Consider the following 288358-nt stretch of genomic DNA (forward strand, 5'->3'; position numbering starts at 1 on the left):
ATAATTTCCAAACTATTTATTAATTTCTAGCAATTCTCAGCCAACCAACAAGTAATTGTTTTACTTTATATCAGTAATTAAAGTCCTTTTTTTTTTTAAGCTTTGAGTGAAGAGAAAGACAGTAATACAGTAATAAAGACAGTCTGTTCTATCACATGGGGTTGGGTGTATTAAAACAAAAACAGACATAAAAATCACCCCCTTAATCCAACATTACTCAAACACTCTTGCCATTTCTGTTTTATTGTTTATATCTTAACAGCCTTTTTGTATGGATGCATATACTATTTTTTTTCAAATTGAGATCATAACCATATGCTTTCTGGCCACAGAATTTTGTCAATTTTTATATCATACTTTGTATTCAATGTCAAACCAGGGGCACCTGGGTGGCTAAGTCAGTTAAGCACCTGCCTTTGGCTCAGGTCATTATCCCATGGTCCTGGGATCGAGCCCTGCATCCAGCTCCCTGCCCAGCAGGGAGTCTGCTTCTCCTTCTGCCCCTGCCCCCCAACTCATGCTCTCTCTATATAAATCAAATAAATAAATAATATCTTTTTTAAAATGTCAGACCATCCTAGAGGGAGATTTTCTTGAACAGTTTAAGAGACTTTCTACCTCTATGCACCTATTATGTGTCAGACACTATGCAAAGTAACTTACGTACTCTGCCTCTGTTTCAACACCGTGAGGATAAACTATGGTGTGGCAGTGACCTTGTGTAAAACTGGGCCTCCTCACACTGTAGTCTCAGCATAAAGTCATCTTCAATAAAATAATGGTCTGGGAGAAAAAAACTTACTGAAATAAATGACTATATCTACTTTTATCTATAAAAATAAGATCATAGTGACTTTAGTTCTGGGACCTGCTTTTCTCACTTGAAATATTATAAACACCTTCCCACATCAGTAAATACGGAGGAGCAGCAGTGTCTTTTTTCATAGCTGCATAGTATTCCATGAAGATACCCCCATTTAATATCAAATTTCATGATTGCTGAACATTTGGGTTGTTTTCAGTTGTCCACTATTGTGAACAAAACTATAATGAATGTCATTATACATGTACACTTGTCCAGCTTTTCCTTAGAATGTATTCCTGGAAGTAGAATTTCAGGGTCAAGGTCTATGAACATTTTTAAGACTTTTTTTTTTTAAAGATTTTATTTATCTACTTGACAGAGACACAGCGAGAGAGGGAACAGAAGCAGGGGGAGTGGGAGAGGGAGAAGCAGGCCTCCCACAGAGCAGGGAGCCCGATGCGGGGCTCAATCCCAGGACCCTGGGATCATGACCTGAGCCGAAGGCAGATGCTTAATGACTGAGCCACCCAGGCGCCCCCATTTTTAAGATTTTTTATTCATCCTGTCCACATGTCTCAAAAAAGACTGGACAAATTTGTACTCCCACCAGCAGCATTGGAAGACCTGTCCCCCTGTGCTCTGTGCAATTATTATTACTTTAAATCTCACATCATCAGGGACACCTGGGTGGCTCAGTCAGTTAAGCGTCTGCCTTTGGCTCAGGCCATGATCCTGGGGTCCTGGGATCAAGTCCCGCATTGGGCTCCTTGCTCAGCAGGGAGCCTGCTTCTCCCTCTGCCTGCTATTCCTTCTGCTCGTGCTCTCTCCCTCTCTGACACACAAATAAATATATAATCTTTTTTTTCTTAAATCTCATGTCATTTGTTCTTGCTCCCTGTCCAAGCAGGGAAGTGGTCCAGGAGCCATTCCGAATCACAGAGCCTCACAAACCACCTCTGCACTGGCTCGGGAGAAACACGGTTGGTTGCTCACAAAGACCTACATGCTATGTCTTCATAACACCAAAATGTTTAAAACCATTCCCTAGCACACCCATCCCCTCCCCGACCCCAGTCCCCTTCTTTCCAGCCAGGAACTCTGTGTCCCTGAAAGGGGGCTTGGCTCACTGCTGCCAGATGCCTGCCTCATGTGCTGGCAGAATAGGTACCTATCCTTGGGCTTTCCCTTTAGCTCTTGACAAAATATCTCCCCCACCAGCATTGCAGGGCCTAAAGCTTCTTCCATTATGGCATCACTCAGCAGTTAACTATGCAGTCACAGTTTGGTCTGTGAGACATGATCTAATAAGTTTTTCAGAGTCTCTCCCGTCTCCTTTCCAATGCTCCACCCTCACCCACTGCCACGTCACCTGATGCCTTTGGCCACCCAAGGTCCCCATCCTTAGCCCCATTCCTCCTCTCTGAGAGAGCTACCTTGAATAATTTTTTAGCACATGTGAGAAGCATCCTCCTACAAACAAACCAAAAAGCCTTTTTAGAGGAGATATTTCAACAAGTCTCTGAGTAAAGAGAGGGAGGCAAATTCATGGGAGAGAAAGAATGACTTGAGAGAAGGCTTGGTGTTGGAGACACAACAGAGGGTCAACTGAAGTTGCTCCCTCCCAGAAGGGAGCCACAAAGCAGAGCTGGTGCTCAATCCATGTTTGTTGTTTCTCCAAAGAATGGATAATTCCCACAGGCACCCTGCATTATTTTCCTTTATTCTCTGTATCCATTTCCTCTCTCCCCCTAAAAAGTATCAAGTCTCAGACATCTCTCTATTCCCTCAAAAGAGGAGAGGAAGAGTTGCAAGAAGCCCCCAGCATTGCTCCCCACTTCCCAGACAGGTCATGGAAGATGAAAACCAGGCCTGGCTGCCCTTAGCAGAAACCCCCCTTCCCCATAAACCAGAATAGAGCTCATTTTAATAATAGCTAATATCTATTGAATCCTTACAATGTGACAGGCCTTTTGTTAAGCACGTTACACACATTATATCACTTAAATGATATATTTATTTTTACTTAACTAACGAGAAAGTGAGACGCATAGAGTTTAAGTGAAGAGCTGCTAAGTGGGAGAAGCCAGGCTCAGAATCCAGCTTTCTCTAATTTCCGGAGCCCAACATATACTTAAGTATCATATTCTAGGGCACCTGGGAGGCTCAGTTGTTAGGCATCTGCCTTCGGCCGGGGTCATGATCCCAGGGTCCTAGGATCGAGCCCCGCATCAGGCTCCCTGCTTCTCCCTCTCCCTCTCCCACGCCCCCTGCTTGTGTTCCCCTCTCGCTATCTCTCTCTCTGTCAAATAAATAAAATCTTTAAAAAAGAAAAGTATCATATTCTATTGTCTCCACACAGTACGTGATCTGTAAGGGTAAGACAAAGATAGGAAAAAGAGAGGGAAAGAGGGAGGAAGGAAGAAAACTTTACATCACTGTAATGCAGGGGAAATAGTGTCCTTTACCATAAGTAGAAGGTAACGTTAAAATAAACACAATTAAAATGTTGGTCCACATGTCACCTAAAGTCATTGGTTCTACTTTTGAGAAACAATGGAATATTTTATCTCTTTCTAGCACACAATTCTACAGTTTACAAGGGTTAAACAGGCTATTTTCTAAAGGAAAACTAGGTTCCGTGGGCCTTGGGCATGTGGGTAATAAAATCCTAAAAGCAGAGGCTGGGTTTCATTTAACTCTCTCTTCTCCATAAACATTTAATACAGTGTCTGGCCCAGGGTGGATTTGTGAAAGATGAATTATGAATCCCCTTCCCCTTTCTGGGTCTTAGTGTCCCCATCAAGCAAAGAGGGCTGGACTAGCTGATCCTTAAGGTACTTGTCACTCTGCAAGGCATTGGTCCATTGGATTTCGGTGGTTGCTTTCTTACTGGTTGTCTGACTTTCTGCTCCATCACCCCTGTGGTAAGCAGAACTCTAAAGATAACTAAGATTTCCATCCCCTGGTTATTCAAATACCGGCCCAGGTACTGCTGTGAAGGGCTTTTGCAGACGTAATTAAAGACCAAATCAGTTGACCTTAAGATGCGTAGATAATCTTGTAGGCTTAACCCAATAAGGTGAGCCTTTTGAAAGCAATGAGTTTTCTCCCACTGGTAGCAGAACAAGAAGTTAGAGAGATTCCAAGTGTGAGGGGAAGTCAGCCTAGAGGAGGTTCTCTGCTGCTGAGATGGAGGGGGCCACATGGAAGGACCTATGAGTGATACCCATTCCCATCCCAGCCAGGGAGAAAAAGGGGACCTTGGTCCTACAGCTCCCAGAACCTGAAATAGCCGACAACCTGAATGAGCTTGGAAGTAGATTCTTCCCCAGAACCTCCAATAAGATCTCAACCTGGCTAATATCTTGATTTTGACCTTGTGAGATCCTGAGCAGAGAGCCCAGCCAAGCCACCTGGCCTTTATTTTTTTGAGATTTTATTTATTTATTTATTTGAGAGAGAGAGAGAGAGCGTGCACAAGCAGGGGGAGCAGCAGAGGGAGAGGGAGAAGCAGGCCCGCTGAGTGGGGAGCCCGATGCAGGGCTCAATCCCAGGACCCTGAGATCATGACCTGAGCCCAGGAGAGATGCTTAACCGACTGAGCCACCCAGATGCCCCAAGCCACCTGGACTCAATGACCTCTGGAACTGTGAGATAATAAATGGGTATTGTTTTAAGCTGCTAAAATTGTGGTAATTTTTTATGCAGCAACAGAAAATGCAATTCCCCATCTTATTCCTACCAACCCATGCTGTTGTTATTATTTTGGGGAAAGAAATCAATTTGGGGAATTTTGAGCTAAGTCTTCTTTCTGTCAATTTCATGTGAGTCTAACAAGCAAATATTAAGTACTGAATTCCTGCTGTGTCCCCAGGTCCTCTATTGGAAGCCAGTAATATAATTTTGAGGTAAAATTGTGTGGAATACACAGGTGAGCAGGAGTGTGACAGATCGCAGAACAATGTGCACTGGAGATGTTGAGTAGGCTTCATGGAATAATTGAAACATGAATACTGGGTAGTTTTAAAATTGGCAGAGAAGGGATAGGGGTTGAGAAATTCTGGGTAAAGGGCAAAGCACAAGCAAAGGAGTGGAGTGGTAAGAATGAGCAGGATGTCAATCTATGTTGGTTCCTGAGGGCAGGGCAGGTTTCTTCAAGCCCTGTCACTGGAAATTAGCTATTGTGCTGAGGTAGCAGTTAACAAGGCCAGGTAAACAAATAGTGTGTTTCTAGGCAGGAGTGGAGGCTGGCTTAGTGTTGGAAAAAGAAAGGTGAAAGGAAGGTCCAGGAAGGAGAAGTAGAAAGGACCAAAAAAAAAAAAAAAAGAGCAAAACTTGCCATGAAACAGATCCAAGTTATGGTAAAGGGATAAAGGCCAAGAGGGAGGACACAAGGACAAAAGCACAGGCTTGGGTCTCCACCTCCACTACCTCGAAAGGGAGGGGGAGGAGATAAACCATCAGCCCTTGAGCCCCGTGCCTTGTATAGGAGATGACGCAGGCTTCGCAGGCGGAAGCCCGGACAGTGAGTAGATGGGCTTGCTACCGGGGATTGCTCACACTGGGAAGCAGGGAAAGGGTCACTAGAAAGATAGGTTGGGGCCAGACTCTAAGGGACCTCGAAAGCTAGGAAGTAAAACAGAGGTTTTCAATCTTGACTGAACATTAGAATAACCTGGGGCTCTTTTAAAAATACTGATTGATATCCATACCCCTGGTTCAACTCGGGGCTTAAGAGTTTAAAAAGTATCACACAGGTTATTCTAATATTCCACCAAGGCTGAGAACTGCAGATCTAGAGTTTGGACTCTACCTGCTAGTCAGTGCAGCCTGGGAAGGATGTGTGAGTGACTTAATACCATGGAAAACAATACTAAAGGGAAAGAAGACCAAGTGAAAATAATAATAGTAAATAACAATACAGCAGTTTTTGGATTCCAGACACTTTTCTTTTTTTTTTAATTTTTTTTTTATTGTTATGTTAATCCCCATACATTACATCATTAGTTTTAGATATAGTGTTCCATGATTCATTGTTTGTGCATAACACCCAGTGCTCCATGCAGAACGTGCCCTCCTCAATACCCATCACCAGGCTAACCCATCCTCCCAACCCCCTCCCCTCTAGAACCCCCAGTTTGTTTTTCAGAGTCCATCATCTCTCATGGTTCTTCTCCCCCTCCGATTTCCCCCCTTCATTCTTCCCCTCCTGCTACATTCTTCTTCTTTTTTTCTTTCTTAACATATATTGCATTATTTGTTTCAGAGGTACAGATCTGAGATTCAACAGTCCTGCACAATTCACAGCGCTTACCAGAACACATACCCTCCCCAGTGTCCATCACCCAGTCACCCCATCCCTCCCACCCCACCCCCCACTCCAGCAACCCTCAGTTTGTTTCCTGAGATTAAGAATTCCTCATATCAGTGAGGTCATATGATACATGTCTTTCTCTGTTTGACTTATTTCGCTCAGCATAATACCCTCCAGTTCCATCCACGTCGTTGCAAATGGCAAGATCTTATTCCTTTTGATGGCTGCATAATATTCCATTGCATATATATACCACATCTTCTTTATCCATTCATCTGTTGATGGACATCTTGGCTCTTTCCACAGTTTGGCTATTGTGGACATTGCTGCTATAAACATCGGGGTGCACGTAGCCTTTCGGGTCCCTACTTTTGTATCTTTGGGGTAAATACCCAGTAGTGCAATTGCTGGATCATATGGTAGCTCTATTTTCAACTTTTTGAGGAACCTCCATACTGTTTTCCAGAGTGGCTGCACCAGCTTGCATTCCCACCAACAGTGTAGGAGGGTTCCCCTTTCTCCGCATCCCCGCCAACATCTGTCATTTCCTGACTTGTTAATTTTAGCCATTCTGACTGGTGTGAGGTGGTATCTCATTGAGGTTTTGATTTGGATTTCCCTGATGCCGAGCGATATTGAACACTTTTTCATGTGTCTGTTGGCCATTTGGATGTCTTCTTTGGAGAAATGTCTGTTCATGTCTTCTGCCCATTTCTTGATTGGATTCTTTGTTCTTTTGGTGTTGAGTTTGATGAGTTCTTTATAGATTTTGGATACTAGCCCTTTATCTGATATGTCATTTGCAAATATCTTCTCCCATTCTGTCAGTTGTCTTTTGGTTTTGTTGACTGTTTCCTTTGCTTTGCAAAAGCTTTTTATCTTGATGAAGTCCCAATAGTTCATTTTTGCCCTTGCTTCCCTTGCCTTTGGCGATGTTTCTAGGAAGAAGTTGCTGCGGCTGAGGTCGAAGAGGTTGCTGCCTGTGTTCTCCTTTAGGATTTTGATGGACTCCTGTCTCACATTGAGGTCTTTCAACCATTTGGAGTCTATTTTTGTGTGTGGTGTAAGGAAATGGTCCAGTTTCATTCTTCTGCATGTGGCTGTCCAATTTTCCCAACACCATTTGTTGAAGAGACTGTCTTTTTTCCATTGGACATTCTTTCCTGCTTTGTCGAAGATTAGTTGACCATAGAGTTGAGGGTCCATTTCTGGGCTCTCTATTCTGTTCCATTGATCTATGTGTCTGTTTTTGTGCCAGTACCATACTGTCTTGATGATGACAGCTTTGTAGTAGAGCTGGAAGTCCGGAATTGTGATGCCGCCGGCTTTGCTTTTCTTTTTCAACATTCCTCTGGCTATGCGGGGTCTTTTCTGGTTCCATACAAATTTTAGGATTATTTGTTCCATTTCTTTGAAGAAAGTGGATGGTATTTTGATGGGGATTGCATTGAATGTGTAGATTGCTCTAGGTAGGATTGACATCTTCACAATATTTGTTCTTCCAATCCATGAGCATGGAACGTTTTTCCATTTCTTTGTGTCTTCCTCAATTTCTTTCATGAGTATTTTATAGTTTTCTGAGTACAGATCCTTTGCCTCTTTGGTTAGATTTATTCCTAGGTATCTTATGGTTTTGGGTGCAATTGTAAATGGGATCGACTCCTTAATTTCTCTTTCTTCTGACTTGTTGTTGGTGTATAGGAATGCCACTGACTTCTGTGCATTGATTTTATATCCTGCCACTTGACTGAATTCCTGTATGAGTTCTAGCAATTTTGGGGTGGAGTCTTTGGGATTTTCCACATAAAGTATCATATCATCTGCAAAGAGTGAGAGTTTGACTTCTTCTTTGCCAATTTGGATGCCTTTGATTTCTTTTTGTTGTCTGATTGCTGTGGCTAGGACTTCCAATACTATGTTGAATAGCAGTGGTGATAGTGGACATCCCTGCCGCGTTCCTGACCTTAGGGGGAAAGCTCTCAGTTTTTCCCCATTGAGAATGATATTCGCTGTAGGTTTTTCATAGATGGCTTTTATGATATTGAGGTATGTACCCTCTATCCCTATACTCTGAAGAGTTTTGATCAAGAAAGGATGCTGTACTTTGTCAAATGCTTTTTCTGCATCTATTGAGAGGATCATGTGATTCTTGTTTTTTCTTTTGTTAATGTATTGTATCACGTTGATTGATTTGCGGATGTTGAACCAACCTTGCAGCCCAGGGATAAATCCCACTTGGTCGTGGTGAATAATCCTTTTAATGTACTGTTGGATCCTATTGGCTAGTATTTTGGTGAGAATTTTTGCATCCATGTTCATCAGGGATATTGGTCTGTAATTCTCCTTTTTGATGGGGTCTTTGTCTGGTTTTGGGATCAAGGTAATGCTGGCCTCATAAAATGAGTTTGGAAGTTTTCCTTCCATTTCTATTTTTTGGAACAGTTTCAGAAGGATAGGTATTAATTCTTCTTGAAATGTTTGGTAGAATTCCCCTGGGAAGCCATCTGGCCCTGGGCTTTTGTGTTTTGGGAGATTTTTGATGACTGCTTCTATTTCCTTAGTGGTTATAGGTCTGTTCAGGTGTTCTATTTCTTTCTGGTTCAGTTTTGGTAGTTGATACATCTCTAGGAATGCATCCATTACTTCCAGGTTATCTAATTTGCTGGCATAGAGTTGCTCATAATATGTTCTTATAATTGTTTGTATTTCTTTGGTGTTGGTTGTGATTTCTCCTCTTTCATTCATGATTTTGTTGATTTGGGTCATTTCTCTTTTCTTTTTGATAAGTCTGGCCAGGGGCTTATCAATCTTGTTAATTCTTTCAAAGAACCAGCTCCTAGTTTCGTTGATCTGTTCTACTGTTCTTTTGGTTTCTATTTCATTGATTTCTGCTCTGATCTTTATTATTTCTCTTCTCCTGTTGGGTTTAGGCTTTATTTGCTGTTCTTTCTCCAGCTCCTTTAGGTGTAGGGTTAGGTTGTGTACTTGAGACCTTTCTTGTTTCTTGAGAAAGGCTTGTATTGCTATATACTTTCCTCTTAGGACTGCCTTTGCTGTATCCCAAAGATTTTGAATAGTTGTGTTTTCATTTTCATTGGTTTCCATGAATTTTTTTAATTCTTCTTTAATTTCCTGGTTGACCCATTCATTCTTCAGTAGGATGCTCTTTAGCCTCCATGTATTTGAGTTCTTTCCGACTTTCCTCTTGTGATTGAGTTCTAGTTTCAAAGCATTGTGGTCTGAAAATAGGCAGGGAATGATCCCAATCTTCTGGTACCGGTTGAGACCTGATTTATGACCTAGGATGTGATCTATTCTGGAGAATGTTCCATGGGCACTAGAGAAGAATGTGTATTCCCTTGCTTTGGGATGGAATGTTCTGAATATGTCTGTGAAGTCCATTTGGTCCAGTGTGTCATTTAAAGTCTTTATTTCCTTGTTGATCTTTTGCTTAGACGATCTATCCATTTCAGTGAGGGGGGTGTTAAAGTCCCCCACTATTATTGTATTGTTGTCGATGTGTTTCTTTGCTTTTGTTATTAATTGCCTTATATAATTGGCTGCTCCCATGTTAGGGGCATAGATATTTACAATTGTTAGATCTTCTTGTTGGATAGACCCTTTAAGTATGATATAGTGTCCTTCCTCATCTCTTATTACAGTCTTTGGTTTAAAATCTAATTTGTCTGATATAAGGATTGCCACCCCAGCTTTCTTTTGGTGTCCATTAGCATGGTAAATGGTTTTCCACCCCCTCACTTTCAATCTGGGGGTGTCTTTGGGTCTAAAATGAGTCTCTTGCAGACAGCATATCGATGGGTCTTGTTTTTTAATCCAATCTGATAGCCTGTGTCTTTTGATTGGGGCATTTAGCCCATTTACATTCAGGGTAACTATTGAAAGATAGGAATTCAGTGCCATTGTATTGCCTGTAAAGTGACTGTTACTGTATATTGTTTGTGTTCCTTTCTGGTCTATGTTGCTTTTAGGCTCTCTCTTTGCTTAGAGGACCCCTTTCAATATTTGTTGTAGGGCTGGTTTCGTGTTTGCAAATTCCTTTAGTTTTTGTTTGTCCTGGAAGCTTTTTATCTCTCCTTCAATTTTCAATGACAGCCTAGCTGGATATAGTATTCTTGGCTGCATATTTTTCTCATTTAGTGCTCTGAATATGTCCTGCCAGTCCTTTCTGGCCTGCCAGGTCTCTGTGGATAAGTCTGTTGCCAATCTAATGTTTCTACCATTGTAGGTTACATATCTCTTCTCCCGAGCTGCTTTCAGGATTTTCTCTTTGTCTCTGAGACTCGTAAGTTTTACTATTAGATGTCGGGGTGTTGACCTATTTTTATTGATTTTGAGAGGGGTTCTCTGTGCTTCCTGGATTTTGATGCCTGTTTCCTTCCCCAAATTAGGGAAGTTCTCTGCTATAATTTGCTCCATTATACCTTCTGCCCCTCTCTCTCTTTCTTCTTCTTCTGGGATCCCAATTATTCTAATGTTGTTTCATCTTATGGTATCGTTTATCTCTCGAATTCTGCCCTCGTGATCCAGTAGTTGTTTATCTCTCTTTTTCTCAGCTTCTTTATTTTCCATCATTTGGTCTTCTATCTCACTGATTCTTTCTTCTGCCTCATTTATCCTAGCAGTTAGCGCCCCCATATTTGATTGCACCTCATTGATAGCCTTTTTGATTTCTACTTGGTTCGATTTTAGTTCTTTTACTTCTCCAGAAAGGGTTTCTCTAATAACTTCCATGTTTTTTTCAAGCCCAGCTAGTATCTTTAAAGTGATGATTCTGAACTCTAGATCTGACATCGTACTAATGTCCGTATTGAGTAGGTCCCTGGCAGTCGGTACTACCTCTTGTTCTTTTTGTTGAGGTGATTTTTTCCGTCTTGTCATTTTGTGCAGAGGAGAATAGATTAATGAGAGAACAAAATGCTAGCAGGGTAACAACGTCCCCAGAAAATATACTCTAAACAAATCAGAAAAGACCTGAAGCAGTGGGAAAAGAAAGGGAAAGAGAGAAAAAAGAAAAGGAAAGAAAAAAAGAAAAAAGAAAAAGATAAAGATAAAAACAAACAAAAGCAGAACAAAACAAAACAAAACAAAAACAGAATGTGATCAAATATGATCAGGCTGGTTTATAGATCAGTGCCACACACTAGATTTTGGGTGTATTTTGGTCTGTTAAAAGAAAGTCCCTCCCAAAATTTTAAAGAAAGAAAAACTTGTATATGTACAAAAATAAGGGTTGATATGATGAAGGGATGGAATATGACTGTAAAGATGGAAATTATAAAAAATTTTTTTAAAAAAGGATTTGATAAGTTGTTTGAAAAAAGAAAGAAGAGGATTAAAAAAAAAAAAGAAAGAAAAAAGGGAGAGAATGTGATCAGGCAGGGGAGTAGAAAAAAACCATACACTAGAGATTTAGAGTATATTTTGATCTGTTAGAAGAAACTATCTCAAGATTTTAAGGAGAGAACAACTTATATATATATGCCAAAAATACGGGTAACTACTATGAAGGGATAGAATATGACTTTAAAAATGAAAAATAAAAATGTTTTTTTTTTAAAAAAGGGATTGATAAGATGTTGGTTGAAAAAGGGAAAAAGAAAAATTCAAAAAAAAAGAAAAAAGGAAAAAAGAAAAAAAGACAGTTAAAAAAAATAATTAACTTTGAAAGACTAAAGAATCATGGTAAAAAAGCCATGAATTCTATGTGCAGTGTTCCCCTAGCGCTGGAGTTCTGCCGTTCTCATTGATCGGCAAACTTGGTCTTGGCTGGCTGTTCTTGCTGATCTTCTGGGGGAGGGGCCTGTTGCCGTGGTTCCCAAATGTCTTTGCCGGAGGCAAAATTGCCCCGCCCTTGCTGGTCCGGGCTAAGTAATCTGCTCGGGTTTGCTCTCCGGAGCTTTTGTTCCCTGCAAGCTCTCCGTACAGCTTTGGAGGCGGAGAGTGAAAATGGCGGCCTCCCAGTCTCCGCCCCGGAGGAGCCGAGAACTCGGGGTCCCGCTCCTCAGCGAGCCCCCAGAGAAAAGCCGTCAGTCACTCCCGTCTCCCCGGTCTCCGGCCGCACTCCGCGCTCACCCGGCCTGTGACCGCGCCTTTCTATCTGGCGCCCGACCCCGGGTGGAGTCTCCAAACCCAGCAGATCCCCGCGGTGCGCTCCCGCACCTCTCCTCCCGGGGGAAGAAGGTGAGTCTCCCCGGATCTGCCGCTTGTTGGGTCCCTGCTGGAGGAGCAGTGGCCCGACTGTGCCGCGGATCACGGTTTATAGCAACCCCGAGCTGAGAGCCCGCGCCTGGGCTCCGTCTCTGCAGCCGGCTTCCCTGCTCCGATACCTGGGAGCTCTGCCGCACTCAGGCACCCCCGGTCTTTCTGTGACCCCGAGGGTCCTGAGACCACACTGTCCCGCGAGGGTTCCACCCCCCACTTCGCCACCAGAGTGACGTCCCTCAGCGGAGCAGACTTCTAAAAGTTCCGATTTTGTGCTCCGTGGCTCTATCACTTGCCAGAAGCGGCCGACGGAGGCCCCTCCCCCGCCGTCTCTCCTCCCGAATATCGCCTCGGATTCACTTCTCCGCACGTCCTACCTTCCAAAAAGTGGTCGCTTTTCTGTTCAGAGAGTTGTTGCTCTTCTTTTCTTTGAACTCCTGTTGAGTTTGTAGGTGTTCAGAATGGTTTGATCCCTATCCAGCTGAATTCCTGAGAGGAGACGAAATCCAGGTCTCCTACTCCTCCGCCATCTTCCCAGACACTTTTCTAAGATATATATTATATTGTATTTTTTTAAAGTATATTATATGTACTTGTTAATCATCACAATACCCCTATAAGGTAGCTACTGTTATTGTCACTATCTTTAGAGATTAAAAAAAGTGAGGTTTGGGGCATCTGGGTGGCTCAGTCGGTTAAGTGTTGGACTCTTGGTTTCGGCTCAGGAAATGATCTCAGGGTTATGGGAATGAGCCCCATATCGGGCTTCACGCTGAGCGTGGAGCCTGCTTAAGATTCTCTCCCTTTCCCTCTACCCCTCCCCACCCTGCTCGTGCTCTCTTTCTTAAAAAAAAAAAAAAGGAAAAGGAAAAGGAAGGCTCAAAAAAGTTAATACTTGTTCATAATCACAGGGCTCATAAATGATGGAGTTAAGATTTGAATAATACAGGTTTGGCTCCAAGGTCCATGCTCTCCATTTTGCTTCGGATATGGTGCATTAGCTTGTATCTGACCACCCTCTTTGCCAAAAACAACTAGGAAAGCAAGTTTTAACACAAAGAAAAGTTACCAGGACAATGAAGACTTGAGAGGCCAAGAATATCAAGACAAAAAAAGTACATTCATGTGAACCTGATAGCTGCCTACACTTTTCTTTTGCAGGCATTTGTAGTCAGTAAGCAAACATCTGAGGAACCCAGAAGCTGAGTAGATATTCAGGAATCTCCTGGGACTGAGGAGCTTTTTATAAAAAAAAGAACTCTGGGCTGTCGTAAGTCCAGGAACCTTAGCAAACCCCCAGCTTTCAGTCAGGACGCCTGGCAAGTTATAGCCTAAAAGTAAGGACTAACCTTACTTCTAGGATATGTAAATAGAACCATCACAAAAGCTGAAATCCAGATTCAAACCAGCTCAATCATCTAAGATCAGATTAAGATGATCTGACCCTGACCTAAGGTAAAAGGAAACCTTCTCGGGGCGCCTGGGTGGCTCAGTTGGTTAGGCGACTGCCTTCGGCTCAGGTCATGATCCCAGGGTCCTGGGATCGAGTCCCACATCGGGCTCCCAGCTCAGCAGGGAGTCTGCTTCTCCCTCTGACCCTCCTCCCTCTCATGCTCTCTGTCTCTCATTGTCTCTCTCGCAAATAAATAAAATCTTAAAAAAAAAAAAAAAGGAAACCTTCTCTGGAGGAAGATAACATTCAAGCGCAAACTCCCACTGTAATTTTTTATCCACAGTGTTAAATCATTCAATCAAAAGTTACCGGACTCACCAGGAGACAAACCCAAGTGAACAAAAACCAGCAAAAGAGCAAATAATAAAAAAGATTTACAGGTGATTCGTATGGGAATTATCAGATACAATTTTAAGATAACTGTCATCAATACATTTAAGAAAGTAAATGACAAGAATTTCAGTGGAAAACTGGAATCTATCCAAAAAATAAAGTAGAAAAAAAAATCAAGTAAAAATTTTATTTTTTTTTAAGATTTTATTTATTCATTTGACAGAGAGAGACACAGTGAGAGAGGGAACACAAGCAGGGGGAGAGAGAGAGGAAGAAGCAGGCTTCCCGCTGAGCAGGGAGCCCGAGGCAGGGCTCGATCCCAGGACCCCGGGATCATGACCTGAGCCAAAGGCAGACGCTTAACCGACTGAGCCACTCAGGCGCCCCCAAGTAGAAATTTTAAAACTGAAAAATATAATAAATGAAATTAAGAACTGGATAGATGAGTTTAATAACAAAACAGACACAGCTGAAAAGAGGACTAGAACCTCTCTACTGATAGATCAAAAGTAGAAAACATACAGACTGGAGCAAAGGGAGAAAAAAATGGACAATACAGAAAGGAAGTTAAAGATATGGAACATAAATAAGCATAATATATGTGTAACTAGGGAGGAGGGAGAAGAGAGAAAATAAACAAAAGCAGTATTTGAAGAGATTATTGACTAAATTTTTTTTAAACGTTGGTTTATTTATTTATTTGGGGGGTGCAGAGAGAGAGGGAGAAAGAATTCCAAGCAGACTGCCCAATGAGCACAAAGCCCAATGTGGGGCTCAATCTCACGACCCTGAAATCACGACCTGAGCTGAAACCAAGAGTCCAGTGCTTAAGTGACTGCATCACCTGGCACCCCTTGATTAACTTTTTTTTTTTTTAATTAAAAACACCACGCCATGCATTCAAGAAATGCTAAGAAGCCCAGGCAGAATAAATACAAAGAAAACCACATCCACACCTTTGGCACGTCAGAATAAAACTGCTGAAAGACAAAGGCAAAGCAAAACCTTAAAAAAACAGAGGGGAAAAAAGAAATGTTACCCTCAAAGTAGTAACAATGACAATTACTGAGTTCTCTCTAGACACAATGGGGGCTAGAACAACGAAGGATATCATTCAAGTCCTAAAAGAAAATAACTGCCAACTTACAATGAGATATCTTGCAAAAATACTTTTTTTCAAAATAAATGGAAATAGACATTTTCAGAAAGAAAAATTAAAATAATCAACAGACCCACATAAAAAAAAAAAAAGACCTAAAGAAAGTCCCACCTGCAGAAGGAAGGTGATCTCAGATGAAATCAAAGATATTCAGGAAGGAATGAAGAGAAATAGGAAGAGTCAAAATGTGTGTAAAACTAAAATGAATATATTATCTGGAAAGAGAAAATTCCAAAGAATCTACCAAAAAACCCTCCTAGAACTAATAAGTGAGCTTAAAAAGGTCATAGAATAAAAGGTCAATAAACAAAATTTATTGTATTTTTGAGTACCAATGAATGATGAATCCAAAATTTTAAAAGCAAAATCATTTACAATAGCATCCCCAAAAATGAAAGACTTAGTTATAAATGTAACAAATATGTGCATGATCTGCATGTTGAAAACTACAAAATACTGATGAAAGAAATCAAAGGCCTAAATAAATGGAGAGTTAATCCATGCTTATGGATTGGAAAAATTGATAAAATGCAATTCTACCCCTCACTCCAAATGATCTATACATTCAATGCAATCCCAATCAAAATGTCAGTATACTTAAAAATAAAATCACTACCAGGACACCTGAGTGGCTCAGTCAGTTAAGCGTCTGCCTTCAGCTCAGGTCATGATCCCAGGTTCCTGGGATGGAGTCCCACATGGGGCTCCTCGCTCATCAGGGAGCCTGCTTCTCCCTCTGCCTGCCACTCCCCCTGATTGTGCTCTCTCTCTCTGACAAATAAACAAATTCTTTAAAAAAAATAAAATAAAAAATCATGACAGACTGATTCTAAAATGTATGTGAGAAAGGCAAAGGATCTAGAATAACCAAAACAATTTTGAAAAGGAAGAAAATGTTGGAGGACGTGAACTACCTAACTTCAAGACTTACTATGGTAATCAAGACAATGTGGCATTAGCAAAAAGACACAGAAATAAATGGAACAAAACAGAATCTAAAAGTAAATTCAACAGATTTTTGACAAAGGTCAAAGACAATTCAATGGAGAAAGGATAGTTATTTCAATAAATGGTGCTGGATTAATTAGATGTCCATATGCAAACAACAACAACAAACAAAACAAAACAAAACAAAAAAACTAACCCTCGACCCTTGCCTCCCACCTTATATAAAAATTTAACTCAACGACTCCTAGGTATATACCCAAGATAACCAAAAGTGTATGTTCACACTTGTACATGAATGTTCATAGTAGCATTACTCATAGTAGCCAAGAAATGAAAAGAACCCCAAATGTCCACAGAATGATGAATGGATAAATAAAATGCATATATCCATACAATAAAACATTATTCAACCATAAGAAGGAATAAAGTACTGATACCTGCTACAAAATGGATGAACCTTGAAAACATTATACTAAGTCAAAGAATCTATAAAGACAAAAAGTAGGTTAGTAGTTGCCTAGGGCTGGAGGAGGGGCAAGGGGCAATGACTGCTAATGGACTCCAGGGCTTCCTCTTCAGATGATGAAATACTCTGGAATTAGATAGTGGAATTAGATAGTGGAGATGGTTGCATAACCTTGTGAATATTCTAAAAACTAATTGTACACTTTCAAAAAAGTAAATTTCATGGTATGTGAATTATATCTCAATAAAACAAAATGTTTTTCAAAATTAACTCAAAATGGACCTAAACCTAAATGTAGAATGTGAAACTACCAAACTTCAGTAGAAATACAAAAGACAATCTGCATGACTCTAGATTAGGCAAAGAGATTCTAGATACTAAAAGCACAATCCACAAAAGCATGATCCACGAAGAAAATAATGTTAATTTGAACTTTATTAAAATTAAAAACTCTTGCTTTGCAAAAGACATTGTTAAGAAAATTCAAAAGTGAACCATGGACTGGAAAAAAAAGTTGCAAATCATATTTCTAACAAAGACTTATATACAGATTATATACATAACTCTTAAAACTCAACAATAAAAAAACAAGCAATCCAATTTCTAAAGTGCCAAAAGTTCTGAACACATACTTCACCAAAGAAGATATCTGGGTAGCTAATAAGCACATGAACAGATACTCAGCATAATTAGTCAGTAGGGACAAGCAAATTAAAACCACCATGAGATACTACCATACCTATTAGAAAGGCTAAAATTTAAAAGACTGCCGGGGGGGGGGGCGGAGCAAGATGGCGGAGGAGTAGGAGACCTGGATTTCGTCTCCTCTCAGGAATTCAGCTGGATAGGGATCAAACCATTCTGAACACCTACAAACTCAACAGGAGATCGAAGAAAAGAATAGCAACAACTCTCTGAACAGAAAAGTGACCACTTTCTGGAAGGTAGGACGTGCGGAGAAGTGAATCCGAGGCGTTATTCGGAAGGATAGACGGCGGGGGAGGGGCCTCCGTCGGCCGCTTCTGGCAAGTGATAGAGCAGCAGAGCACAAAATCGGAACTTTTAGAAGTCTGCTCTGCCGAGGGACGTCACTCTGGTGGCGAAGTGGGGGGTGGAACCCTCGCGGGACAGTGTGGTCTCAGGACCCTCGGGGTCACAGAAAGACCGGGGGTGCCTGAGTGCGGCAGAGCTCCCAGGTATCGGAGCAGGGAAGCCGGCTGCAGAGACGGAGCCCAGGCGCGGGCTCTCAGCTCGGGGTTGCTATAAACCATGATCCGCGGCACAGTCGGGCCACTGCTCCTCCAGCAGGGACCCAACAAGCGGCAGATCCGGGGAGACTCACCTTCTTCCCCCGGGAGGAGAGGTGCGGGAGCGCACCGCGGGGATCTGCTGGGTTTGGAGACTCCACCCGGGGTCGGGTGCCAGATAGAAAGGCGCGGTCACAGGCCGGGTGAGCGCGGAGTGTGGCCGGAGACCGGGGAGACGGGAGTGACTGACTGCTTTTCTCTGGGGGCTCGCTGAGGAGCGGGACCCCGAGTTCTCGGCTCCTCCGGGGCGGAGACTGGGAGGCCACCATTTTCACTCTCCGCCTCCAAAGCTGTACGGAAAGCTTGCAGGGAACAAAAGCTCCGGAGAGCAAACCCGAGCAGATTACTTAGCCCGGACCGGCAAGGGCGGGGCAATTTTGCAAAGACATTTGGGAACCACGGCAACAGGCCCCTCCCCCAGAAGATCAGCGAGAACAGCCAGCCAAGACCAAGTTTACCGATCAATGAGAACGGCAGAACTCCAGCGCTAGGGGAATACTGCACATAGAATTCATGGCTTTTTTACCATGATTCTTTAGTCTTTCAAAGTTAATTATTATTTTTTTTTTAACTTTTTTTCTTTTTTCCTTTTTTCTTTTTTTTTGAATTTTTCTTTTTCCCTTTTTCAACCAACATCTTATCAATCCCTTTTTTAAAAAAAAAAACATTTTTATTTTTCATTTTTAAAGTCATATTCTATCCCTTCATAGTAGTTACCCATATTTTTGGCATATATATATATAAGTTGTTCTCTCTTTAAAATCTTGAGATAGTTTCTTCTAACAGATCAAAATATAATCTAAATCTCTAGTGTATGGTTTTTTTCTACTCCCCTGCCTGATCACATTCTCTCCCTTTTTTCTTTTTTTTTTTTTTTTAATCCTCTTCTTTCTTTTTTCAAACAACTTATCAAATCCTTTTTTAAAAAAATTTTTTATAATTTCCATCTTTACAGTCATATTCCATCCCTTCATCATATCAACCCTTATTTTTGTACATATACAAGTTTTTCTTTCTTTAAAATTTTGGGAGGGACTTTCTTTTAACAGACCAAAATACACCCAAAATCTAGTGTGTGGCACTGATCTATAAACCAGCCTGATCATATTTGATCACATTCTGTTTTTGTTTTGTTTTGTTTTGTTCTGCTTTTGTTTGTTTTTATCTTTATCTTTTTCTTTTTTCTTTTTTTCTTTCCTTTTCTTTTTTCTCTCTTTCCCTTTCTTTTCCCACTGCTTCAGGTCTTTTCTGATTTGTTTAGAGTATATTTTCTGGGGACGTTGTTACCCTGCTAGCATTTTGTTCTCTCATTAATCTATTCTCCTCTGCACAAAATGACAAGACGGAAAAAATCACCTCAACAAAAAGAACAAGAGGTAGTACCGACTGCCAGGGACCTACTCAATACGGACATTAGTACGATGTCAGATCTAGAGTTCAGAATCATCACTTTAAAGATACTAGCTGGGCTTGAAAAAAACATGGAAGTTATTAGAGAAACCCTTTCTGGAGAAGTAAAAGAACTAAAATCGAACCAAGTAGAAATCAAAAAGGCTATCAATGAGGTGCAATCAAATATGGGGGCGCTAACTGCTAGGATAAATGAGGCAGAAGAAAGAATCAGTGAGATAGAAGACCAAATGATGGAAAATAAAGAAGCTGAGAAAAAGAGAGATAAACAACTACTGGATCACGAGGGCAGAATTCGAGAGATAAACGATACCATAAGATGAAACAACATTAGAATAATTGGGATCCCAGAAGAAGAAGAAAGAGAGAGAGGGGCAGAAGGTATAATGGAGCAAATTATAGCAGAGAACTTCCCTAATTTGGGGAAGGAAACAGGCATCAAAATCCAGGAAGCACAGAGAACCCCTCTCAAAATCAATAAAAATAGGTCAACACCCCGACATCTAATAGTAAAACTTACGAGTCTCAGAGACAAAGAGAAAATCCTGAAAGCAGCTCGGGAGAAGAGATATGTAACCTACAATGGTAGAAACATTAGATTGGCAACAGACTTATCCACAGAGACCTGGCAGGCCAGAAAGGACTGGCAGGACATATTCAGAGCACTAAATGAGAAAAATATGCAGCCAAGAATACTATATCCAGCTAGGCTGTCATTGAAAATTGAAGGAGAGATAAAAAGCTTCCAGGACAAACAAAAACTAAAGGAATTTGCAAACACGAAACCAGCCCTACAACAAATATTGAAAGGGGTCCTCTAAGCAAAGAGAGAGCCTAAAAGCAACATAGACCAGAAAGGAACACAAACAATATACAGTAACAGTCACTTTACAGGCAATACAATGGCACTGAATTCCTATCTTTCAATAGTTACCCTGAATGTAAATGGGCTAAATGCCCCAATCAAAAGACACAGGCTATCAGATTGGATTAAAAAACAAGACCCATCGATATGCTGTCTGCAAGAGACTCATTTTAGACCCAAAGACACCCCCAGATTGAAAGTGAGGGGGTGGAAAACCATTTACCATGCTAATGGACACCAAAAGAAAGCTGGGGTGGCAATCCTTATATCAGACAAATTAGATTTTAAACCAAAGACTGTAATAAGAGATGAGGAAGGACACTATATCATACTTAAAGGGTCTATCCAACAAGAAGATCTAACAATTGTAAATATCTATGCCCCTAACATGGGAGCAGCCAATTATATAAGGCAATTAATAACAAAAGCAAAGAAACACATCGACAACAATACAATAATAGTGGGGGACTTTAACACCCCCCTCACTGAAATGGATAGATCGTCTAAGCAAAAGATCAACAAGGAAATAAAGACTTTAAATGACACACTGGACCAAATGGACTTCACAGACATATTCAGAACATTCCATCCCAAAGCAAGGGAATACACATTCTTCTCTAGTGCCCATGGAACATTCTCCAGAATAGATCACATCCTAGGTCATAAATCAGGTCTCAACCGGTACCAGAAGATTGGGATCATTCCCTGCCTATTTTCAGACCACAATGCTTTGAAACTAGAACTCAATCACAAGAGGAAAGTCGGAAAGAACTCAAATACATGGAGGCTAAAGAGCATCCTACTGAAGAATGAATGGGTCAACCAGGAAATTAAAGAAGAATTAAAAAAATTCATGGAAACCAATGAAAATGAAAACACAACTATTCAAAATCTTTGGGATACAGCAAAGGCAGTCCTAAGAGGAAAGTATATAGCAATACAAGCCTTTCTCAAGAAACAAGAAAGGTCTCAAGTACACAACCTAACCCTACACCTAAAGGAGCTGGAGAAAGAACAGCAAATAAAGCCTAAACCCAACAGGAGAAGAGAAATAATAAAGATCAGAGCAGAAATCAATGAAATAGAAACCAAAAGAACAGTAGAACAGATCAACGAAACTAGGAGCTGGTTCTTTGAAAGAATTAACAAGATTGATAAGCCCCTGGCCAGACTTATCAAAAAGAAAAGAGAAATGACCCAAATCAACAAAATCATGAATGAAAGAGGAGAAATCACAACCAACACCAAAGAAATACAAACAATTATAAGAACATATTATGAGCAACTCTATGCCAGCAAATTAGATAACCTGGAAGTAATGGATGCATTCCTAGAGATGTATCAACTACCAAAACTGAACCAGAAAGAAATAGAACACCTGAACAGACCTATAACCACTAAGGAAATAGAAGCAGTCATCAAAAATCTCCCAAAACACAAAAGCCCAGGGCCAGATGGCTTCCCAGGGGAATTCTACCAAACATTTCAAGAAGAATTAATACCTATCCTTCTGAAACTGTTCCAAAAAATAGAAATGGAAGGAAAACTTCCAAACTCATTTTATGAGGCCAGCATTACCTTGATCCCAAAACCAGACAAAGACCCCATCAAAAAGGAGAATTACAGACCAATATCCCTGATGAACATGGATGCAAAAATTCTCACCAAAATACTAGCCAATAGGATCCAACAGTACATTAAAAGGATTATTCACCACGACCAAGTGGGATTTATCCCTGGGCTGCAAGGTTGGTTCAACATCCGCAAATCAATCAACGTGATACAATACATTAACAAAAGAAAGAACAAGAATCATATGATCCTCTCAATAGATGCAGAAAAAGCATTTGACAAAGTACAGCATCCTTTCTTGATCAAAACTCTTCAGAGTATAGGGATAGAGGGTACATACCTCAATATCATAAAAGCCATCTATGAAAAACCTACAGCGAATATCATTCTCAATGGGGAAAAACTGAGAGCTTTCCCCCTAAGGTCAGGAACGCGGCAGGGATGTCCACTATCACCACTGCTATTCAACATAGTATTGGAAGTCCTAGCCACAGCAATCAGACAACAAAAAGAAATCAAAGGCATCCAAATCGGCAAAGAAGAAGTCAAACTCTCACTCTTTGCAGATGATATGATACTTTATGTGGAAAATCCCAAAGACTCCACCCCAAAATTGCTAGAACTCATACAGGAATTCAGTCAAGTGGCAGGATATAAAATCAATGCACAGAAGTCAGTGGCATTCCTATACACCAACAACAAGTCAGAAGAAAGAGAAATTAAGGAGTCGATCCCATTTACAATTGCACCCAAAACCATAAGATACCTAGGAATAAATCTAACCAAAGAGGCAAAGGATCTGTACTCAGAAAACTATAAAATACTCATGAAAGAAATTGAGGAAGACACAAAGAAATGGAAAAACGTTCCATGCTCATGGATTGGAAGAACAAATATTGTGAAGATGTCAATCCTACCTAGAGCAATCTACACATTCAATGCAATCCCCATCAAAATACCATCCACTTTCTTCAAAGAAATGGAACAAATAATCCTAAAATTTGTATGGAACCAGAAAAGACCCCGCATAGCCAGAGGAATGTTGAAAAAGAAAAGCAAAGCCGGCGGCATCACAATTCCGGACTTCCAGCTCTACTACAAAGCTGTCATCATCAAGACAGTATGGTACTGGCACAAAAACAGACACATAGATCAATGGAACAGAATAGAGAGCCCAGAAATGGACCCTCAACTCTATGGTCAACTAATCTTCGACAAAGCAGGAAAGAATGTCCAATGGAAAAAAGACAGTCTCTTCAACAAATGGTGTTGGGAAAATTGGACAGCCACATGCAGAAGAATGAAACTGGACCATTTCCTTACACCACACACAAAAATAGACTCCAAATGGTTGAAAGACCTCAATGTGAGACAGGAGTCCATCAAAATCCTAAAGGAGAACACAGGCAGCAACCTCTTCGACCTCAGCCGCAGCAACTTCTTCCTAGAAACATCGCCAAAGGCAAGGGAAGCAAGGGCAAAAATGAACTATTGGGACTTCATCAAGATAAAAAGCTTTTGCAAAGCAAAGGAAACAGTCAACAAAACCAAAAGACAACTGACAGAATGGGAGAAGATATTTGCAAATGACATATCAGATAAAGGGCTAGTATCCAAAATCTATAAAGAACTCATCAAACTCAACACCAAAAGAACAAAGAATCCAATCAAGAAATGGGCAGAAGACATGAACAGACATTTTTCCAAAGAAGACATCCAAATGGCCAACAGACACATGAAAAAGTGTTCAATATCGCTCGGCATCAGGGAAATCCAAATCAAAACCTCAATGAGATACCACCTCACACCAGTCAGAATGGCTAAAATTAACAAGTCAGGAAATGACAGATGTTGGCGAGGATGCGGAGAAAGGGTAACCCTCCTACACTGTTGGTGGGAATGCAAGCTGGTGCAGCCACTCTGGAAAACAGTATGGAGGTTCCTCAAAAAGTTGAAAATAGAGCTACCATATGATCCAGCAATTGCACTACTGGGTATTTACCCCAAAGATACAAAAGTAGGGACCCGAAAGGCTACGTGCACCCCGATGTTTATAGCAGCAATGTCCACAATAGCCAAACTGTGGAAAGAGCCAAGATGTCCATCAACAGATGAATGGATAAAGAAGATGTGGTATATATATGCAATGGAATATTATGCAGCCATCAAAAGGAATAAGATCTTGCCATTTGCAATGACGTGGATGGAACTGGAGGGTATTATGCTGAGCGAAATAAGTCAAACAGAGAAAGACATGTATCATATGACCTCACTGATATGAGGAATTCTTAATCTCAGGAAACAAACTGAGGGTTGCTGGAGTGGGGGGTGGGGTGGGAGGGATGGGGTGACTGGGTGATGGACACTGGGGAGGGTATGTGTTCTGGTAAGCGCTGTGAATTGTGCAAGACTGTTGAATCTCAGATCTGTACCTCTGAAACAAATAATGCAATATATGTTAAGAAAGAAAAAAAGAAGAAGAAGAATGTAGCAGGAGGGGAAGAATGAAGGGGGGGAAATCGGAGGGGGAGAAGAACCATGAGAGACAATGGACTCTGAAAAACAAACCGAGGGTTCTAGAGGGGAGGGGGTTGGGAGGATGGGTTAGCCTGGTGATGGGTATTGAGGAGGGCACGTTCTGCATGGAGCACTGGGTGTTATGCACAAACAATGAATCATGGAACACTATATCTAAAACTAATGATGTAATGTATGGGGATTAACATAACAATAAAAAAAATTAAAAAAAAAAATAGTTGGGAAAACTTCAGTACCAATTTAAGCAAATTTTGAAGAATTTTTAATATTTGGTGCATAAAAGTGGAAAAAAATCAGGTAATATTTTTAATCAAGGTGAATCTACAGGAAAATTGGGTTAGTTTGATAATTTTGGTTTTAATATTGTTTTATATCTTTCCCATCTATTTTATCATAACATAAAATATAATATTACCAAAATATTCTAGCTGATACAAGATTAAGGTTCCCATTAAAATCCAAATTAATTTGTACTTCTGGAAAGTGTAGCCACTTTTTTTTTCAATGTCAATCATATTATCTTTCTGTGCATAAAATATTTCAAATTATATGTAAAAATCAAATGTTAAAATAATTTGAATTGTAGTAACTGATATTGTTTGATTTGTTCCTGTGAACTGTGTAGAATTGTCACAGGTAATAAGATAGTGACTCAGGGGGATATTTACAGAAGACATTGAGTACATTTATGTCTGTTTATAAAGGTGAAATCCATGGAAATTTGTCTTAAAATATAAATATCTTGTTATGCCAGAAAGGGAAAGAAGCTAACAAAAGACATATATGAGAGTGTAAAATAAGTATAAAAATACAAAAGGAAATGAGTTTGGGTTTATGCTACTTGCAACTAATATATTTGGAAGGAGCAGTGAAATGTGTGAAAATTTTTACAAATTTGCTCAGTGTCAGTGAGCATAACTATAAAATGAGAAAAAGGCTTGTAAAAACTTGCTTGCAAATTATTGCACCGATGGCATAAAAAAAAAAAGAAACTAAATTTGAGACTTCTTTTCTGTTAAATGGCGATTTGATCTTTGAGTATATTAATATGCATTCTGCTCTGAACAGGAAATATAAATGTTATTCTCCAAAAAAATAAAAAAAAATAAAAAAAAAATAAAAGACTGCCAATACCAAGTGCTGATGAGGATGTGAAGTAATTGGAAGCTTCAAGTATTGCTGGTAGAGACACAAAATAGTAGTCATTTTGGAAAACAATTTGGCAGTTTCTGAAACAATTAAACATATACATACCCTATGGCCCAGCAATCCTAATCCTATGTATTTATCCAAAAGAAATGAAATGTTATACTTTTAACTTGTTCTGAGATTTTTCTTTTTAATCATGAATAGGTATTGAATTTTGTCAAAGTTTTTGTTGTGTCAGTTGATATGATCATGTGGGGGTTTTTTTGTTTGTTTAGTCTGTTAATATGGTAGATTACATTGATAAATTTTTGAATATTGAATCAGCTTTGCATCCCTGTAATTAACCCAACTTAGTTTTGGTATATAATTCTTTTAATATATTGCAGGATTCTGTATGCTAATTTTTTCAAGGATGTTTTAAAATCTATATATTTGAGGGATATTGATCTTTTTTTGTATGGACTCAGTTGAATTTGAGTGACAGGGTAATATTAGCTTCATGAACTGAATTGGGAAGTGTGCCCTTCTCATCTATTTTCTAGAAATAATTATATAAAATTAATGTTAATTCTTCCTTAAATATTTTGTAGAAGTCTCCACTAAAACCATCTGGGCCTGGAGATTTCTTTTTTGAGAGTTTTTAAATTACAAATTCAATATCCTTAATAGTTAAAGGACTATTTAAAATATGTTTCATATTGAGTAAATTGTGGTAATTGATGTTGTAATTGGTGTTGGTCTATTTCATGTAAGTTATTCCTGCTTACTCTTGATTATATTTACATAATACATCATTTTCCAGCCTATTATTTTCAATCTGGCTATATCATTACATTTAAATGGACTTGTGTGTGTGTGTGTGTGTGTGTGTGTGTGTGTGTAGGCAGCATATACTTGGGTAATGTTTTTTAATCCATGCTGCCAATCTCTGTCTTTTGATTATTGTATTTAGATAGTTTATATTTAATGTAATTATTGATCTGCTAGGGTTTAAGTCTACCATTTTATTTTTTGTTTTCTGTTTTTTTCATCCTGTTTTTCATTTCTCTTTTCTCTCTTATACCTTCCTGTGGATTACTTAACTTTTTAAAAATCCATTTTGATTTACCTATAGTGTTTTTCAGTGTATCTCTTTGCAGAGCTTTTTTTGTGGTTGCTGTAGGTATTGCATTATATATACATAACTTGTCACAATCTGTCATTTTACCAGTTCAAGTGAAGAATAGAGATTTTATCTCCCTTTATGTTCCTTTTTTCTCTCCCACTTATAATTGTTTTAAATATTTCCCCTATATTCATTTAGAACCCTTAAGATAGTATTAAATATTGCTTGAATCATTAACCATTATTTTAGAAAAATTAAGATGAGAAAGCCTATTATATTTACCCATATTTTTCCTTACTGTGCTATTTCTTCCTGCTGTTTTAAAGTTCCTCATTTTATTATTTCCTTTCTGTTTAGAGAATTTCCTTTTGTCATTCTTTTAGGATAGTTCTGCTGGTGACAAATTCTCATACTTTTCCTTCATTAGAGAATGTCTTCATTTTTTCTTCATTTCTGAAGGATATTTTTGCTAGCTATAGGACTCTGAATTAACAGCACTTGAAAATATTGTGCCACTTTCTTCTGGCCTTTATATTTTCTGATGAGAAATATACCATAATTCAAATTGTTTTTCCCTCCAGGTAAGGTGTCATTTTTATCTGCCTGCTTTCAAGAACTTTCTTTACCTTTAGTTTTCAGTAGTTGAATTATGATGCATCTTAGTATAGATATCTCTGAGTTTATCCTATTTGGGAATCATCCAGCTTCTTGAATTATAGGTTTATGTTTTTTGACAAATTTGGAAAGGTTTCCACCATTGCTTCTTCTCGTACTTTTTCAGTGTCCCAATGATGGGACACTGATGTACCAAATGTTAGATCTTTTGCTGTAGTCCTACATATCTGAAGATATCTAAAGCTCTCTGTCTCTCCTCCAACCCCCCCTCTCTTTCAGATTGGATAGTTTCCATAGTTTTGGCTTCTGGTTCATTGATTCTTTGCTCTGTCTTCCATTCCACTGTTGATCCTACTCCCTGAGCTTTTTGTTTTGATTATGGTATTCTTTAGTTCTGGTATTTCCATTTGGCTCTTCTTTATATCTCCTATTTCTTTGTTAAGACTTTCTATTCTTTTGTTTGTTTCAAATATGTTTGTAATAGTCTGTTGAAGCATTTTTATCATGAGTACTTTAAAATTTGTCAGATAATTTTAGCATCTCTGCCTCTTCTATACTGTGAGCACAGTGCGAATTTCAGCAGAATTCTTCACATATGGAAATTCCTTCTGAATATTTGTAATTTTTTCTTCCAATTTTTTGCTGTCATATGCACACTCAATTCAACACAATTTTTTGCTACTTGTTTTTATTGAGTCTTTCTAAAACATTCAATTTAGTTAATATAGAAAAACAAATTCATTTCTTCTTATAGTCAGATTTTATGAGTTTATGTTATATTTATTTTTTTTAAAGATTTTATTTATTTATTTGACAGAGAGATACATAGCGAAAGAGGGAACACAAGCAGGGGGAGTGGGAGAGGGAAAAGTAGGCTTCTCACTGAGCAGGAAGCCCGATGTGGGGCTCAAACCCAGGACCCTGGGATTATGACCTGAGCTGAAGGCAGATGCTTAACGACTGAGCCACCTAGGTGCCCCAAGTTTATGTTATATTTAAATCAAGAGGTAATGAAAATTACAAGTAAAGCTGACATAAACAGGCTTAGGAACATACACAACTGATTTGCAATAAGCAGACAAGATAATTGGTGTTGGAGAGTAGCATACCAGTTACAAGTATTTATTGTACTGAGAGCACCAGTTCATATGTTTTACAGAGAAAATAAATATTTTTAAATGGAGGCCAATTAGCAGAGCTTCTATATATTTGAAGATCATGATAATTTTCACTAATAATCAAATTTACTAATGGGAGTCTATATTAATAGCAGACAAAATAGACTTTAAGACAAGAAATATTAAGGGGCTCCTGGGTGGCTCAGTCGTTAAGCGTCTGCCTTCGGCTCTGGTCATGATCTCAGGATCCTGGGACTGAGCCCCTCATCGGGCTCCCTGCTTGGTGCGTGGCCTGCTTCTCCCTCTCCCTCTCCCACTCCCCCTGCTTGTGTTCCCTCTCTCACTGTGTCTCTCTCTGTCAAATAAGTAAATAAAATCTTTTTTTAAAAAACCAAGAAATATTATTGGAGATAAAGAGGGAAACTTTTATAATAAGGGATCATTATATATCAGGAATATATTAATATATCAGGAAGTAACAATTATAAATGTGTATGCACTTAACAAGAGAGCCTCAAAATACATAAAGCAAAAACTGATGGAATTGAAAGGAGAAATAGACAATCCAACAATAATAATTGGAGATTTCAACATCCCACTCTCAATCATTGATCAATCAGTTAGAAAGTCAGAAAAACAGATAAGTTATCAATAACATTATCAACCAACTTGACTTAACTGACATGTATACAATACTCTACCCAAAGACTACAGAATAAACATTCTTTTCAAGAACACATAGAACATTCTCCAGGATAAATCATATGCTGGAGCACGAAACAGGTCTGTAAAACTTTAAAAAGATTGAAATCATACAAAGTATGTTCCCCGACAACAACAAAACTAAATTAGAGATCCATAAGAAAGAAATAGGAAAAATGCCAAAAATTTGTAAATTAAATAACATTCTTAGAACATAAATCAATGAAATAGAACGTAGAGAAAATCAATAGAACCACATTTAGTTATTTGAAAAAGTCAATTAAATTGGAAAATTCTTAGCCAGACTATCTAGAAAGTGAGAGAGAAAATACAAATTACCAAAATCAAGAATAAAGAAGATATATCATTACTGACACTACAAAAATTAAGAGGATTATAAGATAATACATGAACAACTTTATGCCATTAAATTAGACAACTAAGATTAAGTGGGAAAATTCCTAGAAGTACACAAATTACCAAAATTGACTCAAAAAGAATTGAAAATCTGAATAAACTTATCATGAAAAATGAAACTGAATGAGTAATTAGACATCTTCCCACAAAGAAAAGACTAAGCCCAGATGGATTTACTGGTGAATCAAATATTAAATATTTAAAGAAGAAATAATACCAATCCTTCACAAACTCAAGAAAATAGTTGAAGGAGGGAATACTTGCAAATCATTCTATGATGCTAGATTTAGCCAGAAATCAAAGCCAAACAAAGATGTCACAAAAAAAGAAAACCAACATGCCTCATGAAAATAGATGCAAAAATCCTTAACAAAATATTAGCAAACCAAATTCAGCAACATATAAAAAGGATTACAGACTGTGACTAAGTATGTTTATCCCAAGAATGTAAGGTTGGTTTATTATTTGAAGATAAATTAATACAGTTTACCATTAAAAGAATAAAGGACAAAACTCACATGATAATTTCAAACAGAAATAAACAAACAATAACAACTAGAGATTTTAATACCTCACTCAGTAGTTGCAGGGAAAGCTTTTGACACATCCAAGTGCTAATTCATGATTTTAAAAACTTATGCTGGGACAGACTGGATATCCATATGAAAACAAAAATGAACTTAGACTCTTAACTCATACCATATACAAAAAGTAACTTCAAATGGATCACAGTCAAAAAGTTAAACATAGAGTTAGCATATGACCTAGCAATCCTATTTACTCCTAGATATAAATCCAAGAGAATTAAAAACATAGGGCGCCTGGGTGGCTCAGTCATTAAGCGTCTGCCTTCGGCTCAGGTCATGATCCCAGGGTTCTGGGATCGAGCCCCGCATAGGTCTCCCTGCTCAGCAGGAAGCCTGCTTCTCCCTCTCCCACTCCCCCTGCTTGTGTTCCCTCTCTTGCTGTGTCTCTCTCTGTCAAATAAATAAAATCTTTAAAAAAAAAAAAAAAAAAAAAAGAATTAAAAACATATGTGCACACAAAAATTTGTACACAAATGTTCACAGCAGCATTATTCATAATTGCCAAAAAGTGGAAACAACTCAAATCTCCATCAACGAGGAATGGATAAACAAAATGTTATAAATCCATATGGTAATATAGGAATATTATTTGGCCATAAAAAAGAAATGAGGTTCTCACACATGCTACAATATGCATTAATCTTGAAAACACTATGCTGAGTGAAACAAGCCAGACACAAGAGGCCTCATATTGTATGATTCCATTTGTATGGAATGTTTAGCATAGGCAAATCCATAGAGAGAGAAAGCAGATTCATGATTGCCAGGGACTGGGGGAGGGAGGAATGGGCAGCAACTGCTTATGGGTGGGGAGTTTCTTTTTTGGGTGACGAAATTTTCTGGAATTAGATAGTGGTGACATTTATACAACTTTGTAATATATTAAAACCACTGAATTTTACCTTTTTAAAGGATGGAATTTATAGCATGTGAATTATATCTCAAAAAAGTTGTGTTTTTTTTTTTTTTCAAATAGATCACAGATCTAGATGTAAAAGCTATTTACCTAGGGCTGGGACTGGAACTTAGTATTGACTGAAAATGGGCCCAAGAGGATCTGGGGGGATGCTGGAAGTGTTCTAAAACTGGATTACAGTCATGATTGCACAACTCTTTAAGTTTACTAAAAATCATTGCATTGTTCACTTACAATGGGTGATTTTTTATTAAAATATCATTGATATACAATGTTATATTAGTTTCAGGTGTACAGCATATTGATTTGACAATGCTATACATTACTCAGTACTCACCATAGTAAGTGTAATCACCATCCATCACCATACAATGTTATTATAATATTACTGATTATATTCCCTATGCTGTACTATTCTCTCCATGACTTATTTTATAACTAGAAGTTTGTACCTCTTAATCCCCTTCACCTATCCCCCCCACCCCCTCCCCTTTGGCAACCACTAGTTTGTTCTCTGTATTTATGAATCTGTTTGTCTGTTTGTTTTGTCTTTTTGATTCCACATATAAGTGAAATCATATGGTATTTGTCTTTCTCAGTCTGCTTTATTCATTTCACTTAGCATAATACCCTCTAGGTCCATCCATGTTGTAGCAAATGGCAAGATTTCATTCTTTTTTATGGCTGAGTAATATTCTATACAGTGGGTGATTTTGTGGAATGTAAATTTTACCTCAATAAAGCTGTTCAGAAAAACAAACCCACTGAAAACAGAAATCAAAATGTCATAGTACATAATGGAGGGAAGTTGGGGTGGGAATTTAACTTAAAAATGAAACAAAGAAGGATGACAAGAGGGGGCACTGGAGTGTTGAATATTCTGTTTCTTGATCTCATTGTGAGTTATAGTTTGTGAAAATTCTTTGAGCTATGTTCTTATATGCAGTTTTCTGCAGATATATTATACCACAATTAAAAGTTTAAAAAATGGCATTAGGGCCTGGGAGGGGCCATGAATGACCCAATTATGAGTTACAGAAGCTGAGAGGTTGTTCAGAAGTCATCCAGTTGTTCTTGGGTCCCCATGTGATTTTTGCCCCTTTATTGCCACTATTTTATAATAACCTGCACTATTAGAGCTGGCCTAAATGAATTTCTGTTTCTTACTGTGAAGAAGCTTCACTAACAGACCCACACAGATAGTACCAAAATGGCACCTCCAAGAGGGCTATGAATTTTGTACCTGGCTGAATCCCTAGTGCCTGGAACAACACCTGGCAATATAGTAGGTTCTCAATGTGTACCACTTGAATGCGTGAACAAATGGATGAATAGAGTAATAGTTGTAAAGGAAAGGAAGTCTAGAAGGACAGATTATCAAACACATACATTTTTAAGGCAACCCAGCCCATATTTCCACCGGGATGTGGACAAAAATTGATGGGAGCCCAGAGTATGAAATAATGCCCTGAGGAATGTGAGGAAAGTGGGGCAGAGGAGGACACATGGGAGCTGGGTCTTGAAGGATGAGTAGGAGTTTGCCAGAGAAAGAATGGAAGGGAGTGGGACAGACAAACACAGACAAAAGTACATTGTTGTGAAAGAGCCTAGAATTCTTCAGAACCCCGAGAAGACTCATGTGGCAGAACTGCAGGGTTCATAGTGAAGGACAAGTGAGAGATGAGGCCAGAGAGGTAAGCTGGGAATAGCTGGAAAAGGGTCATCTATTCACAGCCAAGTCATTTGAACCGACTCCTGCAGGAATCACAGCCAAGAAAGAATTTTAAACAGGGGTAAAATTCGCTTTTTAGGGAGTTCATTTTGGCTGGAGGAAGAAGAGTTTGAATTCATGGGCTATCTGCTCTGTTGGTATTTACACCTCCTTGTCTTGATCTCTTTCTCTTTCTCTGCATTCTTCTCTTCCTTTCTCTCTCTCTCTCTCTCTGCCTTCCTCCCTCCCTCCCTCTCTCTCTCTCATGTTGTCTTGTATAGGGCTCTCCTATGTATTTCTTTCCATTTTTTTTCTCAAGACACTACCCTTTGGCGGCGCCTGGGTGGCTCAGTTAGTTAAGCAGCTGCCTTCAGCTCAGGTCATGATCCCAGTGTCCTGGGATCGAGCCCTGCATTGGGCTCCTTGCTCAGAGGGGAACCTGCTTCTCCCTCTTCCCCTGCCTGCCACTCTACCTGCTTGTGCTCTCTCTCTCTCTCTCTCTGTCAAATAAATAAATAAAATCTTAAAAAAAAAAAAAAAAAAGACACTACCCTTTGAAGATATCCTTCAACCGCCTCCATCTTATCTGCCCAAACAGCTTTCAGATTCCATCTCCAGGACTCATTTTCTCCAGGACACTAGTCCCAGCCAGGCTTGGGTCCTTCACAAACAACTAGCTCAGGATTTCCTCTTGAACAACAAGCTCTTTGGGGCCTCACCAGTGCACAGACAAGATATGTGGAAGAAGGAGCCCAGAGAAAGTGAGCCACCAGGTCCAGAGGCCTGCATGGAACCAGTGAACTGGGAAGAGCACACTCTCAAGCATCCTGATACTGCTCACAACACAGATGGTGCCAACAGCTCTGACGCCATCGCCCTTCCCGCCTCCTCCAGGAGAGCCTCATGCCTGGGGGCTCATACCTCCGGCCTTGTGCTCGGCGTTTCTGGGCTTGCGCCCACCCTCCGCAGGCAAACGACCACCGGGTCAGTAGGGCCCCTCCTCCAAGCCGAGCGTGGGACTCCTCTCCAGGACAGTTCTCTCCCCTGGGACAAGAGGGTCAAGCTGCTCTTCTAGACAGGACCTCAGAGATGTGCAGCAAGGGCCCTGGCCCAATTTATCACCACGGGGCTATAATTAGGTTTGTTAACATACAGTCCAGTGTAGTCTTGTTGACTAGGAACTTAATCACGTTGCTATTGAGTTCCTGTACACATTGCTTGGGGTGACTGTTTTACTTGTAGAGTTATAGCCAAGCCCAACGGGAGGAAATTAGCTTTGGACACAAGTTTGGAGGGGGGTTCTTTTTCCTCATGACTTTGTCTCCCTCCCACCCTTCCATGTGAAAATATTTAGCAAACAGTGACAATGATGAAAAACAGTAGGAAACAAAATGTTCTACATTAGTATAAAACATGAAAAATGCAGCAAGGACCCTTAGCGGTACAACATGTGTTATGCTGGCTGGCAGTCCATTAGCTCTGATAGACATTTCACTTACCTAAGTCAAATATAACAGTCTAGTATTCATTAATATAAGAAGGGGCTGTGGAATCAGAGCTACCATCTGGCTGGGCCGACAGAATAATCTACAACTCATGATTAGGTCTAAGGAGTGGGGTTTCACTTTAATCTTTCTCATTGCTCGAAATTTCCATCTGCGCAGTTCGGCACATCATTTTTCTTCAAGACAAATGTGCTGTTTTTCATGTTCCAAAATTAGATCAGAAGAAAACGATTAATCATGTCACGGCCTGGGAAAGGAAACAAAGCTCCGATATTCTGCTGCTCTCCTCCCCCCCCCACCCCCCCAACCCCCACCCCCAACCCCGGCCCGGCCCGCCCCTCCCCTCCCCGGGCCGGGCCGGTTGCAAGTTTCGCTTTTTTCCCCAACCTCTGGGTTTTCAGCACAACTTTCAGAGACGCCACCGCCGGCCGAGAGGAGGAGGGTGGGATAGGAGGGCGAGGGCGCCGGCTGGGCCTAAGGGGAAAGCCTCGGGGGGGGGGGGAACCCGGCCCCCTCGCGCGCCCCCCGGCCCCCCGCGGGTCACCCCCGGCCGGGCCGCACCTTCTGCTTCCCCCGCCCCCGAGACACGCCCCCCCCCCCCCCCCGAGTCCGGGCACTGGGCGCTGCCGCTCGCCCAGAGTGACAAAAGGGCTGCAAGCCTCCCTCCCGCGCGTCCCCCTCCCGCGGCCGCCAGCGTCCTGTCTGTCAGCCGGCTCGCAAGTCATAACAAATCCCTGGCGCAGAGCTGAAGCTGAGCATTTGCCGGAGCGTCATGGGGATGATGAATGACCCGCAGGCCTTTGAAGTGCTCTGCCAGTTCAGCTGGGTCCGCGGTGCTGACAGAGAAATATACACAACAGCGTAACCAATAATGAGAACATTAAACATTCCTGCGCCGTGACAGGCTGACAGAAAAACCCAGGCTCCCATCAATCACGGCGCAGATAGAACCCTGACAACTGGCCCCTCACTGATACCCGCGGTCACCTTGCCCTCTCCCCTCGCGCGCTCTCGCCGGGCTCCCTCCTCGGCCTCCCTCCGCTTTTCCTCTTTCTTTCCCTCCCGACTCCCCGCACCCCTCCTCTCCGCTTCTCCCGGCTCCTCTCCCCTCCCTCTCGCGCTCTCCCTTCCCCACCTCCTCTGCCTCCTCCTCGCCGCCCCCTGCTCTCGAAGACTGCCTTCGGAGGAGCCTCGTGGAGGTCAAAGTGAGGTTTGGGCCACTTCCATTTTGTTAGGCCGCCCTTGCTGAAACAATGAAGAAGTGTGAAGTCTTTAAGTTCACGGTTAACATTCTGTCGCTCTTAACCAGAGGCAAAAGAATAATACAGTCACTGTAGGTAAAACCTCATTTGGAAATATTATTACAAGTCTAAAGCGAGACCAAATGAATCCCTTCTCCCTCCTCTGCAGGGGAAGGGTCTCTCTGGGAGTCTTCCTGCCTGACTTTGGCAGGGGACCCTTCTCTTCCCAGCCAGCCATGGCCTCTTTCTTCTCAACTGGATTTATCTGACGCGATCTGGTTTCTGATCTGCCGGAAAGGGGAAAACAGCAGAGAAACACAAAGATGTCTTCCTTTTCCTCCAACAGGAAATGGAATCTGCCCAGATAAAGCCTATTGGAGGGACTTTGGCCCAGTTCCCCTAGGAGCCGCTGGTGACCTCTTAGCTACTTTCTGGATCCCACAGGGCTGCCAAGAGAACTTGGTTTTGGCCACACTTTCCTGGGCTGAGCCTCTACTCCCACCTTGTGAAAGTGAGGCATTTCCCCATGGTCTCCCCAACCCCCAGATTATCCCTGCCAGGCCCACACCCTACTAGCCAGCAAGGGCTCATGGAAAGAGCCCTGGACCAGGGGCAGTGAGAAGCCAGGGTTCTAGTCCCACCAGGAGAACTTGAGCAAGGCCAGATTGCCCTGGACCTCTCTTTCTTCATCCACAGCAAGGGAGTAGAAGCCCCCACCTCAGAGCTCTTTACCTTCACCAGATGCAAACAGTATTTTCCTCCTTTTATTCTTGGACCTTCCTTCCTGCCTGCCTTGGCTTTTGGGGAGAGACATTCCTTGACTTTCCAAAAAGTCATGAAAAACTCCCTGTAACCTCCATACACATGTGCAGAGATGGGGAGTGGAAGAGGGGGAGAGTCACTTCCTGGGCATCCTGGGACAAGGGTGTTATAAGGAGTTTGTCAGGAACCTGGTGGAGGAGATAGAGAGGCACGTAGAAGCCTCCTTTGTAGAGCCTGTGCCGTGAGGAAAAGCTCAATCGTGACACTTCAGATGCATTTGAGTATTGGTTTAGGTGAGCCAGCTCAGGTGTGAGGAGAACATCTACTCCATGCTCTAGAGTATCTTATCCTTTGCTTTCGGCCCACCTGGCAAGGCCAGCTCTGTTCTCACCACCTCTAGGACAAGTTTGTTCTGCTTGTCCTGGCCCACAATGACCTTGCCCTTCTCCAAGGGCCTATGACCCTTGGCCCAAATGAGCATCTTGCCTGGCTGGCTATACTTGAAGCTACTGGAGGGCAGGGAGGGTGCCATGCTCTGCCCCTCCCTGGGTTACCTGAGACTAGCACAGCATCTTGTTCTAAAATGCCTTCCCCACCCACAGCCCCCTTCTCTAAGGAACTGCTCCTACCAGGCCTGCTCAAGGGGAAGACCTCAGAGGCCATGTTCATACTGCAAGTTCACCACAGCAGAATGGTCCAGTAGTGAACATCTATCCCTGTAACCAACCAGATTCTCTCTTCCTTGAAAATTCGAACTCAGCCACAGGTGGTGTTAGGCACCTAAAAGTCACTAATGTTTGAGGTTGAGGCAGCCATTTTGAGCCATGGTAGATGCTGAGGAGAAAGGAAAAAAAAAAAAAAAAAGCTGATCTTCAAAGGAAAACAGGAGAATGAGGAAGTGGGCAAAAAGAAGCAGATAACGAAATACCAGACAGAAGACAGCCAGGCTTCAATTCCTGACTTGCTCATTCCTGTCCTCTCAGGGCTTGTTATACTGCTTCCTGCCCTAGGATGCCTGTGAGGTAGTGGGCCACTAGAGAAGATATATGACCCAGACCTGGCCAATCCTTCTATCATTTCTTTCTGCGTGCAAAGATTGGCCCAGGAGAGGCATGTGACCTATGTCAGGGCAATCAGAGTCCTTCCCTGGGATTCTATATACTGATTCCGAAAGAGAGATAGTGTCCGTTCCTTTTAGACTGAGAATCATAAGGCTAGAACCCCAAAGTTCTTAGTGCCTTGGCTACTGCTACCTGAAAAATCAACTTACGGTAGAAGCGAATGATGCCAACCAGAGCAGTGGAGTCCCCTGATGACAAGTCTGATGACTTCTTCAGGTCCCTGGATCCAGTCAAGCCTGAACCCCACTCGACCCTTGGCCTTCACAGCAGGTGAGCCAATACATTCCCTTTCTTACTGAAACTAGTTTTAGTTTTGTTCCCGGAGAGTCCTCATACTGGTGTTCAGGGGACATGTCAATTTAGGAGGATTCACCTAAAATCAATACAGACTTCTATTCTTTTTTTACATATATGTACATGACTAAGAATCTGCTGAGGCCCATACGAAGGAGGGCTGCAGTGAGCCTTTTCTGATCCTCTCCTCCTCTACAGTCTTCCCCGTGACCTCATCCTTCATGCCAGGGAGTAAGTCTGTTCCCAGGCCAGGCCCAAGTGACGTACTTCTCAGCCTGTCAGGAAGTACTTCCTGGTACTTCCCTATCCCTGTGGTTTGTCCCCCCCAACCCCAAGCAAGAAGGGGACAGGCACGGTGAGTGGTAAGTGGTGGTCCTCCCAGCCTCTCAATCAACCTGTTTGGCTGGAAGGAAGGAAGCCAGAACTCAGGCTGACCCGTGGTCCACCTGAGACATGTCGCAGGTCTCACTCTTCAGACCCCCGTTGAGCTCAAAAGTCCTGTGGGGCCAAACATGGACCCCTGGATATCCATCCTCATTCTAATCCTGGTCTGATGAGAAGACTCCTGGATGAAAGGTGGCATGGGAGAGATCAGGGGCAGCAGCAGTTGAAGTGAAAAATGACTGGAGGTGTTCAGCTGACTGTAAGCTTAAGGTAAGCCAATCTTGTGTGATGTGGCTACTTAAAAAAAAAAAAAGAGCCAGGAAAAACTGTAACATAAAAAAAGGTGATGAGCAGTCAGGAAACCTGGTCATTGAGGAAAAGGGGAAAGATCTCAAGATGGAAAAGTGACGACTCCATCAACAGTGAGTGGGTTGGCACGCGCTTGTTCTCCAGGAAAGGGCTGTGAAGGGCACAGGCCAGACGCAAAGTTAGCACTCAAGAGTGTTAGTTTCCTTCTTTCTTGTCCAGTCCTCATTCACCAGGGGCATAACCAGAGCTGATGAGCGGACCTTACAGGGATGCAACTTTTATCACAATCTAAGAACTTTCTGACAATTCTAACTGTGAAGCAACCGGAATGGGCCCCTTTGTAAGGTAATGATCTCCACATCATTACAGGTATTCAAGAAGAGACTAGATCATGAGTTCCATAGGATGCCATAGAAAGAATCCCTAAATTGAGTATATGTTGGGCTTTTAGGGCCCTTTTTCAATTCAGTGACTTTTGTAGCCTCAGTTGTTCCCTCTGTGAAGTGGGTATGAGGCTCTGTTTGCCACACTCCCTCTGCCCACTTCTTGCCCTACCTGCCCAGTCCTGGCAGGGAGCCCTGGCCCAGCCTCGACTGGAGCCACCCAACTAGAACCTTGGCCAGATTTCTGCAATAAGCACTTCCAGGTCATTAAATAAATAAATAAATAAATAAATAAAGATAAAAGATTGTCCACATGATTGTGGCTCTCCTGAGACAAATCCTTGATGGGACAGCAGCGTCTGTGTCTGAACCTAGTGCCCCCCTACAACTTGGCTGAGCTTGTTGTTGCTAGTGCTGGAACGTGGGGGCAGAGCACCGTCACCCGCAGTGGACCCTCTCATCTTCCTAAATTTATGGGTGCGGCAGTTGGATTTTCCAAAGGTGTGGCTGGTCGTACTTTCAGTAACAGCCTCAACAACATTTCCTATCCCATAAACTCTTCTTACAGTATCACCTTGCCTCTCCCCATGAAGAAGAAGCTAACTCCGTTCCCATTCAATCTGTGCTGGCTTGTGACTGCTTCCCTGAATAGAATGTGGCAGAAGTGAGGCTGCATGACTTCTACGGCTAGACTAGAAAAGGCCACACAGCTTCTCTTGGCTCTCTGAGGATGCTTGTCCTGGAATCCAGCCGCCATGCTGTGAGGAAGCCCAAAAGTAGCCCCTTCAGAGAGTTCCTATGGAGAGGCTTGTGGAGGTTTCTGACCCACAGCCAAGCCACCTTCCAGCTCACAGCAAGCCTCAACCACCAAACATATGAATGAAGACTTTTCCAGATGATTCCCCCAGCCTTTGAGTCAACCCAGCTGAGGTCCCCAGAGACAAATGATTCTCACTATGCCTTCTCCAAATTCCTGGCCCCCAGAATCCGTGACACAATAAAATGGGTTTGGAGTGGTTTGTTATGTAGCGACTGTACCCACACAGTAGGGGAAGATGGCCAGGGGGCTCTCAGAGGCCTGTGGGTATGGGACCCACTGGTGACTCAGTTATTACCCTTACCCCCTTCCCCCAAATTGTCCCTCTCTCCAGCCAGGTTTTATCCCAATTCAAAACCTAGGCCTTGCCCCTAACATAAACAGTCCTTGTTTCCACCCATCCTGGCCTCAGAAATCCACTCAGGCCTACCGCGTAGCAAGAAGTATTAAGAGTATAGGAGTTGTGCCCACCCCACAAGGCCCTCTACCCATGCCCTCTTTCCTTAGCCCTGGGACAGCAAAGTTTAGGGGAAAGTGTTTTCTGTTCTTTGACTCCCATTTAGACCTCCACCCATGAATTCAAAATTTGAGTGAATTCCCCTCTTTATCCTGACCCCAATTCCCTCTGGGCAAGCATTCTGTATCATCCCGGGTCTCGAATCACTCCTGTATCCTGGGCTGTCCCAAGGCCCACCTGCCAGGGTTTATGCAGCAGGCCGGGGCTCTGCAGGCCAAGGGGGTCCTGGTGGTAGCCTGTCTGAGTGTCCGTGATGTCTGTGACCGGTGAGGTGGGGAGAGCCCACAACTCGGAAAGCAAAGTTCGGCTCCCGACCCCACTGGAGCATTTGGGAAGGAGACAGATTTGTTAACAGACGATTCACTGGTGTCACTCCTTGGGAATTAACAATTCAAAAGGTTCTTCATGGTGATGGAGGATGGTGTGGTAAAGGCCCTAAACGTGGAGCCCAAGGGCACAGGCCTCTCTTGCAGCCCAACTCCCAGCATCAGCCTGCAGCTCCAAGGCCCCAGGCCCAGACACACTCCCTCTGCCCACTTCTTGCCCTACCTGCCCAGTCCTGGCAGGGAGCCCTGGCCCAGCCTCAACTGGAGCCACCCAACTAGAACCTTGGCCAGATTTCTGCAATAAGCACTTCCAGGTCATTAAATAAATAAATAAATAAATAAAGATAAAAGATTGTCCACATGATTGTGGCTCTCCTGAGACAAATCCTTGATGGGGCAGCAGCGTCTGTGTCTGAACCTAGTGCCCCCCTACAACTTGGCTGAGCTTGTTGTTGCTAGTGCTGGAACGTGGGGGCAGAGCACCGTCACCCGCAGTGGAGTCATGCCTCCTGGCTCAGCAGAGCGTCTGCCTTCTTCTGCACAACACTTCATCTGACCATGCACACGAGCGGGCGGGTGGCCCATGCCTGAGCCATCCTAGAACCCCATCTGGTCAGCACAGTGATGCAGCCAGAGTTGAGCACATGTCCCAAGCTTGGACGATCCAGTCCTTCCCGGGGTTTTTTCACTAGGCCAGGGATAGACATCTTTGGTCCTCTATGGGCATTGATGTGAGGCCACAGCTTTGGCAGCCACGACCCTGCTGTGAGGAGAAGCTGGGAGAGAGGAGGACCGCACCAGACAGCAGCAGAACCTAGGGAGGGAGCCTTGCATCCTGACCTCGTTGGGGGTCCTGGTTCCACTCCTCACTGCACTGCTCAAGCCTTCGTGTGTTCAACCTACCCTCAAGAAGCCTTAAGTCAAAGGTTCAGAGGGTATTACAAGGCCAGACCATAGTGGGGGTGGGGGGTTGGGACGGCAGGTAACAGGGATGGGAGGCCAAGAAAGTAAAGAGAAACAGATCCAGGACAGGGAGGAGTGAAAGGTGAATTGCAAGGTGTGCTGGAGATGGAGGGTCAGGAGAGAGGATGAGGGGGGTGGGGCATGCATCCAAGATGGTAGATCCAGCTGTCCCCCAGGATCAGGGGACAGGGACTACTGAAACATGGAAAAAGAGAACACCTTGTGCCCGTGTTCAGACACCGTGGGGGAGTCACCCGGAGCATGCAGAGAGGTATGATGGTAGAGAACCAGCGTCTCCCAGAGCCAAGGCCAGGGCACACACGGAAGCCACCCCACGGATGCTCACCCCCAGATGTACAAAGAGAGGACCAGCCCCCCCTCCTGCAAGGACCAGAAGCGACCACGCAGAAGGGCATTCTGAACCACGTGGGCAGAGGGCACACTGGCTCAGGGTGAGTGGACTGGGGAATCCCACAGCCTGTTTGGCATCCTTCCAGCTGGCCTGCCTGCAGGGTCCAGGGTCGTGCTCCTGCGGCCAGAGCCTCCACCCCTGGAAACAAGAGACTCCCGGATCACACCTTCCTCCCAGCAGCAGGAGCTTAAGGAACACAAAAGGTTTGCATACCTGCTGGGGGGCTGGGAGGCTCCAGCAGGGGGAGGCAGGTGAGAGCAGCCCCTCTTTCTCAGCCCTGGCCACCTGTACAGAGGCCCTGGCAGCTGGGGGGTGGGTGTGGGGCACCTTCCCCTCACCACCCCCCACCCCAGGAAAAGAAACAATGTGGGGAAGAAACACAGCAACACTTAGGAGGTACTGGGCACTTCCTCTGTGCCAAGTTAGTACCCCATGTTCGGTGTGCTTTATCTCATTCGATCCTCACAGCACCCTATTGACCTTATACACACGATTGATTATGCTTGTCCCCAGCAGAGAAAATGGAAACGCAGAGAAGCTAAACAACCTGCCTAAGGTCACAGAGGTGGGAAGAGGTGGCTTTCTACCCTAGTGTGTCTGACTCCAAAAATGGTGAAGAATGAAAGAGAAAGCAGAAGGAATGCCCTCCACGCCTAAGCGGCTCATACAGCAGCATGTGCTTTGCACATACACCCACAGCCCTAGCCCTACTCTGCACATGAATGGGGGAGCCACCTTATATTTGTGAGCAAAAACTGAAATGCAGTTAAGCTTCATTTTGTGGCTCCAGGCTCTTTATGGAAATAGTTTTATACCTAATCCTGTGGCTATGGTGGCACCTAAAAGATCACCTGAAGCAAATGAGGACAAATTGCTCAAGTCAGGATCCCTTACTGGCAAAGCCAGGTCTAGAACTCAGATCTCTAGACTCCCTCTCCAGTGCTCTCTGCACTTCCCTCTGATGGACAGAAATTCCATGAACTCCAGTATAATGTTTTCCCTTTCCCCTTGGGTCCTTCCCAGTGATGTGCTGGTGAAAGTTTAATAACCAGCTCTTCAGGAAACCAACCAAGAAACCAACAAAAAACCTAACTTTTGTCATTTTCCATAGTGTAAACACTATGCATTTGTCATTTTCCATAGTGTAAACACTCCTACCCTGGTCAATTCCAAGCTGCTAACATGATGTCCCTGAATGGAGTTGGGGAGGACTCCAGCACACTATTGTTCCCCCCACAGACAAGGGAAGATTCCAGAGGAGCTGGTACTAAGTGCAAGAACTTGCGAGTCAACTAATAGTCCTTCTCCAATTTATCAGTGAGTCTACCACTCACAGAGGCTCCGAGTGGGAGGATTGCCGACAGCAGAAGAAAATCTGTCAATGATGGCTCTTGATGCCAAAAGAGACCAGTATCTACCAATGTCATTAACTAGAAATTTCAATGGTTGAGAATGAATTAAGGAAAATTAATGTTGTGGTTTAGAGAATGGACTCTGGAGCCAGATGGTATTGGGTCCAATCCTAACTAGCTATGTGACCTTGGACATGTAACTTAACCTACCTGTAGAGTGGGGATGGCACCAGGCCCACGGGGTTATGAGGACTCAAATGAGAAATGTGACCCCAAAGCTCTCAGCGCAGCGCCTGGCACATAATAAACACTCAATAAGTATTGGTTGCATGTTGAGTATGGCATCTAACAGTACTTAGTTATATTTCTTTAGCTCTTGCTCTAATCGCATCCTCTGTTTAAAAATCAGTAATCCTGGCTAATATTTATGCCTAGTTTTTCTAAAAAGTCATTATATATTTTAAGTCCGTTTACATGGAAATAAGAGCCTACCTTCTCCTTAGTTAACCACACCCATGGAAATCTGCTGGTATAAATTATAATCCAGATAGTACATCTGCTTGCTGGCAGGACAACCAAATAAAGGCAAAGGGCTCAGACGAAAACCTTTCCAGCATTAGCCTCACACACTCCATGGCTTGACATGACAGAGTTGATCCTAGCCCTGAGTCCTGACTCAGGACCATCTCCATCCACCGAGCAGGCCCAAGAAGGACAGAGGAATGCTCTAGAACCTGAGGCTGGAGGGGGGCGCTGGGGGGATTCTGTCTTGTTGCCACCCTGCTCTCTTTCTGTGCTCTCCTCCCCAGTGCCCCTCAGTCCCCTTCCCTGCCCTCCAGACCAGAACCCAGCCCATCCCTCCCATCCCTCCGCGGGCCTCTCCTCACCACTCTGCTCTCCCAGACTGGTTTGTTAGGGCATGAGAAACGGCTCCGTGGAATAAAGATATTTCCCCTCTGATGAGCACATTTGCAGAAGGTATGTCAGAGATCCTGGGGCTGCGGTTGGGCGGTCTCTCAAGAAAGTTGTTTTTCCCCCCATCTTCCCCCACCCTTCTTTCCCCTCTCCCTCCAGTGCCCCTGCCCCACTTTGCTTACTTATTGGAAGAGTAATAAATATTGGGCCGACAGGCCCTTCTCACAGTTACAAAGCCTACCTGTAAGCGAGCTCAATAATTAGCAGTCTTGAAGATGATATATGACTTTCATTACCCTTTGGGACTGGAGACTAAATGAGGACAGAGCTAATTGCCGTGCAAAGCAGTTTGGCATGAATGAGAAAAATGCAGGCCCTGTCTCCTGCCAAAAAAAAAGGGCCCTATTGCCGCTCTGATCTCAAGGCTGGTTTCTGCCGCAGGAGTTCACTCGGTGTCCATAAATCATGGGCTGCTTACAGCTGGGGCTGCCCTGAGTCGTCAGCGGGCTGTGCGCTGAGTGACAGATCCCAGCCGACTGCATTAGAGCTTCAGCTCGCTCCTTTCTCCTCCTCCTCGTCCTCTTCCTCCTCCTTTCGGCACTGACCAGAAAATTAAACCCAGACTCCTCAGAGAGGGGAGGCCGCGTGGGGGTGGCAGCTGTTGACTTGGGTTGGATTCTGGATGCCCGTGCCCAGCTGCTCACGCCCTGCACACGGCCTCCCCCTCCTCAAGACATGCCCGGGGCCCAGAGGCCAGGGGAGGAGGGCTCCTTCCATCCTGAGGAGGAGGCAGGCCCCTCCTGGAATGCTCCAGACTGAGCTTTTGTCCTTGGTTTGTCATGGAGACAAATGTGGCCTCTCTTCTAGCCACATGGCTCCCTCTTCCCCCACCACCCTCTCAGGAAATGTTTCCCTTCCCTTAAAGGGGAAGGACTGACACCAGCCACATGTGTCTGCAGCTGACAGATGTGCACAAGCCACGGAGGGCGGAGCTCGCTGTGACGGACTGGCCGCCACAGGGGGGACACCTCCTAGGAACATTTTCATCTCTGCCCCTCAGCCCTACCCCTTGGCCTCTCCTCAAGGAGCCCTGCTTCCGAGGGTCCAGGGTGGGAAATGCCCTGACCACGCCAAGCACCATCCCTGTCCCCTCCCACTCCCTCTCTTCAGGGTTGGGAGGGGGGTTCCCTCCCCTGTGGGCAGACACCAATTTCACACTCAGAGCTGAGCTTCCTGGCTTTTCTAAGGGCAGTCATATAATTAATTCTTAGTGTGGCCAAATTATATTTGACACTTAATTTAAAGCTCAAGGTTCCATAATGCAAAATCCTCTCCTGGTAATAAGGGTGACATGCACAATGAGTGCGTGTGTGACTTGACAGCCAGGGTTGGAGTGGTGGTTCCGTAATTCCCAAAGAGGAAAGGGGGCTGACTTTTATTGAACAGCTACTTTACATCCAGGCATTTCCTGGATGTCTCGCTTTCTTTCTCATTATTCCATTTATTTTCTCCCTTCCTTCCCAATAACCCTGTGAGGCAGAGTGCTAGTTACTGCCTCCCTTGTGCGGATGAGGAGACCAAGGCCCAGCGAGGTTAATTCACCCAAGGTCAGCCTGTTAGGGAAGAAGCCAAGCTGGTGTTCATGATCTTAGGAGCCTCCTACTTCTCTGGGTCATTCAATTCCTCCTTTAAGGATGGGGGCAGGGGTGGGGCGCCTGGGTGGCCCAGTCGTTAAGCATCTGCCTTCGGCTCAGGTCATGATCCCAGGGTCCTGGGATCGAGCCCCACATCGGGCTCCCTGCTCGGCGGGAAGCCTGCTTCTCCCTCTCCCACTCCCCCTGCTTGTGTTCCCTCTCTTGCTATATCTCTCTCTGTCAAATAAATACATAAAATCTTTAAAAAAAAAAAGAATGGGGGCAGCGGTTCCCCAAACTGGAAGCCCCAGCTGCTTTACGAGGGTGAGAGTGGGGGCCACACTTGGGCTGCAGATTGCAGAATGCCTGGCTATGGCAGCTTAAACAAGCAGAGTTTATTTGTCTCACATAAGAAGAAGGCCAGAGGCAGGTCATCCAGGACTGGTGCAGCCAACAATGACTTCAAGAACCCAAACTCTGTCTTTCCACGCCATCATCCTTGCAAGCTAGCTTCTTGCATTCTGGTGACCAAGCTGCTGGTGAACTACCAAGCCTCATGTCTCAGTCTAGGGACGGAAAAGGGGTGAAAGGAATTCTCCAGCCAAGCCTTTGTCTTTCTTTTTGGGAAAAGGAGCCTTCCGCAGAAGACTTCCCTTTGCATCTCATTTACTAGAACTGGATCCCATAACCCCCATCTTCCCCTCATCTAGACCAGTCATAAGCCAGGGGAATGAGTTGCCATAGTTCATTTAAACCAATCATGATTCATCTCCTGGGGGTGGGGGGAGGCCTCAAGGTCCCAGCTTCCCAAAGATCTAGACTCTCCAGTTGCTAGTGGCAAAAATCACACTGTTAACAGGGAAGGAGAGGGGATGGCTGTTGGGTATGCAATAGACAGTGTGTGCCACACCTGGTCCTTACCCTTGGCCACCTCTTGTTCTCAAAGAAGAGACCCGGGGCCCAGCTGGAGGAAGACTGATTTGCTGGATATGTGCACAGACAGCTTTGGGGGAGTTTTGGAAATTTGGTTCCCTCTGAAGCTACCATATTCTCTAGGTTTTGTCCACCCTGAGCTCCCTGGTAGTAGGAGTTTGTGTTCTGTCCTTTGAACCTGGGTCTGTGGATCTACATGTGTGCATGGGGAGGGGTGACAGCATGACCGCTGTCCTATGTGTGAGCCCCAGAGCCAACTGTGGACTCTGCTTAGGGCAGACAATGTAATGAGTGAGTGGAGTGAGGGGTAACTCCCACAAGAAGGTAAAGATCAGCCTGCTGGAGACCTTGTCATCTTACTGAGGAATTTCACACACTGGCTTTGTAAAATCAATGACAGTCCAGTTGATTTAGGCTGTTATTAAGAGGGCTGTTCTCTTCCCACCTCCACCTGCAGCTGGGGTAGGACTGAGCATTCCCTCCCCACTGAGTCTACAGCACCCAGGGGAAAGTTCTTATCACTGTCTCCAACTGGGGGCAGATTCACTTGTTGGGAGAGGTATCTGTCCCAAAGCGAGGTGGAGGTGGGTGGCACACTCAAACAGGGCCATTGGGCTGGGGGGTTATGGGTGCTACACAGCAATGGTAACCAGCTCACTGCCCAACCTGCAGGACTCCACGGGCCTTTTCTGGGCTCCTGCCTGCCTTTCTCACTCCCAGACTTTGGATATGGCCCACAACTTTCCCAAGAGGCTCCTCCAAGCAGATAGGAAGGATAGCAGGAGGTTTCTGAGTGCTATGGCCCCATTTCAGGCTCCAGGTGCAAACCAGTCATATCTCTCTTTCCTCAAGATCCCAATGGCTTCCTATATCCTTGAGAATGAAACTCAGACTCTTTACCTTGACCTACAAGTAGGGTGACCTGTTATCCCAACATTATTATTAGTAGCACCCCTTTCAGTCTCAAATGTGTACTAGTCTAGATGATAAATTATGTGGCCACCTTATCAAGCAGTAGGCTCTGCATGTTCCCAGCCCTGCCTCTGTCCCCAGGCTCCTCTTCTCTGTTCGCTCCAGCTTGCACACCTCACTCTAGCCAGGAAGAGCCATTCTTTTTTTTTTTTTTAAAGTAGGCTCCACAACCAGCAAGGAGCCAGGCATGGAGCCCAACTTTGGCTTGAACTCACAACCCTGAGATCTGAGCTGAGATCAAAAGTTGGACGCTTAACCAACTGAGCCAACCAGGCACCCCAGGCAGAGCCATTCTTTGAATGGACCTAGCACTTGCCTGCCTCAGGACCCTGGTGCCCACATTACCCCTCCTGGAACACACCTAGTTCTACTCAGCTCTCCGGTCTCATTTCAATGTTCCTTTTTCAGAGAGGTCTTCCTTTAGCCCCTATGAACCTTAGTTCTATTATACCAATGATGTTATTTTCCTTTATTGCCAGAATCATCAATTTGATGACATGTTTATTCGTTTAATACCTGTTTCCCTCACTGGATTATAAGCAGTCACCCCTGTATCTCCAAAATCTAGCAGAGGCTACTGCCCCATAACTGTTTTATGAATGAATGAATGAATGAATGAATACATAAATACATGAATACATGATGTTTCTCCCAAATGCATACACCCACTCCCAAGATAAAGAAGTCACTACAGTCACTTGCAAGGAGATGTGATTCTAGCACAATTTGAGCTTCCCAACAACATAACACATCACTCTGAGCAGCCCATCACAGTAGGATGTCAAACAAAGGCTGTTATGGAATGACAGACACTGTACTATAAGGCCTTCCCTGCACCTGGTTCTCATCTTACTCCAGGAGGGACATCAGCCAATCTGCCTCCGAATCCACATCACCATATACAATGTCATAGTGAACGTATGCATGTCCCCTTATGGACCTGTGAGAACATTTCCCTGGAATCTAGATTTCCCAGGTAGCTGAATCAGTAGATCATCAGAGATATACATACTTAATATACTTAATTGGATTTAAGCCCCCTGACTTTTTTGGTCTGTGTAAGTTCTAGAATTCTTGGGCTGATTATCCATCTTGACAAGTGGGGCCTTGAACCAAATTTAATTTGATAAAAAAGATACACCATTCTTCTCTTCCAAGTATGATGGAAAATTTGCTACCTGTTCTGGATACAGCTTCCTGTGCTATTGTCCAGCCTTGGAAAAAAGGCATCAGAATGAGCTGGATGCTAGGGAGGTGGCCTGGGCAACATGAACCCTTGTCCAGCCCCTGGAATAGGTGGGGAGCAAGAGAAGAAAAAGAGAAAGCTCTGCTAAAGGCTGGCTCTCCTGGAAGTATGATGGCATTTGTTCTCCTGGAAACCCATGGAAAAATCCATTGTACAGAACACAAGGTGTGTTGCTCTGAGACCTGGACTGGGCTGATAGCAACAACCAGAGCCCTCCTATGCCCAGAGAGACCAGCATGCAAGCTAGGAACCAGAGAAGGGTTAGCCTGGGGGCCTGTGGGAAGGGAAAGGAGAGGGAGGGCCCTCCGATCAGCCCCAGTAGACTCAAAGCAGAAAAGCCATTCTGCTCCCACCCCGTCTTCCCAATTAGAACTACATAAGGCAAATGCCTGCTTGGCTCATCTGCAGCCTTTCCACAGGCCAGCCCAGGCCTGATGAACTCTGGCATGGGACATCCAGAAATTTGGCAGGATGACTGTATGAACAGCCTGGAATTTTACCTGGACAGACAGAAGGAAGAACCCTGTCCCGGGCGCGGGGGGGGCAGCCACAGACAGCTTCCCAAACTCTGGTAGAATGCATTCAGGCTTGCAGACAGACATACAGACAGATGTGCAATCAGGGATGACAGATATACAGCTGTGGGTGCAGAGATGCACATCCTGTCATATAAACTCACTCTTCTTCCAGCCAACCCCATAACCCACCTCAGTATCCTCCAGAACCGCTAGCCTCCCAGTTTAATGGCACTATTTTGAAAGCAAAAGAGCACTGAGCACTTTGCACTTCCAGCCAAGATGGAGTAACAGGAACTGGATTTATTCTCCCACCTGAAACAATTAAAACATAGTACAAAATATATGAGACAATTTTTGAGACACTGAAAATGAAGCAACAAAGATGGGAAATCAACAAGGTGAGCCATACACTTTTCCCAACTTACTGCTTTGAGAGTTTCCAGGATGCAGCAAAGGCAGGAAGAATTTCCAGGCAGAGCTTAGTTAAGGAGACAGAGCTAAGATGACCTCTGAGGAAACCAAGGTATCTAGCATTTGCGGGATAGATTCCTGGAGAGAAGAGAGCTGCACAGACAGACAACCTCAGAGATGTGCAGTTCTCCCTTAAATACTCAGCAAAGTACTGGCCAGTGCATGGTGTATGAGGATGCTCCCTCTGAACTATCAGAGAAGATTAGAGGGCCAAGAATATTTCCTGTTTCCACCAGCCAAACTGGAAACCTGCATTTTTCACTGAGCATTGAGTAGAGTGCTTAGAAGGGTCTTGCAAAATTAGCCCTAGACAAACACTACTCTGGTTCCACTAACAAATTTTAAAGGCAAGGCCCAAAAGGATCAAACTGTTTCAAGGAACTTAATGGCATACAGAACAAAGCTCAAAAAGATTTATACAAACACAAAGTACTCAACAAAGTAAAATTCAAAATGTCTGGCATTCATCAAAAATTACCACCTATGTAAAGAAGAAAATGCAACTCATAAAGAGGAGAAAAATCAATCAATAAAAACCCAGAACTGACACAGACATTAGAATCAGTGGACAAGAACATTAATACAGTTATTGTATCTGTATCCATATTTCCAGAAGCTGGAGGAGAGAGCAAACATGTTAAGTAGAGAAATGGAAGACACAAAAAAGACCCATATCAACTTATAGAAAATAAAATTGACCACATCATCAGCAAACTGTAGAACTCAAGCAGCCTCATAAATAAGTATATAATTATACAATATTATGTAGTATATATTAGATATAATATAAACACACACACACACAACGTGAATCCCCAAAGGAAAAGAGAGAGAAAGAAGAAATAGTGGCCACTATTTTTCAGCAAACTACTACTAAAGCTTACACAAGAAGAAATAGATATCCTGAACATTCCTGCATCTCTTATAGAAATCAAATTTATAGGGGCGCCTGTGTGGCTCAGTCGTTGAGCATCTGCCTTCGGCTCAGGTCATGGTCCCGGGGTCCTGGGATCGAGCCCCGCGTTGGTCTCCCTGCTCAGCAGGGGGCCTGCTTCTCCCTCTCCCTCTCCCACCCCCCCGTTTGTGTTCCCTCTCTCACTGTGTCTCTCTCTGTCAAAAAAATGAATAAAATCTTAAAAAAAAAAAAAGAAATCAAATTTATAGTCATAAACCTTCCCAGTCTCAGATGACTTTACTGGCAAATTCTATCAAACATTTAAGTTAGAAATAACATCAATTCTACACACTCTTCCAGAAAGTTGAAGAGAATAGAATACTCCTGAACTCATTCTATGAGGCTCACGTTACTTTACCAATCTAGACAAAGACACTACTAAAAAAGAAAACTGTTGACCAATATCCCTTGATATAAAAATGCTTAACAAAATTTTAGCAAACTGAATCCAATAATATATAAAAAGAGTAATACATTATGACCAGGTAGGGTTTATCCCAGGGATGCAAGATTGATTTAACATTCAAAAATCAATTAATATGATACATCATATTAATAGAATAAAGGTGATAAAAGAAAACAGTTGATTATCTCAATTGATATAGAAAAAGAACTTGACAAAATCCAGCACCCATCCATGATGAAAATTCTCAGAAACTAGAAATAGAAAGAAATATCCTTGACCTGATAAAGGGCACTACAGGAAGTTCACAGCTAGCATCACACTTAATGATGAGAGACCTAATGCTTTTCCCTTAAGATCAGGAACAAGATAGTAATGTCACTCTTGTTACTCCTGGTCAACATTGTACTAGAGGTTCTAGACAATCCAATAAGGCAAGAAAAGATTTTTTTTTTTAAGAGAGAGACAGTATGCGTGTGGGGGGATGGGGCAGAGGGAGAGAGAGAATCTTTTTTTTTCTTTTTTTTAAAGATTTTATTTATTTATTTGACAGAGAGAGGGAACACAAGCAGGGGGGAGTGGGAGAGGGAGAAGCAGGCTTCCCGCGGAGCAGGGAGCCCAATGCAGGGCTCGATCCCAGGACCCTGGGACCATGACCTGAGCCAAAGGCAGACGCTTAACGGCTGAGCCACCCAGATGCCCCGGGAGAGAGAGTATCTTAAGCAGGCTCTACGCCCAGCATGGAGCCTGATGTGGGGCTCCATCTCAAGATCCTGACCGAGATCATGACCTGAGCTGAAATCAAGAGTCGGATGCTTTAACCTACTGAGCCATCCAGGTGCCCCAAGGCAAGAAAAGATTTTTAAGAGGGCATCCAGAATGGAAAAGAAGAAACAAATTGTCTTTATTTGCATATGAAATGATTATCTATGTAGAAAATCCATAGGTATCTACAAAAACCTACTAAAACTGAGTTTAGCAAGATTGCAGGATACAAGATCCATGTCTAAAAATCAATTGTGTTTCTATATCTAGCAATGAACAACTGGAAATTTAAACAGAAACTCAAACTCCATTGTAGTAGAAATTAGAATGACTATCATCAATCAAAAAGATAAGAGATAACAAGTGTTGGCAAAAATGTCGAGAAAAGGGAACCCTTATGCACTGTTGGTAAGAATGTAATTTGGTGCAGCCACTATAGAAAACAGAATGGAAGATCCTCAAAACATTACAAAATAGAACTACCATATGATCCAGCAATATCCAGTATATGCTTACTTCTGGGTATATAACCAAAGGAAATGAAAACAGGAGAACAAAGAGATACCTATACTCCCATGTTCATTGTAGCATTATTCACAATAGCCAAGATACAGAAACAACCTAAGTGTCCATCAATTGATGAATCTCTCAGCCAAGAGAAAGGAGATCCTGCCATTTGCAACAACATGGATGGAATTTTTTTTTTTTTTAAAGATTTTATTTATTTGCGAGAGAGAGAATGAGAGACAGAGAGCATGAGAGGGAGGAGGGTCAGAGGGAGAAGCAGACTCCCTGCTGAGCAGGGAGCCCGATGTGGGACTCGATCCCGGGACTCCAGGATCATGACCTGAGCCGAAGGCAGTCGCTTAACCAACTGAGCCACCCAGGCGCCCCAACATGGATGGAATTTGAAGGCATTATGCTAAGTGAAATAAACCAGGCAGAAAAAAAAAAAAATAATGCATGGTATCACTTACATATGGAATCTAAAAAACGGTCAAACTCATAGAAACAGTGGAAAATTAGCTGTCAGAGACAGGGGTTGGGAATACAGGAAGAGGTTGGTAAAAGGGTACAACATTCAGCTATAACATGAATAAGGTCTGAGGATCTAATGTAAAACATGGTGACTATGGTTGATAACACTGTATTGCATAATTGAAATTTGCTAAGAGCATAGAGATTAAATATTCTCACCCCCCCCAAAAAAAGATAAATGCATGAAGTGATGGATGTCAATTAACTAGATGGTGGGGGGAGGGGACTCCTTTCACAAGGTATATGTGTATCAAATTGCTGTATGTCCACTTTAAATACCTTACAATTTGGGGGCGCCTGGGTGGTGCAGTCAGTTAAAGCTTCCGACTCTTGGTTTCGGCTCAGGTCATGATCTCGGGGTCATGGGATTGAGCCCAGCATCGGCTCAGCATGGAGTCTGCTTGTCCCTCTCCCTCTGCTCTGCCCCCCGCTCACACTGTCTCTCTCACACGCACTCTCTCTCTAAAATAAATAAATAAAATCTTTAAAAAAATAAATATCTTACAATTTTGTCAAATATACCTCAATAAAGCTTTAAATGTTTTTAAAAATCATATAATACCATCAAATATATGAACTATTTAGGGATAAATCTGACAAAAGATGTGTTAAGACTTACATACTGAAAACTACAAACCATTACTGAGAAAGTAAAGAAGACCTAAATAAATGGAGAAATATACCAGGTTCATAGGTCAAGAGATGGTCAGACAGTGACTTGTCCCCCAGATTCATGGACAGCATCCAAGGAATCCTAATCAAAATCCTAGCAGACTTTTGGCAGAACCTGACAAATTCTAAACTGATTCTAAAATTCATATGGAAATACAAAAAACTTACAATATCCGAATGACTTTGAAAAGCAACAAAGGTGGGAGTCTAGCACTACTTGATATCAGGACCTGTTGGAAAGCTGCAGTTAGCAAGATAGTGTGGAACTGGCATCAAGAGAGATCAATGGAACAGAAAGAGACCCACACATATGTGGACAATAAATTTTCAACAAAGATGCAAAGTCAATTCAGTGAAGAAAGGCTAGTCTTTTCAACAAATGGTGCTGAAACAATTGGACATGTATATGTTTAAAAAAATGCAGTTCAAGCTCTACCTCATGCCATATGCAAAACATTAGATCAAAATGGATCATAGACTTACCACGTAAAACCTAAAACTGGAAATTTCTAGAAATCTTTGTACCTTGAGTTAAGCAAAAATTTCTTAGATATGACATCAAAAGCAGGATACATAAAGGAGAAAAATGATGAATTGGACTTGATCAAAATTAAAGTTTTCTACTCTTCAAAAAGCACCGTTCAGAGAATGAAAAGACAAGTCATACATTTGAAGGAATATGGGCAAATCACACATCTGAGAGAGGACTTGTATCTCGAAAACATGAAGAACTCTCAAAATTCAAAAATAAGAAAACAAACAACTCAATATAAAAATATGCAACACAATATTTGAACAGACACTTTCCCAAGAAGATATACATATGGCAAATACCAGTCAATAGGGAAATGCAAATGAAAGCCACATTAGAATACCACTGCACACCTATTAGAATACATAGTTGAAATCTAAAAACTGACCATACCAAGTGTTGGTAAGGATGTGGAAGAACTGGAACATTCATACACCGTGGCTAGGAATGTAACATGGTTCGATCACTTTGGAAAACAGTTTGACAGTCTCTCCAGGAAGTTAAATATATACCTAGCATATGATCCAGCTTGTTCCCAGATACGTGCCCAGAAGAAAGGAGAGCATAGATCCACATGAAGACCTGTAGACAAATGTTTTAGCAGTTTTATTTGTAATAGCCCAAAACTGGAAACAACCCAAATATCCATCCACCGATGAATGGGCAAACAAGTGCTCTATTAAAAGAACAAAGTGCTAAGGAGCTACTTGCACACCATACCCACAGCAGCCAAAAGATGGAAGCAATCCAAATGTCCACGGACGGAAGAATGGATAAACAAAATGGGCTCTCTACATGCAATGGAATAGTAGTCAGCCTTTAAAAGAAAGGAAATTCTTAAAACCTTTAAAAAAAAAAAAAAGGCTGGCACTTAACGGACTGAGCCACCCAGATGCCCCCCGGGGCGCCTGGGTGGCTCAGTCATTAAGCATCTGCCTTCGGCTCAGGTCATGATCCCAGGGTCCTGGGATCGAGCCCCACCTCGGGCTCCCTGCTCCGCGGGAGGCCTGCTTCTCCCTCCCCCACCCCCCCTGCTGTGTTCCCTCTCTCGCTGTGTCTCTCTCTGTCAAATAAATAAATAAAACCTTTAAAATAAATAAATAAATAAATAAATAAATAAATAAAAGAAACGAAATTCTGACATTTGCTACAACATGGATGAACCCCGAGGACACTATGCTCAGTGACATAAACCAGACATAAAAAGACAAATACCGTCCAGTTCCTCTTATTATGACATATCTAAAGTTGTCAAATTCATAGAGACAGACAGTAGAAGGGTGGCGGTCAGGGAGTGGGGGAGGGGAGAATAAGGAGTTATTGTTTAATAGGCACAAAGTTTTAGTTTGGCAAGATGAAAAGAGTTCTGTGGATGGATGGTGGAAACAGCTGCACCATGAAGTGAGTGTACTTAACACCACTCTTAGAACTTAGAAATGGTTAAGATGGTAGGGGGACGCCTGGATGGCTCAGTCAGTTAAGCGTCTGCCTTCGGCTCAGGTCATGATCCCCGGGTCCTGGGATCGAGTCCCACATCAGGCTCCCTGCTCGGCGGGGAGTCTGCCTCTGCCTCTCCCCCTGCTCATGCCCTCTCTCTCTCTCTCTCTCAAATAAACAAATAAAATCTTTTTAAAAAATGGTTAAGGTGGTCAATTTTATGTTATGTGTATTTTATTACAATTAAAAAATTTTAAACTTCTTTGTTTTTAGTGCCACAGAAAGAGATTCCTTGCAAGTCTCCTAGACAGCTTCCTGGAGGAGGTGTCATTTGAGTGAGATCCAAGGAGAATAGAATTTACCCGGAGAACAGGACTTGGGCATCCCAGGCAGGGGACAGCTTGAGCAAAGGCAGGGAGTCCGGGACTGGCTGTAGGACGTGGGGTCAGAGAGCCGGCAGGCAGCGGGGCATCTGGGGCTGGCGGCGGGGGCAGGGGGTTGCAGAATGAGGCTGAAAAGTAGACTGGACCCACGCCACAAGGGCCTCTCGGCCTCTGTTAGAGAAGAGACATTTGTAAACATCAGCCCTGAGGGAGCCAGACCCACAGCGCCATGGCTCCATCAAGACAGCCATTCGGGAAGGGAAAGACTTGGGATCGGCTCTGGACAGTCGTGGAAAAATAAACATGTCCCTGGACATTCAGGAAACGCTCGGCAAGGCTGTGTCCAGGCGGGGCTGTTTGCTTATTTGTGACTTTCCTGCTTTCCATCACCCTGTCAGCAGCCACCCTGCCCCTATCCTGACCCTGACACCTGGCCCAGCCTGGCCTCAGTCATTGGCTTCAGAAGATAGCGGGTCCCTGGGAGGAGAAGGCAGGCGGGAGGGGCAGCACACATAGGGTGGGCGGGTGAGTGTGTGTGTCAGAGTGCATTTGCACACTAGCAGGTCAGCAGCATCGTGATTGGCAGATGTGTGTGTGGGTGTGTTTGCACACATGTGCACGAGTGGGTCTGGGTCACACCAGACAGTGTAGTGGGGGCCAGGGTGAGGCAGTGTGGACTCTAGCCCCAGACGGACTGGGTCCAAATCCAAACTCAGGCAAGTTACTTAGCCCCTCTGTGCCTCAGTTTTTATGTCTGTTAAATGGGAAAAATAAGATCACCAATCTCACAGGGTTGTGGAAAGGACTGACACGAATTCATGAATAAAATGCACTAGATGAAATGGTGCTGGTACATAGTAAGTGCCTAATAAGTGCTAGCTAGCAGTTTTTATTCCTAAGTGTACCCATGTGCGTGTGTGTGCACACAAGTGTGTGTCTGCATGGGTTCTGAGTGTGGAAATGTGAGCAGCCTTGTAGTGAATGAGCACGAATGCTCTCAAGGGCTCGTGTGCCAGGATTTGGGGAAGAACAGCCATCACGAGCCAAGTGCCAACCCCCAGGGTGCTTTCCCAGCCTGACACCCAGACCTTAAGAGCCGGAGGCCCAGCCTCCCTGTGGAGGCAAGTGAGGCCTTTGGGCAGCTTCCTTCTCCACAGCGCTGGGCCCTGGGGAGCAGGCCCTACACAAGGCTGGCTTCTTCCTGCCTTGGGCTATTCAAGCCTCCTGTTGTCTTTCCATTTCCTCAGGCTGGAGGATCATGCGTACTTTCTTCTATCAAAGGTCACTGACCCCAAAAAGAAATCAAGCGAGGGTCATATACAAAAATCAACTTAATCTGGGAACTGTTTTTCCTTGAAAAATAACAAAGGAACTCAACTCCTCTGCTTTTTAAATCAAGAACAGCAAGTGGTGCCAATTCTAAAAAAAAAAAAAAAAGTCTTCAATTTCATATTATGTGAAATTGCTTTACAAAGGATAAAGCACTTTACAGATGTGAGGAAGTCTTCTCTTTGAGAGTCACAGCACACCCCACTAGGGCGGGGGAGGATCTGGGAATGGGGGAAAAGAAAGACCAAAAAGAAACCTGTGGTTTGGAGTTGAGCAGTTCATCCAGGATGCGAACCTCAGGTCCAGCTTCTGGGTTCACACAGGCTATAACCACCGCCCTCTGGTCTTGAACTGCCCTCTCAAACCTTCAGAGGTTAAATTCCAGCTAGAAATAGGGGGTTTTGGAATCAGCCTGGCCTGGATTCAAGTTCCACTCTGCCGTCACCAGCAGGGCCGCTTTGTTCAACTCTGCGTCCCTGGAATTGTGTCCTCTCAGTTGTGTCCCTGAGCACTCATTGCTGGGGACACATGATGAGTAAGACATGGGATCAGTATTGCAGTGAGAATTTTGAGTTTTATGTCGGCTTTGGAGGCCTCAAAGCCTGATTCTGTGCCTTCCTCACCTCCTGACTCCAAGCAACAGTCTAGAGCCACCCAGCTTCCTTGTCTCTAATTGTCCCCCAGTATCTATTATTCCTCTTCTCCCTTTCAGTGGCAGCAACCACTTAATGTCCCCTGAACACATGGCTCTCCAACTAAAGACTTCATTTCCCAGACTCCCTTGCAGCTGGGCGTGGCCCTCTAAGTTCCCACCAATGGGATGTGAGAAGAAGTGATGTGTGTCCTGAGAAGGAAGCAGCTTGCCTTCCCATTCCTCCTCCCCTTCCTGAACTCTACCAGGACGGCTGGCGGAGTTCCTTTCAGCCAGGAGGTAAGGACAATAGTCTAGAGATACGGTGTTCAGTAATGGAGCCATTAGCCACATGTGTCTATTTAAATTAATTAAAATTAAATAAAATTTAAACACGCTCTAGCTACCTTTCAAGTGCTCAACGGACACATGTGGCCAGTGGCTACTGTGCTTGCACACACACTAAGAAGACTTTCATCATCACCGAAAGTTCTACTGGACAGCACTGTCCTGGAGGATGTGGAGCAACAAGACAGAAGGAACCTGGGTCCATGGACAACTTTGAGGAGCAGAGTCACCCTACAAACTCCCCTTCCCCGACTGCCCATCACTTTATGTTTTTACAAGAGAGAAATAAACCCGTCTTTATCTTTTTGTCAATGCAGTCAAACCAATATCCTAATAAATACTTTTAAAAAACCATTGAGGGGTACCTGGGTGGCTCAGTTGGTTAAGCATCCAACTCTTGATTTTGGCTCAGGTCATGATCTCAGGGTCACAGGATCGAGCCCTGAGTTGCGCTCCACATTCAGTGGGAGTCTCCTTGAGATTCTCTCTTTCCCTCTCCCCCTGCTTGTGCACTCTCTCTCTCTTAAATAAATAAATAAATCGTTTTTTAAAAAAACCATTTAAGTTACCAGAGACAGTTTCTATTGCTTGCAACTAATAATGTTGACTGTTAAAAAAACAAGTAAAACAAGAAAGGAGAAAGGGGGGTTGCTGATGTGGTCTGGGGGATCAGGGAAGGCTTTCTTGGGAAAATGCTGTTTATGCCAAGACCATTGCCACCTCCTCCATCCACAGCAATGAAACTGGGTTTAGCTCTTTGGGTCATACAGTGCCCAGGCCAAAGTGGGCACACAATGTGAGAGAGGATGACCCTCCCCATGGATGGACCTAGATTTATTCACCCACAGAAAATGGCAGATCCCAGTTCTGAGGCAGAAAATGTGTAAGATGAGCCATGTTACACCAGTTAGCAAGGACTCTCCAAACACCGCAAGGGTAGTGCCAAAAGGACTCAGGAGCCAACTGAAGTGTTCCTATCGGACAAAGATGGGACAAGTTGGGCACCAATAATAAAACTAACTGCAATGGATTTGAAATGCATCAATATGTTTAAATCTATACATTCATAATGACACTAAAAGCAAACAAGCCCAGGAAGATGATAGGAAACTAACTTGTTCTTTTGAAGACTAGTAAATAAAAGGACAAATCCAGCCTTATTCTGCCTTTCCTATATCAATTGTACTCAGTAACCAAATGGTAGACAAAGAGAAGTTTCTCTTTGCTCGCAAATGAAGAAGAAACGATAGTTTTTGCAGCCCCTTATGAATTTATGGACATAGGTATTGAATATCAGTGGTCCTTAATATCACACACACACCCAAAAAAGACACCCAGACATTATGTGTCTCCTGAAGGAAGAATACACCACAGAGTAGCCTTGCCAAAAAAAGAAAAAAAAAAACTAAAACAAAACAAAAAACCCTAAATCATATCAAACCTGTAGATCCAGCTTCCAATTTATAGGAAATTCAGAGTCCAGAGGAGGTTTGCTAAACATACATTTCGAAAATGCAGGCTATGAGAAACTCTTCTGAACAACATTCTAGTTTCTTCAACAAATCAACTTCAGGAAAAAAAAAATAGAGGAGGCACTTGTGGATTGAAAAAGACTTAGAGATATATCATCAACTGATCACAACGTGCAGACCCTATTTAGATCCTGACTCTGACAAACTAAAATTTTTTTAAAGTATGACATTAATGAGACATTTGGAAATTTGGATAACGCCCAGATATTTGATGATCTTAAGGAATTACTATTCTTCTAGGTGTAATAATGGTATTATCAGATGAAATGATGTGATGTGTGGGATTTCCTTCAATATAATCTGGAAAGGACAGAAGTATATGGGGATGTGGATGAAATTAAATGGTCATGCATTGATAATTGTTGAAGTTGGGTGATGGGTACACAGGGGTTCATTACACTCTTCTCTTTCTGCTTTGATATGAAATTTTCTGTTTGACATCTTCTTAAAGACCCCTTTGGCATCTTTATCTGTTTGAAATTTTCTAAAAATATATATATTCTTCAATAATTCACCACACACAAAATCCCAAGGCGCAAACTAAGATGACTGGACCAAGGCAGAATTTGGTTTCTGCTGCCTTCCCCACCCCACCAAGAGCCACCTCCCTCTCTACCAGCCAGCCCACTAGGTCCCAAGCCTGTCCCATGGTGATTTTAGACCTCAATAACCTTCCCTGCCACTGGGTCTTTTTGTTGTTGTTTTAGTAACTGCCTTATTGAAATAAAGTTCACACATCATACAATTCACCCATTTAAAAGGTGCAGTTCAGTGGTTTTTGGTATAGTCACAGAAATGTGCAACCATCACCACAGTCAATTTCCAAACATTGCCACTGGGTCTTTATCATATACACATTCCAAAAGTTCTTCATACCTTCAGATCTCACACAGAAAGAGTTGGAGTCTTGGTCCTTTCTCTTCCAGGAGGCTTCTGCATTTATGCCCATTTTCCCGCAGTGATACAAGTCCCATGTATCCTTTATGTTACACACACACACACACGCACGCACGCACGCACGCGCACGCACACACACACACACACACACACACAGTGCCGCCTCACTGGCCACCCGACCACAGAATGACGGTCTTCCAAGCCCAGTCTCAGGATGAGCAGAGGCCAGGAGGCATGAAGCTGTGAGCACAAGGGATCCACAGGAACTGTTAGGTCGTTGAGAGGTGAAAGAAGCAGGAGACGGAGAAATCCTGGCAGGGCAGAGGAGACTAGAGCGCCCCTAGCCAGTAGGGGTGGCAGGTGCCCCTGCCCACAGGGAGGGGGCTGCTCCCTTCTGCCCTCCTCGCAGGCAGGGAAGCCCTGTGCCCTCACCACCCCTTTCCTGTGCTCCCCCCCAACTCCCGAGGCCTGTAAATCACGCAGGCTGCTAAGCCTGGGCAGTCACACCTTTCAAAGCTGTGGTTTCCTTTATTTGAGGACAAGAGACGTCTCCACTGTGGGCAGGCCGGCCAGGAGCCCTTTCTCCTTCCCGTCCTTCCTTCCCAAGGAATCAATCTTCTTAAACTTTATCCTCCCAGAGACCATCTGGATGAAAACCATTCAGGAAATTCGGCTGGGTACTAAGCCTAGAGCTCTCATCCATCTTGCCCTGTCAGAGCCCAGCTTTCTGGCCTCAAAGAATCTTTACAGCTGGGGCCACCATCGGCCTCCTGCACTCAGGGAGCCTCACCTTCCAGACAACACAGAACTGCAAACTGCCTTGCAGGCTTCTCCAGCCCTTGCCCTACTGCTAGACCCTTGGTCCCACTCTGCTATGTCACCTAGTTATAATACTGAGAAGTAGTGTGGTAGAGTGGGAAGAATTCACATAGACCCGGGGCTGGAAACTTTCTCTGCTGTGTGACCTTGGCCAAGTGACCTGACTTCTCCCAGCCTCAGTGTCCTCACCAGTAATGGTAAAGATCAAATCAGATAATGTACTTTAAAATTATTCTCCGCCTCATTTATTCTGCGCGAGCCTGCTTGCTATTCCTTGAATTTGCCAACCATCCCCCTACCTCAGGGCCTTTGTACTTGCTGTTCCTTATACTTGAAAGCTCTTTTTCCGGATAGCCCTATGCATAGCCACTGCCTGTAGGTCTCAGCCCAAAATGTTACCTTGCCAGAGAGGCCTTTCTTGAGCAGACCATCTAAAATAAACACTACTCCCACCCCACCACCTCCACCCCTCCCTATCCTTTACCCTGCTTTAATTTTCTTCAAAGCCCTTACTACTACCTAAGGCATTAGAGAGTGATGTGTTTACTGACTGACTGCCTATCCTCCTCACTAGAATGTTAGGTTCAGTGAAGACAAAGACCATGTATGTTTTATTCCCTGCTGTAGCCCCAGTGCTGGGACAGGCACACAGAAAGCACTCAACAAATACTTAACCAACGGAAGAGTAAATGGTGGATTGCATGAACACATTGCACAGTAGGGCGACCATCACAGGGGCTCAGTAAATAGGAGTTATTATTGTTATTACTTCGGAGGTGCTGAGAGTGGCCCACAGGGGGCTGGATTTTTCAGAATGGGTGGGGCCAAAGAGAAGAACTCAGGAAACTCCCTGGCCTGAGGCAGACCTCGAGCTCCACCCACAGCAAGCCCTTTCCCCAGTGTCCTCTTGGAGCTTGGTCCGGGGTAGAGAGGGGAATGGAATGTCCTGAGGCTGGACACCTCCCACCCACACCTGGTGGGTACCCAGCTAGCCCCAGCAATGGGGTTAATATGAGGCTTGTCCCCATAGGAAACCCAAGCAATCAGAAGGGATTGGTCACCAGGACTGAGTTTGTGATTGACCCCCAGGCCAGGTAGGGAATTAGGCCAGGTCAGAGGAAGCAGAGAACAAAGTCATGAATCACCCAGAAATGTACCTCCAGAAATCTGGGGCTTCCCACTTCAGAAGAGGCTGAGCCCCAGAGTTATAGAGGAAAGAGCAAATCTGTGCAGAAAGCCCAGTTCCATCACTTTAACTATGTGACCTCAGGTAAATCACTTAACCTCTCTGAGCCTCAGCTTCCCCATCTGTCAGGTAGAACTAATAATATCCATCTCAAGATGCTGACCAGATGATTATTAAGAAAAATATTAGCTAACATTTACTTTGCTATGTGCCTGTGACGTTACATTATCTCCTTTGATTCTTAAAACATCCCTAATGTTAGACATTTCTATTCCTACTTTACCAAGGAAGAAACTGAGGTTCAGAGAGGGTAGTGACCAGCCCAAAACCACACAGCCAGAAAGAATCAGGGCAAAACTGGACCTGAGTCTGCTGGTTGTAAAGCCCTGCATTAACGCCACCACCTACAGCACGCACTTACGCACCTGGCCAGGCACAGAGTCCCAGTCAAGGTGAATTTTCTTCTTCCCTGAGCTTCAGGTCTAAGGGCAGATGAGCCCCGCTACAGGGGCTGAAGGGACAGAGAGCCAGCTGGTCCTTACCCGGCCGGTTTGAGGCTGCAGCCCCAGCCCCCACCACACCCCCAGCCAAGCACTAGCAGTCTGGGTTGGCTTCAAGCTTCCAGCAGGTTGCAAGAAGCTCCTTCCCCAACACCTCCTCCCCAGCAGGGATCAGGCTGGGCTCACCCCCACAGAGGAAGTTCAGCTAGGTCAGGCCTGCTCCTTTCCCACAGCCCTGGAGTGACCCTCCATAGCTTTTCCACTCACCTCTGGGCTGAGACTCTCCCAAGGTCCCCCGCCCAGGGCCTGCGGGGTTATGCTGCCATTGGTCTTGCGCCTTCTATAGGGGACAGCCTAATTCATGCATGACCCACACCAATAAATCAGGGAGGGATAAGGGGGTGGGGACATTCATAAATCCATATCAAACAGTCCCCAAATTATGACAGATGACACGGCAGTCATAAAATTGCACAAGCAAAACTCACCAAGTCATTAATTTCATGGCCGTAGAAAATAAACAGACACATTTTTTCGCGGCCCTAATAAATTTTTAAAAACTCAAAGAATGGTCCATCTGCTTCGAATAATTTTTAATTTCCTATTCTGTCTCATTCCCATTAGCTATTCCACTGAGATATTTGCTAAATTCTTTCATTTACCTCCTCCCATCTGTATTCAATTACCCTATTCCCAAATAGAGTGAGTTTTTGTTTCTCCTAAGCGCGGGACAAAATACCCCCGCCCGTACCTTAAAGCAAATGTTATGTGTGTTTTATTATCTGTTAGAGCGTATGAGTCATTCTAACTCGATTGCCTGTGTGGAAAGGTTTGGAGAGCAATCTGATTTTGATGTTTTTTGGCTTGGGTGGAAAACACCTGCCCGATTCTCAAAGCTAATCTATTAACGTGGTAAATGCTGTAGCAGATGTTCCTGAGTGAGCGAGGGGCCGCGCTAGGCTGTGACCAGGCCCGGAGTGTCAGGCACACAGTGGAAATGCTCGGAGATCAGAGGCCAGAAACGTCACTGGGTGCCCGAACTGTCACAAAGTCACATTTTCTGGCTGTCCCCAGGCTCTGGCTGTCCGGAGACTCCTCACTGCCTCCCTGCACTCTCAGCAGCCACTCAAGATAGGACATTTCAAGGTCACCTGGTCCACTCCACCGGCCCTCCTGTTTTTTACATAAGGGACACCGAGGCCCAGAGAAGTAGTGTGCCTTTCCCCAAACCACACAGCATCCTGAAAAAGGACAACATCCTTTTAGGCTGACCCAAATGTTCAGGATACCCTGCAAGTGAGCGGAGACTCATTTTGTGGAGCTGAGATATGGACAGGAAGGGGATTCCATGAGCAAACCTTTCCCCCCAATGCCTTGCTACCTGGGAAACCAAGATCACTGAGGGTCTTTTCAGTCTAAAACTTTTCCATTCCGGGTGCCTGGGTGGCTCAGTCGGTTGAGCATCTGCCTTCAGCTTGGGTCATGATCTCAGGGTCCTGGGATCAAGTCCCTCACTGGGCTCCCTGCTGGGTGGGGAGCCTGCTTCTCCCTCTCCCTCTGCTGCTCCCCCTGCTTCTGCTCTCTTGCTCTCTCTCTGTCAAATAAATGGATAAAATCTTTTAGAAAAAATAAAAAATAGAAAAATAAAACTTTTCTATTCCATTTTTCCTCATCCTGCAGGAGTTGGGCCAGGCCTGCAGGAAGCAGGGTGAGGGGCCAAAGCCTTGCTCCAGGATGGTTTGTTTCAGCACTATGTACACACTGGGAACTGCAGAGCCCAGGGACATGGACTTCCAGGCCAAGCTGCAGATCTGGAGAGGAATCAGGGTCTCCAAAGACGCACATTGTAGGATCTATGTAGCTGCACTGGGTGGTGCCCACATCCCCTCAGCCCTCATTAAATCCACGCATTGGGGCATCTGGTTGGCTCAGGAGGTTAAGCGTCTGCCTTCGGCTCAAGTCATGATCCCAGGGTCCTAGGATGGAGCCCATGTCAGGCTCTCTGCTCAGCAGGGAGCCTGCTTCTCCCTCTCCCTCTCCTCCCCACTTGTGCTCATTGTCGCTATCTCTGTCTCTCTCTTTCAAATAAATAAATAAAACCTTTTTTAAAAAAAATCCATGCATGCTAGTGACTTCTTACTATGGGCACCTGCAACACTGCCTGAGAGCTTTCTCTGGCCTGGGATCATGCTTAGTAGACCCTCAGGACAGGCCAGAGGTGCCAGGGACTTGATGCCCCCAAGGGCAACCCCAAAACAATGATGAATGAGAGTTGGTGTGCAAATATCCCAGCTCTCTCCCCTCTTAGTTGGGACAATTCTGAGACATGTTCTATACCTGCAGTTCTCAACCAGGTATGCTCTTGCCCCCAGGGGACATTGGCAATGTCTGGAGATATCTTGGTGGAATGGTTGCTACCTGCATCTAGTTGGTAGAGGCCAGGAGGCCACTAAACATCCTACAATGCACAGGACACCCCCCCCCAACCAATAATTATCCAGCCCAAAGTATCAGTAGTGTGGACATTGAGAAACCCTATTCTATATCCTCTCCCAGAGGTTCCCAATGGGATTGAGCCTCAGATGCCCACATCAATAACCTGCTCACTTAGGCACACTCTCCTGACTTCTTTCTCTTCCCTGGCCCACTTCCCCACTCTCCTTTCAGCACTTCCTAGGACCACCTCTCACATAACTACTTTTACTCAAATCCTCATCTCAAGGTGTGTTTCTTGGGGACCCAACCTAAGATCGTCCATTACTATGGTCATAGTAACAACCTTGGAAGGTTCTCAAAGACTTGGGCTCCTATTTCAGCCATCTATACTCTTACCATACATATTCAGTCCCAGTGACACCCACACTGATGTGGCCACGTATGGACACACATAGGGGGCACACCAGACCAGACTGGCCAGGAGACCTTTCGGTCCTATTTTGGTGGACCAACTGATTGGAGCTGTGTTTACCCGGAAAAGTGACATAAGACTTGAGTACCAATTCAATATAATCCCTATCAGAATCTCAGCTGACTTCTTTATAGAAATGGATGAGGGACACCTAGGTGGCCTAGTCGGTTAAACATCGGACTCCTGATTTCAGCTCAGGTCATGATCTCAGGGTCGTGAGATCAAGCCCCCCATCAGACTCTGCACTCAGTGGGGAGTCTGCTTGAGATTCTCTCTCTCCCTCTGCAACCCCTCTTTAAAATAAATAAATAAATATTTTTAAAGAAAATGGATGAACTGATTCTAAAATTCATATGGAATTCCAAGTGACCAGGAATTAGCCAAAACAATATTGAAAAAGAACAGAGTAGGAAGACTCATACTTCCTGATTTCAAAACTTGCCACAAAGCAACAGTAATCAAGATAGTATGGTACTGACACAAAGATCTATAGATCAATAAACCAGAATTGAGAGTACGTAAATACCCATATATCTGTGGTCGACTTTTTTTTTTTTTTTTAATGTAGGCTCCACACCCAGCATGGAGACCTATGCAGGGCTTGAACTCACAACCCTGAGATCAAGACCTGAGCTGAGATCAAGAGTTGGACCCTTAACTGACTGAGCCACCCAAGTGCCCTTTAACTTTCAACAAGGGTGTCAAGACCATTCAATGGATAGTCTTTTCAACAAATGATACCAAGACAACTGGATATCCACATGCAAAAGAACAGAGTTGAATCCTTACCTCACACCATGTACAAAAATTAACTCAAGATGGATCAAAGACTTAAATGTAAGAGCTAAAACTATAAAACTCTTAGAAGAAAACAGGAGTAAACCTTCATGATCTTGCATTTGGGAAAGTATTTTTAGATATGACCCCAAAAGTATGAATAATAAAAGAAAAAATAGTTAAACAGGACTTCATCAAAATTGAAGTATTTGTGCTTCTAAGGACACCATCAATAAAGTGAAAAGACAACCCAGAGCGTAGGAGAAAATATTTGCAAACCATGTATCTGACAAAGGACTTGTATTATCAGATATCTATGAATTTAGAACTACTATTTTCTCCTGGTGAACTTAAATCTTCCATATTGACCTTTTTTTTTTTTTTGAAACATTTTATTTAGAGAGAGAGAAAGAGAGAGTGCAGGGGGAAGGAGCAGAGGGAGGGTGAGAGAGAAATCCAAGCAGATGCTAGACTGAGCCCAGAGCCCGACATGGGGCTCAAACTCATGACCCGAGATCACTACGTGAGCTGAAACCAAGAGTCTGACACCCAACCGACTGTGCCACCCAGGCGCCCCCATATTGACTTTTTATATCACTGTACCTTCTATAGCCTTTTTGCCTTAAATGTGTTTTGTCTGATAGTAATATAACTATGCCAATTTTCTTTCAGTTGCCTATTTTTCTGATGTCCTTTCACTGTTTAACTTACAATTTTTTAAATATCTGTCCTCATGTTTTAGATGTATCTCATGTAAGCAGCATTTGACTATTCTTTTTAAAATCCAATCTGATAGTCTATGCATAGTAACCAAAGAGTTCAGTTTATTTATATTTATAAAGATTACAAATATATTTGGCTTTATTTCTATGATCTTATTTTGTGTGTGTGGTTGTGGTTTTTTTGTTTGTTTGGTTTTTGGTTTGTTTATTTGTTTGTTTTTGTCCTGCTTCCTAAGGATTTTTTTTTCATCTTCTTTGTTGGATTGTTTTGAATTGATTGAGGTTTTTTTACTCCATTTTTTCCCCATCTACTAATGTGGAAGATAGGCATTCTACTTCTTTTTTTTTTTTTTTTTAAGGTTGAATTTTTAAGTAAACTCTCCACCCAGTGTGGGACTTGAACTTACAACCCCAAGATCAAGAGTCACATTCTCCACCAACTGAGCCAGCCAGCTACCCCACTACTTCTTATTTTTTTACTGGTGACTTAGTATTTCGAAATGATTACCTAACTTAACATAGTCTAAAATGAATTGATATCTTACCCTTCTCCTGAACAATGCAAAGTACTTTAAAAGCTTTAATTCCAGTTACTTAAGGCCCAGACTTTTAGCTCTGTCTCTTGTTTAGCTCTACAGAATAGACATTGTTTTGGACAGTAGGTGTGTTTGTTTAGATTTACCCACATTTTTTTTTTCCTCAATTCACCATTTCCTTGTATCTCTTCCTGAGATTCTTCCTGAGATCATTTTTCTTCTCAAGTTCTCCTTCAGAAATTCCTTTGATGGAGGGGAGGGAGTCTTTTGTTTATAAATTCTCTCAATTTTATAGATGAAAATGTCTTTATTTCTGCCCTTATTCCTATTTTTTGCATTTTTAGTGAGACAATTCATATACCATAAAATTTGCCTTTTGGAAGTGTATGATTCAGTGGTTTTAGTATACTTAGACAGTTATACTAACCTCCCACAATCTAACTCCAGAACATTTCATCACCCAAAACAGAAACCCCATCCCCATTAGCTGTCACTCCACATTCCCCTCCTTGACCCCAACCTCTGGCAGCCACAAATCTACCTTCTTGCTCTATGGATTTGCCTATTCTGGATGTTTCATGTCAATGAAATCATAGAATTTGTGGTCTTTTGTGTCTGGCTTCTTTTGCTAAGTCCAATGACTCCGAGGTTTATCCTGATTGTCACATGCATCAGAACTTTATTCCTTTTTATGTAGAGTCACACTCTTACTATATACCATATTTGCTTATCCATTCATAAGCTGTTAGACAATGGGGTTGTTTCCACTTTTCCACTATTATGAATAATGTTGCTATGAACATTCATGTACAAGCTTTTGTGTGAACATATATTTTCAATTCTCTTGAGTATATACCTAGGATCTACACTTATTCTTTTGTTGTTGTTGTTGTTGTTCTTTTTTTTTTTGAGAGAGAGAGTATGCAAGCAGGGGGGGGGGGCAGAGGGAGAGAAAGGAGAGAAAGAATCTTAAGCAGGCTTCACACCCACTGTGGAGCCCAATGCGGGGCTCAATCTCATGACTCTGAGATCATAACCTGAGCCAAAATCAAGAGTCAGATGCTTAACCGACTGAGCCACCCAGGCGCCCCAACACTTATTCTTAAAAGATAAATTATTATTTAAGAAATTATTTCGGTCTTATTGAGAATTGAAGTATACAGTTTTTGGTTGGTATGACTTTTTTAAATCCCTTTAAATCTACTCCTCTTCTATCTTTCATTGTTACTTTTAATACTATTGTAACTAATCAGATATTAGCCTAATTTCTTCTAATTATAGAAGTTGTGAACAAAAATTTTTCTTTCTAGTACTTTAAAGATCTTCTCCTTGTCCTTGGCATTCCACAATTTGACTATAATGTATCTACATTTATTTATCCTGTTTGGGATTCATTGGAATTCTTGAATTTGAGGATTCATAGAGGTTTTTTTATTTATTTTTTACAAATATTTTGATTATTTTAATGAAGCTGGTACAATGTCCATTTAAAACCCATATCCTAGGCCAAAAAGTACAAATAAAATAAAAAAGAGCAGTGTTCTGTTGAATACACTTCTGCATGAATAAATTTATTAACTGCTAAAGAAAATTAGAACTTCCCAGGATCTACTGACAAGACTTTTCTTTAATCTTAAAATGCTTTTTCTCTTCAGTGAAGCCATCTTTGGAATGAGTCATTACTCTCACCATCTCTGTCATCTCAACTCCAGCCTGATATTTCTCGTATTTTGGTCCAGATCCTCAAATTTTAAAAGTAGCTCCAAGTTAAGGAAAGGTCATTTTTCCACAGTTCAGTTCTCTGAAAAACTTCCATCTCCCACTGAAAGTCCTAGTCCAGGAGTGAAGCAATCATGCACCAGAACTTCAGGGCCAATGGGAAAGTCATGATGGACACTCATGTAGGTCAATCTTATTTATCACAAGCCTGAAAATGCAATCCTGGAAAAGGTGGCCTCTCTGTGCACACATGTAATGTTTTAAAAAGGAGAAGGAAATATGAAGGGGGTTAAGGTTTGACCACCAAAAATCAGCACAATGAAAACAAGTGATAATAAATAATGGGCACGAGAATTCAAATTACCAGATGTTTTAAGGAGATGGGGTTCCAGTTTTCAATTCCGTATTGAATACCACCTTACAAAATAACTATTTTTAAAAATAAAAAAGGATTGAGGGTAAAGAAAAAAAATAAAAAGAATATCTAAATCGTTGCATGACCCCCTTTCTATTCCTGATAAACTTCAATCACATCTTCTTCCTCCATTCCCAGTTCTTTTGCAGTGTGATTATCAGCAATTCTCTGACCTTCAAAGAGAAACCTGAGTGAATTCATTGGAACTCCCTGTCTTTGATGGTACAATTCTTTTTTTTTTTTTCTTTAAGATTTCATTTATTTCTTTGTCAGAGAGAGAGAGAAAGAGAGAGCACAAGCAGGGGGAGCAGCAGGCTCCCTGCTGAGCAAGGAGCCCTATGCGGGACTCAGTCCCAGGACACTGGGATCATGTCCTGAGCCGAAGGCAGACACTTAACCGACTGAGCCACCCAGGTGCCACGACAGTAGGATTCTTTGAGTTTCTTGAGATGTGTTGTCATTTTCACTTGGAAGTGAATCTCACTGCTATCCTGCCCAATGACTTTGAGTTTAATGTATTCTCCTTCCTTCTTATCCCCCAGGTCCTCAGTGGAAGGTTTTGCCTCCTGTTGACGGGGGCTTCACCCAGGGTCTCCACATGGCAACAGGCTTGGGTAGGTAGAACCTCAATCCAGGGTTTACAAATCCACCTCTTTTCTGCATTGTACAACACCATGGCTGGAGGGACTTCCGGGCCGCCTCACTTCCTAAGGATTCATGTGTTGTTTTTTTTTAAACAATCATGGAAAATTCTCAGCTACTATCTCTTTGAACATGGCCTCTCTCTTCTTATCCCTATAATTGCTTTCCAAAAAGCTGACTAGACATATTTCAGAGCTTTTCATTCCATCTTCCATGTCTCTTACCTCTCTTTCATTTCTGTTTTTCTTTCTGTGCTGACTGACGTGTGGTATTTTCAGATCTGTCTTCCAGTGTACTAATTCCCTCTCCAGCTGTGTCTATTTAACTGATCCACTGAGTTTCTCGTTTCAAATGTGATACACTTAAATTTCTAGAACCTGTTTTTTCAAACCTGCCTGGTCAGTTTTTTGAATCCCTTGCTTCTTTCTTGTGCCACAGAAGCTCAGGGTGTGGAAGCTACCAGCTGCCCCAGAAACCACTTTCTTCCTTGGGCTGGCATTTCCAATTTGTTCCTGGCCTCTCAAAACTCCCTTATTTTCTTAAAGGCTCTTTTGTTAACTGAAGGGAATTTCAAAAACATATTTCCCAGCGTCATTAGATGTTTTGTAGCTGACATATTTGTAAGCCTTTAGTCCTCATATAGATTTTAAATCCCTTTGTTCCTTTTCCAACACCCATGTTTTCAGGAAATAACTATTAAGCACCTACTGTGTGCCAAGAACTGTGCTGGGGATTCAGGGGAGAACAAGGCAGAGACTGTCTCTGCTCTCAGGTTGCTTATGGTCTATGGAGAAGCCAAACACTTAACCAGACATCTGCACCCCATCATTAATCAGCATGCTCTGATAGAAGAGGCGTTAGTAAAGAAGACCATGCTGAGATACACAGAGGCCAGAAATACCCTAATAATCAAGTTGATTCTCTTTAAGTAAATATTCAACACTTACTTAAGGGACTAGAAATACCTTATAAAGCAAAACTCAAGCTTTTTCCCTGCATTAGAAGGCATTGGGGAAGCTGTCTACTATTATCAAAGCACATGTTGTTACCGGAACATACATCTCTCAGGGAGAGGATCTAGCCCCACCCCAACCCCAACCTACTTAGAAAATCAATTACTCCAACCACATACCGCTTGGAGGGATAGTCTTGTAAATTCTTCCATCTCCTTACATGTCTCCTGGTGTTTCTGTTGCTTTCCTAGCCATCCCTTAATTCTGGTGTTCTGTAACTACTGCTGTAGAACATATCACTCCAAAACAGTGGCTTCAAATAACCAAATGGTATGGGTTGAATTATGTCCCCAACCAAGATATGTTAAAGTCCTAACCTTCAGAATGTGATCTTAGTTGAGAAATAGTCATTGCACATGTAATTAATTAAGACGAGAGCGTACTGAGGTAAGGTGGGCCCCTAATCAAATACGACCGGTGTCCTTATAGAAAGAGAGAAATTTGGACCAGAGATGCAGGGAGAACCCAATGCAAAGATGGAGGCAGAGATTGGAGTGATGTATCTACAAGCCAAGGAATGCCAAGCATTGCCTACAATCACCAGAGCTAGAAGAAAGGCATGGAACAAATTCTTCCTCAGAGCCCTGGGAAGGAACCAACCCTACCAACACCTTGATTTTGGGCTCTAGCCTCCAGAACCGTGAGAGAATAAATTTCTGGTTTTTTACCTAGTCTGTGGTCATTTGTTACCTAGGCAGCCCTAGGAAACTCATACATGATCATTTATTCTGCTCATGAATCAGGAGGTTGCCTGGACTCCAGGCAGTTCCCACTCTGGGTCTGTCATGTGTTGGTGGCTGGGGTTGTGGTCATCTCAAGGCTCCTTACCCACATGTCTGGCATCTGGGCTGAGAAGACTCAAACAGCTGGGGCTGGATGCCTTGGGGCCCCTCGGACATTTGTCTCACCTGGCAGCCTCAGGGGAGATGGACACAGGCTCAAACACACTCCCTTTTCTCCACCAGGCCTCTGATCTCCAGTGGAGGCTGACCAAAGCTTTGTCCAAGGTCATGTCACCCTCCTCTCCAATCCTGCCTCCACCCTCAGAGCAGCAACCAAGACCATCAGACCAGTGTGTGTAGGGCAGGAGTGCCCATTTGCTGAGCATCTGCTACAGGTCAGTACTGCACCCTCTGTCCTTGCCAACCTCCTTACAAGGGAGGTGTTCTAGTCTACTCGATCACAGGATGAAGAAGCTGAAGCTGGAGGAGAAGGGAACATTCTAATCTTGCCTGAGCTGAGATTCATCATCATGTTTGTCTGAACATTTATCTCCTCTTCTCCCTTCCTCCTACCTCCCTCCTACTCTCCCTCTCTCACCCTCTTCTTCCCCATCTCTATTTTTGTGTCTCTAGTCTCCTTCTCTCTCTCTTTTGCTGTAACCCCCCACGAGGGCCTAGGACTGTTTAGAAGCTAGAATTATCTCCAAAATGAGTTCAACCTTCTCTTCAGTCTTTGGTACCAGAATTTGGCCACACTTGTTAGGGAAACTCCAGGAAGGAATGAACGGTGGCTTCCTGCCTCCTCCTTCTCCACACCCCCGCACAAGGGACCTTTCCCAGGTCTCTAAGCTGAGACCCAGGGTGGGATGGATGGGGGAGGGAATGACCAAAGACCAGAATGGCAAGGGAGGGGGATTATTCCCAGGGGTCAGACTATAATAGGACACATACAGCAGAGGAGACAGGAATTTAACTCTTATGAATAATCAAAATTCCTCCAAACTTGAAAGCTCCAGCCCAAAAGAATGCTGCCACTTGCCCGCTATGTGACCATCGTTATATCACTTAACCTCTCTGAGCTAAAAGTAATCCCTAATTTAGGGGACTGTTATTATGATTTAGTGTCGATTTGTTTGGAATGCTTTGGGCAGCAAATAACAGAAAAGTCAACCAAGACTTCCTTGAGCAATAAAGGTACTTAATTCTTTCACACACTGAGATTCTAGAGGTAGGTGTTTTCAGGTTTTATGCAATAATTGAGAAGGCCATTGAAAACCAGTTTCTTTCTATATTTCTGTTCACCATCCTTATTACCCTGCTGTTTACATTTCATGCTGTTTCCTCATGGTTCAAAGATAGCTGCTGCAGCTCCAGACATCATGTACCACATTTAAAAAGCAGGGTGGGGGGAGGGGGGACTATTAATAATTAACACCCCTTCAGGCACTGGACTCTATTGCAGATGATCTAAGGATCCCACCTTGAGAAATTCTGACCTGCAGCATGATCTCCTAATGTGAACCTCATCCTCACCTCAAGATGCTTTTGCATCTTAAAAGTTCTGAGAAAAGGTGATGCCCCAGTGGTAGGGTTCCATGTACATGTGGGGATAGGTACAGGCAGGAGGAGGCTTCTTGGCATCTTGGGTTATATCACAGACCTTCAGAGCTGGAAGGGACCAGAGAGAGCCTCCTCCAACCCCAAACATACAAATGGGGAAACCGAGGCCCAGGGCACAGAAGTGATTTCCTCATAGTCACACAGCAGAGCCAGGCTCAGGGCCACGGATTCCTGGCTCTGAACCCCTCTTAGCACTCTGGGGGGAGTCCTCAGAAGGGAGGGCTTGGACCAGGAAATGCAGGGTATCTTAGGTGGGTTCCCCAGAAGCAGAGCCTGAATCGGGGATCCCTATTCAGGTGGCTTACTGGGAGAGGTTCTGAGAAAGGGAGTGAGGGCAAGCCACCATAGGGAAAGGGTAAAGGCTAAGTCAGAAGGTGGTCTCAGCTGGGGTCTAGCCGCAGCCTGGTCCCCCTGAGGGTTCCAGAGCAGGAACCACATCACAGAGTTAGTCCTACCTGGAGGCATGGGGGGGCCTGTTGTACCGCATCAGCCAGCCGTTGGCCGCAGTCCGCCCGGCCTGTGTGGGCTGGTGTGTGCCCTTCTGGGTAGGGCAGCCCTTGTCTGCTGGGGAGTCACCTCCGGGGAAGGGGCAGCTGAGAGCCATTAGCAGCAAAGCTCCAGCAGCTGGGGGAAGCAGCCACCAGCAGGCTAGAAGGAAAGCAAGCAGGTCTCCTCCCCAGAGCCCTAAGTCATCCCCGGCATTCCCAGCCACAGGGCACAGTGGGCGAGAGAACGGGCCCACCCCCTCTGCTGCCTCAGTTTCCCTGTTCATAAGAGGGCGTGTGGGACCGAGGGACTGCCGGACTCCTTGCCAGCTCTTCTGTCCCAGCTCCTTGGATTCCACTTCCGGCCCACCCCAAAGTTCCAAGCAGGCGGCCCTGGCCCCCAGACTGGCCACTCGCCCAGGCAGTGGAAGGACCGGTGAGACCAAAGGAGGGTCTCCACTGAATCAGGCTTGAACCCCACGAGGCGGGCAGAGGCAACAGTTTCTTGGCATCTGTACGCCTCCAGCCTGCTGAGCGGGCATGGGGAGTCCGTATTTCTTGAAATGTAAGTACCGAGACCACATTGGGCTGTCAGTAAATTCATTATCCCATTACGCAGGCCTGAATTATTCAGCGCTCTTGAGGCCGCCTTAGGAACGTGCCCGAGCACAGTCGATGTCGGCATTAGTGGGATGGATGGAGTCAGGCCCGAGGCATGGTTGGTGCCAGGATGACGGATCTGGGCCCAGAGAGGGTGCCCGTGCTTGAAGGCACAAGGGAGCGTCTGGCAAGCAGGACCTGGGCCCTGGGTGCTTCTGGGGCCTGGGAAGGGGATAATGCACATATCCACGGTCCTCCTCCCCTCCCCTCCCACCCCCTGCCCCAGGAAATTGGCAGAGTTTGGAGCCCCATCTGCTCCACAGGGCCCAGGGACAGAGGGTCCAAGCTTCACCTTTCTCCTGGCTGTGTGACCTGGTTGTTCGCCTCTCTGAGCCTCAGTTTCTTTATCTGTAAAATGCAGCTAAATGTTCCTAGTATCCATTCTCCCTTTTAAGTTTAATGATAGAACTGATTTTTTTCTGAGAATATAATGCTCTAGAATAAAGACTATTTCTAAACTGAAGTGTGGCCAATGACTAAGTGCTGATCAAATAATACAAGTAGGAGTATCCTGTGAAACCTTCAGGAGGTATCCTTAAAGGAAGGGGGTGAGTCCTGTTTTGTCCCTTTCTTTCTCCTGAAAATTAGGGTGAAGATGTGATGGCTGGAGCTCAAGCAGCCATATTGCTTAATGAGGAGAAGCCACATGATGAGGATGGCAGCACAACAGAGTAGAAGCCTGAGTCCCTGTTGGCCCTGGAGCCTCCTTACTACCTCCACATTGCACCTCTATAAAATAGAAATCAAATTCTCTCTTGGTTAAGTTGCTATTCTTTTGGATTTTTCTGTCACTCACAGCCAAACCCAACCCTACCTCGTTGGGCAAGTCTCAGGGTGCAGTAAGACATTACAGGAAAAGCAGCCACTTCAATAGGAATTTCCTCTAGGACACATCAGTGATTAAGAACTGTAAGCCCTAAAAAAAAAAAAAGAAAAAAGAACTGTAAGCCCTGAAACCTTAAGATCAAAGATGAAGTCCCAACTCTACCACTTATAAGCTGTGCAACTTTGGGCAAGTTGCTTAACCTCTCTGTGCTTCAGCTTTCTCATCCCTAAGATGGGGATAAAAATTATACCTTGCCCCTCACAGGATTAGTGTGCAGACTATGAGTTAATACGAAGTTACAAGAGGTGGCTGACACACAGTAAGTGCTATGTCAGTAGCAGCAGTCAGTATCCCGTCTTTACACATTAGGGGGATCCCCTGTGCAGCTCGGGGACCTGGGTTCCCATAGCATCTCCCAAAGCTTCGTCTCAGCTTAGCTTTACCCCTGAAGGTGACTGAGCTCTCAGGGCGGGGATGCCAGCGATGTTTTGAGCTTCAGCCATGACGGGAACAGCTTTGCCCTAAAGGAGAGGACCAAATCTGAGCCCAGAGAAGCGGGTGGCAGAGACTGGGCTGCTGGTGTGGCCCCTAGAAGAGGGACTGCTCTCCAGGATGCGGATGAAGTTCTTACTCAGGAAGAGAGAGAAAAAAGGCTCCCTTCCTGGCTACGTGCCGTGCACGGATGTCCCTCCTGTCTGGACCTGCAGGGAATGCATTAAATCGGAGGTCACAGTCCATGTGCCAGCAGGACGGAGAGCGGTATGAAACACGGGTGGGATGTGTTGGGTCTGAGGCAGCAGGGAGCGGTGGAGACCAGGGCAAGGGCACCAACACGTGGGGGGCAGGCGTGGCCCAGTACCAGCTAACCTGCCAGGCCGCACAACGGGCCTCCTGGTGTCACACCTTCCGCCTTTTCTAAAGAAATGGAAATCAAATCTGAATTCTTTGTGAAGTTTTCTGATTGTTTAGTGCTGGCTCCATTCAAACAAACAAAACACTGATACACGCAAACGGTGTCCCCGGGCCAGCGTCAGGCCACCAGATGTCAACAAGCGCCAAGCGGTGCCCTGTGAATCCTCGGGCCCCAGGCTGCCCTTGCTGGAGTCTGTGGAGGACGATGGGCGGCCGCTGAGCACGGGGCAGCTTGGAGGAGAGGCAGCTGCGGGACTTCGTCCTTCCCAGGGAGGCAGGCACCGCGGGCTGTCTGGGTTCAGAGGGGCAGGCGGTCCCCTACTCCCTCAAGAAACACTCTGGCCCCCAGAGCCCCCTGTTCTTCCTCTAAGCAGCGGACTGGGGAACCCGGCTTCGGCATGAGGCAGCAGCCTGCCCACCCACCCTGCTGAGGCCCTACCCGATGCACAGCCTCGGCACCCACGGCTTTGGGGACACCTCAGGGCCACTTGGGACCTGTGCATAGACCGGACTGCTGAGCCTGACTCTTCGGTCTGCCGCCCATAACAGGGTCCCACCCGCACACCCTTTGCCACGGGACCCCACAGAGCCGCTCCACAGAGAGGGTAGACTGCACGCCCTCGCCCCGGCCTCGGGCCAGGCCGAGTGGCTTGCTGTGGACCCTGGAACATCAGCAGACCTGACTGAGGCAGAGGCTTTAAAGCCACTCGTGTGGTGGGCCTGCTGCACCTGCGCTGTCCGCTGGGCACGAGCCTCCGCCGGGCAGCCGCTGGCCTCAGAAGGCTCTGAACCCGCAACCCGAAGCAGAAGCATCGCAGCTGAGCTGCTGACCCAGGAGAGAAAAGCAAGTGGTTATTCTGGAAGCCACTGACACTTGGGACTGCTACACAGCACTTTTGCAGCAGAAACCTATTACGCCGGGAAGACATGGGTTTCCCCGACCCCAACCCCAGCTCGCTGCACAAAATCTCCCACTCTGTCTGGTCATCATCCACTGTCCCAGAAGCCGCTGTGCCCCTGCCCCTGAGGCAAATATAGAGACTCCCCCTGGAGTGGGGAGTCCCCCAGGTTGTGGGCTGGGAGACCTTGGATGCGTCACTTCCTCTGAGAGTCACCTACAGGGCATGGGTGATCATGCCTACTTCACCAGGGATTGGGAGGTCTCGGTGAGATGTCACAGATCTGCAGGGGGCTGAGGGGAGGTTGGAGAAGGAGGGTGGCCAGTGCTGGTACTTGTACTCATCAGGAGGGGGAGGGACTGGGCCTGCCACATGGGGGATGGGGCATCCCCTATGAGAAAGCTCACCCCCGTGGAAAATGAGGCCTCACTTTTGGAGGGCATGATTTCCAGTACAGTGGGGAATCTGACAGTCTAGACTGAAGAAAAAGCAAACAGGGTTATCTCAGTACCAACTCTAAACCACTCCTGTGGGTACAGGCCACACTGTTTGGAGGTCTTTATCAGGAATGCTTTTGAGCTTTAAGTAAAAGAATATACAGCTAATCATGGCTTAAATACAAAGGGTTCTATTTTCTCTTGTAACAAGGAGTCTGGAGGGAAACGGTGGTGTTGGTTCAGTGGCTAGATAATGTCTTCAAGGCACAACATCCCATCTTTTCCTCTTGCCATCTTTACTGTTTGTCTGGGTTTTTTAATCCTTAACGTTATTGCCTCACAATCACAAGAGGGCTGCTATGGTTCCAAGCATTTCATCTTTTTTTTTTAAGATTTTTTATGTTTTTTTATTAGAGAGAGAGTAGAAGCAGGGGGAGCGGCAGGGAGAGGGAGAGGGAGAAGCAGGCTCCCCGCTCAGCAGGGAGCCCGACGTGGGACTCTATCCCAGGACCCCAGAATCACGACCTGGCCCGAAGGCAGCTGCTTAACCGACTGAGCCACCCAGGCGCCCCTCCAAGCATTTCATCTTTACACAACCTCATTCGAGGTAAGAAGCAGCTAAACAAGAAAAGGGAGAAAAAAGTCCTGAGAAGCACCCCTTTCTCCCTGGCCAGCAATTCACTGCAGGTGAGGGTGAGTAAGCAGGTATCTTCAAAAAAGGACTGTGTTGGTCATGACAGTCTGAGACTAATCACAGTTCATGCCCCAAAGTTGGGCACATTGCCGAACAACATCAGGCTCCTGTTGGCAAGGCAGAAGGAAGCAGAATAGCTCCAAGGGAGACCAGGTAGCCCGTTAACAGGGTCCGCTGGAGGTGGGAGAATCAGTCCCACAGAAGAGTGGCTACCAGGCAGGACTCTTAACTGTGAACCTTATAAGCTGCTCTGTGACAAACAGCAGATTTCACTTTGTTGCAAAGAACAGAATCCACGTTGTTGCCAACAGCGCACTCCATTCCGTTGCCCACCGCAGACTGGCGGGCATGGCCAGCACCAGCTCCGTAGCTTCTCAGCACAAAGCAGGCAGGAGCAGGCCGTGGCTCTTGGTCCTCTCCAGCCCATCTGAGGAGCCCCAGAAGCCCCTAACTCATGGTCTGTCTCAGCCACCCGCTCGGCCTGAAACACCCCCCAGAGCCCTTGGAGTCAGGGCACTGCCCCTCACCCCGAAGGCTTAGCCTAACAGGTCCCATCCTCTCTGGGGAGCTTGGCAAACCTCCCCCGGGTGTGGTCAGACTTCGGGCTGCAAGTTTCTGTGTGGAGAGGCCTACGGAAGGCAAGACCTGGAGAGGGTCAAAGGTGCCTCCGGAGAGCCCACTGAGGGTGGGAAGGGGATGGAGGGCCCAAAGGTGGGAAGAGGATTCCTGAGGTGGGGGCAGGGCAGAAGCGTCGGCCCCAACAGACTCCACTTCTATGTCTTAACTTCTCCGATCCATGCCCCAATCGGAGGAAACAGTGGTCCCTTGGGCCAGATCAGACACTGAGATCAAAGAGCTATTCAGTTTGGCTGACGCAGTGCTAAAAAAAAGAAAAAAGAAAAAAGAAAGAAAAAAAAAAGGCTAATCCGAATGTTTAAAATTGTGAGGTTTCACATTACCGGCCAGATTTCAACCTTTCTTGAAAAATCGGAAACTCTGGCCACACCGCACCATCTTCCCATCTGGCGGCCCAGGCTACAGCCAAGTGGCTGCCATGCGTTCGGATGAGGCGTGAGCTTTGGAGCACCACAGGCCCCACTACCCCCTACTGCCTCCCCTCACCGACCTGGGCAGCCCGTGAACACCTCCCGGTTCTAATCCCTTAGGCCTGATTGACTCCATGACCGTGCTCTTCTGCCCCTGCCCTGCATGGTTCTGGGGGCCTCTGGGGGAGAAGACCTGGACTGCGCAGTGTTAGCAGGGAGGAGAAGCAGAAGTTAGGGGTACCGGGATAGAAATTCAGGGGCCTCTTTCGGCCCGTTTTTGTGGCCAGCGGGTTCCAGTGGCCTAGTTTGGCTAAAAATTTGTCAGGGGTCGCAGCCCTCCCTTCCTGGCGTGGACCTAAAGGCATGAAGGGGCTCCCATTGTCTCTGCCCTCCTGAGCCTGAGGGTTCCTTGGTGCCTCGTGGGGCATTTGACCTACGTTTGACCAAAAAGGCAACTGAGAGAGGTAGACACGGTCTCCCCGTCCCCAGCCCTTCCTGCCCCTGGGGGCACCTGCCCACATCCACAGAGCCCCCCCTCCCCCAACCACAGGGGCACTTCTGAGGAAAAGAAGCGGGACCGACTGTATTTTCAGCCCCCTGGAAAAGGCGCTGTAGGATCTTGGGGCGACACTTGGCTCCGTTCCTTGTGAGCCGAGACACTGGTGCGACAGCACAAGAGACAAGAAATGAGTAGCAAACGGGGGAGGGAGGTGGAAAAATTAAATTTTGCGTGATCAGCAAGGTTTCAAACAATCGCTCGCCAACTGAAGTGGGTGCCACGTCTATAAGTCATTCTGTTTTATAGACCATTAGGATCTCCAGAGAGAACCTGCATGGAGACCACTGCTTTTTGTTGAAATTAAAATGTCAGAGAAAAAGAAATAGAACAAAACAGGGAATCTGCAATTAATTACCAGGCCATAAAAATTCAATAATCAGGAGGCAGAGCGGCCGCGGGCCCAGAGGTATCAGAGCCGGCGTAACAAGAATGGAATACATTAATCTTTTCAAATTAGTTTTTTAATCTGACGGGGATATACGGCGACATGCCTCCCCTCCCTGCCCGCTCCGCCCCCCACCCCCTCTCCAGGCCTCTCGCCTGAAGCCGGTTCGGGAGGGAGGTTCGGGTGTGAGCTGGGGGCTTGCCCCAATCCGGACCCCCAGACAGGGGAGAAAGTGCTGGTCTGCGGCCCAGGCTGAGCCCAGGCCTGGTGGAGGGAGCCCAGCAGAGCTGCCAGGAAAGCGCTTCCGCGGAGAGGGGGCCTCCGTGGGCTCGGGGTTCCTCCTCTGGAAAATGGGAATCCTCTCCCAGCCTCACAGGCAGGCCGGATGTGGAATGCCGGGTGCTCGGTAGGTGGGCCCTAGGGTTACTGTGCTGACCGGACCGGCAGCTCAGGCAGCTAGGAGCCCACGAAGCTCCAACGTACTATTCCGAGAGCAATTATTTAGCATTTGCTGTGTGCTCAGCGCTGGCAGAGACCAGCAGCCTCAGCCCTTACTCTGGGGAATGAGACTCCTAGGTCAGAGAAACAGGTACTGGGCCACCCGGTAAGGGGGAAGGCGCTTCCCCTCGAAGCAGGGCGCCGGCCGGGCCGCGGGGAAGCGGGAGGAACTGGGACGGCGGCCGAGGGCCCACCCGGCAGCACCCCCAGCCCGGCCCCCGCGCAGCAGGCTCCACCCCGCGCCCCGGGTCAGTCCCGCCCCCGTGTCTCACTCGAGGTCCCGTCGTCGGCTCCCGGACCCTCCACCGGAACTGGGCCTCCTCCTGCGCGGCCTCCCAGCGCTGTGCTCCGAGTTTGTGTCCAGCTCGCTCGGGTCCTCAGCCTCAGCCACGCCGCGGCCGCACGCACCACCCCAAACCTCGACAAACCTGCCTCCGGGCCTCCGAGTCTGAGCCTCCCCTGGGCAGCCCCCGGTGCAGCTCTGGTCTGGACACTCAGTGGGCTGTGGGAGCAGCCACGCCCGGGGAGGTGACCTTGAGACGCAGTCGGATGACCGTCTGCCCTTTGGACTTTGACTCCTTTTAAATGTAACAGGTAGGGCCCACTCAGGGCCGGCCCTGTGTTAAGTCCTTCACCGGGATTTTCTCATTTCATCCCCTGCGAGGGGGGGGGACTCTTGATAACCCCATTTTGCAGAAGAGGAAATGGTGAAAGTGGAGTTGCCCCTCATTTTTGTGTGTGCTGTGCTCCCCGAATGTAGCTTCCCTAAGAGTACGCGCCAGCGCAGCTTCTTTCCCCTTCCCCACTTTGAGTCACAGAAGGCGCTCCATCAGTGCTCACTGGATCGTGTCCCTGCAGAACAGCCCTGCGAGCCGACCTCAGCTGCCCTTCCATCACTTTCCTCCCCAAAATATCTCCACTCCAACAGCTGCCATTTACTGAGCACCTACTGTGCCAAGTTGTGTGATCTGGTGCCATTTGCGGTAAGACTGTGGTTCCTGTTTTCTACAAAGGAAACTGAGGTTGAGAATGATGGCCCCAAGAGCTCACACCCATGTCTGGCGCCCAAGGGGAGGATTCTAAGAATCTTGTCTCAGAGCCCCATCAACGAGACCTGTCTCAGGACTCCCAAGCCCCACTTCTGGTTTTGTCCCCAAACCAGGTCCTTCACTCCTTCAACCGGATACCCTTACTCACCTCCCCCAAGAAGCCTCCCCTAATTCTCTCAGTCCCTCTCAGAGCTCCTGTCATTTCTATCACGTTGTACTCATTACTACCCTGTTACACCGAGGGCCCACCCACCCACATATGCCCCAGGGTCCCAGCAAAAACAGGAGCAATAAGAAGCATACACCCAGGAGGGGCATCACATTCTTCCTCCCTGACCCAGGACGGTAGACCTCAGGGGCGGGTAAGAAAAACCCAGACACCGCATGCTGGGCTTGCGCCCCTCTCTGGGCGCAGTTCCCAGTGAAGCCACCAGATGGCGCCCGGCTCGCTCTAGCGGGACTTGCAGTAAAGCTGTGCGGTCGCCAGATGGCGTTCGAGACCGCAGCTCGGCGGGCAGTGCCGGGACAGGGCGGAGCCTGGAGGGCAGGCGGGTCCCAGTGCGGGCCCAGGAGCCCCAGCCAAGTGGCCCGTACGTGGCTGCCTCCAGGTCGCACCATGATCCAGCCCGCACCCCGGCTCTCTGTGCCCGCCGCGCTGGCCCTGGGCTCGGCCGCGCTGGGCGCCGCCTTCGCCACCGGCCTCTTCCTGGGTGAGTAGGGCGGGGCCCGCGGAACCCTCCCCCCCCGCAGAGCCCCCGCAGGCGGGGCAGGTGCGGGAGCCGAGCCCGTGACTCTTCGAGGCTGGCTGCGGCTGAAGCTCAGCCCTGGCGCCCCGGAGCCCCAGGCCCTGACCCAGGACCCCTCCCTGGCAGGGAGCCGGGGCCATCCCTGGAGATCCCGGCGAGAGAAGCGCCTGCTGCCCCCTGAAGACAGCCCCCTGTGGCAGTATCTGCTGAGCCGCTCCATGCGGGAGCACCCGGCGCTGCGGAGCCTGCGGCTGGTCAGCAGGGCCAGGGGCGGGAACAGGCGCCCACCTCGGACCCAGCGGGTCCCACGTGGTTGTGTGACCTTGGGCTGGGCCTTGGCGCTCTCGGGCCTTCCGGGACACCGCCGGCTGGGCGCGGTGGGCGTTCCCTGAGGGCCCGTCCCGGGACCACGCCCCACGACCGCGCACCTGGAGGGGGTTGTGGACCCGGGGAGGAGCTGGGTGCCTGGCCGTGCTGGCGCGACCCTCTCCCCTCCACCACCGCGACACAGCTGACCCTGGAGCAGCCGCAGGGAGATTCCATGATGACCTGTGAGCAGGCCCAGCTTCTGGCCAACCTGGCGCGGCTCATCAAGGCCAAGAAGGCTCTGGACCTGGGTAGGGCGCACGGCCGGGATCACTGGGGGCCGAAGTCACCGGGATGTCCCCCTACTCTGGCCTGAGCCTGTCCGTATCCCTTGCCCCCAGGTACTTTCACAGGCTACTCAGCCCTAGCGTTGGCCTTGGCGCTGCCCCCGGCCGGGCGCGTGGTGACCTGTGAGGTGAACCCGGGGCCCCCGGAGCTGGGGCGGCCCCTGTGGAGGCAGGTGAGTGTCCCACACATTTGAGGCCCTCATCAGGCCCTTGGAGCCTGGCCACTCCCAGCTCCAGGAGAAGGGACTTGCTGGCTCTGACCCCACTCCTTCCGCAGGCTGAGGAGGAGCACAAGATCGACCTTCGGTTGAAGCCCGCCCTGGAGACCCTGGGTGAGCAACGGAGTGGAAGGGGCCCTGGCACCGTTTTCCAAGTGGGGCCACTGGGCGTGAGCTAGTGACCACGTCCGCTGGGCGGGCTTGGGGCAGTGACAGCCCCCTGCCTCCTGGCCTCGCCGCTGCCATGCGGCCACATGCTGGGCGGCAGGGCGCCCCTCCAGGCCAAAGTCCTTGAATAGTCACAGCGCCTGGGCAGGCCTGCGCAGGGGCTTCCGACCGCTGGGGCTGCGGACTCAGCCGCATCTGCCCCCCCCCCCCCCCCCGTTAAGATGAGCTCCTGGCCGCGGGCGAGGCCGGCACCTTCGACATGGCCGTGGTGGACGCGGACAAGGAGAACTGCACCGCCTACTATGAGCGGTGCCTGCAGCTGCTGCGCCCCGGAGGCATCCTGGCGGTCCTCAGTGTAAGGGAAGAACGAACCCTCCCGGGGCTGGGTTTCCTGTCTTTTCACTTGGCTCCTCCCCGTGCCCCGCCCCCATGCCACAAAGTCCCGCCCAGTGCACGCATGTAAGCCGCTCCCTCGCCCCGCCTCTCCCTTAGGCACCTCCCCCCTCGGCCCTGACCCCCTCCCCCCGTGATGCCCCGCCCCCCCCGCAGGTCCTGTGGCGCGGAGAGGTGTTACAGTCTCAACCAGGGAACACGGAGGCCCAGTGCGTGCGAAACCTGAACGAGCGCATCCTGCGGGACGCCAGGGTCCACATCAGCCTCCTGCCTCTGGGCGACGGCCTCACCTTAGCCTTCAAGATCTAGGGCCGGCCCCCAGCGGGTGGCCTCAAGGGAGGGGACCTGGGAACCCCAGACATCAACCCTGAGTTTTAAATTCGACAATAAAGTGGGGCCTGGGACACAATCTTTTGAGCCTCCGTATGTGGCGCAAAAGTGGGGTAGGGAGGGAAGGCCCAGCACTGGCAGGTCCTAAAGCAAATGGGGGCCTTGAGGTCATAGACCTCATCCCCTCCCTGGCACAGTCCTGAGGGCCACCTGGCACAGGTCCATAGCCTGAATAGGAGCTTCCAGCTGACTGGCAGCAGGAAATAAAGTTTTGATTGACCTGGCCACATACAGGACCCCAGCTCCTCAGTTTGCCCACACTCCACAGGATCTGAGCTGGGTAGAACCCCAACCCCTAGGTCTCCCTCCCACTTCACTTCCTAGGAGGGGCAAGTGAATGAAGGTCTTGTTTGGTGCAGCTGGGACTGGCTGGGAAACCGTATCTGGGGTCTGACAACAGGAAACCACCTTAGAGCAGACCAGGTTTGCCACTGGGCGCTTTCATAGGTTATGTTTTCACAGAACTGTCAGGTCGACCTCACCTCTGCTCAGTGGACATCACCTCTGAGAACCAGGCCACTTAAACCTGAGGACCTCAAGGTTGGAGTATATATCCTGTCCTCCCCCTGAAGTCCTGGAGGAAGGTGAGGGACTGGGTGGGATCACTGGCCAGAAAGGTGTGAAGTAGGCCTAGAGGTAGGAGACTATCAGTATGGCAGTTTTTAAAAAAAGTTCCCCACAGGAAGATGAATATAGTTAGGCCTTCCCACACCAACATCTATGAGAGGAGGTGGACAGGGAGCCAGGTGCTTCACTTCTCTCCATTTAGACAGCCCTAATCCCAATCCCACAGGAAGATCCTATCTCCACATCAACACAGATGAGTATAAGGTGCAAATATGAAGTGTTCTTCGACAAACTGCATCAGCCTAGAATACAATTAGGTTTTGCCACCCCTGGGTTAGGCCTGGGTGCTATAAAGCTGGAGACTATTAGAAATAAGGCCACAGGGGCCCACAGCTGGCAAATTCCATAATCCTACACCTCCTGGGACATACCTGGCATTTTATGCAACCCACAGGGCCCCAGGAACCTTCTCTCTCCCCCATGCTAAAAACGTTACAGGATGCACCTGGGTAAATACGTCCACTTTACTCTTAAACATATCTGACCAACTGCTAACTCATTTGTGCCACACCCCAATCCTGAGTACTGGACCAGGTAAAATCCAGCCACAGCTGAGGGAAGGCCACCTGTTAGCTCTGGGGCAGTGGGTCATCCAAGGGGCTTCAGAAGTCACAGGCCTATGACCAGTTCCTCCCCACCAGGTGGACTTTCAGAGATGTCTGCTGATCTACTTCACACCTCTCTTGAGAATCCCAAAAGCAGATGTGCTTTCACACCTAACTTGCAGACATCTTTTCCTGTTTGTTTGACCTAGCAAAAGATCCTGACTCAAGCAGATTGGCTCAAATTCCAACTGTCTGCCATTAAATCACATGTGTCTTATTCACACAGGCCATTCTTGCCAGTCCCTTAGCAGAAACATTTATCGCCCAGAGTGGAAAGCTTGCTTGAGCTCCTAATCTCTCATCAGATTCTTTCTGACCTGGAAATTTTCAGCATGTATCACTTTTTTGGGTAGAGTCTCAGAGTACATTTTCTTACCTGTTCCCTCTTAGGCTTCAAATGGTACCTCAGGTCTAACAGTATAAATGTGTTGAACAAAGCTCTCCCTTCTCTAACCTCTGATCACACCCTTCAAACTATCTTCTCCCATCAGAAACACTTGCTGTTTCCTACTTTTCCAACCAGAATCATCTATTACTTTCTGTCATTCAGCCCCAGTGCAGATGAAGGCCAGTGGCCACAAAGCCTGAAGGCACTGCTTCTGGGCTCACACTTAGGCCCAACCGTTTCAGTGTCTGCCTAGAAAGAAACACTTCATGACCTCTCACAGAGGCCCATATACTCCCTTCTCAAGTCCCTCTGGTTACTGACCCCTCATTCCATTTGCCTACACCTCGCCCCGCCCCACCCAGGGCCTAGTTCACTTCCCACAGCAAGAGCTCACAGGGGTATGGTGTGTGTATGCAGCCTTCAGCACCATCTCTTCAATGATCCAATGGAATTCTGGACAAACTTACAAACTGAAATATAAAGGCATAGATCCTCTTATTTTATTGTAGTCCAAAAAGTTTGTGGAGTTACTTTAGGGACACAGAGGACTTTATGGCACAGATTTAGGTAAAAAGCAAAATGCTCACCAAAAAAATAAGGTACTAGTGAGATACAAGGGAGAGCTGACCCTGGCAAATGTTTAAACTCTGCAAATACTTGAAGTCATTAATTATGTATACTTGTTTTTATTCATAATCTGTAATGTCTGGGGATACCAAAAGTAATTCTAATGATGGGCTAAATTTAACAAAAATTTTTTAACCTCATCTTAAAAACTTCCACTGATCCATCTCGTTCAATGGCAATTTTCAATGTTAATAGGAACATAAAAACAAACATGCACACAATTGCACAGTTTTCATAAAGGTCTATTTCATTATTGGTGGGTAGCGCATTTAACAGTTAAATACATTTAAATAATGTATAGGTGACTGCACGACTGCAGCATTGGTAACTAGATAGATAACCAATTCAACTAGAAACCAGCTAACAAGTAACTGTCTAAATATTTAAAATACAGCTCTTGTTTAGATCATCCTTTGATTTGATCACCTTCTTGGGGAGGGGGGAGCCTGCTGGTCACACTGGAAATATATTAAGGCCAAATCTTCTGATATCCATTCCCAGAGGTTTCTTTCAGCTGGATTAAGCCTCCAACTCAAGGGCAAGCCCAAGTTTGTGGCCTCCAGCATTGATGCTCTTCCCGTCTACCAGAGCAGACAGTGTAAGCTTGACACCTGTAAAAAAAAGGCAGGCAACCATGATTTGCCTGAAACACCTCAAGAGTCTGCAGTCTTTAATAATCACCCCAGAGCCTGCCTGTCCCTCCCTCAGCCTGCTAGATGACCTATTAGTGCCAACCACCAGAGGGCACTTGGGAGTCCCAGAGATACCAGACAGAATTCAGGTGGTCCCATCCTAGGTTAAGGGATCTGTGATGTCACAGAGCATTAAAAGTAAGTTCAAAGTGCTCTAGAAAATACAGTAACATTCAAAACACTATCCAGACTATAAGACACTAAAAGACAATCATAATTGGACCAGGACAACTACAATAAAGAGACAAGTGGGGGAAACTGAATATAGACTACGTATTTGTATTGCTCAACTAATGGTAATTTCCTTAGCTGTGACAGTGGTATTGTAGTTATGAAGAAAAATGTCACTCTCGGGATTTGCGTGCTGGGTAGATTTGTCTGCATGTCCACAAAACATACATTTAAATAACTGAAAAGAGACTGTGGAAAAAAGGGATTATGTATGCAGACATGGAGAGAAAATGTGGTAGATGTTAATTAGTGGATGTGGGGAAGGATATACAGGTGTTCTTCGTACTTGTCTTTTCTTTAGTTTCAAAAAGGCCAAAATACAAAGTCTGGGGGAATATCCCTATTTGAACGGGGTAAAAGTTCCAAGCGCTTTAGAACTTGCTATTCAAATGGTGGCAAGAACCAGTGATGCTGGCATCACCTAAGAGCTTGTTAGAAAGACAGAACCCTTCACTCCAGATCAGAATGTACATTTTAGCAAGAGTCCCCAGGTGACTCACGCACACTGAAGTCTGGTAAGTACTGCTCTAGAAAAGACAAGGCTCAAAATACTACATAAAGTAAATGAGACTACAGAGACCAAACAATGAGAGCAATGAGTGAACCTTGATTAGAGAAATAAACAATACTAGAAGGCATTTCAGGTACAAATGAGGAAAGTGACTACAGAATGGAGAGTAAATAATAATACGGACTAACTATTAAATTTCTTAGGCGTGATCATGGTATTATGGTTATGCAGGAGACCAGAACGTTCTCATTTCTGCATAGACGCATGCTGAAGCATTTAGGGAAGTGTCAGGATAGCTGCAACTTCCAAACAGCCCAGCAAAAGAAAATAAATAAATAAAACTGTGGCAAAAGGTAAACATGTTCATCGTACTCTTTGAAAGGTTTACAAAGAATCTGAGAAATGAAAAATAATTTTTAAAACACCAATCCTACTTAAAAAAAAAAAAAAACACCAATGCTACTTATCAAGAATACTTACCAGGCCTCAGAGTCTGAGTGTAGCCCACTCCAATTAAACTAGAGTTGTTGACTTTTGCCTGAAATAAAAGGCAAAAACAGCTGTAAAAAAATTTTTTTGAATTGAGAGACAAAGCCCCTGCAGGTTTCCCTACTATACAATTATGAAGTGTTCCGCTTTTTTATTCACATGTGAAATAATAAAATTTAGACAAACCATGAGAGACTCTTGACTCTGGGAAACAAACTGAGGGTTGCAGAAGGGGAGGTGGGTGGAGGGATGGGGTAACTGGGTGATGGGCATTAAGGAGGGTACGTGCTGTGATTAGTACTGGGTGTTATACAGAACTAATAAATCAATGAACACTACATCAAAAACTAATGATGTACTATACATTGGCTAATTGAATTTAAATTAAAAAAAGACTTGTATAAAATAAAGATTTCATAACATTTGAGAAGTAAAATAAATAAAACTTAACACTGTTACTAAGCCAAACAGAAGCTAGGTGCTACTTAATTCTTATCCATTAAACTCCAAGTCAAACTGTCAGTAGGACACAATATTCTTGGTAGTAAAAAGGTGACAGCCTCTGGGATCAAAACAGATTGGAAATTATTTGATGTCTTCACTCTTTTATAATGTGTAACATCGAAACAGTCCAGAGAGAAATATGTAACTACAGGCAGAAGTCACATAAACAGCACTTGTGTTCACATGGCAGGATAGCCAAGTCTTCAGAAGCCACCAATAACCAAGTGAGCTATTAGTCTAAGGAAGAAATGCCCCACTAGTGACCACCTTGTGCCCAACAAATTAAGAGCCTCAGACAACTGGATACAAGTTTCTCCTGTTAGAATAGAAGTAAACTACCAAACTGTGATGGGACATTAAGCAATACTTCGGGGTGATGCTTAATTGGGGGCACAGCAGCATACTTGGGTGGGAAATACTAGATACATTTCCAAACGAGTCCCCAGAAGTCACTCAATGGCACACAGATCAAAAGCTGCCTTCCCATTTTAGACTATGAGAGCACTACACTGGCTCGCGTTAAATCCGTGTTGCTGCCACAGACATACATTTGAAGAGAAGAGCAACGTAGCTACCAGGGAGTAGTGTACTGTGTGAATCCTAAGGTCTTCACCGCTACAGTGCAATGAGAAGCAGAGTAGGGAAAAATAAATGAATCACTGCCTTGCCAATGGGACAAGCATTCTGGATGCTTCCCATGCTCTCTGATGACAGCTGCTAACATAAAATAAGAATGGGGCTAAAGCTTAACTGCCCAAATTTTCAAAAAACATTGCTCTCAGGAATGAATTATCACTTTATGTAACAGAAAGGTTTAACGTTCTTTCATTCCCAGTACGTACACTACCAGGCAGCGCCTGACCTGACACACACGACAGCTGCTGAAACCAGAGCCAGCGCCTCTACAGTCAGACACTGCACTCCCTCCTGCCCCAAACCCACGACGACTGGAGGAGGCAGCAGCAAAAAAGCCCAAGGACAGGAGCAGGGCGGTCATCCACCACAACGAACCCAGGGTAGGCAGGAGGGAGTCCTTGGGGTGCAGGACTTTTAATGCTAAGGCTGGAATAGTCCCAGGCAAAGCAGGATGAGCTAGCTGGTCACCCTAGACAGGAGGGAAATCAAAAGACATGCAAGCCCTTCTTCCCGCTCTCCTTCCCTAGCAGTGATCTAAGTCCTTTTCCTTCGAAGCTTTGGTATCTCCACCTGCAAAATGGCATTTGCACCACTGACCCCTAAGATCAAATCTAAAAAATATTTTGTAAACCCTCAAGACAAAGTCAAAGTAACAAAGTACTATTATTCCACACAGAAAGACAAAGTAACAATTAAAATACTATTACTCCTGGCCTGGGGCCCCAAACAGTGGCTTCCCTGGGCTTAGACCAGCTTGGAGCTCAGGGTTATCATCTACACTAAACTGAGCAGCTTTTGAGTTAAACTCCTGTGACCTGGATATCAAACTTCTAACACTGCCTCCACAAAAAATGCACGCAGCATTACAAATTCTAATCCCAATCTGTGAGTCAACTAGGGATTGTGTGAACCACAGTTCAAATTTTCAGCACAATATACCCAAAGATGGAATTCCCACAATCGAAGACCCCATTCTAAGCCCACAGTAGTACTCACAGAAATGGAAGCAGTGGGATCCAACTGATATTTGGCTGCAATGCCAAAGCGAGTGCTGTTGGTACCTGATGTCCAAGCAAGGTTTACTGAAGTGTCAAGATCTTCACATACTTTTTGATAAATTGATCCTCCAAATTCTGTCCCATCATTGCTGTAAGATATTTTAAATTTGTAAATCTAGAATAGACAATGTAATGTCTATGGCACTAGGCTGATATTGTAGCATTATAATTAAATAAAAGGCATTGCTCACACGGGTCTGTAGTATTCCACTGAAAACGTGAAAGTTTTAAAAGGTCTTTATCTCAACCTAAGCCCCAAAATAAGAGGTCATATGAATCATAATACATCCAACCAGCAGAATTACCACACAGCCACTAACAATCATGTTGTAGAATACATAATGCTACAGTAAAATTATTAAAATGTATTAAGGTAGGAAGGAATTATAAACCAGCCTGGTATGTATTTTGTATGTGTGTGTACACACACACACACACACACACACACACACATATAAAAAAGATGAAACTCTCAAACATTAACAACTAACAAAGATTATATATCTAGGTGGTGGGGCCATGAGAAGTTTTGGTTTTCTTCTTTGTACTTGTTATTTACCAATCCTTTATTTTATAAGGGAAAAAATTAAGTCCTTTTCACATATACATCTAATATGGGTTAGGTAAAAACACCATACATTTTAGGCAATCCCACCAACTCAGTACCTCACATATCACAATTAAGTCAAATGAACACACTGGTCATTTGGTAACATCTTAGCCTTTTCTAAAAATCCAAAGCACATCAAGCCTCATATAAAATAAACAATTACTCTCTCAGCACTGAAAAGTCAGACTAACATTTTTTACTATATACTTTGAGAGATGCCCAGAAATGCCCGAGGATGATGATCTTTTTGTGTCAAGAGAAATCCTTTAGATTGTACCTAGGTTCATAAGGGCCGACAGGTGACATCAGTGTCATCCCCAGGTCCTACATCACAATAATCTCAGAAGAGAGATACTCACACATTAGTGTGCAGCTGGAAGTCCCCAGTCCTGTAGCCCACTGCGAAGTTATTTCTTGTCAGCTTTGATTTGGCACTGTCAAAAGTCATCTGGTACCCAGCAAGCCAGCCCTCGTAACCGAAGACAGCTGAACCATGGATTGCAGGTCCAGCAAAATCAAAGTCAACATCACAACCAAGGTTTATACACTCTCTCTTGTAAGAAGACTTGATTTTACCACTTTTCTTTCTGAAAAAAGAACAAACTGACTTAAAACTGATGCCAGTGGGAAAGATTTACATACATAACTTCTGCACAAAGGGCACAAGACAAATTTATGAACTGCAGTGTAACTGGGGAGTAAAAGTAGTAGCATAATCCTAAGAGGTAAAGAAAATATAGCTCAATGAGCTTAAAAACAAGGGTACATGGGATTACTTCCACCACCATGAGAAGACTGCTTTTGCAGGACTAATAATCAGTCACAAAGCCTATTAGAAACATGTTAATTACCCAAGTTAGTCCACAATGAAAAGAGGCAAATATCTGAAGGGAAGCCAACAATAGCAACCACAGTACTCATCATGCTCCAAAGGCAGAAACAGAAATTCACCACCACAAGGCAGTTAAGTAAGCTATCAAACACTAAATGTGCATCTTTCCTAAAGAAACAGGAGAGAAATGTTTTTAAATTTAAAGCAGATAAAGGGGCACCTGGCTGGCTCAAGTTGGTAGAGCATGCGACTCTTGATCTCAGGGTTGTGAGTGTGAGCCCCATCTTGGGTGTAGAGATTACTTAAAGATAAAAATGAAATTTAAAGCAAACAAAAATGTCTGTCCATGCTTACCCCGTGTTTGGTGAAAAGGTGGTATCAAATGTCAGTTTCAAACCTTGACAAATCTATTTTGAAAGAAAAAGAATTTGTTTTCAGCTATATTTCCTTTCTGAAATACAAAAATAAACTAATATTAAGACACATGTTCAAAATGTTACCTGGTCTTCAATTGCGATTTCTGTTCCCAGAGTGTTATCGGTGTTCCATTTTTCTGTGAAAGTCAGACCATACTCACACCATTTATATTTGGTCTCCAAGGTTCCAGTAACTTTACCAGTGTCTGTATTAGATGAACCAGACGTTGAGAATTCCTAGTAAGACAATAAACGACTTCGTGAACTTTCTTGTAAGCCTGGAAGAATCACTGCCTAACTTACACAAAAAGCCCACTGAAACACAGTAATTTCACTAATCCTTTTTTCTAGTTTCCCAAATACTTCTACACTCTGCTACTTTATGTACAAAAACAACAAATTAGCCTGTCAGTTACTAACTGCCACCTTACTTACACTTACTTACATTTTCAACCAATCAACGACAAGTTAACCTGTATCTAATTCTCAACAAACAAACTGAACACCTTTTAAGGAAACTTCCGCTAAGGTGATTTTATTTGGAATTCAAGAATCAGGATGGGAGAGGGGAGGAACGAACATTTTAGTACTGTATCCAATCTGCCTGATATTAAATAAAACACTATAAAGGAAAGTATGGTTAATCACAGACCCCCATCACTAAAATGAGCATTCATAATAACTGACGCACTATTAGGAAATGTTGCCTGAAAATTCTTTTTTTTTTTTTTTTAAGATTTTATTTATTTGAGAGCAAGAGACAGACAGAGAGGGCCCTAGTGGAGAGCGGGAAGAGGGAGAAGCAGGATCCCCGCTGAGCAGGGAACCCGAGGCGCTCAACTTGAGAGGATCATGACCTGAGCCAAATGCAGACGCTCAACTGACTGAGCCACCCAGGCGAATCTGTTTCCTGAAAATTCTTAAAAGGAAAGCACCCCACTGTAGGAGTTCATGCCATGAGAAAAGATTTAAAATCTTCAGTAACCCCAATATTCTGTTTTTCTGAGATAAAGAGTCTTCACCAGATTTCACACCTTCCCAACAATCTTGAACGTTCTCATTTAAAAAGAAAAAAAGTAGGGAAAGGGAATTATAAGAGATTTATACAACTGGTTTATATCATGCATAATATAAACTATATTAAGTACAATAGATAATATCAGTTAAAAACCAATCCACTTAATACAGGTATCAATTTGAAGTGCATTATATAATCTTATGTTTATAGCAAATACAAATAACTAACTGCACACCAAGTGAAAAGGAAGGCATAATAGGGAGGGCTTACTGAAATTTAAAATCTGCTACAGAACATCTAGCTCGGTAGATAGGCAAACTTCCAAGACAAAAGAGTAAAATACCATCTGAGCATTCTGATTCACAATTTGTCTGCTAATGATGGCTACATACTTTGGTCACTGACAAGCCAAATCTAAAGAAAACAGCTGATCCAAACTAGTAAAGAAAACTCGACCTGAAATTGTGATGCCTGCAAGAGTGAGAAAATACCAAAAACTGTATCAACAAGAGAAAAAGCCAATCATCCTTCACTTAGAAAACATTTGTATAACTACTGCTCTGCAGTAAGACAGATTCAATCTCCTGAAATAAGACACTTTAACAGGAATTTCAAGTCAAAGCTTGGCATTCAACGCCCATATTAAAAAGCACCGGATTATGTTAGGAAAAAACACTGGATATAAAATTAGAGGAGTCCTGGCATCTAGTTCTGGCTGTCATTTGCTAAATGAATAACACTGAGGAAGACGCTTAAACTTTTCTGGGTCTCAGTTTCCTCAAGTGTAAAAACAAATCTACTGCTGGAGGATTAAGTTGGACTGGCACTATGAAAGCTTTGCACATTTTCCTGTGCTCTATACAAAAGAAAAGCATTATTAAAACAATACATATGGAGCATATTCTTCTAGCAGATACTAGGAATGGAGAATGTGTAGAAGTAGATATTTTTAATCCTGAATGACAATGATTAATGACTCTTGAGGCCCCACCCTCTGCCTCCGGACAGCCTATAGATTATGAGCCAGCCTATATAAACCCAAGGAATCCTCAAGACACAAAATCAAGATCATACAGTGGGACCCGAATTGGGCCAGATGATACCATGGCCAAGCTTACACCCTTCACTCCATCACCAAATACTCTGGCTTCTACGTTCTGGAATGAACTGGACACCTCTGCAGTTTACGTGAGAAAACAGAACCAGCTGTTAATAGGACTTATTTGCAGCCAGGTACATACTACAAGATCAGTACCACATTGAGATATACATTAAACAGAAATCAAAAAAACTGTATGGAATCCAGATCATATATATCCTTCAGGATCTCAAACCTAATTCCATAAAACTTTAACCCTGTCCACAAAAATCCTTTTCTCTCCAACAAAGATTATGATTAACCAATCTAGTACTAGACATGCTTCTCTCAGTGTTCCCCAGTTTAAAATTTATTTTGTATCTCCAACCAGCAAGTGATAAGCTTTTTAAACACAGGGATTGAGTCTTCCTTTTGGAAGGCCTTTTGTGTCTCAACTAGTGCACAGCAAGTGTTTATAAGGGACCTCAAGAGGTTAAGAGTGGGAACACAAAAAACAAACACTAAGTCACTGCTCTGTACCTCGAGCAAGTAAATCGCTCAACCACAGTGAATATACTCAGGCTTCCTTCCAGACCAAAGAAGCCAAATGACAGATATGACCCAATACAAAACCCCAGAAATCCAAGTCTGGGCATTAAGAAATTACAACATGAATAATTTTAATAAATATCAGTTATATGCACTAAGGGAGTTAACAATTACAGCAAGAATTTATCAAAATAACCAGCAATATTCAATATTCACACACTATACCCATTCCCAGTCTCAAATTTTTTTGAAGAAAAAAAAAAATTCCACAAAATTAAATTTTATTTTACTTTCTTTGAGTTAGGCAGAATCAAGATATCCAAACACCAAAATATTACCATCTTTAAAAATAGTCAAATCAGGACTCTCTAAATTCACATGGAAATCTTCCAGAGAAGGCTGCCAGAATATGCCCTTTATATAAATGATTAGTACACTTCAATTAAGTTACTATTTTTATGCCCAGAACTCATAATGCTTACTAGACATAAAAAGTAAGGATTACAAAAAGGTGTAACAGGTTTCCTGACTTCAAGCTTGTAATCTTACTGAGTAAACAGTCCCAAAGAACCAGTCTTTTCTGAGTTCCTTATGCATGCACAGTAATATGGCAAAGGACCACCTGAAAATCAGAAATCATATCCAAAGCCCAAGTAAATCAAGTTTCATTCAAATCCCTTAAAACAAAATTAACTTCTGCCTCTTCAAGATAAATGGGTAGACATTTTTCAGTGGTGACTATTTTATGGGTTGAAAAATTATATAAAGGGTCATCAGAATTTATGAGTTATCTAACACTCACCACACCACTGCATGACTTTGTTTTCACATCCAGTTTCACCAACCCAAAACCTTCAAGTAGAGAGCAAAAGATATCAAAATGATTCTTTTGTATAAAAGATGCATACCAATAGCTGACAACACATAAAAAAAACAGAAAGACTTCATACGTTCAGAGGGGCATAAAAACGTGGAATGATACAACATATTTAAATGAAAACAATTTTAATTATCCTACATAAACTAATATATACAGCACAGAACATCTTTATGCAGCTTTGCCTAGTGTGCTGGTGTATACTTGGCAAAAAAAAAAATTTGCTTTCAAACCATTTTAAAACCTAAATATCAGATCAGAAAATCAACTCAACTTAAATCTCAGAATAGCCAATAGTTTATTATAATACAGCCATTTAAAACAATTATCCCAAAAAGGTATCTTCCTTTGGGATAAATAATCTAAATAACTAGGGAAATAATGTAGAGGGACTTTATGTGGAATAAAACCTCCAAGAAGAAAACCCAAATTCATTTTAAAAAACTCATAACCCACTAGGAGTCACCACAAAAGCAAAACAGTAATACATCATAATTCTAGTCAACCAAGGCCTAAACTAGATCTGAAGGAAATGAAAGCACAGTTTTTTTTTTTCTTACAGATAAAATCCTTAAAGTACAGTCTGAAAAAATTGGAGGAAATCGGGCTAGAGGGAGATGTGGATTATTACAGTACTATTTTAACAGAAACTTTATCTAAAATGTATCTAATAAATGAACTAATACAGCAAGATATTTACAATTTGAAAAAATCAGTAATTTCCCCAAGCAATCCAAACACATTTTCACTTCTGATCTGAAAGGGGGAAAAAAAAAAATTCTTACCAAATCCTTTGTTGAAAATATCTCTGGCAGCTTTGCCAAGGTCAGCATATGATGGAGGAATACACATTGCTGGTGGGAAGAAACATTCCAGTGTTAACCTTTCTGTTCTTCCACTTTCTGTCCAGGAACTAGACTTAAATTCAAGCAGTCCAACTTGTTGAAGATGTTTTTGATACTACCAGGAGCTACAGTAAAACTATAATGATCCGTGAGATATCACCAATAAAGTTTTATTTCTAAAATGGATAACCACGGTAGGTGGCTATACAAACTTGGGAGATTCCTTCCAAAACCCAAAAAACAGACGTTCTATTCCTAACTTTACACAGTACCTACAGCCTCTCACCTCTTAGGACCGAACTAGTACAAAGAATCAAACACATACACATAAATATATCTATACACACAGATATATCATTCAAAATTCACTGGAATGGGCTGATTTAAGCAAATGACATAAAACCAACACCTAAGACAAGCCCTCTCCCCAACGGATCTCTCAGTGCCCTCAGTGAGTTCTTAAACCAATATTCTAGAGTGGGAAGAAAAAGGTAATTAACACTATGGACATTTAAATGTTGGAACTTAGAAAAAAACACGATCATCTAGGTTTCACTAGTGTCTACATCAACTAAATATCAAATGGCACTTCAAGCATATTAATATGGCACTCAAGTCCTCGGCCAATGCTACGCGGCTTAAGGACGAGCGATCTGAGGTGGTTACACCAGCTCATTCATTCTACACAGCACGTCCACGCCCTTAGGAGCACATGGAATGACCTTGCGCTCTTACAAAGGGGGTTACTACTTCCTCTAAAAGAGTGACCCAATCCTCCAAAGGCCGAACCCAACAGTTAGTAACTTTTTGCTTCTGAGTTCGTCAAAGGCACGTCCAAGAACTAAAAGTGAATGCGGCCAAAGACCCAACTCCCCTGGCCTAGACCCTCCAACGAAATCTCGCAGCCCAGCCCCTCCTCCGCAGAGCGAGGGGAGTCAGACGGTAGAGTGGCTACCGAAAGGGGAGAACCTCCAAGTCCCTGGAGAGATTAGGAGAAAGAAGCTGCGGTTTTCTGGCTTCGACTGTCCAGCCAACCCCGCCCCATCCCGCAGAGATCTCGGCTCTACTTACGCCGCGCGCAGCTCTGTCCGGAGGTCGCCATGGCGAGGCCACAGGAAGAGGTGATCTGCGGGAGGGACAAGAAGTGCGGTCAGCGGGGGTCAGAGGCAGGTCAAGGGGCGAGAAGGGGATCTCAAACAGAGACAGGCGAGGAGCCGCGGGGCAGCGCGGCCATCTTAGGGAGCCAGGGCCGACCCCGAGTCTGGTTCAAGTGTCCTGTTTGGCCGCCCGGGCCTAGGCAGCCAAGTGACGCGGGCGCAGCGTACCTGGTGGTCTCCTGAGAGGGGCCGCTACCGCCGCTCCGCTCGCAGCTGAGGCCGCTGGGCTCGCTTAGGGTCGGGCTGCAGCTTCCCCGGCTGGAGGGCGAAGTGAAGGAGACACCGTTCCGCCCGCCGCAACCCTGTCCTCCCCCCGCCAGGACCCCGCCGATGCCCCCGCAGCTGTCCGTCGCGCCGGCCCCCGCAACGCCGCCCGCTGCCCACCCCAACCTGCTCCAGAACGGCCACGAGGACCGAAGGCACCCCCGACCCCGGGGTGGGCTGCTTCTCTCCGTTGGTGGGGGCCGGAAAGGCAGAAGCTGCTGGACCTCGGGTCAGGCAGCGACGAGGGCAGCCCCGAAGGCGAGGGGGCGGGGAACGGCGGAGGCAGCGCGGTAGGGACTGCGCGTGCGGAGGATGGGGCGGAGGCCCGGCGCGCGCTCCTTAGGGGCGGGGTGGGGCGTCAGGCGCGTGCCCGCGCGGGGCCGGGCGCCACTGGGCGCGGCTGCGCAGCACGGGGGTCACGTACAACTCTCCAGCTCCCCTTAGCCGTGGTTCCCGTACTCTGCAGAGACAGTCTCCGTACGGGGCGTCTGGAAGGAGTCAGCTGAGCGTTACCGGGTCTACCCTGAGCAAGTGCAGCGTGCACTTCTGAAAGAATCTCTCTCCAGGCCCATGGGGAGCGAATGCGGCCCAGGGGCGCCACTTCCAGCCCCAAGCGCACTCGCTTCCCTCGTCTACCTCCCACTGAGGTGTAATTGCCATGCGGGGCCGGACTCCGCGGGAAAGGCTCTCCTGGGCTGCCCCTCCCTGAACAAATTTGAGCCTGCCTCAGGGTGCCCCGCCCCTTTTCCTCGCTTCACGCCTTTGGGTTCCTCTTCTGCCTCCTCCTCCGGGTTTAGGGGATCGGACTGCTTTGCACACTCGCCCAACCGGAGCTGTCTTGATGAGTCAAGCCTGCTAGAAAATTTAGGAATCTTTCTGACCAGGCATTAGAATGTTGCACTCGAGTTCCCTGAGTGTGCACGAAGAGTGAGGAAGCGAAGGGAACAAGAAAAAAATGAGCCGTCTAATGAGAAATAGGGTCAGTTGAAGCTCTGGAATCAATCGCCCATCACAGAATTTTATCCTTACGAACTATAGAAATGATCCCTGAAAATATAGTCTTAGAATTTTAGGACGTAGCCCCGCGGGCCGCGGCGGCGGCGGCGGCGGCGCCCCTCATGCTGCGACGCCCGCTGGCCGGGCTGGCGGCCGCCGCCTTGGGCCGGGTCCCCTCGGACGGGATGTCAGGACCGAGGCCGGTGGTCCTGAGTGGACCATCAGGGGCCGGGAAGAGCACCCTGCTGAAGAGACTCTTGCAGGAGCACGGCAGCGTCTTCGGCTTCAGCGTGTCCCATTACTACTTTGTGACCCGGGAGGTGATGCAGCGGGACATCGCCGCGGGCGACTTCATCGAGCACGCCGAGTTCTCGGGGAACCTGTATGGGACTAGCAAAGCCGCTGTGCGGGCCGTGCAGGCCATGAACCGCATCTGCGTGCTGGACGTGGACCTGCAGGGCGTGCGGAACATCAAGAAGACGGACCTGCGGCCCATCTACGTCTTCGTGCAGCCGCCCTCGCTGGACGTGCTGGAGCAGCGGCTGAGGCAGCGGAACACGGAGACAGAGGAGAGCCTGGCCAAGCGGCTGGCGGCCGCTCGGGCTGACCTGGAGAGCAGCAAGGAGCAGGGCCTGTTTGACCTGGTCATCGTCAACGACAATCTGGACGTGGCCTATCGGGCCCTGGAGGAGGCTCTGGCCGAGGAAATCAAGAAGGCTCAGCGGACCAGCTGCTCCTGAGCAGGACCACCAGCTGCGTGCTCCCTGGTGCCTGGTGGGGACTGCGCTCGCCTCGGCTAGCGCCCAGACTGCCGCAGCCAGAGGACCCTGGCCTCCCCTTACTCCTGTCGTGGGAGCTGGGCCAGGGTGTAATAAAGAACTGCTGGGCAAAAAAAAAAAAAAAAAAAGAATTTTATCCTTACGATATCGCAGTTTCCTCATCAATAAAATGACAAGTTTAAATGAGACGAAGTGGTCTTTAATAGCCATTCAGCCACACACAATGAGCAAAACCTCCCCCAACCCCCATCTCCTCTGGCTCTGAAAGCCGCCTCTGCTCAAATGCTGCCGAGATTCCACCTTCCTCCTAAACCAGACGATAACTAGATAGACTTCACAAGGCAAACCCAGATTACAGGTGCATCCTGGTGGACTCCCTCCCGTGTGCAAGCCCAGCCAGCAACCTTGCCTGGTCATGGTTGGAACTGCTCCTGTAACGGGTTAGCAAAGGAAGAGTCTTTGCTCAGGCATCAAAACACTGATTAATTCCTTCATTCAAGCTCAGACAGGTTGAGCGGAAATCAGCCTGGCTGCACTGGAACTTGTTTGCTCTGGCCTTTTGTGAAGCTAATGGCAGAGACCGAGGTCTCATCCCAGATGCAGCGTAACACACTACCTTCCTGGAAAACCTAGTCTGTGCTCAGTTATCTCCATTACCTGCAGTAGGGTTTATTCACGCTGTGAACTATCTGTAGCATTTTTTTTTAAAGATTTTATTTATTTATTTGACAGAGAGAGACACAGCGAGAGAGGGAACACAAGCAGGGGGAGTGGGAGAGGGAGAAGCAGGCTCCCCACGGAGCAGGGAGCCCGATGCGGGGCTCGATCCCAGGACCCTGGGATCATGACCTGAGCCGAAGGCAGACGCTTAACGACTGAGCCACCCAGGCGCCCCTATCTGTAGCATTTTTAACCCTCAGAGAATTTCATTTTGCCACAAAACACAGACCTGAGGCTCTAGCCTCTAGTAACGCAAGGAATGTACACAATACCTAATAACCAGGAGAAGAATGATGGCAATTTATTTCAAAGTTGGATTCAGTAAATACATTCTAATGCTTTCATTCAAAGCCCTTTTGGGGTGCCTAGGTGGCTCAATCAGTTAAGCAGCCCTTTCGGGGCACCTGGGTGTTTCACTCGGTTAAGCGTCAGACTCTTGATTTCGGCTCAGGTCATGATCTGAGGGTGGTGAGATGGAGCCCCTCATTGGATTCTGGACTCTGAGTTGGGCATGGAGGATGCTTAGGATTCTCTCTCTCCCTCTGCCCCTGCCCTGCTTGCATGTGTGCTCGCTCGCTCTCTCTCAAAAACAAAAAACCCAACAACAAAACCCCCCAAAATATCAAAGCCCTTTAGACCAAAGCAGCATTAGTAGCAGCCACTACTTAAAGAGCAACTAACTACCTTGTGTCACCCATAGGGGAAACAGAGTCCACTGAGCTGCACTTCCTGCTCTCAGGGCACTTATGGTCCAGTGTGTGTAGAGGTGTCAAGAACTATGAAGAGTCCAAGATTTTACCATTCTTGCAAGTTAATCTAACAAGTTAGTCTGCCATAGTTTCATAGGTTCATAAATGCTGGCAGAAGACACGAGACTCGAAGGCCAGAGACAAAGAACTTTATTATTTGTAGCATGGCAGGCACCACAAGGTTCATGTTTGAATTAGTTCCCCTGGTCCTCTCTGTCCCCAGGGGTGATTCAGAACACCCTACATAGAAGCTGTGCACACTATGTGTATGTGTATGAGATATACTTCTCAAGAAATAAAATCTGCCCTCCTCCCCAGAGAGAGACACTACCTCTATCTTCCAAGGCTGTTTGCTATGCAGACATCTTGAAAAGATAGTTTGGGATAAAAGCAGTCACAAGACACGGAGAAACTCCATGGAAAGCTGTCCCACGACAAAGGATAGGGAATCCAGGAATTGCAAACACAGTGCTAAATGCAAGCACAGAGATTTGTGGGCATTGTCAAACTGAGAAGACACCTGCCCTAAAGTCTGAAAGGAGAACTGAACAAAATTAAAAAGCCAATAGGTCAAGGACTAGAAAAGCAAAATTCTAGAAAGAGGCATGTGCGAAGCCATACGTGCTTCAAGTAGCAAGAATCATTTGGCAACTACAAGTAATTAAGTAAAGCTGGAAAAACCTGTAGGCAAAGTTGAGAGATGAGTCTAAAGATGTTGGGTGGAGTCAAATTCTGAAGGTTCTAAAAGCGCCAAGTGAAGAACAATCTAGTATAGCTGGGAGCAACATTTCTGACCTAAGCAACTGGAAGGAAAAAGGTTCCGCTCAACGTTGTAAGGGCTACAGGAAGAGGAACAGGTGTGAGGTTGGACGACGAGGAAGTCAGAGGAAAGAGGATGATTCCATTTCAGATAAGTATGAGGAGCTGGGGCCACATCTAAATGGAGTTATCCAGGGGTGCCTGGGTGGTGCAGTCAGTTAAGTGGCTGCCTTTGGCTTGGGTCGTGATCCCCGGGTCCTGGGATCGAGCCCCGCATCAGGCTCCCTGCTCTGTGGAGAGCCTGCTTCTCCCTCTCCCTCTGCCGCTCCCCCTGCTTGTGCTCTCTCTCTCTCTGTGTCAAATAAATAAATAAAATCTTTAAATGGAGTTGTCCAGTGGACGACTGAAGCCTAGGAGAAAGGGTAGGAGACACTGGCATGAAAATTTTAGTTTTAATTATGACTATCCATGGCTGTGATTAAAGTCAATAAGAGATGGGATAGCAATAAAGATAGTAGAAGCCTTTAGGAGTATTGGTATTCCAGGGGCAAGCCGACTAGCCAGGAGACTAAAAGAAAATTCAGGAGGGAGTACCTTCCTGGAAGCCAAAGGGGGAGAGCAGTGAGTGGAATGTTTTAATATCTTAAAACAACAAACATTTTATTATCTGAAAGTTTCTGTGGGTTAGAAATTGGCATAATAGCTCAGGGCCTCCCACCGAGATTGCAGTCAAGATGTTAGCTGGGGCTACAGTCATCTGAAGGGTTGGCTGTGCTATAGGATGTTTCCGAGATGGCTCCCTCATGTGGCTCTTAGCAAGAGGCCTCAGTTTTTCACCATGTGCATCTCTCCCTAGGGCTGCTTCAGTGTCCTCATGTCATGGCAGTTGGCTTCTCCCAGAGCAGGTGATCCGAGAGAGAGAGAGAGAGACCAAAGCCTCAATATCTTATATGATCCAGCCTCAGAAATCATACTGTCATTTCTGCCTTATTCTGTTTGTTAGGGGTTATTATGGCCAGTCCATGCTCAAGAGGAAAGAAATTAGGCTCCGCATTTTGAAAGGAGTGTCAAAGAATTTGTGGATACATTTTAAATCACCACAATCTGGTCACATTATTTACATTGCTCCTGCATGGAAAATATATTAACTCCCTCCCAAGACCTCTCCCAAACCTCCAGCCTTTATAGCATCAGCAAGAGGCTTCTCAGGTCTATTTCCTTAAGAACAGCAACTCCAGTACAGTTCCTCTTGACCTGAAGACCTATGAACTAAAGAGACAAGCTGTCTGCCCCGCCCCCCACATATATACGTCCAACATACATGGGGTAGGATAGGCACAGGATGACTGCTAAAGACACCCTGGTCAAAAAGGGGTAAACAGGACATACACAGAAGTCCATAGCAGTTCTGAAATCCAGCCAGGCAAATTTTGAAGGTTTCTTATTAGGACTCAGTCCTGTTGCTGCCTGTGCCAGATGAGGTCACATAGGGAGAGACAGCCCGAGATTCACATTCCCTCTTTTCCTGCCCCAGGCTCTGTCCCACAGTGTGAGGGGTACACCCCAACCCACACGTCCACTCTGTCCCCCCTCACATACACACACTCCTTGACCACTCCGTGGGCTTAGGGGTGTGTCACTGGCAGTTCAATCCATGCTCAAGAGAAAAGACTCTGGGAAAGAAATCCATGCAGGCCCCAGAAGCAAGCTCAGGACTGTTTCAGTGGGGAAGACAGATCTTCTGTATCCAGAGTTTGGTCCAGCTATGGATAGGGTGAGCATGTGGGCATGTTTCTTTGGCCCTGCAGACTCCTCACCCCATAGGAATAGGCACAATCTGAGAAGGGTTTGAGTGGGGCCCTCTAAAGTATGAGGCCCAGGGTGGGAGGGCCCTCTTGCCCAGGTCTAAGGACAGTGCTGGAGCTAAGGACTGGGAATCTTCATGTGATTGAAACAAACACATATTGAGATGAGAGAGAGAGGGAGGACTGTAAGCTGTGGTTCTGGTTAGAATGTGGCACACTGAGATGTAAGGTTTAGCAGTTGAGCATTCTGGGTGGTGAGTAGCCATGGAAGGGTAGAGTGGAAGTGAAGTTCACTGGAGTTGAGGAGGTCAAAGATGACAGGTGAGGCTATGTTGTTGGAGCTAACTGCCCTGCACACATTCAATACACAATGGTGGGATAGGCACAAGTTACTGGAAGGGATACTGAAGTCACCAGGATGTTGCTATGATAAGAGGTAGAGCGGAAAACTGGGAGTCAGATGCCAAAGTCCTCAGGGAACACAGGGGAGTAACCAGGAAGCTGGTCATAAAGGATAACAAGTAGAGGATGGTAGAACTGATGATGGAGGTAATTTCATAGGAGGGTGATTTTATAGGAGGAGTAAAAAAAGTGGCCACCCTTCCCATCCCCAGGTCCAGCCCTTCAGTGCAAGAGGGCATGGGAGAATGAACAGCCTTCCCTCTGGCAAGACAGAACATCTGTGGGTAAAGGGCCTTTTTTGTTAAGGTGAGAAGAGTGAAAGAGCATTCAGCGGTGAAGCTGAAGACGTAGAGTAGTTTATTTACATTAGAACAAGGTTCTAGAGGGCATCAAGCGAGAGGGTGGCAGGGAGGGCAGCAGTGAGAGGGCAAAACCGAAAGAAGGAAGCACAGATAGGACTGGGGTGAAAACTAAGGAGGGCGCAAGTGAATAGAGGGACTTAAAATATTTGGGGGAGGGCGCCTGGGTGGCTCAGTTGGTTAAGCGACTGCCTTCCGCTCAGGTCATGATCCTGGAGTCCCTGGATCGAGTCCCGCATCGGGCTCCCTGCTCGGCAGGGAGTCTGCTTCTCCCTCTGACCCTCCCGACCCTCCCCCCTCTCATGTGCTCTCTCTCTCAAATAAATAAATAAAATCTTAAAAAAAAAAAAACTGGGGGGAATTACGAGCCATGCTGGAGGTGAGGGGCATGCTAGGATTAACTGGGCTCAAAAGTCAAGCCAGTACCCGTGAAAAATCTCTGAAATTGTGCATAAAGGACAGTGTGCCGGGTTTTGTGCACGTAACTTTGAGCTATCATTTTCAGGTACACCAAAGCATGAAAATCACTGATTTAGACTGCCTATCAAAGCCCGGCAGTGACTAGGGGAAAGAAGAAGCATTCTACAGCTCTCCAGATCACATGCAATGTGGACTCTATTTCGATTTACTATTTAATATAAGATGTGATGATTAAAGAAGATAGTGGCGTTACAGCTTAATAGTCAGAACACAAAGGAAGTGCAAGTTTCATGCAGTCCTTTCCAGGTGCTATTCTGGTGGAATAACTCTGGTTTGAAGCAGAGACTGATATAAAAGGACTTTGCTATATATCACGCAGTCAGCAACCTGTGCTCATGCTCAGAGCTCCAATTAGAACACTGGCGAAACGTTGTTTTGTTCCTTGGAAAAGCTCACACCTTCCTTATGGAAAAGCTTAGCCCAAAGTGACAGGGAAAATGAAAAGAGACTCCTGCCCAAGAAATTTCAGTGGCTCCCATTTGCCCGTAGCATGAGGTCCCTGGTATAAGGAATAGGACCACGATTCTGCTCTGCCTTCCATCACAGTCATATTTCCTACCTACCACCTGCGCTAATTCAGGTCACAGACAATTCCCAAATCAGTGTTTTCAGTCTCGCTGCCTTTGCTCATGCTGCTCATCCCACCTAGAATGTTTCCCCAACACCCCCCTCCACGTTTTGAGTTAAACCCTCTGAATCCTTTTAAAGCCCGACTCCAGTGTTTTCTGACTTATCGGCTTTTACTTTCTCTGAACTTCTATGGCATTTGTTACCTTATGGCATTTATTACAAAGTTTCCCAGTATTTTATTATGAAAATTTCCAAACATATAGAAAAGTTGAAAGAAATGCATAATGGATGCCATATATCTACTATCTAGATTCTACAATTGCCATTTTATTTTATTTGTTTTTATTCCATATCTATCCATCTATCCATTCATCAATCCATCTTACCCTTCCAAATGCAAATTTCAAAGTTAGTTGCAGACATTAGTACACTTTACCTGTAAATACTTTATTATGCATATCATTAGCTAGAGTTTAATATTTGTTTTTTGTAAAGACTTATTTGTTTATCTGAGAGACAGAGAATCAGTGGGGGAAGGGCTTTGGGGGAGGGAGAGAGAAAATCTCATGCAGACTCCCCGCTGACCATGGAGCCCAACTCAGGGCTTAATCTCATGACCCTGAGATCAAAATAATCATGGCTTTCAGGCACTTATCAGGCAATCAAGCACATATCAGGCACTTTCTCTGTGCCAGGCACTGTTCTAAACACTTCATATGCTTTTTAAAATTCTTACAACAACGCCATGAAACACCTAGTATAAAGAGATCTGTTGTAGATAAGAAACATGAACCTACAGAGGTTAGGTAACTGGTCCAGGATGCAGAGCTAGTTCTTTCAGTGGGTGCAGACAAAATTTAAACCCAGCTCTGTCTAAGTCCAGGGCATACGCTCTTAACCACCATTCACATTGCCTCCCCACGGTCAAAGCCTTACCCGTTGAGGGAAATTAATCGTGTTTATGGAACATTCAAAGAGTCCACTGCTTTGGACCATCCTTGTCATGGTGCATTAACATGATATCAGTTGGCTTAAAAAATTTTCCCTGGTAAATTTATAGCAGGGTCATGAACCTCCACAATGAAGGGAGAGGAACGCTGGCTTCTCCACGGACTTGTCACTGGGTCACTGCTGAGAATGTCTCACGACTCGGATCCCATGGCTGCCTGCATCTACTATGTGGCTGCCCTGCATCTCTTGGACTGGTGTGGGAGGCAGTGGAAGGAGGATGAGGGAGAGTTCTGAGGCCTGGGAAAGTCACAAGGACAACTTGGCTGGCAGCCGCCTGGACACTCAGAACAGAGGGAAGCTGATGAAGAAGCCAGAGGCACAATAGGCCATTATTTCTGGCTGGAGGAGGTTGGTCAGTTTGCTACTGGGTGACCCACCATGCCTCCCACCAGTTGAGTTCTCCTAGACCTTTTGGCTGGAAGGAAAGCAATGATATTTCAAGTGATTCACAGGCTCTGTCTGGAGACTAGGGGAAATCCTGAGGCTCATTATGGCTGTAAGTAATCAGGGATTAACTTTGAGGACCACCCTCTTGCTCCAGTCCTCACTACACACTACTGCCAGATAACACAACTGAGTGCATGACTCCCCTCTTCAGAATCCCTCCATAAAGCCACCAATGCACCAGGTTAAACAGGCTAAAGCCCTCCACAATATGGCCTAACCTAACTTTCTAAGCAAGCACAGAGTTTTCAGAGTTTTCTTGGCCACTATTTACACAGTGCGTCAATGGAATTTACATATATAGAAAGAACTCTGTGATCAAATAGATTTGGGAGCTGCTGGATTAGTTAACCCATTCTTTAAGTGGAATTTCTCAGAGCCTTGAATTAATGTGCATGATGACTCTCTGAAAGAAGAATGCAATGTGTTCCCAGTTTAGTTTTTTTTTACGAAGTCTCTCAAGAGACTAGTGTTCTATGTGTGCTGTCTCAAATGTCATTCTCAACATAGTTATCTCTGAAATTTAGCCAATTCTTCTAAGCCTGTCATGGTAGCCGTGAAAACGCACTGCTCAGCTCTGCTGTGGTACAGAGCACAGCGGACTCACTGCTCTCGCTGCTGTCCTTCTGGATCCAGCGGAGCTACACAGGGTAGCTTGTGACCGAGCGTAATGATGAGCAGGGGTCCTCATACAGATCTATCCCTGTGCAACGCGGGACTCCTCTGATAGCTGACCTTGGCTTAAGGATGTCCCTTTGGCCTGGCTGAAACTTTCTCAAAACGGTGTTGCCATCTGAGACTCTTCCTACCCGATCTTCTTTCCTGTGTTGAAATCTGAAGCTTCTCCTGCTTTTTCTCCTTTGTCTGTCACAGGCATATCCCTCAGTAAATCTCTTGCACATTTAATTCTACCTCAGCATCTGCTGCTCAGGAGATGTAAACAAGCACACCTATCTCAAGTGTGTTTCCAAAGCCTGCCCAGGTTCAGCTCCTTCTTGGAACCTCACATCACTTTTATGGCATCTGCCTTTATGATCTGCACGGACAGGCCTCCTGATACAGTAATGCAGCTCATGGAAGACGCTCTTGGAGATAGTGACCCAGGTTTGAATCCCAACTCTGCACTTACTAGCAGTATAACCTTAAGGAAATTCCTCAACAGGATGGGGATGGGAGATACCATTATTTTACAAGGTTTGCAAGGATTAAATGAAATGTTATTATTTAAAGCACCAAACATATAGCAGGTGCTCAAAAATAGAATAATGATCATTTACAGTCATTTGTGTTCTTTCTACTTTCTCCTATCAAATTATAAGGACTTGAGGGTGGGCAGTGTGATTTTCATCTTTAACTCGCCCAAAGGGCCTGAGATACAGGTGTTATTCATAGTGGATCAACAAATACCTGTTAAATGAAGTGGGACGAAATGCAGAAGGAAAGGGGCATCTCAGAGAAGAGGAGATGCCAATCAGGAGAGTCACTCAGGAGAGTCAGCCAATGTATTCCTGTATTTACAGGAATGTAAATATTCAAAATATATAATACAAGTATAAAGTAGAAAATGTTTATATATATGCTTATATATACATATGTTTTATATAGATGTTTTAATATATATTTATATTTAAATATATAAAAGAATCATGATTTCAGAAATCACTGCTTAGGAGAGGGCCAGGAAGACTAAAGTTGTCCTCCCAGACCCCTTTGCAGAGGTTTGCACTCTAAGCCCTGTAAACACAACCTGGAAGGGCAGTTTAGCAGTGAAATCCTCATACCTAAGCTTAGTGCAACTAGGAAAAAATGGCAGAAATGCAAAGGAAGGAAATTGCAAGATGGATGAGAAACAGTGTGTCAATGAAGAGACACAATTAGAATATACAGAACCAGGGGTTTCCATCCAGGTCCAGAGTATTGCCTTCTTGTTCAGTCCAGGATATCAGGCCACCTTGATTTTAGCCTGGCTTGGAGGCGGAAACCACAGCAGTGGTGGCCCCAGAATAATCTGCTGCGGGTCTTTGCAGGAGGAAGCTACTGGAACTCTTAGATCTTATGTCTATATGCCCAGCTATGGCTCCACCCCTGGGGAAGCTCAGGAAAGGACATCATCTGTCTCAGGAGCCCAACATTGCTCTCTGATGGGAGGGGAGGCCTTCATACTCACCTCAGCTTTTCCCAAAGCCTCATCAATTCCTTGAAACCCCAGTTCCAGGAATTTTTTAGCAGAGTAGTACAAAAATCGGAGCTGGAAGAAATGCCTAAGGCCCTGTTTGTGCAGCACAGCCCAGCATTAATGGCCTCTTTGCTTTCCCAATAGATGTGTGATCATGTGTAGAAAGATTCCCTCCCCAGATAATACCCTTCTGTTCTTTTTTTTTTATATTGTTATGTTAATCCCCATACATTACATCATTAGTTTTAGATATAGTGTTCCATGATTCATTGTTTGTGCATAACACCCAGTGCTCCATGCAGAACGTGCCCTCCTCAATACCCATCACCAGGCTAACCCATCCTCCCACCCCGCTCCCCTCTAGAACCCTCCGTTTGTTTTTCAGAGTCCATTGTCTCTCATGGTTCTTCTCCCCCTCCGATTTCCCCCCCTTCATTCTTCCCCTCCTGCTACATTCTTCTTCTTCTTTTTTTCTTTCTTAACATATATTGCATTATTTGTTTCAGAGGTACAGATCTGAGATTCAACAGTCTTGCACAATTCACAGCGCTTACCAGAACACATACCCTCCCCAGTGTCCATCACCCAGTCACCCCATCCCTCCCACCCCACCCCCCACTCCAGCAACCCTCAGTTTGTTTCCTGAGAGTAAGAATTCCTAACAGGATGACCTTCCATGACTGGCCTTATAGTCTCTTCATTTAAATCCCTTATGTCACAGGAAAGCTCTATGGGTATATGTGTATAGAAGTTAGCTTTTTTTTTTTTAAGGACAAGGAGGAGGGGCAAGTTGGGAGGGGCTGCCTATTGAAAGTCAGGGCTCTTGCTACAGCCCCCCTACAGGTAGTAAGTCACCAAGCTCACTACGGTTCAAATCTAGAGGCCAAAGTGTATCAGGGACATCTCCTTCATCTCCTTCAACACAGCATCAGTTTTCTCTGTGTTTCCGGCAATTTTATGAGACAAGCTACAAAGACACACCATTTGAATGAATCACTCTGCTCTCAATCTATAATGCCAAGACTTAAATATAGTTAATTCAAATTAACTAAGTCCTGCTGACAAGAGTTGGCTTGACTGAATCATAAAGCACATTAAAAGAAATTGTTTTATTGCCTTCAGGAATCTAGTAGAACTATGCTCATAAATTGCTCCTCAGTATAGATCTTAAGGGAAATCTGTTTTAATGAACAGATGAGAATATTTTCTAATTCAGTCCATCAGTTGTTTATATGGAAAGGGTTAGTTGTCAAGTGTATAATGGTTACCTGAAATGCTTGGTCTTGCGTATATCACAGTATTTAAGTTGAACAAACTCTGTTGATAAATGGTATAAGATAAAAGATCCGATTTGTAATTCCTTCAAAATTAACGAAGTCCCAATTAATGCCGCAACGGCTCCGTTAGCCATGAAATCAAGCTAGTGTAGTCATCACTCAGAAGCAACACTCAGCTTTTGCATGGGCTGTTCTTCCAGCCCTGGGGACATCCCTATCCTTTCAGATTATGTGACACACATTCCTTCCTCTCACACTGCCTTCTGTGTGTATTAAGCAACTAGTGTGTGTCAGACACTGCAGTGGAGACTAATCTCACAGTCTAGAAAGGGAGACAAACATGAACAAGTATTGTAAAGTGCTGTAAGCACAAGGATTGCTATATCAACAGAGGACCATGGATTATGAAGGAGTCACCCCAAGAGCATCAGGAAGGCCTCAGATTTAAACAGATTCTTAAAAATGCAGGCCATGTTTATGTGGCCAGCTAGGAGGGAAAGGGCAGCACATAAGGAAAGATGCCTAGGCATGATAGAGCATGGCATGTTCAGCAAACTGCAAATAATATGGCAAGAAAGGTACAACAGATGGGATGTCAGGGGAGGAAATAGTAGGAAGAGGGGTTACTTAACAAGGGCAGGCTGGAGAGGTCAGCGGAGGCCAGATCAAGGGGAGTAGGGGCTGGCTGTCCTCAGCACTGGGCCCACACCACATCTGGAGTATATTTAGGATGATGGTGACAAACTAGGGAGCAACAACGAAGTGAGAGGGTAAATCTGGTCCCTATACTCCATCTTGGCCACAGGCAAAAGTCTAAATTTGTGATTTCTTAATAGAAAAATTTTGAAAGCATATGTGTTGGTCCATTGAATTCCAGGCAAAGCCAAATGAGAATGCATCAGTGACTCACCAATGAGATTGCATTTAAGATATACAGCCTCAGAGCCAAGACCAGCCTTGTGAAACAGATTTCAGGACAATATGGAACTGGATATTGGCCAAGAAGACTGGAAAAACAAACTCTGACCTCTTAAAGAAAGCCAGGCCTTTCAAAATATAGAAGACCAGTGGGAAGGGGGATTAGAAATAAAATGCTAGGTATACCAGTTATCTATTGCAACCTAAAAAATACACTAAAACTTAGTGGTTTAAAATAATAATAATTTATGTCTATGATTCTGAACACCGACTGGACAGTTCTCCTGATCTCTATTGGGCTTACTCAGGCAGCTGTCTCAGCTGATGGGTCAGCTAGAGGCTGGGCTCAGCTGGGATAGTTTGATCTGCTGGGCCTCTCTCTCCTGATAAGATTTTTCATTCCAGTTTCCTTTATGGCACAGCAATTTCAGGCCAGCATCCCAAGAGGGTGAAAATGGTAGCCTAATGAGTCACAGGTCAGCACTTCATCACATTTTATTAGTCACAAAGACACTCCTGTAAAGGGGTGGGGAAACAGACTTTGTCTCTTGATGGAGGGAGCGGTAAAATCATATTACAAGAGTGTGAGTCTACCCCAGAGGGCTTGATCCCTACTGCTAAAACACCTGTATGATGTGGGGGAGTGCCGAAGGGCTGAAAAAGAAAAGAGAGCCTTCCCCCCACTCCCTGACCATGCAGGGACAGAACACTGGCAAAGCTGAGTGGCAGAGTGGCCAAACTTCAACCAAAGCCTTCAGTGAGTACAACTTAAAGGGCCATCTAGCAGAAAAGGTTAATCAGGGCAAACATAAAGGCTAGCAAGAGAGCCCTATATGAAAAGAGGGCATACTGCTCACCCTCACACCCTGACTCTCTGACAGAACTCAACTTTTAGGGAGGTTTGGTTCAGGTATGGTAATTGAACTAGTATGACCTTATACTCCAAAAACACCTTTTCTCTTTTATATCTGGGACTATTACCTCATTGTCTTCTTTCAAGCACCTTGTGAAGTGAGAACAGGACTCCTCTTCTTCTTTTAGAAATAAGGAAACTAGGACCTGGAGGGACTACTTCCAGTCCTCCAGAAGGTTGGCACAAGAGTCAGGCTTCTCATAATTCCCTCTCAGTTCTCTGTCCTATGCCAGGGCACTGTCCTTGTCTCTGATGCCTATTGAGGTCTCCCTCTGCAACACCCTCCCTCTCTATAATGAGGACCTAGGTCCTCCATGCCAGTTTGTGGGCGGAGGAATCGCCTGGACAAGGGCAGCTTACTGGGGCTTTGGGAAGGTGACATTCAAAACCAGCCCTTTTCTCCACTACTGGGTATTTATGCAAAGAAAATGAAAACACTAATTCAAAAAGATATATGCACTTCCATATTTACTGCAGCATTATTTACAATAGCCAAGATATGGAAGCAACTCAAGGGTCCTTTGATAGAGGAACAAAGAAGATGTGGTATATATATATATATACACAATGGAATATCCATCAGCCATAAGAAAGGATGAGACCTTGCCATTTGTGACAATGTGGTTGATCCTACAGGGTATTATGCTAAGTGAAATAAGACAAAGAAAAACAAACAGCATATGATTTCACTTATATGTGAAATCTAAAAAGACAAAACAAATGAATAAACAAAAAACAGTAACAGACCCATAAATACAGAAAACAAACTGATGGGGACACCTGGGTGGCTCAGTTGGTTAAGCGTCTGCCTTCTGCTCAGGTCATGAGCCCAGAGGTCCTGGGATTGGGCCCCATGTCGGGCTCCCCACTCAGCGGGGAGTCTGCTTCTCCCTCTCCCTCTGCTGCTCCCCCCCTGCTCGTGCTCTCTCTCTCTCTTTCTTTCTCTCTGTTAAATAAATAAAATCTTTAAAAAAGAAAAAAAACAAACTGATGGTTGCCAGAGGGGAGGTGTGTAGGGAGATGGGAAAAATGGGTGAAGGGGAGTGGGAGGTACAGGCTTCCAGTTATGAAATGAATAAGTCACAGAGATGAAAGGTACAGAATAGGGAATATAGTCAGTGGTATTGTAATAGAGATGTGTGGCGACAGATGGTAGCTACACTGGTGGTGAGTACAGCATAACATATAGACTTGTGGAATCACTATGTTATACACCTGAAGCATTAGGTAACATTATGTGTCAACTATACTTCAATAAAACAAACAGCCCCCTCCTCCTTCCAAACCGCCCCGCTCCTTCCAACAGCCCTCCTCAACCTGCAGGCTAATCACAACTAATTCCACTATTAAATGGCTTTGGTAAGGTTATAGTCAAAGGGTGGATATCACTTTTCGGTTTCAAAGTACTTTCACACTATGAACTCAACAGATCCTTATAATGTGATGATGATGGTATCTTATACTTATGATATTCCAGGTACTATTTTATATCCTTTCCATGTATTAACTCATTAATCCTCATAATAACTCTATGAACTTAAGTACTATTAGCAACTCAAAACTGAGACACAAAAAGGCTATGTAACTTCCCAAGGTTACACAGCTAGTAAGTAGAGGGGTCAAGATTTAAGTCTAGGCACCTGGCTTCACAGTTTATGCCCTTAAACCACTATACTATACTGCTTTCCAAATATTATCATCCCATCACACCAAATAAGGAAACTGAGGCAGTGATTTGGTGACTTGCACAAACTGAGGCACAGTACCATGCCATCACGTATAGGAGACAGAAGCCAGGCTTTCCCCCTGTAAATCAAGCCCTATTACAGTGTAACAGTTGATGTTATCAGCCATTTCTATTTGAAATGGTTTTCCTAACAGGAAGGATTATATGGGGTAGGGGTGGGGGTTAAGCCCAGAGTGGGAGGCCAAAGGCAGTACCAATTCTGAATCTATTCCAAAACATGCTACACTACAGCTAGGGAAATGAAAACATAATGCATTTTAGACACGCTATTTTTCTTGAGAAGACAATGGCCATCTTTAAGTTTTGAAGCAAAGGAAGGATGAAGCTGTGAAAATGGGAGCTGCTTAGTGAACGGACCCTAGAAGCTAGTCCCCAGGAAAAGGAGCTTGACAAAGGGAGGGCCGAGGAAGGTCATGCTCCCAGTGCCAATGTATGAAGGCATCAGGCAGTGTGCAGGGAGAACACAAATGAATTACATTGATCCCGGATGTCATTTATCTCCACTCTACTACTCAAGAAAGGACAAATTTCTCTAGCCTGCTGCCTAGATAAGAAGCCCAATCTATTGCTTTCCTTTTGGAGCCCTCCATGAGAATGCAGTTACCAATTCCCATGACCTATCAAATGGGCTGAGGTCTACTTTCACCTCTGCCAAGCCCTGGTCCACCCCAAGGCTTAATCCAAGAGTCTCCTTGGATGCTACAACTCAGGTACCTGACCCACACAGGAACTCCTGGCTCAGCGTGGCAGGATTATGCTAAAGGCTAGACTCTTCCCACTCCTGGCTAGAGCCTAACCTCCCCACTGTAGGAAGGTAGGATTCTACTCTCTAGCTCTGGCCAATGAGAACTATTTCAAGGCTAGGTCTCTCTCATCTCAGGGCCAACACCCTCATCATTATTTCAGATGTCTTTCCCTTAAGCGTCCTCAGTGGTCACTTAGAATTCAGAATACTGTCAATTGCTTTGTGACTTGGTGTGTTGACTGCTCCTGAATATCATGACAGAATGGGGTCAGCAGATCTAGTTCTGGCCACCAGAGAAACAAGAATTCAAGTTGGAATGGGGGAAGGATTAAATGGTCACTATTCATTGATGGACACGATTGTCTATGACTATATGCAAAATCCTAAGAAATCTACAAAAGAACGTCTACAACTAATACAGTACAGGAGCTTGGCAGTGTCACAGGATAAAAGGCCAACACCCAGAAGTCAATTGTATTTCTGTACACTTGTACAATTGGAAACCAAAATTAAAAGATGGAATGAGAGAACAAAAAAGCTAAGCGTGATGCTTACGGTAACTATTTGTATAGAGCTTCAGTGGACAGAGTACTTTTACAACTGTCTAAGAGGAGGGAAGAAGGAACTAATGCAGGAACACCTGTATTCTCACTCCACCCCATTCTGAAATGCCCTTAGGGGAGGGGACCTCAGACTGTTGAAAGGTCTTCAGGGGATTCCTATCACCTCCAGAAAGAGAAACAAACTGACTGGGAGCATCAGCATCTAACATCTGCATCTAACCTGGGAACCTGTTAGAAACAGAGGAAGGGGGGAGGGAAAGCCAGGTGATTCTGATGCACCCACTATGTTCAAAACGGCAACTTCCATACTTAATTCTGTGCCTGAGACCAAAGGCATCCAGGCTGCTGAGGTTTATAGCACCCTCTGCTGGTGCCCATCTGCAAAGGCCAACCTCTGAACCAAAAACAAGGCTCGCATAACTAATTTGCTAGCCTGTGAATTTTTTATTCAAGTGAAGGAATGTTAAGAAAAATCCTGTTTCCTATTCCATCCACTGACGCCTCATTCTACCATAGAATTTCTGACATCATGGTGCATTTTCCTTTGGTTCTGCTGTGGCTTTCATTTCCTTGTGCATCCTTCCTTCTTCTAGACTTCTAATAAAGGACCCAGAAGAGTTTAATGAAATTTTCACAGACAACCGTCTCCAAGGCCAGGCAAGTCACCCACATAGGAGGTCTTCTCTGCCTTAGCCTAAGGGCAGTGTCACTCTGGCTACAATGGAGATGTGAGTCACTCCAAACCCAAAGTCTCTCAATGGCTTCCTGTAACTTGAAGCAAAATCTATCTAGTCTTCACCAGGACCTTTGAGGCTTGCATGATTAGAGCACTGGCCACTTCCTTCTAAGTTCACTTCCAATCATTCTTTCCCTTGCTCACTCTTAAGCTAAGTCAGCCTCTTAATTGTTTGGAGAACATGCCAAGCCTATTCTAGAGGTCAATGCACTCCCTTTTCCCTCAACCCCTAGATATCCACGTGGTTCCTCCCTCATTTCATTCAGGGCTCTACTCAAATGTCTCCTCTGCAGAAAGCCTTTCAGTGCTGTCAGATAGCAAATGCTTCCTATCACTCTCTATCCTCTTATCTGTTTTCTACTGTGTGTGTGTGTGTGTGTGTGTGTATCCACTTTTGGCTACCAAGAGTCAGTTCCCGCCAAGCAAAGATCATGGTGTGGGGGGGCACAAATTAGTCAAAGTTTTTTAAAATTCACGTAGCAAGAGAGACAAAACACTATTGAAAAGAATAGGAAAACTCAGTAAGAGGGTGTTAGGAGGGGCTTGCACAAGATTTGGGCTTGAGTTAGGAGATGCTGTGGAGGGTTTAAGGAAACAAGGAGGTGGGATGCTATTCTGGATTGAGTGTTTTTAGAAAACTGGGACAATTCAGTATCTTAGTTACTCATATCAATAGGGAGAGGGGTATCTGGTTATTTTTGTGTTGCATATGTTTATCCAGGCCCATTTATGAGTGAAGATGGTCCATCACAATCATGCAGAGCCCTCATCTGATGTGATATTCTAGAACATTATCCATGTTCAGTAAGGGAACACCACTGTCAGTTACTAGTTGACACCTGTCAGGGATGCTTCTTTCTCATATGTTATTGTCTAGAAAGTAAGCTTCCTGAGGGCAAGGACTTTCATTTACCACTGAAGCACCAGTGCTTAAATAGTGCCTGGCATATGGTAGGTGCTCAATAAATGCTTGATAAATATTCTTTCAAAACATTTTCCATACTTCAGGTCCTACATATCTAAAATGGAGCCCTATAATGGAGCCCTATAATGGAGCCCTATAATGGACAGGATAAATTCAGATCCTTGGAATGTCTCATAGGTCATGGCAGAGTAAATATTAGCTGCTGGTAGGCAGGTAGGTATTAACATTTACCCTTTACAGAACTTTAAAATGGAAAGCAACTGAGTCCTCCAGACTCTCCCTTAGACTAGACAGGACTTAGCTTCCTTCGGGTGCTTGGGAAAACAATTATCAACCCCCTGCCCCCTGCAATGGCAAGAGATGGACAAGGTAAAGACTATGCTATAAATAAAATGGGAGAAACCCTTCTCAATCTGTTAAATCATCTTCCTTTTCCCATTCAATATTTTATAGTCATATGAGCTTTTAACAAAATATATGACACAGTATGCAATGCAGTTAGTCCTCCAGAAAGATATGCATCCCAATAAAGCTGTCACGTTCCCTTACTACATTACTATTTAAAAATACTTCTGCAGCTTACTTATGTAGAAAGGGAATTAAGATATCATTTTTAAACCTTTCAGATTGGCAAAAATGATAAAGTTCAGTAATACAATATTTTGGCAATGGTGTGGATTTACTGGCAAACTCATACATTGCTAGTGGAAGAATAAATTGGTACAACTTCTATTAAGGTCAATCTGACAATATCTAACAAAATTTAAAATGCACAAACGCTTGGACACAACAACTTCACTTTTAGCAATTTATTCTACAGATGAACTTGCACACATGCAAAGTAATATTTATTGTAGCAGTGTTTGAATAGTAAACAATCTAAAAGTCACTTCAGGGAATGAGTAATAAATTATGAATGACATCTATACAATGGAGTATCATGTTGCCATTAACAAGAATGAAGCAAATGGCATTCTTTATGTACTTATATGGAAAGAACACTAATGTATCAGGTGGGAAAGAGAAAAGCAGTTCTTGACATTGGGGAGCTGGCCTGGTATCATCAGCTAGAACTTGGATGTTGCTAGAAGCTGGCCTGGCACCCACAGCTCGGACTACTGTTTTCTTGTTGAACATAAAAAATTTCGTAGAATACCAACATATGACAAGGAGACCTGTGACCATGATAGATCAAGATAAAAACAAGGCTATCAATAATCATGTCTGAACACAGATAAAAACATGAACATTATTGAAATCACAAAAATGACCAAATATGCCTCTACCCTAATATGAGTGATTTTTGTTTCTTTACCAATTATAACATTAGCCTCGATTCATGCCTCCTGCTTTAAGATTAAGATACCCAATCAGAATTGCCCCAGCATCCTGATAGCATTCAACCCAAAGCAAATCCATGCTTCCTTAAACCTTTTCTCCCAAACCACCTAATCCAAACCCAAATCCTGAAAGTCCCTTCCCAACACCCTCCAGCAGAGATGCCCTATAATTTACCATGGTGTGCACTCCCTCATTTCAATGAACAATAAATCTAACTTATTCAACTAAGCTATGTCCTTGGAGGGGAAGGCATTAGCATATGTTAAGTGAAATAAATAAGGTGCAAAACCATGTATATATGTGCATATATGTATATATGCTACAATTTGTTTAAATAATATAAGCACAAATAGAAAAATATGTATTTGTTTGAATATGCATGGAATGCCTCTGGGAAAACATCTAGTTAAAAATGATTGCCTCTTGGAAGGAGAACTAAAGGCTGGGGCACAGGGGTAGGAAGGAAAGTTTTTAGTTCATATAGTTTGTTACTATGTTCATTAATTACTATTAATAACTTTTTAAAAAGATACTAAGAATCATGGGTGCCTGGGTGGCTCAGTTGGTTGAGCATTCAACTCTTGGTTTCGGCTCAGGTGATGATCTCAGGGTCCTGAGATTGAGCCCCACATCGGGCTCTTGGCTCAGCATGGAGTCTGCTTCCATCCCTTAGCCCCTCCCTCCCACTGCTTGCACACGTGCTCTCTCTCTAAATCTTAAAAAAGAAAAAAAAAGATAGTAAGAATCACAGATACCCCTGTGATCAATAGTGAAAATTCAGAATCTTGCCTGGACAGTTAGGCTTATCAAATTTCTACAGGTGTGATTTCCACCATGTTGGAGTCCCTCAAATCACATCACTACTGCCAACTGCTCTCCAGCCTACAAAATCAGTCTTTGTGGAAAAACAGGATCAAACTTCAGGTACATTGACATCTTATTGATGAAGGCTGCTGATTAATCTGTACTGAAAAACCATTAGGGGGCACCTGGGTGGCTCTGTCGGGTGGGCATCTGCCTTCGGCTCAGGTCATGATCCTGGGATCCTGGGATGGAGCCCCGAGTCTGGCTCCCTGCTCGGCGAGGAGCCTGCTTCTCCCTCTCCCTCTGCTGCTCCCCATGCTTGTGTTCTCTCTCTCTCTCTCAAATAAATAAAATCTTAAAAAAAAAGAAAAAGAAAAACCATTAGGTACACGTGTTTTCTTTAGAGTGGGATCCAAGACTCTTAAGGCTGGAATATGAACAGTTCGTGGTGGTTTTATTCTATTTTTTTTTTTTAAGCTTTTATTTATTTATTTATTTGTCAGAGAGACAGAGAGCAAGAGCACAAGAGAGCACAAGCAGGAGGAGGGGCATACGGAGAGGGAGAAGCAGACTGTAGGAACCTGGTTCCTGGACCTACTATCTTAGGGTCTGTAGCCTTTCCTTCATCTCCAGTTTGATCTTTTGTGTACTTTCATCATCTTACCTTTCTCTTTTTGACTTACACTTGTGCCCTTTACTAACTCCTCTGTCTTATTAAAAACACATACCCTGTCAGGGTGCCTGGATGGCCTAGTCAGTTAAGCATCTGACTCTTGATTTTGGCTCAGGTCATGATTTCAGGGTTGTGAGATCGAGCTCCGCATTCAGCAGGGAGTCTGCTTGAGATTCTTTCTCTCCCTCTCCCTCTGCTCCTCCCCCACCCCTGCTTGCTCTTTCTCTCTCTCAAGTAATAAATAAGTAAATCTTTATTTTTTAAGAACACATAAGTTTCTTTTTTAAAAAAAAAGATTTTGTTTATTTATTTGACAGAGAGAGAGTGAACATAAGCAGGAGGAGCTGCAGAGAGAGAGGGAGAAGCAGGCTCCCCACTAGGCAGGGAACCCGATGTGGGGCTCGATCCTGTCCTGGGATCATGACCTGAGCCAAAGGCAGACACCCAACCAATTGAGCCACCCAGGCACCCCAATAAGTAAATCTTAAAAAAATAAATAAAAACATATACCCTGTCAACAATTCTCTAATACATACACAAATCCAATTTTTTGCATGACAGTAAGTCTTCTAAACCTTTCATCATGTTCTTATCAATTTTTCCTTCAGGGAAGGCTCAGTTCAAGTTTTACATGCTTAGTAAATTCTGCTTGGACCCTCAGTCCCTACTAAGCCCTTCCTCTCCCAAGCTAACATTAAACAAAGACAGTAAAATTATCTATTGACTCAGCTGTTTCCAAACATTTCCCTCCCCTACCCTCAACTCTTTTTTTAAAGATTTGAATTTATTTATCTATTTATTTATTTATTTATTTATTTATTTGAGAGAGAGAAACAGCATGAGAGGGGAGAGGGCCAGAGGGAGAAGCAGGCTCCCCGCTGAGCCGGGAGCCCGATGTGGGGCTCGATGTGGGACTCGATCCCAGGATTCCGGGATCATGACCTGAGCCGAAGGCAGTTGCTTAACCAACTGAGCCACCCAGGCACCCTATCCTCAACTCTTTTTTCAAAGAGAAAGCCTACAAGGAAAATCAAATATGTAAAACACCAACTCTGCATGGAAATGGTACAAACTCCCCACCTCCCTTTCCCCTAACCCTGAAGATGTTCAACCAGGCAGTTTTAAAACTGTGGGTTTATTCCACCAATGAATGTTGTTGGCTACCTTTTCATGTCAACTTCCCAGCTAGATTATTAATTTCCTGGGGGCATAGGCCCTGTTTTATTGTCCTAAATTCAACTAATATTTCAGCATTATGTACCAGCTACTAAGCCAGCAAGGGTAGAGTACTTTCATATCTGGCCTTTAATACAACCTATGAGAAAGGCATTTTTTTCTCCCCTCCTTATACATAAAGTTAAGTGGAGCTGGAAGAAAAGACCTAATTTAATCAGCGGCAGAGATGCAACTCACGCTCAGGCCTTCAGAGTCTCAATCAGTGCATTTTCTATTCCACCAAGTAGCCTCTAGGTCTGTCCTGGACTATTCTTTCCCAGAGTTCCCGAGAGAGACTATCTGGGGCCAGAGAGGCTGCAATTAGTAGTGGTCACGAAAATAAGTTCAGTCATGGATTAAGTCCATATGGTCCTATGACAATGCTTAGTGTTTCTTAGTGTTTACTCCATGGTTCTGGGCTACTGAGCTACTCTGAACAGCTCTTTTCCCTTCTTTCCCTGTTCATCATTATTTCCAAAGCTGACCTGCCAGGATGAAGGCATCTTCCCATATAATCTACAATTAAATCAAAACCAACCAACCAAACAAAAGCTTTAATGTGTCCAGGAATAATTAGCTATTTGCTTCTTTTCCCTCCCTCTCATCTTAATCCGCAGTTATTCTAATACCCTCAGGAAGATTACTTTTCTTTCCTAGTTCACACAAAGAAAGGAGAAAGGGCAAATGGCTTATCTAATAGACAAATAAGAATTAGTAAATGCCAGGAACTAGATACTATATTAAAATTTAAAGTTGCTGGGCCCAATCATTTGCAAAGATAAAAATTTACTGTATAAAAAATAGACGAGCTGCATTAGTAATGCAAAGACATTCAAATAAGAGACTGCAATTCAACTTTCAAATGTTTTATTTTTAGTATTTTTGAACATTTTAATACAACAAAGATATAAAATAATATATTAGTTAAATCTGGATTTAATTTAGAATCAAGATATTTACTTATATACAACACTGTGCTTCAAGGTATGGCTACCATAGAAACGTTCACATCTTCAAGTAATACTAGTTTCTCTGTGGACAGAGTTACATTTAGGTAGAGTTCTTAAAACAAAACATGCCCACTTTAGTCCAAGCTAATTTTGCTTCCCCCACTAAGTATCAGTTTCCACTTCCTTTGTTCCATATCAGAAATACTTCAATTGTCCTAACAATCCATAGATTTCTGAATAAAAAATTATTAAAATTAAGCATTTGTAAGATGACATTAATAACATGGCCTGGCTACCATTCAGACAACCCAGTAGTTCATATTGAAACAGACCTGAAATAATAATGAAATTATCATAGTATTCCCTCTCCCTTCCTATCAGGCACAAACCTTCCTTATGCTTAAACATGGAATACACTGAATAAAATGTCTTTTGGCTAATTTAGGGTAGAACATATTCTAAAACCAACTTTACTGGTAGCTGAATTATGGTTTACAGATTTCATAGATATTTTTATTGAACTTGATGTATAGTAATAGGCCACATTTTAGTTATTGGAAATTGGTGGCCTTCACTGGGCGTGAGGGGTAGATGAGAGGGGAGACCAAAACCTACTTTCATAGTAATTTCAGTCATTCAGAGCCACTCAAACACAAAGAGGGAAAAACCCTCAACCTCTTTCCTTTCTCACTGGTCACCTGAAGCAGTCTGACTTTTGATGTTACTAACAAGTCTCTATAGAGGTATAGGGGTAATTCAGGCTACACTTTTTACAATTGCAAACCATCGTTAACTGCCAAGTGAAGACGGCATTAAAACTGACATGCTTTGCTGGCTTTGAAACTATCTAAAAGAAACCGATACTGTTTAAGAAAGCTATCGGACTATTCTAAAGGAGAACTTTCTTGTCTCAAATGCCTGAATACCTTAAAGAACTGACACATGACTCTTACTGTAATTACTCTTAGTAAGGGATAACTTAAGTCTACAAAAAGACTATCAAAGAATTAAATTTATTAGATCACAGAGTTTAAAACAAGAATATGGTTAACGTTCTCAAGCATTTTGGAACAAGAATCTTTAGAAAATGTTTACTATAAAACTCATGATGAAATTGCCTTTTGCTGAATACACTCAAAGCAGGTTAGTGTTATGAATATGACTTTGAATATATAAATAACACTTTCCAAACAGATGTCTCTAAAACAGACTGTTTCATATCAGCTATAAGAGGATTTGGCTTCTCTGTTCTCTGTTTACAAATTATAAGATTTTTGGAATTCTAAGTAACAACACTTGGGCAGGTACAGGGTAAGAAAGAACACCACCTGCAGTGTCAGAGTTACAGAACCAGCAGGTCTTCAGTCAATGGATTCTTTCTAGTGAACAGTCCACATTTCTTTAGCTGACTGGTTCTAAGGCTACTCTCATTGCTTTCTGATTTAAAAAAAACAAAAAAACAAAAAAACTAATAAACAGACCCAGCATGTGGAAGTTGTTTTTACTCTAGCAATTCTGGCCACTGAGAACTAAGGAGGATAGCCCTTTGAGAATTCTGCAGCATAGCCAAAAAAGGTTTCTCCCAAATTATTCAGCGTTAACAGCACACTTGCCTTCTTCAAAACCTCCTACTCCCTATGAACTTCAATTACGCTTCAGTAACAATGCCCTGCATAGACTTAAAAAAAAAGAAAGCAAAGAAAATAAAAAAAGAAAAAAGGCTACACTGCCCCCAGGAATATAGAGAAATGCCTCAAGGACTTTCAATATAACCTCCAGTTTGTATCCCCAAACCAAAAACCTTCTTGGTTCCTTCTATACTAAGGTCTCAGTATTTAAGAATATAAGCCTCTCATAAGTCTGCAACTGTAGATAGGATCAAAAAACATGTATGTAGCTTCTCCACCTAGGCACATTCACACCCAAAATGTGAATTTAAATACCACCCTTCCAATGGTTTACACTTTAACAAGAAAAAAAAAATACAAAGACAAAATCTGGAAATTTCTGGACAAAACAAAAAACAACTAAAATATAGGTTTCATATTAAAAAAAGAAGAGGAAAATAATTTTGTGTCAAAGTTTTCCAAGAAAGAGACTTGGAGATGATGAATTTATGTAAACACTGCCTTGTATTAGTTACAACAATAAATTATAAATCTAGCTTACCTTTTCCCCAAATCAGATATGATAAATGCAAGCTGAAAACTTATTTTACAATCCTCATTGCAGTCTGCTGTTAGGCACTCTCAATGTCAACAGCTCTGCAAAGTTACTTGCAATTTTTTTTTCTATTTTGTTCTAGAATAGAATCCACATGAAGGAAAGAAGACTGATGTTAGGAAGTTTACCATTAAGTAGCTATCTAACATTCTTGAATTAATGTTGCTACAGATTTTTTTCAAACATTTTTCCAAAAGCCAACATTTGTCCCTCCCTAGCTAAATATACGGTCTTGCTCTGTCACTTGGAAAGAATGGCAGTTACATGGCTTTGACCTTGGAGGTCAAAGTACTCTAAGTGGTACAGGCAACATCCTTCACCCTTCATGATTATGCAGTTTCCTTAGATGAAATGTTGACATTTTTGTCCCTAGCATGTATTAGAATCAACAATTTAAGATATTATAAGATTCTCAAGTATGAGATTTAAAAGCATAATAAAACTTGAATTGCCTTGTGCCATTTTTCAGGTGAGAAATAAAAAATAATATTCAGAGTAGACTCAAATTGGGGTCATTCAGCACTGGCTGAAATTTGTTTGCATAAATTTCTTCTCCTGCCCAATCCATTCAGGCTCCTCTGTAGCTTATACAGGGGTGGGAATATGACTCAAAGTGCAAAAATAAAATACTTCACCCACATTAGGAGCAGGTTTCTGCTAAGTGGCCTAATTTTAGACCTCAATATGCCAGCACTTTTTCTAACTCCTTGCTTTAAAATGGAATGTAAAAACTATACAATTAATATTCCAAGTAGCTAAGCTCAATCAGTTGGGGCTCAAAATCCAATTCCATAAGCATTCTACTGTCATAACTATTAACCAAAATCATTAAAAGTAAAGTGACAAATGTTACCACAAAGGTCAAATTACTTAAGGTACTAAATTTCTAGTGTTGTAAACAGCAACTAAGTTATATCACTTCCTGACTGCCAAATTAAGACTAAATAGAAAGAATGTATGTACACAATTGTATTTAAAAATGAAAAACAACAAAATCTTTTTTTCATATCCAAATATGTCTGAGACTATTCACTTCTGATGGCCAAGAATGACAAATTTCAAAAACCAGAAGTTGTATTATGCCTGCAACTGTTATAAATTTTTTAAAAATAGAAAAAATATTCTTTGCATGCATACCTCCCTACTTACGGACACAAGAACTTTATCTAACATTTGGTAAAACACTCCACTATTTTGCTCATTAAGTAACATCATTTAAAGGCATAAAATTGGGCTGTCATATGTCTAACTAACAATTATAGCACAAAGTTGTTCCAGGTACCTACCTCACTAAAATTAAGCCAATTTTATTTTTATGGATGCAGCCATTTTTCCCTCATAAACACTTAACTGACAGTCATCCTGAACCCTCAGAACAAAATAGGAACTGCATCTTTTGTTGCATTTTGGTGAAAAATGCCAATACTATACTTGTTCTTTGTCACCTCATGTATGGCCCCTTCCATTCTCTTCCTGTTTCAGGCATCCTGGTATGTTCAGTATACTTTTCTTAAAGATGGTTCAGAAGGCAGAAATCATTTGTTAGTAACACAGATCACTTTCTAGAGTTGCATTTTTTAAAAAGACAGAGATTAGTTCAAAGAACAAATACTGCTCATTTGGTAGGGGTTTTTCCTTTGAAGATAATAAGGACCTTAAAAAAAATTATTTCTCGACTACAGTCCTAATGAAGTTAAAAAAAAAACAAAAACACTTTCAATCAGCAAATTGCTTAAGTTCAATAAGCAAGTACTCAACGGGTGAGGGTAACAGCCTGACTTCAATTACAACATTAAGTCTGCCAAAAGAGAAGGGTCAGAAACATCTACTTAAGCTTCCTATTCAAACGGAGATGTAAGGACTCTTGATTGCTCTTTCTTGATTTCTACAATCACAGCCTTGCTCAGAACATGGAACTTCACTTTGTCAACATATAAGCCAAAAAGGAAGGCATCCAGGAACAGCTTAGGGGGAGAAAGCAAAGTTACTCACTTTCAACAACTACTGTATATTTAATCACGAACCCATTACAAAGACAGACTTTATCCAATTAATCTTTTCATTATTGCTGGTTTTGAAAATGGCCAACAATATTCATTAGGTACTGTACCATTCACATTACATTCAAAAAAAGAAAACATGGGAAACCAAATTCTTGCTCTCCTACTTTGCTGATATGCTCTAGTATTGGCTAGAGTATGGTAGTACAAAAAGAGTCTTGTCGTGATATAAAAAGCAATAAACACATCAATGGAATAATGTTCATGAGCAGCCAAAATGAAGAAGATTCCAAAGAGGTTGAGAACCCAAGATAAAGTGTGCAAGAAATTCCAGCTTCTTGGTGTATCTGGGAAAAGGACAGAAAGATCGTTTTAAAATCACATTCTTTCCAATGCTTCTAAGTCACATGTTTCTTAGGTCAGTCTGTTACTCTCATTCTTCATAGAACTTGACACCCTTCCCACAGCCACCTCTGCTGCCAGTCATCTAAGTCAACTAAAGAGATACTTACATTCAGTGACAAAGAAATTCAGCATAGTTAGGACGACTGTGTGGCCACTGAACATGTAATCTCCACAAGTGTGAACACCAGTTAGGGTCATACCAAAGCCACTCCAAATGGCAAAGGCCCGGTGCAGTTTCTCCCACACACTGCCATATATCTATAAAGAAAGCTACAAATTAGTGCTTCAAGTGCTTAGGGAGGTAGGCGCTTCCAAACATCCATTCACATTGAAATTCAAATGCTAAATGACCTAGAAATAAGATCTAAACAAAAGCAACCAGACTCCCAGTCTAATTAATTCCAGACATCAAGAAAGGGTGGTCAGAAATATTCTGGTAATTACATGAAATCAATGTAATTCAAATTTCTTTTACTAAGAGCTCCTTTACAATGAAAAGGTCACTATTACACAAAATATTTTCAAGTTTTTAATCCAATAATACAGTAGTATTTGCTGATTGTTCTGCCAATAAGAAATAGGCTATGACACAGACAATGGCTACCATTCAATATCTATTCTCCCCTTTTTCACTGGTAACAGAATGAACTCAACCGAAACATTGCATTTCCTAGCCTCCCTTGCAGCTTGGTGTGGTTTTGTGACTAAGTTCTATACAGTAAGATGTAAGTGGAAGTGTAAAAGAGTTCTGGGAAGGCTACTTATAAAGGAAAGAGACAACAAGTAGGAGGAAGTCTTCTTCACCTTTCCTTCTTCCAGCCTACAACTCAGACATGACAGATGAAGCTGCAGCATCCATCTTGGACCACTAAGTGGCCTTGAGGACTCAAGCCAAGTGTTAGGACAGGAGAGTAAAAGGAGAATCATGGGTTTTTGGTAAGTCCATATAGTTACACATGACCTAATTTCAGATTTCTCTTATGAGAGAGAATAAACCATTGTTTGTTTATTAAACCATGCCATCTTGAATTTCCTGTTATTAATAGCCAAACCCAATCCCAACTCCCATATATAAGCTTAAAAAAGCAATCCATTTTGAGGAAGAGTTTGAGAGTTTGAGTAATGGTCTTTCTTTTAAAAAAAGGCATTTACCACATAATAACAGTACAAAGAATTCCTAAAATTTTACATGCCCTTACTATGTGTAAGACATGCTGCTAAGTGCTTTATGTGTTACTGTATTTAATATCCACAACAATCCTATAAAGTGATTCAATTATGCAGCTGAGGAAACTGGCTTAGAGAGGTCACACAGCTGGTAAGTAACATAACCAGGATGTGAATCCAGAAGTCCAATTCCAAAGTTCTGTGTCTTAAAGGGCCTCTCTACTTGCCAGATGGGGTGCTGCCGAATTCACGAAATGTTTAATAAAGTCAATTAGAACTTAAAAAAAAAATAACCTCACAAAACAAAACAAAATAAAAAAACAACCAAACAAACAAAAAAAACCAAAGTCCTATGTTTTTAAAAATTCTACTATGGCTAATTAACAACAGAAACAACCTCATTAGATAATACAATTTCATTAGAAATCTCACCTGCTGATTATATACTACCTAGCTTTCCCTTTCTGCCTCAGTGAAAGGCAGAACAGGAAAAGGGATTTATTATTAGAGAAAAAGAAAGAGAAGTTACTAAAATCCACATAGTTTGGTTCTTCTAAGACCTCTAATGAGAATAGAGTTGGAGATGGTACTCTCGTGAAAGTAAAAAATCAGGCAGTGAAGAACTGAGACTGCTAGAAAAATCTCTCTCAGACAAGGGCAGAAATCAAGTGATGCCAGTCAAAAGAAAGCAATCATTGCTCAGTTACTTAAGTCTCCTTATCCCTTCCAATTTTAAATGTCCCAAATATTCTGTATGTTCTTTCCTTAAGGTGGGTCCATTGTTACATTTCAAAAACAGGTAGGTTCTTGGTTCTGTCCCTAAACCTCCTACTTCTGGGAATGAGATTTCAAGCAATTACTTTATTTCAATGAAAATGCCCCATGGAGTTTACTGTAAGGGACTTGATTGCTAGTTACTATCACCTTAACTTTCTATTTTTAACAACTGCTACAAATAATACAGGTCAATAAGTAGGTTATATTATAATGTAAAGCAATTAACAGTATTTAGGGCAGATTTGAATAGAAATGTCCATATATAACTAACTGATAATGAAAAACAGTCATTAGAGACAGAAAAAGGGCTATCCATACTATAGAGGAATGGTATCTAATTTATTTTTGTAGCACACATTACAGCCCTATGCACATATAACATTTTCTTTAGTGGATGACCCACAATTAAATCCCTCAGCTACAGGAAATTCTCTTTTCAGTGTAATAAGCTTTTATTTTTATTCTTTAAAATCTCTTCTAATCAACTACCACGCTATTCGGGGGGAAATTGTTCTATCCCTATTTCATACCATGTGCAGAAATAAATTCAAAAGAGTGAAGATTTAAATATAAGACTGTAGGGGCACCTGGGTGGCTCAGTGGCTTAAGGGTCTACCTTCGGCTAAGCTCATGATGTCAGGGTCCTGGGATCAAGCCCAGAGTTGGGCTCCCTACCCAGCGGGGAGTCTGCTTCTCTCTCCCCGCCTCTGTCTCTCTCCCTCAGCCCCTCCCCCTGCTCATGCTCTCTAATAAATAAATATTTTTAAAACATAAAACTGTAAAAGTCTCATATCATCATCTTTCATTAATCAGAATGGCAATGACTCCAATAATTGATACTAAGTAGTGCTGGCATGGGAGTGGGAAAACTGACATGCATACAGTTTTGATAGTAGTGAAAAATTTGTTTTTTCTACTGGACAGTTGTGCAATATGTAGTTAATGTGCATATTCTTTGATTTCATAATTCTACTTCCAGGAATTTATCTTAAGTAGATGATTAAATAACAGAAAATGCATAAATGCACAAGAACATTTATGATGGCACGGTTTATAATAGTAAGATTTGGAAACAACACAAATGTACAGGATTTGGAACCTGGTAAATCATACAATGGAACACTGCAGCTATTAAAAAGATGAGATATAGCCATATGTATTTCTTCAGAAAAAAAGTAAACAACATACTATTAAATAAAACATAAACTAAAGAACAATGTCTGCAATACAATCTTATCTTTTATTTAAAAAGTATCTACTATATAAACTTATATAAAAACAGTCTTTGTGGGGGCGCCTGGGTGGCTCAAGTCATGATCTGTCAGGGTCCTGGGATCAAGCCCTGCACGGGGTTCCCTGCTCAGCCGGGAGTTTGCTTCTCCCTCTCCCTCTGACCCCCCTCCCTGCTTGTGCTCTCTCTCTCTCAAATAAAATATATATTTTTAAAGATGTTATTTCTTTGTCAGAGAGAGTGAGAGCGAGAGAGAGCACAAGCAGAGTGGCATGCAGAGGGAGAAGCAGGCTCCCCGCCGAGCAAGGAGCCCAATGCAGGACTCGAACCCAGGACCCTGGGATCATGACTTGAGCCAAAGGCAGATGCTTAACCAACTGAGCCACCCAGGCGTCCCTCGAATAAAATCTTTAAAAAAAAAGTCTATGTGGCTATATACCCAACTGTTAACAGGACTGTTTATAGGATGGGTGAAAGAAGAGGGAATGATGTGAACTTTTACTTTTTAATTTATATCTTTTCAGAAAAATAAAACATTGCTTTCACAATAAATCCTAAGTGTCATATTAACCGTTCTCCCTTACTGGTCAGTCTCCTAATACCTAGAGAGAGTTTTGTCACCCTTCAGCTCAGGGCTGTCTTCTTAGTTATTGATCTTTGGCTGCTTAATCTTCCCTTGTTGGCATTTCAGCTATTTATATAGCAACAGAAGAACTGATATGTAATTTTGTTGTACACTTATACAAACAATATTAAAATAACAACAAATGTGCTAACACATATATTTGAATATTTGGCAATACATAACTAAAGCACGGAGGCTTAGAAAAGTAGGATAATAAATTCTTTTGTCCAAATTTAATGAATCACAAAGGCCAATTCTGTATATAAAGTACAGGTGATTTTCAGGTTTTTAAATTTTTTTTTTTCCCATCTGCATAGTCTCTCCTCTCTCAATTTAGTCAGAAGAGAAGATATTGTCTATAATATACCAAAACAAGCTACAAAATTTAGAACAAAAACAATAAGTCAGCCATTATTTAGTATATCCCAGCAAAGAGTCAAGTTTTGAATAGTGGGTACTTTATTTTAAATGGGATATGGTCAAACTGAAAACGTTTTAAGAAGGAGTGATAAGGACATTGAAGGGACCACAGTCATGTTATATTGATGTGGAGAACAAAGGCAAAGGAAAAAAAGATTTCCTTACAACTTACAGCCCATTGACAAGTCCTTGAGACAGGCAGAGTGACCTTTCTCTAGGAACTCAGGGGCCTCAATGTTAATACTTTGCTAAGGGCAAAAGGCAATTTTAGCTTAACATTATCCTGACCTCCAAGATCCTATTAAGTCTCCTTTAACATATAAAAATCCCTTTGGAAACTTCCTTTATCTCTAACCCCAAGATATATATTAGTAGCCATCCTCCAAGATAATGGACCCCTGATATATATCTGAATGGTCTCATGACTAAGGTTTTACTAGACAGTAATAAGTGACCTTTTCCTAACAATAGCTAGCCCCCTCAAGGCCCTGGAAACCTTGCTTCCAAAATTCCCTAGAGACGACGCTAGTCCCTAACCCTCTCTCAACGTGAAAGAATATAATCAATCCGTCACCCACGGCAACCCCAGTGCCGCTCTTTCTGCCCAGGGTCCTGTTCCTGTGCTTTAATAAAACCACCTTTCTGCACCAAAGATGTCTCAAGAATTCTTTCTTAATCATTTGCTCCAAACCAGAACATTTCCACATCAATATGAGGAACTAAAGATGCTCAGGATGGTGGGAAAGGGAAAATGATAATTGAAAGAAACTTGTTTTCTACAGCTCCACAGCAAAGAACCAGTATCAGTGGACAGATGTAACAGGGAGGTAGATTCTGGCTTAAGATTTCTGCCAAATTATTTCTAGAGGTTTACTACAGATATTGAAAATACTAAAAAGCACATTTTAAACTTTATTTATTTATATATTCTTTAGAAAGAAGAGAGAGTGGCAGAGGGAGAGAGACAACCTTTTTTTTTTTTTTTTTTTTATTTATTTATTTGACAGAGAGAGACACAGCGAGAGAGGGCACACAAGCAGGGGGAGTGGGAGAGGGAGAAGCAGGCTTCCCGCTAAGCAGGGAGACCGATGCGGGGCTCGATCCCAGGACCCTGAGATCATGACCTGAGCCGAAGGCAGATGCTTAACGACTGAGCCACCCAGGCGCCCCAGGGAGAGACAATCTTAAGCTGGCTCCATGGCCAGCATATGAGCCTGATGCAGGGGGCTCAATCTCACAGCCCCGAGATCATGACCTGAGCTGAAGCCAAGAGTTGGACACTTAACCAACTGATCCACCCAGGCGCCCCTAAAAAGCATTTTAATATTAAAAGCAAAGTCTTAGCCCTATTACATATATGGTGCCATCAACCCACCAAGAATAAGAAAGAATGATAAAGAAGGTAGCAGGCTACCTTTCCAGTACACTGCAGGTGCTGTCCTGGCACGGACAGGGAGGTCACAAACATGGTAAAGCAGCGAAGCAAGAATACAGTGCCCATCAGACTACAGAGCCTTCGGAGAAGTATTGACCTGTGAACAGAGCGACCAAAAAGAGAGAAAGATCAGAAGAAAGCAAACCAAAAAACTCCAGGTATCAGCGTTTACTTAAAGGGAGAGCAGACAGAAAAACCCCTAGAACTAGACTCTTTGAAGAAGACAGAAATCTTAGAGAAATCTTAGATCTGAAGCATCATTGTCCAATAGAACTTTTTGTAATGATGGAAATGTTCTATAACTGCACCATCTAATAAGGTATTTACATGTGGCTCTTGAGCACTTGAAATGTGACTGATACATCCAAGGAACTGCATTTTAATTTTATTTCATTTTCATTAATTTAAATAGCCACATGTGGCTAGTATCTGCCATGTTAGACAGTGCTGACCTAAGAGCACCATTTCATTGATAAGAAGATAAGACTAAGACAAAGTAAAGGAAATATGCAAGAAAGAAGACTAGTACCTAGCCTGACTCTTAGCTTAATGTTAGTGCTGTTATTCATATATTGCTCATAAATTATTTACTTTATGAGAGGTAAAATTAAACATGATTCTAGGGAATTTTTGCTCATTAATAACATTGGAAATTGGTTACTGATAGTAGCTATCTTAAACATTCTCTAACTTCTCCTAAAGTATAAAAATACTAAGTTTTTTTAAATACTAAGTTTTATATTAAGTACACCTAGCAAAAATTTTGAACTGCATTGTGATATCACTTGTGCTGTCACAGTATTTTTTTAAATGTCCAAACGAAAACAGACTATAATAGTCTTAAGCACAGGGACTATGCTTTACACATTTTCAAAATGCTCTTCCCACCCTCAAAAAAGCATTGAACACAAGAGATCTCAAATTTTAGTGTGTACACCTGGGATGGAGCCTAGGAATCTACATCTTAACAAGAAGCCAGGTGACTCTAATGAAAGCAGTACAAAGCCCACATTAGAGAGAAACACTTTCTTTGACCAATTAAACACCAAAACTTGCATATAATTGGCCACTGCTATACTTTGCTAAACCTACCAAACTTTCCCATACGGTAAATTCTTTCTTGGTCTGAAGAGTGGATAAATTCAAATTCACGGGGTCTTATGAGCCTAAGTTAAACCAGAAAGTAGCAGTGATATTACATGTTTTTAAACCACCTCTGGTTTTAAGCAATCCAGAGTTAAAAATATTGCTGGAAAATGGGAAAGAATGAAGCACAATACAGCCTAAAAGTGTGACAACAATAGCAACGATCAACTTTTCTTTTCACCTTCAAAGCAATGAAATAACTGCTGCTTAGGACCTAAAGCCCATCATTGGTTTACCTCAAATACTGCCTGGTGAGGAGAAAGGATAATAAATTCAAGAAAGTGTCCCTATTTCTCATTAGTGTCCATAGACAATGGATAGCAAATCTACAAACTTCATAGTTCTTCAAACTTTTTCTTCATTATGCCTTGTATTTTTACTTAAATCAAGTAATTTCCCCTCATTAAAGTAGGAAAGAAGCCTCCCTTTACATTTCAATAAAAAAATTCTTTCCTTTATATTTCTTAGTGAAAGTGCCAAAGAAACACTTCCCTATTCAGCAATTTCCTGTATCATCTTAAGCAAACCACACTGACTAGATGTACATGGTAAGCAAAATAATCCCTTTGCTAATGGGCGTCCTCCAAGCAGAGAATTTCTTTCATCCAAACACTGTCCTTGACCAAAGACTGTCCTTGGAGGAGTTTCTATCCTTCTACAGAAAATGACATTTCCGATTAGACTATCAGCAGTTGGCTCATGGCTGAACATCACCATCTCTCATCTTTGCAGAATATATTCAGAATACTACTAAATATGTAGGTCTTAACCTCGCAGTGACTTTCTTGTTGATCAAACCCAAAACATTTTTCATAATGACTAAAGAAGGAAATTAACAAGGAGAGAAACAAGGTTTGATGAACTTTATCCAAGACAGTCAAAATATTTTGTCTTTTAATGGCATAACTGAGGTACCTGTGTTTGTGAAGAAGAAGAACCAGGAGCCAAATATAGCACAAAATCATGCCACATACTTCTGTCATGGCAAAGGCCCATGGGATTCTAGGAACACTGGAACAGAAAAAAATTACATTTTGGACTGACAAGAAGTGTATGTACATAAATGACACCCTTTGCAATAAGATACTCTTCTAAATTGCTTCCTATAACTTTTATCTCTTTTAGGAGATGGTATTTAAAGAAACTGGGGGAAAAAACTGTTTCATAAAGTATTCCATTTACCAAAACTTCTCTCTGTGAAGAGGTTACAACCCTTTTCTTCCTCCCTGCAGCAAGGTAGACCTGGATACAGAACTGTCCACAAACATCAATGGGAAAAGTTTCAATTCTTGCATGATGTGCTAACTGAAGAATCAGGGCTTGAACTTGACTCTTTTTTTTTTCCTTGTAATAAACTTGGTTTTGTTTTAGAGGCAGTAAATAGAGTTTTTGTTTTGCTTTACTCCTTTATTTCTCTCTGCCCTCTTTTGTTTTATATCCCTGTTTTCTTCTCTGTTCCACTGATTCCTCTTTCTTCACCAAATTCACAGCTCTTGTGGTTATTAGTAATGTATTAGTAATGTATTAGTAAAATACATGCCACATTTCTTAATTTAAAAAGAAAGAGAGAGGGCGCCTGGCAGGCTCAGTCCGTGGAGCATGCAACTCAATCTCAGGGTTGTAAGTCTGAGCCCCACACTGGGTGTAGAGATTACTTAAAAATAAAATCTTAATAAATAAATATATAAAAAGAGAAGGAGGAGGAGAAAAAGAAGACAGAGGAGGGAACGGGGTAAAGGTGAAAATGAGTGCAAACAGGACATCTGGTAGGATTATAGTCCTATTTTTATTCTTTGTACATTTCCACTAAAAATTCTTGTACAATGTGTTAATTTTATAACTAAGGAAATAAAGGTATTTATTAAAAAGAAAACATGAAATCTGAAAGAAAGATATTAACAGTCTACTCCAAACCTTATTCAGAGTAAGTAAAGATAGTCAATCATCTTTAGTCAGGGACTTATCTTTTATTTATTACCTCAGAAATAAGACTCCTCTTCTGTATTTTTAATCTACTGCTGCCTTATTGCATTACTGAGGAAAGGGTTATTTCACGTATCAGAAATTTTCAGATAAAAGAAAGATTCCTGAGGTGCTTGGATGGCTCAGTCGGTTGAGCATCTGACTCCTGGTTTCAGCTCAGGACATGGTCATGGTCATGGTCATGGTCATGGTCTCGGGCTCTGTGCTCAGCATGAGTCTGCTTGAGAGTCCCTCTCTCCTTCTCCCTCTGCCCCTCCCCCCTCAAATAAATACATCTTTATAAGAGATTCCTTTAAGTGACTTTTAACTATATAAACTTTTTAAATGAACATTTTAAAAAATTGTATTTGTATGTATACATATATATGCATGTCCAAAAATATATGTAGGGGTGTGTGTGTGTGTGTGTGTGTGTGTGTGTGTGTGTGTGTATAACAGTTTTACAATGTTTAGGATGAGAATAAGTTTTCTGCCCCACCCCCTACCTAATTCTTGCTCCCCAGAGGCAATCACTTCCACTCTTGTGTTTTATTTGTGCCCCCCACTCCCATTTTCTCTCCCCTAGTCTCAATATTGTTTCACAATATTTTTAAAAATAATTTTTGGCTTTTACTTAAGTTTGTAATTATCATTTGCAGCTGAGTCAGTAGAGAACAATGATTAAATCCCTTTCTTGTAGTAGAAATTCTTATAATTCTCTAGAGCTAAAATATAACTTTTTTTTTTTTTTTTTTTTTAGTTTGCTCTGTTTCTTGTGTGCCTATCACCATTCATCTTCAAACTATTCTATCAATTTCAATTTTTCCTTTTGGGGCAATTTCTCCTAGAGCTCTTCTCCTTTTTTCCCCAATTTAGCATGGTTGCATTTTCTAGTCCTCCTGTATGGCTCTTTTTTGAAATAAAACTTGACCTTCATCTTGGAAATTCCTCTTTTCTGTATTAGATTCTTTGTTTCCTGAATCCATGTTCTCCTCTTTTTCAGTTTACTCCTTAGTTTTTATGGTGTGTATCCTCCAGTCGTTTTCTGAGAAACACAGGTGAAGGATAAACTTGGTTGTTGCTGTTTGTTTTTTTAAGGGGGAGAAAGGGCAGAGAGAGAATCTTAAGCAGGCTCCGTGCCCAGCTTGGAGACCCCACGCGGTGTTCCATCTCACAATCCTGAGATCATGACCTGAGCAGAAACCAACAGTCGGGACGCTCAACTGACTGAGCCACCCAGGCACCCCCTAAACTTGTTTTTAATGTTAGTTTTATTGAGGTTTAATTATCAACCAGAAAAAATCACCCCTGTTGGGTGTACAATTCAATGAGTTTTGACAAACATATTCAGTCATATAACCACCACCACCACAATAAAGATATAGAATATTTTCATCACTTCAAAAAGCTCCCCTGCGTCCCTTTATAATCAATCCCCTCTCTCATTTCTAGCCCTGGGGCAACCACTCAACTGATTTCTGTCCTATATAGGTTTGCCTTTCCCAAAATGGCATATAAATGGAATCACACAGTACTTATCTACATACCTTTTGTATCTGGCTATTTTCACTTGGCATAATATATTTCAGATTTACCCATGTTATTCCATGTATAAGTCTATCCATTCTTTATCTATAATTTCTTTATCCATTCACTGGTTGATGGGGATTTTGGATATTTGATGGATATTTGGATATATCCAGTTTGGCTGGTTTTGAATAAAGACCACTACAAGTCTTTGCTTGAACATATTTAGGTAAACACTTAGCAGAGAAACTGTTGTGTCCTATGTTAAGGGTATGTTTAACTTTTTAAGAAACTGTCAAACTTTTAAAGGCAGTTCTGTCATTTTGCATCTCTACCAGCAATATATGAAGAGTATCAGGTGCTCTGGACACTCATCAGATGTTGTTACCAATTTTTTTCATTTTAGCAATTCTAGTAGCTGTGGGGTTGGAAAGTAAGTATTTTAAGACTTGCAAACTTAAAAATTTCCTTGGGTCTAGCCTTATAACTAACTGGTAGTTTGCCTGGACAGAGAATTCTAGGTTAGACCTTATTTTCTCTCAGAAAGTTAAAGAAAATTGCTCTTGTCTTCTAGCTTTCACTGTAGTGAAGAAGTTGCATGCTATTTGGATTTCTAATCTTTGTATGTTACTTTTTCTGTCTCTTAAGAAGCTTTTAGGATCTTCAGTCTAAACCCAGTGTTCTGAAATTCTCCATTTCTTGTACTGGGTGCTCAGTGGGCCCTTTCAATCTGGAAAGTCACATCCTTTGAATCTGGGAAATTTCCTTGTATTATATCCTAAATAATATCTTCCCTTTTTCTAACTACGCTTTCTTTCTAGAACCCGTATCTATTTACTGCCGGGCCAACTGGACTGATCTTATTTTTTCTCCTCTACTTTTTTTTTAAAGTAATCTCTACACCCAATGAAGGGCCTCAAGCCCACAACTCCGAGATAAAGAGTCGCATGGTCCACTGATTGAGCTAGCCAAGAGCCCCTCTCCACTACTTTTCATCTGTTCTGCACACTGGGCAATTTCATCAAATCTATGTTCCAGCTATTCTGCTGGATTTTAAATTTCTACTTTCATTTTTTATTTTCCAAAAGCTTTTTTTTCCTCTGAATTTTCCTTTTTTATAGCCTACTGTTACTGTCTCATAAAATGCAACATCTCTTATCTGTGAGAATATGCGTATTTTTTTGAAGTGTTCTTCTGCTCCCTATTTTGTGTTTCCTACTTTGCTTTTTTCTGTTTGCATTGGTCTGTTTTCCTTAAATGTCTGGTCATTCTTGACTGACCATTCATATTTGACAGTGAAGTACTAAAAAAATAGTAAGAATAATTTGACGCTCTGTATGCACAGACTGAGCTTATGTTGTGGGTTTCACTGTAGAGTGATTGAGCAGAGGTCTGGTTGATGAGATGGAGATATCTCCCCTACCACAGTATCTATAGTCCTTTTCTCTTGTGCAGGTTTTCCAAGGAGAGGAATCTGTTCTGCTTAGAGAACTGGCACTGGGTGGGAGTGGGAACGGGAAGTCTGGCTACTTAAGGAAGAGAGCTAGAAGTCTCAGTGATCAGTATGTAAATTTATAGTAATCACCTTGAAAACATACTGAAAACAGGCACCTTTGTTCTCATCTGGGCATGGTATCCCAGAGTCCCTCACATTTAACTAGTCTGGAGAATATACCACCTACCTTCTGTTGGAATAGAGGTCTAAAAGCTTCTTAAATTGCTTTTCAGCCAATTCTCCCATACTTATCTGTACCTGGTTGTGAAAGATGCTTGGTGCCACCTGTTTGGGGAGTTTTTCTGGAGCTCTGAAATACAAATAAACTCACCTCTTGGACACTCCTAGTTCCCATTCCCAATCTTACAATAGGCACTCAGCGTTCTACTTTCCAAATTTTCATCATTATCACCGTTTTTGCCTTCATGGGATTATAGGGTTCCCCCTCATCTCCTTTTACTGTCATTTTAGTGAAGTGTTGTGAGGAAATGTTTATTCAATATCTCATATTTATTTTGATGCAAAGTTTTCTGAAACACATTATTACATGGATATGTCTCTTTTTTTCTGGATAAAAATTTAATTTTCTTTGGTAATTTAGTCATGATTGTGAACACTGATTATTGCATTGAACACAGTAATGACCTCAGGGACTACTAAGAAATGAAGGTTAAGCTCCAGACTAGAGTAGTTTTTCCTTTATTTATGTTTGCTTTTTATAGTGCTTCTGGTTCTTCCCTTGCTTTTATGGCTATCAGCTATCCCTTCTCACTGTTGTAAGTGGGCCTGCCTACAGAGGTATCCATCCCTTTCTCCTTCTAATTTTCTATTTATGATGTGCTGAAGGTCTTGGAATTGTGTGACATAAGCTTTAGAAGCAGACTCTGAAATAAAGACCAGTGTGAAAGTGAGTAGGAGCGTTTCCAAGAGAAACCTTAGTGTAGTGAGGAAATGAGATCAGGAAGGCAAGTAAGCAAGGCAAGGGTGAGACATTAAACAAAGCCTTGTGGAGTAACTATGGCAAGGGTTAACTATGGCTCAATCCTGTGGAGAATTTGTGAGACAGTGTAGGTCTGACGTAAAAGTTGTCCCAAATAGAGTAAAGAGAAAATATTTATGCCCCATCTCATCAGTCATTGATTAAGGGCTGTTGCTGGTGGGATGTAAAGTCCTAAGCATGTTTGCCTCTCTTTCCAAGCAGGTAAAATGTGTTCAACAGCTCAGATGCAGCTTTTCAACAGAGACACATTTGCTGGATGTTGGGAGTATCCGTGTGCAAGAAAACGAAAAAGAGATCTGAGAAAATGAAAAAGAACACTGACAGCACCAACTATAATTCTCCTATGAATAAAGCTTCCATGCTTAAGAGCATGAAGATTTGTAGTGGGAGGCACTATAGAGAGTTAGGCAAAACTTTCAAATCCCATTGCAAACTAAGAATCACATATAGGTCTACACAAAACTTTGTACATAAATGTTCATAAGCAGCATTATTAACAGTAGCCAAAAAGTGAACAACCATTCATCAACTGATGAACAAATAAACAAAATGTAGTATATCCATATAATGGAATATTATTCTGTAATAAAGAGGAATAAGTACTGATACATACTACTATATGGATGAATCTTGAAGACATTACGCTAAATCAAAGAAGCCAATCACAAACAAAGGCCACATATTGTATGATTCCATTTACATGAAATGTCCAGAATAGACGAATCCACAGATACAAAAAGTAGATTAGTGATTGCCAGGGAATGGAGGGAGGAGGGAATGAAATGGGACTGATAATGGATAGGAGTTTCTTTCTGGGGTGATGAAAATGTCCTGGAATTAGCGGTGATAGTTGCACAACTGCAAATATACTAAAAAACCACTGAATTGTATACTTTAAAAATAAGATCCTCATTTTTCTTCCAGGCCAGTTTTCCTCCTTTCTCCCACTATGCCTTGGTTATAGTCTATATAAAACCTCAGCCTCAGAACTGTTCCATGTTCTGGATTTGTCTGATAATTTCCTCATGATTAGATTTAGGTTATATTTTTGGGGGGCAAGATTATTATATAGGTGATGTTGTGAACATCACCTCCAATGCACATGTCACTTTGTCCAATAGCAATGCTACATTTGATCATGTGGTTAAAACGATGCATGTCAGACCATGCCATTGTAAAGGTACCTTTTTCTCCTTGTAATTAAGTAATATGTAATTAAGTGATATTTTCAGATTATGTGAACATCTTTGACCTTTCACCTAATGAGTTCAGCATCTACTGACGACTTGCCTGAATCAATTACTACGTTGGATGTTGCAAAATAGGCCATCTATGTTTATTCGTATTATTTTGAAGAATATCCCCTCTCAATCCACCACTTTTTGTTTATCACTATGGATTCACAGATTCTCTTACTCAATATATTAGAATCCACTACCATCATTATGCTTTTTGATGTTCCAACTGTCCCAGTTTGATCAGTGCAAGTCCCTTCAAACCAACTCATATGCTCTTTTGACATGCTTTCATTGGTTTTGTGCACTCCCTTGCTTTATGGAACAAGAGCTGTTTCACTCATTTTATACTTTCCTTGCCCCACACTGAAAACCAGTTCAAAACAGTTCTTAGAAATCTTCCTCATTCTTCTTTGATTAAATAGTACTCTGCTATATAGATGTACTATAGTATATCCAACCAGTTTTCCATGGATAAGCATTTAGATTATTTCCAATATTTACAATTACTACAAATAACATCACAATGAATAACTTTGTATATATGTTGTTTCACATTTGTGGATATATATCTTTAGGTAAATTCCAGAAAGTCTCCTATTCTCTTTTGAACCCATAACAATTAGCTTTTGTTCTTATTAACTCTTGTGAAGGTCACAGATAACCAATACGTTGCTAAATCCAGTGGCCAATTATCCATTTTATTTGATCCCTCAGCAGAACTTGACACAGTTAATTATTTATTCCTGCCCTCTTACAATACTTTTTTTAAGTTGGCTTCCAGGATACTACTTTCTCTTTCTGCCCTGACATTTTCAGTTGTCTTTGCTGGTTTTGCCTAACTTCTCAGACTTCTGTTATAATGTTCTTGGGCTCCATCTTCAATCTTCTTTCCTCTTCCAAACTCATTCCCTAGAAGACCTTATCTTACATCATGGCTTTACCTATTTTGGCAACTTCCAAATTTCAGCCTGTATCTCTCTGAAATCCAGAGAAAGAAATCATCTTTCCATCTCTTATGTGACATCTGCTTTTGTGTAAAAGATATCTCAAATTTGACATGTCCAAAACCAAATCCTTACTTTTCTCTCCAACTCAGCTCCTTCCACAATCCTCCCATCTCTGTAAAGGGCAACTCCATCCTTCCAGATACTCAGGTCCTAAATCTTAAGAGTAATCCTTGACTTTTCTTTTTCTTACACCTTACGTGCAAATCTATCAGCAAATCTTGTTGGCTGCACTTTCTAAATATATGAATAGAACTTGACTCTTTCACACCATCTCTCCCACTACTATCCTCATCCAGTTCACCTCATTTCTGTCTAGATGAATTCAGTAATTTAATCCCTGCTTTCCCACACCCACATCCATACCCAGGCAATTCTCAGTACAACTACAGTTACCTTTTAAAATGGAAGTTAGATCACTGTACTCTTCTCTTAAATACTTTCCAACGGCTTCCCTTTTCATTCAGAATGAAAACTAAAGTCCATAATATGGTCTACAAGTCACTATACAATCTGGATTCCTGTCTCCTCTCAGACTTCATCTCCAACTGTTCTCCCCATCCCTCACTTGCTGTTTCCTGAACATGCTAAGTATACTACCAATTCAGGATTTTTGCACCTTGCCATTTCCTCTGCCTAGAATACTCTTTCCCCAGATATCCACATGCTTTCTTCCTTACTTCCTTAAGTTCTTCTGTTTATAGTTGGGAAAACTGTATAGAATAGGGATCTAACAGCTTCTTAAACAGTTTTCACTCAATTCTTCTTATTTTAGCACCACCCTTTCACCTGCAGTATCCAGAACTTTGAGAAATCTGTAACATAGACTGGGTTGGTTTTGTTTTCCTAACTGCTGTTTTAGAATTAGGTTATTTTAGGTCTGTTAGTTGCCACTCATCCATCTACTTTCAAACTGCCAAAAATGTATGACTGCTTTCTCCTCTCTTATCTGCCCCATCCTTGTAGGCTTACAACTTAAACAAAAAAAACCCTCTTTACTATACTTTTAGTCAGGGTTTGAAAGGAACAAAATATGATATGTACGTCATTCTGACATCTTAATATGGATACTTTGATTCATTTCATTTTAAAAAACATGTACTAGGGGTGCCTGGGTGGTTCAGTCAGTAAGCGTCTGCCTTTGGCTCAGGTCATGATCCTGGGGTCCTGGGATCGAGCCCCGCATCGGGCTCCCTGCTCAGTGGGAAGCCTGCTTCTCCCTCTCCCACTCCCCCTGCTTGTGTGCCCTCTCTCGCTGTGTCTCTCTCTGTCAAATAAATAAATAAAATCTTAAAAACAAAAACATATACTATAAGGCACTTTCAGAAGGATAAAACATTTTATAAAAACAAACAAGAAAGCTCTACAAACTTTAAAAGCTTTAAAAAATCACAAATATAAAAACTAATAGTTTTGAATTTTGTTCTATTCTTATTTTTCATATGCATATACTATATTCTTTTTTATATACTCAGCATTTCATAAAAACAAGATACTATCAATGAATCAGTTTGTACTATTTATGATAATCTCAATTTATGTGGTGATAGAGGAGCCCTCCCCCTACTTTTGGAAAGGCTGAACCCCGTTCATCATAAAAAAAATGTAACCAAATTTCATTTATTAGAGAAAACATTCCACGAAACCCTTTTACAATCTGAACTGCCCAAGGAGCTATAATATAGCTATTAAAAAAAATAAATAAACTAAGCAGTAGCCTTTCCCACTCACATAGGCCTAAGGTCTAATTTACTCTAGGACAAAAAGGCAATTTCAAAGCACATCTTCATGTATTACCAGATAAAGTAAACAGAAAGTGTATATCAACCAAAATAATAATAAACAACATAATTATCATAAATACATTATTATCAATTGCTGTTATAGCAATTTTCTACAAACTTGGCAACTAGAAACAAAACTTACCTGTCTAAGAAGATATCTGGGAGTGGTGGGTAGGTCTGCATATCAGGCACTCGCTCATGGACTATAACCATAATGAAAGATGTAAACCCAAATACTATAAAAACATATATACAACTCAATATGGTCTTCCAGTACTCTGGGTCCAATCTTCGAATAGAATGTTTGTTTTTACCATTCATGTACTGGTACTGATCAGAATTCAAATCAGTGATGGGTCCATCACAGTCATGTGAAGGCTCCCCATTACAGAGCCACTCTGTGCTCTGAAGAACACTGATGAAAGGTGTCATGGAACCCATGGGACTGTCACTGTTGTATCTCATCTCTTCTAAAACATCAATATGTATTTTCTGCAATTTTCGGACTGAAAGCATTAACCTTTTAATGTCCCCTAAAATTTTGATTTCCAGAGGAGGAGACCGGAGATCATATTCAGTCAATGTTAATAATGTGATTCCATCAAGTCGATGCTTATTACATAAAATGTCCACATATTCAAAAAAGCCTTCATCCTTTAGCCAAACAGCTACATGCTTGGTAGTCCAGCGACGAATACAGAGGTGATTAGGAATAGCCATTTCCTCCTCCACTGCCTGTCCAGGGAAAACAGGAAAACAAAACAGAAACTTCAGTGTGTCCTAAAAACTCCTTTAAGACCAAATACATGTAAACATACCAGAAACAATAATTTATTTACATTGATCTACTGGCTTCTAGAAGAGAGTAAAAGGAACAAAAATTACTCAATGATTGGTTTTCAGTAGATTAACATTCTAATAATTTTATGCATATAAACCCAACAGCAGGCTAATGACTAAACATTTTTACAAAAAATTACTCTACAAATGGCCTTTCCATACCATAGCAACCATAATTTAATTAGAAAAAGCCTACTGTTGGAATAATTGAGAAAAATCATATATTAATGCTTTTCATAAAATGAGATATAGAAAGATATGCAATGCATAAAAATAAAACAAATTTCAGAAATCTTCATGTTTGATCGAATAAGTATCTCCTACTTCTCCAAAATGAGAAAACAAAAACAAAAACAAAAAACAACACAAAGGCAGACAGATAACTAGTTTTAGGAAACTCCTTAAACATATTTCTATCCACTATACAAATAATGATTTCTACAATAGATATAAAGCCTGTAAACCAAATATGAATATCTATATCTTAATAGCTCAGTTCATCCTATACCTTGAATATACCATTATAGAACCGAATAAGCAATTTCCTTCTTAAACTATCACTGAGATTTCAGTGACAAAATTTTTAAAAGACAACTGTCATTTTGATGTACTCACAAATTTGAGGACCCAAACTTTATATTGGCTTGTAAAAGGCCAATAATGTACTGTTTCAAGAAGTACTAATAATTTTTACTACTTTGATCCACACAGTTCTGTTTATGTTCTTTTTCCATTTTAAAACTTTCAGTAACTTGGGCCTCTATCAGGTTTATAAGATACACAGGAGACAAAGGCCTACATCAAAAAAAACCCTATTTCCCTAAAGTACGTTTTCTCAATTACTAAAGCATGTGGGTTTTATGACATTTTCCAGATTTCTGAAGATCCTATTTCCTTCTGAGATGATTTTTTAAAAAACACAGTAGGCAAACTTTTTTAAAGCATAACAACAACAACAACAAAGAATGATACAAGAAATACCCATGTGCCCACTACCCAGCTTGAAAAAAAATATAAAATAATTCCAATACAGATGTTCTGTTTCTTAATCTGGGTATTAGTTATACAGGTCTGTTCACTTCATAAAAATTCAAGAAGCTGTATACTCATGATCTACACTTTTCTCTACATATGTTAAACTATATTTTAAAAGTTTGCTTTAAAAAGCCAAAAACAAAACATCAATACAAGTGACTGTCCCTCTCTGATATCATCCTCTTCCTCCCCCTTTCCAGATAAAGTAATTCTTGATTTTGGTGTTTATCATTTCTTTATAACATGTATATCTGGCTATGAAAAACCTTCTATGCTTACTTATGCTGAAAAAAGTGAAAAACTGCTACTGTCCTCCTTTCTTCCCCTATCCACACAAACTTTTGCCATGAAGACTCATAATCACTTGAAAAAGGCAGATACTTAACTACATGAGCACCACTTACACCATCAGAAATACTCAGCCAGCAAGAAACACTCACTAAATATTTCTAAATTGCTAAAAAAGCAATCCTAGTTTTTGGAAGCCTTAAATCATATTTTGTTTCCAGAGTTTTTCATATTATCAATCCACAACAGCTTTTCAGTCTGAGGAAATTAACAGCACATCCACCTATAAGGATCTGTATGTTTTAAAAGGCTGTATAATTCTTACATACTATAGAGCTACAAGAAGTCTCTCTTACTCAGCTCTTTCTAGCTACACTGCCTTTCCTAAGGCCAAGGAATTACACGTTTTATGAATTTTATACATACTAATGTATATCATTTTATATAAGTTATTACATATATAAAATTCCATTAAAATATCATTTTGCGGGGCGCCTGGGTGGCTCAGTCATTAAGCGTCTGCCTTCGGCTCAGGTCATAATCCCAGGGTCCTGGGATCGAGCCCCACATCGGGCTCCCTGCTCAGCAGGGAGCCTGCTTCTCCTTCTCCGTCTGTCTACCACTCTGCCTACTTGTGCTCTCTCTTTGTCAAATAAATAAATAAAATCTTTTAAAAATAAAATAAAATAAAATATCATTTTGCTGTTTTAGTTCATATATATACCCAGATGGTTTCATCCCACCCACTACATACATCTTTTTCCTGATATGCTCTGAATAAATTATTTCATCTTTGAATATCCAACAAGCACATGCTACAAACTCTGTAGCAGTAACAATGTAGCAAATTTGGTAAGCTCATCTCACACACAAAAAGGCCAGATTTCTTCTGTCATTTTATTTTCTATTCTGCTGCCTTTCTCCTTTCTCAAACAGCTTACCACCAATGGGTTCCAAGTCACTCCCATCCTTGTAGCATTGTCCTTCAGTACGGTTTTGTCTCATACACTGCTCAAAATGATCTTCTCTCTCATAGTTTTTTTCCCCCGTCTTATATCACCAGTTCTCTACACCCTCAATCAGGCTAACAAACAGGCTTTGAAACTGGTGCTTTAGCTGCTAGAAAATATGAGTTACACAAGGAAGCCTTCCGGAAGTCTTTGAGCCTGCTGTGGCAATGCCCTAAAAACATGACACACTCCACTAATGTGCTTCATCAGGTCAGGACATGTCCTTTAATTGTATGCTACCACATATAGTTAGAGACCCATATTTAGCTAACACTGTGAAAACCTGCTCTAAAGAGGTATATTAAAAAGATGATAAAAGGCTTTAGGGCCAATTTAATATTTCTATTGTGCCATAGAAACTACATGAAACAGGAGAGTTTGAAGTTTCATACAAATCCAAAAATGAAGAAATTAGATTAGTAAGTTTTTAAAAACATTTTCAGCTTTTTTTTTTTTTTTTGAAGGGGAGGGGCAAAGGGAGAGGGAAAGAATCCCAAGCAAGTTCCACGTGAGCGTAGAGCCTGATGCAGGACTCTTATCTCATGACCCTGAGATCATGACCTGAGCCCAAATCAAGAGCCAGACGCTTAACTGACTGAGCCACCCAGGCGCCCCAGAACACTTTCAACTTTAATCAATAATTAATATGAATAAATTATCAGTTAAAGGGACTGTTTCTGACCAAGATATAATAAGAGGGACCAAATTTACCCACCCACCTCAAACAACCAAATGATAGACAAAATATATGGGGGGGAGAAAAAACTAGCTTCAAGACATTGGGCATCGGACAAAAAAGATCCCTGAAAGACGGGAAACAAAGTGAGCCCTACTGCCCCAGCTTACTGCCTTGAGAGTTTTTTTTTTATATATATATCTATATAGATATATAAGAGATTTTTATTTATTTGACAGAGAGAAACACAGAGAGAAGAAACACAAGCAGGGGGAGTGGGAGAGGGAGAAGCAGGCTTCCTGACCAGAGCCAAAGGCAGGCGCCTAACAACTGAGCCACCCAGGTGCCCCTGCCTTGAGAGCTTCCAAGTGATGTGTGGCACAGGACACAAAATGGGTGAGGCCTGGCAGACTTGCTGAGTTGAGGAGATGGAGCTGAGAGTTTGGGGAGATGCAGGTGGCTAGTGTTCATGAAATAGAATACTGGAGAGCAGAAAGACGAACAGAAAGAACTTGTTATGGACTGAATGCTTGTGTCTCCCCAAAATTCGTATGTTGATATCCTAGCCCACAATTAGGAGGTGATTAGGTCATGAGGCAGAACCCCCATAAATGGGATTAGTTCCCTTATATGAGATATCCCAGAGAGTTTTATCACACCTTCCACCATTTAAAGACAGAGCTAGGGCGCCTGGGTGGCTCAGTTGGTTAAGCGACTGCCTTCGGCTCAGGTCATGATCCTGGAGTCCCAGGATCGAGTCCCACGTTGGGCTCCCTGCTCGGCGGGGAGTCTGCTTCTCCCTCTGACCCTCCTCCCTCTCATGCTCTCTGTCTCTCATTCTCTCTCTCTCAAATAAATAAATAAAATCTTAAAAAAAAAAAAAAAAAAGACAGAGCTAGAAGATGACTGACTATGAAGCAGGAGGCAGGCCCTCACCAGACACCAAATCTGCTGGGCTTTGATCTTGGACTCCTCAGGCTCCAGAACTGTGAGAAATAAGTGTGTTTTGTTTAAGCCACTCAGTCTACAGTAATTTTAGTAATTTTGTTATAGTAACTCAAAAAGACTAAAACAGAACCCCAGAGATCTGCAGACTCTCCCTTGAATATGCAGCTGAATACTGATTATCACATACACATGAGGAAACAAAATAGGACAGAAAAAAGAACCACCCAGAAAGATTAGGGGGGAACAACATCCAATATACACAGAAGACCGATTAAAGTGCCTACCCCAAACAGCCAGACTAGAAAAAAAAAAAAATCTCACAATCCATGGGGCATTGGGCAAAGCACACAGGAAGATCTTGTCATAGTAGTGAGACAAAATGAATCCTAAAGCAGTAGTTATTCAATTGGGGGCAATTTGCCACCCCTCCCCACATTTAGCAATTTCTAGAGACATTATTCGTTGTCACAACTGGGGGGGGTCACCTAAAGGTTGCTGTTAAACATTTTACAAAGCACAGCATAGCCCTTCACAACAAAGAATTAACTGATCCAAATGTTATAGTGCTGATATTGAGAAACCCTGCCCTAGAATGAACATGTCTCTGGTCCAGCCAAACAAATCTTAAAAGCAAGATCCAAAAGGATCAAATTGTTTTCCAGTAATTTAACTACCTCCCACAACAAAGCTCAAGAATATTACTAGGAATACAAAAGTATTCAGCACCAGATAAAATCCATAATATCTGGCATCCAATCAAAGATTACCAGACATGTAAAGTAGGAAAATTCACCTATAATGAATAGAAAACCAATCAGCCAAAATTGACCCAAAACTGATACAAATAATAGAATTAGCAGACAAGGAAATTAAGTTATAAGAACTCTATTACGTATGTTCAAAAAATTAGACATGGACACAAAGAACATTCAATTCTAACTTCTAAAGATGAACTTACAATATATGCAATGAAAAATATGCTGGATGGGATTAACAGCTGATTCTTATCTGTAAAAGATAAGAATAATAAACTTGGAGACATAACAATAGGAATTATTCAAAATGAAATACAAGAAATATCATTTTTTCCTATCTTCCAGAAAAGGAGAGAACCAATCTTTCCCTCTTTCTTTTCTTTTTTCTTTTCTCTTTCCTTTCTTTTCTTCCTTCCTTCTTTTCTTTCTTTGAGGGAGGGGAAGGGAGCAGAGGGAGAGGGAGAGAGAGAATCCTAACATGGGAAATGATCTTACCATCCTGAGATCATGACCTGAGACGAAATCAAGAGTCAGATTTTTAACTGACCGAGTCACCCAGGTGCCCCAAGGAGATAATATTTCTGAATTCATTCCATAAGGCCAGTATTACCCTAATACCAAAACCAGGCAAAGACAGCACAAGAAGAAAATAAACTATAGCCTGATAGCCCTTTAAGAACATAGATGCAAAAATTTTAAAATCTTAGGCAATCAAATCCAACAATATTTAAGAAAGAATTAATACATCATAACCAAGTGGTATTTATCCCAGGAATGCAAAGTTAGTTTAACACTTGAAAATTGAAATAATTCACCATATTAATAAGCTAAAACAGAGAAACCACATGATTATCTCAAAAGACACTAAAAAAGTTGGGGTGCCTGGCTGGCTCAGTTGGAAGAGCATGTGACTCTTGATCTCAGGGTCCTGGGATCAAGGGCTCCCTGCTCAGTGGGGAGCCTGCTTCTCCCTCTGCCTGCTGTTCCCCCTGCTTGTGCTCTTTCTCTTTCTCTCTCTAACAAATAAATAAATAAATAAATCTTAAAAGCCTTTGACTCCTTTGCCTATGCTCCAAGGAATTGATATATACAATGGTTTTCAACCTGGCTACACATTTGAATAATCTGAAGTTTATTTTTTATTTTTATTTTTATTTTTTTTAAAGATTTTATTTATTTATTTGACAGAGAGAGAGACACAGCGAGAGAGGGAACACAAGCAGGGGAGTGGGAGAGGGAGAAGCAGGCTTCCCGCGGAGCAGGGAGCCCGATGCGGGGCTCGATCCCAGGACCTGGAATCATGACCTGAGCCGAAGGCAGACGCTTAACGACTGAGCCACCCAGGCGCCCCTAATCTGAAGTTTAAAAACATGCCTGTTCTACTGCCCATGCCCCACCCCAGAACAATTGGATCAGAATCCCTGAGGGGACAGAAGCTTGACATCTGCATTTTTTAAAAGCTCCCCAAGTGATTCTGAAGCACTATATTAGACCATCCAATCTAATTCTGCTTGTTCCTCTATTTCTGGCTTAGCTAACATTTAACCTTTCAAGTCCCTTCACACACATCTTATTTTATCCATTACATGTTGATTTGGTGTTGAGTAGCTGTCTCTCCTATATTATAATCTAAATGATACAACTGAATAAAACAGTTAAACATATACATAGAACTGCTGGTAAAGAAGTATCACACTCTAGGGTTGACTGCTGATATGTATTAAGAAAAACTGCATTTATTTTACACTAAAAATAATTCTTTAGAATCTGTTTATAATACCAAAACCTAATACCCAGAAAACAGAGAATTTTTATTATTTTATTTTTTAAGATTTATTTATTTGAGAGAGAGTACGCGAAAGAGCGAGCAGGGGAGCGGCAGAGGGAGAGAATCTTTAAGCAGACTCCTCGCTGAGCAGGGAGCCCCCAGGGCTTGATCTCTTGACCCATGAGATCATGACCTGCGCCAAAACCGAGAGTCAGATGCTTAACCACTGAGCCATCCAGGTGCCCTGAAAATTTTTATTATTTTTAAATAACTGATCAAATTTATCCACAATTTATATATTTCTGATAATTATAAGGAAATAAGTCTTCAAAATATAGTAAGAATGCAAAAAAAAAAAACTGTAATATTTTTAAATCTGTAAGTCCCTGGTAGGATTTAATAGCTTTATTTTCAACCTGTCCTTTAGCTTTAAGGAAAAGCAGCATGATATGGTGAAGAGCAGCAAACTGGTTGTCAAAATTCTTGGAGCTTAATTTCATTAATATTAACACTTTAGGTGACTAAACTTTGTGGCATCTAAATACCTAATCTGTAAAATGAGGGGGGAAAGAGCGAGCTAATAGAAGGAAACTAACACTTACGAATATCTATGACAAGTCAGACACCGTCCACAGTTATTTCACATGTGATTTCATTTAATAATAACAATAATAATAATAGCAATAATAATTCCTGCTTGATCTTTGCCTAGTTGCTTTGGGGACTCTGCCTGACTGGACCTGTTTTATCTTTTATTTATTTTTTTAAGACTTTATTTTTAAGTAGTCTCTATATCTATATCCTAAATCACACACTCTAAATTCTGACCTGTGTTCAGTGCATTTTCAGGAAGTAACAAGAGACAATAATTAGATTAGCTAACATTTTAAGACTTTTACAAAGTGCCAGGAAGTGTTCAGTGTTTTACGTGTATGCTCAAATAATTCTCACAACCATATAAAGTAGGTATTATTATCTTCCTCACTTTACAGATGAAATAACTGAAGCAGATAGATTAAATAACTTGCCAAGATAAATGTGTACTAGTAACTACTACAGACAAGTTTTCCACCCAGGCAATCTCATTTCAAAGTCCATGTTCTTACTCACTACACCACACCATCTCACATAAGCTGAAGGTTCTTGTACTTCTGTAGGGATTGAATCTCATAAATATTAAATATTTTCTAGTTATCAGCAGAGGAATTTATCAAAGGTTTTCAGTTACAGTACATAAAGATTACATAAACGAGACTGCCTAATGATGAAAGCTTTTTTTTTTTGATGGAAGCTTTTTGAATCACAAATTTTACACTGTTCAGTCTCAAACATTTACTGTCTGCTATATGCAGATGTCAAGTAATAAGGCATTGGGGATAAAGACAGTATTAAAATGCCCTCATGTTATGTTTGTTCACCTATTAAATATTTATTGTGCACATACCATGTGAAGGGTATTGCACTAGGCAAGTGGCACTTACCTAGATGAATCTGAAACAGAGCCTGCCCCCAATGATTTTAATCTAGAAAGGGATATTAAAGAAAGTCATTTTTTAAAAAAAGGTAAAATCAATTACAGCTGCTAGTTCTTTATATACATTAGCTTGCTTAATCCATAAAACATAACAAAGCAGTTTACTTAATGAAACGTTTAAAAAATTGGAAAGTTAAGGGAGTTGTAAAAGAGAAGTTATTTCCAGTTGGTAAGATCAGAAGAGTTCTTGGAAGTGACATCTGAGCTGAGCCTTTAAGGAAAGATGAAACTGTGGATAGAGATGGAGAAATAAAAGTACACCAGTAGAGGAAAACTGCATGAACAAGGGTATGAAGACAAAAAACAATGAAGAACCATTAGTGTCCACAGGGCATAAGGGAGTACTGGAATATTAAGTTGAAAATAGAAATTGGGGGCGCCTGGGTGGCTCAGTTGGTTAAGTGACTGCCTTAGGCTCAGGTCATGCATGATCTCAGAGTCCTGGGATTGAGTCCCACATCGGGCTTCCCCTGCTCTGTGGGGAGCCTGCTTCTCCCTCTGCCTTTGCCTGCCACTCCCCTGTTTGTAAGCACACTTGCTCTCTCTCTCTGTCAAATAAATAAATAAAATGTTAAAAATATATATATATATATAAATTGGGGCTAGATCATGGAAACCTTTAATTGTCAAGTTCAGAATATTCTATAGACACGAGAGATTCTTTTTTTTTTTTTTTTTTTTTTAAGATTTTATTTATTTGACAGAGACACAGCAAGAGAGGGAACACAAGCAGGGGGTAGTGGGAGAGGGAGAAGCAGGCTTCCTGGCTGAGCAGGGAGCCCGATGCCGGGCTCGATCCCAGGATCCTGGGATCATGACCTGAGCCGAAGGTAGACGCCCAACGACTGAGCCACCCAGGCACCCCTGGACACTAGAGATTCTTGAACAAGAGGATCACATAATGCGTGTGCTTTACAGAGAATAATTGTCAGAAAAGTGTAAAACAGATTGTGAGGACTGAAGCTAGCATAAAAGTATTTAACAGACTGAATGAAGGAAACAGCTTCTAAAAAATGATGATGAAAAAATGATGAAAAATGATGATGCAAGAGATGAAGGAACTACTACACGAGATGAAAAAATGGCAGCGATTACACTCTTTCTGACAAATACATTTTTAAAAACAGCATACGTAGGGGCGCCTGGGTGACTCAGTTGTTAAGCAGGGAGCCTGCTTCTCCCTCTCCCATTCCCCCTGCTTGTGTTCCCTCTCTCACTGTGTCCCTGTCAAATAAGTAAATAAAATCTTTAAAAAAAAAAACAAACAAAACAGCATATGTAGACTTCTGCTTGTGGGAAGATGGAGTAGACATACTTTTCCCTATTACTCCTGGACAAACCACAGACCTGAGAAAGGACCCATATCTAGAACATATAAAGAATTCCCAAAATTCAACAGTAAAAAAACCAAAAATCCAATGAAAAAATGGGCAAAAGACATATAAATAGGCTTGTCATCCAAGAAGATATATGAGGTACACCTGGGTGGCTCAGTCGGTTAAGAGTCTGCCTGCGGCTCAGGTCATGATCACAGGGTCCTGGGATCGACTCCTGCGTCAGGCTCCCTGCTCATCGGGGAGCCTGCTTCTCCCTCTCCCTCTGTCTGTCACTCCCCCTGCTTGTGTGCACTCGCGCACCTGTGTATCTGACAAATAAATAAAATCTTTTAAAAAAATAAATAGGATATATGAATGGCAGAGAAGTACATGAAAAGATGTTCAGCATCATTAGCTGCTAGGGAAATGCAAATTAAGACCATGGTGAGGTATCACTACACACCTGTTGAACTGCTAAAATAAACTGGGCCAATATGGAATGCTATCAAGGACGCAGAGAAACTGGACCTCTTACACACTGCTGGGGGAAAGTAAAATTGTACAGCCATGCTGGATGATAGTTTGGCAATTTCTTTAAAAACTGAGCATACACTTACCATACAGCCTAGCAACTGTACTCCTACTCCTGGGCATTTATCCCAGAGAAATGAAAACTAAGGTTCACACAAAACCTGTATACAAATGTCCCTAGCTTCATTACTTGTCATAGCTGAAATGTGTATAAAAACAAAATATCTCACAATATGTAAACAGTTAAACTGTGGAACTGTGGCACATCCATACCATGGAATACTACTCAGCAATAAAAATTAATAAACCATGGATACACACAATCGATGGGACTCAAGGGCATTGTGCTAAGTGAAAAAAGTCAATCTCAAATTGTCACATACAGTATGATTCCCTTTATAATATCCTCAAATGATAAAATTATATAGGTAGAAAACAGATTAGAGGTTGCCAGAAGTTAGGAAGAGTATGTATCAGGGGTGTGGAGGTTAACCCAAGGGAGATCTTTATAGTGATGGAATAATTCTATATGTTTTTAAAAAAATTTTTAGGCTTTTTAAGTTTTAAAATTTATTTATTTAAGTAATCTCTACACCTGACGTGGGACTCGAACTCACAACCTGGAGATCAAGAGGTACATGCTCTTCCAACGAGCCAGCCAGGCGCCCCTCTATATCTTGATTGGTACAATGGTTAAACAAATCTACTCATGATAAAATGACACACAACTATACACACATTTTGAATGGTCTTGATACTGTACGATAACTATGTAAGATATAACTAGTGAGGTAACTTGAGTGAAGGGTAAGTGGGATCTCTCTGTACTATCTACACAACTTCCTGTGAATCTAATTATTTCAAAATTAAAGTTGAAAAAACTTTTAAAGGAGCAAAATGTCCTAAAAAATAGTACATGTAGCCTATGCATATATCTTTAAATAAGTAAAATGTCCAACTATTAATAGTTACTCCTCCAGTGAACTCTTTCACTCTCTACCTTAAATATTTCTAAAATTCCTGAATTTTATACAATGAGCATGTAATACTTGATATCCAAAGGGAAAAGACTCAAGAAAATGACAACAAGGGGTGCTTGGGTGGCTCAGGCAGGTGGGCGTCTGCCTTAGGCTTGGGTCATGATCCCGGAGTTCCAGGATTGAGCCCCGCATTGGGCTCCCTGTTCAGCTGGGAGTCTGCTTCTCCCTCTCCCTCTGCTCCTCTCCCTGCTAGTGCACTCTCTCTCTTTCTCTCTCGCTCACTCTCTCAAATAGGTAAATAAAATCTTAAAAAAAAAAAAGAAAATGAAAACAATATTACTTCTCAACTGTTTGAAGCACATCACACAAATAGATATGAATAGAAAATTTAAAAAATCAATTAAATTCAACTATTAACCCATGTATACATATACACACTAAATAAAAGGTAAGAAATACTGAGGCAACTAACAAGACCAAGAATTCCAAAAGAACATCTGATTATATATCCAGCTCCATTACCCATTAACAGTATGACTTTAGAAAATGACTTAACTTTTATACTTTGAGACCAAGAGATTACAAACAGAAACTAATTAGAAACATTAAACATATAATGTTTTGTAAATCAGGATGACAGAATTCTTAAAATGGTAGAATTAGGAATGATCTGAAAGATCTAGTATAATTCTTCAGAAACAATAAAGGCTTGAAAGTTAAATAAATTTCAGACAGCTATTCTGCAACAGAATTTGATATAAAACCCAGAAAGCATAGTAGTTAAGAATGCTGGCTCTGGAAGAGAATGAAGAGAATATTAGTTCTTGCTCCACAGCCTTGTTAAGATTACCTGGAATAATACATGTAATGCACTTATAATAATGCTTGGCAAATACAAACTGCTCAGTAAATGTAAGCTAGTATTGTCATCCTCATCAACTCCTCTTTCTGCTAGTGTTGCCCTAGGCCTGAAATTAAATCATTAGGATAGTCATCTATAATTAATAGTCAAACCCACTCTTAACTTTTGAAATCTTTGGGTTAATATGAAATAATTTTGAGTATTTGAAAACAATTGTAAAGTCTTATAAAGGTTTTGCTCAAGGTGGAATTACCTTTTAGGGAATCAACAGTGTAATAAAATAACATAAACAAAAAACCAAAATAACAACAGTGATTCCAGTTAATCAGAGTAGAATTCAACTCAACAGGAGTTCCTCATATAAAGACTTATTTAATACCAAGTTTAACTTAATAAAAATATTTCAACAAGAGCACAACAACCTCTAAAAAAATGTTATCGGTTGATGCAACTGATTATTGTTGGTATCTAAAAGTACTTCTAGGGGTGCCTGGCTGGTTCTGTCAGTGGAGCATGTGACTCTTGATCTCGGGGCTGTAGGTTTGAGCCCCACATTGGGTGTAGAGATTACTTAAAAATAAAATCTGAGGAGGGGCGCCTGGGTGGCTCAGTTGGTTGAGCGACTGCCTTTGGCTCAGGTCATGATCCTGGAGTCCCTGGATTGAGTCCCGCATCGGGCTCCCTGCTCTGCAGGGAGTCTGCTTCTCCCTCTGACCCTCCCCCCTCTCATGTGCTCTCTCTCATTCTCTCTCTCTCAAATAAATAAATAAAATCTTTAAAAAAAAAAAAAAAATCTGAGGGACGCTTGGGTGGCTCAGCCGGTTAAGCATCTGCCTTTGACTTAGGTCATGATCCCGGGGTCCTGGGATCGAGCCCATATCAGGCTTCTTGCTCAGCGGGGAACCTGGTTCTCCCTCTGCCTGCAGCTCCCCCTGCTTGTGCTCTAACAAATAAATAAAATCTTAAAAAAAAATAAGTATTCTATACTTTAACAATTTGGGAAGAAATTGGGAAAATTTCCTCAAGTGACAGGTACTAATAACTGGAAAGACACAAACTATCCTGCTGGTTTTAATTATGCAAACACATAATTTGGTTATGTGTTTCTAATTTATCATTATGCAATCTTTAGAATACAAAGGATGTATCAACAGGAGCACGCAGGTGGCTCAGTTGGTTAAGTGTTCAACTCTTAATTTCGGCTCTGGTCGCGATCTCAGGGCTGTGGGATTGAGTCCCTCCTGCGCTCTGTGCTCAGTTAAGGAGTCTGCTTGAGATTCTCTCCCTCTCCCTCTGCCCCTCCCTCTGTGTGCTCTAAAATAAATAAATAAATAAATCTAAAAAACAAACAAAACAGGGGCGCCTGGGTGGCTCAGTCGTTAAGCGTCTGCCTTCGGCTCAGGTCATGATCCCAGGGTCCTGGGATCGAGCCCCACATCGGGCTCCCTGCTTAGCAGGGAGCCTGCTTCTCCCTCTCCCACTCCCCCCGCTTGTGTTCCCTCTCTCGCTGTGTCTCTCTCTGTCAAATAAATAAATAAAATCTTTAAAAAAAACAAAAAAACAAAAAAACCCACAAAGGATATATCAGTAAAATGAAAACTTTACTTTCTGTGTGTCTTATAGAAACAATGCCTAGGTTCATATAGTGACAGTGGTTTTAAATATGCTGGATTTTCCTTGTGGTTTCACTTATCATGTGTACTCTAAAATACTAGAGTACAGGGGCGCCTGGGTGGCTCAGTCGGCTAAGCGACTGCCTTCGGCTCAGGTCATGATCCCAGGGTCCTGGGATCGAGCCCCGCATCGGGCTCCCTGCTCGGTGGGAAGCCTGCTCCTCCCTTTCCCACTCTCCCTGCTTGTGTTCCCTCTCTCGCTTTCTCTCTCTCTGTCAAATAAATAAATAAAATCTTTAAAAATAAAATAAAATAAAATACTAGAGTACAGCCTGAAGCAATTATCTTCTTTAAAAAACATACACCGTCTTAAAAATCATACATTAAAATGCCCCTAAAGGAATTTAGAACAACTGATGAAACTTGATTTATAAATATAAAATGTCTTATTTTTGAAAGTTATTACTGATTTGGTATACAGTAAAATTTTTATTTATTTTTTATTTTTTTAAAGATTTTATTTATTTGGGGGGGTGGGAGAGAGCACAAGCCTGGGGAGGGGCAGAGGGACAAGCAGACTCCTTGCTATGAGCATGGAGCCCAAAGTGGGGCCCAATCCATGATGAGAGCTGAAGTCAGATGCTTAACCAACTGAGTGACCCAGGCACCCCTACAGTAAAATTTTATTTTTAAGTGTCCAACTCTTTTTATTTATTTATTTGAGAGAGAGAGTGAACGAGAGGGAGAACACGAGCAGGGGGAGTGGGAGAAGCAGACTCCCCTGCTGAGGAGGGAGCCCAATGCGGGGCTCGATCTCAGTACCCTGGGATCATGACCCAAGCTGAAGGCAGTCATCCAACCAACTGAGCCACCCAGGTGCCCCCCCTTCAGTAAAAATTTTAAAAATTATAATTTTCAAGTGATGTATAAAACCTAAAAAATAATATCCACATCTCAAGAGAAAAAAAGGGGGAAGAGATTTTTAAAAAATATATTCCCCTTCAGGCAATTATACATTATAATTGAACTCACACTAAAATAAGCTTAAGTCTAATTTTACCTAATAAAGCTTAATTATAATGCACACAACAGAGACAAATCATACCAGTCTGCAGATCCATAAACCAGAGCATAAAATTAATTTCTATGAAAGTAAAAAGCCTAAACTACAATGTTTACTTTGGGCATTTAACTCTGCAGTTTGTAGTATTTAGGACTATGAAGCTTTTTTTTCTAATCTCATCTTTATTTTCTTTAATTCTAAATTAAAATTTTTTCATTGAGCAAACATAAAACTATTATTGTCTCTTTATATTTATCTAAAAATAGTTTACTTTTTCTTAATAAGCACAGAGCATTGTTTCCAAAACATCTATGAAATCTTCTATAATTACAAGACAGTTACAAAGACCCTGAACCAATTTCTACCATCAATTTTTGAAACTCTAGCAGTGATTCTCTACTGTTTTGTTATGTTCCACTTTTAAGCAGTAGAGTTTGGGGCAGCACATTTGAAGAAAGGCTGTACTTCAGTTCTCAGATATTTTTTGCTGCCTGGACCATGCACTCTTACTATGCTATTAAAAAAAAAAAAAAGTTGTCATGTATACCAAAGAACACAAACTTTTTCTGGCTCCAACTTGCCTTTAGACTAAGACTCCCACTAGCAGGTTGCACCTAATTCTATTATCACATCCAAAACCGTCTCAGCTCAACGAGTAAGAATCTAATAGATAACACTGCCCAGTTTAAATCCTCAGTTACAGTAAAAGTCTTTACACAATGATGAAAATTTAGTAGTAAATTTGATGAAGGGTTCTTGATCTGGCTGTATGCCAGTACAAAGAAATACACCAGCAAAGAAGCATATAAAATTCTAGTTCTTATTCTAATCACTAAAATGATATTTAGAAAGGCTAGTGGTTTGACATATTGATTAGTAAAATCTTTATTTTTAAATATGCTACACCTCCAAATCAAATCAACATAATGGAAAAGGAGAAACTGGCTCAAGATTTCAAAATCTATTACAATATTGCGAAAATATACCAGACTTGGGCCCCAAATTTAAAGTATGGTTCTGGCAATCTTTGACTTTTATGACAATATTATATTGATGAAACTGACATCGATTTAATTTAGTCTCAAACTACCACTAATTTGCAGGCATTTCCAATAACTCAGTGATACAGTTTCACTTATAAGAAGACCCGAAATTAGTAGAATTCATGGTTCTCATCTCCTACTAGAATGTCTTAGCTGTCAAGAATTTTAAGAGAACAAAGGGTCAAGAGAATAGATACGTTAGTACCTCTCTTGACCACTGCCACAATTCAAATGCTTAATTAAACCTACTATAAAAATTTGAGACAAATATAAATATAGGTCACTGCCTTCACAACACCCCTTTGAGGTACATAGGATAAAAAACTGTTCTGTGAAACACTGTGATTAAACTATTGTTAACAATTAAACTATTGTAAACAAGTTTTCCCAGTTTCTACTGTCCTAAGCAAGAGCAAAGATAAACTCATGTTACATTCTGTACTGAAGTGATTTTATTACTGGGAGGACTCAGTGTGTAGTGAAGTAACAGAACATTTCAATACGGAGGCATGAAGTCTAGAGTCAGCTAGAAGGGGTCAGGCTTAAGATCCAGTGATGATGGTGCTGTATATATGGGGGGAGGAATATTGATACCACAAGTCTGTCACAAATCCATATCCCATACTCATATAACAAATTACGAACCAGTGACAGAAGCATCACGTAAACACTGAATTGATCTCCAAGCGAGTCTGGTTCATGCTCTCCAATTTTTGTTAACTTCTGGACTTCTCAAAGCTAAGAGGACAGTAAGACCTAAAGTAAGAATCACTGTCATGATTAATGGCCATGTTAGATTCACACTACTATTAACTTCATATCCATCAGGCCTGGAGGTAAGAATTTTCAAAGAGGGGCGCCTGGGTGGCTCAGTCGTTAAGCGTCTGCCTTCGGCTCAGGTCATGATCCCAGGGTCCTGGGATCGAGCCCCGCATCAGGCTCCCTGCTCAGCGGGAAGCCTGCTTCTCCCTCTCCCACTCCCCCTGCTTGTGTTCCCTCTCTAGCTGTCTCTCTGTCAAATAAATAAATAAAATCTTTAAAAAAAAAAAAAAATAAAAAATAAAAAATAAAAAAAAATAAAAGTGGAAGTGGATACATTTAAAAAAAAAAAAAAAGAATTTTCAAAGAATATCTAATTAATATGGTCATTCTTATAAGACAAAATAACAGTAATATTCATTAGAACATCTGTGATACAACAACTTCTCAAAAACAATGTTCAAACTTCAATTCTCAAAAAAGCCACGAAAATGTCTCTAAATCAGCTATGGCAAAGTTTTGAAAAAGCAGTGAAGATTTAGTGGTTAACAAAATAAGAATGTTTACAAGTAGTTGTGCAATGTGAATTAGAGTCTTTACAGAATGGAGAGTACTACTGAAATCAAAACTGATTTATCTAAATATATCTGCACATTCTGCCATTGTGGTCATGATGGCTTCTTCTTGTCTTAGGGAAACTGCTCAAGCACAAAACTGATTTTCTTTACAACTAAGTGTGAGAACTGTCAAAGGGAAACAAAAATAACTATTAGGCATGCTAATATATTAATTGTACAACTCCATTTAATGGTTTACTTAATTTCATAGTAATATTAAGATGTAACCTTAATAGAGAGTTCTATTTCAGTTCAATTCCATAAATTTTTAAATGCTGAGACTTTTATTTAGAGCTAAGTATGAAGACATGGTCTTTAGAGAATCTCAGTCTGGTGTCGGTTAAGCAGAAACATAAACAACAGTAATACTATGTAACTTCCAACTAAAGATCATTTGTATTAAATTAGAGAAAAGGGAGTTAATCTTTTGACAACAGTTAAAGAGAATTTATCTCTCCTTTGAAGAAATAATTACTAGTCCACTGAAGATATGACACAGTCTATACACATAAACTAATATTTAAAAGATTTTGCAATCAGTACATTTTCACTGCATGAAGATTAAACAGTAGATACCCGTTTAGAGAAGAAACACTTGATTAAAAGTTTGTTTTGAAATGGCCAACGAATTTGCAAAATGTACAACCAAATAAAAAGTTGTAAAAGTAATCTTATGAAACATAGCTAAAGACTTCCTGAAGCCATGTTATAATTTAACAATTACAAAAGGAAACTAACTTATTTCTACTAAAGTGAATGTAAGTATTGCAATCATTTTTTTGGCACAATTATTGTTTTGGTACTATGTCTTCTATAAAAGGTATCTATGGTACCCACCTACCCCAGTTCTGTTTACTGCCTACTACAAGCACCCTCTATTCTTATTTTTCTAGATCACTCTATTAAAAATATTATTCAGGGGCGCCTGGGTGGCTCAGTCGTTAAGCGTCTGCCTTCAGCTCAGGCCATGATCCCAGGGTCCTGGGATCGAGTCCCGCATCGGGCTCCCTGCTCAGCGGGAAGCCTGCTTCTCCCTCTCGCACTCCCCTTGCTTGTGTTCCCTCTCTCGCTGTGTCTCTCTCTGTCAAATAAATAAATAAAATCTTAAAAAAAAAAAAATTATTCATACAATATATGCAAAATTGCATTAATATTGGTCCTGCAAACTTGTCAAAAGTACCCCTTCAATTTTCAAGAGACCCCAATCCTGGAGTTATGAGTGAGAGAAAGAGCTGGTATACCTGGACTGTGGTGATTTCACATATACAGCTGACCTTTGAACAACAGGGTTTGAATTTTACGGGTTCACGTATATGCAGATTTTTTAAAAATAAATACAGTACAGTCCTGTAAATTTATTTTCTCTCCCATATGATTTTCTTAACATTTTCTTTGCTCTAGGTTACTTTATTATAAGAATATAATACATAATACACATAACTTATAAAATGCGTTAACTGTTTATGTTATCAGTAAGGCTCCTGGTCAACAGGCTATTAGCTAAGTTTTTGGAGAGTCAAAAGGTATAGGGGATTATGACTGCATGCTTCTAAACCCCTGTTATTCAAGGTTCAACTGTAGTTTTATAAACTCTTTTAACCAGACACCTGCACTGACCATATTTTTACCCTGTAGTAAATGTATGTGTCAACTCAAGTTGTCAAAGTGTAACCAGTCAATACGGAGTATCTGTAAAACCTAAGTGTCCAAATTCTTGTTCTGCTTTTTTAAATTTAAAGGTAACGTATTAAATCTTTTTTCTTAAAGATCTAAACTTGTCTGGTATCTAAAATAAACTTTAATTTAAGAAAAAAAAATACAAAGAAAAAACCCACACTATTACTGTTAGAAGAAACCCAAATGATATCTTTATTGTCAGAATCACTCCTTTCACTATCTTTTCCAAACATCACTTCCTTTTTACTACTTTCCCCAAGCCGTTGCGGCAAATCAGTGTTCAACACCGTCCCAGATTCTTAAAAGGATCCACTGTCCACAAACGAGAAAGCCCCACAATCCAAGCATATTACCCTAGTGATCTTCGGCGCTTTCAAAGACACCTGTGAAAATGCCAAAGCCTTGAATTAGATCCCCAAGGGCTCCTTTTCTTTCTTGACCCCATTTCTCTTTTTCTGGCCCTCCAGGTCAGATGACTTCCTAACAGACAGCCCCTCCCTCTTCCAATCAAACCTAAATCCTTCTCCTAATTAGCAAACCTCCCCCCGCCCCCCACCTTCGGTCAGCTACCTCGTCCGTCACAACCCGGTCCCGTCTCTCTCGCCAGGCCATAGTACCGACCGTGGTCCTGGCTGCTCCGATCCCTCGCCCCCACCTCCAAATCCCAGAGCATCCCTTCCTCCGGCCCCTCATTCCCGCGGAACCCCTTGCATGTGCTTCCCTCACTACTCGGCTTCCAATACCCTCCAAACCCTTGCCTCTTCAAAGCCTCCTCTCCCTCAGGTCTCCCACTACCCTCGCCCCTCAGCCTCCAGCCATCGTCACCCCCCTCAGGCCCTCGGCTCAACAGCCTCCATTTCCCAGATTCCATTCTAGAGCAGACTCTCCCGGCTCCCTCAACCGTCTCCTGCGGCCCCTCCGGATCCCAGTCCTAGGCAGCCCGGCTCCGCCCCTGACTCCCAACTCATCCCCGGCTGCGGGCGCTCCCCAAACTCCCCTCTCGTCAGGCACTGATGCCGCTCACCTCCGCGGTCCGAGTCGGGCTTCCCCGACCCACCTCCGAGTCGGCGTCCGAACCGCCGTCGCAATCACCGGCCCTTCGGGCCTGGCCAGCGCGAAGCGCCTCGAGCGGCGGAGGCGGAGGCCGGGGAGGCGAGCCGGAGTGGAGGCGGGGGCGGTGGCGGCTGCGCGCAGGCATCGCTTCGGCTAGTCTCTGCGGCTCCCGCAGCCACTGGAATCCGAACCGGAACTGCTTCGGGAGGAGGGGCCCCATGGGCGTGAGGCGGAGCCATACCGGCGGGGGCGGGGCCCAAACCGGAAGGGTCGCGGGATTCAAGATGGGCGGGGGAAGGAAAACCGCAGCGAGGAAACCCGAGAGCGCATGCGTCAGCCCCAGAGCCAAAGTGGGAGAAAAAGAGGGGCTGGTGAAGATGGCCGGGGGCCTGAGATTAGTAGATGAGGTATGGGAGCAAGAAGAGGTTACCAAATTCCTTTGGAGGGAGCCAGCTCCTCCGCAAGAGCCAGCATCCAATGATCATTATTACCATTTATTGCCCCTTTACTCTCTGACAGTCCTTATTCCAAATGCTATATAAATATCTCACTTAATCTTTGTGCCAACTTTGCAGGGTATTACAACACAGAAAGGCCAGGTAACCTGCTTGAGGTACCGCAGTTAATATGTCCTAAAGCCAGTATTCCTACTTAAATCTGTCTAACTTCAGAATCTGCTCCTCTCTATTATCGGAAAGTCCCCAACCCAGGCCTAGAATTGGCATAAGCCAAATCCCAAACCACCTGCAACCTGGGCTCCAAATCCTCCTTGACTGTCTTCCTCGTCAAGTGCAGGGCAGACTTCAATGGCTCTGATGGGGTGGAGACAGGTTCTAGAGTGGACATGAGTGCATACTTTTCCCACCGGATCCCCTGGTGTAGCCCTTACCCTCAAGCTGGACTCAAGACCAGGGGCAGCTGGGAGCCTTCCCACTGCAGCTCATACTCCTTCCATCCCATCAGGGCCTTCATGAAGTCACCTGAGAGTGGGCAAGTCATCTTACCTCTTCTGCAGGTAACTGGCTCTGACAGAAGGACAGATATAGACCTTTCTCAGTTTCTGTTGTGGGGGCAAAAGCCCTTGTAAGCAGGGGAATCTCCACCCCAAAAATCTTTCTGATGACAGTCCCTTTGGCTCTTCAGAAGGTCTAGGGCAACATTCACTTCCCTTCTCCCCACTTTGATATACATGGCCCATTTCAGCCTTCTCTTTTGAGAAATCAGCTATTTTAATTATAGAACCATTGTTCAAACCTTCCCCCACAAACCCCGTGAGCATCCTTTAGATGAAATCCTCCATGCCTCCTCTCCATATTTCTCTGACTCTACAATGCAGGAAACTTCCCCCCTGAGCTGCATAATCCGCAGGCTCACTCAGCAGCCATATGGTTCCCACCCAGTTTGTGGCCCACCCAGACCTGCAGAGCTTTTTTTTTTTAATCATTCATTGTTGAAACCAACCACCCCCCGCTCCACCCTGGATCTCCACTTTAACTCAGTCCTCAGAACTAAATAGCCTTATTCAGGGCCCTAAGCCTATTAGTTCAACAAATGTTTCTTAGGCATCTACTATGTGTTAAACACAGAATATCCTTTGTTTCATTTAATCCTCATAATTCTTTCAGGTAGGTGTAATTATCCTTACTTTACAGTTGAAGAAACTGAGGTAGAAATGTAAAGTGACTTGCAGAGATATGACTGATTCCATGTTGTCACGGAGTTTGGGGTTAGGGGGGTGACTTGGGGAAAAAATGTCCTGTTCTTTCTGGAGGCCTCTGTGACTTGCTGAGTCACTTGCCTCTGTCCCACCTGTTCCTGCCAATCTCCGGGAAGGAGAAATGACACTGGAGAGACAGAGAGGAGTGACTGCAGAGACAGAGCGGTGGGTGGGCTGGCCCATGGCTGAAGCCTCGGTCCCAGAGCTGAGGGGAGATGCCGAAGCCAAGCCTTGCCCCAGTGTTCTGGAACTGGAGGAGCTCCTGAGGGCAGGGAAGATTTCTTGCAGCCACGTGGATGAAGTTTGGCCCAACCTTTACATAGGAGATGCGTGAGTGGTAGCTGGTCGAAGGGGTGTGGGGAAGGGGACAAGGAGAGACAGTTCTTGAGCTCTTTACCAGAGGTGGGAGCCGGGTGGAACAAGGAGGAATAGTTCTGCTCTGCACATCCCAGGCCAGGGACTTGCTCCAGGACCCCAGTGTGCTGGGGACAGAGCAGTGATCAGGTGTGACCACCAGGGGGAGCAGGGCTTTTGCCTGCCTGGATGATTGGAACTCCCAGAAGATCCTGAAGTCATTCTGATATATCCAGGACAATTGGCGAGTCTCGGGGACAGAGGCCTGGGGAATGGTGCTTTCAGGTATGACATGGGATGGACAGAGAGCTCCCCTTCCTGGTCCCAGCCTCCCTCCTCTGGACACAGAATGGGTGAGAGAGGTGAATCAGGGAAGGTGTCACCCATTACACATTAGCAAATTAGAAACAGGTATGAGGTAGTGGCCAGGAGAGGCCAGATGTGGGTGGGAAGGCATGGGGCAGGAAAGGAGGGGCAGCTGGATTCCAGGACTGAAGCAATTCTTTCCTTCCTGTCTTGGCCAAGGCAGGAGCAGATGGCCTCAGGAAGCGAAGAGGCTCTAAAGATAACTCCCTATACCACCAACTCTTCTACCAGAAACCTCTGAGGGTGGGGCTCAAGCTTACTGGGTTCCTTGTGGCTCCCTTTGGACCTTTATGGCTCTGTCCCTCTGAAGCAGGGGGCCAGGCAAAACCTCCTTCCTGGACCCCATGGCTCAGCCAGCACCCAGCTCTATTCTTCCCCTTCCTAGGGCCACGGCAAATAACCGCTTTGAGCTATGGAAGCTGGGCATCACCCACGTGCTGAACGCAGCCCACGGGGGACTCTACTGTCAGGGTGGCCCTGATTTCTACGGCAGCAGTGTGAGCTACCTGGGGGTACCAGCCCACGACCTCCCCAGTTTCGACATCAGTGCCTACTTCTCCTCCGCAGCCGACTTCATCCACCGTGCCCTCAGCACACCTGGGGGTAGGACTTGGGTCTGAACCCATATCCCATCCTGCTCACTCATGGGGGGTGATGTCCAGTTTCCCCTCAAATATCAGTGCCCTCCCATCTTTAGTTTTTAAAAAGACTTCAGGTTTGTAAAAATCCTCTGCTCAGTGCTCCAGCAATTTATCCAACCTTGTTGCTTCAACAGACAGGGAAACTGAGGCCTAGAATCCAAAGTCATGTCATGAGTTAGGAGCAGTCCCGGGACTGGAAGCCAAGTCTCCCAAACAGCAAAAGTTCTTTCTCTCCATCATTCAGCCTTGAGAAATTGCCATTTAGTACCTAGATGTCTGGTTTCCACCCCAAAGTATTTTCAAATGGAAAAATAAGACAAAACAACAACAACAAAAAACCCTTCTACTCCCCAGGGTAGAACAGAGGAGCCTGGGGAAGCTGGAGCCCCTGCTCTGTGTGCATCCTGGGTGAGAGTCATGCCCCTTGCTCCCTGCCCCTGGGTTAGCCAGTGTCTCTCTCTGGACTTCAGTTTCTTGTCTACCTGACAGGAAAGACAAGACTATGGCTCACGGCACTTTTTAATATCCAGAGCGCTTTGACATTCATTTGTTCGTCATCTATTCATTTACCCGCTGTTTATTATCTTTTCTGTGCCAGGCGCTGAGCTAGATACTGAATCCACACTTAGACAAGGCAGAGTCCCTGCTCTTATGGCTCTTGTTGTCATGTGTTTCATGGAAAGACAATCATAATCATGAGTACTATTCAAATGAATGGGTAAATGTGAAGAGCTCTAGGAGAACAGGAACAGGGCAACGGTGCTTGATCCAGGGGACCAGGAGAGTGAGGGGCCCACCCTCTACAACAGTATTCACTGGGCCACAGGCAAAAAGGATGAGCTGCTCTGTGATTCAAGTGATACCATGAGTGATCAGGAAAGACTATACAAGGAAACCATGTCTTAGCTGAAACCGGACAGATGAGTAATAGACATTAGACGAAGAGCAGAAGAAGTTTTACAGGTGGTTGGAATAGCATGTGCTAAGGCTGGAGGCCAGAGCCCCGAACAGCTTCAAGGAACTGAAAGTGAGTTCCTCAGGGTGAAGGTCAGGGTTAGGCAGGCTGAGATGAAGCTGTAGGGTCCGCAGGGGCCAGCTCACGGAAGGTCTTGTAAGCCACGTTAAGGAGTTTGGACCCTATCCCAAGGGTAGGCTAACTAGGTGTTGGTGTACCCATCTGACAGATCAGGAAACAGAACCATAAAGGCTGAACAGTTTGCCCGGGGTTACCGAGTACACCCATGGCAGAGCAGGGAAAGGCACGTGGGTCCCTACCCCTGCCCTGGGCGGGCCAGCAGGTGGGAAAGGGTCTTTCACCAGGATGTTTTCCTCAGCCAAGGTCCTGGTGCACTGTGTGGTAGGAGTGAGCCGCTCCGCCACGCTGGTCCTGGCCTATCTCATGCTGCACCATCAGCTGTCCCTGCGCCAGGCCGTGATTACCGTGAGGCAACACCGGTGGGTCTTCCCCAACCGAGGCTTCCTCCACCAGCTCTGTCAGCTCGACCAGCGGCTGCGGGGCGCAGGCCGGAACTGAGGGGCCAGGTGAGGGCTGGGCAGGGCACGAGGGGTGAGGGGCAAGGCTGGGTGCCGTGAGAAGTCAGGTAAGGGCTGCACAGGGAATGAGGCAGGGAAGACCAATGAGGGCTGGCAGGGGACATGGAATGGGACCAGCTCAGAGGTGGGGTGTCAGGGTTGTGTGTGGCCAGAAGTGAGGGTTGAAAGGGGCCTGGCCCACTCCTCAAGCTGCTGGGCTCCCTCACCAGCCCAGGGCCTCAATAGGGCCTGGCAGAGGCAAACTTTCAGAAGGACCCGCCCTCCCCAGCCCATCCATATTCTTCAGACCACAGAGAGGATGGAAAGGCCAGGGAGGAAAGAGGTGGAAAGCATAAAATGGAAGAGGTGAGGCCTTCTTACCAGGTCCTGAGGCCCTGTCCCCCTTCCTTGGCTAAAAGCCTGTGTGGGCTCACCTGAACCCCACCACGGTAGCAGCACAGCTAGCCCTGACACCGGGGGGCTGTCTGGGCCTTCCCACAGCTCTGCGTCCCTTCCCCTCGGGTCCGGACCCCAGCTACAGCTGCAGCTGTCACTCCAGCCTTAGTTATTTTCAGGTCAGCCCTGCGTCTCCTTCTCACAATGGGGAAGGAGAACAGGGGCTCCTGCCACCAGCCATGGCCCCCTCACATGAGCCGTGCTTGATACCCAGTTCTCCTGTCACCATGCCATTCCATTCCCTGCCTTGGACCCAGCACCCTGCTCCCTATCTGCACCCCCCGCCCCCCCGGACAGTCTGATCTCAGAGATCCACAGAAGGAGCCTCCCTGACTTTGCTCCCTCTCTGGTTCCGGGGAATCCCTGTGGGACATAGAGGTCTTCTGGAAGTCTATCCAGCTCCTTTCTGCTTCCATTTACCCCCTGCCCTGCTGCTCTGTGTGCAGGGCATTTGGAGCATTAGCAGACGTTCCTTAAGTTGCATACGAGGAACAGATCCTCAATACCTCCTCCCCTAGGTCTCCCCATTGCTGCTGGAGGTCCCAGTGTGCTGCTTCAATTTCCTTGGCATCTGGAACTGCCACCTTTGAAAAGTTTTCCTCCAGCTCAGCTGGGAGGAGGCAGGGGTATCCCTTCCTGTGGTGGATGGCTGTGCAGGCTCCATCGTTGTGAGAAGCGCAGTGACCACGGCCCTTCCTCTCCCACCACTCCCCGGCCGGATCTGTTCCTGTCTGTCTCCAACAGCCCACCTTCCTCACATTCACATCCCCCCGGAGGGCCATCGGCTAGGGAGTTAAGCCCCAGGGCTGCTTTCCACTGGCCCTAGCCCACCTCTAACTCCTACCCATGCTGCTCCTTCCCTCATCTCTCCTCAGCCCTGACTTGGGCTGTGTGCCCCAGCACCCCCTGGCTCAGAGGGTCTGCCGGCTAGGGGTGGGTGACTGGCCTAGGCTCTCTTACGAGTTGGAAAAGTGGCAGCTTTCTCCTGCCAAGAGCTTCCCGGGGTGTGGATTGAATTTCCCCTTGCCCAGCCCTCCACCAAAAGCTGTTTTTGTCTCTGAATGCATAACCAGAGCCACCAAGGGGGGCACTTTAGTACCCTGCCCCCTTCCTGATGCTGGCAGGAGGGTGAGCATCTTGGGGGTGAGGATTAGGGCAGGACAGAGAGCTAGATTTAGAGTTTGGGGGTGAGTATAATGGAAGAAAATCACGGTTATAGCTGGTTTGGGGATCAGGCCCAGGGCTGAGCTGGGTGGGAAACTGTTGTGGGGAGCTCTGCGGGTATGGGGAGCCAAGAGGGAGACAGGAATGGCATGTTCCCATCCTGCTCTCTCCTCTAAACACGTTTTAGGAAACTGGTAGAACAGCAAATCTCTGATTATGCCCAATTGCCCCACTTCCTTGGCCTGGAGCCCTTGAATACCCTGACCTCTGGCCTCAGCATCTTTCCCATCAGGCAGCTGGCTTTGGGGAAATCAGTCGGGCCACAGCATTGCACAGGTCCTGGAGGTGCCATCCACCAATGCAACTGGAGCCCCCAGGAGTTACGAAGTGTGCAACCTATGTGGCCGTACACAGGGACTCTGAAAGATGATGGGGAGAGGTCATTTCTCTCCATGAGCCCTGGGCCCCAAACCTGCCTTCTCTCTCTGAGCACCCATACCCACCTGACCTTGCACAGAGGGCTCAAGGCAGAGGCAGGTTTAGGCGGCAGTTCCTGCCCCTACCCTGACAAGTCCCAGCCAGTCTGGGCCTTGGGTTGCCAGCCTATAACATGGAGCTCATCTCTCCCCCAGAGCTGGTCCTTCCTCCCTGCCACGGGGCTGTGCCACTTTGTGTCCCTGGCACTGGCCCTGTTGGTGCTGCTGGAGGCTCTGGCCCAGGTGGATACCAAGAAGATGGTAAGAAGCCAGTGTGTGGTCCGCCCTAGAGCCTGCTACCCCATCTCCTTCCTCCTGCTGCCTGCACTCCGGGTCGGCTACTGTCTTCAGTCCCCACAGGTGGGAACGGGCTGCCTTCTCAGCCAATCCCTGAGGCTCCTCAGCCAGGACTCCAAGTTCCCTGGGGTGCGAGGATGGGAGGAGAGCAGGAGGGGATTCTAAGTGTTGGTGATAGCCCTTGGCCGCAGCTGCGTCCATCAGCTCTCCCCAGGGCTCAGGGAAGCCCAGCAGGGGCTGAGCCCTAGCTCCTGGAGTTCAGACTTCAGAGACCCCGTGTAGCTGTGGCTGCGGGAATGCAGAGGTCTCTGTGTCGGTCATCTGGGAGTGTGAGTGGGGAAGAGTATACTGAAGTATATGAGTATATGGGGAGGGTCTCCGGGAAGAGGTTCTTGACAGGAAGCAGGAAGGGTTCTTAACAGGCCCAAATCCAAGGTCCTTAACTGACTCCAGTGGCCTTGGGAGGGACCTAAAAGACCATCTGGTTGGCCTCAAGGGACAGTGAGGTCTGGGTTAGGAAGGCCTTCTGGGGGAGGGAGGAGCCTGGCAGAGGGCACAGTGGCTTCTAGACACACAGCTTCTGACTGCAGACCAGGGCCGTTCTAAAGGCCTGCTCTGAACCTCACCTACACCTTTGTAAGTGTATCCCCACTTTCCTCAGCCTGAGTCTTCTAGAGCTGAATCCTGGGCTAGTCCTATAATTCTCAGCTCCCAGCCAAGCACCCGGGGACCTGGGTTCTGTTGTTGGCCTTGCTGACAGTTTGCGTGTGGTTTGGGCTAGTCTCTTTTCTGCCCTCCTCCATGGAAGATTCTTCCAGCTCTAACCTGCCCGTGCTTCGCACCACCCTTGAAGGTCAAGGGAGCTTTGAAAATGGCTTCTCAGATCTTCCTTCTCTCTGCCCCACAATCAACATTCGCATACACCCAGACCACAAGCAGACCCCTGCGGGCTGCCTCCACCCCCGGCAAGGCCAGGTGCCTGGCTGGGCTTGGCACTGACCATGCCAGGGACCAGTGGGTGAGTTGGGAGTGTCAGGGGGAGGCCAGAAGAGGGGAGCAGCACATCATGCTTTATAATTAAACTCAAATCAAAAAATAGAAACAGCATCAAGTGTGCGGAGACAGGGAGCTGGAAGCAGACAGCACAAAGTGCCCGTCAGAGAAGACCACAGCCTGGGCCAGATATCCCCACAGGTGGGTGAGGGCCCCTATTTCAGGGGGGTCACGGAGCATGCTGGGTCATGAGGGCCAGGGCACCTGGGCCTGTGTGTGTTGTGGAGGGACTGGGTTAGATTGGAGGACAGACTGGGTTAGAGACAGAGCACAGACAAAGCAGAGTCAGAAAGACATGGTCTTGAATCCTGGATCCCATGTTAATTGGCTGTGTGACCTTGAACATATTGCTTAATCTCTCTGAGCCTCAGTTTCCTCATCTGTAAAATGGGGATGATAATATTATCTGCTTCATAAGGGTACTGTGAGGATCCAATGAGAAAATGTAAGCATTTAGCTCTGTCTGATACATAGTACATCCTTAGTAAGTGGCGAATATAATTACAATTATTGCTGGACAGAGAAAGAAACCTCAAGAAACACAAAGAGATGGAGACTAAGCCTCACTGCCCTGTGGGGAGGTTACCCTCCAGCCAGGATATGGCTGAGGCTTGAAAGGATAAGAGTAATAATAGTAATGATAATATTAAGATGCACCCTTTGCATCTATCATAAGACAGGCCCTAGGGAAGGGGCCTTATATTTAGTACCTCATGAAATTCTCACAGCAGCCCCATGAAGGAACTGGCTCAGCGAAGACCACACAAATACCAGACCTGAGAGCTCTGCCCAGATCTGTCCTCCTCCCGGGCCTGCAAGCTGAGTGCTGAGCCCCACTGGCAGCTCACCATCGGCTGCCCACCTGCTACCTGCCCCAAGGCGTCCTTCACCAGACTCCTCCTGCGTCCTGCCCTGAGATCCCCTGGCCTCCACTGTCCTGTGGCCACAGTCCCATCTGCTTGGGGGGGGGTGGAGGAGGGGGAAGCAGAGAGACTGGGTAGGAGGGAAGGACCAGCGGGAACATCTGGAGCTGAGGAGGTGGATGGCCACAGCTGCCCCCTTGCCCTGAGGAGGCCTGTGCCTGAGGCCACGGCAATGCCGGGCGGTGTGGCAAGCACGGTGGAAGAGCATGAGCTCCTATGAGAGGCTGCGGAGAGCCACATGGAGAGGAGGAGGGACGCACACAAAGACAGAAAACAAGCGCCTCAGCTTGTAAACAGCACAAGAGCAGAGAAGCAACTGCTTACGGAGGCAGCCGTTGGGCTTAGGGAGAAGACACAGGAAGGAGGCAGAATGCAGGCTGGAGGGAATGAGGAGAGCCAGGCCTGGCCCGTCCCTACGAAATGTTGGGCCCATGCTTCGCCCACCAACTTCCCTTCCTTGGGTGTGTCTGGAGCTTGAAGGATGAGCCCTTGGGCAGAGGGCTGGACCCCAGGGGGATAAAGCAGACAGGTGTGGGGGTACATCCATGAGCATCAGGTGTGAGGCTCTAGGTGGGACCAGACAAGGAGTAGCCCCTAAGGCCAAGGAAAAGGCCCCATTCTCCAGACTTGGATCTAAGGCCCCTCAGAGGTTGAAACATGAACTGTGGCCTAGCAGCCCCCAATTCCTGACCCCTATGCTGTTTCCTTCTCTTCCTGGGAGCCCCCTGGGACCAGCTCTGTCTCAGCCAGAGCCGGGCTGCCTGCTCCCCAGCACAGCTGGGCTGCAACTCACCCACTGGCCACAGGGTGGCGGCCATACCCCACGCCAAGCTCAGAGGCCGGGGTGGGCCTGCCCGCCTTCCCGGAGCTCCATTTCAAGCCCACCTGCAGCTCACTCAGCCCCAGCTTTTGGGTTCACACCAGTGTGGCTCTTGGGTAAGCCTGGGGCCTGGGGCCTGGGGCCTGGGGCCTTCCCCACCCCCAACACATTATGCTGCTCCCTACCCTGTGGTTACCACAAACCCAGCCGCTGCTCTCGTTCTCATGTCAGACCCCCCAGGGAATCCTAAATTCAGGCAAGGGCAGGATATCGCACACGAGACAGACAGGCCATGGCCCAGACAGGAGCAAAGACTTGCTGGAGGCCACAGAATGAGCTATGGCCACGCTGTCCTCCCTCCCTCTGAAGTTCTCTTTCCACCACTTCAGGTAGCCTCCCATGTCCATGGGGAGTTCCCAGGCCAAGAGCCTTTCGTCCCAAAGAGATGTCAAGCAGAGCGGGGCCTGGGGGTTTGGAAGGACTGCACTTCAGTCCACAGCGGCCTAGGTCTGCTCTTAGACCCCACCCCCACCGGCTCCAAGGGAAGGACCTGGAATTCTAGCCACTTCACAGCATTTGTGTTCCGGGCGGAACCCGCCCTGGCCAGGTTCCGCTTGGCTGCTGAGTCCCATCCCTGTACCCACTCCCCCATTCCTGGCCCCAGGCCATGCCCTAGGTAGGTGGCAGGCCACTCAGCCTGCCCTGAGAGGTCACAGTGGGGGATGAAGGGGAAAGCTGGGTCTTCACTTCCACCCTGCCCACCGGCTGCCCACTGGGTGAGCTTGGCCAAGCCAGTGGCCTCCTGGGTGCCCATTTCTCTTCCTGGTCCTGTCACTGGCTACCCAAGAGAAAGGATGTTCTTCCCAGTTTGTACCCTCCCTAGTTACTGGTTGAGGCGGCCAGGGACGATTAGCCAAGATAGGCACTCCTTCCCAGCACCGCACCAGCCGAAGGTTCTGGTGCCACTGACCTCCCAGCTCTGCAGGGGCCCGGATACCCCCAGACAGCCGACTCCTGACACAAGCCACCCCACCTGGGTGAGGCCTGACCTGCAGCCCTGGCCTGAGTCGTGGGGGTAAGGAGGCAAATCCCAGGTCTGGAGGGAGATGTGTGACAGCGGCACCAGGCTCCCCTGTGGAGACAGATGGCTTAGTGACCACTCTCTGGAGTCTCCAAAGGTGGCAACTGGAAGGCCTGGAGACAGAACTGAAGGGGCTTAACTGGATTGAAACCCCAGCCTTGCTCCCTATCAGCCACACAGCTTTGGGCGTCGCTTAAAACATTCTGTCTGACCTTCAGCTTCCTCCTCTGTAAAATAGGGACCTACCCCAAGTGAGGCCTCAGGCCCTTAAGAGGCATCAGCTTACTCTGTATGGAGATGCTCTCAAATGCCATTTCATGGCCCAGGACCCCTCATTCTTGAGATGGGCTCTGCCCTTCAAGCACCCGAAACTGTGAGGGACCAGGGACCTGGGGACCAGCCCTGGAAGTAGCAGAGGAGGGGGCTTGAGATGAACTGCCAGGTTGTGGGGCCTTCCTAGGTGCACTCTGTGGTCCCCATCCCTACAAAGTCCCAAGTACCAGTGACTGAAGGAAGGTGGGGTGTCTGTACTGACTAGTTGCTACAGACAGGGAACTCCAAGGGCCCCTTGGCCAAAGCTTCTAACATCTGGGACCTCTGGAAAGGGCAGGAGAGACCTTCCCAGCTCCACAGCAGTGACAAGGAATTGATTCCCTCGTTCCCTGGGAAAAGGATCTAGGCCTCAGCCCCAGCTGAGCTGGTTAATAACCTCATCCAAAATAGTTGAGGCCCTTCCTGCTGCATCCTGGTGGCCCCTGGGCACTGCACCATGCCTGCCCCGCACCTCCATCAGCTGGACCCACTCACTGGTGGGGATCCTGCCCCCAACCGCCATAGTGTCCATTCTGTTTCAGGATGGACTCGCTGCAGAAGCAGGATCTCCGGAGGCCCAAGATCCACGGGGCAGTCCGGGGGTCCCCCTACCAGCCGCCCACACTGGCCTACCTCCAACGCTTGCTGTGGGTCCGTCGGGCCGCCATGCTGAGCCATGTCAATGAGGTCTGGCCTAACCTCTTCCTAGGAGATGCGTAAGTACAAGGGGACAGAAGGCGAGCCTCTCCCAGAGTCCTGCAGGGGCAGAGGTGACACCCTCTTGGCCTCCCACCCTCTCTCCACACGATCCTATCCTCTTATGTTACTAATTTTAACCGCGGAAACAGAACACACATAAGAAAAATGCACACAGCACATTATGAACGGTTTCCCCATCCACGTCAAGAAACAGGACGTTCCTTACGCCCCAGAAGTAACTGACCCTTCTCAACATAACCCCTTCCCCTGTAGATAATTCCTAAGTGTTGGAATAATTATCTCCTTGCTTTTCTTTATAGTTTTAACATCTATATACCTAACAATATAGTTAGTTTTGCTTGTCTTTTAAAGTTATATGAATGGAATCATATTGTGTGCATTTTGTGCCTGGCATTATTTGCTCAATATTGTCAGATTCACCCATGTTCTAAGCAGCTGCCACTCACTCACTTTTCATTGCTGTATACTATTCATTTGTGTGAATATACTGCAGTTTATCCGTTTGATTGTATATGGACATCTGAGTTGTTTTGACTTTTTGGCTATTGTGAACAGTGATCCTAGAAACAGTCTGGTACATGGGTCCTGGGAACACATACACACACAAGCTTCTCTTGGGTGTACAGTTATAAAGAAAGTAGAATGGTGAGTCATGGGCGCCTGGGTGGCTCAGTTGGTTAAGCGACTGCCTTCGGCTCAGGTCATGATCCTGGAGTCCCGGGATCGAGTCCCACATCAGGCTCCCTGCTTGGTAGGGAGTCTGCTTCTCCCTCTGACCCTCTCATGCTCTATCTCATTCTCTCTCTCAAATAAATAAATAAAATCTTTAAAAAAAAAAAAAAAAAAAAAAAAGAATGGTGAGTCATTTTCCCAAAAGTTTTCCTAAAGTTTGAAACATATGGATCAATATATGTGGATTTTAGAAATTTTCCATAATATTTAGAAAATATGATTCAACGTCTTGCTAATAATACGGCAAATATGCTATCCCCCCACCAGATAACCAGCAATAAAATCCTCGTTGACTTTTTAAAAAATGCATATACACATACGTACATAAAGGCCTTTTCACGTTTTTTTACAAAAATGATACCCCGTTCTAGTCCCATTTTGCAACCTACTTTATGTAGAAAGCTTTTTAAATGGAACCACATAACATCTTTTGAAAACATTTTTAAGCAAGGTTCTATATTGTATCCTGCATTTTTCACAGGTTCTCAATATAGCACAGACACCTTTCCTCCTTTACCTGCAGCTACAACATTTTGGGGGTTGCACAGTATTTCATTTAGCTATACCATACTCAGTCTCCTGTTATAGGATATTTAGTGATTTTTTCCAATTTTTCACTATCTTGAATGTCATTAGATCCACTTTATATACATCTGTGGGCACACATTGGATTTTTTTAAGTTCCTAGAAGGGAACTTGCTGAAGCAAAACATGTATATATTTTGTATATTTTTAAGGGTTTTGATGCATGTGGCCAGACTGCCCTTGGCCAGAGTGAAAGGGAATCTTGAACTCCAACTAGAGGAGCCCCTTCACTCAGGCCTATTCACTCTTTCCAGTCTCACACTTGGAGGGGGACGGCAGAGGAGGGAAGGGGATAAGTTCCAGCCCAGCCAGAGGGGCCCCAACAAGACCTGCTCCACCTCTCAACTCCCCCATGCCTTCCCTCCAGGTATGCAGCCCGGGACAAGAGCAAGCTGACCCAGCTGGGCATCACCCATGTTGTGAACGTTGCTGCGGGCAAGTTTCAAGTGGACACAGGTGCCAGGTTTTACCGTGGAATGCCCTTGGAGTACTATGGCATTGAGGCTGATGACAACCCCTTCTTTGACCTCAGTGTCTACTTTCTACCTGTTGCTCGATACATCCGAACTGCCCTCAGTGTTCCCCAAGGTGAGCTGCTGGGGAAGGCACTAGGGTCGTGGGTGGGGGTTGGGGGGGTGAGATCTGGGGCACTTTTTGCAGTAGCACAGGTGGGTTGGGTGTCTGGAGTCACAGACCTCTTCAGCAACCTTCCCACCCCATGGAGCAATGAGCTACTACCATTTAGTGAGTGTCCCCTTCGGGGCACCAACAATCAGACATAGTTAAGGTCTGATGTGGTTGTCAGTGTAACCATATCCCCCAGGAAGTGTGTTGGACAGAAGGTACAGGACCTAGCAAAGGCTGAGAAGGCCCTTCTAAGATGAGGCCTTGGCATAGGGCTGCAGGGATGGGGAAGGGGCAGAACTGGGGGGAAAGGGAGGTAGGTGGACACCCCCTGTCATCTGCCACAAATCCAGGGGACTCCAGAAATCCTATACCCCCTCTCACCCTGCCAGAGTTGCAAAGGATGCCAGAGGAAGCACCTTGGACCTGGAAAAGGGAATCCCAGCTGTTAAGCTTAGCTGGGCCACTAACTTGCTGTGTGACCTTGAGCCAGTCCCTTTCCCTCTCTGGGCCTCAGCTGCCCCATCTGAGTGTGAGAACATTGTCAGTACGCCAGGGTGCTGTGACAGGTGGGCTGAAGGATGGCCAGAAGGATCTCCAATTCCCAGTGGGGTGGTCAGTGCGAGGGCAGGTAGCTGACCCCAGGTTGGTTCTTCCCACAGGCCGTGTGCTGGTACACTGTGCTATGGGGGTGAGCCGCTCTGCTACGGTTGTCCTGGCCTTCCTCATGATCTGCGAGAATATGACCCTGGTGGAGGCCATCCAGACGGTGCAGGCCCACCGTGATATCTGCCCCAACTCGGGCTTCCTCCGGCAGCTCCAGGTTCTGGACAACCGACTGGGGCGGGAGACGGGGCGGCTCTGACTTGGTGAGCAGCCGGGAACCCTGACCCTCTGGCCAGCATGGCCCAGCCCAGCCAGCCTGGCCCTGGGGACAGCAGCCTCTGCTGTTTCCAATGACCTTGAGGCATCAATAGCAAGTGGGGGCTTAGCTGAGGCAGAAGCAGGGAGAATTGAGTGGTGATCTTTAGCAGGTGGATTTCCCTGACCCAATCCAGAGATTCTTTATACAAGAGAGTTCAGTCTGTCTCTATAATAAAAGGTTCATCATAATAAAGACAGGAGATCTTCTGGTGGTTTGTGGGGTGGTGTCTTACTCCCAGGTTGGTCACGAGGGTCCAGAAGGCTTGCCAGCTCTGAGTCAGCATGATGGCAGCCTACAGAAAGAATCTGAGTCCATGTCAAGTCTCCATGAAGACAGAGGGCAGGTGAGGATTAATCAGTGGTATCTGCCTCGGGTGCAGAAGGGAGGAGTGAGGGTACGGGTCCTGAACCTAGCTGGCCCTTTCCTCATCTTGTCCTCCCTCATACCTTCACCCAAGAGCTAGGTTGTCGGAATCAAGACCAATGTTCAATGCGTCAGCATCCCTTCCATGCCCACCCTAGCAAAAAGCGATCGTCAAAAACTTGCTGTGCAAGTAGCATCTCTTGAATCTTTTCATCTACGCTGTACTTTCAAAAGGACTGACTCAAACGAGAGGCATCTGGAAAACACAAGCATTAACCAAGAGGATAGGGTCTGGGGAGGAGACAGCCCAGAAATCCCAGGCGAAGGATGGTTATATGATGGAGCAAAAGATTTCGTTCTGAGTTTCTTCGTATTTGTGCCCTAATAAAACAATGTAAAAAGCCCCCAGGTTCCTCAGGGTTCTGGCCGCTGCCTCTTCTCTCCTGCAGAGTTCCCACCCTGCTGGGGGGGTCCTATCACCCCCACAGCCTCAGTTCACATCTCCAGGCTGATGACTCCTAGACGCCCCACGGCAGCCCAGTTCTCTCCCCTGAGCTTCAAACCTCTGTATCCCATTGCCCACCTCTATTTGAATATTGCACTTGAATTTCATACTCAGCTGTGCTTTTCCTCAGCCCCTCCCCACCGGCTGAATTCTTCCTACTTCTTCATTTGAGTGAAGAGTTCTGACAGTCATTATTGCTCAAGTCAGTGATGGGTGTTATCTTGGACTCCTGCCTCTCAGACAATTAGCCTGTGATTCTACCTCCTCGGTATCACTCAGATCTGCTCACTTAGCTTCATCTTTGTTGTGAGTACCCAAGTTCGAGGCACCCTCACCTCTCCCCTGGACCCTGGATCACCAGTAGCAGCCCACTATTAGTCTCTCTGCCTCCAGCCTTGCCCATCCAAGTCTCCACGCAGACATCTTACTAAAATGGAGATCTGATCACGTCACTACTCTGCTTACAACACCCTAAGTACAAAAAACTCGATAAAGTATAAAGATGCTTCATTATCTGAGAACCTTCCTGTATCTCTAGCCTTATCTCCTGTAAATCTGTTCCATACACACCATGTAATTAAGAAATGGTAAATTCCCTTGCAGTTTCCAGAATGCACCACGTTCTCTTACCTCTGGTACTTTGCACATACTTCAGATCGTACGACCTGAATGTACCACCCTCAGCCATTCTCACCAGGGTCTCTATGAGTCTCAGTTTAGTTCTTCTGGACCCTCTAAACCTGAGAGAAGGGCTCATCCTTGGGCTGCCAAAATGTCCATCCACCTTTTGTGATGTCACCCATCACTCTGAATCATAATTTACTGGTGCCTCGTCATTCTCTTTCAAGTGGCTGTCTCTGATCAGGCTACCCATGGTCTCAAGGTTCCCGTGGCTCCCACACTCTGGCTATAATCCCGCCCTCAGGTGGAGCTCTGTGGTCATGTGGACCACAACTACATGTTGTCCCCACAGCCACCAGGCCTTCTCTATAGAGGTCGCCAGGGGGAGTGGATCATCGCTGGCCCCAGGAGTGGGCCTGCCTCCAGAGGGCCCCACCTCTTCCCCGAGCTCCACCTGCATACTCACCCCTTGGGCACCCCGACACCTTCTTCCCAGCACATCTCATTCTTCTTTGGCCACCTTTGACACTTCCTCCTCACTCCCCACCAGCGCTGTCTGGGGCCAGCTCTGCCTTCTGCGCAGAGGGGTCCTTGCCCTTCTCTGCCATCGGGTCTATTTCCAGAGGGCAGGTGCTTTTCCTTTGCATCAACCAAAAAAGGTGCCTCCAGGAGCCTGGGTGGCTCAGTCGGTGAAGCGTCTGCCTTCAGCTCAGGTCATGATCCCAGGGTCCTGGGATTGAGCCCTGCATAGGGCTCCCTGCTGAGCGGGGAGCCTGCTTTGCCCTCTCCCTCTGCCCCACCCCCCACCCCGCTCCTGCTTACTCTCGCTCTCTAGTGCTCTCTCTCTCTCAAATAAATAAATTAAATTTTTTTAAAAAGTGCCTTCTTGGAGCAAATCAGCCTTTCAGGCTTATCACTGCTGGGCTTGGTTGAGGAAAAGGTGTCCCTTTCTCCCAAGCAGACGCAGCTCCAAGTTGGGGTGCCCCTCTGAGTGAGTTGAGCACAAGTTGTGCTTAGCCCCCATTCCTCCTTCTGCAATTCATAAACTGCACAAACATATGCTGCCTTGTCTGATCCGTAGGGATGAACATCCCCGTTTTATCATTGAACAAACCAAGGCTCAGAGAAGATAAAATGAGGATGGAATGTGCCCCGGGGATGAAGAATCTCTGGGCTCTGGCCTCAAAAGGCCAGTACTGCCCAGCCAGCTTCCTGCTCTCCTCCCTATAGCCCTTGGTCCTAATCCCAGCTGGTTGTCAGCTACCTGAGGTGCTCTCCGAGCCTTTTCCAAAGGGTGAACATACATCCTAGCTGGAGGATTGCAGAAGGGCTGGTGCTGCGGAGCCCAACCAGGCAGGGCCCCTCTCCAATCTGGGGATGGAAAACTGTTCTCAGGTCATCCTCAGCTTGGTGGCGCCTGTTCTCCAGAATAGACAAAGCTAGTCCCTGCTCAACAGACCCATCTGCCCACCCCCAATTCCTGTGGATGCCCCTGTGCCTGACGATTCAGCCCTTGTTGCTATTTCTTGCTCATGCACCGTCAGCGGGACCCAAATAGTGGTTCCAGCAGTCAGTCTCTAAATCAGCCTCCAGGTCTATGAGTGTGGGCAGCCTGTCCCTGCTGGCTGGGCTGGGAGTGCCCAGAATCTAGGACAGAGCCACACCCTGGGGCTTGAGTTTCAGCAAGTCACCTTGGAGCTTTGAGGTTTGGGCTCAGAATCTGAGGCTGCAGGGAGAAAAGGGAGGGAAGCCCTGAGGAGGCACGTGGTAGGAAGGCCAAACATTCCCCAGAGCATCTGAGGAAACAGAGGTTGAGCTCGAGATTGGCATCTCCATCGGGAAGACTTCCTGCCTGCCATGCTTGTCCTGGGAAGTCTGCGATGATGCATCTGCTCCCCCTTCTTCTCTAGAACAGCCTCATGATAGAAGTGGGGGTATTATTAAGAGAATGACCTTGGAGCCAGATTACCTGGGTTCAAATCTTACCTCTGCCCTTTAGCTGAGGTGTGTGACCTCAGTGCATCTCTCCATAACCCAGTTTTCTCATCTGTAACGTGAGAGTCATGATAGCCAACATACAGGATTGTTGTAAGGATTACATGCGGAATATAGGAAGTGCTTTGTGCAACATGTGGAGAACTCCCCAAAAGGAGAACTGTGATTATGGTCACAGTACATAGTCCATGGGCCCCTGGCTGAAAGTCGGCTGTGTTCTCAGAGTGTTGAACGAATGATTAAAAATGAGCTGACCTAAATGCAATATCGTATTTAGGATTAGATCCTGGAACAGAAGGGTATAAGTAGAAAAACTGGTGAAATCTGAAAAGTTTGTGTTTTAGTTAATAGTGTGACACCAGTTTTGATCTCTTTGATAAATAGGTCATGGTTATGTAAGAGGCTAACGTGAGTGGCAGCTGGGTGGTGGGTATACAAGAAATGTCTCTATTAGCTTTATAACTGTAAATATGAAATTATTTCAAAATAAAAAGTTAGAGAAACTTGCTGACAATTATGGACTGCTTTGCATATGCCAAGCACTATGCTAAGTGCTTTAGATACATCATTTTCCCCCCAGTTTTATTTCTTTAGGGAAAAAAACACAAATCAAATATAGCAAAATATTAAGATTTGACCATATTGACTTGTGGGAATATAGGTGCTTGTTACATCTTTTCTTTTGTATTCTTTTTCTTTCTTTCTTTTTTTAAAGATTTATATATTTAGTTGAGAGAGACAAAGCATGAGAACAGGGCAAAGGGGCAGAGGAGGAGGGAGAGAGAGAGAAAGGATCTCAAGTAGACTCCCCACTGAGCACAGACCCTGATGCAGGGCTCGATCTTATGACCCTGAGATCATGACCTGAGCTGAAACCAAGAGTTGGACACCCAGGTGACTGAGCCACCCAGGTGCCTCTTCTTAAAATATTTCCTAATTTAAAAAGTCAAAAATAAACTGACTATCTTTTAAAATTAGAAACATCCTATTCTATATATTCAGGTTTTGAAACCCTTATCAAATGGATTTTAGAAAGTATTCTGAATTTAAATGGTACCATTATAATGGCTTCAGGCCTAAAATATTCATGTTATCCTTTTAAAACCTTCAAGAGGCTTTATTATGGATAATTTTGTTTTAAGAAAAAGGTGATTATGACCTGGTTTATAGTACATAGCGTTTAGATGAAATAAGTGTGATCAAAGAGGAGCTAAGTCATTAAGTCAAACTATATATTATTTCATCCCATCCTCACATCCTCACGACCCTATGGGATAAGTTCCTAACATCACCCCCATTTTATAGATGAGAACATAAGTGTAGAGAGGTTAGGCCAGAGAGCCCCTAACTTTAATTGAGAGTTTATTATGTACCAGGGCCCTAGTCAGGGTAGGCTAATGGCTCCGACAAGCAAAGTTTATTTCTCCCTCACAACACAGGTTGGTGGGGGCATGGACGGTAGGGGGAGCAAGGGCGTGGAGAATGTAGAGGCCAGATGTATCATGTCCCCTCCTGTTCTATGAGCAGAACTCAGTCACATGGTCAAACCCAGCTGCAGAGGAGGCTGGGAAATGTAGTCCATCAGAGTGCCCAAGAAGAAGAAGAAACCGCAGGTACTGGTGATCATGAATAGGCTTTTATACAGCAGTTGTTGATGAGACATAAGTAATTATTTAATTCTCATTGGCCATAAGAGGTTGATACTATTGCCTTATTCCCATCTTACGGTTGTGAAAACTGAGACTCAAAGAGTTTAAGTAAGCTTTCTCAAGGTCACTTAGCTAGTAGTGGTAGAATCATAATACACTTCCTGAACCTTCTTCATTCTGGGTTGGCCTTAGTTACTTGCTTGCCAATAGAATTTGGAGCAGAAGTGGCATTCTGGGACTTCTGAAGCTAGTCAGAAGATGTCTTATAATTTCTGCCTGGGTCCCTGGGAACACTCTGGGAGCCCTGAACCACCATACACAAAGTCCTACTGCCCTAAGACCACCACGCTAGAGAGGCCATGAGTCAACAAACTGGTCAACAGTCTCAGCTGAGTCTAGCCTTCCAGCCTCCCTTCCAAGGCAACTAGAGATTTAAATGAATCCATGTTGGACTCTCCAGACCAACATGTCTGGCAGCTAAGTACCACTGAGTGACCTCCATCAATGCCACATGAAACAGAATAGTCCATCCAAGCCTGCCTGAATTAAGGACCCATAAAATCATGTGATATAAGGAAATGCTAAATTTTGGGTTAGGTAGTTTATTATGTATGAATCCATAACCAACACAGCAGCAGAGCCAGCTCTGACCGAAAGCCCTGGCTTTCAAACACCCATGTAGCCTCCGGAGGAATGGGTGAATGAGGAAGGGACAGAGCAGCCACATCTGTCCACTCCATTGCTGACAGAGTGCATGAAGATGAGCTCCCACATCTCCAGAGGAATACGGAGGACAATAGGGCCCTGGCTTATATCTGCTCAGAGCCCCACTCCAGATTGGAAGGTAGGGGCTCCAGGGCGGTATTGGTGGCAAAGACCCTGAGGTGGGCAGGGTGGAGAGGCTGCCAGAAAGGGCATATCCCCCTCCTCACCTCTCTCTGTTCTAAGCTCCAACCAGTCGACCTTCCAGGCCAAGACTCCCGCTGAGCATTCCGAGACTTCCTGGCTACCAGGGGCCCCTGTGGATCTGCTGGCCTCCAGTTCCCTGGTCTTGACAGCTGCCTCCTCCATTGCCTCCCCCATGGGGGGTGGAGGGTGGGGGTGGGGAGGGCAGCCCCAGTATGGGCTCTACAGCCACTGGGGCCTTGGGAAAATACCCACCCCGTCCCTACCCAGGTACTGCCCTCCAGCCAGCTCGCAGGGAGGAGGGACCAGCTCCCAGTACTCTCACTTTCCTCAGCTCACTCTGCTCTTCCCAGCTTATTCCCCCAGACTTCTGCATTAACGTCCTCATCCATGCCTCCTGAGCCATTTGATGGCTGGTCAGCCTGGTCCTCTCTCCTGGGGGGCTGCTCGAATTTCCCCTCCTCTGAGGTTTCCTACACCCCAGCTGCTATTTTAGAGCCTTTCATCAGCCCATCTGTGTGTCCTCCCTCCCTCAAAACCCTTCCCTTTTCACACCCCTGTACAGGTATTCGGGCTTGGCCTCCTATACCCTCTAGGCCTAAAATGGGGCTCCTGGGACCCACAGCTGGGACCCCAGAAGACTAGCTATCAAGCTTCCCAGGACTCTGGCTCAGTGCTGCTGACTGCTAGGGCTGTCCTGACTTTGGGAGTCACTGGGGATGAGGGTTGCTGCTTAGGCTGAGAAAATTCATAAATAATTGAGTCCAGGTTGGTTTTCCCAGGATCATGTGCATGCTTTAAAAGGGGTGCTGGGGAAGGCATTGGTTTTACTGGAATGATGAACTAGCAGACAGGACTACTAAGGGGAAACTTAGGAGAGATGAGGGGATGCTTCTGGTTCCTTTTAGACCACACACCACAGATAAAGATATGCTGTCTGTATCATCCATGCAAGGCCCCCATCAGGCCAATACCAGCATGGATTCCTTGCTCAGGTATTCCTGGTATCACACACTCTCTACCATATGGCTGTGCTGTCCTAGCCATAGATGGTTGCATCAGGATGGGCACCTGGGCACTGACTTCTACCTGCTCCCAATATCCTCACCTTTTGGTAAAGAATCTCAGTTATGAGCTGGCTGGCAATGTACCCAGCTAACATAGAACATCTCCCAACCTCCCTTGCTGGTAAGTGTGGCCACGTGACTACATCCTGGCCAATAAGATATAAGTGGAATTCATGTGCGGAACTCCCAATAAGTCTCTTTAAAGGGGGAACGGGAGTGCCCTTTGATTTCTCCTCTTCACGGTGCTGCCTGAAGTGGGAAGAGCATTGGCTCATCCTGGACTGCCTCTACTTCCACATTTCCTTTACAAAAGAAAGAAATGCTTGTCCTGTTGAAGCCACTATTTTTCAAGTCTCTGTTACTTGCAGCCAAACCTGGCCTTAACTGTTAAATCTCCTGACCCACAGGGAGCCAGAGGTCTGTGGGGTGGTCTAATGTGGGAGGCTGCCCCCAATGGGTGCTCTTTCCTGGACTAGACTGCCAACCCAATGAGGTCCTCTCCTTTGGAGAGCTTGAGTGTGAGACAGTAGCAGGAGGGGTGGGGAGCAACCCCAAGAGAAGTCAGGAAGCAGAAGCCATAAGGCAGCAGAGTGTCAAAGTAGAGAAGCAGAGGGAGTCAGCTGGTAGCTACAAGAATATCAGAAGCCAAGCGGGGCAAAGCCAAGGCCACTGAAAGCCAGAGCCATGGGATGAGGAGCAGCCTCCACTTGATGAGACCCCATGTTAACCTGGTCACCAGAGTCATGGTATAGCCTGGAGGACATTCCCATTCTTCAGGAGATCCTTGTTTTCAAGTGTGTTCTTTCAATGAATCTCTGAGGTCACTCGATTCTGAATCTATCTTTTGGCCTGAGAGAACCTCATCTATTCATGTCATGAACTTTAATCAGACCACAGGCACGGCCGGACAAGGATGAGTACTTCTGGCAGGACAATGGGTCAGTGGATTCAGGACTGTCCCAGAAATGACCACCACAGAGGTGCCCGGCCACACCTACCTCACTCTCAATCCAGCTTTGTCCCTCCTGAGAAGTAGCTGTGTGTCTAGCCACAGAGACAGTAACATATATCACTACCACCACCAAGCTGAGCTGCCTGGGGTGGGAAGGGAGTGACAGGAAGAACAGGCACCTTGGATATACGTGGACTTGGGTTTTCACTCAGACTCCGTCCTTTAACCACCTATGTGAGCCTGAGCAGGTAGCTGACCCCTCTGAACCTCACATTTCTCAAGTGTAAAAATGGGAAGGATAAGAGCATCACACAGGTGTGTGTGAGGATGAAAACCAGCACCTAGAACATAGTAGGTGCTCAACAAAAGCTTGAGTTTCTTTCCTTCCAGGGGGTTGGGAAAGAAGATCTGGATCTCTAACTTTCCTGAACGGGGAGGGTGAGAAGGCTGCTCACACAGACCCCAAGAGACACGTAGTCTTTTCCTGAAGCTTCTCAGAACAGCAATGGGGCGCAATGGGGCACAATATGGTGGTCACACCCAGCCTGTTTCTAAAAGGCCATCATCTGGATTTACTTTCGCATTCTTTAAAATAAATGTGTATGATTTATAAACTTTTGCCAAGCAGTTTTACATACATAACAGGCTCTGCATTCTATTACAGGTTTCTTAAGTATGGTTGTAAACTTACATTAGGATATTAGGCTGTAATGACAAATGCAGCCCTCTTACATAAAACCCCAATTCTCCAAACAGTAGAATATTTGCTTAATGAAGAGAGTTTTACAGGCTCTCTGGACTCCCGGCTCATCTTTATTCTAGTCTTTAATTTAGAGAAAAAGAGAGAAAAATTAAATGTCACACACACACACACACACACACACACGCACCTCCTCATTTTTTCAACAAAAACTCTGTTGTGGTCTGGCCAAAGTCTATGAGTATTCATGCACACAAACAAACACACACACATATACACACACACATGTGTGCACACACACACACATTTCTGAAGGAGGCTTATGAGAAAAATCTGGAATGTCCTGGAATTTTGCTTCTTTTCAATTACAGCTCAATAAAAATGTCCTCATAAAAATTCTAGGTAAGCAATCACTTAGCCAGCAGGATGGGGCTGCCCACATCCCAGGGAGCCTGCCTGGTGAGATTGGGGGGTGAAGGACAGGAAGCCAAAGGTGGCCCCTTCACCATCCCTTGCCCCCCATTCTCATACACACATACCACACACACAGTGAATTCCTCTAAGGCACCAGAAACAGCCTATGCTAGGGAGGAGGTGGAGTGAAGCTTTCTTTCTGAAAACGCTGTAAGTCTGTCCAGCCAAGAGACCAGCAGGGACTAAGCCTTATTTGAGGCATAATATTTTGAAAATTATATGGCTGTGTTTTTCATTGCTCTCTGCCATAGCCAAGTTCCCTAGAAGTAGAAGTATCAGAGAAAATATAGGACACCAGTTAGATTTGAATTTCAGATAACCAACAATTTTTTAGTATAAATATGTCCTAAATATTGCAGAGAACAAACTTATGCTAAAAATTTACTTATACATCAGTCAACCCTACCTGGAAGTCATTTTGTCAGTATGGCCCCAGAGAAATGGGAAAGGAAGGCCAAATCCCGTAACAGGAGGCTCAGAGGATGTTCTGGTAAGAAAGGAAAAGCAAGTGGATGGTTGAAGAAGAAGACCGAGGAAGGGGAGCTGGTGGTGAGGCCTACAGATGGTAACCTCCATTGTGTAAGATAGTGTCCCAGGGACAAAGTGAAAAGTGGGGCACTTTACTCTTTACCCACTTAGGCATCTGGAAGGAAATCATTTTGTCCAACATCAGCAGCAGCCAAGCTCAAGGGGCCACACACCATCCAGACCCCCTGCCCACCTTGCCTCTTGCAGTAAACCCTGAGGTACATCCATAATCCCTGTTGGGGAAGAGAGAATTCTTTTTTTTTTTTTAAAGATTTTATTTATTTATTTGACAGAGAGAGACACAGCGAGAGAGGGAACACAAGCAGGGGGAGTGGGAGAGGGAGAAGCAGGCTTCCCATAGAGCAGGGAGCCCGATGCGGGGCTCGATCCCAGGACCCTGGGATCATGACCTGAGCCGAAGGCAGACGCCTAACGACTGAGCCACCCAGGTGCCCGGGGAAGAGAGAATTCTGAGGGCTTGAGCTTTTAACTGGGAAGAGACTGAGATTTTATTATTTAGCAAATGAAGTGTCCTGAATTCCCAGCAGGCTGGGCAGTAGGGCTTGTGGGGGAGATTAGATGAGCTAATGGAAAATAAAGGTGCCTCCCTTTCTTTGTACATCCCAGCGAAAGGAAGAGCAGCAACATGAGGGCAGTGACATGATATATCTTGTTGTCACTTTTCCCTCAGTTTCTAAACACCACCTAGCACACGGTAGGTGCTATATGGGGACGGGCAGAGCGAGTGAATTTTCAACCCACTGTAACCCAGATTCACTGCAGTGATGAGGGTCTCTCTGGGTCCGGGCTGTCCTCTCTCCCCAAGTCTGGCCTCAGGGACACTCTGAGACCATGTGCACAGATACCAAAGGAGTCAGCTGCTTAGTAAAACATGAACTCCTTTCCTAACTCAATCCATCAGCACCTTGTGCAGGGATAAGTTACATCATCAGGGTCAGAAAGCCTTTATGGAAACAGCAACAATACTAGTTCTATGCTAGGGCCTGTGTTAAACACTTTATATGACTCATTTATTCCTGAACACGAAAACCCCTCAAAGTCAAAGTTATGAGGTGATCCTTTATAATCTGCCATCAAAACACATCTAGAGTGTGACTCCCTTCTCACACGCTGCTCCTACCATCCTTTTTTCTTTTTTTTAAAGATTTTTATTTATTTATTTGACAGAGAGAGACGCAGCAAGAGAGGGGACACAAGCAGGGGGAGTGGGAGAGGGAGAAGCAGGCTTCCCACGGAGCAGGGAGCCCGATGCAGGACTCGATCCCAGGACCCTGGGATCATGACCCGAGCCGAAGGCAGATGCTGAACAACTGACCCACCCAGGTGCCCCTGCTCCTACCACCCTTGACCAAACCACTGGCATCTCTTGCCTGAACAACCAGAATGGCCCCTCACTGGTTCACCTTTTGTTCCATTCCATTCCCCACATACCAGTCAAAATGTTCTTAAAAATGCAAATTCGATCATGTAAGCATCCTCCCTAGAATAAAATCCAAACTCCTTTAGGTAAACATGGCTGCAGGACCCTGCGGTCAGAGGCGCTCTCAGCTGCTCACACTCTCGCACTCACTCCCCGTAGGGCAACCGCACTGGCCTTCGAATGCGGTAGAGCGGGCCACTGCAACACACACGCCAAACTGCATTGGCAAAAATGGACAGCTGTCTGTCTCTCTCTGACGTCACTGTACAGAGGTAGGTGGGCAGTCCAGACAGACAAGGGGACTTGGCCTCAAGAGGTCACGGAAGGACCCAGGTTCCTGCCGCCTCATTGCTCTGTCATCCTTGAGAGTGTTGTCCTCGTCTGCTGGGTTGAACACCTCCGTATTCTATGGCTTCCTAGGTGCTTCAGCTTATTTGTTCCCTTAACCCTGCTCACACTCCACACGTAATCCCTTCGTTAACATCTTTTCATGGAAACCATCCCCGATGAATTCTGTCCTTTGTTGGACGCCCGACTGATCAGGTTACACAAGGCATCAAAGTCAATCCCTTCCTAAAACTGAGCTCACACTAGCCGATAGGATTGGCTCAAGGGACCTGTCATGACTAAACTATTATGGGTTGGCTAATGCCTGTCATTGAACAAAAATGTCCATGACAGTATGAGGTAATATTACTCTCAGGGCAACAAGTATTTACTACTGGGTTCACGGATGACCATCATATGATCACGTGACACTCCCATCCAGCCTTCTTCCCCCAAAGTGCCAAAGTTGGTCTTCTCTGAGCATTTTTACTGGGTCTCCCGGCTCCCCTTGGCCCTTGTGCACCCCATCACAGCCCACACTCCCTGAGCTGCCAGAGTTCGCTGGGAGCTCTGCTTCTCCACTGGATAGTGCAGGCAGGGCCTGATTTCCAGCCTCCCTGTTCTGCCACCTGCTTCTAGAACAAAGTCTGGACACAGAGTAGGGTGTCACCTCAGTCAATGTCTACTAAATCCACAGGAAGATTTCGGCTCCCAACGGTTTGTTAATTCAATTCTTTTTGAGGACTTCTTCATCCATCCAGTGAGCACTAACACAATTAACCAGAGTTGAAGGAGAAGGAGAAAAGGAACAGCAATGACTAGTATGTATTGGTTGCTTCTTCCAAACCAAGAGCTTTACTAGCATTATCTTATTTAATCTGCACAATAACCCTATAGGTAAGGTCCTGTTACAATTTCCAATGCACAGGCTCAGAGAAGTTAGGGGACTTGCACCATCTCAGAGCTAAGTGGCAGGGGCAGGATTTGAACCCAAGTCCTCCTGTTTTGAAAGCACACACCCTTCCCTCTTCTGCTCTCCGGCCTCCACACACAAGTAACCACACTGTCAAATCTCATTAGTGTCACTTTGATGCACTAACAGGCCGTGAAGAGGAAACTGCCATCTATCTGTGAAATAAACAAGCCCTGACATGAAGACAGAGGTGCTAATAGAGACACAATTTACCCATTTGCCGAGGTCACTGACAGACTTGAGCAGGGCTCAAATGGCATTTAGCCTCCTGGGAAAGGGAGGAGTTTGGGGGACCCCTGCCGTGGGTCCTAAGGGCTCCAGAGCCCCCCAGCAGGAGGCTGGCAGTGGACACTCCCAGTGTTTTGACAGCCAGGGAAACAAACAGAGGTATCGATTTCAGAGACACATCCTCGGCCCTTAGACCTTCCCTCCAAATACAATGTCCTCGCATCGCTTGGCTATCAGAGTCAAGAGTGACAGCTTCACAACAGATGTGGCATGGCCAGCCGCCAGCAAACTCTGGGCAAGCCACAGAAACCTCTAGGGCACCCACAGCACAGGCTTTGGGAACTGGGGACAACTCATGCTGGGAGGAGGGAAGGTCTGTGGTCATCCAAGGGGAAGGAGGCAGGCCAGCCCCGGGCAGAAGGACGAATGGAAGTCCCCATTCCATATTCCCATCCCCACACTGACGCGGCTCATCGTCAGTGATCCAGACCTGGGCTGTCTAGTATGCAAGCCATCAGCCCCATGGGGCTATTGAGCACTTGAAATATGGCCAGTCCAAATCGAGGTGTGCTGTCAGTGTAAAATACAGATTTCAAAGGCTTTGTCTGGAAAAAAGAATGTCAAATAGCTCAATGATTTTTCATATTGATTACATGTTGAAATGATAATATGTGGGGTATAGTCAGTTAAAGAAAATATTTTATTAAAATTAATTTCACCTGTTTCTCTTTACTCTTTAATGTGGCTACTAGAAAATTTTGAATTGCATACATGGCTTGCGTTATATTTCTGTTGGACCACACTGATCTGAAGGATCAAAAATAAAATGCAATCGAATTCAAAGCGAACAAATGTAAATATTTTTATCAAAATGTAAAGTAAGTGAAAACAATAAAAAATTAAAATTGCTTCCATGTATAATTTCAAAAGAGTTCTTTTTCTAAAACATTCAAAGTTTCTATTAAAAACAAAAGGGAATACATACTTATTGAGTATCAAAGTTTTAAATCAAAATTATCTAAATGAACCTGAAAGTCCTCGCTGACTTCTTTGAAAGGTCTTCTAAACTATTTATAAAAATAAAATCATTAAGAAAAGAAAAGAAAATCCTTGATGATTCTAGCAGTCAATGTAAAGAATTGGCATTATGCTTCACACTTATTACATCTGGGCCTACCTATGTATACCTGAAAGAATACTCTGAATTGTTTAATACACCAACATCTTCTTCAGCTGTTGTGTAACAGTTTGAATATCACACTGATTCTGGATCCCCTCCAGAACCCCAAAGCAGAACACAGAGAGACCATGGGCGCTCACCACTACCAGCTTTTTGTGCTGGGTGTATGACTGGGTAAGCCGACTAAGGCATCTTCTCTCTCACCTGAGCACTTCCACAGCTCAGATCCTCCCCACACTCCAAGGTGAGCAGCAGCACAACCCACCAACCTGCATGGAATTCAGACTCAGTTACCTTTTGTTTTGAGGACCCAGCGCAAGAATGGTGTTAATCACAAAAGGGGCTAGAGCTTCACGTCACACTCGACCAGTACCGAAAGCCAGATCCCAAGTGAAAGAGGCACCTGTGCATTTTTTTTAAGACTTTATTTATTTAGGGGCGCCTGGGTGGCTCAGTCGTTAAGCGTCTGCCTTCGGCTCAGGTCATGATCCCAGGGTCCTGGGATCGAGCCCCACATCGGGCTCCCTGCTCAGCGGGAAGCCTGCTTCTCCCTCTCCCACTCCCCCTGCTTTGTGTTCCCTCTCTCGCTGTGTCTTTCTCTGTCAAATAAATAAATAAAATCTTAAAAAAAAAAAAAGTTGTAGTCAGGAATCACCTTTTTCATTTTTACTTATTTAAAATGAATTAATTAACAAAGTTTTATTAATTTCAGAGATAGAATGCAGGGACCTCTAAAAAACAAGCTCAGGGCAGGGCCTCCTGTTTCCAGGGTCTACGGATATCATTGTCTAGGGGAGTCAAGAAATTCCCTTTTTGGATTGATGAAATAGCCAGGAAAATGCCTTGGGGAGGCTTTTTGATGAGAGAGGGAAGCCCCAGGCTCAGCCTGCTTGGGAGGTTGAGACTGAGCGGGAGCACCTGCTCTGCACAATCAGAAAGGAAGAGGGATCTGAAGCCCCTTGAAAGACTCAGCTCGAGAGCGGTAGGTGAGAGACCAAGAAAATGGAAAAGAAGGAAAGCTGTGGTAGCACCTTCAGAGAGGAGCCTTGTGGACAGGGCAGGGACAGGGACAGAAGTCTGTGGAGGGAGAAATTCCCTGGGGAAGGGGCCCAGCCAACAATCTCCTAAGAACAGGAGGCTAGACATGGAATTTGGAGTTGTCTCCTGCTTTGTGCCATGGTCCCTTCTGCCACACACAATGGCATTGGGTGGGTTGTTAGCTTTGCTTTGTTTAACATGAAAGAAGAGAGAGACCTCTGGGAGAGCAGAGGACTTAGGGTCTTCAGACTACACGCATAGGCTACAGAGATGCGCCCTCGGCCCTCTCTGGGTGGGCGCCCTCTTCCCTGGGCTCAAGCTGGATTCAGTGTCCACATAAACTCAGGTATCCACAGAGCCCTAGGAGCCTCTGGATCTTTTGGACTCAGGAAAGTCATGTATGAGTCAAATCTCATGTATCGATTTCCTATTGCTGCTGTAACTAATTCCCTTAAACTTAGTGGCTTAAAACAACACATGTATTATCTTTCAGCTCTGTAGATCAGAAGCGTGAGGTGGGTCTCACTGGGCTAAAGTCAAGGTGTTGGCAGAACAGCCTTCCTTCTGCAGGTCCTGGGTGAGAATCCGTTTCCTTGCCTTTTCCAACTTGGCTGTGGCCCCTCCTTCCATCTTCAAAACCAGCAACGGGGAGTTGAATCCTTCCCACACTGCATCACGCCAGCCTCCACTGCTGCCTCTCTCTTCCACTTCTAAGAACCTTTGTGATTACACTGGACTCACCTGAATGATCCAGGACACCCTCCCTATTTTAAGGTCGGGTGATTAGCAACCTTCATTTCACCTGCAACTTTAATTCCCCTTTGCCCTGTAACACGATATATTCACAGGTCCCAGGGATTAGGACGTGGACATCTTTGGCTCGGGGAGTGCATTCTACCTACCACACCTTGCCAGTGGACCCAAGTGGGATTCTGATCCAGAGAAGTTGGGGCAAAGAGCAGTGTCTACCCGTATCTGAAAGTGGGGAAAGTATGGGAGCTTCTGGGGGAAAGAAGTTTGCTAATGAAAAGAACATGGGTCAGAGAAGTGGTGGTAGCGAGAAACCCATGTCAAATGCTGATGTGTAAATTCCCAAGAAGCTACAATGAACATAACAGCTGTTTCTACAGATCATACTTTACTTACCAGCACTAGTGCAACTCGCTGTTGCACGGAATCCTGGCGGACTAACCTGGGCTTTGGAACAGGTGGAGACATCACCAAGTCCAGCTGATGGTTACCTGGCTTGCTCCCATCCCGGCAGAATGGTGCGTTTGCTGAGTCCACATAAGACAACACTTGGGAGAACTACCCAGTGCCTGAGTTCTGCCCTTAGAGTTGTGTAGGAAGGACTATTGTAGGGGCGCCTGGGTGGCTCAGTTGGTTAAGCCTCTGACTCTTGATTTCGGCTCAGGGTTGTGAGATAGAGCCCTCAGTTGGGCTCTGCGCTCACTGTGGAGTCTGCTAGAGATTCTTTCTCCCTCCCCCTCTGCTCCTCCCCCTACGCGTGCTCATACTCTCTCTCTCAAATAAAATAAATAAACAAAATCTTTTTTAAAAAATGGGGGCACCTGGGTGGCTCAATTGGTTAAGCAACTGACTCTTGATTTCAGCTCAGATCATGATCTCAGGGTCATGGGATCGAGCCCTGCATCAGGCTCCCTGCTCAGTAGGGAGTCTGCTTCTCCCTCTCCCTCTGTCCCTCCCCCACCCTGCTCTTTCTCTCTCTCTCTCTCTCAAATAAATAAATAAATCTTAAAAAGAAAAGAAAATGCTATTGTTTCCATCACAGGTCAGCCCTTCAGCTGCTAGAAAACAGACCAGATGTCTTCTGACACCACCACCACTTTTTTCCAATAAAATCTTCCCAGGACTTCCTACAATTCCTCATAATTACTGATGCAGTTTTCCACCCTTCCCTAGTCTTGTCACCCTCTTTTGGGCATACTCAGCTGCTGAGTCTCTGCCTTGTGAATATTCTTTGCACCAAGAAATCAATAAAAGCTAAGTCTTTCAGGAGTTTCATAATGAAAAATGCTGGTAGAAATAATCACCCTAAATGAAACCGGCAGTAGCTAAACATGCAAATTGTGAGAAAGATCTTTGGGATGCTGAATACAAAGTTGCAGTGGACAATTAATGACCCCAACACAAGAAGGCTTTGTTAAGTGAAGCATATGGGGAGACTAGTGACCCCTTCACCCTCTGCCTGATCCTTCACACAGTAAAGTATGCCCAAAAGGGGGTGACAAGGATGGGGAAGTACAGAAGAACACCCTGTTCACACAAGGAACTGTAGGAAGCCCTGGAAAGATTTTAATAGAATATTAATGGAGCCTTGACAGGACTATGGCCCTCAGCACTAAAAAGGGGGATCATAGTAGCAGGGCCTGGGAGGGGGCTCCTGGGGCAAAGAAGCCTAGAGCCCAAGAGGCAAGAGGTTGAGGGAAGGCACCACGAAGAGACCTGGGGGTGACTGTTGAACTGGAAATATTTTGGGGCCTCCTCATATCATTTTTAAATGTTTGCCAAGTGTTTTCCATACTTTATCTCATTTAGCCCTCTTAATCACAAGAGGACAGTATTATGATTATTTTCCCCACTGAAGCCCGGAAGGGTTGGACACTTGCTGGAGGTCTCACATGAAATGACACAATGCAAACGAACCCCAGCTTACAGAGTCTCTGTCTGCTGTGTTTCACGGATTGCCCCCCATACTGCACATGCATTCCATCCGCCCTCCCACCCCCCCACCCAGAGATGGCTGCTTGAGCTCCTAGAAGAGGACTGGGGTGGGGGGTCATTCTCCAGTCTGGGTGCTCCCAACCCTCCCACAGACTCTGCATTGGCTGGCAAACCTCCCCTGTTTCAGCTGTTCTGGAACAAAGCCCAGGGCAGGGCCCCACGGACACCTGGCCTCGTCCATCCCAAGAAGACAAAGCTGGGAAATCCCCCTGCCTGCCCCGCGTTGGGCGGCCACGTGTCCTGCCTCTGGGACAAGCGTGTGGGCTCCAGGTACAGGGCTCCCAAAGTCAAGGGTTTCAGGTCACACTGGCACATCATTTTGCAAGCAGATGCCACGGGTCTCTTCCCAGACTGGGCAGCAGCCAAGGTCAGCGTCAGCAGATCTGACCCTAAAAATAGGCTCTTGGATGTCAGTGGAGGTGGCCGGGTGTGCGGCTGCCACCCGCCACACAGACCAGCACCTCCTGACCCGACCAGGCCCCAGCGCACCCAGGTAAGGCCCTTTGGCGGGGAGGCTGACACCTCTCGGGTCCAGTCGAGTTCTTTGGGGGCCTGGGTGTGGGGGTTAGAAGACCCCTTTCCACTCTGTTTCTAGAATGGCAGAGAATAGCCGACATCCTTTCAGTATGACAGGCTTCTTGTGGCCCCATCTTTCTCTAGAGGCTCCATGGAATGTTCTCAACTTCCCTCCCTCTCAATCTGAGCTTCCAGTTCAGTGACCATTTCTAACGGATAATCGGGTGGGTCAAAGCTTAGCGGGCCCTTGTGAGGAATTGGATGTACTGGATCACATGTCATTTTCCAGCTAGGTTCTACATTTGTCCATTTGGCCAGCAGAGGGGAAGGAAATCTCAGCGGGAGGGAGAGAGAAACACTGCAGGGACTCACATCCTGTATAGGGCAGCACAAATTACAAATACAGGACTCAGAATTCCAGGCGTGAGAACTCTTTCTGTGTTCTGGATAATGCTAAGCATCATTTGGAAAGAGTGACCATTTTTAAAGCTTTTCTCCGTCCTGGTGGGAGGATGAGGATGGGGATGAGTGCCCTGGTAGAGAGGGGAGACTAGGTCACCAAGGGACAGAACCACTTGACCAAGACAGCAGCATGTGTAGATAAGAAGGTGGGAAGCCATCCTGCCTCTCAGACCAGGGCTCTCCCTGTGGACCCTGGTGCTCTTGTCCTGAGGCCCAGTGGCTCCTCATGGGCCTGGAACCCGAGAGTTGTGCGGAGTCGGGGGCTCTGACTGTTCTGGAAAGCTGAAAACGTTCCAAGGGAAAAGGCGCGCAAGTCAGAAGGGAGGGGGCCTGAGTTGTGTGCGTGGAGAGGCCTCCTCACTTCGGGCCCCAGCACCCGAGTGTCCCTGGTACCTGGTGCTTGTTCAGTTGTCCTGACCTTTCGCTTATGGCCCCCTCTTGTTCTATCTGTGAGAAAATCACTTGGGTCCCACCAACGACATTTATAAATAATACTTGAAGGGCCTCTGAGCTGAGATCTGTATAAGGAAAGAGCCTTGGGCCTGGGTTTAGAGGGTGGGTAGTGGGAGAGGGTCTGAGGAGTTAGGGGGCTCTTCACATCTGTGCTAAGGGTGACGAGGGAGGCCATGGTTCCCCACCATCTGGTAAGCTGGAAGCCCTCCCTGGGAACATTTCAGTCCTGGGGTGTCACTGGGTTGGAAGGGACTCTGAGTCCTGTCTGAGGGTGGGGTTCCTGTGGCTCTTGCCTACCCCACGAGGGATGAGGAGCAGAGCAGGGGCACTGAGGCTGGAGGCCTGGCTGTTCGCATTTCCCGTCACCCTGCCGAGGCCCAGCTGGGGTCACCTGGAGTGGAGGCCATCTGCCCTCCACGCAGTGGGGGTTGGCTCTGTAACGTTTCCTGGTACTGACATGTCCGGCATGGTTCCAACAGCTTTTCTTGTTAGTATGAACTCATTTACTCCTCAGAACTGCAACAGCCCTATGAGGGAGGCACCTCATCATCTCCATTTTCAGGTGAGGAAGCTGAGACACAAAGGAGTGGAGTGGTTTGTCCACGTCACACAGCCCAGGCAGTAGCAGAGTGTACCTTCGAGTCCTGCAAGTCTGATGGCATAGGCACTGTGCTCTGGTGCCCCTCCGTGGGGTGGGGGCGGGGTGACATCGCACTCCCCTGCTTCCCCGGATGCCGGAGCGCCCACCTGGGCCCGGCCCCCGGGGAACAGCCCCTCCAGATGGTGGTGCCTGGGGTCACAGCTCCATTTGTCCTCTGCAGCCTGACTCCACGGCAGACGGCGTTTGAATTTTTGCGTCCAGTGACCCTTGATGGTCTGGGCCCCCCACTTCCACAGTAAATAGAGGGGCGAGCCTCATAGCAGCCTGGCGTGGCCACCAGATGTCAGCAGGCTGGAGAGAGTCCTTTCTCCTCCTCCCCAAAGCCTTGCTTATACTTTGCACGTGAGCAAATGAGCCCCATCACCCACGGGAAGATGTTCAGGCTTATTTATGCCCCATCTCATCATACCCTACAGAGACCCTCGGCCCTGGCCAAACGGCTCTGCCTACTGGCTCAGAACTTAGCTCCCAACACAGTTGGGAATTCACCATCCAGCCTCCCCATGGCTTCCTTATCCCCTTTCATGGAACATTTTCTGATCCCCTGTTGATGTGCCAAGGACTTACATCATCTCATTTAGTCCAACAACCAGTGATGTGGATATTATCCCCATTCTACAGATGAGGAAGCCAAAGCCCAGGTTTGTTAGACTCCAAGGCCAGCGAGAGCTCTTTGCATGACTGCACACTACTCTGGGATGCACCGTAGGGATGGAGGCCCCAGAATGAAAGGCCCAGGCTTGCCCTCAGGAGCGTAAACCTTGTGACCAAGAATGCAGTGACCTTCTATTGACAGGGGTGGGGATGCTTGGCTGCCTGGGTGGAGTCCCAGTCATACCACTTGGTATCGTGGTACTAACCTCTGACCCTCATTTTGCTCATTTGTGAAGTGGGGGCAGCTATTCGCTGTCTAAGAGGTTTGAGAATAGATTATCACTGGGTACACAATAAAGGTAACAACTGTATGATTATTTCCCAGGGTCCTGCCAGGCCTTGATTACTCAGTGAGCTTTCATGGCAGCTTTAAGAAGTGAGTACTTGGCCCAAAGCTCTCCCAAGGCCCAGAGCCACCTCTGCACAGTACTGAGACAGGCCTAGTGAGTAACAGAAGCCTAGACGGGGAAATGGAGAGGTCACAGGCCCATGGCGAGGGCTGCACCCCCACCGTCTACCCCACCTCGTCTTTTCCCCATTCACTGAAGCCTCATGTTCTGGGGTGACGCATAGTGGGAAATAGTTTTTGAAAGCTGTGGACTAAGAGGCCATTTATTCCTGAATTCACGAGCTGTGAAATCTCCTGCAGTATTTCCACACATCCTCAGAGGAGGCAAAAAGCCCAGCTGCTTAGGAGTCAGGAACCACAGCTGGCCTGGTCAGACATCATGGTCTCTTGTCCACTGCGCCAGAGCTTCTTCTCCCCCACTGGGGTCCAGGCCACAGAGGTAGAGTCCATCCCAGCCCGCTCCCATGTCTGAGGAGGAAGCCGAGTACGGGCCTCCAGCCTCCTCATGGTTTCCGGGAGGCTTAACTCTGCCAAACCAAGATTGGGGAAATCAATTAGGAGTTCATAAATTACCACCCTGAAGCGCTTTGAAACCATTTGAAGAGTTAATCAAACAAGTTATGACATCAACACCATCACAGAAAGAATATTAAATTACCTCTTTAAATGAAGGCTTTTCTGTTTTTTTAATAAAAGGATTTTCTATTAATTCACATAATTGCCTCCTGTTAACATGCTTGCCAGAATCGAAAAGAAAAAAAATCCGTTAAACTCGGATTGTGTCAGATATGTTAGGAATTAAATTATAGGCAACAGAAATTCCCGGGTTTTCACGTCTGGGTTTTAATTTTTAAAAAATCCACAACTTTTATTTCCTAGTTGGGATCATTTTTATAGGTTTAAGATGCGTAAAGACAAGCAGTAACTTGCAGTAAATTAAAAATATGTTTATTTATATACGTACACTGCTGCCAAATTCCAGCCCTCCACATACCCCAGCAGAAGGTATTACTCTCCTACTAGAGTGACTTATCCAACCACAGTAACATTTTTATTCTCCCTCTTCTTTCAAGGCGCATTCCAAGCCCAACTTGGGTGGTGTCGCGGAAGAAGTGTGGTGTGCACGCATTTAAATACAGACTAACTTTCCCCCATGATCCCAATGCACTAGGAAGGGAAATACGCAATGTACGCATGCGCCCCGATACAGGATGACTTCAAAGGGAGAGGAGATTGTTTTAAGATTACTGTAGAAACTGCTCTACTAGACCAAAAACTTCTAGAAGGCAGAGATATCTCTGGCCCAACCCATACCTGGTGCTTAACAGAGAGGTGTGTGAGGAAAGCCTGGGGGTGGAGGGCAGGGCCAGGCCTAATCTGAGGTGAAGTCAAAAAGAAAATGAGGCCACTCCTCATGCCCATTTGTGACCCACTGGAGCACCCCTGATGTTGGCTACCTTAGGCTAAAGCAAGACCAAGTAAGGCAGTTCAAGGATCCCGGCTCGGGCACCACGGGGCAGGGGAAGGGGGCTGCTCTCTTCACCTGAGGTCTGTCTCCAGTCAGAGGGAAAGGAAGTTTCCCTCAGAGGTGGATTTACCCCAAAGCTTCAGAACCCCACACTTACATGGGCCTCTTCCAAGGCCCTGTACCTATTTAGTTTTCCTTCCCCTTCTTTTCTTTTCTCTTTTCTTTTATTGTCTATCTACCTATCTATCATCTATCTATCTATCTATCATCTATCTATCTATCATCTATCTCTCTATCATCTATCATCAATCATCAGAGAGAGAGCACAAGCAGGGGAAGGGGCAGAGGGAGAGGGAGAAGCAGGCTCCCCGCTGAGCAGGGAGCCCGATGCGGAACTTGATCCCAGGACCCTGGGATCATGACTTGAGCTGAAGGCAGATGCTTAACTGACTGAGCCACCCAGGCATCCCTAGAATGACCTTCTGACATGACCTAGGCCTGGCCCTGCTGCCAGAGGCCTCAAGGAGGGCATGGCTCCGTTCGGGGAGCTCACACTTACTGGGAGGGCACTCAGGGCCATGGGACATGTAAGGAACACTGGCCAGACCTTGTCCTGAAGGTCACCTTCCTGTGCCTTAGCCCACAGGTTTAGGGTGAGCATCTACTTTGTCCAGAACAATTCTAACTTTTATTTTTTTATTTTTTATCATCATTTTTTAAATTTTATTTTACTTTATTATGTTATGTTAATCTCCATACATTACACCATTAGTTTCTGATTGTCCAGAACAATTCTAAAATAGAACTTTCACAGGCTTTCCCCCCCCTTCATATACTCAAGTGATACATGTTCAACACAGAAAGTTTAGAATAGATTGTTCCTTAAAAAGAAGAAGAATCACATATAATTCCACCATCCTAAAATAAGCATATAGCCAGTGTTGACTATTTTAGTGAGTACTGTACATGCTGCTTTCATAAACCTGTGGTCTCTTCTCTCCACCTGCTCAAGCGTCTTTCCCTTTGATTTCTCAAAACCACCACCGACGTGGCCGTCTGTTTCGTCTACTCGTTTCAAGGTGTAGGGTGACAAACAGAGGGCTGCCATAGTTTTAGGGTACTGCCCAGTTCAGCACTGGGAATCTCTGTTCTCAGCAGAATGGTGTCCGCTGGACACTCCACACCTGGCTGTCTACGGCCCACATCCTCCCTCCCTTCCCTCCAGCAGGGCTCTTTGCCCCTTTGGGGAATGTTCTAGGAGGCTCAGAACTCCCCTTGCTTTTTCCTTGTACAGAATAATTTAGCTCTCTTTGTTTCGTGCTACCACCTTCCCGGTCATATTTCAGGACTTACTTTTGTCTCATCCAGAGGGTCCTCAAATGGTATTTTTTGTCGAGCAAGAGGCAGGAGGCCTGTTCTGTGGCTTGCATTCTGTGGTTACCTGGCCAGTCTTTGCAGGCTCAAGGGTCTACTTAGAGATTTAATTTTCCTACTGCAATAAATAATGTATCTCTCCACCCGGCTGCTCCCATCCTCCACCTTAGAAAGAGTTCAGGTTGGGTTTTTGTTTATTTGTTTTTATTTTTTAAATTTTTAAAAAGATTTATTTATTTATTTATTTATTTATTTATTTATTTATTTACTTGAGAGAGAGAGAGAGAGAGAGCATGAGCAGGAGGGGCAGAGGGAGAGGGAGAGAAAATCTCAAGCCGACTCCTTGATGAGCATGGAGCCTGATGCAGGGCTCGATCCCACAACCCTGAGCCGATACCAAGAGTTGGGCACTCAACAAACTATGCCACCCAGGCACCCCTATTTGCTTGTTTTTAAAACTATCTTCACCCTTCTTGTTATGGCTTCATTTTATCAAGAAGAAAGTGCCCCTCAGGGACGATGCGATGTATAGATCTGAGAATCTTCAGCGATTGTTGGGGCTGTGAGAGCAGATGAGGGCCTTGAGCCTGTGAATGTAGGGAGAGAGGGACAGGGAGGCCAAGGGGCCCCAGGAAAGTGCCAGGGCCCGGGAGCAAGGAAGATAGAGTAGAAATCACAAATTAGAAGTCACAGGCAGCTTCCTGCCCAGCTGTTCTGTTTGGTCAGCACAGTTTAAAAATAATAGACATGGTGATTTATTCTAAAATATGATTATTTATTCAAAGAATCCCAAAATAGAAAACAGAAAAAAAAAAAATCTCCTGGAGTCCTGCCACTTGCTCACAGCATTGACATTTTGTTATTTTTCTTCTAGTTAAAAAAAAAAAACACAACAAAAAACAAAACTAATAAGGTGTTTTGTTTTGTTTTTACATAAAGTCCAATTACTGTGTTGAAATGACAGTTTTGAATTCATTCAAAGCCTTCCTTCATTGGGCAGGGGAAACCTTTAACCAAACGTGAGCTGAACCATCTAAAATTGTGAAATGGAGTCAGAAGTAACAAGAGGACCCTGTGTTAATTATTCCTGGAAACAGCCCCTCGAAGTCAAGGCCACTGTTCCACAGAGGGAAATGCCACTCTAGGCCTAGTGGTCAAGTATCACTTGGCCTCCGAATTCTCTGTTATCACTGTATCTTCAAATGTTTTAAAATTTGCAGTGTTGGGGCACGTGGGTGGCTCAGTCGTTAAGCGTCTGCCTCCAGCTCAGGTCATGATCCCTGGGATCAAGCCCTGCGTCGGGTTCCCCGCTCGGCAGGAAGCCTGCTTCTCCCTCTCCCACTCCCCCTGCTTGTGTTCCCTCTCTCGCTGTGTCTCTCTCTGTCAAATAAATACATAAAATCTTTAAAAAAAATAATAAAAATAAAAAAATAAAATACAATCAGCAGTAAGTGTCTTAGTTTAAGTACCCTCAAGAGCTGGCCCTGAGACCAGGGTTTGGGTTCAAGTTGTTTATTTGTAAGGTGCTCCAGGAGTGCGGAGCCGAGTGAGGTGAGTCTGGGGGGGAAGAGAGCCCACACAGAATGAGCAGCAGCGGGTTAGCAGTCTGGGCAGCGGGGGCTGGAGCACTCTGAGGAGTCTCCAGGAGACTGTGTAGAACAGACTTCCCACCGAGGTCCCACTGAGCGGGGAGGAAGCTGGGGTGCCTATTCACCAACGCCTGCCCCTCATTAGCAATAACTTTTGAGGGTAACTCCTCCTATTTTAGGCCTGACCAGCACAAAGACCAGAAAACACCCTCCAGCAGGGAGATACGGGGGCTTGAGGGAGGAAGCCTCTTGTGTAGTGTAAGTGGGACTGCCCACTTACATGGCAGCCGTCTGAGCCGAGGAATGGACAGGCCAAGGATAGCATCTCCTTCAGCTGCCTACAAGTAAACAGCAGCAGATTTCTCACAGAACTCTGGCTTTCTGACTTCTCATAAAAACATCAGACAATCTGGGCTCAAATTCCCACAGAGAAGGATAAGCTGCTGTGCCCTTCAGGGGAGAAGATGCTCTCTTTGCTGCCACAGGCCCCACCACTCCCTGTTGTCTCCTGCCTGAGGCCAACAGTTAGGGGTTTTGTCTGTTTTATTCTCTAACACGCAACCCACTTCCCTCCTAGATGTTACCTGCCTGGCCCTCCAGGAAGGAGCCCGAGTTTGCTATCCTTTGAGGAGGAGACAGGCCAAGTAGCCTTCAGGTTGGCATTTGGTTTCCTGGGACCAAACCTTTAAATATGAAGCTGTAACAGAAACCTGGAGGCCTCTCTTGACAACCTGCCCAGCTCTCATTATGACATTTAGCCTGTGATTGATATTGTGTGTGTCATCGAGACCTTGGCAGTTAATCTCTGGGTCGAATCTATGGAAACCAAACAGAACAGATTTGTCTTCCCCTTCCATTTTGGCTGTGGTCTGGGAAACAGACGCTCTCGGCCTCTCTGAGATTCAGAAATTTGGGAGCCGTGCAGAGAGGGATGCACACAAGCCGCCTTCAGGATTTGGAAAGATTACAGGTCTGTGGTTTCTGGACTGTTCTGTGCTTTGTTCTCTTCCCCCATCAAATCTGCACACTGGAGGATAATAGATCCCAGAGCTCCTTCTGCGTGCCAAGCTGCTCTGGGTAGACCGCACCACTTCCTCTTCTGTCTGGAAATCCAGCCGAGGCTTTCAGCACGGGGATGGGGATGGGGGTGAGGGTGGGGGTGGGGATGGGGATGGCTCCTTCCACAGTGTAATGAAGGAGGAACAGCCTCCGCAAGGGTGAGGTCAGCTTCAGTGATCAAAGGAGGCAGGCAGAGGTTTCAGAACACAATTTACTCCAGCATAATCACCTCTCTAAAGCCTCCTTTAGGGGCAGACAGGGTTGTTTGGGCTGGTTCCCACAACAGAAGTTTCTGGCCATCCCTGGAAACAACTCCTCCCTTTGTGACTGGAAACACCAGCAGGCAGGCCCCACAGCAGAGTTTGGGCCTGAGAACCACAGGAGACTATCCGTCCTACATGGCGCCCATCGCTCACCCTCGCCCCTCCTCCATTAGCCAAAAGACTCAGACCTGCCTCATCAGCTCTGGCTGAGTCCTTGTTAGCATAGGCCTTATTCCCCTCCCCCTCAGCCATTCACTCACTCATTCCATCCATTTGCTACCTGTCAGACACTGGGGTTCAAGAAATAAAGCCATCGTCAGGGAGTCCCTGGGTGAGGTCATCCAGCTCTTCCCTCCTCCCAGTCCTGCACCTTATTCTGGGCTAGAGATATGGCCTCTCCTTCAATGAGAAGACAGGAAGTATACTGAACACCTTCTATCCTTCTCTACCCTTCTCTTGACTCACCAGCTCCTTGACTCTTTAGCCACACTCTTGGGCAATCATTGTCAATCTTCAGGGAGCATCAGACTCACTTGGGAGCTTGTTAACATACACACTCCTAGGCTCCGAGCCGCAGTCCAGGATGTAACCCAGGAATCTGTATTCTAGCAAGTGCCACATGATTCACACCCATTCTTTAGATCACACTTCAAGAGAATCCAGCAAAGGGTCACCTCTGTTGCTGCCACCCCCAACCCAGGATGTTGCAGGAGGAAGTCACAAATCCTGGCTTCCCATAATCCCCAAAGACACACAGCTAGTTAGTGATCCTTTAATTCATCTGCTGTGAACTTGGGAGAATCCAGTTCCTCAGAGCAGGTTCCTTAACTCCTTTTCTTCTTAAAATTTTTTAATGAAAAATGTAAATGACACACAAAGAAAAACAGTGGCTACCTTGCAACCATCATCCAACCCCAACCACCACCATCCATGGGCAATCCTGCCTCTTACCTACCTTCACCTCTACTCCCCACCCCATACATAAATGTATTGTTATATTTTTCCAAGAATATTTTTTTTTTAAGATTTTATTTATTCATTTGAGACACAGAGATACAGAGAGAGAGAGCATGAGCAGGGGGAGAAGCAGGCTCCCTGCTGAGCCAGGAACCCGATGTGGGACTTGATCCTAGGACCCTGGAATAATCATGACCTGAGCTGAAGGCAGACGCTTAACCATCTGAGCCACCCAGGCGCCCCTCCAAGAATATTATTTTTGAAACAAATCCCAAACATTATATCATTTCATCTGTGAATATTTTGATAGGTATTTCCAAAAGGTAAGGACCTGTGGTATAATTTAGCTGTCCTTGGAATCTCCTGCAAATTGGTTGTTAGGTCTAGACTCTGAGGACTCTGCTAAGATTCAAGTTTTCCTTTGGCGAGATTCTCATGGCAATGGTATGTTCTCCCAACAGAAGGTCCGTAATGTCTGATTCTCTCTTCTTGTGTGGTGAACAGTCAGAGTTGAATGCCTATATCCAATAGTCCATCAGCTGTTGTAAAATGGGGCTTTCTTCCTTCTTTATTATCTGGAATACTTCTATAAAAGAGAAAATTTCCCTCATCTACAGAGTAGTACAATTTGTATCGGAAAGGAACAATAAATGCTAGATTCTTTCCCTCTACTTACCGGTCTTCAAAATAATGAGCGGGTCCCCTACATCTTCCAACAGTGAATAGCGTTTTAAGTATCATTAAGATTTAAATGTTTGATGTGTTTCAGTCCATTGCAGTTATTTTTATTATTCATGTTCAAATTGTTCCCTTTTGACAAGTGGGAACCTCTCTGAGTTGTGTTCTAAGTCTTTTGACATGATCCTAGTGGTCTTTGAAGCTAGCAAACTTTTTTTTTTTAAGATTTATTTATTTGAAAGAGAGAGAGAAAAACAGCGTGCAAGTGTGTGGGGGGAGGGGCAGCGGGAGAGGGAGAGAGAGTCCCAAGCAGACTCCTTGCTGAGTGTGGAGCCTGACGCAGGGCTCAATCTCACAACCCTGAGATCTCGACCTGAGCAGTAAACTAGAGTTGGAGGAGGCTTAACCGACTGAGCCACCCAGGCACCCTACACTAGCAAACTTTTTTTACATTCTTCAAATCCCTGGCATACCCCCTCACACTGTACCCCCACCCCTATCTCCCAGCAACTATTTCTTTCTCAGAAGACCAAGACCATGTGTTACAGACATCCTCAATTTACAATTCTCCTCATCTGTAAAATAGAGATAATAATAATAATGCCTACCTCAGAAGGTTGTTAAGAAGATTAAATGAGTTAATAATTGTAAAGCACTTGGAACAGTGCCTGGCGCAAAGTAAGCGCCAGCTAAGTATTTGTTAAATAAATAACATTCCCTCTCCATCACTCACCTCCACGGTTCTCAGTCTTGCTGCCCTTGTCAGTCTCAGAGCGTAACTTCCCCTCGGGCTGGCTGAGTGTAGATGCATCGCTGCCCAATTCCACAGCGAATTCCTTTCCTTGGGGACAATGGAAACTCTTCTCCCGCATTCCATTTGCAGAGCCTGACACGCTCTCCAAGTATGCATTTCAATCTCCAAACACAGCTTTCCAGCTTGGAACATCTCCTCTGACCCCTGGTAGGTTAGCACAACTGCCAACCCCCTCGAGTGAGAGCCGCCAACATTGCCTTCAGCTGCCCTAACGCGCCGAGGGACCCTCACGCAGCCAAGCTTCCTTGCAGCCGAGGGCTCCTGAAGCTCCCAGAACGTGCATGGCTGCTCGGATCCAACAGGCTCTGGATTTACAGGTGTGCCCTTTCCACTGGCCGACAGCTGCCTGCAGGTGTGGAGAATCACAGGCCTGGAATGGCAGGAACCATGGCCAGAGCCCGCAGATTCCAATCAGATAAAGGAAAAACTAGGCACCAAAGGGGGGCTAAAAGCTAAAAGAAAGGAGGCAAAGGACTGGCAGCCCATAGGGATTTCTGAGGCTTGAAGCCTGTCTTAGGTCTGCTGCAAACCCTCCTTGGCCCATGTCAGAGGGCCACCAGCCCTCTCGCACTGAAGGAGGCTGGAACGTTGGTGCAGTGTTGTGTAACCGCCATCGTGGCCCTCCTTGGTTACCCCTGTGGCCCGGGGAGAGGAGGGAGCACAGCAGGCCGGCGAAATGCCTGCTGACTCCGAAGATCAGCTTATCCCCACCTCTTTTTGTAAAGACCATTCCCTACCTCTGTCCCCTGCTAACCCATAATCCTGACCCCCTCATGACCAATTGCAGAAAGGAAAGAAAAACCCGTGGCTCCAAGATGACATCCAGAGAACCAAAGACAAGCCTCCAAAATGCCTACCCGCCTGCCAAGAGGCTGCCGCCGAAGGTGGAGGGAGAGGTAGAAGCGGATGAGTACTGCACTCCCGGAGCCTTCGAGCTGGAGCGTCTCTTCTGGAAGGGCAGTCCTCAGTACACCCATGTCAACGAGGTCTGGCCCCAGCTCTACATCGGTGATGAGTAAGTGTCCAGGCCAAGTCCCACCTCCGGCCTCACCCAGGAGAAGGCAGCCAGCCCCCCTCCCCTCGTCACATCCTTCACCTGCTCTTAGCCAGGAGCTGTTGCTTTTTAGCTTAGTGGTGTTGTGAGCACTCAGTTAGGGCTGGCTTTATCTTCATAGTCTAGGAAACCCAGAGAAGGGGCTTATGCAACATAGAGGTTTATTGCTCTTTCTTATAAAAGAAGTCCAGAGGAAGGTGAGCTGAGGCTGGCATGGCGACCCCAGGGGCATCAGGGTCTCAGGCTCCTGTGCTCCTGCCCCACCATCCTTCCTTGAAGTTGTGGCATGGGCCAAGAGTGCTGATAGGGCTCCAGCTACCATCTGTGGGATGGATCCAGGCCACAGAAGCATAAAGAGAAAGGAAGAGCAAAAGGGCATCTTCCCAGAAGGAAGGGTCACCCAAGACCTCCCCGGCCCCTCGCTGCAAGGGAGGCTGGGAAATGGAGCCTTTTTCTTTAGCTGGGGATAATACCAGCAAGAACGAAGTCAGTTCTCAGATCGGTGGCACGTCAACCTAGGTGTTGGGAAGCATGGTAGGCCTGGCAAGGTTGAGGTCATCATCCGCTCCTCTAGATGTTTATAGCCATTTCCCACTCCTCAAACAACTGGGAAACATCTACTGTAAATAATATTAATAATAATAATAATGCCTAGCATTTATTGACAACTATGTTCCAGGCACTGTGCTAAGCATCTTGCATGAATGATCTCATTTTATTTTCACGATAGCCCAATGAAAGAGGACATCTAATTACTCCCACAAGGCACAGAGCAGTTAAGCAACTGGCCCAAGGTCCACAGCTCAGTAGGTGGTAGAGAGCTGGGATTCAAAAGTGCTTCTGCCCAACCCAGAAGCTTTTACCTTAACCAGCATTCCTACTCCTCCCTCCATTCCCCAGGATTCCTACTCAGGTTCCATCTCTCCCTGGAGCTGATGGTGAAGGACCCCGGCATGTGTGACGTTAATAAAATCTTGCAGCTTAAAACCTAGAGATAACTGTCTAGGCATGGGAAATCCCAAGGGCAGCATCACTTGTCCTTTTTTTTTCTTAATATTTTTAAATTGAAAAATTACATGCCCTTTTATACTGAATTAAACTAAATAGAGGGTTGTAAAAACAAACTGCATAATTTCGTCTGTCCTCTCTTAATTCTGCCATTGAGTAACCAGTATTAAGCTCACTTGCGTACTTGCATTATTTTATGTATGCTATTGCAAACGTAAGGTAACCTATACACACATATAAAGGGTCTTCATTTCTTTTAAACAATTTTTAGAGGGGAGAAAAGGAATCGTACTATTCTGTACTTTTACTATTCCATAGTAGTGCCATCCTGCAATTTATCCATTCATTTCCCAGTTGTGAACATTAGGGGAACCTCAGTGATGTGTACATGGGACTCTCTGTACTGTTTTCTTTTTTAAAATAATAGCTTTATTGAGATATAGCTCACATGCCATAAAATTCACCTTTCTAAAGTGCACAACTCAGTGGCTTTATTACATTTACCAAGTTGTGCAACCAGCACCACTCGTTCGAAAGCATTTTCAAAAAAAAAAGAAAGCATTTTCCTCACCTCAAAAGGAAACCACCTCAAAATTCTCCATTCCCCATCTTCTTACCCACGCAACCACCCATCTGCTTTCTGTTCTATAGATTTACTTATTCTGGGCATTTCATATAAATGGAATCAGAATGTATGACTTTTGTGTCTGGCTTCTTTCACTTAGCATAATGTTTTCAAGGTTCATCCAAGTTGTACCATGTACCAGTATTTTATTCTTTTTTATTGCCAAATAATCTCTACTATTTTTACACCTTTTCTGTAACTCTAAAATGAGTTCAAAATTAAAAAAAGGTACACATATACCTTGACCCCAATATCACTTTAAGAAATGTAATTTACCAAAATAAGGGTATCAGTACATAAGGAAACATGCAGAACGATGTGTATTTTATCCCTAAAGTAGCACAAAAAAAAGGGGTTGGGGAATCTGAATCTCTTATCTCTTAGTTATAAAGTATTACATAAATGCAGTAAATATATGGTTTTCCTATTATACAAGTAATTACATGGTTATTGTATAAATATAGAAGTCTTAGGTTCTCTATTTGTAGTAGGTTAACAAGAGGACCTTCCTCACTGGGTTGTATGGATTAAGTGAGATAGTATATGTAAAATATTAGTGCAATGCCTAGTACATAGTGAGTGCTCATTAAAGGCTAGCTCTAGTAATAGTGATTAATGTAAGGAAGAAAACTTAAATCTCTCAGAGCTGTCACCAAACCCCATTCTCTGAAGCCACTCCTATTAATATTTCCTCCTAGACTTTCTGTGTATTTTATTTATTTATTTATTATTTTGATTTTAAAACTTGCTTTTATATAGTTGTAACCATACTGATTATTCATTTTATCTTTTTTCCCACATAGCATCATTCATAAACTTCTTCCTTACTACATACTTCTCATACATTTAATTATAATATAATGCTATATATCAGATAATAATATATCAGGTAGATATAAGGTCATTTATTTAACCACTTCCCTACTGTTGGACTTACCAGTTATTTCCATGTTCTCACCTTCATAAATACTGCAGTGGCCATCTTTATGCATAAAATCTTTTCATATTTAGGATTATTTCCTTAGATCTGACCCTAATAATGGTATAACTGGGGGAAGGAGGATTAAGATTTTAAGACTCACACTGTCTCTGTGTCTTTATCTATGCTGTTCCCTTTGCCTAAGATGCCCTGCCCTTCACCTCATCTCTGTGTCCAGATTCCATTAGGCCTCTACAATGACCACTCAAATCACTTCTGCCATGAAGCTAGATTTTCCCAATCCCCATAGTGAGAAGTAGAGTTTTTCTCTGTATGTTATATACTCTATTTACATTTCCTACAGCTAATAATAATAACAGCCACATTTTATCATATACATCTTACCATGTGCCCTGCCCTGTGCTAGTCAACCCAATGAAGGAGGTTCCATTATTACACTCATTTTACAAATGGGCAAACTAGGGCTCAGAGAGTTCATCCATTTGCTCAGTCAGTCAGTATTTACTAGGCACCTTACTAGGTGCTGTGGGGGATACAAAGAGGAAATTGAGGCTCAGAGAAATTAAGTGATCAGCCCGAGGTCATACCACCAGTAAATGGCGGAATTTATACCTAAACTCAGATCTAGAAAATGTGGTTAATCAGGTAAAGAAGCACTGTTATAGCTGAGGAGAAGGGATGTGTAGAAATGTAACAGGGAACAGAAGGAGAATGGGTAGTGGAGTAGAAGGAGTGTGGGCTTCGAGTCTTGGCTCTGCCAATCACCAATTCTGTGATCTTAGACTATTTGTTTTACCTCTCTTCACCTTCTATGGCAGCAGAGATAGGGCTTATTTCATGGGGTGAAGATGAGATGAATTAAAACAAGTAGAGTTTGCTAGGCACATAGTAAGTAAATGCTGCTAAGTGTTTGGCACTATTATGATTCTGAGGAAGCGTCACAGAAGAGGTGAATTCCAAGCATGACTCCGGAAGATGGGTAGGACTTCAATAGAGTTCTGGGCAGAGACCGCAGGATGAAGAAATGAACGGAGGTGAGAATAAGCAGGGTGGTTTGTCTGGAACACAGGGGATAAACGTGGTAGAGCTGCACTCTCAGGAGGTCTAGAACTGAGCCACGTTTGACCACCACGTGGTCAGCTCAGATTTAGCCATGCTGCAGCAACAGGTGACCCCAACATCTTGGTGGCCTACCACAGCAATGGGTCATTTCTCACGCCCGTGACATGTCCAGGGTGGGCTAGCTCTAACTCTGCTCGACCTACGTGTCCCTCCAGGACTCAGGATCCAGGCTGACAGAGCAGCCCTACCTGGGATAGTGCCTGTCTTCTGGTAGAGAGAAGGGGCATGGAAAATCACAAGTGGACTCAGAAGTGACATGTGCCACTTAATGCTCACATATTTCAGTGGCCAAAGCAAGTCCAAGCCAAACCCTCATGTTATTAGGGCAGGAAAGTGTAACCTGTCCCTAGGCAGGGGCAGCAACTATTCCAAAGGGTAACGCATAGTCTACCACGGCCACAGTCTACTCCGGGTGTAGCGGCTTTGGGCAGGTCCTTTCACCTCTCTGCGCCTATGGCCTCATCTCGAAAAATGATTACTAAGAGGATTCAGAGAAATACAGAATATAAGAACATTTTGTATAGGCAAATACGAGTATTACCATTATTGTTAGTTAGTGAGAAAGAAACGTGGGAAGGTAGGTCAGGGCCAGCTTGTGAAAGGCTGAATGCCGGCCAAGGGACTCTCTTCAGGAAGCCACGGAGGGTCTGAACAGGACAGACAAATTCTAGTTAATAGAGTGCCAGACAACAGGGTGTGATGCAGTAAGATATGCTTGCCTCCTTGACATCTGACCACAATCTTGCTTCCTTCAATCAAGGAAATGTCACTGCCCTTTCAATTCATTCCAGCACCGCCTGGTCGAGCCCCAGAACACACACACACACACACACACACACACACACACACGCCCGGTCTGGGCAGGCTCCACAGTCAGTGTGTGACCTGCGTACACAGCGGGGGCAGGGGGCTAAAGTCAGCATGGCACGGTGCCTGTCCTCATCCCTGCTCAGGGTCCCTCCCCGACACGCTTACAGGGTAAAGAGACTCACAAATGCTTCTTGAGAGAGCAGTTAATTCTGCTGCCAGTGCAACCACATGGAGGTTAAAACCCTGCTGAGAGCCCGCAGGCTGCCTCTGTTTCTTGGTCTCTTTGTAGGTGTTGCCCAAAGCAGCAACAAGAAGCTCACCGCTGGCTCCTCGTGCACGAAGCCTCGGTTTTAATTTGACAGTTGCATTTAGGTTGAATTTTTCCTTCCCTTAAAAGCACCGAAGATTTTTGAAAGGCGAGTAGCGAGGCTCTGGAAGTTAGGGTGGTCAGGATCTGAGAGTGAGGATGGATATCCTGGGGTAGCCAGAACCTCTGGCCTAAACCAGTGATGCCTGGGACCCGCTGGGGACCAGACTTAGCCTAAAGAAGCAGCTCACTTTTTCTCCTTCCTCTCCCCTCAAGGGCCTCCCTATGCCCCTCCAGGGCTTCTTTATGGAGAGAGGCAGAATGGCTAAGCCTCTGCCCCAAAGCCACAGTGCCGGGTCAAACACTGGTCTCCACGTGGCCTTGGGCAAGTCACTCGTGCTTTCTGAGATTCTGTTTCTTTACCTATAAGATACAGATCCAGTGAGTTAATACTTCCGTCTACCACTCAGCACAGTGAGTGGCACACCCAGTAAGTGTGAACGACAGATCACGCAGGTTCTCGAAATTCAACTCCCAGTGTGAGAAGTAGGCAAAGAACAGTCATTGTGCTCTGCCATGAAGGGTCCTTCTGTGCTGAGGGCAGCCTTGAGACAGAAAACACCCCTGGTCAAATTTCTCCCATGAGATGTTATCACGAACCCAAGGTGTCAGGTTGGAAGGAAGGTGCCTCCTAATGGGGCTTTCTCTGGCTTGTGCACCAACCGCCCCCACAGATACTATCCTGGCCTTTCACGAACCCACGTGGCCTAAGGAAGCAGTGCCACACCAAAACCCTATGGGCCTGTGGATTTCAGAACTTCTAGAGCATTTTCTCAGTCTCAGCTTATTCCAAAGGGATTCACCAAGTGGAGTGCCGGGTGCCTCCAAGTCCCCATTGCTTACCAGCCCAGGGTGGGCAGAGTCGACACCACCACTGCGGCCTGGTGAGAAGAAGCTACAGACAGGAGGGAGATCTGGTTAGTACTGAGTGGCTGGGTCAGTGGAAGGGGCTGGGCCAGGCTAACTGGCCACCGATCAGGTATTCTCACCAGGAAGTCATTCTGGCTGGCTCAAGGCACAGCCACCCTCTCCCCACCCATTTCCCAGAGATTGGTAGGGGGTCTGGAGTAGAGCATAAGGCCTCAAATGGGATTCAGGGCACAGAGTTCAAGCCCCCCCGGGAGGGTGCTCATTATGTGTGGCCTACAGCACAACATTTTCCTGTTCTGGGACTCAGTTTCTTTATTTGTAAAATAAAGGGATGATTTCAAAGGTCCCTTCCAGCTCTAAAATGAAATTCTTTAAGAAATGTGCTATTAAATAAATTAGGCTTTATTAGGTTCAAGCACATACTTGTTTTATTACTTTTAAGTCATTCAAATTAGATTCAAATTAGGTTAACCAAGTGTTGCCCTCCAGAGAGCCAGGGACTGGCGTCAATGATGAGATAAGAATAATTCATCGCCTCTTATCAATCAGCAGTCCCTAAATGGGTGCTTCAAAAGTGCTTGAGTATGCTTGAAACACTAAGTTTCTGTAATTTAAATATTCTCCCTTTAATCTTATTCACATCTTTCATTTGCTTAGCAAAATCTTTTTTCTTTTTTCTTTTTTTTCCCCCTGCAGTCAGCAGGAGGGGAAATATCCTGGCTACTGCCGAAGTGATTGCAAATTCCCAGGCAGGACAGCCTCCCATAGGCTTGGCTGAAGCAGGAAAATTGAGAAATCGCTCTTCTCCCTCCCCACGTCAGCATCCCTGTGAGCCAACACCACGGTGCTAAGTTGCTCTGCCGCCTGAGCGGCGGGGCTGGTAAGCAGCTCTCCATTTTTATTAGAATACAGTTGCCTCCAAGGTCTGGCTTTTGGGGGAATCAACAGCCAGCTGCCCTTCCCCATAAAGCCGGACTCCTCCTTGTGGCCATCCCTACTCAGCCTGAGCACGCTTTCAAGTTGCTATCTTGCCCTTTCTGCTTTTCTCCTCCCAGCCAGACCAACAGCCTCAAAAGCAGAGGCATCTCCAGGCCCGGCCTGTAGTCGGGGAGGCTGGAAAGTGAGGTGAAAGCAGATCAGCCGGCTGACACGACCCTCGGCCTATGAAGAGGGCCTCTCACCGTGCGCCCGGACAGCCTCACCCTCTCCCCACCAAAAGAAGGAACTAATTCAGCCTTCAGGCACCAAGCAGAGCTAACCCTTGACCGGCTTCTCCAGGGTGGGCCATGGCTGCTTTAGGATGCAGTGAAAGTACAGCCAAGGTTCACAACTTAACGAGCTGAATGTTAACGGAAAGAACTAGAAAACCTGGATTCTGAACCTCCAAGTACCAAAGGTGACTTGGATACAACCGGGGACCAGTCATGGGCAGAGTGAACGGGGGATGACCGGGCTGGGCCTTTCCAGCTTCTCAGTGAGGGCCTCAAGCAACATCAACCACTTCCTTTCACGCATAGCCAAATGCCTAGTCTAGTTATTAATGCAACATCATTTCTCAGTTCCAGGCCTCCCTCCGAATATTCTTTCTCCTCTCAGCCTCCATCCCTGGGGCAGATGATGAAGAGGTTTCTAACAAGAGTTAAAAACGCTGGGGCCACCTTATATCTTTGAGTAGCCAGTGTCTCCCGAGAACTAAGGAAAACATCAATAAAATCATGGCATACGCTTACTTATTAAGTGAATATCTGACATATTCATTACAGAAATTTACAAATGAAAAGAAGACAAACTCTCCATAATCCCCTTACCCAGGGATAGCCACTGATAACATTTTGTTGTACATCTTTCTACTGCTTTTCTCCCTTGAATTTTTCTTTTAACCTTTCAAAGAAACTAGAGTATTGTGTCCTTCACTTTACAAGCATCTTGTAAGGAAAGTGCCGCCAGAGTAATTGGTTCTGTTTAACAAAGAAAGAAAACTGAAGGTCCCAGAGGTTCAGCTGTTCTAGCTCGTGCAGCAGTGTGTAAGCTTACACACTGCACCTGTCAGCCCCGTGTGTTCTGAGGGGCCTCAAAAGCAAACAGCTTCATCGTCAGCAAGTAACAAGAACACCCAAGAAACTAGAAAGCCAGGGAATTCCCCTTTCATAGCAGGTGAATTGATGGAGATCAAAAGCTCAAAATGTGCCCACTGTTTTGAAATCTACCTGCAAGGGGTAGGTATGGTGAAGACTCCAAAGGAGAGGGTCCCCATCAGGGTCATGCCCAGGAAATGACGCCCACAAGCGTCAGACACACCAGAAGGAACAGGGTGCCAGATTACAGTCAGGGGCAGGAAATCCGCGGGTCCTCCCAGACACAAGGGTGTGGAGAACTGCCCGATCATTAGCGGCCTTTCCTCAGCGCCCAGTGCAGAATCCTGGCAACGTGGGAGCAGCTGGTTTCCCACCGCAAGGGAGCTTGGGGAGGGCTTGTGTAGATGGAGACATGCGAGTCCCTCCTCCCCTCTGCTCAAGAGCCTACACCTGCGGAAAACGGGCTTTCGGGCAGATGCTGAGGTCTTTGGGCTGGGAGTCAGGAGGGCACCGAGAGGTCTGGAGAAGTGGAATGTCAGGAGTGCTGCCCAAGGAGACTGCTTCACCAAGAGTGCTCTTATTCGCAATTCCTCAAGGGTGGTGGGTTGAAACAAGCTTTCTAGAGGAACTTCAGAGGGGCTGGAAGGAGGCTGGGCCAGGCCAGGTAAGGAGGAAGGGAGGGGAGGTCTCTGAATGAGGAAACTGGTCCATGCCAGAAGGAAGTCATTTCCCTGGCCGTCCAATCTAGAGTAAGAATCCAGAGCCAGGCCAGAGGTTTCACAGGGAGAGGAGATAAAGGGAATTGGGCCAAAAACAGAGATATGGCAACGTTCTTCAAAAGTAAACTGCACAAGTCCAACAAACGTGTGAGAAAATGTCCAACCTCATTGTTAAAAGGAATGAAAATGAGACATCTTTTTTTTTTGTGCCTATGAAATTAGCAAAGAATAAAAATCAGAAAGTAAAATGAGCAAGCTTTCTGGAGGATAATTTAGTAACACATATCAAACGTGTTAAAAATGCTCATACCCATTGACCCAGCAATTCCACTTAAAAAATAAAAAAAAAGTATCTCCTAAGAACATAATCAGAAATGTGCCCAAAGAAATCCAGCAAAGTTGTTCATTTATAGTGTTTCTTATAATACCCGCCACTCTCCCTTCAGGAGAGAGATAGAGATAGAGCCAGAGTGAGAGGGAAAGGAGACAAATGTCCAAAAATAGGAGCTGGGTGAGGTAAAATTGAGATTTCTCTACAGAATGGAACAACGTGCAGCTACTGAAGCCTATACGTTGAAAGAGGAAGACATTTACAATATATCACCATGTCACAGTTTTTGAAATTTACATATGGTGTCATACCCCAAAACAAATCTCTATATAAAATTTATAAATCTATGCATAGAAAAGCAACTGGGGAATCTTACATCAAAAAGCAAATAGACTTTAGGGGGTAGAAAATTTTTGTGTGTCTGGGGGGGAATATGTTTTTCACATTCTGCACTGAGCATGTGTTATTTTTATAATTAGATGACATATTTTGATGACATATTATTTAAACAAATTGCTTACATTAGGATTTTATTATTATTATTATTATTATTATTATTATTATTGTTAAACATCCAGAAACTAAGGCTCCTGCGTCACCTAGGTTCTAGAGGTAAATTTCTAAGTTTGTTTTTCTCCGGAGCTTTTCTACTCAGCAGAAGCACATTTCTTAGTCTCTTTCCCACATAACATATCTAAGCAGGCGGCCCTAACGTTTAAGAAAACCACAATACAGGGCTAAGGAGCCCCCTCTGACCCATCCCACTCCCAGGAATCACTGAGCCAGGCATTTGGGTCAGTTGGGGACCTGCCTGCGTCACAGCCACTATGTACCAAGAGTTCTAAGAGTTTCTCTATTTGTAGATCTCCATTCTGCCATGGATACTCTTTTGAGCTCTCAACTGGACTCTGAGTGTCAAGCTAGAGGGAAATCCCCAGAGCGGTGTGTAAGGACACCACCTCCCTTGCCTGGCTCAGACCGCCACAGGGCCCCCGAAAACCTGCAGAGGGCCTCAGACACCCACCAGGTCTGATCCTCCCCAGGAGTCCTTTACTTGCCCTCAGACACAGCTAAAACCAGCTCTGTGGGCTGATTGTGGAGGTGTCAGGCCACGAGTCTTGTCACATATCTACCCTGATCCTTGACCCCAACAGCAGTAAAGTGCAAATTGCTATTTATTCAAACTGCCATTTGCTTATGTTGAAACCCAGTTGCTGAACCCAGAGATAACAGTCTTTATGGTGGGGAGGAACTTCCTGTCAAGGACAGTTAATTTTAATTTTTCCACTGAGCTCAACCTCAAAGTGAGGTTGATTGCTACTCAGCAAGATGGACTGCATTAGTGGAGGCTTTAATTGAGTGCAGATCTATGTCCCAAAAGCAAAATGTTTGTTGTATACATACTTTGGGACAAGAAGAAAAATGAAAAACAGGTCTTTCTGAGGAAAAATTGAAAGCAGAATGTAGTCCATCCATAGTCAGGATGGCAGCGCCAAAGGCCAGCTGGGGGGCTTGGGGGAACTCTCCACCATCCCGTGGCTCAGATCCAATGGGCTGTCTGCAAATGTTTCTAAAAGCTCGATGCCTGTGTTTGGGTCTCCCTTTCCCAAACACTGGACTCTATCGTGGTTCCTCATGACCAAGAAAAAGCTCCAGGAAAACAGCGACAGATGAGGCGCCCTTGGCCAAGGGGCCATGGCATATGTTTCTTGCTGCAAGGCTCCTTTTGGCCCAAGGTATTGATCAATGTTGGCATTCGATGTGGTGCCTCTGTCTACATCCTCTATCAGTGACCTTGAGATAAGCCCTCAGCTGGAGCCCGACGCTACCTCTGGCCTCTCACTGTTATGGTTCCAGACGCTTGTCATCTCTTTCCTGAGCTGTAGAACCGGTCTTTGTGCTGTTGAGGGGAGATGTCATCTTAAAACCTAGTTAGGATCACCCCTCCTCAAACACTATCAAAAGCTGTCCTTGAGCCCCCCAGATACAGATCCAAGCACTTCCACGATCCAACCCCACACTCCCTTTCCAGACCTTTCTCTCCTCTCCTCTCACATCCTATGCTCTGGCCAAACCAGCTTACTCCTCCCTGCCCCCTCCTCAGTCCATCAGCAAGTCCTGCTGTGACCCCACCTCCTCTGTCCACCTTCCTCTCTTGGCTGTACAACTCCAACAGCCTCCAACAGAGCTCCCTGCTTCCATTTTTTTCCCCTCTCCAGTCCATGTCCACACATCTCCAGACTGATTGTTTAAAAAGTAAACAATGCTCACCCCTTCCTTAAAACCCTCCGTAGCAGGGGGCGTTCCACCACACTGACGGTAAAATGCAAGCTCTTCCCGATGGCCTACAGGGTCCACCTTGACCCGGCCCTGCCGACCTCTCCCATCTGCTCTTGTACCACTATCCTCCTTGCTACTAGAGCCACATGTGTTTGCATTCTCTTCTTAGCACTTGCTGTATCCTCAGCCTGGATGAGACGTTTTTCCTCCTGCTCTGCCCCTGCCTAGCTCCTCACCCCCCAGTCTTAGCTCAAATACTACCTCCCAGCAAGGCCTTCCCCCAACACCTTACCTAAAGCAGGACCACAGCCATTCGGCGCAGCTCATACCGCTGTCTGAAATTATCTTGTTTATTCGTGTGTTATTTATTTGCTCTCCCCGTGAGAATCTATGCTTCCCGCGGGACCTTGACTAACCTGTTCACTGGGGCATCATCAGCACCCAGGACAGTGCCTGGCACACAAGAGATTCTAAATCATTATTTGTGATAAATGATTGATTACAGGAAATAATAAACATTTCCTGAAAGGCCTTCATTATCTCCAGCCTCCACCCCTTGGGCTGTGCTACTTCCTTGCCCTTGCCTCCTTCTTCCCCTCCATCACCAAGTGCTGACATTTGTAGTAAGGCAAACTCAAAGGGCTCTCTCCCCTGAAGGTCTTCCCTGGCCCCTCTAGACATAAATAACTCCTGCTGCTTCTGACAGCCTACCTCTGCCCTATATTCCAAGGCCACCTACTTCAAATGACTTTATTCTTTGTTCCTGGAAATTCTTGCCTAGAAAGATAAGGCTATAAATCAGAAAAATCACAGTTGGCTCCAGGAACTTCCTGAAATCAACTCAAACAATAGACAGCTCAAATACCTCTCCTCAGAAAAATGCTTTACCCAACTAGGCAATGATTCACCTATCAAAGCAAGAGTTCTATACTGTGTTCACAACCCCTGTGGACATCAATGTCAAGAATTTTGCCCAATCCCAATCAATTCCTTGCATGGAAACAGCATCTTAAATCATTCATTCGAGTCCCAACCCACCAAACCCTATAACATCTGGAAGGTTCAGAGGAGAGGCCTGCTGTAAAGCTGAGATGAATAGGTTATTCTGGTGGCCTTTTAAGGGATTTAGCAGGTGACAGTGCATAGTGTCTAGTACCAAGTCTTCTTTTTTTTTTTTTAATTAACATATAATGTATTATTTGTTTCAGGGATACAGGTCTGTGCTTCATCAGTCTTACACAATTTACAGTGCTCACCATGGCACATACCCTCCCCAATGTCCATCACCCAGCCACCCCATCCCTCCCACCCCTCTCCCCTCCAGCAGTCCTCAGTTTGTTTCCTGAGATTAAGAGTCTCTTATGGTTTGTCTCCCTCTCTGGTTTCCTCTTGTTTCATTTTTCCCTCCCTTCCCCTATGATCCTCTGCCTTGTTTCTCAAATTCCACATATCAGCGAGATCATATGATACTTGTCTTTCTCTGATTGACTTATTTCGCTTAGCATAATACCCTCTAGTTCTGGGCACCTGGGTGGCTCAGTCGTTAAGCATCTGCCTTCGGCTCATGTCATGATCCCAGGGATGGAGCCGCATGTCGGGCTCCCTGCTCAGCGGGAAGCCGGCTTCTCCCTCTCCCACTCCCCCCTGCTTGTGTTCCCTCTCTTGCTGTCTTTCTCTGTCAAATAAATAAATAAAAATCTTAAAAAAAAATACCCTCTAGTTCCATCCACATTGTTGCAAATGGCAAGATTTCATTTTTTTTTATGACTACATAATATTCCATTGTGTATATATATATATATATATATACCACATCTTCTTTATCTATTCATCTGTTGATGGACATCTAGGCTTTTCCCATAGTTTGGCTATTGTGGACATTGCTGCTATAAACATTGGGGTAGCACCAACTCTTCTGTATTTGGTGAATGATGAAAGAGTGAACGGACCCCAGACTAGCTCACCTACCGCACCCTTTATTCTCTCCCTTCTCGAAGTGGCAGAACCAGGAACATGCAGCCAAGGGGTCAGTTAGAGCAGGGCTTTGGACGAGGGAAGTCCTTCGTTTCAGTGACTAGACCTTACTTTGGAATTGATGGCAGAAACCCATGGGCAGCCCAGCGTATCCCCCACACCCAGGCCAAGGCACCAGGCAGCCAACCAGCCTCTCCCCTCGTGCCCAGGGCGACGGCGCTGGACCGCTACGGGCTGCAGAAGGCGGGCTTCACGCACGTGCTGAATGCGGCTCACGGCCGCTGGAACGTGGACACGGGGCCCGACTACTACCGCGACATGGCCATCGAATACCACGGCGTTGAGGCCGACGACCTGCCCACCTTCGACCTCAGCGTCTTCTTCTACCCAGCGGCCGCTTTCATCGACGCGGCGCTCAGCCAGGACCACAGTAAGAGACCCGCCACCCTTGGTAGTTCAACCCCAACAAACCCGCCTGCGGCCCCGCCCCCGCGCCCCACGAAGGCCCGCCCCTCACCTTGGCTGGAGGCGGGATCTGCGCACTCTCAAAGCGGGTTCTGCAGGGGTTGTGAGTGATCGAGCTGGGACTGTCTGAGCCCCAGGAGGCTGGGAGCCCCACTGAGCGTGCTGCTGGTGGGGTTCGGGCCTTGATTGCCGCTGTGGGGAATCGGGATCGGGAGGGTTCGGAGGAAAGGCCTTTGGCCTGAATCCCAATTCCCTAAGGCTCATCAGCGATCCTTGGAACAGCAGGGACGTCTGGATGCCCTCAAAGCTGGGACTACAGCCCAGACGCCAAATGTGCCTGGGCCCAAACCTAATAGCTAGGGGCTTCAATGCCAGAAAACCTTTGGGGAGCTGACTTGGAGAGACTTCAAAATCTCCTGCCAACCAACTGAGCCCGCAGCTCCCTCTATCCCTCCTCCTCCCCCAACACACAGTCTAGTGAGGCCTCTTATAGAAAGCTGACAACCTAACCTTCTAAATGGTGACCTGTATTTGAGAATCTGAGTTTTGCACCCATGGTGTCCAAGTTTCCCAAGGTTAATTTTCCATTTTTATTTTATTTTTTTTAAAAGATTTTATTTATGGGCGCCTGGGTGGCTCAGTTGGTTAAGCGACTGCCTTCGGCTCAGGTCATGATCCTGGAGTCCCTGGATCGAGTCCCGTATCGGGCTCCCTGCTCGGCAGGGAGTCTGTTTCTCCCTCTGACCCTCCCCCCTCTCATGTGCTGTCTCTCTCATTCTCTCTCTCTCAAATAAATAAATAAAATCTTTAAAAAAAAAAAAAAAGAAGATTTTATTTATTTATTTGACAGAGACACAGCAAGAGAGGGAACATAAGCAGGGGGAGTGGGAGAGGGAGAAGCAGGCTTCCCGCAGAGCAGAGAGCCCCATGCGGGGCTCGATCCCAGGACCCTGGGATCATGACCTGAGCCAAAGGCAGACACTTAACGACTGAGCCACGGAGGCACCCCTAATTATCCATTTTTAAAATTGCAGTGCTAGTCCTTACACTCAAAATGTAGTTTTAGCTGGTCTAATCCAGGTAAAGGCTACAAGGCTCTTTTGGAGAGAAGGGCCTGGCTTAGGTCTGCATTGGGGTAAAACAATATGCAGTTATTGCTGCAAGGGGGTGTTTCAGGGACATTTCATAGAGGCCAGAGGGACTTCTACTCCCTAATCTGTGCTCTGACTTTAGGCCCACGTTTCATACCCCTTTACGGGGCCATCACATAATTCAGTGTGTCCAGTTACTGAAAGCCTTTCTTGCCACAAGAGGCTGGGATTACGAGGCTCAGTGACCAGCGGACTGGCCTGCTTCAGGAACTTGCAGTCTGCAGCTGGGCCCAGGCCAAGTCCCAGACCTTGATGGCCATCCCACAGTGGTCCTGGCCCCACAGCTAGGCACCAACAGTTTGTTTTTATTTTGGTTCAGAAAGCAAGGTCACAGTGAAAAAAAACCTCACAGAGCTGAAGGGGTTCTATTAGGGGATGCCTTAGTTCAAAGTCGCGCTTTTATGAGACTATTTATTGACCATCTTTTGCATTATGCACATCCTGGGTTTCTAAGCAGTATCAAAAAGCAACTGGACTCTGACTCATCAACGTGAGGTAAAATTTGCCTCAGATTATTTGAAGTTAACTGAAAACATATTTGACAAGAAAAAACAAAAAGCTGCCACAGCCCAATCCTTCGGTTTCTGTTTAATGTACGCTTTTGTCATTACTGTATCTCCAAACTTTCTCTTAATGGAAGGGGTTTGGCAGGCTTTGGAGAAGACAGGGCGGGGTTTCACACCTTACAACTTACTAACAATGTGATTTCGCTACGCCTTCTTTCTCAATCTGGTGATGAAAATATTTACCTTGGAGGGTTCTAATGAGGATCAGCAGTAACCCACATAGAGCACTTCGCATGGAACCTGGTGCACAGCGGGTTCTCAGATGTGTTTGATAAAGAGAGGTCGTGCACCATGAAACACATAACCACGCTAGCATGTGTGCATCATAATAATAAAGTTTCCAATCCCAAAAGAAAAGAAAAGGAAAAAAGACATTCCAACTTTGAACTACTATAGTAGACTCACATGACAGCTTGTTTTCAGTTCCTGGTACACCATTTTAGAGTCTTCCCCGCTCTGCTGAATTAGGAAAGAATGGGGCTCAAAAGTCATGTGTAGGCCTGGGCAGATCACAGAGCACTGATGAGGAGATGTCAGGTTGGAGTGGGTCCTGACCCCTAGGTCATAGGTGCGAAAACACCCAGCAAAGAAAAGAAAGGGTCAAGAGAGAAAAGTATATGCTCAGGTCAGAGAATGTGCAGGGGACAGAATCGGTGGGCAGGGGTGTGGGACTAGACCAGTTGTCCGGGTAAGGGGAGCAGGACATGACCCCACGGCCAGGTGGGAGGCTGGGGTCCCTTCTCAGCGCCTTTGCACTTGAATATCCTCAAGTCTGGGGCTCAAATCGAAATGCGAACCCCGCAGAACCCGGCAGGGAACGTAAGCAAATGACGTTGGCTCCGTGGAACGCGTGGGCGCTGGGGCGGGCGTGCTCGTAGCGACGTGGAGAGCCCCAAATAGTCCCCAAAGGGGGCGCTGCTGCTCGGTCTCAGCCAACACGTGACCTGTGAGAATCAGGGCGAATGTGGCAGATCTGATTTTTCAGGAAAAGTCTTCAATCTGGATTTTAATGTGAAATTGCCCAGTTTTTAAGTGTTGGCAACACCTTGAAAATTTCTTAAAATGCTGCAAAGGCCAAACAAAAGAAATCCAGTGGCTGTGTGTTTGTAACCGATGCCGAGTCGTCAGGGTAACGAAATAAAACGCTCATTAGTCAGCGACGGCATCGTCACGGACTCCATCCTCTGGGGGGGGGGGAGGGGGGCATGTGCTCAGCCTCCCTGCCATGGGCAGCGTGGGGTGTCTAGTCGTTCGTCGGGCGTCTAGGGGACACTACCACGGCATCCTGGAGCCAGGCTCCCTCACATGTTTCTTATTACACTCTTGATGTAAGAGGTGTTGATGGGCAGTCTGGCCGGAAGGCAAGGCCCCTCTCTCTCTCCCCCTCTTGTCTTTCCTGTTCTTCCTTGGCTAGTTTCAGCCAAGTGTGCAGTCCCACTGCTGCCCCTCGCATCCAGTCTTGTCTACTCTCGCTGAAAAGCCTTCCTCGTGGGGCTGTAAAGCTGTAACTGTGGCCTGTGCGACCCACTCCTACCCCTGTCCTACCCTGACCCATTCCTTCCGAAAGAACTCCCTAGACAATGTTGGTCATGCTTGAAAAATCTCAGAAATAAGCCAGTCCAGTGTCCGGCCCTTAGAGCTGGGGAAACAGAGGCCCAGAGAAGCCAAGTGATGTGCCCAGGGTCACAGAGCTAATCAGAGGCCAGCAGGAATGCCTTCTGTCACCCAGGCCTCTCAGAAGAGTCCTTTGCCCTTGTTTTGAACATCTGGTGACTTTCCTGTATAAGAGGTCACCAAAAATCGTGAAAGGTGAGGCACTCCAGCTGGTTATAAGATCTGAAACAACTGAACGTGTCATTCATCAGCAGAGAGAGAAGTACTGACAAGACACTGCCCTGGAAACCCCATTTGGACGGCCTTCACTGCTCCTGGCATGACATCCTCAGAGGTGAAGTCGTGTGGTTTTAATTTGAGAAATCCCGGAGCAGATACTGTGAGGCTCTGAAGATCAGATTTTAGTATCGCCACTCTCCTTTTGTTCTTTTTTCTTTTTCTTAAACAGGCCATAGCCTGCTTTTGAAGCCATCTTCAAATCTATTATGGATAAGGCAGGTATGGATAAAGACATGAAGTCCGCTTTCGAGCCGGAGCTTGGCTCTCTGGTGCTTCTAAGCTTTAACCAGACCAGGTTTTCAGGGTATTTGAAGGGTCCCCTGCCCCACTGCAGCACACAGGCCTGCCCCCTAGCCGCTCAAAACACAACACGCACCCTTTTTCTGACGCCTTCCACAGACCCAGAACCGTTTGGGAGAAGTATGAGCTCTGCCTTTGCAGGCTGCTGAGGAAGGTAGGTGAGTGAGAGACAGGCAAAGAGCATCCCTCCAAAACCAAGGAAGGAGGTTGCTGATGAGAGTACATACCTGGCGGGGGTGGGATTGAGCTGAGGGTGGGGGTTGGTGGGTAACAAGCTTGGCCTGAATATCTGATCTGAGTGACAGAGGCCTGTCTTTTGGTCACCAGTGAAAATGTGCAACTGGGGAGGAGCAGAGATTCTGCATATGGGTTTTCTTTATAAGATTGCGGGAATTCACCTTTTGGTAAAGGCTAAGGGCAATTATTTCATTGAAATCCCCATTGTTGAAACATAGATTGGGACCTATCCGTGCAACATAAAAATCAATTTAGTGGATGCAACCAGCATTTCTTTTAAGAAAATGAATGGATTCGAAAAGAATTGAAAATATCAGCATGTATTATTGCCTGTAGTAAAAGTTCGTGTTACCCTGTGGAACTCTTGTCTGATACACACGCACTTGTGATACCACATGGCATCGAAGAGCCCCGAATCTGGTACCAGGTAGCCTGGGTGGGAATCACAGTTCTGCCACTTCCCAGCTGTGCAAATTGGGCGGATCACTTCTTGGCCCTTCATGTCCTCCGTAAAATGGGGATGATAATTGTATCTACCCCATCCGTGTGTTGTGCCGATTGACTATGTAGTTGGCAGGTTCGGGGGTGGGGGGAGGCTCTGTACATGTAAGCCGCGAACTGTTGTGTGCTGGGGGGGGCGCAAAGTGAGAGCCACTGAGCTAGGAAATGCCAACCCTGACCCAGCTGCCCTAACCCTGGCTGGTGTCTACCAGAGAGCCTCCCGGCGGCTCCGCCATGGGCCATGCCGGGAGCAGGGCCGATGCAGCCTTCCTTGCCCTTGTCTTCTGAACCCTCCTGGGAGCCTTCTCACCACCCGATGCCGGGCCTCAAGGGTGGTGCTTAGCAGAGCCTCAGAGCAGAGAGGGAGCGGCACCCTGGGGTTGCCGAGACAGGCCCTTTACCCGAGGGAGACCTACCAAGCTCACGGGGCTGCCAGCATTAATGCTGCTTTTGTAAAACCAAAATTCGGCTCCAGGAGCTTCTGCTGGAGCCGAGCGCGCCCTTCCCTCCCTTCCCCCTTTCTCCTCCAACCCCCTCCATCTCCCTTCACCCTTTTTCTCCCCTCCCCTCCTCCCACTTAACAGACTTCAGGCTCCCAAAAGACTTAATGAACTACAGCTTTTGTCTGTTTCAAGCATTTAGTCATGACAGAAAGAATTACCCTTTTTGCCAGGAGAGGAAGAAACGCTTTAGTTATCAGCAGAGCTGGCAAGAGGCCAGGCAGCCTCTGGAACAGTCTGTGAGGATTAGGATGCCAGAGGTACGTTCCAGTCCGGGAGCATAGTCATGCCACGCAAGAGCTAGGGCCAGCCTCCCCCAGACCCGACCCAGCAATAAAGAAGCCGGCCCTGCTTCTTGCCTTCCTTTCTAGTCCATGTGCACGAGGAAAAAGTGGTGTAGTCACATTCTTGTAGCTCAGCAACATGGCGGGTGGATTGAGGGCCCCCTGGTTAGCTTGTGGGGATTCATGAAAACGAATCGTGATCAAATGAACAGTTCCTTATGAAGCACCTCTCTGTGGCAGCAATGTGTGTGTGGAGAAACCAAAATGGAGTCCTTACTGCCGGGCAAGGTGTGCAGGCCTCGCCAGGACGGGGAGGGGAGAGAGAAACCCCGGGCCTGGTGGTCGGGGCCTCTTGGATTCCTCACGCTGCCTGGGCTGCTGACCATCACCATTGTCCTGGGCATGGTCCCCTGGCACAGGTGTGGGGGTGAGGGTGAGAAGGACACGAGGGGGCCACACCCGTTCAGAAATGTTCTTTAGCAAGCAGTTCTCCCATCCTGCTGATGTTCCACAAGCCCAGTGATGTCCCTAAGTCTTCCTGGTCATCCTTCTGAGCTTCAGGCCCGAGACTGAGGAATAGAGACATGACTGGGGTCACAAGTCACACGGCTCAAACTGCCCCAGCCGAGCTATCCCACAACGACAGGAGAGGGCAGCCACTGGGATGGCAGTGGTGGGGACAGGCGGAGAGCTTAATCTTACTACTTTCTCTGTCCGCAGAGCCCAGAGGCCAGTGGGCAGCACACAGAAGGGTCTCGATAATGAGGTGCTTTAAACTATTTCCGGCACCTGCTTTTTGGGTGACCTCTGGTATGTCATTTCACCACTCTGAGCCCGTTTCCCATCTGTAAAACAGGGATGATGATAATGAAGCTGGAAGGTTCTGTGAAAGATAAAGTGAGATCAAGCACATGGATGTACCATGTGAGCTCTAGAGCAGACCTGAAGGATGCACAAGCTGCTTCCCATTTGTGGCTTCTCAGCTGCGCCCAGCTGACGCCATGGTAGTGTCCAAAGGGAGACTTTTTGTTTGTGGAGATTCTTCTAGATCTCTGGTTCTCAAACTTCGTAGTCTCAGAACCCTTTGACACTCTTAAAAAGGTATTGAAGTCTTCAAGCAGCTTTTGTTTGTGTAGGTTGTATCTGTCAATATTTACCCTGTTAGGAATAAAAACTGAAAACCTTAAAGATATTTGTTTAAAATTTAAAAACCCTTTGCATGTTAAAATAATAACATGCTTTTGTGAAAAAAATGTATTTTCTAAAAGAAAGCTAGGGAGAAGAGTGGCATTATTTTACATTTTTTGCAAATCTCTTCAATGTTAGGCCTATTAGAATTCAGTTGGGTTCTCATATTAGCTTCTGCATCAGTCTGTTGCGATATGTTGTTTTGGATGAAGTATATGAAGAAAATCCAGCCTCATTCAGATATGTAGTTGGAGAAAGGAGGGTTATTTTATTTTTATTTTTATTTTTTTAGGGAGAGATATTTTAATAGCCTTTTCAGATAATTGTGGATATTCTTCTTTAATAGTACACCAGAACTTGATAAGTAATCTTTTTATAAAGGCTAGCTGTGATGTGGCATCTGAAACCATGTCCATAAACTTCACAGATATTCTGTTATATGGAAATCCATTGGTCTGTCTTGCACTTTGAATGGATTTTTTTACCCATGCATGATTTCGTGATATCCCACTTTGGTCATTTGGAAAATATTGGTTCCCTAAGTTATGTTGATCTTCCAATTGTTGACCCTTTTCATGGTACATTATTGAAAGAACACATTGTTTGCCGGGAATGGCCAGCAATCCCTGTACCGATGGATGAAAGATGACTCCAAACTTTGCTGTGACAGAGAGGAGAAGGCAAGGGGGTCAACGCTCAGAGACGAAGACCCTTTGCTCTTCTTTGCTCCCGCTTTTATTGGTCCTTCAGGAGAATCACAAATCCTTATGTTTCTCAAGCACGTGATGTGTGACAAGGAGTCTTACTGAAACTGGGAGGATTTACGGGAAAGATAAGATATGCTAATCTGTGTGTGCTACTGAACATAGCCTAAGGGACAATGCACACATCTCTTAGATCACAGGGCAGCTGTTTGGGCTAAGAGAGATTCGGGGAAGGCAACTCCCCACGGCATTCCTCCGGCAGAGTGGGTCACCCGGCCCCGGCATTCCAAAGGCCTACGCCCTTCTCCGAAACCCTCCCTGCCCTCAGTGGCCTCCATGTTACATTTTAGCAAGCCGGGTATTATGGCTGATTTCATGCTCTACATTAACCCCAACAATTGTTAATATCACCACCAACCTTAACAGAAAAACCTAAAAGTACTGGGAAACGGTCAACCTCACAGTAATAGATACAAGTTTTCAAAAATTCTAATATTTTTGCTCAAAAGCTTGCATTTTATCCCTGGCAACAAATACCATTGGTTGTTTTCTTTGAAATGAGAGGCTTACTTTGTTCACTTCTGAGACAGGGTCTGCCAAATACCCAAGTGTGAATTATCCTGGTTTTTCTGTCATTTGTTCTTTTAAGTAAAAACAGTGTGTCATGAACAGTGGCTAATTCAGCTTGCAACTCAATCTCCCGAGGAGATAACCATCTCACTTTGGTACTCAGCCCAAGTGCTTTATGTGCTCGTACCATTTCATCACACGGAATATTAAGTAGAAGTGTAACCAAAGGCTGAAATTTGATAAAATTCATTTTTACTGCTTCATCAAGGATAGTCTTAAGGGAAATTAGCATTTCCTCCCCCCTCGAGAGTGCGTGGTGGTGAAGAATGCCATGATGACTAGTACAGTTTGGTGCCTCTTTTCCCCACTGCATTTCAGGCAAGATCCTGGTTCACTGTGTCATGGGCCGCAGCCGGTCGGCAACCCTGGTCCTGGCCTACCTGATGATTCACAAGAACATGACCGTGGTGGACGCCATTCGACAAGTGGCCAAGAACCGCTGTGTCCTGCCCAACCGGGGCTTTCTGAAGCAGCTCCGGGAACTGGACAAGCAGCTGGTGGAGCAGAGGCGACAGGCCCAGCGCAGTGACAACAGTGAGAAGGCTGGTGAGAAGGAACCATAGGGCCCCTCACAGGGCACGCAGAGACACTCAGGAATGGAGAGGGAAGGCCGAAATCGCCCTGCCCTGGGATTTGGGACAGTGAACCCAAAGCTTGACTTCCGTCCCATCTTAAACTTGCCAGGTGTGTGCTGACGAACAGGGAGGATTCAAAGCTGTCTCCTGGATGAGCACTTGGCTTCACAGCGGAAGGAGGCAGACAGCCTTCTCAAGCAGAATTGCTTACAGATGAGCACACAGTTCTGCACCAAGGCACCTGTATTTTTTTATTTTTATTTTTTATCTGGTAAGATGGAAGCAGAAAAGGACTGGAAAATGTGTAGGCATTGTGCTGTGATTAAATGTTTTGGCTTTGTCTGAAAGTCATATTCTTTTTTTTTTTTTAAAGATTTTATTTATTTGTCAGAGAGAGCACAAGCAGGGTGAGGGGCAGAGGGAGAAGCAGACTCCCCGCTGAGCAAGGAGCCTGATGCGGGACTCGATCCCAGGACCCTGAGATCATGACCTGAGCCAAAGGCAGACACTTCACCGACTGAGCCACCCAGGAGTCCCTGAAAGTCATATTCTTAAAAAATAATTTTAAATTTTTTTTTTTTTTTTTTTTTTTAGCGCAGGAAAGCGACCCAGAGAGTTGTGTTACGGGAGAGTTTGCACAGCTTATTAGCGGGTCCCCTCTCTGGGGCATCCATACTTCCTCACCACCTCCTGCATCCTCTTTTCCATGGAATCCCCAGGCTTGGGTCAGCCCCCTCCTCCCCCCCTTCCCCCCCCCCCCCGGTAGATGCTGCTCTTTACGAAGTGCAGAGAGCAACTCATTTGTTAGGGCTGGGGTGGGTGTCCTGAGTCCCTGTTCAGAGGCCCCTGCCTTGTGTTCTTCCCCCTTCCTCAGGAGCCAGGGCTCTTCAGAATCTTAGCCAGAGCTGCCACTACCCAGAAAAGTTCCGTGAATTGTGGACAAGAGTGTGACTTTACAATTTTGGGAAAAAGAAGGAGGATACTACTTGGAGAAGCTCCTTTCATTTTGATTCTAGTCAAAGCAACACGAGCTTGTTTTCAGTCACACCAGAAAGTATTTGCAAACGTGTTTGCTGTTTAACGGGAGAACAAGGCAGTCAGGTGAGCTCAGGTGTGGAATGTCCCCGCCCCTGAGGGCTAAGCCAGGCACCACGAGTGTGTGATTTTCATTCTTGAGGAGAAAACAGCAGGAGGCACCAAGCAGGTAGATGGCTTCTGGAACCAGGAACCCTAAACTAGACAAAACCCACAGAGAGATGCCGATGGAGATGCCAGAGGTCAAGGGCCAGAAAGGACCAAGGTCAGTTCCTCATAATGACTCAGATTTCAGTGTGAGGGGAGCCGGTCACAGGCTCTTGGGAAAGAGGTACAGACCAAAAGGGGCTCTAGGGTCACAGAGGTGCCTACCTCGGCTTTCCTGTCACAGGATCCCAATAACCCACCCAAAACTCATTTATCTCCGATGTCTCATCTATTCCTAGTCCAGAGAGAAATTAGTATTTCCATCTTAATGAAATATTGTATTTAATACATGATGAAAATACTTACATTTAGTGAATCCATTATGTAGGAAGGATGTAATGCTGGTGTTCTCTTGAGCTTCTCCACACCTTCCTACCTGTTCCCACCTCTTTGTGGGGCTATGAGTCCTACTGAGGACAGCAGAAGCAGAGAACTTTAAGATTGGAGTACTGGTCTCTTCAAGATGGCTCCCGGGCACCAGAGGTAGGAGAAAGTAGTTAACAGAAATTTTTGCAAAAGCATTTCAAGTCTTCAGAGGTAAATTATTTGGTCAACAAGTCTTCATTGAGAACCTACCACATGCCCAAAACTGGGTTAGGAAGTCAAAAGTAAAAACAAACAGCATGTAGTGATCAGGTACCAAAGCGAAGAACAGTTGGGGACGGGGCAAAGACCTCTCTGAGGAGATGGGGTGAGCTGAGACTTGAAGGATCACACCTTCCAAAGGCGGAGGGATCATTTGAGGCTGAGGAACGGAACAGCACCAGTGAAGGCCCCAGGGTGACAAAGAGGTGTGTTTTTGAGGAACTGCCCCTCAGTGAAGCTGGAGTTCGTGGGTGAGAAGGGCAGGGGAAGGAGAGGATTAAAGAAACCAGATTTTATTTCAAGTGCAGAAAAAACCCACTGAATGGTAACAAGCAGGGGAATGGTATGATCTATGTTTTAAGGCAATCACTCCCGCCGAAGTATGGAGAATGGTTTGCTCGGAGTTAAGAAGGGAGGCAAGACCAGTCAGGAGGCTGTTAGAACTGTGGATAGGAAGAGGAAGGTGCCCTGACTGAGACAGCGCCAGGGGCCTAGTCCTCAAGATTCGTTTGGAATTATCCCGGAGAATCAACAGAAACTGCTGAGAGGCGAGAGAAAAATGAAAGATACTGATTCGGTTTCTTGCCTGAATACGGAGATGGGGTTGACTAGGGTAGAAATGGGAGGGGGCTGGAGATCACCAGTTACATCACGTCTGTAAGACCTACAAAGGTGTCTTTCGGTGTCATTTGGTCTTGAATCTAGAGGGAGCTTAGAGGAACGTTCACAACTGGAGATGTAATTCTGGGTGTTATCTGTATAGAGGTGGTGTTTGAGCTCATCGTAGTACAAGGTGAGATGAGAAAAGAGAGGAAGCCGCAGGCCTGAGCACTTCAACATCCATGTTTAGAGCTGGGCCTGGGTGGCAGAGGGAGATCCAGGAACGGGGACAGAGAAGGGAGAAGGAAAACCAGGAGCATGGGATTACGGACGCCTGGGCACAAAGAAGTGGAAGGTACTGCTTCATAATGTAACAGTACTGGTACTCTTGAGTTTTGACTGTAGACCGCTGGAGACAATGCTTGCTTGTCAACAAAGTAAACTATATTTGTATAGCACTAACCAGTTCCTATAGCATCATGGACTCGTTGGCTAAGCCTTTAATCAGAGATGACAACTTACGGCCTTTTCACGAAGTCAAGTGTTGTAGAAGAGCTGCCGTTTAAACTGGGTTTGTTTCAGCTCACAAAGTTGAGCTGAGCGAGTTCGGGCAATCACGTTGGCTTCTTGGAGCCCAGTCTCCCCACCTGCACGCTGGGGACAACCACCCCATCTCCTGCACAGGGTGGGCGTGTGCACCCTGTGGAAGGGCTCTTTGTGAAAGTTTGATAACAATATTGAGTCTATTTCTAAAACAGAATGTCGGCAAGGAAGGCCAATGCCTTCACACCCGGGTGGGCACCGCTTGAGCTGTTCAAAGTTAACGGTCGACAGCGGACGACCACTAGAGACTCTTACAAGGTAAATGAAAGAACACATTACTGGGCTTAAAAAACGTGGCTTGTTAACGAATCTCAACCTAATGGTGACTCCATGTCAGTCCCGACGAATCCAGGTTCCTGTTTTCTAGGATCCTTGGCAGCACATTTAGGCCTGAACGGCTTTCTGTAGTGAGAGTGGGTAAGTGGGGAGGAGCGTGCAGGGTGTTCCGAGGCCACCTCAGATCAGCAGTTTCTCTCCTCCCCACGAATGTTGGAGATCGGGCTGGCAGAGGGGGTCCTGTACCTGGCTGTGCTGCAGTCGCCTGGGAGCCGGTGACACGGAGATCCTAGTACTGTTCTCAGATGCTGGTCTGGCAGGTCTGGGGCAGTGACCAGAACTTGCCCATGCGCTCCCCGGAGGTACTGTGAGGCAGGCATGGGTGCTGAGTCAAGCATTTATTTCTAGGCTTGTAGCTTGCATAGGAAAATGTTTCAACAGTCAGAACTTTCTCTGAATGCCATAAAATGTAAACAATGACTTTTTGTGTGGGGGTGACAGAACCCCAGTTTCACCACAAACCGTAGGTGATTAGCAAGCCACTGCGAAAGGGAGAACACAGGGGAATCTGTCCCCAAAGAACCTCAACACAAGAGGAAAGAGACTATATTATGTGAAGGTTTCAAGTTGGGGCCTGTGGAAGCTTCCAGATCAGCTTGTTAGCAGGCCCCCACTCCAGTTCCCGGGCTCAGGCAGCCTCTTGCTGACGGGTGCACACACTAGGCTGCTAAGATTCTAGGAGCAGTTGATTCACAGGAGCGGCACACCATCACCTCCTGCTCTGGAGGTGGGTTAGTTTGCTTTCGGGCCAGCACAGCACCTGGAAGTTTTCTTCCCTTTGTGACAACAGCCCTTGCAAGAGCCTCTTGTAAGTGCTCCCTCAGCCACTAGAGATATCCCCCCACTGACTGCATCCGAAGAAGGAAAGGACCAAAAGACAAGGTCTTGCCACTAAACCCAGAAGGCTTTGTAACTGTGACAGAAACCTAGGAAGGGTGAGAGCACAAGGCAAAACACCAGCAGGCATCCTCCCTCTGCAGGGGCCTGCGATTCCGGGGTGTATGCACTAGCCTGCCTTCTCTGTTTTATTCTTTTACGTAAACTTTGTGTCCATGGTCTTCTACAAAACATTTGGGTTGAACCACTGATGGAAAAGCAACGCTTTCCCTCAGAGAGGTCTGAAGGAAGTGGCGGGGGAGTCGTAAGCACCCACGTTTAGACACGTTGAGAGCTTAGCGGGCTGGTTTCACGTGGGTGCCAAGTCAAGCATTTATTTTTATGCTTGTAGCTTGAATAATAAAATGTTTGAACAGACAGAACTTTGAATGCCATAAAATAATGTTTATAAACAATGACTTTTTTTTTTTGTCTAAAGAAAACAATCACTCATTCACAACAGAGCAAAACTTTCACACTTTTTTTTTTTTTTGAGAAAATGATTTTTCAAATATACAATCCCAAATTGGGTGCTTTTTGGGTATTAACTTTTATAAAAATGAAGTTTGCTACCACTGTGCTAAGACCCTGAGGGGTGTTTATGCACACTGTACTAATGAGGCAAATGGATATTTGGGCAGGATACCTTTGCAAATGAAGATCAAAGTCAAAAAGAAAAAAACAAATTCACTTTATTTTAAAGACAATGATTGGCATACAGAAGGTATGCACCAGCATAAAATAAACTTTCATGAAAAGCATTAAAATCCATTATAAATTAATTTATTAAATAGGTATTTGGTATATGTGATGGTTTTATTAGATATTACTCTTATTTATTGCCAACCCCCTCCCCCAAAGTCAAAACAAATCAGAAAATCTCATAACTCCAATTTACACTAAATAATTTATTTTCCCAAAATGTGTATGTGTTCTGAGATGTGACACATGATACAGTTCAATTGGTCATTCTCTATCAATCATAATATGACAGGACACAAGAGGCTAAAAATGGCTCATCATAATTTATTTTATGTTAAAATGTACAGCTTTTTTTTTGTTTGTTTTTTTTTCTTTTTTTTGAAGTGACTGACTAAAAAGAGAACAGATAAATACAAGAGTGTCGCTGGCTCCTATTTTGTACAAGGATCACGCCTCTCCTGCTTGGCCCTTACAGTCACCCTGGACAGGTACAAAGGCTACAAAAAAGGAAGCAATATAAACAGACACAAATAACTTTTTTGCTTTTTTACATGCGGTTTGTAAGCTTAGTTTGAGCTATTCACAAGCTACTTCTCTATTTTTCCTTAAAAAATAACTCCAATATTTTATAAAGATAGAAAAATCTACAGATGGAATGAAAATGTAAAGTTAGAGGCATTTCCATAAAATAGCAACTTTACACCAAATTCACTATTTTTTTTAAATCCTGCCAAGTATTTGGACATATATGAAATGTTTCAAAACCTGACAGATAAACACTGAGATATGCTTCATTCAATAAACAGAAGTCTGCATTTATAAAACAGAAAGCTGCCTTTTTTCCCCAAAGAAATCTGTCACCAAAATGGAAAAGGGTCTCAACTTTACACCAAACATTTAGCAATAAAACCCTTTTTGACTAACCAAATGGGAATAGCTTTTATAGCTCTTTACAGTTTTATAATTAACAAAAATATAGTTTTTTTTTTTAAACCCTCAAATTAGGGCACCCTAATCAAGGCAAAAAACTTAAGAAATGGCTTACTGTTAGCACAACACTTGTACAGTACTACAAAATGCACTGTCACTAACAAAGACATTAGCGGCATGCTGAAGTGTCACCTTAAACAAAATATACAATAACTGAAATGCTAAAGGCATTTACATGGAGTGGACAGGGGGAAAAAAAAAGTTCTAGGTTCAGTATTAAAACAGATAATTTGGTGGGGGCGGGGCTTGATATCCACATCATTTAATGGAAGCAGGCACAACAAGTGGCTGCCTTCAAATTGTAGTCCAGAGAGGCCTTCCTTTGCAGAGAACTTCATATAAAAGTAACAGAAACAAAGATACCAAAAAAGAAAAAGGAAAAAAAGAAAAACAACTTGTATAAGGCTTTCTGCTGCATACAGCTTTTTTTTTTTTTTAAAATAAATGGTGCCAACAAATGTTTTTGCATTCACACCAATTGCTGGTTTTGAAATCGTACTCTTCAAAGGTATTTGTGCAGATTCAATCCAATAGTGATGCCCGGGGGGAGGGGATCTCGTGACTGCCCCTGTTGCCTACCTTCTCATGTAGGACCCGTTGAGAGACTGTTTGGACATGCCCGTGTTCATGTAGCCGTGATGTCCGGGGGCCGTGTACATCATGTTACCGTGGGGCGGGGTCTGCATCGGCTGCTGGGCATATGGCTGGGTTCCCATCATGCCCATCTGCATCTGCATAGGGTATTGGGGTGTTTGATTCATGTAGCCATGATTGCTGTGATAGCCACTGTTCATCATCGGCTGGGACATGCTGTACCCATTCATGGCATTGAGAGTATTCATGTTCATGTTCACGGAGTTGACATTGTAGGCTGGGGCTGGCATCAGGTTCACACTCATGTTCATGCCCCTCTGCATCGTTAAAGTCCGTGCGGGACCCTGCATGGCTACAGTCTGGGAGCGCCCATAGATTTGCGACTGATGGGTGGCAGCGGCTGGTGACAGAGATGCCGATTTGGTTCTCATGGAGACGTGGCCCTTGCTGGCGATCTGGGTTTGCAGTCTTTGGCTGTGGGAGATGCCAATATTTGATGCAGCCATGTTCCGTTGCAGAAGAGGCGGTGGCAGATTCATCGGAGGAGGAGTCAGGTTGGGGGGTGGGGTCATGGTAGCTTGTGCTTGGGGTCCCCCAGGGACGGAGTGCGGAGACTGAGAAAGCTGAACAAGCCCTGTGTTACTTAATGGTGTAGACAGAGAGGCACTGTTTGCATAGGAAGTTACAGCAGCGGAATGGCTGTAAGGCAATGAATGATCAATAAGTGTATTAGTTAACTGCTGTAGTTTGGCAAGGCTGAAGGTGGCTGATGGCTGTGGGTAATGCCCAGCCCCAAAATCACTTTGCCCCATTCGTTCATATAAGCCAAGGTTGGCATTGCCAGTGTCGGGGAGCTCGGCCAGCTGCATCGGCGGGCTGAAGTTGGCAGCCATGCTGCACTGAGCCAGCTGCTGGCCACTGCTCGGAGGCCGCTCCACCACACAGCCTTGAGGAGACTTGACACCGCAGGTCGGGGGCGAGCTGATGCTGGTCTGCTGCAGCAGGCTGCAGCTGCCACTGATGTTGGACATCTGCTGGGTGACGGCACAGCTGCTCTGTGTCAGACTGCTAGAGGTGAGGCTGCTATAGGAGCAGCTGTTCTGCGAAGAGCCGTTTCCGCAAATGCTGCCGCCCATAGTAGAATCATAGCTACTCGGGTTTTCGTAGTTCTCGGTTGTGCTCTCAATACTGCCCAGGTCACTAAATCCGCTGTCCACGACTTGCTGTGAGTGGTCGGACACTGACGGGACATCCATCATTGGACTGGTCTCCATGTTCTGCAGAGATGGCACCGAGATGGCACTTTGATCCGGGCTGATTTGGGCATAGCTGTTTTCCAGGGCAGGGACGCTTGGGCTGTTGACAGAACGTACTGACTGGCCAGGATGGGAATGGACGGAGGAAACGGGGCTACTGTGGTCTGACTGCTGGCAATCGTCCAGGGCGGTGGCGATCTGTGGACTTTGGTCTGCATGGGTGTAGTTCTGTAGGCTTCTACAGGCCTCTTGAGTCTCGGCGCAATCCTGAAAAGTATCGTCCTGTTCACTGTTCTCCTGGGTCAAGGACTGAACCGCCTGAACGGTCTCGGAGTCAATTTCCATGGTTGCAGTATTTCTCTCTTTGAACTCAGCATCCACTTCTTCACTGCTCTTTTGGTCCTGCTTCTGGGCCTCTTCTCCTGGGGATTCCTCATCGGATTCAGGTGCAGCTTCAGTGTCTCCAGCAAGCTCCTTAGGTTCGCTGTTACAAGCAGCTGCAAGGTCAACGCCACAGTCCATTAAGACCTCTGAGTTCGAATGACTAGGCCGGACACTAAGGTCTAAAAAAGCCTCCTGGTTTTCTAGTACTTCTTTGAAGCCTTCTCTTGGGCGTTCTTCCTTCTCTGCTTCTGTACACTCCATGTGACTGTCATCTTCATCATCTGCATCGTGACCCTCGTTGTGAGATGGCTCTTCATCCTCTTCCTCCTCCTCTTCATGATCATCCAAGGGAACAGGGTCTTCTTTGTCCATGCAGACTTCTGGTTCTTCTTTTTCCTGACTTTTAGCACCACCTGGGTCTTTTTCTACATTTTCTTCTTCTTCCTCCTCCTCTTCCTCCTCCTCTTCTTCTTCCTCCTCCTCCTCTTCGTCGTCTTCTTCGTCGTCTTCTTCCTCCTCCTCAGGTTTGATTAGATCATCTTCTGGTTTTTCACCCGGCGATTTATTTGGACTTATAGGTGCACATGTTTCGTCCCTTCTGTTTTCGTCCCGAGGCAGCAGGGGCTCCACGGTTTCCTTGACCTCTTCCTCAATCCTGGTGGGAGTGGGGCTGGTTTTGTCTTCTGGAGTCTCCTTCTGTTCTTCTACTGTTATCTGGTCATCAGGTTCCATGGGTGTCTCTGGTGGGGTGTACAAGTTCAGTTTAAATCCAGTCTTCCTCTCTTTGTTTGGCCTCCACTTAGATAGACCACGTTTTGTTCCTTTTGGCCATACTTGTTTGCACTTTAGAGGTTCAGGATTGTCTCTACTGCCGTCTTTCAAGTTATCTGTATCATCATCCATATTGTCTTAGCGAGACAGAAACGGGAGGAAGAAAAACAAAGTCTTAGAAAGCATCACCTTGAACAACTTGAATTCATTCTTCTAAATTAATGAGTATATACTGCTTTTGATTTCAAGAGTTGATGATAAAGACACAATCAAAACTAATATAGAATCATATTGTGCTATAAACCAAGTAAATAACCTAGGTTTGGGAAAATAATGTGTTTCAAATAGTCCCTCCCTCCCTCCTCCTCCCCTTCCAACAGAAAGTTGTGCTTTTTATAGAAAGCACATGGATGCAGACAGCTATAATAAACTGCTTTGAGTTTAACAAATAAGACATTCTCTGATGTAAAAGCCCAGAATTCCACAATGTAAAAAAAAAAAAAAAAAAAGTTCGAACATGTCCAAATTAGAAAACTACAGGGGAAAGGGGGTTAACAGTAGCTCATCTCCAAAGCACCACTGTCCTGGAGAAATGAACAGACGCCTAACTCACGTATCTATCCTGAGAGAGTGAACTTCCGTTTGTGGACATTTACTACATTTAAATGATCTCAGATGACACTATTTACTTTGATCTGAATTTCTCCCTGGTATAAAAATAAACTGTGCACCTCTGAAACAAATGAAGAAATACCTAAATATCCCCAATACAAATGCATCTGTACTAGAGGATCATTATTTTTGCATGACACAAACTATAATGTATTTACCATGAAATCATTGAATATTTAAACTCTAGGTATTCTTTTCATCACTAATTCTGTCCACACTGTATTTAGGATCAATTTGTTGCTTGAGTGTAAGGTTTGAACACTGCAGTAAATAAGAAAAAAGCCATAATGTTCATGTTCATTTTAACTTGGCTAATCTTATTTCTCCTGTACCTTTCTGCACATATGAATATAAACAGATTTGTAAATACATTTATCTAAATATAAGCAAGCAAATAAATATATGATAAATACAAATATAAAACACCTAAGTCTTCATGAGATCTTTAAAGAAAGAAAGTTAGAAAGCTCACACTGACCTCCTGGAGGTCAATGTAAAGGAAAAGCTTTACAAAGAAAAACAGCCTTATTACAAACATTACTTTGGAAAACAGACATAAGATCTCACATTCAATGTGGAACAGAGATCTTTTCTGCCAGAATGGAGTGATTTCTAATCTAATCAGTACAGAACAGGGTAAGCTCTTAGTTCACTTATGTAATAAAAGGATTACAGATAAACTTACCTGCAAATATTACATTCAAACTGGCTAGCTGAGAAAACATAGGTGAGGTAGACTGATTCCTTCAGAAGTACAAAGTACAATACCCAATTAATAGTCACTCCAAGGTGTCCAAATGGTTTTATTTCTAGTCACATGGGCAGATAAAAGCCATGCCAATGCCCCTGGATTCCACATGCTACTGGACCTACCAGCTTTTGTAGGAGCACCTCTCTAAATCAGAAGATGAGTTTTCTGATAATTACGGAGATCCTGAAAGGAATCAGGTTAATCAGGCCACTTAGAATTTTAAAGGCAAACGGCCCAGAGTGGAGAATAAAGGTAGTGATGATTCCTTTACAGGCTCCTGAGAAGAAGTGGAAATAAGTCTCAATGTCTACACACAAAAAATGGTATCTTGCCGCAGCTTGTTGTTGCTCTTTGTCTGTTTAAAGAAACTAAAGAACAGGGGTGCCTGAGTGACTCCGCAGTTGGGCACCCGACTCTTGGTTTTGGCTCAGGTCATGATCTCATGGGTCGTGAGATAGAGTCCTGCATGGTACTCACCGGGGAGTGTGCTTGAAAGATTCCTTCCCTCTGCTCCTCCCCACCCCTCAAATAAATAAATAAATCTTAAAAAAAAGAAAAAAGAAACTAAAAAACAAGGCTTGGATTCTTTATACCCAGGATAAGATGTCATTCTCTCAGCAAACTACTGCATATAGCAATAGTATTGCAGTTAATTATGAAAGTCAGGAAGATGCTTGCTCATGCCCTTAAAATTGTGACTTTTCTTTTTTTTTTTAAAGATTTTATTTTTTAAGTAATCTCTACACCAAACATGGGACTAGAACTCACAACCAAGAGTCACATGCTCCACCCACTGGGCCAGGCGCCCCAAACCGTGGCTTCTCGAAAGCAAGAGACACCTGTAGTTCCCAAAGAAATGAGATGGCCTGTTTCTAGATTAGCAGGGATACTAGAATAAGTTTTTTATATAGAGTCATTTCAGCTACAGAAAGGAGAGACTGTCCACAGATCCTTACGATTCAGCTGGGAATTCAAGAATCCAAGCCAAAAGGCAAGGAATGGTTGCTTTTAAACAGGGCAGCAAAGACAATTCATTGGTGTTAGGTTTTTTTTTTTTTTTAAAGAGGATGGGGTGGGGTGTCCCTGCCAACAGCAAATTGTAAAATAGTAACTTAAAAGGAAGGACAATTTACTGATTTCCACATTATTCTATATTATCAAAGCTAATACTGATGGTGTGGCTAAGTTTAAATGATTCTTGATAATAAAGTATCCTAAGACACCACTAATTATAAGCTGCATCATCGATTTCCTAAATTTATTTTTCAGGAAGAAAGAAACTACAGCATTCGATGCTTACATTGACAGGAATAAAAATCCTGACTCTGGAAATATTAAGTGTGAAAAAAAGTACCTATGAGAATCAAGGAGATGCAGTGTGTTTCTTATTGAGAGACTTCAGAATTTTTGAGGATTAGCCAATTTCTGGAAAGTAAGATGAACCCACCTAGAGGAATGTTCTGGCCTTAGAAGTTGTTTAAAATAAAATCCAATTCCAGGAAGAAGGGATAGAACCTTTTACGAATGAGAGAGGACAGATGAGCACTTATTCCTGGTGGGTCGACACAACCCCCGAGCTGCCTCTGGGCGGTCATGCACGAGACATGCACAAGGATGAGATTTTTATCATCCCTCCACTTACTTCTACAAGGGTCAGCATTCTTAAAACAATGATTGTCTTTTTCTTCGTCTTCCTCTGTTTGTTTTTTCTTCCCAGGCTGATGTTGGAAGGCTTTTCTTAGGACTGGCTTCCCGCCGTCTTCCTCTACTTCAATCTCACAGGTAGGCTCCAGGTGCGGCATCGGTCTCTCTTCGTCTGAGTTGTCAAAGGGCTCGTTCAGGACTTCCGTCGTCTCAGAAATGGTCTCAGTTGTTACGCTGCTGTTGATCCTCCTGCGTTTACGACCCCTTTTCTTCTTTAGCACAAAAGGCCTCTGAAATTAATTCCAAACATAATACATAAGAGCTCATGAGAAATTAAATGGCTGAGTCGATAGGCAGCAACCATGTACCGAAGGCCTGTCTGAGAATCTTACACGTAGAGACTTCTGTAATACCTTTGTACTTCACCTTCCATCTGATGTTAAACATCCCTCTTGGGCTCTAACTACACAGGCAAGTGTTTTCCAAATAAAGCAATTGTTTACTCAAGAAGATGCTCTGAGAGGGAACATCGCCTCAGCTTAACTGTAGATTTTAAAAGCCAAGGTTTGCTTTTCTAGAATACATTTTCCAGTGGTACTTGCAGACTTCAATATCCTGTACATCATCGCTATTCAGTCATCATGGACACAGATGTTTCCATAAATGTTGCAATAATCGACTCGCCACTGGGTCACTCATTTAATACCTGATAACTGTTCATGGAGCACCTGCTATATGCAAGGCGCTGTAGGAGATGTGATGGTGTTCCCCATTTCACAGGACTTCAGAACGATGAAAAGGGAAAGAGGATGGGGTACTAGAAGAATTATTCTGTTTAAAATGTTAAGAGAGTCATGTATTGATGACTGCACAGATGTCAGCAACTGATTAATTCTATAAAATATTATAGAAGGCCTAAGGCCTCTAAAGAATGAAAGGACATGTGAAATCTGTCTTAAATATTTATACGATAGGAATTTTTTTTTCTAACTGCACCACAGGCTGGCACAGATGACTCTCCATAATAGCAATTATAAAACACTTTTGCCCAAGCAAGAGAGTATTTAATGAAACCAAATTAAAATACAGGAATAACACATTTGCTGCTAAAATGTAATCTGTCAATAATGGGTCTGAAAAATTATTTAAAATACATTGCAAAGAAGGTTCAATATACTTGGTTAAAACTCAAACTCTAAACTGTATCCAAGAATTACTGTTGGCTCACATTAACTCTCTCAACGTTCACATACAAACCTGATAATCATATTCTGTAATTTGACATTTATGGTTATTAACACCCCCCAGTCGGCCTGCCCTCCCTAATCCACTAGAATTTACCCAAACATGAGTACAGCCAATATTAAGACCTGGTTTTCTCCAGATTGAATCCATTTATATGATGGGAATCCATCTCATGCCTTGGATAATTCTGGTTTTTGATGTTTTTAAAAAATACCTGAATACATTTTCCTTGTAAGAAATCAAAAGATGACTCCCAAGCCTGAAGTTTACTTTTATGGGATGTTCTTTTCTACCCCCTCACCACGCTGCCCTTCCACTAACAACAGACTACCAAGCTGGGAGTTAGAACAGCAGGTTCTTGGACAGCAGTGCATAGGATGACTTTGGGGCAGAGCCTCAGCTTGCGTCATTTCTGTAAGTCTTGGCTATACTAACAATAGCTGGCCCCTCACTATGTCACAGATACTGAAGACAAAGATATCAGATCTGGGTTGAATAAAATTACCCAAGGACAAAATCCATTTTTTACTTTCTGCACAAGGTGTATCTAGAGAGACCACCAGGCTGTGAGCGATTTCAGCAATGGGACTTGAATGCAAATGCAAAGTATCAGCATCAACACGGAGAGCCTGAAGTACCTTCACAATTCTATGCCGGGAACAAGAAAAAGAGACAGTTATCAGGAGCACTGGGCTTGGAGTCAGAGTACTCATCTGGTTCTGGTTCTGGCTTCACCTCTAAGGAGTTGTGTGACCTTGGACAAGTCTCCTAGCCTCTTAAGGCCTTGGTGTTTTCATCAAAATGCACTGAACGGTGGTGTGAGTGCTCTCCAGGGCCCTTTTCTGCTCCCATAGCCTGACTTACTCTGGTCCCACAAACCAGCAGGTGGCAGTAACTACTAGACGAGGAAGCCCGCCTGTCCCTGTTTTCCGGTCCCAGCACTAACAAACCTCAAAAAGTAAACACAATCATGACTGTAAGATAAACGATTATGATATATGATCAGCAGGACTGAATACAAATAAACTACGTCTAAAGAATAGAGAGCGAAACAAATACTAATAGATTGTTTGCAATGACAAGATTTGATTGAAACGGACTCAGACCGCAAATCTAAACAGACACATACCTTTCTCTTTATGGCAACTGATTGTGGTTTAGTCAATCTTGGAGGAGAACTCTGTATATTTTCTTCTTCCTCCTCCTCCTCCTCTTCCTCCTCCTCCTCTTCTTCCTCCTCCTCCTCCTCTTCTTCCTCCTCCTCCTCCTCCTCCTCTTCACTGCTATCTTTAGACAGCTCCATCAGCTGCCCTCGCTCCCCTGCCACTGGCCGGCTCTCCGGGGAATGCAAATATTTATTTTTCGATTGTACTTTTGCAGGTGATTGCCTACTGTTCGCTCTAGAGGACAGGATTTCTTGCTCCTCCTTTTCCCAGCAGCTAGCTTGTTCCATTAGCCGCTCAGCCTAAGTGTGGGGGGAGGATAAAAATGGTGGGCCAGTGAAAGGGCAGTTAAGCCAGAGCCTCTAAGGATCAAAGGCAAGGACCTCTTAAGTCGTTTCTGATCAGGACAGTCAGCCAGCCAAGCAACATTCCAGCTGCATCATCTCAGGACTCTCTTGCATCAGTTAGGATAACAAATCAAAGAAGATTGGGTTTCATGGGATATTTAGCAGTATTAATGATGCAGCGAATTGATTTGAGTCCTTTATCACTACATTACATGCTCACTGGCATGGAGCACTTTAAGCAAGTTCATAAACACAAAGAATCGATTGACACTGCAGCCTTGGAGCTCAGCACCAAATGTGATCTGATTACATGCTGTCAGTAGTGAAAAATGCTGCTTTGTGATCAATGATAAATGTTTCATTTTTCATACTCAATTCAATAAAATTATCATGTCTTACCATGCAACCTCAGTTAGGATAAATTAGTGCCATATCATTTCACAAGCTCTCTCTATATAACCAAGCCTTTGACAACGATGGTAATGACTTTCTTAGCTTAAGAATGCTGCAAGATTGAAGTCCCACAACTTAGGCAGATGAAGCCAATCATTACCTCTTTCTCAGCTTCTCGCTCTTCTTCAGAAACTGCAGCATTAGAAATTAAAATTGGGGTCCACCTTAGACTTTCTGGATCAAGCTCATTGGTCCGGGAACAGGTTTTCAGCTTTTCCATGTGGCCCAGTATCAACTTTTCCCTTCTAATGATGACAAATCTGTAATGTGATGAGGCAGAACAAAGTGCAATCAAAAGCTGAAATTTCATTTCGCCTTCACACATTGACAAATGCTAGCACTATTACCCAGGGTACGATTGATGAGAAAGCTCATCAATGAAAAGGTATAGCAAATTGAAATCTGACCAGCAAAAAAGTATCATTTCCTGTTTTCTATTTAGGAGAAAGGTTTTGATAATACCTTTTATCAACCTCTTATCTTAAACTGGAACGTGTCCCCCTAACACCAGGCACCCTTCCTAGTGCAAGACGCCTGAGAGGCAGCCAGTGGCGCGCAGGCACTCGTACTCACCTGCCATCCCGTTTGTCGATCATATGGAGGTGCTGCAGGGTGGTGGCGATGTCATGTGGGCACATGCCCGTAGCTCTGCTGATGGCCTTGATGCTGATGTGCTTCTCCTGGTGGTGGTAGAGATATTCTAAGATGACGCTCTTCCAGTAGGCCAGATAGGAGAGACGGCCCAGATCGGAGAGTGGCTTTTCAGGAGACCCTGCTTGGCCTTCTCTTCTAGAAAGCAAATAGCCTAGGGCAGAAAAAGCCAAAGTCGACCTCACTGTGGTGTTTTCAGACATTGGAATGGGGGCCACTCGGAAATAACGTAAGTAGCAATAAGGTAAAAACAGCACGTCAGACTTTATGTATGCGGTCTCTTTCCCAGTTACAGTGATTTGATCTCCATGAAGTTTATGCTTCTGAACCTTTCATGGTAGCACTCTAAGTCAATTCACATAGCTAGCGGCAGCATTCCAAATATACATCATGGCATATTTCACAGAGCTAAGGTTGAAGACGTTACTTCTGATAAATTTCAACATCCAAGTTTCTCACCAGCTTTAGATTCTTTCAAAAAACGAAATGTCAGGCACTTACTCAGAAATCCTGTCGAGGGACCACCCCAAACATTAATGGGCAAGTTGTTTTCCACAGGAAGGACCTAATGACCCTTTGACAGCTGGGTCTTAATAAAAGAGAAGGGTCTCTGTTGACTCAGATTCTATATTGCTTGTTACATTTAACTAGTCGGCTGATCTGAAGCTTTGTTTTAGGACTAATAAAAGAATGTCTTTTAAGTCAACTGCTGCAACTCACATCAGCTCCACTAGCTCTATTTTCACCTCTTTCATGTAAATTAATTTATAATCCAACCCCAGAACGTTGCTTCTACGAATAAAACAAACTGTTTCTTCGTGTATATTCAGAAAATCCCTGAGCATGGTTAAGCTTTTGAATGTGCATCCTACAGCATTACGGTGAAGGTTCCTTGGCAAAAGGACTTTAAAATGATTTAAAACTTTAAATCTACTTGAAGGTAATTAATGAAAGCTGGCGGCTGTCTTGGTAATTAAGAGCCACTTACGGAGTAAAGAAATGCTACAAACTAGTAACGTCTACCTTGCTCTAATTATCGATTTCAATAGCCTCACCTTCATGAACTTCCTAAATTTAAACAAACATCAACCACATACAGTAGGTGGCAGCAATTACAAAATCATGCTGCTCTGTAAACCACCCAAATCTTCAGCATTTTTCTTCTTTATCTACATTTCCAAAATGGCTGCATTCTCAAGAATTTTCTCAATTTTGGATTTTTTCTTAGAAGGAGAAATCATGCTTCTGATGCATTTTCCTGCCTCTCAAAATTACTGCAGATAATGCAGAAATAGAGAACAAGAAATCCAACCTGACCCTAGAGGGGTGTAACCACAGCATTTTGCATTTTGACAGTTTTAATCTGAATGTCATTATAAAGAATAAGCACATATTTAACTTTAGGCTTTCATGAAGTCTTTTGACTTATTTGTCTCTCTAACTCATGTTTAAGTGTAATGTAGTTGATTGAATGCAAACAAGCACCACAAAAATTTTACAGTCAAACCGTTGTCGACACGTCATTCAGCTGCATACTGAGGCTCTCAAGAGCAGTGTGTCAGGAATGCTAACAGTGATGACCATGGTGCTCAATCCAGCCCAGATCATGCCCTGTCAGTTTGGAGAAGAGCTCTCTGTCACTCAAGTACAAAGGGTGCCCAGACCTCACGACACAGATAATTGGCACGTCCGTCACCTGCCTCCTAAGTGCTTGGCACATGCTGAGAAATTTACTCAGTTGGCTGGAGGACCCAGCTCTGTCCCTGTGTTGGGGGGGAGAGGACCACAGTATCCAGGCTATGGAACTATCCCCCTTGTGACCATGAGATCCCACAATTAAAAGTCCCCTGCAGTGACTGTGAAATTCCCTCGTCCCTCACTGGTTCTTATCTGAACCCCACAGTTAGGGATGGAAAGCCCCACCCCCGCAGCCCAGCAGAAAGATTTCTATACAACCGCGGTCAGAAGGCAGCAGGTGCCCTTCTTACCTTCTGTCCTCCGCTACTAGGAGCAACCTTACCCAGGAAGCACATGGATTTCTTTGTTCTGTCTTCTCTTCCCTCAATCCCTACCCCGGGCTCAGCCAGAATCCCCCCAAAACATATTTTACATTACACAGCTGTTCATATTTTCACACCCTGGGGCAGTACAAACACACCTTTATCGGGGCCTCAGCTTAAACTGGTCAGGCCACTGGAACTCTCAGGCAGCCTAGGGTCTGTGGAGAGCGTTTAAGCATAAACTTCTCAGCACCTGCAATTCCCACCACGCTAAGTGGTGGTCTCCTGGGACAACCCCTCGGACACAGTGTGCAGTGTGTGACTGACACTGCCACGGGAGACTCCTGGAGCCCGGGGTGGGCTAGGGGAGGCGGCGGCAGGGCACCAAGCCGCACTGAGCATGCGTACACTGAGCCCGTTGAGCCCACTGGACTTTCACAGCAAGCACCTCCACACCACACCAGTGAAGGCTAAAAAGCAGGAAGACTATCAACATCTGACAGCAAGTGATACCCTCCTGCGTGCTGGGGAGAAAAAATGCAAACCAAAACTCCAACCAGAAAACATCAAGCAGGTTTCCAGGGATGCTGTGCGCCAACATTTCAGACCACACAGGGCCACTGTCTAAAGGCATCACTGCATTGCCTGAAGTTAGTTTTTCCTTCTCTGACTCATGAGACCCTCAAGGAGCTTATCCCAATGGAAGAAACTTGAACTTAAGCTGAAAGCCATTTAAAAGTCCACAGTCTCCTCCTGAAGGGGACATTTTAAAATTAAATGGAATCCATTTCCACAATCAAAACGACCAAAGGTTAATTTCTTTGATTCCTTACTACTTAAGTGAAATCACTTGTAATATGTTAAAATGTATAGCTTAGAAGACAAAGTTGTCATGTCTATTCTACTCTACTGGTGCACTAGGCAGGAGGCACTTTCCCTCAAAAAAGCTATAGCTGGTAGCACTTCACTATTCTGACCTTTGTTTTATTTTTTAAAAAAGATTTTATTTATTTGAGAGAGGGAAAGACAGACAGTGAATGAGAGGGACAGGCAGAGAGAACCTGAAGCAGACTCTGCACTGAGCACAGAGCCTGACGTGGGGCTCGATCCCACAACCTCAAGATCATGACCTGAGCCGAAACCAAGAGTCGGATGCTTAACCGACGGAGACACCCAGGCGCCCCCTACTCTGACCTTTGTAACATGGAATGATTTAAATAATGAATTTCTTGCTATCTTTTGTTTCCTTCTCCTTTTTCTAGGCTCCTCAAATCATAACTACTACATAGCCAATTGACAGAATAATTTTTGGTAAGAACATTTAGGTTATTGAGTAATTACAGCGATGTGGTGGTTTAACGTTACAGCTCTTACATGTAACTTACCAAAAAGATTCCAAGTAATTATCTAAGATGCAGGGAAATAAAAAGCACTTAACTTGGAAGCTGGTGTATTATCCTGAAGATCTGAAGCAAGTACAATACACCCCTGGTGAACAGATTCCCACAGTGCTTGAACACCTTTCCTTAACTGAGGATACTTTCAATCAGAAAACTTGAACTATCCCTTGGGGGACCTGGTTGTTCAGCCTAAAAACAAAGTGGTGTTTGGAGGACAAATCCCAGTAGCTGCAGTATAATTAATTGCTGGTGAAATTATTCCCTTTAAATTGTCTGTGAGCCAGAGGTGCTGGTGAACAGCACTTATTCTGTGATCAGGAGACTTGCAATTGGAAATTGACTGGCCTGTAAGCCCCCCACCCACATCAACTATCTTCATACTATTGAAAGCTGGCTTTCTCTTTTGCTTTACTGGAACGACTTATCCAAAGGAAGATGAGGTCTGAGTCTCAGTTTATGGACCACACACTTAATTTAAAAGATTACCAAAGTATTTGTTTAAGGGGAAAGTTAAGAAAAGCAGCATTTCTAAACTGTACTGACTGCACGGGACCCAAATTTACCTCACTTCCGTAAAGGCTGACCTACTTGTAGTAAGAGAATCAATTCTCACGTTAACTAGCCCTGATCCCTTGTGTTTGAAATGGTTAACTCCATTCTAGGGAGAGGAAAAAAAGGGGTAGAAAGTTGCCTTTGTGTAGACAGATCTATTAGGATAAGGAGGGAACTATCTAGACAAGGTCAAGATTTGTTTCTACAGACCTAAATTCCCAAATTAATTGAGCTCTCAGCGTATTAAGTGCAAGGTTAACCCTTGTTTAATATGAAACATTCCTTCCTTTTAAACTAGTAATATTTCAAAATTGTAGACTGGACCAGAAGTGGAATAATGTTAATGGATAAGGATTTCCCCCCACAAAGGCAGCCACCCCTCATTTTGCACACCTTCATCTTCTACCATCTGGAACCAAACCATACGAACTTCCTCAAATACAAAGTGTGAACTTTGGCAAGCGACTCCCAATTCCCATCTGTCTGGATTATATGAGTCTGGGGTTACTAGCTGCTTTTAGGGGAAGATAATCTTCAAGGATTACACACCCTTCATCAGACACCTGTTTAGCTCAGCAAACCTTGCTGAAAGGTTCGTATCACTAGACAGCACTGGGTTTGCAAGCCTGGGAACTGACACCAGGCCAGGGATTTATGGCAGCTCTTGAGCAGAGGAAATCCGATGGCTCTAACCACGTATCTCGTGACTAGGGACGGAAATTCACTGGTCTGTGCTCATCTGTTACTGGTTTCTGGGGTTAAGCAGCTCTGTGAACAAGTGGATGAATGGCGTGGTATCAGTTTAAATAGTGATAAATGAACCTGACAGGCTATTTATGTCTCCTTGCTGAAATCTTGTGGTGATTTTGCTATTAGTAAGGAAGGAAGCTGAACCTTAGTCTTCCTACTGTTTTCAGAGAACCGGAGTGTTCCAAATGACCCGTGACCTGCCAGATTTCTTACTACTTTCCATTTATTAAAAGATATAGATGCATCCATAGCAAAAATGGAAGTTTTGAATTTTTGAATTATTTTATACTTTAAGAGATTGGTTTTGGAAATGTGAATGTGACCTCCCATAATTCTATGGGCTTGAAATAATTATAAAACAATTCGAATAAATACTGCTTGACTTTTCTATAGACTTCTCTACTTCCTACTAACCAGTGGTTTTCAAAGACTGGCCTCCCAGACTGGCAGTATCAGCATCACCTGGTAACTTGTTAGAACTGCAAACTCTCAGACCTACGAACCAGAAACACTGGGGGCAGGACTCAGCACTTCTGCTTTAAGAAGTCCTCCGGGTGATTCTGATGCACACAAATTTGAGGACAGCTGCTGTAAACTCTGCTATGGAGCTGCTGCTTTTGATGAGGATGTGAAAACCACCTTTTGCAGGAGGAGAGCCAGTGGGACTAAAGAATCTCGATGGGCAAGGACACCTCACCCAGCAACTTGGTGGTAGAGAACTAGGGACAGGAATCTCCAAAGCCCCACCAGGTAGAAATTTAGCAAGAGGTCATTGATTTGCTAAGTGGCTTTGTCCATAAATTTTAAGTCTGTACTTCTCAACCTTCATTGTGCAAATGGGCTCTGAATCGGTTGGTAGGTCGGGGTGGGGCCTGAGATTCTTCGTTTCTAACAAGTTCCTATGCTATGGAACTTGGACCACACTTGAAAGCAAGGGTTTATATATTAAATCAGTCATTCTCAAGGTTTTTGGTCTCGAGACCTCTTTACATTTAAAAAATTATTTAAGGGCACCTGGGTGGCTCAGTCGTTAAGCGTCTGCCTTCAGCTCGGGTCATGATCCCAGTCTCCTGGGATCGAGCCCCGCATCGGGCTCCCTGCTCCACGGGAAGCTTGCTTCTCCTTCTCCCATTCCCCCGGCTTGTGTTCCTGCTTTCGCTATCTCTCTCTCTCAAATAAATAAATAAAATCTTAAAAAAAAAAAAATTAAAAATTATTTAAGAGCTCCTGTTCATAAGAGTTATACCTATTAATTTTATAGAGAAATTTGACAAATATTTATTAATTCATTAAGAACCAATAAACCCATTACATGTTAACTTAACTTTTTTTATGAAAAAAATTTTATCTTCCAAAATACAAAAAAAAAAAAAATAGTGAGGAGAGTGGCAGTTTTGCATTTTTGCAAATCTCTTCACTGTCTGGCTTGAGAGAAAAGCTAGATTCTCATATCTGCTTTGGTGTTTAATCTGCTGTGATATCACAGGTCATGAAATTACTTGAAAACTCCAATGTACACTCATAAGAGTGAAAAGGACAAGTAGCATCTTAGCATTACTTTGAAAATAGTTATGACCTTGCGGACTCCCTAAAAGGGCCTTAGGGATCCCGCGGAGTCCCTGGATCATACTTTGAGACCACCTGCATTAAATAAAAAATGACAAGAATTTTTAAAAGTTGGGCAACAAGGTCACAGGTATTTTAAAACAATATGGCATTTATTTAATACAGTATGACAGGTCATACAAGGGACTACAGGTTGCGTAAGAGCAAAGGTGCTAAAACCAGACCGCCTGGAATGGAATCCAGGGTCCACTATGTACCAACCATGTGACGTTGGCTGAGCAAATTATTTAACCTCTCTGCCTCAGATCCCTCATCCATAAAACTTGTTGGAGAATAATCATACCTATCTCTTAGGGATGTCGTAAGAATTAAATGGATAATACAAAGCATGCAGAACCGTGCTTGGCATGTTACTGAAATGCTACATGTTAGCTACTATCATTATTCAACATACTTAATGAATGAAATCTCAAGGGGATCGTTTGGGTGACTAGATATACTTAATGTAGGGCAAAGAAGGAAAACATGGAAGAAAATGTGGACAGAAGGAAGAAGACAGACTGCTCTATAGAATCAGACTGAGAAGAGCTACCTCTCTTCTCCTACTTCTGCCTTAGGCACCTGAAAATCATTCCATTTACTCCAATGCCTCAGACAAAAGTTCTCCTCTCCCTACCCCCCAAGCTAACCACCCAAATATAAATTTAATTAAAGAAAGAAGCCATGAAAAAACCCCCAACATATTCTGCCTCAGGAATGATCGTAAGAAATTGGCGACTGCAGTACACAGCAAGCACAGTTCTGAGCTCCCCAAATTCCCTTTGGCCCTTAAGTCCTTAACTTAAAGGACTATCCTCAGAAAACAGCAAGGACTTCAAACCACAATAACAATGACTGCTTGAGGGCGTCAGAGGAACCCAGAGACAGTCCCAGGACAGATGAAACAAAGACCCAAATGTTCTAGAAGACCCAAGTCTGTCCCTGGGAAAATGGTCTGAGCCAGTGAAACCCAGAGAAAGGAGACAGTGGGTCTTTGGGGGTAGGAAGGCTGGCTGCTCTGGGTCACATACCAGACTGTCTCTATCTAAGCCCCCTTCTCACAAGCTCCTCAGCATACTGCTCCAGATGCTGAGCTCTGGCTCAATTATGCACAGGCAACACTGGGCTTTCTTACTGAACCCGACACCCGCCTCCTTCCTGGCCAGGTCCACTCGGGAGAGGAATGATGCTCCTTTAACAGCCTTCAGCGGAAGAGGGTGTGGTAGGGGCATGACCCCCGTGCTGCTGTGTGTTTGCGGAAAAACCTACAGACCATGCTGGAACTTACCAGAAGAGCTCCACGATTCTGTAACTGGGCGTGAAGGAGGTGGTCATTCTGTGTGTCAGTCCCCCGCGGAACATATGAACTCACCTATTATATGAACTCACAAATAGGGCATCAGGCAGCAGGAAAGGGGACGCGCCTCCCTCTGAGGAGGGTGAACACCTGTGAACGAGCTCCTGAGCTGGGGATGACCAGGGCCAGAGACAGACCTCTGTGAGATAGTCACAGGCCAAAAGTGAGTCAATAACTGATAATCTACTTCACTGAGAATGTCTCTAGTTCTCCTTCCTTTATCCTCTAGTCTAGCTCAATGCTTCTCAACCCTGGCTGTACACTGGATTCATTCAGGGCTTTTAAATTAGAACTACACACGTCTGTACCCCACCCAACCTCAACTCATGCTTATCTCGGGCCAAACTGGTCATAGATGGATTACGGGTTATATTAAGCAAACGGTCCTGAGGACGAGTCCATGGCCAGAATGTTAAACAAGGGTGCAACACTGGTCCCACATCTGCACGACCGACCCCCTGAAGGGCTGTGGCAATAGCAGAGGTGCCCGATGAGAAATCCAAGTAGAAGGGGAATCCTGGAGGAAAAGGAGGCATCTAAGAGTTGAGGCTAAAGGAAGGAGATGGTCACTTGGCAAAGAGAGCTCTGTGACAGACTTCACAGGAGTTTTCTTTCTTTAGACGCCTAACTGAGGGATATTTGTTTATGTATGGCATGTCACCACACCAGCAAGTTTCTGGTCTTTTATGTAGAACATAATTTTTCTTTCTAAGAAGATGATCATATACGAAATAGATTCAGCCTCTCAATTTCTTCGTTATGAAAACGAGGCACCTCTGACAAAGGTTAAAATGGTCATGGAGCAAGAGATCTGTCACTCTCACTTACTCCCAAACGAAATCATTTGGGGAAGGATTTTCAAAAATCCTTTTAAATATAACTGGGAAGTAACCACATTCTTCATGAAGCCCATTGCTTATTACAAATCTAACTTGAAGCTCTGATCTATCACCTGGAGGCACCTCTATTAGGTAATGATAAAGCACTAGGACCATGGCCTTTGAACTGACAGAAATTAGACATGGCAAAATAATGCCTTTTCTCTTTGACCTTTTTTGATTTTCCACAGTTCAAATCACTTTTAAACCCTAGCAAGTTTTAGGAAAAACAAATTTTCAAACACAAAACATTTTTAAGATGAAGTAATTTGGCATTTTAAAGTTCTTTCCTCTCTTATAAATAGGCAAAAGTCCGCATTGGAGATTCAATCTGAAAAACTATTTCAGAAACAAATTTATGATTCTTCCAAGTTAAAACCTAGATAAAATGTTCACACCTTAGTAACAAAATCCTGGTAACAGGAATTTACCATTGAGAAGCTGTAAGATTTTAAACATTGCATTAAACACATACGCACTTCAAATAAAGCATCTGCTCCAAGCAAAGAACCGCATATACTTCTAATGCCTCACCTGTAAGACCAGTCTCCGGTTGCTAGAACATTACAATTGAACTTTTCCTTAAATAAACTAATCAAAGCAACAACTGGAGTTTCTTCTGCCCAATGTTGTAGGTCTGGGGTTCTGTGGGGGCAGCTGGGGTGGTTCACAGCTAGTTATCTGGTCTATTCCTACCCGCAGACTGAGAAGAAGAGCTTCCATCAGCGTGGACACTGCCGTGATTTCAGAACCATGCTCTGGGAGTCGGAATGGTTAGAAGAGCAACTCTCCTTTCCTTTGGCTCTCCCAGAACCCACCCAAAATTCTGTGTCTGTGTGTGTACCAGCTATAATTTTCTAAAACAGAACAAAGAAATGTTGGAATTCTAATTCTGAGTGATAAGCTTTCACACAGCAGACACCCATTACAGCAAGACTGAAGAAAGGAAAAAGTGGGGAATACAAATCTAGAAGTTTTGTCTTCAGATTACATTTCAAAGAAAATCTGTCAGTTTTGGGGGATAACATTCGAAAATCAAAGCACACGCCATCGCCCAATCTGACTGATCAATTAATGTCGAAAACGTAAGGTAGAGAAACTATCTCCAGTTGTTCTCGGGTCATTGAGACACACAGTCCTACCCCACAGAACTCGAAAACTTCTGTTCTCACTTATTTTTTATGTATCTCCCATATGCTTTCCAACAGGATTTGAGGTAAAAAGCCTCTGGCAATAAATGGTAGTGTCCCCACGGGGTGACTGACGAGCCCATTCTGACAGACATGCACCCCACATGCAGGCTGGGGTGGGAGCAGATCTCGTGTCATGTAGGTATCTAGCCTTTAATCCTCTAGGAATCTTAAAAGTCCAAAGTGGCTAGAGTTAGATGTTAGTGGTTGGAAAAACAAAACTGCATGAAATATCATCACTAGCAGTATTTATTAACAGACTGCCCGTTACTAGCCCTTCAGTTAGTAGGTGATACCTTTCTCGAAGTCCACCATTTACACTGCCTCCCTAATGCCGCAGCGCTTAGGGCTGAGCCTTCAGTAACAATGTATTAGTATCAGCACGGCTTTGGCCACAGTATTATCCCCGTGAGCCTTTTACTGTGGGGTCACTGTTAACCAAAGAATCTCCGTTCATCTTTCCAAGGACTGGAATGGTTTAGTCCTGTGCTCAGCAGCTGAGTGCGTCCGATGTTCCAGGCACTCTTCTAGTTAGGGTGTGCACAGACACTCCATTTTCTAAATTTAATAAGGAAAAAATCTCTGGGAGTGTAATTTCTTAACTACTATGCAACTGCTGAACGCAAGAACCACAAACTACATAAATAACAGGAACTCAAATAGACATGTTAACAGCTAAAGTTCATTTTTAAGAATCAATTCAATATGCTACATTGCAAGCAATCAATCACACTGCAATCATCATTTACAAATCAAAGTACAAGGCAGATACTCATGGGGGTATATACAACTAGGTGGAAGTGTGTGATTATGGACAAGCAGATTGAAACTGTAAATTATGTAACTGTCTCTTGTAATTACCCTGCTTGAAAACCAAAAGAAACTTCCTGTATAATTTTGCAGGAGAATGGGGATGGAGCTACAGAATCACTTTTTAGTCGGTTTTAACCCTTCAACAGCTATTTAGTTACGTGTGATAAGGTCAAAGAAAGTTTATGCTTATTTATGAAAAGTTGGCAGGGAGGTATTTCAAAGTAATCCTCTGAAAAGCTCCAGATTATTAATGAAACCTGATGATTTCGCTTCCTCCTCAGGAAAGATTTATCTCAATTATTTGGTAAAATGAACAACATTTAAAACAAATTCACAGACGTCATTCATTTTATTTTCTCTCTAACAACATTCATTATGGTCTCCAAGTTTTTAACTAAGACGTATCTTCTGCTTTGGTAGGAAAAAAATCTCATTAACTTTCTTAAATTCATGGGGAGAAGCTCCAACACTGGGCAAACCACAGGGCAGGACTTTTAATCTCTGAACAGAGAACCATCCTCTTCTTAAGAAGGAAGCCTGTTTTTTTGCAATAAATAGTCAGCAAAACTTCGTTTCAGCGTATTTTTAAGACATTCTAGCTTTTTCTTTCCCTTTCTTAAAGTCTAACATTTAACATCTTTTCTCTTCTGTAAGCATGGTTTCTGGTGCCCTAAAGATCTGCCCCAAGTATCAGAACTTGGACACCCAGCATTCTGGGAGAAGGAAGCTTTCCCTCATTTTAAATCAAAAAGAAAAAAAGGGAGAAAGAAAGGGAGGGAGGAAGAAGGGAGAGATAGACAAGGAACATGAGAAGTTCCAATGCTGCTGTGGCCTCTCTGTATCGTATTTTCTCTCCACCCCTATCCTCAAGGCCATTCTTTGTCTGAATGCACTATTTTATCACCACTCTGTTAACATACAACTCTTCAATTATGTTTCTCTAGGTTTAAGAGTGGAAACACAATTTACAGGAAGGCAGTTTTCTAATGGACTAGACTCAACACTTGAGAGGATATGATTCTGGTACATTTCAGTACATTTCCTTCACATAAAGTCTGATGTGGAGAAGCTCCCAATACACCAAATACCCATGTATTCACACTTTGATTTTAAAACAGTAAAGGTGAAAAACTGTCTCTTTTATTTTATTTTTTATTTTATTGTTTTTTTTTAAGAGAGAGAGAGAATGACTGCTAGCGGGGGGGGGGGTGAGGTGGGGGGAGGAGGGGCAGAGGGAGAGGAAGAGAATCTTAAGCAGGCTCCACGCCCAGTGTGGAGCCCAATGCGGGGCTTGATCCCAGGACCCCAAGTTCATGACTCAAGCTGAAACCAAAAGTCTGAGCTAAACCAACTCAGCCACCCAGGGACCTGAAAAACTGTATCTCTTTTAAAAACATCACTAACATAATGCCACCAATAAATCAAAAAGTTTTCATTTTAAGAGTTACAAGAATCTAAGCTCCAACACAGATACTGCAGGGCGTGAACTCCCATTTTAAGACCATTGATTTCTTAAAAAATAAAAAAGGCAAAAATAAAACACAGACCTAGAAAACGACATTAAACAAATATATAGCTTAATGAAAGGCAGCCACCCTTGTAATCATCACCCAGGATCAAGAAATAGACGTTTGCCAGTCACCCTGAAAAACCTTCCATTTGTCCCATCCCAGTCATCCCTCCTTTTTCCCTCCCAAGTAACCACTATCCCGACTTTCATAGTGTTTCATTATACTTTTATCACCCAACATATCCCCAGGTACTAAAATATAGTCCTGTTCATTTAAAAAAAAATCTATCTTTTAGTCGATGGGTTCCCCTCTCCACCCCCTTTCGTTTCCTTGTAATTTATCTACTGATGAACTGGGGCCATCTGACCTACAGAGTTTCCACAATCTGGATTTTGCTGATTGCATACACGTGATGTGGTTCAAGTTGTTCCTCTTTCCTCTGTGTTCCTGCAAAATGGCAGCTGGATCCAGAGGCTTGGTGAGACTTTGGGTTCCAACCTCTGGCAAACTACAGGTGATGGTGTGTCCCTTGATCAGGAAGCACATAATCTCTGGTTGTGTCCCCTTTCACAATGTCTGCTGCTGTTGAAGTTCAAGGTCTAGATCAGTTAATTCATTGGCAGAATCGTGAAACAGCCATGTGTTAATTCTATCATTTCATTTCATTTATTGGCTGGAATATGTTTATAAAAAGATGTTTTCCCTTATTAACTATTTGTTTACCTAGTGGTATAGGTCATATAGGAAAGGCAAGTTAAATGCTTTATTTACCCATTTTTAAGATAATGAACTGGTTCCTATCATCCTCTAAATTTGATTTTAGGTGTCATTATGAATGTATGAGTTTATACATTTGGTGAGTTTCAATCAATTGCAACTGTTGTCTTTACTGTTACACTTATTCTCCCGTGGGAGCCTCTTCAAGTTAAATCCTGAGTCCTTTTGACAAGACCTTAATAATTTTTGCCTCCTTGCTATCTAGTATGAAAGAAGAAACATTCCAAATACTCCTTTTCACAGAAAGAACTCTATGTCATTTTAAATGATTCAATCTGCCCCCCAAAAAGGATATATGCAAATATAGTAAGGTCTACCTGTATCACATTTCCTCAAGATTTCACCAACACGTTTTCAATTCTTTCTGCTTTATATAATAACACTGCATATTTTTTCAATGTGGACAAATAGTTACATGCATAACTGAATTGCTTTTAATCCACTCAACTATTCTAAAGCACTTTATAAACTTCAAAACAATTTTGTTGGAAAAAAGGAGCTCCTCTATGATGTTAACCCAAAGCAGGACTCAAGAGAAATAATTACACAACAGAGGTTTTTATATTAGTAAACATGAACATGTACCACTAATACTAGAGTAAAAACAAGCTAACCACAAATTGATGGGGGAGAAAAAAAAAATCAGATTCCTAACTAGTATTTTCCTACCAGAATTCTAAACAAATGAGAGAAAAATCTTTTGCTTTACCCAAAACAAATTGCTGTGGGAAAAAAAATACTACCTCAGAGACAGCTGAAATTATAAATGTGCTGGTTAGAAATCCCACCATGAGAGGATGTTATCTTAGGATATTGTGCTACAAACATAAGACTACAAGCTGGAAAATATGTTTAAGGGGAATGGTTCCCTGGAAACCAAAATCAGGTATAGTACTCATCTCAACCAATCAGAACAGAATCTTTCTTGATCTTGTTTTGGATAAGGTACAAATGTTTCCCTTGCATGCACCTGAACTGGGAAAACGAAAAGAGAGTTGGAGGCCTTTCCTCTCCTATCCTGGCAGCCCCGTGTGCCACCCAAACATGCAGCGTCACATGCCTCGGATGAGTCCTCCGTGTGTCTGACCGCCCACTGACCTGTGGGTTAAGGCCGGGGCCCTTTATCCTTACGGTCTCATCACCTAGGCCAGCCCCTGGCACAACCCGTGTAAATAAAGCATGTTTACTGAAGGAAGTGATGAGGGAATAAAGAAGGGGAAAAAACAGACTGAGAAGAGATCGCGGGTCAAGCACCAGCTGCCACAAGGAGCCAGGTGAATGTGGTAGGTGCTGTCAGGGACACAGAAGAGTGCTGAGGAGATATCCGCATTCCTTTCTTTCTTACTCCCAGAACAAACCCTTTTTTGGCTCACCTACTATGTGCATCCCACTGGTGCTCATGGCTCGGAGTTCAGCAGTGAGCCAGCCTGGCCCTCATGATAATGCTGTCAAGCTTCCATTTACAGCTGAAGACAGGTTTTCCCGTACTAATTATGTGAATTTGTCCAGTAGTAGGGTTTCAAAATGACTCACTACAAATGCCGGTCAGTGTTAGAAATCCAAACAGACAAAAGATCTGTAAAAACAATCCACCTGCATGCCAAATCTTGAAAAAATTCAGAGCTATGTAAGGCAAAACAGTAGCAGTAGACCGTATGTTTCTTATTTACAAGATTTTCATTGAAGCAATGAATACAAACTATTCTATAAGAGCTATTTATTTGCTCTTTATGACAAGCTTTGTTAAAAAAAAAAGATACATAAATAAATTGTTAGCTGCACTGCCTCATGCAACTTATTTCTATGCATTCAGTAACAGTCAACCTCTGAATAAATCACCGAGAGCTCAAATTTCAACCTTGATGTTATCTTTAACATATTAAAATATATTGCACTTCAGTCCAATATCATAAAACAGTCATGACAAAGGCTTATAGCACAACATATCATAATGAGAAAATAAGGAAAAGTAGCCATTTTCCTTATTATATTATAAACTAGAATGCTATTAAAATATATGTCACCATGATACTTATTCTTCTGTAAGTCAAAACATGTCTTCCAAAACCCAGCAAAAGTCTGAGGACACAGCTGCCGGTCCTGTTTCCACAAGTGTCATGGTGGGGGTGTGGGGAGGGTATCTTAGAAAAGGCTATAAAGGACTTGAGCCCCATTTCAAAAGCATAACTGATTATTCTTTAATGACTGCCTGGGCTGTGCTCACCCAGGGAGGAGAGCTGCCAGGAAAGCTGTGCAAAGAAAAAAGCTTTCTTGACAGTTTCTTAACATGGAAGTTGGAATTTTCCTTCCAAAATAAATGCATGAAGAAATGAATTATCTGATAAAAGTCAGGAAAAGTCAACCAACTGTGTGTAAATGTGAATTTTGTCACAGCTCTCATCTGTCCGCCCAGGGGTTATAGTAGATGGTGGCAATCTTCTTTCTGATGCAGCTTGAATGATAGAAGCTGTGCTTGAACAAAAACACCAGCCCTCAAAAGGAGGCAGGGCACACCGGACATCATTTGGAAGTTAAGTAAACCACAGCTGACTGATTATGTTCTAATAAAATAAAATTCTTCTTCATAAGAATCACGTGTGAAGAAGAGAAAGCACATTAAGAAAGCTCTTTTCACAGTAATTCTTTCAACATTTGGTTAATAAGGACCTACTAAGTGCCAGGCTCTTCCAGGAGGTGAGACTGCCCCGAAGTCTCTATCCCCAGGAATCTTACTTTTGGTGAAGGAAATGGGCAATAAACAGTAAATATATAAAAGACACATGCAACTTTCTAAATGACTTTACACTTGCTCAGCCTTTAGCATTTCTTAATAGTGCCACTGAAAAAGAGAAAACTATTAAATAAAAGTTGCATAAGGAAATAAATACCACATGTCAAATTTATAGCTCCTTCATTCAATTCGCTTACAGGGAACCAGAGGGTTTCAGTCATATAACATGTCCCCAAGAGACACCGTCACAGTCCCTCAAAACCTTTGATGCTCGGCTCGTGGGGCTCAGAAATGGGGGAAAGTGAAGTATTTCCACTGCAACAGTGAGTGCTTCGCGGCCTCTACCTCATCATGGAGAAATGGAGAGGACAGAATTCACATGTCTCGCTGGGGTAAAAGGTGAGCCTGCTCAGAGTGAGGTGACAGGCACCAGGGTTCTGGCCACCATAGGGCTGAAGACAGTGCTATCTGTGCCTCCCTGTAACCATTCTCAGGTTACCCACTGGGAAGGGCAGTGATGCCCAGAGACCCTTGCTAGACAAGTGGGATGTGTCATCAGGGCCCGTCAGGCCAGGACCCAGCTCCTGGGAAGAATCTGCTTACCCTGAAATTATACTCAACTTGCTGTCAGAGAGAAGTCAGTGACCCCTCTGCAGTCTCAGCAACTCAAGAGCCTACCGATAGTGAGGTAAAACATGGCTTACTGGAATGCAACCAACTGCATTTCTAAATTAAAACTCCTTCTTAACTGGAGAGAGGCCTGTCAGTATCAAAAATTTGTTCCAAAAAAAAGCAATTTTCAGGTAGGATGAAACAACTCTAAATCTCTGCTTAAAAGTCATCTTTTAAAAAAAAAATATTTTATTTATTTATTTGTCAGAGAGAGAGAGGGAGAGAGGGAACAAGCAGGGGGAGCAGCAGAGAGAGAAGCAGGCTCCCTGCTGAGCAAGGAGCCCAGTGCGGGACTCGATCCCAACACCCTGAGATCAGGACCTGGGCCAAAGGCAGCCGCTTAACCAGCTGAGCCACCCAGGCGCCCCTCATCTTAAGTTCTTAAGTTTTACTTAAACTGTGTTTTGAAAAGTTTGTGGTGGCAGCCCTTTTAAAGTAGTCTGAACTCCAAGTTGCTAGCTGACGACCTCAACTACTATGGCACGTATTCCTGAGTTTAGGTATCATATATTACAACATTTAAGCTAGTAGCTAGCATCTAAGATACGGGGGAAGAAGAAGTTTTCTCTTTGAGAGATTGGATATGGTTACCCTCTGAACATCACACCCTTCTAGGTAGAGATGAGGTATTCAGCTTTCTTTCTAATTCTGCTTGAGGGACCTAGAAGAGCTCTGAGAAGTAGGAAGCGGGAAACCAGAAAGAAGATGCTTTCTTGTTCTAAGGAATGCTTCCTCAGGAAACCAGCCAAGAGTTATAAGGAGGCTAAGAAAAGGCAAGACTGGGACTCTCTAGGTACCTGAGAGATCCCGGTCATTAGAACCAGAAGGGGTAAAGAATGAAGGTGTGGAAGATTAACCCACTAATTCTCAGTGAGAAAGAAACTAGATATTAAATTGTACCAAGAGGCAACTTTCTTATATTTCTTGTAAGTTTAAGTTTCTTGTATTCCTTATTTTTCTTAAATCCAGGTATGTGTGTGTATATGTGTGCCATTTTTAAGAAAAGAGAAGTCAAAGGACATTGCTGACTACACTTACAACGTGACCAAAGTCATAACTTGTAGGCACAAAACTGGGTTATCTGCACTCATCTTCTAGCAACACTCACTAAACAGACTCAGTTCTTAAATGGTATACATTCCTCACAAAAGCCACAGAGAAACCCCTCAAGAGAAATCACAGAAAAGGTCAGCAAAGGGAACTTCCTGAAATGAGTGCCTAATTCATTCAATCACTCCTACTTCCTCTTGAGTTCTAGTCCATGAAGGACAATCCTGAGACACTGCACGGTATTTTAATACTGAATAAAGAAAGCCAAGAATTGAACCTGCTTACAAACTTTCATGATTAGGCTACAAATAAACAGACACTAATTTTAAAAAATGCTTAAATGTACAGTTAAGGGATAATTTATGTAACTGATGCCTATCTACTAGTCTCAGAAGACCAAAGGTGTTAAGTTTGTAGACTTTTGGACCCACTGTCATCTACCCTTTATAAAAGCTTCCCCAAGGGTGGCTCAGTTGGTTAAGCAACAGCCTTCGGCTCAGGTCATGATCCCGGAGTTCTGGGATCAAGTCCTGCACTGGGCTCCCTGCTCAGCAGGGAGTCTGCTCCTCCCTCTGACCCTACTCCCTCTTGTGCTCTCTCTCTCAAATAAATAAAAAAATGAAAAAAAAAAAAAAAAAAGCTTCCCCAAGGTTATGTCAAGGCTGAAACAAACAATAAAGTTAGTTTAAGATTTAGAATTCTTATAATTCTAGTTAGTATGTTTGATGATTTTAAATTAGGAAAGCATGTTGAATTTCACCAAATGCCTTTTCTGAATTTTCATTAAACAACTCATCTGGATATCACTTTTTGTTGTTCCCATCACTGCTCCCTGGCCGCCCTTCCACCAGTGCTCCAGCCTCTGTAGTTTAAAACAAAAACCAGGTTCCTGTGCCCCCAAGCCCTTGATGGTTGAGCTTTCTGAATTCACTTTTTAAAATTCTACATACACCACGGTCCTCCAAAGTATACTTCTTATACCTTATCTTAATCTTCTTCTCTGGGGCACTGAACACTGCCTGGGGAGTGATTTTGGACAAGTTTCTTAGTGGTAACAGTAACCAACCTCCTAAGGTCTTTGCAAGGATGAAGCAAATTGACCTGCGTAATTCAGGTGACAGTGCCTGGCACACAGTAAGTGCTCTAGAAAGGTCAGCTAGGATTATGACTACTGTTGTTGCAATGCTGACCTCTTTTGGCTTCCCTGACACCTTTCTCCCCTGATCCTCTTCCTACTTCTATACCCTTTTCAGTTGCGTTGATAACTTCCTCATCCTCTATTAGCCCTTAACGTGTTGGAACTTCAAGCACTCCATCCTCAGCCCTGTCTCCCTACACTTTCCCGGGTCGTCCTCATCCGTACCTATGGTTGCCACCACCACACTCTGCCCACCACTCCCAGTAGCTCCCTTTAATGCATTCCCCTGCTGAGCTCCAAACTCTCAAGGAAAGCTGTATGCGGATGTTCACAATCACAGGGAAGGCAACACAGCCAAAGCCGCACTCGCTACCTTTCCAAGCTCAGTTCATTCGTCCATTCATCTACATTTACTGAGTAGCACGAGGTGCCAGGCAGAATTCTACCTGCTGCAGAACAGGAAAATACCTGATTCATTTCCATGTGTCCTCATTGCCACTCCCTCAGGTCAGGCCTTCACGATTCTTAAATTAGTTTTCTTTCTATTTACAGCAATAAGTATGAAGAAGAAAATAAAAATTGCCTCTAATTCTAAATCTAGAGATAATCTGGAAGTGTGTTTCTTTCCCTTCTCTGCATATACCTTTTTGTAATTGAGTACATATATATATACAATTTTGAAAGCCATGTATTTATCATAAACATCTTCCTATTTTATTGAAAATTCTTTAGAACATAATTCTTAATAGCTAATAATATTCCGTTATATAGATGTACCATAATTTTTCTCAGGGAAATGGTTCTCTCTTACTTTTGACTATTGAGAGGGTTTCAGTTTTTTGTTTCTACTATAAACAATGACACTGTGACAGACAACTGTACCAAAACATTTAGTCTTTGAGTAACAGAAGTGTGGGGGATTTAATTTTCTCTTGGTATTTTATCTATGCTTGGGGGACGGGGTGAAAGGAGAAGGGAAGTCCACTCTTTAAAAAACGAATACAAAACATGTTGTTACATTAAATATGAAATTAATGCACAGTGACTAAAGTATATTGATTTCCTTAGAATAAATTCCTTTCCCATGTTTTTGATATATATGTGTCAAAGTTCTGGAAAATGTCTACCAATTTACACCTTCTCCAGTGTAAATATAACAGCCCACCTATGTCAACTTAGATTTGGCTATATTTAAAAATCTTTGCTAATTTGGTAGGCAAAAAATTATAATCTTGCAGTTATTTGAATTTGCATTTTTAAATCACCAACAATTTTTTTTTCATATTTTAATGAGCCATTTGTACTTGACACACTGTGGAGCATCGTGGCCTAGAGTCCAAGTGCTCGGACTCAAACTAGAGTGGTGCCATTTATTGTTTGCATAGCTGTGCCTTGTTTCCTCACCCATAAAGCAAGATTAAAATGTCTCAACCAGTGTTGTGAGGGTGGAATGAGTCAGGACTCTTAGGAAAGTGGCTGGTACACAGGAGGCACTCAGCAAATGTGAGCAGTGCTGCTGCCACCAAGCAGTTTCCTTTTCTGTGCATTCTGCATTCACGGCCTCTGCTCATTTTTCTATTAAGGTTTATGCTTTAACACTATCAAACCTTTCCTTTTAAATATTTGTTTAAATACTATAGCTGTCAAAGCTTTGCCTGGCATGTTTGTTGCAAACATCTTTCCCAGTATGTTTGCTTTTAAATATTAATACTTTTTACCATATAGACATTTTACCTTTTTATATAGTCAAGCCATCTGTATATTCTTTTGTGATTTCTTCTGCTGCATTAACACTTGGTGCTAGGATGTCCTTGACCATCCAAAGACCAGAGAACTGTATGTCCTTTCTTCTACTTTCGAAGTTTTTGTGTTTTCATTTTTTGTTAATCATCTAAATCTTTTTTTTTTTTTTTTTTTAGAGAGAGGGAGCAAACAAGCAGGGGGAGGGGCAGGGGGAGAGAGAGAATCTTAAGCAGGCTCCACGTCCAGCATGGAGTCCGACGCAGGGCTTGATCTCACGATCCCCAAATCACGACCTGAGCTGAAATCAAGAAATCAAGAGAAGGACACTTAACCACCCAGGCGCCCTGGATCATCTAAGTCTAAGTTACAAATATGGAAATGTGGAAAGACAGAATAAAACCTTGTGGTGGTGCTGATCTGGAATGCAAGGTTACAGTATGAACTCATGACTGGGGTGTGGGGTATGGGGTGTGGGGTATGGTGTGTGTGTGCGCACGTGTGCATGTGTGTAGACAGAGATGGGGACGAGAAGGAATCTCAGATTACAGGAGAAAAGAGACGGGGTATCAACTTCAACCTTGACAGTCACTCCTTCCACTACCCACTTAAGTTCTGAGCAAAGAATCACAAAACCCATAAGGTGGTTTATGAGCGGGCCAGGAGTTGGTATCGTTTAGTTACTTTGGCCAAGCTCCGCAAATGACCTCCTGGGGAGCCCTGCTCTGCAAACTCCAGACAGGCTGTTCCAGGAAGAGTAAGACAACAGCTTATTCCAAGGGCAGCATTTGGTCCCATGGATGACCATTCCCCCTCTGGACGGTCCTGGAGAACAGTGTTCAAACCTTTGGGATTTGCAGTTTTTTATATACATTTACACATTTCACATCATATGGCACCCATGTCTCTAATCCAGTGTGTAAGTAGGCAGCTGGGCAGCTACAGCCTTCTTCCCACTGCTCTTGTCTAAGCTTCCTAAACTGGCAGTTACTATAGACAAAATATTTTCCTGCCGCACAACTTTTATTTGAATTACTGAAAATACATCCCCTGACCAAAAGATCCTCAGGCTCATGTACAAAACAGAAATAAAATAAATCTAACAATTAAAAGGTCCCTTAAAAAAAAAAAAAAGCGCACATTTTAGAAAACCAGTAACCTTGGTTATCTGTTTTGCCCTGAGTTCTGAATTATGAGGCTGACAAGGATTATGAGAGGTCATGTGGTTTATCTCCTTACTCTGCAAGATTGGATCTAAATCATTCTAGAAAGATATTTATCTACTATTATTTTAAGTAACTCCAAAGAAGGAGATGCTACCAATTTTTTCAGCAGCCTACTCTATCTTCTTTAAAACTTTGTGGCCAAGGATTTTTTTATTTTGTTTTGTTTTAAATTGAATTTCTATTGGGTTTACACCAGTTCCCATTTTCATTGAGTATTGTAAAATTCTTCCCCCAGTTTCCTCTTCTCTGAAGGAGTAACACCAAGCCCTTTTCAACTTTATTCAAATAATTTACCACATTCCTTACCCCACCCCAGCATAGGGGCAATGTCAAGGGTACAGGAAGAGAAAAATCTAAAAGTTACACCCTCAGCAGCACTGTACTACCCAGACACACGGTAATGGATGGCATTCATCATGATGGCCCTGAACAATCTAGAAAGGTTCCAATGGGTTCCAGAGTTCTGGTTTAAAAATACAGGGTAGACTCAAATACAGAAGGGAACGTCTTTGTTCCTGGGTTGTTCTCTTACGTGAAAGGCTTCTCTATTAGATCATGCTGTACAAATAAGATGCTACTGTATTTAGAAACTTGCATTTTTATCCATTAAGTAGTAATCCCTTTTTAAATTTTAGGTAGAAAATCATTGTGGGCAGTACCATGTATCACTTTGAAGATTCCATTCAAATCAAGAAAAATACATTGAATGCAGATTACTGATCATACTGTCTTACTACTGAAAACAAAGAAGGTACCAAGGAGTTTACATTCAGTTGGAAGTATGACACATCAGTTATCACCACTAAAGCAGGCGTTGCGTCTAAGTGCTATGCTACAGAGATAAGGAGCCAAGAAGGGAATGAGATCAATCTCCAGGAGGTGGGATCAAATAGAAGAGGTTCCTGATCTGGCTCTTAAAAATGGGTAGGATTCTGAACAGATGAGGGCTGGGGAAGGAGGAAATGGTCACTTCAGGAAAGGGACTGCATAGACAAAGAATGGAAATATGGAAACATGCTCAGAATATTTGAGGAAAAAGAGATTAGCAGATGAAAAAGCCTAAAAAAAATTAGCTGGAAGTAGGTGCTAGGATACCTTGAATACTGAGCTCTAGAGTTTGCCTTATTCTGTAGGCACGCAGATGCTAAAAGTATCAAAAGGTTAAGGCTTGGACTGTTGCTATGCATATCAGAAACCATAATGTTTATGCAACAACTTATAAATGGTGGCCACACAAAAAAAGGGATTTGCCCATAGAACCAATTACATCTAGAACTCTGTAAAATAAAAATGGTGACCTCCTGGTAAGATGGCCCTCCACGGGAGAACTAGATCAGGAAACAAAGGATAAGACTAAGAAAATGAATTAATAACTAGAAATGTTAACTGAAAATATAAAAATAGTCGATAAATAATACTTCAAAAAAAGAACAGTATTCTCAATGTCAACAGATTGTGCAAATCTGTCCCAAACTGCTATACAGTCGTTTTATACCCCAACTTTAATATTTCAATATCTAGTAATAAAGATTTGGACTCAACGTATTTCTTCATGATTTTCCTTGAGCACATTTATATTGTGGTTTTTGCATTTGATGTACCTTATGAAGATTATGCAATTTCCTAAATTTTCCTTCTTTCAGTTTAAAATCAGACAAACTACAATCTGGTAATGAAGAAGCACACAGTTCCTAGTGACAGATTTTTACATGGTCAGAAATTACTATTATCATGGATACTTGGCCTTTGTGTTATCTGGGTATTTTGAAATGAATTCTGCCAATGTAACCTTAGCACTCCATTTACACACCCCATATAATATAAACAAGGAGGAAAAAAAACTACCCATATTTTTTACATTATCCTGTGCATCCTTTTGTATATCATTCCAATTTTAATTGAAGAGACTCTAAAGATACAAATGTGTATAAAAAATATTTCTTGGGCAACCTTCTAGAAAAAAACATTGTATAATTTCCGTAAGAGAAAAAGGGAAATTAACAAAATAAGAGAGTTATTTCTACTAGAAAGACTCAAAGGATAAGCCACCTAAAGAATTGTTTTTCTAAGTAGAAATATCCCTTTCTTGCTCTGTACTGGTAAGATTATAGGTAAAATTTTAGAAAGCTGAAAATCCTTTTAAATAATACTTCCATTAGCTCTAATCACAAATAATTGCCTCTTCTGGTGCTAATGAGTATGAGCGCCATGGAATGGAATGGAATTCTGCCGGTTCATTCAGGGTCATGGCTTTGTGAGCTGGTGACACTGCCGAGAAATCTAGTCTCAATTTTCTAGAGCACAATAAGTGAGCAGCAGTAAATTTTTCACTTGAGGAAGATTTTCTAACCTATGTAAATATAAAGAGAAAGCCTATTATCTACTGATAAAAACAACAAAGTACATTAAATAAAGTTTTATGTGTTATTCTTTCCTTTAACAGCCATCAGCTCCCTGGGTCATGAAAGTAAGTAAAGCACTTCACTTACTGAAGTCAATGAGAAACCGTCCAAATCCTTGCCTTTGGTGCTGGGGCATGATCATTATGCAGGAGACATTATACTTCTGCTGGCAAAGCTTTTCCTGAGGGAAGGAAAAACAGATCAAGTATGTCAGAGCTCTGCTGAAGTGGGCAATTCCCTGCACCTGCCACCGTCCTTGTACAATAGTTCACTAAGGTGAGCCAATGTTTTAGGTCAGGATCAAGCAGAATACCCCCATTGTGTTGATCAATCAAACTACCAGCTAACTACAAACCATCAACTCCAGGCACGCCTCTCAATTACGCCTTTATGCCTGAAAGTTGGTAGCATAAAATATGAATAACGAATCCAAGTAAACATGAGCCAAATGAAACAGAACACAGACAGTACGCAAGAAATGATTTCCTTGCTCAAACAACTTGGGAGATGGGGGAAGAACACCAAACATCCAGAGAGTCACCCAGAGGGGTAAGGTAGGACTGAGCCGGCTACCCCGCTGAACAACTTACAACTCTGTGACAGCAATCTGTCTTTTGCCTTTCACCAAATGCCCCAGGGAAACGAAAACAGTGTACAGGTAGGTAGGTCTGCGCAGATATTATTTCTCTTATGGATAAAAGGTCAAAGTAAAAAGCAAGAGAAATAATTAATCTGCATTTCAAACTGGGAAAATAAATCAAAACAAAAAGACCGGGGCAATAAGAAACCCCAATGCCTCCACACAAAAGTGAGGCCAAAATATTACCAACACTATGAAACCAGAAGGAAGATTGGGAAGAATATAGCGGGAAACAGTTCTTATAGTTAAGGAAAAATTTGCAATTTTCATGGGATGTGGCATCAGAGCAGCAGTATTTTATTCAGAGTACACAGAAGCAGCCAAAGCCTGCACAGAGAAGATGTGGAAAAGGCTTTTGAGGTTGTGAATGCTCTGGCCAAATATAAACCACAAATAAGATTGACCACAAATGGTACTAACCACATGAAAGAATTACTTCAGAACACCCAGATCTTTAATGAACCTATTTGAAAGATCACAGGAAATTGTGGAAAAAACCCTACAGGGCAGAATTAGAGATTTCTTTGTGAAAAAGATGTGCTCCCAACATTTGCACATTTGTAGCTGTCCTTGGAGTCTCTAAGAGATGAGGAGGAAGAAATAATGTGTCAGTTTCCCTAAGAAACTGGATTGCAGAGGCTAGTGTTCAAATAATTAGTCTTCTTGGCAAAGTTAGACAAATGGGTCACTCTATCTAAAGAGAGACGTACTCTGGGTGGAAAGGACTCATCCTTTATGCCATTCTTTTCTTTGCCCCAAACTATTCCTTTCGATTTTGTAAGCCAGCCCAACCCTCCCCTGCACCCCACTCCCACCCTGTAACACACGTTACAACAGCTAAATTCCAACCTATGGTTAAAATAACAGTTCCCTCTTTCCCTCCTGTTTGGAGTCCTCTATTACCTGCCTGGAAACTCATACGCCTATAATGACTTAACGCTGAACTTTTCTAGGTCATGTTGGCCATTCTCTAGCTCTAGAATTTGGTTTAAGCATAACCCCAAAGGGCCATAGTCCTTCACACTCCAATTGACACATTTAGAATATGGCTTAATTTGCATGTATCTAGACTTTTAAAATGATTTTTTTAAGATTAATTTTTGTTTTGCTACACTGCCAAAGAATGAGTTTTCCATGTACAGTAAGAAATGATAGTGGTTGCTGCCATGCTGTAAAATAAAAGTTTTACTTGTTCCAGGTAAAATGCTGGGTCCCCTGGGAGAAGAGAGGCAGAGACTAAAACTGTAAGATTCACCATCAACGGTAGTACACCCATTGAGACAAGGACAGCAGGCACCATTAAGCATCTACATTTAAACATAGACACATTGAAAGAAACACCATTTTCTTTCTTTCTTTCTTTAAAGTCGGCTCCACGCCCAGCATGGAGCCCACTGTGGGGTTGAACTCAAGACCCTGGCTGGCTGAGCCACCCACGCACCCCAAGAAATGCCATTTTCTAAGAGGAAGGACCATCCTGACCACTATTTTTTTTTTTTTTAAAGTAATCTCTACCCAACATGGGGCTCAAACTTACAACCCTGAGACCCAGAGTTGCATGGTCTACCGACTGAGCCAGCCAGGCAGGTACCCCATGACCACTATTCCTTTTAACTCATTGGAGAAAAAGATCTTTATAAACCTATACAAAAGGTTAAGATGTTTTATGCATTATATAAATAGATTTCCTATTTATTGTTTTATTTTGTGTTACTTCTCTGTCATCTTTTTTAACCTGTTGTGTGCAAATTAACTTTCATCTTTTTTGTTTTGGAGTCTTACCAAATATGTGTATTAAAATATTGAGGCTAGTTCTCATGAATGCTATCACTTATTTATATTTTTGTTTATGACCTCTGGGTTGATTCTAAAATTTAGAAAAACTGCAGTTTGCAAAGGACCTTCATATATACTCTGTCTTTTGATATTCCATGAAAATGACACTTCCATAAGGCATTCCATTTACATTATGCAAGAGTAGAGTCATTAAAATTCACTTATCACCTAATACGCAAAACTGTATCATAAAATAAATAAAATACAGGGTTCAGATCATTGACTGTGTGCATGGAACTCTTGTAATTACCATCCTGGCACATTGAACTATCTCCTAGGTGCCTAAGAAAAGTTAAGCTTATTACCTGGTAAATATCTCCAAACTCAGTTTTTCCTTATTGCATGTAAGTTATTATCAGAAGCCTTTGTACAGAGGAATGTGAGATAAAAGACAAACTATATCCACTCAGTATGTCAAGGGCTTCCCTATGTTAACAGCTGGAGATACTTAGGCTTTCTAAAGGTGAGGCTACTTTAGATCTTAAAACAGTAGCATAAAGAGTTAAGAGACAAAAGAGTAAACCTCGTCATTATATCACCTTGACTGTCCAAATGCCAACGTTCCAACTCACTGAGCTCCTGATGACCACAGAGGGAATACAAGGAGGGGAAATGAGAACCATCTCTTAAATGCTACACTACGCTGAAACCTTCATGTTGACACCACTGAGAGGGGGCAAGGGAAATAAGCTTAACATTTAAAAAAATCAAAGATGCTAGGTGGTCTGCAAGGCAGCAATTATAATGTTACATGGCTGCTAAAAGTCAAGAGAGCAAACACTGCTGAGGTCGTTTACACACTTTCTAGGCACGATGTTTATTGTTTTGTTTTGTTCTGTTTTTTAAATAAGCTCTGAACAAGAACCTGAGCTTTTCAGAAGTATGTATCACTTACTCAAATTACAGTCATAAAAAAAAACCCCAAAAAACCCTGTTCAAAGAATTGGGCTCTACCAAAAACATTTTGAATAAGAAAATGAAGGTCATACTGGCTCTTGTTTTACCTTAGAGAAGTATCCAACCAGATGACAGCCCTTTTCATCATTTTTTGTAAGGACATAAAAAAGGAATGGCTCGACATCATAATACAACGTTTTGTGGTCCAGGAAGAGCTTGGCTAACAAGCAAAGGTTTTGGCAATAAATTTTGCTCATATTCCCATCAACCTAGCAAAGAGAAACAGACAACATTATTTAACATAAAAATACCGCTCAATATAAAATTATTTTTATATGGTATTTTGGAAAGCATATAATTTTATTTCCAAATCCCAAACTGAGAGATTAAACTACTCCATTAAACAAGTATAAAGTCAACCAGAAAACAGCTGTCACTTGGCAAGTAAGAATTCCACTTTTTCTCTTAAATTAGGGTAAATTTAAGTTAGCTTAAATCTCTCTTTAGGCTACCTGAAGAAAGCCGAAACCACTAATGAAAGAGTCATCATTCTTATTTGCAATTTACTACAAGTAAAAAACGATCAGGCATGTCCTCTCTGTTTGAACCAAGTAAATCTGAATTAAAGAAACATAAACACATCAAAATACCGCTCAAGTAAGTCAAACTTTATGTTGTTTTCAAAAGGACTTCATGTAAAAATAAAATAAATGAACAGTATTATTCTGATTCCTTGGAAGTGTAGATGAGCAAAAGAGGATTCCATTTTGGTTTTATCCCAAGCCATCATTTTAAATGTAATTGGAAGAGATAAAATTTCTATGTTGGGAATACTTACAGAGAAAGTGAGATGAATTTCAACCTACAATAAGTACCATGATTACAGTCTACTTCTCTTCAAAATAAAAGAATCAAGCTGTGATACTGATGGTTATAGACAGGAGGCTAGGCACAGATGCCAATTTCTTTGATCAAATGTAGTTACTTGTTGAAAACCAAAAGCACAGCAGATTCAAGAATTTCCCTAGCACTATTCTTAGGGGAAATGGGTATTTGCTAACCAGAGCTCTGTAACAACGAACTTGACCGTTCTCCAGTCTCCTGTGGACCATACAGGTTCTCATATTGTGCAAATTATTTTTAGACTTCATATAACTATTTCCCTTGGATGAAACCTAGGTCCCACGCATAGCAACATAATCAAATATGGGTAACGGACACAGAGGATACAATTCTCTCTTTAATTAAAGGAAGTTTTTATGTATTTGAGAGTATGGTCCTTTCGGAAATGGTAGGACATTACAAAAAGGAAAGACAGAGATGTAGGTGTTGATGAGCCAGAAAAACAGACGATGATGCTGAAGCAAATTCTTATCAGCTGTGTAAGGTCTAATATGCATGCTTTCAAGAGGGATAAAGACAGGAAAGTATTAATTTATGCTTACTCTTCATTTATTGTAAAAGTTACTTAGGAAACTGCTAAGAGAAAAGTTTCTTATATGTTGTTCTCTAAGTATTAACTTGGATTCTAGAATAGGGACCTTGGCACAGATAATCCAATTCCTTCAAATATTTTTATGCATAAATTTTACTAATTTGTCTTTCATTTTTCCCCTCTGATCTTGGTGATGGTTCAAAAGCACCTGCAGACCATTGCTATCAGACTACCAAGACTGACTCTCTTATCCCTGAGAAGACTCTCCCAGGATTTGTGAGAGCTTAAAGCCCACACGCAGGTTCATGCTGATTTTCTTCACCGTTACTTAAAGGCAACAACGTGTTTTGTCCTTTGGGAAACAAAGAGACAGTGATTTTCATTTCATTTCGGTTTTAAGAAAGTATCCAAGGCATGAAGGAAGGATCCAACAGGAAAGTTGAACTTGTGACATTAGTTCTAAGCCTCAAATGAGAATAGCTCTGTTGTCTTACCTGGTTGGGGCTGACTGAGTAACGACCCAAGATGAACTAAATGACTTGCATTCAGCATTCCCTCTAGCCCAGGGGGCCTCAATGGGAGTATTTTTGCCTCCTAAGTGACACTATGTCTGGAGAAAATGTTGCTTGTTACAGCTGGAAGCAATGTGGTACTACTAGCATTTAGTGGGTAGAGGCCACGGATGCCACCGAACACCCTGCAATGCACAGGATGCCCCCTACACCAAAGAACTATCTAGCCTGAGAAGTGCATAGTGCCCAGGTTGAGAAACCCTGCACCTATCCTTTCGTAAGTACTAATATATCATTAAATCGTCCCAGCAACAATACCCTTCTTCCTTCAAGCTTACCAAAAGAGCCTGATACAACCACAAAGAAGGTCTTTAAAAAACGCCTAAGATGCAGCTGGAATTACTGTGTTCTCTGACTGGCCGTCGGAAAATGTAGCAGGCCCTGGCTTGTCTGCGAGAGGTAGCTTAGTCAATGAGAGAAACCTCTGTATGACCCTCCCCTATATTAAATATAATGCGAGACATTACCCACCAGAACTAAAGTGAAATGTGGGGCAGAATAATAAATTTCAGTCTGAACAACTCAAAAATAGAGAAACCTAAAGTAAAACTGTATTTCAGAGAAAAAAAAGACATCATGTCTGCTGTGTAAGAGGGCTTGTTCTGAGCACCCATGCATGAAAACCGACATAGGTAACAGAGAAGGGAATTAGGCAGAGCAATGGAAGTGCTCAAATGGAGGAACAAGAATAAAGGAGAGAATGAAGAATCCCTGAGAACAGGCAAGAACACCAAAGAAAGGCTTGGTATCCTCAAGGTACAAGTGACACAGCTAAACTGGATCCTTGAAACTGACAATAGAACATGACGAAACAATGAAACGATATACAGGCAAAGACCTTCTGCTACTAAATCAGTTCTGAAAACACAAAATGTCTTTAAGAACCCACAATGACAGACACATGGCCACAAGGGGTTCCTGCGAACAGCAGAGTTCTCCAGGGGTGGCCATCTACCCAGATGAGGGGGGCAGTCCCAACATCTGCTAGGGTCTCACCAAAAGGATTATCCACCCTGCCAAGAAATGGATGGAAACACAGGTGGTTGTGTATTGAGGAGATATGTACAGCTGCTCAATTCCCCGGAAGAGTGAGCACCTGCCAGACATTGGCTGGAGCTGCTGAACAAAGCTAATTTCTCCTGCCAAAGAAAGCAGAATTTACAAAGAGCTGAGAAGATCATAAATTCACTGGTGAATATATCTGGTGCAGACAGGGATTTGGGGGAAGACAAAAAAGTTAATGTGATGAAGTAGGAATTCATCATCAATCTAAATGGCTGTTCAATATGGTTAAACATTCCAAAACACGGAGATACTTTAAAAGAGCAGTCTAAATTCGAATCCCAAAATCAAATATACTGTGCACCTTCTAGAAACGAATCAGAACATAACCAACAATTGAAAGAACTAGGTCTCAAAAGCTGAATTTTTTATTTACACATGCTTACCTCAAATACTGAAAGGTCTTTCCTTCGGTAAATTTCATTTGCTGGAGGATGAAACCATCCACATTTCTTTGAGTGTCTTAACAAAATATTTTTACTTTTCATATATTTAAGACAGAATTCACACAGGTAAAGCTTTGGTAATCTGTTAAAATTTTAAAATCAAAGAATCTATCAGATTGATTATACTGTTCAGGAAAAAATATTAAATATTGTTCAATTTTCTCCAAGTCATAATAAGGCTGCAATAGTATTTGGAAGAAGTAGTTTCAAGAAAAGAAAAAGAAAATAGAAAACCAGTAGTAAAGAGGATGTACAAAGCTCACGTTATTTTTCAATATAATAATATTTACTGCCATCATTTTGTGAACAAATCATTTGTTTCCTTAGAAATGTTGTATAGACCAAAAGGTTTTCAGACCTGGAACCACTACTTGAAAAATCAATAAGGATGACCTGCTGTCAGGTGAACATGAGTATTTTTCAAATTTCAGATTTAATGTCATAGTGTCAATAGTATATATGGTCAGTGGTATAACTGTAATCATCTTTTACTCAGAGGGAAGTGAATTCATTATTTTTAAAAATGATCTGTGTACTTATATAAGGCAGAGAAGTCCTAGAATTTAGTTAACATTTCTATTGATGGATGAGGTAACTTTAAAGTCTTATCATAAACATATGTATCTAAAGCAATAAATGTAAAATAAAAAGATCTTGTTTTACCAATTCCACCGACTCTAAATAACATTATACAAACAGATTTCTCTCCCATGATGACTTTTTCTCCACCTTTAAAATTGTAACATTTTTAATGTGTGCCCGATCACACTTATACACATTGTTAGTCTTGTAAGAAAATGTTTAGAAGCACTTTCTAGGTCTTTGGGGTATAAGAATGGGTAGAATGGCTTTGGGGAAAGTTAGCTACAGCTCTCAGAACACATGACTTATGATTACCCATACCAATTGAAGCTCACAGGTGTTTTTAAAAAGTTGTTCAAGAACACACAGCCAAGTGATATAAGCTAGAAAGAGAAACCAAGACTCCTGACTCTTACTCTGCCACTTAACTTCTAAAACACCCTCCCCATTTTCTCCAGTAGATGATGGGCCAGACACCAACGTGATGGAGAAAAGGACAATTATCTACTCTAGAAGAAAAGCAAGTTTGTGATTGTCAGAAACTTCACAGGCTAAAACATTTGAGAAGATACTAATAAAGTATATCCTGATATACCTGAAGGAAGAAATCTGTTCACAAGATACCCATTTTTAGACATATTAGTTCAAGACAATTTCACAGCTAATCTTAGTTCAAGACAAAAGAAAACTCTAGGATCATTATTTTCTCTTCATTTTTAACAAGTTAGTCACAAATGGCTCTAAAAGTGCTCTAAAAGTAAAGATTTGCGGAAGGGTCTCTTAAGGCCACCCACCCCCACCTACTTTCTTTCATTTTTCCTTCTTCTGCTACATTTCTGTAAAAACCTTGAAAACAAAATGTCAGATATCAGAGATAAATGAACAGGCCTAATTAGGAAAATAAACAGGGCAATGAGAAGAAACCACCAACTACTTTACAGTGGCCAGTGTTTTTTCTCCTTATATGGTTTCATCCACAAACAACATTTGTCCAATTATCCAGAGGAGAAAGCATGGTCTTAAGCTCAAAGGCAAAATTTACAACGCCCGTGTAACTAAGGAGTGGAAGGAGTTTACATAAAACAGTGACAACTACTATAAAAAGACGCTGGCAAAAGTAATAGTTTTGGAAGCGCTTAGACTCAACTATCAAAATCTATGTCCTGAAAATCACCTAATTCCTGCTTCAGAACTGAGAATTCCCCTTCCTCACAAATATGACATTCAAGTTATATACCTTCTGGGCTGTTCCATTACCTTGCATATTCCTGTGGGTAAGGCGAGGAGTACCAGGTTTGGATTTCGTATTTCCCGAATTCTATTACAGAAGGGTACCGGCCACAGTCTTCCACTCCACTTTCACACTCTATTTTCTGTCAGAGAAAAGAAAAGAAAGGAAATAAAAATATGTGTATTAGAAGAGGATTTCTTCCCTTACCTTTTGGTTCTTTCACCAGTGGATATGAAAACCTACCAAGAACAGACACTAATCTTCATGGGGAATTTTCATGTTGTTGAAAACACATTAGAGGACCTTGTAAAATAATCATCAACTTTGTATAAGATTCATAATAAACAAACTAATACCCTAAGAAACGGTATTACCAAGACAGGAAATGAGTACAAGGTAAATACATACGAATGTCTATTGAACTGGATGAATTTAATGACCTGGTGCAATGCATTAAAACTGCGTAAATTAGAAGACGATCCGGCTGTTAGACACTCTTATAGTCCCCTGTTCCTCCATGAAGTTAAAAGTGATCCCAACTGTAATTATATCATCAATTGTGAAAGTCTGCAGTTTAATATCCATCTCCTCTTACTTCCCTTACTCCCAAGCAGTAAGCTACATGAGGTTAAGAACTGTGCCTGCCTGATACAGACAAGAAATGTTCATGAGTGAAATGCTGGTGTTACCGTACTGGAAAGAAAGGACTTAAAATTTAACAGCATCTTTCAGATAATGGCCTATTGTTCATCAGGTCTATCTATGAACAGCAGAAGTAGGCTGAAAATTTGATAGTATTTAAGGACTTCAGATCAAAGAAACTGGGGGAATTTCTGACATTTATCTTAGCCAAAGGAAAACATTACAAAGGGTATTGTTTGGGGCAATGGGGCAGATGAGGAATGGAAATATCCAATAGCCCCTTAAATTAGAAACTGTCAGAAGTATTTAGCCCAAGTGGCTGCTCCTAAAAATAAAGTTTGAGAGCCTACAGGTAGCCCCCTCCCCACACCAAAAAGAAAGTGAGGTCTGTCTGTGAAGTTTGCCATAGAAACTGAATGTGGTCTACTGATGTAACAAATTCATGCTCCATAATAAATCTGACCTCGAAAAGTCCAAAAGCCTTACCTATTACCTGTTTTGGTGACAATCAACTACTTGGAGTTACTATTTTAAGTGGAATCATTTAAACAAATTACTGGACAATGAAAATAAAAGTGATTATAACTGATCACGCAACACAATATTGTCTTAATCAATGCCAAAGTGTTAAAATTACGAGACATTTTTCATATGGCTGGCCATCTGTGTTGGAAGAACCATTGGTAAATTTAAAAGCGATGTTCTTTTTAACCATTTAAAACTGCTATTTTCTACATTTCCACAAAAATAATCAGAAATCTGGTCCTTCATATCTAGAAGCATTTTTCCAAATCTGCTTCAACTACTGTTACTCTGGTCAATTTTCTGAGACCAGCTGAGCCCTTATCAACTTTTGACAGTGGAGACAACTCTATAAAGTCACTCTGCTTTTGAAGCTAGAGTCAACAACAACAATCATGATAACAGTTAAAGGACCACAAAGGATTCTGAGGGGGGATTCGCTGTAAAATCAAAGCAGTAATTTCATAATAGTCACAAATACAAAAATCACGTATTATCCTTGTTACTATAATGCGGTATCCTGGCCTTACCTCCCAAGAAAGTTCCTGGGCCTGCTTAAAAACATCCAAATCCTCTTCAGTAACGGTATCCTTGTTTCCAATCACATTTATATCTGTACTTTCTTGTTTGATGCTTATTTTGATTTCAGTATCTGTCATTTAAAACCAGCAGAAAGTGCATTCACTGACTTGAATCATGAGTAACCACCATACATTACCAAAATGGCACCAAATTAGCATAGTGGGCAAATAGGGATTTTTTTTAAGCTTTATAAGCTTTTATATCTAAGCACTGCTCAAAAGATCCAGCAGTACCCTTTCCCTACTGTACCCAAATTTTTATTTGAATTACCACTGTCATCTTTTTATAGTTTCAACAAACAAACGAGGGAAAGAGCAATACAAAGCAAAAATCATATTTTTCAGCCGAGATTTGAAGTTCTATCAATGTCTAGTTATAGAATTCCCATTATCCCTTTTGAGATTTAAAAAAAAAAAATTCTACCGCTTTGTCGAAATGACACATTTTTGGTTCTTTTTTGTTGTTGTTGTTTTGGTTTATAAAGGGTAGCCAATGCAACGGGCCAATTTGTTAAATGAAATCATGAAATCCGTTTTCTCCCTACAGTGAATACACACACAGACACACACACACCCAAAAGCACACTTCACAGAATCACAGATCAGGCTTTGTGGAGAAGGAAGCAGGATGGACTCGGTCATGAGAAAGCCATGGAGCAGAGGGAGCGGCAATGAGGAGCTCACACCCCCGCCCCGCGCCCCCCCCCCCCCCCCCCCGCAGCGGGAAGCACTGAGGCACAGAAGCAAGCAGCGCCGTGGCCGAGGCGGCGGCACGGCAGGGAACGCGGCAGAAGCGTGACAGCGGCTACTCATGCGGGACTACAAAGCCGTAAGCAACACTACGGAGGCATCTGGGGGTCCTAGTGTCACTACGGATGGAAATAAATAATAAAAGGTGGGAGAGTATTAGTTGGGAAAAAACATTTTGGAGGTTTAGTCAGCATTAGAAAAAGGTCAAAGTTTCACTGCTTCTGTATGAAAGTGAAGTGAGAACGAGAGAAATAGCTAAGACCTATGTGACAAATAGGAATTGATTGATTTATTTTTTTCGGGGTTGGGGAGAAAGGGACGGGACGCAGGTTTGGTTGGAGCTTTGACCTTTTGCTTACCATCATCCTGATCAGGTTTAATCCTTCCGTCTGTCAAGCTCCCCTTCCCTGGTGAGGGGGTCCCCATCTGAGGGGTCACTTTATATTTTAATCTGCCTAGCATCCTGTGCTTTTTAAGATAAGTTGTTCTCTTGAAGTGAGCAATTGCTTTAAAAATACGTCCTCTAGCCATCCCCCAGCTAGAGGAGGAGGAGTGAGCAATAAACCTACTTCTAATATCTCTTTTTCCAAAGAAATGGGCTTTAGATTTTGCCGTGGAAGATAATTCAGTTTTACGACGCATACGTTTGGGTGGTGCGTAACTTGGGTGTCCCTTTTTTCGAGACTGTCCCTGAGTGGTATAGATATGAGAGAGTCCATCAAAGAGTGCCTTCAGCTGGCTGTTCTTAGTCAGACTGCTAAAGGAGGGCACACTGGACTGGCTAGAACAACTCTGGGGAGAGGTAGAAGAAGTGGAGGTGCTGGACTTTTGTGAACTGGGGCTCTGACCAGAGATGGGGGTTGGGGGTGGAAGTGAAGAAGGTGGAGGTTTTAGCTTTTGTGTGGTACCTGTAGCCAACACATGAGAAGTGCATGACTGTTTCTGAGAGACCTTTTTCCTTGGACGATAGTGCTTTGAAAAGTCTATTATTTCACCTCGTGATCTGCGACCATCAGGTGATGGTGTAAAAAACTTAGTAAGGCCATCAATGAGCCCTTTGGTTTTCTTGTTAACTTTAAGTGTAGAGGCAGAAATGTAGGTGGAGGTGGTGGTGATTTTGGTGGTGGCACCAGGCCGAGTGGGGTCTGTAACAGCCAATCTGCTGCTTGAGTCCTTCCCAGATGCAGCATGACCAGATGAAGGTGTGGTACAGACTTTAGTCTTTTGACCCCTACCAGGTGACCCCCTTCCTGTGAATGCATTCATGGATCCTTCATCACTGGTTACAGACCTAGGCAAAAATTTAGAGAATAGTATCAGCATTTAATAATAGAATTATAAAGGTATCTAAAACAAATCTATAGCAACTAGATGCATTCAATGTGCTTAAACTTAAGCAGCCGAACTGCAACCCTCAGAACTATGTGTGTGTGTGTGTGTGTGTGTGTGTGCCTCCATCTAGGTGTTTCTCTGTTCAAAAGGGGAGCGGCCACCACATGTGCATGTCATGATCCTCCCCGGGCCCAGCCAGGAGGGACTGGAAGAAGTCGCATGGACCCAGGGGTCATAGAAGTAAGACAATTTTTGAAGCAACTCAAAGAACACGCAATGCTTTCATTATACTTAAATAAAAATGGTACCCCCTATGTGGTCACAAGTCGTTATGATTTCCTATGTCTTTTAAAAAGTAGTAAAGGACTTGGGGCGCCTGGGTGGCTCAGATGGTTAAGCGTCTGCCTTCAGCTCAAGTCATGATCCCAGGGTCCTGGGATCGAGCCCCACGTCTGGCTCCTGGCTCAGCTGGGAGCCTGCTTCTCCCTCTCCCTCTGCCTCTCCCCTGCTCATGCTCTCTCTCTCTCTCTGTCTCAAATGAATAAATAAAATCTTAAAAAAAAAAAAAAAGCAGTAAAGGACATAAGTCATTAAGTATTATCTAGACGTGAAAAGTGCATCTAATCTCTAGTGAGAAGCAATTTTAATTCAATTGGAAAATTTATATAAATAGAATTTGGGTAGGTCTATAAATTAGTACTTTTTTGTTGTTGTTGTTAAAGAAAACATTAAAGATATCCTCTTCCTTTCGGCAGTTTATGCTTAGGATGGTAAGATAACCAATAATACTCTCTAAGTCGAGGAGACAATTAATTACAGCATTAAATATTGCTGAAAAAAGGACAACAATAGCAAAAACTGAAGAAATGATTAAAGAAAAGCTACAGCGGGTCAGACATGACATGGAAAAGTCTGGTGAAGAAGCAGCACATTTACCATGGTCTTTATCAGATACTTGGCATTAGAATCTTTATACACTACTTCAGCTCATTTGAGGCTGGTTCTGCCCATCCAGCTGTGTGGTCAATAGAGACCAGTGGCCATTCCGCTACCACAGCTGCTTAGAGGAACAGCAGCTGCCTGCCTTCACCTCAGGCTAGGGCTTAGAAAGCTACCCATTTTGCAGCAGAATTTTATACAATAGAAACATTTGCATGTGAATTATGGCAGTGCCGGGGCCCAAGAATGCACTTTAAAAATTATCAATTTAGCTGAAGGCTCATAATGAAGAAATGGAAGCCTGAAAATGATATGATACTCCATTATAAAAATATCTTAATTACAAATAGAAGAGCACATGTTAGTGGTCATCTTGAACATTAACGAACAATTTCAGCAGTCAGCTGCAGTGAACTCTGGTGCAGCAACGGGGCGAGCTACTGGGCTCATCTGAGGCAGCTCCACCACCAAGAGCTTTGCCCTACACCAATGATCCAGCCAAATCAGGTTAACACTGGAGATCTCTAGTGTCACAGTGAGGGTTACCAATAAACAATCATCTGAGCTAAAATGTTTCCCGTTAGAATGCTGCATTTGGACTATATCTGGAATCGATTGCCCAGAAAGGATAAGATGCTTATAAAGCATGTAAAAAGGAAAACTCCCTAGACTGTCTTAAAAATTCCTAAGCTCAAAGGACAATTTTGGACAAACAAAAAGTTAGGACTGGTGCCAGATGCAATTTTCAGCTGTGTCCTTTGTTTAGAAAGTTTATATCCTAATTTGGTATTTTTAATTGGGCCCTGAGGATACAGTCCCATTTTGAGAACAATGCTTACACAGGATGAATGCAAAAACATATAATTTCTACTTCAAATGATGCTAATATGAAAGATTTTATTCATAAATGTTTCATGTTTGCCCCGAGAAATTAACAAAAAGTCCATTTAAAAAATGTCCACCAGTTAAAGGGCTTTCATAAAAAAAAAAAAACCATAAAGGAACATGCATTTTCTATTTCTCCGTTGGGAAACAGAGGTGCAGGAGTTGATGGTTTTTCTGAGAGCAGGTAAGGTAGTGAATTGCTTCAGTTAAATTAGGGGAAAGAGTAGCAAGTAAGTAAGATATCTGGTGTTTGTTCACAATGTATGCAGAGAGCATCTATTCCCTTTTACTAAGCTTAAAGAGGCGGGCCATGGTCTTAGTGATAGAACTCCTTTAGATATGCAACTCCCTATTTAACGTTGATAGTCAATTCTATATTCTAAAGGTTTAAAAAAAAAAACCACATCCTTTCTCCCCTTATCTTTCCTCTACTTATCTAAGTAACTCCGGCTAAATGTTCTACTGGGCTTTAATGGCAACTATATGGCCATAGGCTAGTAGAAATGAAGTTATCATAGTAGATGTGCAGGCCACTGTGAACATGCTATTTCATATGTATGTCTGCACACATGTGCACATACCAAACAGTTCTAACTCTTTGTGTGCAAACATGAGGACAGTCATTTACAGGTTTCTCAGAGGCTCCTATTTCATATAAGGGATCTTAAATGCTGTAATACTAAATTAGCACCAGAAAAGAGAAGGTTTTTTTCCTAAAATGCTACCCGGAGTGACAAAAGAGATTCACTCATAGATGTGAATAAATCCCTCTCTTGTTTTAAAATTCCCATAAAAATATTTATATAATTAAGCTTTTCTAATGCTCAGCCAGTAATAAAGTAGGCAGAATGATTGTTTCCAATTCTTACATTCTGCTTCCATCCTGCTACATCACAGATACTGCCAACAGAAGCTCCCCAAATGCCAATTGTAATTAAAAATGTTATTTTCAAAAAATTCCACAGCTTATGCAAAAGGAGAACTATTCCTCATCCCTTGAGTTTGTAAAATGATGCTAAAAAGTTAATGGAATCTAAGGGGGTTACAATCGCCTATATTTTAAAGCACAACATAAAAGATTTCTTTTGATAAGATCTCAACCTACAACAATCGTTGCTTTAATTTATTTTTCGGTCGTCCAATGGGTTTTGCATATCGTCGTTTTATTTGTGCAGCTTTCTCATGAAGTAGTTTTCTTCCCTTTTTCTTTGGTCTGCAGACTTGGCAAATCCACATCCCTGAATTAATATATATATGAGAAAAATATTTTAATGTTTCATTTTAGGAGAAGATATTAAATATAAACTGCAGCCGAAATAAGCTGCCCAAGGGTGCCATATGCAGAACTTTATTCCAGAAGGTAGGTCATTCCCTTGTGTCATCCTCCTCAGGAAGTCATCATTAAAGGTCAATTTCCCCCCGGGGTCAAGGTGGTGAGAGCAGAGGGCTGCCCCTATCTCTGAACCCTTCTATGAGGCTTTTCGCAACATGTCACCAAACCTCCCTCCACCACACAAACACACAGGGAAATCCGATCCTGTCAGATATTATGTATCTTTCAATTAGAGGGACACATTTTCAAGTCAATCGGTTTTTGGAATTTCTGGGGAAAAAAAAAATATTTGTTTTTATTTCTTTCTGGAACTCTTCCACACTAAAAAAAAAAAGAAAGTATCAGTATAAAAGATAATTTTTGAATTAAAACAATTTTTAAGTACTCTGGAACTGCAATAATTAAAACTATACATCTGGCATAGGGAAATAGGTCACTGGACAAGAATTTTTAGACCCAAACAACTGAAGCCTATAAAAAAGTTTAGCATATCAAAAGGTCATATTTCAAGTCAGTGGGGAAAGGATGCAATGACTCAGTGAAGTGGTGATAGAACAAACAGCCATCTATAGGAAGGAAAAGAATTACTTCCTATCCTTTATAAAAATAAATTCTAGGCAGATGAATATTATGACAAAATTAAATGTTACAAGTATCAGGAAAAATACGTGGATATTTAATTTTAGCACGACTGACATTTAAGACTGAAGCCATAAAGACAAAGATTCATGGATTGGACTACATAAAAATATAAAGAGCTTCTACAAATCAGTAAGAAAAAGGTGAAAACACCAAGAGAAAAATGATTAATGCGTAAAAACAAGCATTTTACAAAGATGATATACAAACAGCCAATAATCAAACACAAAATGCTTTCAATCTCACTGCTTAAAGA

At 44.0% G+C, this 288358-nt stretch overlaps 7 protein-coding genes, 1 long non-coding RNA gene and 2 pseudogenes across 17 annotated transcripts in view; 5 read left to right on the forward strand and 5 right to left on the reverse strand.

Annotated features, from left to right (window-relative positions):
- Positions 1 to 34312: 34312 nt before the first annotated feature.
- LOC118537639 (uncharacterized) lies at positions 34313 to 34750 on the reverse strand. Its single transcript, XR_004918222.2, has 2 exons — positions 34605 to 34750; positions 34313 to 34464 (listed from the first exon to the last, which is right to left on the reverse strand). It is a non-coding gene; the product is annotated as an uncharacterized LOC118537639 (long non-coding RNA).
- A 35435-nt stretch (positions 34751 to 70185) lies between these two features.
- LOC118537641 (small ubiquitin-related modifier 1 pseudogene) lies at positions 70186 to 72098 on the reverse strand (annotated as a pseudogene).
- An 11152-nt stretch (positions 72099 to 83250) lies between these two features.
- On the forward strand, positions 83251 to 85325 carry COMTD1 (catechol-O-methyltransferase domain containing 1). Its single transcript, XM_036095298.2, has 7 exons — positions 83251 to 83448; positions 83611 to 83738; positions 83996 to 84101; positions 84192 to 84310; positions 84415 to 84469; positions 84745 to 84878; positions 85073 to 85325. The coding sequence occupies exons 1-7, from the start codon at positions 83355 to 83357 to the stop codon at positions 85223 to 85225; spliced, it is 789 nt and encodes a 262-aa protein (XP_035951191.1). The 5' UTR covers positions 83251 to 83354; the 3' UTR covers positions 85226 to 85325.
- Positions 85326 to 87774: 2449 nt separating this feature from the next.
- Positions 87775 to 99383, reverse strand: VDAC2 (voltage dependent anion channel 2). 2 transcript variants are annotated; one of them, XM_036095296.2, is made up of 10 exons: positions 99225 to 99383; positions 98971 to 99025; positions 97840 to 97908; positions 96980 to 97029; positions 93617 to 93769; positions 93471 to 93523; positions 92644 to 92871; positions 91613 to 91763; positions 89468 to 89525; positions 87775 to 88164 (listed from the first exon to the last, which is right to left on the reverse strand). In XM_036095296.2, the coding sequence occupies exons 2-10, from the start codon at positions 98999 to 99001 to the stop codon at positions 88073 to 88075; spliced, it is 885 nt and encodes a 294-aa protein (XP_035951189.1). In that variant the 5' UTR covers positions 99002 to 99025; positions 99225 to 99383; the 3' UTR covers positions 87775 to 88072. The 2 variants fall into 2 exon arrangements, with proteins under 2 accessions (XP_035951189.1, XP_035951190.1); XM_036095297.2 differs by lacking the exon at positions 96980 to 97029.
- Positions 99384 to 100396: 1013 nt separating this feature from the next.
- Positions 100397 to 101226, forward strand: LOC118537656 (guanylate kinase pseudogene; annotated as a pseudogene).
- A 22051-nt stretch (positions 101227 to 123277) lies between these two features.
- Positions 123278 to 165358, reverse strand: SAMD8 (sterile alpha motif domain containing 8). Of its 4 annotated transcripts, none has more exons than XM_036095287.2 (7): positions 165156 to 165282; positions 150572 to 150621; positions 144959 to 145551; positions 135722 to 135817; positions 133640 to 133757; positions 128113 to 128263; positions 123278 to 127947 (listed from the first exon to the last, which is right to left on the reverse strand). In XM_036095287.2, exons 3-7 carry the CDS (start codon positions 145534 to 145536, stop codon positions 127643 to 127645), a joined length of 1248 nt encoding a protein of 415 aa, XP_035951180.1. In that variant the 5' UTR covers positions 145537 to 145551; positions 150572 to 150621; positions 165156 to 165282; the 3' UTR covers positions 123278 to 127642. The 4 variants fall into 4 exon arrangements, with proteins under 4 accessions (XP_035951180.1, XP_035951179.1, XP_035951178.1 ...); XM_036095286.2 differs by lacking the exon at positions 150572 to 150621 and adding an exon at positions 161724 to 161816 and having other exon boundaries at positions 165156 to 165265; XM_036095285.2 differs by lacking the exon at positions 150572 to 150621 and having other exon boundaries at positions 165156 to 165358.
- Positions 165359 to 167082: 1724 nt separating this feature from the next.
- DUSP13A (dual specificity phosphatase 13A) lies at positions 167083 to 169796 on the forward strand. The gene is made up of 3 exons (XM_036095295.2): positions 167083 to 167231; positions 168007 to 168224; positions 169597 to 169796. The coding sequence occupies exons 1-3, from the start codon at positions 167083 to 167085 to the stop codon at positions 169794 to 169796; spliced, it is 567 nt and encodes a 188-aa protein (XP_035951188.2).
- Positions 169797 to 172085: 2289 nt separating this feature from the next.
- Positions 172086 to 179964, forward strand: DUSP13B (dual specificity phosphatase 13B). The gene is made up of 5 exons (XM_078076856.1): positions 172086 to 172251; positions 173288 to 173382; positions 176920 to 177093; positions 178782 to 179002; positions 179701 to 179964. The coding sequence occupies exons 1-5, from the start codon at positions 172150 to 172152 to the stop codon at positions 179901 to 179903; spliced, it is 795 nt and encodes a 264-aa protein (XP_077932982.1). The 5' UTR covers positions 172086 to 172149; the 3' UTR covers positions 179904 to 179964.
- A 29803-nt stretch (positions 179965 to 209767) lies between these two features.
- On the forward strand, positions 209768 to 232153 carry DUSP29 (dual specificity phosphatase 29). The gene is made up of 3 exons (XM_036095284.2): positions 209768 to 209967; positions 223337 to 223557; positions 231865 to 232153. The coding sequence occupies exons 1-3, from the start codon at positions 209768 to 209770 to the stop codon at positions 232107 to 232109; spliced, it is 666 nt and encodes a 221-aa protein (XP_035951177.2). The 3' UTR covers positions 232110 to 232153.
- Positions 232154 to 237037: 4884 nt separating this feature from the next.
- Positions 237038 to 288358, reverse strand: part of KAT6B (lysine acetyltransferase 6B) — a 179749-nt gene continuing 128428 nt past the window's right edge. For 3 of the 6 annotated variants that reach the window (XM_036095279.2, XM_036095278.2, XM_036095277.2), the window contains exons 7-18: positions 287236 to 287368; positions 283334 to 284265; positions 282174 to 282295; positions 280506 to 280621; positions 278607 to 278748; positions 275259 to 275420; positions 271866 to 271959; positions 247909 to 248140; positions 247436 to 247595; positions 246502 to 246837; positions 244126 to 244417; positions 237038 to 241197 (exon numbers count right to left, since the gene is read on the reverse strand). In XM_036095279.2, the coding sequence (XP_035951172.1) occupies positions 238631 to 241197; positions 244126 to 244417; positions 246502 to 246837; positions 247436 to 247595; positions 247909 to 248140; positions 271866 to 271959; positions 275259 to 275420; positions 278607 to 278748; positions 280506 to 280621; positions 282174 to 282295; positions 283334 to 284265; positions 287236 to 287368 (5288 nt within the window). In that variant the 3' untranslated portion in view covers positions 237038 to 238630. The remainder of the gene's footprint in view (positions 241198 to 244125; positions 244418 to 246501; positions 246838 to 247435; positions 247596 to 247908; positions 248141 to 271865; positions 271960 to 275258; positions 275421 to 278606; positions 278749 to 280505; positions 280622 to 282173; positions 282296 to 283333; positions 284266 to 287235; positions 287369 to 288358) is intronic. The other 3 variants (XM_036095280.2, XM_036095281.2, XM_078077553.1) reach the window with 3 other exon arrangements.

The sequence above is a fragment of the Halichoerus grypus genome, chromosome 7 (assembly GCF_964656455.1).
Source record: "Halichoerus grypus chromosome 7, mHalGry1.hap1.1, whole genome shotgun sequence".
In the NCBI taxonomy this organism is placed as follows: domain Eukaryota; kingdom Metazoa; phylum Chordata; class Mammalia; order Carnivora; family Phocidae; genus Halichoerus; species Halichoerus grypus.

What these genes read in the sequence shown, in the direction of transcription:
- DUSP29 (XM_036095284.2), top strand. Translation starts at nt 209,768, where the DNA reads ATGACATCCAGAGAACCAAAGACAAGCCTCCAAAATGCCTACCCGCCT. An exon ending in CAGCTCTACATCGGTGATGA is followed by an intron (nt 209,968 to 223,336) that starts GTAAGTGTCCAG and finishes CCTCGTGCCCAG; the next exon opens with GGCGACGGCGCTGGACCGCT. An exon ending in GGCGCTCAGCCAGGACCACA is followed by an intron (nt 223,558 to 231,864) that starts GTAAGAGACCCG and finishes ACTGCATTTCAG; the next exon opens with GCAAGATCCTGGTTCACTGT.
- COMTD1 (XM_036095298.2), top strand. Translation starts at nt 83,355, where the DNA reads ATGATCCAGCCCGCACCCCGGCTCTCTGTGCCCGCCGCGCTGGCCCTG. An exon ending in GGCGGCCCCTGTGGAGGCAG is followed by an intron (nt 84,311 to 84,414) that starts GTGAGTGTCCCA and finishes CTCCTTCCGCAG; the next exon opens with GCTGAGGAGGAGCACAAGAT. An exon ending in GCCCGCCCTGGAGACCCTGG is followed by an intron (nt 84,470 to 84,744) that starts GTGAGCAACGGA and finishes CCCCCCGTTAAG; the next exon opens with ATGAGCTCCTGGCCGCGGGC.
- DUSP13B (XM_078076856.1), top strand. Translation starts at nt 172,150, where the DNA reads ATGGTAAGAAGCCAGTGTGTGGTCCGCCCTAGAGCCTGCTACCCCATC. An exon ending in ACTGTCTTCAGTCCCCACAG is followed by an intron (nt 172,252 to 173,287) that starts GTGGGAACGGGC and finishes ATCAAAAAATAG; the next exon opens with AAACAGCATCAAGTGTGCGG. An exon ending in TGGGCCAGATATCCCCACAG is followed by an intron (nt 173,383 to 176,919) that starts GTGGGTGAGGGC and finishes ATTCTGTTTCAG; the next exon opens with GATGGACTCGCTGCAGAAGC.
- SAMD8 (XM_036095285.2), bottom strand. Translation starts at nt 165,329, where the DNA reads ATGCCTGCGCGCAGCCGCCACCGCCCCCGCCTCCACTCCGGCTCGCCT. An exon ending in GCCCGACTCGGACCGCGGAG is followed by an intron (nt 145,552 to 165,155) that starts GTGAGCGGCATC and finishes TTCCCTGGACAG; the next exon opens with GCAGTGGAGGAGGAAATGGC. An exon ending in CCAGATATCTTCTTAGACAG is followed by an intron (nt 135,818 to 144,958) that starts GTAAGTTTTGTT and finishes TTTCTGTTCCAG; the next exon opens with TGTTCCTAGAATCCCATGGG.
- VDAC2 (XM_036095296.2), bottom strand. Translation starts at nt 99,001, where the DNA reads ATGGCGACCTCCGGACAGAGCTGCGCGCGGC. An exon ending in TATTTTCAACAAAGGATTTG is followed by an intron (nt 97,030 to 97,839) that starts GTAAGAATTTTT and finishes CTCTACTTGAAG; the next exon opens with GTTTTGGGTTGGTGAAACTG. An exon ending in AAATCGCAATTGAAGACCAG is followed by an intron (nt 93,524 to 93,616) that starts GTAACATTTTGA and finishes CTTTCAAAATAG; the next exon opens with ATTTGTCAAGGTTTGAAACT.
- DUSP13A (XM_036095295.2), top strand. Translation starts at nt 167,083, where the DNA reads ATGGCTGAAGCCTCGGTCCCAGAGCTGAGGGGAGATGCCGAAGCCAAG. An exon ending in AACCTTTACATAGGAGATGC is followed by an intron (nt 167,232 to 168,006) that starts GTGAGTGGTAGC and finishes TCCCCTTCCTAG; the next exon opens with GGCCACGGCAAATAACCGCT. An exon ending in TGCCCTCAGCACACCTGGGG is followed by an intron (nt 168,225 to 169,596) that starts GTAGGACTTGGG and finishes TGTTTTCCTCAG; the next exon opens with CCAAGGTCCTGGTGCACTGT.